This window comes from Carcharodon carcharias, chromosome 9 (genome assembly GCF_017639515.1).
Source record: "Carcharodon carcharias isolate sCarCar2 chromosome 9, sCarCar2.pri, whole genome shotgun sequence".
Classification (NCBI taxonomy): domain Eukaryota; kingdom Metazoa; phylum Chordata; class Chondrichthyes; order Lamniformes; family Lamnidae; genus Carcharodon; species Carcharodon carcharias.
Window position 1 is genome coordinate 132,087,884 of NC_054475.1, and position 233,614 is coordinate 132,321,497.

At 41.3% G+C, this 233,614-nt stretch overlaps 3 protein-coding genes across 5 annotated transcripts; all 3 read right to left on the reverse strand.

Annotated features, from left to right (window-relative positions):
• Positions 1-20,329: 20,329 nt before the first annotated feature.
• LOC121282144 (heat shock factor protein 1-like) lies at positions 20,330-90,217 on the reverse strand. Of its 2 annotated transcripts, XM_041195653.1 has the most exons (13): positions 89,952-90,217; positions 73,882-73,990; positions 71,336-71,460; positions 58,870-58,994; positions 51,550-51,625; positions 49,758-49,819; positions 33,344-33,449; positions 31,840-31,943; positions 30,762-30,926; positions 28,421-28,526; positions 26,851-26,916; positions 24,933-25,002; positions 20,330-24,651 (listed from the first exon to the last, which is right to left on the reverse strand). In XM_041195653.1, the coding sequence occupies exons 1-13, from the start codon at positions 90,042-90,044 to the stop codon at positions 24,461-24,463; spliced, it is 1,398 nt and encodes a 465-aa protein (XP_041051587.1). In that variant the 5' UTR covers positions 90,045-90,217; the 3' UTR covers positions 20,330-24,460. The 2 variants fall into 2 exon arrangements, with proteins under 2 accessions (XP_041051587.1, XP_041051588.1); XM_041195654.1 differs by lacking the exon at positions 24,933-25,002.
• A 9,670-nt stretch (positions 90,218-99,887) lies between these two features.
• lamp2 (lysosomal-associated membrane protein 2) lies at positions 99,888-119,235 on the reverse strand. Of its 2 annotated transcripts, none has more exons than XM_041195387.1 (9): positions 119,071-119,235; positions 115,607-115,722; positions 113,517-113,730; positions 111,664-111,825; positions 110,511-110,707; positions 110,325-110,438; positions 109,610-109,673; positions 108,670-108,840; positions 99,888-102,748 (listed from the first exon to the last, which is right to left on the reverse strand). In XM_041195387.1, the coding sequence occupies exons 1-9, from the start codon at positions 119,114-119,116 to the stop codon at positions 102,609-102,611; spliced, it is 1,224 nt and encodes a 407-aa protein (XP_041051321.1). In that variant the 5' UTR covers positions 119,117-119,235; the 3' UTR covers positions 99,888-102,608. The 2 variants fall into 2 exon arrangements, with proteins under 2 accessions (XP_041051321.1, XP_041051322.1); XM_041195388.1 differs by lacking the exon at positions 99,888-102,748 and adding an exon at positions 107,162-108,033.
• A 22,673-nt stretch (positions 119,236-141,908) lies between these two features.
• Positions 141,909-222,353, reverse strand: cul4b (cullin 4B). The gene is made up of 20 exons (XM_041195278.1): positions 221,779-222,353; positions 208,889-209,004; positions 205,912-206,015; positions 202,692-202,761; positions 200,530-200,603; positions 193,321-193,483; positions 193,151-193,240; positions 186,628-186,710; positions 181,069-181,136; positions 180,711-180,829; positions 176,094-176,286; positions 169,219-169,323; positions 168,278-168,388; positions 162,442-162,527; positions 158,305-158,412; positions 155,679-155,792; positions 153,264-153,369; positions 150,260-150,432; positions 144,232-144,384; positions 141,909-143,242 (listed from the first exon to the last, which is right to left on the reverse strand). Exons 1-20 carry the CDS (start codon positions 222,161-222,163, stop codon positions 143,147-143,149), a joined length of 2,517 nt encoding a protein of 838 aa, XP_041051212.1. The 5' UTR covers positions 222,164-222,353; the 3' UTR covers positions 141,909-143,146.
• Positions 222,354-233,614: the final 11,261 nt, after the last annotated feature.

Sequence of the window (233,614 nt, forward strand, 5' to 3'; positions counted from 1 at the left end):
TTCGCTTCTTGTCTATATCTGTTTGCATAAGTTTGGCTTATATTCTCTTGAATTTAGAAAGTTTAGAGGGTGATGTGATTGAAATGATAGAAAGGTTTGATAGAGATGCAGAGTGCCTATTCCCTCTTGATGAGTGCCTGCGATGGGGCACAATCTTAAAATTAGAGCTAAGCAATGCAGGAGATAGGAGATGAATTACTTCATCCAAGGATGAAAATCTGGAATTGTCTCCCACAGAAGCCTGAGGATACTGGATCAATTTAAATTTCCAAGACAGGTTATTGTGGCAGGTTATTATTAAATGAGCACATCAAGGAATATAGATCAATGGCAGAAACTTGTGGTGGACGTGGAGACCAACCATTATCTTACTGAATAGCAGAATAGTCTTGAAGGGCTGAATGGTCTATTCCTGATCCTATGTTCCTATGTTACCCAATAACAGGAACCATCTTGCCCAATATTTCCAGCCCTCCTCCTCTTCTCATGGGCACTCAAGGTGTGCCCATAGTGACACAAATATATGCTACTGGCTTGAAAATGATATAACCCCACCCTGGTCCTGGAATATCTAGTGGAGTCAGGTGCAAAGGTCACATGATCCCATTCTGCTGCACTTATGCTGGTGATAGCAGGGCTGAGAGTTTTCTACCCCAATGTTCTGAGTTGGAATACCTGGATGTGTTCCTTGGAGAGGCTTCCAAAAAAACTCCACTGGATGTTCAGGTTAGACAAGTTGTCCTGGGTAGTCGTGTATGTACATTGCAAAGTGACATCCCCTCCTTCTGTTGCTTTCAAATGGCTATCCTTCACCGTCACCTCAACGGCAAGCACATATCCTGAGGAACAAACAGATCCAGTGATGATCAGGAGATCCCCGCTGTTAAATCTAACTAACACATTATGACATGTAGATTGTAACATAATATATATAAAACAGAAGTGAAATCTGTAAAACAATGTACTGTTTACATACAGAACCATAAAATATTATAAATATTCCTGTAGGCTTCAATATGCATGCTTTAGATTAAATTTCTGTCTTTATCTTAGGTGATATCCATACTTCATGAATTATGTTGAAATAAGTAAAAGTGATAGGCAGAACTAGTGAATATTCTACTACAATGAGGTTGAAAACAAATCAAGAATCTGGTTTATTTTGCAGAATATACTTGACTGAACATAAATAGTTATTCCAGACATTGGACTGGATTTTCCCCCTTGAGGCGGGTAGCGGGAGTTGAGAAAATTCCTGCCTCGGCCTGGCCAGTTTTGGAGAAAGTGTCCATACGGACAGGATTTTCATTGTTGGGCTATTGGGATTCAGGCTGCAGTTGGGCCAGCTGACCTGGAAAAAAGCTCAGGGGCAGCCACATAGGATGCTGGGGGCAGAGGCAGTCTGTTTAAAAGGCCTGCCTTGGTAATGTGGGATTTCATTCCAGTTATTATAAAAACAGAAAGGCCCTCCAGTCCTCTCCCCTCACACCCCCTCACTCCCCACTCCCCATCCACCCCTATGGCCTGTCATTTTCCTATGCCAAGGTATAGCACTTCCATTCACCTACTATACACTGTGTAGAAGCAATGAACCCAATCTTGTTTAGTTTGACTAACCCTATCATTTTAGTACGCCTGGGCTCTCAGGCAAGAATACATAATGAGACTTGGCTGAGAGCCCAGAAAACCATTAGTCTGTTGAAACACCTGAGCCCCAGGGAAAACATTGCTTGATTAACAGCTCTGGCTCTCTGATCCATGCTGTCAATTTCACAATGGTTATTTATATAGGATAAAGAGGTTTCAAGTGCTTGCAGTTTCTGCTATCAGTACTTTAAAGGGTCTTGATGATTGACATTTTTATTGGCTTGTAGTAAAAAGGTTCATTTTTAAAGAAAGTGGCAAGTTATCAACAAATGACTTTTTTGTTCATTGCTTCTAAACGGTGTATAGTGGGTGAATGGGCATAGAAATGCCATAGCTTTGCATGGGGGGGGGCGCATGGGGATGGGTGGAGGGAATAGCTTGACATGGGGGGCATGAAGTGGACCTTTTTAACTTAGCTTTCAAAAGGTCCCTTCATGCAGACTACGGTTCATGACACCTCTGATGTGCCATGAACCACGAGTCTTTAAAATGCTGTTCCAACTCCAAGAAAATTATGGAGGACCAGGGCAGGCCTATACAACAATGGAGCCAGCCAGATCGGGAGTACAGGGTGTGAGATCATGACCCAAACCAGCCCGCATCCTTAAAAGGCACTTCCAGGAATGGGCTCGGGAATCCCAGAATCAGGACACACGCTCTATTTTTAAAGGGCTTCGAAGTTATCCCAAATCGGCAAAAATCCAGCCCATTAACCTTTTTCCTACAACACTTTGCATAAAAATACAAGACAAGAAGAGAATCTACTCTATCCCAAATAGCAATGGTACATTCATGTTTAATTTTCTCACCTTATGGGTCAGTTTCTGGCTGGGAAAACCAATCTGCTATTTCTTAATTGGCAATGCCCCGAGAATGTTTTTTCTCTATTTTTTGTAAATTCTAAACCTGGGATGTGGAGTTTCATCAGTCCATAATGGAACTACTCTTGTCTAGCTCAAATGAATTAAGTAATTTCAATCAGAATTAGCATGAACAATCATTGAAGCATATGAACAAACTTTCGACAGTAATGTGCTGATTCAGATACTTATCTGAATATTAGTTTACATCTCCATATTCTTCTGCCCTGTGAATTTAACTCCCAAAAAGTAAAGGTTAACTTATTAGAAACCTTATATGTTACACTAATGACCTCCTGTTGCAGCACGGCCAGAAATTCCACAATGTGGCAACATTTAGTGGCATTGACTAGAAAATATAGGTAACATAGTTCATAGGACAGAGGTGGAGAGGTCAATTCCAGTACCTTTACTACTCCTGCTGCCTGGCACAGACCAAAGGTGGATTCCGGGACTTTTGTGACTCAGTAATGTGCTGGCAGTGAATTTAGCCAGTCAGTCATCAAGTTCTTAGGTGGAGAAAATGAAACTTAAATGGAGAGAAAGAAGAGAGAAGAGGTCCAATCAGTACCCACCCAATCTCCTACCACTTCCTAAAAGACAGAGCTCAAGGCAGCTGGGGTGAAGCAGAGTTACTGAATCAAATCGGCTCTGATTTATGTTTTCAGTCTTGCAAAGTTGCTGAATGCAGCAGTTCAGAGCTCTAGAAGAGTGAAATAGATTTACAATGATATTGACCAACTGTTCGGGGACCAGGGAATTGAGGAACAACTTATACAGCATACAAATCTAATTCCAGGGAACTGAGAGCTGGAGTATAATTTATACCGTGAACCATAGAAAAGTTACAGAACAGAAAGAAGCCATTCAACCCATCATGTTTGTGCCGGCCGTTAAAGAGAAAAGGAAAAAAAACTAGCTGCCCTTTCAATTCCACCTTCCAGCAACTGGTCCATAGCCTTGCAGGTTACAGCACTTTAGGTGCAGATCCAGGTGCCTTTTAAATGAGTTGAGGGTTTCTGCCTCCACCACCAAACCAGGCTGTGAATTCCAAACACCCACCACCCTCTGGGTGAAGGAGTTTTCCTCATGTCCCTTCTAATCCTTTTACCAATCACCTTAAATCTGTGCCCCCTGGTAATTGACCTCTCTGCTAAGGGAAACAGGGCATTCCTGTCTACTCTATCTAGGCCCTTCATAATCTTGTTCACCTCAATCAGGTCACCCCTCAGCCTCCTCAGTTCCAAGGAAAACAACACAGCCTATCCAATCTTTTCTCAAAGCTGCAATTTTCAAGCCCTGGCAATATTCTTGTATGTCTCCTCTGTACTCTCCCCAGAGCAATTATGTCCTTCATGTAATGTGGTGACTAGAACTGTACATAAAATTCCAGCTGTGGCCTAACCAGCATTTTATACAGTGTCATCACTATACCCTGCTTTTGTACTCTATACCTTGTCCAATAAAAGAAAGCATTCCATACGCTTTCTTTACCACCCTATCCACCTGTCCTACCACCTTGAGGGGCCTGTGGACATGTGCACCAAGGTCTCGTACTTCCTCTACCCCTCCCAATATCCTCCTATTTATTGTGTATTCCCTTGCTTTGTTTGCCCTCCCCAAATGCATTACGTCCCACTTCTCTGGACTGAATTCCATCTGCCACTTTTCCGCCCACTCAACCAAGCCATTGATACCATTCTGGAGAAAACAGCTATCCTTTTCACTATCAACTACACAGTCAATTTTTGTGTCATCTGCAAATTTCCCACATTGGCCACCCACATTTCAGTCCAAATCATTAATATATGCAACAAACAACAAGGGACCCAATACTGAGCCCTGTGATACGCCACCGGAAACCGTTTTCCATTCGCAAAAATTTCCACCAATTAGTACCCTTTATTTCCTGTCTCTTAGCCAATTTAGAATCCAACTCACCACATTCCCCTATAACCCATGGACTTTTCTTTTCTGACTAGTCTGCCATGTGGGACCTTGTCAAATGCCTTACTAAAATCCATGTAGACAACATCCACTGCACCACTCTCATCAATCTCCCTTATTACTTCCTCAAAAATTTTGATTAAAGTAATGAGACACGACCTTCCCCTAACAAAACCATACTGACTATCCCTGATTAATCCGTTCTTTTCCAAGGGACAGTTAATCCTGTCTCTCAGACTTGATTCTAATAATTTGCCCACCACTGAAGTCAGACTGACCAGCTTATAATTATTTGGTCTATTCCTCGCACCCTTTTTAAATAATGGTACCACATTTGCAGACCTCCAATTCTCTGGTACCTCGCTTGTATCTAGTGAGGGTTGGAAAATGATACTCAGAGCATCTGCTATTTCTTCCCTGGCTTCCTTTAACAGACTGGGATACAATCCATCTGAGCCTGGTGATTTATCCACCTTCAAGGATGTCATTCCCTCCAGTACTTCCTCTCTCAGTCTACTTATTGTATCTAATATTTCACACTCCTCCTCTTTAACTAGAATACCTGCTTGATCCCTCTTCTTAGTGAAGACAGAGACAAAGTACTCATTGAGAACACCCTGCCCACATCTTTAGCATCAGAGCACAAGTTACCACGTATAGCTCTGATAGGCCCTACCCTTTCCTTAATTATTCTCTTGCTCTTAATGTACTGGTAAAACATCTTGCGGTTTTCTTTGATTTTATCTGCCAATATTTTTCTATATCCTCTCTTTGCTTCCATAATTACCTTTTTTACTTTGCCCCTGTACTTTCTATACTCCTCTAGGCTTTCTACGCTTTTAAGTTTTTTGTGACTGTCATAAACTTTCTTTTTCTGCTTTATCTTACCTTGTATACATGCAGATAACCAGGGGGCTCTAGATTTTGCAGTGCCACCTTTTTCTTTGTGGGGACATGTATACACTGTGCATTGATTAGCTAGTCTGAGGAGCGTTGAAGTAGCTTATAAGGCTAACTGATCACTTGGTCAACAGAAAAGCATCTTATACAGTGAATTGATCAAATGTTCAGGGACCCACTAGTGAAGAAGAAATTTATATAGCAAACTGATCAGCTGCTGAGACACCTGAGGAGTGAAAGTGCTTGAGTGGTTCATTCTGTGTGGATACTGGTTGGGGTGGAAGAGTAGTGACGGAGTGTTGTGTTGCTGCATATGGCTAATTTTCAATGAAGAAGGAATTAAAGAACCCAATACTAAACTAAATCTTACTCAAAAACACTTCATTTTTGTCAAACTGTAATTCAGTATAGTGTATGTCCATGCTTGAAGAGGAGAATAGTGACAGCGTACTTACACATTTTATTCTGAGATTTGCCACTTAACATATGAATATACAAGCATACAAATTAGGGGCAGGAGTAGGCCATTCGGCTCTTCATGCCTGTTCCACCATTCAATAAGATCATAGCTGATCTGATTGTGGCCTCAACACTGCCAATATCCTGCCTACCCCCAATACCCTTTGAATCTCTCAAGAATCTATCTACCTCTGTCTTTAAAATATTAACTCTCTGGGGAAGAGAGCTCCACAGACTCATAATCCTATGAGAGAAAAAGTATCTCATCTCTGCCTTAAATTGAAGACCTCTCATGTTTACACTGTGTCCCCTATTTCTGGTTTCTCCTACAAGGGGAAACATCTTTACAGCTTCCACTCTGTCAAGCCCCCACAGAATCTTATACGTTTCAATAAGATCACCTCTCATTCTTCTAAGCTCCAGTGGATACAGGCTCAACTCGTTCAGCCTTTCCTCATAGGGTAAGCCCCTCATCTCAGGGATCAGTCATGTGAACGTTCTCTGAACTGATTCTAATGCAATTATGTCCTTTCTTAAATAAGGAGACCAAAACTGTACACAATACTCCAGTTGTGGTCTCACCAATGCCCTATACAACAGTAGCAAGATTTCCTTACCTTTATATTCCATTTCCCTCACCATGACTGACAATATTCCATTTTCCTTTCTAATCACTTGCTGTACCTGCAAACATTTGTGATTCATGTACCAGGACACCCAGATCCCTCTGTACCTCAGAGTTCTGCAATCTCTTGCCATTTAAATAATGCATTGCTTTTCTATTCTTCCTGCCAAAGTAGACAAGTTCACATTTTCCCACATTATACCCCATTTGTCAAATTTTTTCCTACTCATTTAACCTATCTATTTCTCTTTGCAAACCCCTTATATCCTCTTCACAACTAGCTTTTCTACCTATCTTTGTGTCATCAGCAATTTTAGCAATTTTACATTTGCTCCCTTTATCCAAATCATTGATATAGCTTGTAAATAGTTGAAGCTCCAGCACAGATCCCTGCAGCACTCCATTTGTTACATCTTGCCAACTCAATTTTTTTTTAATATTCTTTCATGTGATGTGGGCATATCTCCAAAGGCCAGCATTTGGTGCCCATCCTTAATTGCCTTTGAATAGAGTGACTTGCTGGGCCATTTCAGAGGGCAGTTAAGAGTTAACCACATTACTGTGAGCCTGGAGTCACATGTAGGCTGGACCAGGTAGGGAGGGTAGTTTTCCTTTCCTAAGGGACATTAGTGAAGCAGATCGGTTTTTACAGCAATCAATGATAGTTTCATGGTCAACATTACTGAGACTAACTTTCAATTTAAATTCCATCAGTTGCCATGATCTGATGTGAACCCATATCCCCAGAGCACTCACCTGGGCCTCTGGATTGCCATTCCAGTCATAAAATGACCCATCTATGCCTAGTTTCTGTTTCCCGTTAGCTAACTAATCCTCTATCCATGCTAATATGTTACCCCCTACACCACGAGCTCTCACTTTGTGTAGTAACCTTTGATGTGGTCCCTTGTCACATGCCTCCTGGAAATATAAGTACACCACATCACAGGTTCCCCTTTATCCACATTGCTAGTTACTTCCTTAAAGAACTCTAATAAGTTAACCAAATACCATTTTTCTTTCATAAAACCTTTCAGAAACAAGTTACTGAAGGGAAGCTCTTGGAATCTGCTGTCCATTTCGTCAGAATTCAAACTCACACCTGTCGGGTTTTTTTTTACAATTAACTTGTCACTAATCTCCTTGGGGTTGAAGTGGTTCTGAGATACCAGGCCAGTCAAAGGAAGTTGGGAACCAAGTTATCCCTCTGTGGTAGACATGATAATCTGATAGCTGAATTAGAAATGTCAGCAGCTCCCCAGGACAATATTGATTGTTGGCTGGACAAGTGGGCTCACTAATCGATCTTGCAGGGGTAGACCTAGCATACAGGGTTTGAATTGTTTTTACTTGGTCTCAAATGCTTAAGCCTGAAGGGAAATAGGTTCTAGTTGGACAAGAAATGGAAAGCTTACCAGTACTTAATTGTAAGCTGCACATATTTAGGAGTCCTTTAGCCTTGGCTCTATCAATCTTACAATCAAGGTCTCTGCATCGAGGTAAGTGGAATTTACCCCTGTGAGTTATTGTGTACTCTTATGTTGTGCAACAAAATTTCTACAGTTCTAGGTTTCTCAGTTGGGAGACTTAAACATAGTATTCTACAGTCCTCAGACATCCAGCTTAAACATAGTATTCTACGTCCCTCAGACAACCAGCTTAAACATAGTATTCTACATTCCTCAGACACCCAGTTAAACATAGTATTCTACATTCCTCAGACACCCAGCTTAAACATAGTATTCTACATTCCTCAAACACCCAGCTTAAACATAGTATTCTACATTCCTCAAACACCCAGCTGAAAGCTGAAGAAAAATTGATTCCCTTCAGATTAACAGCGCAGCCATTCAGTGCTTTGACTTCTACCAACTGGAGGAGAGAAGAGAGTTTTTACACAAATTCCCCCATTTTATCAGTCTGGTACTGGAAAAGGAAAGTACCTTTGAAAGCACTAGAAGGCAGAGTAACAAAATGCTGCCTTTATCTTTATCTTAGACATTTGTGTAATTTACTTGAAATTTCTTGCTTTATATCTGATTGATCTGCTGTAAAGTAGCATGATGTATGAGTCTGCAGCTCACGAGTATTAAACTACAAATTAAAAAAAAATCCCCTGCTCTCCTCCCTGAAATTTCACACAATAGGGGAAAATTCAAAATCTGATACTGTTATCACTGCACACAAACCAAGTGGATCTAGCAATTGCCCCCAGAAAGCAACGAGATCTAAAAGTGAAGGAGTGCAGTTCGTAATAAAATCAGTTTTTCTTTCCATGTCCAACCTCATATTGTGCCAGCAGGTCTAAAAGCCAAGGAGGTGTGACAACTGTTTGTTCATAATTAATCCATGGGTTGAAAATACCTTTTACAAAATGTCAACTGTTTTAACATTCAGCAGTATTTGTACCTTTGTTTATGTGTTTGGGAGTGAATTTCTTATTTGCACTTGTGGGCCTGGCCTCAGAGTAATCCAGCAGAGTAATCTGCTGCTTTTGCAATGCAAGCCCCAATCACTAGTATTTTGTATCTGGTTGCACCACAGACATAACTTCAACAAACTGACGTTGAGACCAGAAAAGCCAACTCCCTGCAAACCTTGTCACACAGTATAATGTGTGTCACAATCTGAGAAGGGCAAGACACTGTGGCCTTTTCCTCCACCAGAAAGGTAGGTATGTACAAGAAGAGGCTTTAGGTTCTTTGGATAGAAGAGTGAGATATAGCGAGAGTCAAATGTTGTTGCAGTTGCTGACTTAAAATCATTGCTCCAGTTGTCATTAAATACATTCAGTTCTATATATAAGTACATTTGGAGTTTTGTTCAGCAGAACTTGAAGCCTCAGTTATTTATGTTTAATTGGGTCTTCAGCTGCACATGTCCTGAAAACATAACATTTACTTCCTTAAACACTTTACTGCAACACTTTTTCTGTCATGCTATTTCCATCATACTGTTTCTGTAATGTATTTTTTCATTATACTATTTCAAGCCACTACTTATACATACTTCTGCTTGGCTTATTCTTTCCTCATGAATCATTCCAGAATTAGTACCCTCAGCTACCAGTTTGTGTCCCTGATCTGCTGTTTTAAACTGTGTCCTCTACCTGAGTCTTGTAAGGATTGGGCCATTTACCCAACCTAAACCTTGCTGTCTCTCTCCATACCAGGTGTCAGCTGCCCTCTCCACTCTCAACCTTCTGCCCACTTGCAACCTGCCTCCTCCCCAGGAGCTGGTGTCTTCACGCTACTCCAGACCTGTTGCTGCCACTTCCTCCCACATTTCCTTCTCCTGCTCCCTTCCTGCTCCTGCATGCCCAAAGACCCAATAATTTCTTCACCCTTGTCACTCGCTGCAGCAAACCAACCACTTACTGTGCTATAGAGAACTTAAAGCCAGTTCTCAGATCACAGACAGATATTGCAGTCTGTTTTCTCTTAGTGCAGGAGTAGTGTCATGAGCAATTTTCAATATTTAGACAATGGCTGTCTTTAATTGTGCAAATGAGTCATGCATCTAAACGTATGGCAACATACAAATCTTCCAAATTAGGTTTCCCAGTAAAAAGCTTTGTACAACGACAATCTGCATTTATATAGTGCCTTTAGCATAATAAAATGTATCAAGGTGTTTCATAGGAGCAATACCAAACAAAATTTGATAACCATATGAGATGACACAAAACTTGGTCAAAGAGGTAGGTTTTGAGGAGAATCTTAAAGGAAGAAAGAGGTGGAAAGATTTAGGGAGTGTATTCCGGAGGTTAAGGTCTTGACTGCTGAAGGTTTGGCCACAATGGAGCAAGTAAAATGGCGTGCTCAACAAACCAAAGGGCTGGGGGAGATTTCAGAGATAGGGAGGTGTGAGGCCATGGAATGAGTTGAAAACCAAGATGAGAATTTTAAAATTGAGGCATTGCCTACAGGGATCTAGTGTAGGTCAGTGAGCTCAGGGGTGATAGGGGATTGGGACTTGGTGCAGGTTAAGAATTCTAGAGCAGAGGTCATGTGACCCATAAAATTGTCCATTCACATCCCAGCACACCACTCCTACTCCATTCAGACTTCATGTACTATCCCCTCTCAGATTCCACATATATCTCCCGACATTACTAAACCACACAACCACTTCCCTGTGTACTTCTACATACTGCCGATCTTGTTTACTATCTGCCTTTATTTCCTGAACTTCACAAAAAAATATAAAATTGAAACAAAATATAAAATTGAAACAAAATATAATAATAATCAAAGCAACTGAGATATGGACATAATTAAATAATCCAAACCCAAATGTAATTTTTACACTCGCAAAATACTAAGAAAAATATCCTTTAGCATATTAATCACTGCAAATCAGTGGCCTTGATAATATCTGTTTGTTACAAGGTGTAAAACAGAATATCCTTTCACACATCATGCACATTTCATTGGAGATCGTCTAATAAAGATATAGTTGTTTAGACTGATACATCAAAATCCCTTCTGCATGTTTGTTGTTCCAACATCACCCTTGTTTTGACAGTCACTAACATTTTGATGTATACTGACTCAAAATTTCCAAAATTCTTCAAATTTGACATTGTCATTTTTATTGACAAAAAAAAATTGGATCAATAGCTGCCCTGGCACACAATCTATGCAGATTCTACCTTGTGCATTATATTCTACACATTGTCCCTTTACTGCTTTGAAATGAAGACACAATACTGTCTCTTACTCTCTCCTAATCTTTCTTTCCCAGAACCTCAAAATTATGGCACTCCATGGGAAGAACATTTAACTTCACAGAGAGTCAGATAAGCTGCCCATATCGCATCTCACTCTATTCACTGGAACCCATTTTACACCCATGCCAAAGCTGAAAGTTCTGGCACTTATTGCCTTTGGGCATTCCCAAAGTTTTCATGGTTTAAAACAAGCTTAATATAGGCTGATATACCTTGTTTTCTTTCTATCTTCAAGCATAGCAACATCTTAGATTTATGGACAATGGTATTTCACTTTGACTTCCCTTTAAAAAATAAGGCTTAAAATATCAGATAGGAACAAGTTTGCTGATTAAAGAAATTTTTTTGTTATTTCTTAGCATTCATTGATCAGACTACCATATTATACAACTATCTGATCTGAGGGTCAGCTGCTGAAAAGTTCTGAAAGGCTAGAAGATTTTTAAAACAACTGCTTCCTGCAATTTTCCCACATGGCAAGTTGCTGCGTTTGACCATGCCATATAGGGAGGGAGATGGCAAGTGGACTGTTCCACAAATGAAAGGATAGAAGTTCAGAAACAATGAGTTACTGCTCTTGATTTGACCCAGCAACTGGCTAAGAACAGCATTAGCATAGCATATATGGTCTTCCTCCACATCCTCCCAGCCAGGGCATGAAAGTAGGGGGAAACCATAAAAAGAGAAAAGAAACTAAATTTAAAATTTAGAGGAAGAGGATGTCTCTTCTCCAACATTAATCAGGTCAATAACTGCCACTTGTTTGTCTTAGATTTTCACAAGAAAGTAAGTTTTATCATCATGACAGCAACCTATAAATAAAAGTCTTTTGAACCAACAAAACTAAAACAATGGAACATATTATTGTAAAGGTTATAGATACTTCCTTATCAAACCGATGAAGGACAAATGTTTGGGAACCCGCAGCCTTGCCTCCAAACATCTGCCCCTCCAAAGGTATTCTAAATATGTTTAACTGCTGAGCTACATTTAGCTTCAGTTTTCTACCTGATAAATCCCACTCAATGTTTTTTCTTTTTATTACGAGTCTTAAGTGAAGGGCCATGGCTCATGGTACAGGAAAACACCAAGGTTGAATGACAACAATAGCAGTAATATTTGCCTTAGTGTTTGGTGGACTTAACGATCATTTCTGTTTAATGTCCAGCATTGACTCAGAACACATCTTGACTTCAAGTAGCTTGACTTCAAAAAGTGTTCCAATCAAAATAGAAAAATTGTATCCAAGGAGTCCTGAGTACTGTGAGGGAGCACCATGTCCATTACATGGAAAAAACAAAAAGACACTCTTCAAAAACAGCAGAGCAAGCTCCTTACTGTTAAAATGAACTCCTTTGTCTCCTTAAGACCATAGTAATGTAGCTTGAGATTTAACAAGAGAAATTAGATACAGCACACTTCTATTTTAAAGAACAATTGATAAAAATGTAGGATCTATAATTTTTAATTATAGATTGTTACTTCAATTATTTATTTTTACTAATCATATTAAGACCTAATAGTAATCGTACAGGATCAGAAACCGCAAAGGATCAGAAATCATGAAAATTGCACAACTCAGTAGGGTGATTCCATTGCGCTCATTGAAACATGTTACATGATGAACCTGGATGAGGACCTTACCTGACCAAAAGCAGCACCTTTGTAACTTCTGAGAAAAATAACCAAACAAAGCACAGCCCATTGATGTGCAGATTTGATACTGTCCATTATTCAAATCAAGACATAGAATAAGTCTATTTTCTCCACATACCTGAAAACCCAATTAAAGTCATTAACAATCGTAATCTGAGTGTCAACATCTTTGTATTAATTGGAATCATAAAATAGCATGGAATGGAATGATCTGGTTCCTTGTCCTTCTCAATCAGCATTGCAGTCGTTTGCGCTACAAAGACTGGTTTCACTCGTTTATCATTTCTGGATCTCCATGACAAACATACGTTTCAGTTTCCAGGGTGTGTATGTGTTTTATTTTACCAATTGCAAATTGTAGACATCCAGTCATGTTTGTGTCAGTAAAACACTTGGTATGTTTCCAGTTTTTATTTGCTTCCATTAATATTAAAGTTCACAGTTATTCTGACTGAAATTATTGACTTTTTGGCTGGCCGTTGTCTGACAAATCTGCATGGATCTCTCCAACAACAGACTTAAATCTAGTTAATTCATATAGAGCTGAGTTAATGATAATGTGATTTTGGGTGAGGGTAGCCTTGTTTTACTCTTATCTCTCCTTCACATTCTGTGGTCTAGTTTCATGGGAACCTGTCATCTTCTGATACAATGCTTCAGCAAAGAATGGCTATATGGCCTCTTTCTTTGCTGATCTATGCAGCCATGTGTGAGCTTAGATAGTGTGTGGTTAACAGACTACTTTACCCAGAAAGTGTTACTATCATGCCCAATCCTGTTCTTACCCAACATCTACCCTTTCTGGGAGCAGGGACCAGATAACAATGAGGACTGGAAACCCTGGCCTCGAAGTGCTTAGTCCAATAGTGACTGCAAATCCTTCCCCAACTAAAATTAATTAATTCAGCACAGACTGGGAACCAAAACTAGGACTTTCCTAATCATATGGTTCATTATCATACCTTTTAATATACCTACCCACTATGGAACAGAGAAGCAACTTTTTTAGACTGAAGCATTACTGCAGATCAGGGGTGGTGCAAGGCGTGTAGAAGAACTCAAAGCATGAAATAAGAAAAGACCATTCAGCCCCTGAAGTCTATTCATCCCAAAGATTATGTACAATGGTCACTCCCCAGTTGAGGAAGGATGTGAGTCAATGATCTGAACATTCCTTAGAGTTGCTCCCACTCCGACAACATTATCTCACCAGAAATGCAGCAGGACCCATGTTTTATTGTGCATAAATGGGAATTCCACTGTACTTCTGACAAAGTAAGGCCAGTGGAGTGGGAATAGTTCTGAAGCATTTCCCAGCCTTTGAATTACCCTAACTAAAGAGAGTAAAGCTAACTACAGACAAACTTCAAAGTGAAAACATTAACGCTCCCCCAATGCTTTGGTGAGTATGACTACATCAGGCTATTGCTTGGCTAGTCTTTGGGGCAACTCTCTGAATTTTGGCACAAGACCCCAGTTATTAAGGGGAGGACTTTACAGAGTCCACTGGGCTGGATCTGCCTTTGTTATGTTAAATGCTTAGGTCAATATTAGGTGGTCCAGCTGTTTGTATTCTTATTAGACTTTTTCATAGTGGTTAGGTACAACTAAAGCAGAGGGCTTTATTTGAGAGGGCAGTTAAGAATCAGCCACATTGCTGTCAGTCTGAAGCCACATGTAGGCTAGATGATTTCCTTCCCTAAAGGACGGTAGTGAAGATGATGTGTTTTTACAACAAAGCAACAACTTCACAGTGGCCATTACTGATGCAAGTCTTTTATTCTAAATTAATTTAACTATTTAAATTATCCAATGGTGGGATTTGAACTCATGCCTCCAAGTCATTAGTTTAGTAACATAACCACCATGCTGCCATGCCTTATCATGCAATTCACAGCTAAGAATTTCCTCTTGTACTTGCTGTCCACTGAGTCTTGCTTCGCACTGCATTTGTGTGGACATCTGGTAAAGGCAAGATCAGGCTTGGTTATGCTTCATGGTTGAACATCTTGTGAACACTCTAGGGTTTGAGCTTGTTCATGAATAAAGTTTACCAGTGAGTTTCCTGATGGACCCATGGAACCATAGACAACAGGAGATATCAGTTTGAAGGGTTGTAAAAGAAGAAAATTGTACAGAAAATCAAAGATCAGAAATAGCATTTTATTAAAGGGCTATCACGGTCCTTATTAAAAGCTTTTGACATAGTCCTTTTATTTCTAATGACACATCAATGAATCATTAATGAGGTATCGTGGTATCTGCTCATCACAGCAAGGGGAAGTGACGATTACCAAAATCTGTTTGTAAGAGACAAGGAATAGTTTTTCAACCTGTTGCCCAGGTGTTGGGGACAGGCCACTTATAGAAATGATTCACATTCCCATTGAAATCAATCAATCCAAAGCATCAGATATCTTTGGGGTTCTATCAGAATTGGCTGATAGTATTCCGCAGTTCCCATAGCATATAAAAACGACATTAAATGGAGCTGCCAAATTTCACAACACCACCACTGACAATAGGTGGACAGTCTTTCAAACAAGCTGTTAAATTCACACAGATGCTTACAATACAAATGTAAATGTAGTGAAGTGTATGTAGGTGGATGTCAGTTGAGAACAGGCCACTTACAGTTAAATAGATAGGGGATGTGGTACAGGAGTGAGCGCCTTTAGGAAAGGAGAAAATTGATAGAGTGTAAGGTAGGTGTGAAGTAACAACTGCTAAAGTTTCAAATCTATCAATAAGGAACATGCGTCCTTCAACACCAAGGTAAACTTGTTCAATCTGTTGGGAGAATTTAAAAAATTCTGAAGGATTTAGTTCTTTGTAGAGATCTAACAATAGATCCTGTTCAGCCAGTATCTGAGTGACTCACACCTTGATTACTACAAAAAAGACCCTTAACCCAGGTGTAATTGAAACTGTGGCAGGTGGCACCTGGTACCTTTTTTATCAGGAAACCAAATATGACTCACTTAAAATGAACATGGAAGAAAATAATTAGAACAGGACCACTCCCTTTTTCACCTCTCACTCAGCTGTACGCTCTGGAGTTTTTCCCAGTTATATGCGGGCTGGTCCCACTAGCAGTCCCCATGGAAATCATAACAGGCACTTTAGGGTGTAGTGTAGGTATAATAATTGCTATAAGTCAGATATTCTCCATATCCTTTTACATACAAAAGCCTCCATGAGCAAGTATACACTTATGAATAAAAACTGGATGCAGGTGGATGGAGTTAAGACACAGTTAAGTTAATCTAAGGGCTTGATAGGCTGCATGTTGCTCCTTTACTAGCATGGAACTACTTAATACTAATACTGGGGGCCACTTTTCATCCCATTGGTTAGATGTAATCGTAGTGAAAATCATGGTGCAGCATTCACACTGCCTCTTCAGTCAGGTTGGTTGGGGCCTTGTGACCAGCCAAAGCAGGTGGAAGTCTCATTGGGCTACAAGTCAGGGGCCTGTCCAATAAGCAGGCACCTCCTCCCATTTTTGGGTGGATTAGTAAGAGGAACACCCAGTGCTGGATCTACCCAGTAGTACTAGTGGTGCAGGTTACAATCTGGCCATTTTCAGCACTTTTTAAAAGGGAGTCTGCACTTACCTCCAAATATTCAGGTCATTGGAAACTGGAAAAAGACTTGCTTAGTTTATATAGACATTTTTGACTTGAAAATCTCTTAATTTCTGCTTGAATTTGCTTCAAATCCAACTCAGATATGGGCTATTGCATAATATGGGAAGTAACTTGGCTACTGTATTGTGGTCGGAGGAAGGCAACTATAGCTGGGGCTGCTGGCAGTCCAAGAAGGGCTGATTGTAGACATTATCATGTTGTTCATTAATCCAGACTGCTCAGCATTAAAAAAATAGTGGGAGTGTGTTAGTGTGTGCCAAAGGATTGTGCAGGTTTCTAATTTAGTTTCATACTGAGAAAGGGAAGTGGCTGTGTGAAAGAAACTGCACCCATTATGAAATGTGACTGTAGTTTGCTGAATAATGAAATGCATTCCAATTGTAACTGGCTAGCAGCAGAATGTGGTTTGTGCCAGTTCTGAAGGCAGTAGCAGGTGTTGCATCTGTAGCCATAAGCAGAAGGAGTGTAGTATGTGTCATGTTGCTATTGGGGGAGAGGCATGTGTAGCAGGGGAGAAAGGATTAGCAGTTCTGGGACAACGTGTTGTATTGCAAGGCTTCAATCAGACAAAGGTTCTCAGCTGAGTCAAAGTGAGGAACCTCTTCCTGGACTGCAGTCAGGTCCTAGGTGTAATGATGCATTGATATGCTGTGTAATCTCTATGCCTGCTATCTGGTTTACTTAGTCATCCATCTACCATCAGAAGGAAAGAGGACCTCCATGTTGATGCATAGTCACACATTCACAGCAGTATTAACAAAAATATGGAGCCCTGGAAGTTCACCTTCTCAGCAGTGTTTAAAAAATTGTACTTACTACAAAACACAACTGAAAAACCACCTCTTTAATAGGTGCAATCTCATTTTAAGTGTATCAGGCCCGGCAGATTTACTGCCTGAACAAGCAGTTCATCAGCACTGCAAACACATGGGCAGCTTGCCAATAGAATTTAAATGAAGCCCAGCCATCAAAACGGTTTGGGCCTCTAGCTAATGACACTGGACTGCAATCCTGATTATTAGTGTCCGTGCCAGTCTTTGCTCAAGCAATCCAAAATTAATCCCATTGCCTCCCTCTTCTAATAGATGGAGTCATTAACAATTACTCTGTATTGAAATACCAAGGGCCGGATTTTCCTGACTCCACAGACCTGATGGGAGCGACCCAGATGTGGAAGTCCAACCCCCATTTAAAAAAGGTCCAACTTTTGTCAGCAGGGGGAAAAGGGGCAGGCTTTGATTCATACAACTGGGAAGCCTGAACTCAGTAGGGCCAACTTAACTTTGTACTGAGCTCAAACAGACCCCGTTTTAGCTGTTGCAAGGGCCTGAACCAGCTGTGTGGGAGTCACGAATTTATGGAGTTGTAAATGCTCAACTGATAAGGTCTATTTAACTGTAATGATCTGATTTTTTTTTAAATCTTCCGCTCTTTGAACATAAAAAAAATCTTAAGCAGTCAGCAAAAGTTAAAAACCCTCTGCTGAATTGATTTGAATGATAGAATTTTTTTTCAAAGCTACATCAGATGGCCTATCTAGTCCTGCAGTTTCAATAGAGTTCTTTGTTGATATTTCCCAAGGAATATTATGTCATTGAGTGCTTGGCTGAGCTTCAAGAGCTATAAATATCTCAGTCAGGAGGGCGGCTGAGTTCACAATTTGATTGCCAATTTAAAGAGGCTATTAAAGGATTAGCTGTGCAATATATGGGGCCTGAATATAAGTTTGTTTTTGTTAGACATAACTACTTGAGATTTAAAAGCTTTGAATGGGCTTCAAGTGTGCAAGAGATGTATTAGACTGTTAGAAGTTTACTTTTCTCATCTCGAAATAACTCCCGAGGTTAGCCCATGGTGGATACTGGGTGAGTGGTTATGGAGGTGGCATAGGGGCTATAAGGGTCATTGGGAGTGGTTGGGGGGGGCTATAAGATGGTATTAAGGAGACTTTTGATAGACCTATCCAATTAGTCACAATCACGGTGCCTTGCTCACGGCACCTTGCTCTTTCCCAAAAGCCCTGTAAATGTCTTAGGTCCATGCATGAAGAATTATTCCTTTTGAGGGCTGCCAAAGGTGATGAAACAATCTCAAGGGAAGGCAGAAAAATTGGGAAAAAAGTTTTCAAATATAATTTGTCATTTACTTGCAATACAAATTTAAAAATTGTTGGGACTGATATTTGTCTAGTGAATGAACATAGTATCCATTCATATAATTTATCTGGTCCTGCTCAATACATAAATACCATAGCACAGGGCTCCCAAACTGTAAATCACGATCCCCAGTGGGGTCATGGAACAAGCATTTGGGGTCATGAGGTCCAAGGCAGCAATAGCAGCTGTGCAGTGGAGACTCAGATTTGACAGTTCTGGGATAGTCTACAAGGCCCCTTTAAATGCAGACATTTTTGTCAGTGGGCGTGGCCTAACAAAGGAGCTCTGGAGATAGATTGCTGCCAACAAAGCCTGCAAAGTGGTAAGTGTCTGACTCTTTTGTGCCTGTACCTCTGTAAATTGAACTCTTCCCCAATCCTCTGGTCAGTATAACCTCCCCCCAACAACTCCCCTCTCCAGTGTCTCTCCTCTACCACCCCCCCCCCCACCCCCTGCCACAGTCAGCAACTATTTCCCATGACCCCTCCCCCTGATTTTCACTCTTGGGTCACAGCAAGTGCAAAGCATTAAAATTTTGTGAAGAACTGCCATAGCTACAAGTGCCCTACACTGATGCTTCATCTGGCTGGACTCAACTTCAGTGGTCACTGGTGCTGAAATATTATTGAGGTCCAGGGATAGCAGTGGGTAGAGGATAACAAGAGCTAAATTATTTATAAATATTAACTCTGTTGCAAAGCTATGGAGAAAACATGGTTTAAGAAATTTAAAATGAGACTCGTTTTGCGTTTCAGGTCAGTGGGTGAATTGTCAGTCTGATTAAAAAGTATATTCCACCAAGAATACAATAAATCAATGAGGAACTAAATAAGAAACAGTTAACAAGAACAGCAGTTCATTCAAATGTTCTGCCCATCTCCATAAAGAAACTCACTAGGAGTGATTCAGGAGGATAGGTTCATGTGGTACTATTGTCTGGTACACCATCTTTTTATTTCAGAATCTAGAATTCAATGGAATAAAATGGAAGAGCTTCATGTGAAATCAAACAGAAAATCCTGGAAATATGTAGATCTGTCAGCATCTGTACAAGAGAAAACACTTCATGCTTTGCCATCTGTTACAGATGCTGATGAGTTTACTGTGTATTTCCGACATTTTCTGCTTTAATTTCAGGTTCCACCAATTTCAGTTTTTTCTTATTTTTCTCATGTGTTATGAGATTAATGCCCCGAGAATGGTTTATTTTATCTTCACATCAATGGAGATTGATAAATTTTACAAGTTTGATTAATTGAACACTTTATCGTACTTTTCTTCATTGTCCCTTGTAATAAATTATCCTCAGTACTCATTATGCAAGAGCAGGATCACCCAAGAAAACTCATTTATATATTAAAATTTCAAATCAGCTATCGAAGTGATATTGGCATCAAGTTCCTGAACAGACTTTCAGCACTTTCCCCATAGGAGCAGCAATTCTCCATTTGAATCTTGTGGAGGAAAGGATGGATTCCATTTTAATTCTATTTCAAAACTCACATGAAATAATGATAACCTTCACGAGGTGTTATGCTTGACCTGAGAAAATGGGAAGCTTTAGTCTGCATCTCTAACTGACTCAAGAGTGCTCAAAGCCTACAACAGCTCAAATACAATATTATTCTGCTTCCTGATACCATCATTTTTGATTGGTTTAAAAAACAATTTCATACACAGAAAACCACAAAGTCCACTAGCGTTTTACATTACATTTATTAATATACAGCCACTGTAAGAAATATACTTGATATCAAACATTTGATAACATGGATTTAAATCTGTTCAGTACACACATTAGTTTATTAGTGTAGTGCACATAAACAGCATTTATGTGCAAAATTGATACATTAAACATTTCTTCAGACTTGTCTGTACAAAACCACATACTCTTTAAAAAAAAGTTTCAGAAAAAAGTCCTATTTACATCTAGAACGATAAGCAGAAGATAAACTAGTTCCTATGCACGAGTGAAAAGACCACAAAAGACCTTTCAAGATATTGTATAATACTGTTTGAGCAAAAAGGGACACCTTTTGATACTGACTGAAGATTCAGTTAAGTGCTTGGTTACTAAACTAACACAGAAAGGATGATTCTGTCCTACTTCCCTTGCTGGATACTACTTGATGCATTATCCATTACAGACTAGTCTTCTGCTGCCTAATTCCCACGATTTCTAGATTACAGAGATATCCAGGGAATGACATTTCATTTGCAAGAAAATATTTATTCAGTAACATAACCATTAGCCAAGGTTTGGTTGATAAAGCACAAGCGGTTCATGTCAAGCGGATCCTGCTGCTGTTAATATTTTGATATCAATGGCAGTTATTTATTTTTAAAAAATGGATAATTTTTCTTGTACACAAGAGGCAATTGTAACACAACTCACTGCATTCTCTGAGCTAGCAAATCAGCACTCATAGGCCTTTGGCTCAATCTCAAGCTAAGTTCAGGTCATCGTAGTAAATGGCAACCTTAACAGAGTCTCCAAAGACTTGTCTGTAAGCTACAATTTTTATTTTTCCTAATGTATTACATTCAACAGACTGTCTTAGGGACCATACCCAAGATTTTCCAACATGTACTTTAGAGGAGAGGCTGGGTGAAGGGGGAAGGGGGGTGGGTGGTGGTGGAAGCAACAACGGTCAATGCTCAGGTGTCAGAACTCTACATTAAAAAGAAACCCCTCCTAAGCTGGCTTTGAAATCAAAACAATCTATAAACACAGCAAAAGTAACAAGATAACCTCATCACTTGCACTTTTCAGAGTGTAACTAGACATTGATAGCAATGCGCTTGTAAAAGGCATTACTTTTGAAGCCATGTGACATGCAGCACTTGATGCTCAAAATAACTGCAATGGAATGCTCTCTAATGTTGGAAATTAATTCGAACCAACCCAATGGAATCAATGGGACATGCATTCAAAACAGAAATCTTTAAGCCTCTGAGCAGAAAGTAGGGGTCTATGACAAGAGAGTGGTTTCTGGTGGATCTTTTCTCCTGCCATAGGTACTCAGCTACTACTCCTCAGCATGGTGGGTTTAACCATATGGGGTTGTGTAAGGGGAGGCATACTGCTGGTGGGTTGAGGAGGTCATTGAATAAAGACAAGCTTGGGTTGGAGTAGACTTTCTCCAGCAGCTTTTTCAATTATGCTCCTGATGTGTGGCAGTGGGGTGAGCAATGTTGCTGAGGACTGGGAGCCAGGGGGTGTGCAATTTGGGCAGTATTCCTGTGATGATGCATATTGTTGAGTTGCACATCGATAAGTTTGGCATGTTGGTGTGGGCATGTTGGTACCTTACTGGTGCGCATTATTCTGCAGTTGACTACATGATGGCAAGAGCAGATGCCCTTAAGAGTCTTGGCCTGTGATCCCCATGAGGTACCGGCCAATTTACTGCAGAGGCTGTGGCAGATTTTAATTTTTTCTAGAGTCTTGATGAGGTTTATATGTGAGGATTCTGTCAAGAGTGATGCCTAGACAAATAGGGTGAGTGAGGATTGTGCTTCAGTCTCTGGCCATCCAGGGTGATATTCTATTCCCTCTTAGTGCTGGCATTATGAAGGTGAAACGTGCTAGAGACCATTTTACTGGTATAATAGCAAAATACTGCAGATGCTGGAAATTTTTTTAATAATACTTGTTGTAGGAACCATGTCTTGCAGTAGTCAACCAGCTTTGCAATATCATTATTTAATGCATTTTCTGGCTCAGGGAAAGTCCGAGGCTATATGCCATGGTAGATGTCATCCACAAAGATAAACTTCCGGGACTGGGTTGGGGATAGGTCATTCATCTGTTTCCTCCAGGCACGGGTCATCACCCAAATGTATCCTGAAGTGTCTGCCCCTAAGTAGCAGTTCAATGGCATCAGTAACCCAGGGAGAACTCTTGATATTTCGACCAATAGGCCAAGGTTCCAGACTGTATCATACTGTTGCAGTGAGGTCAAGGATAACTGCCAGTTTTGAGATTCCTTCGAAAGCCATTTTCAATTAAAGTGGTTAATGAGAGGAACTGATAACATTAGCTTCTTCCTTGTTGAAAGCCTCCTTGGCCTGCATTCAGTATTCTCCACTTCTGGCTTGATCCACTGTAGGATTAGGTACTCAACTATCTTGAAACATAACAAGGATATTGGCCAGTGGTTTGATGGTAATTTTGGTTCTCTGTCTGGTTTTGGGAATTTAGAATGTGCCAGGATTTTAATGCCAGCTCAGTGTAAATGCTTGCTGAGTTGCTCAGAGTGGCATAGGACTCTCCAAACTTCCTGACTTGAACAAGTGAAGTCCAAGTTCTTCTCTGTCTCTTCCCATTTGGCCTGACGAGCACAGTCCAGGGATTCAGTCAGATGGTCCGCCATGTCTGGGTCACTGGAAGACCTGTTTTTGGAGCAGGGAGGAAGACCCCTCTTCTAGGCAAGGTATATACACAGGGCAGTATCCCCTTCGAATGGTTCTGGTGGCTGCTTCGTATATGGCTTGTTTTCCTTAGATCAGAGAAGGCTGGGGGTGGGGGGGGAGCTGATAGAGGTATGCAAAATTATGAGGGGCATAGATAAGGAAGATAGGAAGAAACTTTTCCCCTTAGCGGAGGTGTCAATAACCAGGAGGCAGAGATTTAAGATAAGAGGCACGAGGTTTAGAAGGGATTTGAGCAAATATGTTTTCATCCAGAGGGTGGTTGGAATCTGGAACACAAAGCATGTGGGCATGGTACAGGCATGAACCCTTACAACATTTAAGAAGTATTTAGATGAGCATTTGAAATGCCTTAGTATACAGGACTATGGGCCAAGTGCTGGAAAATGGGATTGGAATAGATAGATGCTTGCTGGCTGAAGGGCCTGTTTCTGTGCTGTATAACTCTTATGACTGCAGAAGCTACAGTGTGGGTATTTCAGGATGCTTCATTATAACACCTTGTTCCAATATCTTGCTGTATTCTTCCCGATTAGCTTTTCTCAGGTTCCATCGCTTCTACTTTGAGATGGTGATGATCCATAGTTCAAGTCCAATGTGGATCAGAGATGGTCTGTGCTGGCTGTGTGGAAAACTGGACAGGATTTGGCATGATGCAGGAAGAGGATTACTGTGTACTGAGCTGACCATACACAAATCAGGAGAATGGTCACAGTTCCATCTGGCAGAGAGGAAAGTTCCAGGCTGTTTGGGATCATGGATGAGAGCAAGGTCACATTGTGAGGTCCAGTTTGTAAGTTTCCTATGCTGATGGACCATTTAAGTGCAAATTTTATAAAGTCTATTTCACACCCACTACCTAATACATCACACAACAATGCACAATAACAAAAGCAAATCTGGCATCCACTCATAAACAACAGCTTCAATTGAAAGGACACCAAACTTAATAGCAAGTAACTTTCTATCTAACATAGCGCCTGCCTTCTTCCCATTCCCTGACCACTGAATTCCACTGAATCATCATTGTACTTCACTGCATTACCAGGCTGTGAGTGATATGTGCAGTCAACCAGACCTGCAGGTTACCAGGTGACTAAGTATTTTGGGGAAGGAGAAGTAAGTTTACAGAAATTGGTTGGTTGTTAGGCCAATGCAGTTCTGCCCATTTAGTCACATACTGGTATATTTTCTATTTATGTTACATCACATCAAAAAGGAAAGAAAATGCAAGGTCACTTTTAGGCTATTGGTTTGTAAATAATTCTGCTTACTTAAGGGCTGGAAAGCGTTACAATGCTAAACTCATTAAGCCCAAGCTAAATAACACTGCCTAGATAGCTGCTGCCCATTTCAATGGATTGCACCTATCTTAGTGAATAGTTAGCTGTCATTTAGCTGCAGATCAGTTTGGATCTTTGGTTTGAACTGTCACTGTCAAAAATGGAGATGTCACTGGGAAAAAAAGTATCACTGGCCTCTTCTGCCAGTTCCAACAAGGTTGGTAACATATCTGTATCATCTGTCCCCTTCACATCCTCCTTTGAGAGGGGCAGACTGTTGCAATCTCTCCTTTCAACTTCACCTAAAAAGAGAAAGCAAAAGGGAAAAAAATTATTCACAGACAGAAAGTTGGGTAATCTCTTATTAACCGTTTATACGTAACATATTTATACAGTCAACTCCTGAGAAACAAACTGATGCCAGTGGGCCCAAGCACTTCCCAATGTTCCAGCCCAAACCAAGCTGGACTCTTCTCATTTACTCTGACTGTTTATTAGAATTGCAGAATTCTAAAGTCTTTTCTTTAAGTTTATTCAAATGGTTAGTCAGAGATTTACTCCAAAATAAACAAGAGCAGCTGACCTTGTTCAGTCTGTAATCCTGTGAGATCTTGTTCCTCTTGTGGAATTCTGCATTTTTGTCCATTTGCCTTCTGCAAAAATAGATTCAGTAACTGAGTTACAAACCCATAATCTTTTGTACTGATGATACAAGGCATGGAGCAAATAATCAATTCTGATCAACAGCAAGCTCAATGCTGTGAGAAAAAAGTTCTTCCCACAGATCCTGGAGGCACTGACTTGCTTAATGTCAGCCCTCCTGTAAGTGGCTTACAGTCAAATGTGATACTAGGTAGTGAATGCTGAGAGGCAGACGGTTAATTCTGTTTCCACCTGACATACCCTTAACTCCCCCAGTAGGATAACAATCAGGTATTAAGGCCAATATTTCCACCCCTAACCCAGGACTACCTAGGCCAATTGCAGCAGTTTTCCAGCTCAGGAAAAAAAAATGTACTTACCAGAAGTTTCCGAGTCCAGAGGTACCTACTGGCACTTCCAATCTGGAATTACCAATTTCAAACAGCATACTTTTACGAAGTTCAGCACCCGATATTAGATTTCACTCAAATGGTCCTCAATGGTAATTCCATGAGTAGGCAGATTGCAATAGGAAGGAGGATGGAGAATAAAATTTCTCAGTAAAGGGCAAGGGGTGTCAAGTTGAGTAATCCCAAAAATGGACACAGGGATTGCAAGGTTCAATTAGCCCCCCGCCCCATATCGTACCCTTAGAATGCACGGCAGACAGAATGCCAATTTAATGCTGCCTATGCATTTCCATGATGGTTGAGTACAGCCAGCACTCCCTGCGCATCAGTAGAGAGCCCTGTATTGTGTTTGCCCAACATTACTTAAAGCCTGCCTGCACCACTTAAAGGGGAGGTGCATTGTGGCTGCTGGTGGTACCAAGATAATTCTGAGCATTGTGCTATGGAAGATTTAACCATGACTGACCATGACAAAGAGTAGCTCCAAAGTTTTGAGCACTGCATTGGAGATGTTGGTGAAAAGGAGAGATGTCCTGTATCCACAGGGGAGCTGGAGGCCCTCCAGACCACGTGCTCAGAAGGCAGTGGGAAGAGGAAATGGTGAAGGTCAATGCCAGCAGTGCAGCTTCAAGGACCTGAATGCAGTGCAGGAAGAAGTTTGGTCTTCTGTCTGAGCGTATCCCTGTTTGGACGGAATTCCACATTGGCCTTAAGCCCCGAACCCTCCCTCGGGAGCCGGTGCCCCGCAACCTGAGTCGCCTCATGGAAATGCCCCCATGTCCTTTGGTACGGCGCGGATGGGTTTCCTGTACGGGCTGCCGCTGCACACCCTTCACTTCCTTGCCTGTCGCCCAGAGACGCCCTGGCGTGCTTTGTTGTCGTCCGGCGGCGGAGGTCCCCATTGGGGGGCCCTCTACGGAAGTGTCCTCCCACTTTCCATCGGGACCTGGGGTGGAGGGTGTCCCCTACAACCGCAGAATGTGTCGGTTCACGGACTCCCAAGATACCTGCCCTTTTTGTGGTCTTGTGGAGTCCATGGACCACGTTTACGTAGGGTGTTGTAGGCTGCACTCCCTTTTCAGTTATTTGAAAAACCTTTTATTTCTGTTTTGTTTGCACTTCAGCCCCACGCTCCTGATCTACGGGCACCTGATTCAGAGGGGGGCCGGGAGGGAGGAGGACCTCCTCATGAACCTGCGCCTGGGCCTGGCCAAGTTGGCTATTAACAGGTCCAAGCAGCGGACGATCAAGGGGGTCATCCGACCCGACTGTCTGCCCCTCTTCCACAGCTACGTTCGCTGCCGGGTGTCCCTGGAGAGGGAGCATTTTCCCAATGTCCCTGCTCATTAACCATCAACATAGGGTAACAATCTGCTTCCTCTCATCACTCTGCAACCAGTTGGCAGAAATGCTAGCTGCTTAAAATATCATTTGCCATTAGTTAAGTACCTTGCTGGTGTCCAGTCCTACTTCAGGATATGATGTTACTAATCCTCCAGTTGATGGGTTGAAGAGCTAGGAAAAAAGAAGTAATTTTGTAAAAGATGTATCTGATTTATTAAAGACATAGTCAGCTCTCACTAATGCCTCCTGAACTCGTCTCAAACATGAATGATCTCATTACTCACATGCTATGTACAAGTGAATTTGTGACAATCTTGTGCATGTGGCAGGCTATCCAGAATGCTTCTACTTGTTTAGTCCAGATCAGGTTATTTGAGATGCTGTTACATATGGGCACTAAATGGCAAAATATTTTTGCCAAGACCTCTGAAAGTTATGATTTTGTCACGAGGTGAAAAAAAGTGCAATAACAGTTTTTTTCCTAGATTCTGCAAATTCTCAGTTATGAAAGTTGCTTTACACAACAAATTGGAAGGTTTGCTAAAGTTTGCATGTGGCCTGAATGGAAAAAACATGAGTCAAAAAGAAGTACTCATTTTTCAAAATACTCAGCAATTAACATTCATCCCAGCCCCACCAAGATTTTCCTTTCAACTTGTTGAATGATCACAGAATTGTTAAATTATCAAAAACTGATGACATTTTGACTCTGAGGTGGTACCATTATAAAGAGAATGAATTAGAACCAAATTAGATGTAGAACCAATAAAGATCTTTTGGCTTAGCATGTCTATGTCTGTGCTCTCATGAAAGGTTATCAACCTGAACCACTAACGCAGTTTCTCTTTCCACAAATGGATCCAGACCTTGCGTGCTTCAAACATTTTCTGTTTTAATTCCTGTGATTTACTAATTCTTTGCAAATTACCTCACGTTCCTCCACAGAAAATATTGCCCCTCGATTATCATTCCAATAGCATATCTATTGAAAGAGAATCATTCCTGAAATATTTGGTGCAACAAGCGATTGATCACTGGCTTTTCTGTCTGCTAATTTCTCTTTCTTTTCTTATCACTCTCCTGAAGGTGCTGAGTCTTGGTGTGGCACTGGTCCACAGGCACCATCAAGTAATTAGCGCAAGAGGCCATCTTCAGGAATACGCCCTATTTGTGCCAGCAGCATGATCTACCATGGAGATCATCACAGCAGAGCCTGACCTGGTCGTAAACAAGTTTCCAATATCCACTTTCCAGCAAAGGTTGAATGGATAGCAATCAGCAACATAAATCCTGGCTGAATGTTTTCCTTCTCTAACATAGTTACAGATGTCAACCACACTGCCCAACAGCTGACTCCACTTAGATCAACTAACTGATCAGACAGTAATCATACTTGGAATGTTCTGGATAATACAGCATCTAAACCAATTGAGCTATCAGAGGAGCCTTATTCAGAACACTTAGTCTTCCTCTGTAAAATTTATCAATAACATAATTCTATCCCAAACACCCCTCTTCAACGGGAGGATTCATGAAGCATCCTCACAGGATGCTTAATACTCATGCCAGTTTTTTGGCAAATAGAGGAGAATGCATCCTCCACATAATTAGCAGGATTGATACAAATTTAGATATTATTTCATCTTTAGAAACAAAAATTAACATTTTGACTCACATCTTTGAGTAAATCCAAATTAGTGTTTAATCGGGTGTTGCTAAATGAGGAATGTATTTGAGCCAAGCTGTTGTCAATCATATCCAAATGGTCAATTATTTCACTCCTATGGAGAAAAGGAGAATAAAACAGATCTATATTATCTATTCAATGTGACTTGTGCTATTAATCAACTTTTTCTGGACTTTAGAAAATGAGATCAGCAAGTTACTGCATTAAGGCAAAAAAAATTTTCAAACATAAAATGTACATCATCCCTGGCCCCAGAATCACAGTAATGCCATCAACCAGTGCAACGCCAATTTTGTGGATCATTCGGTAGTGCACTGCTAATTTTGTGGATTGATCAATACTACACTGCCAATGTGAGACATTATTTTGCTGTGCATACTATGAACTGTATATGCACTGCAAAAAATCTGCCCAAGCTGGCAACTTCACTCAGTAGAACCACAAATATGGCTGGGATGGAAACAGAAAATATTACATTGGGAGTGGAAAGTGCCTTATGAAATGTTACAACAAAGTACAAGGTGTTTTACCTTTTACCTGGGGTGGAATGGATATAATGGCTTCTCTTCCCAATCTTGCTCTACCTCTGCATGTTCGCCAAGAATCTATTCTCGACTCCCTTCTATTTCTCATCTACATGCTACCCCTCAGAGATTTCAGAAATCCCATCAGGTTCCACATATACGCCACTGACACTCATCTCTAACTCACCATCACCTCCTTGGCCCATTCAACAATCTCTAATCTGTCACACTACTTGTCAGGCATCTATTATTGGATGAGCAGAAATTTCCTCCAACTAAATAACGGGAGGGCTAAACCATTCTATTTGGACCCCTTCACAAACCCCGTTCCCAGTCAACCGTTTCCATGCTCAATAACCATCTTAAGTTGCAAATGATCTTTCTCAGGTTAAGTGTTGAGAATGTCCCAACGTTGAGTTTTCAACCACAGATCTGCACCAAGACTACCTACTTCCACTTCCATAATATCACTGGGCTCCAACCTTCACTTAACTCATCTGCTGCTGAAACTCTCATCCATCCCTTTGTTACCTCTAAACTTAACCGCGCCAAAGTACTTCTGGCCGGCCTCCCATCTTCCATTGTACATAAAGTTGTGCTCATTCAAAACTCTGCTGTCAGTAACATAATTCACTTCCAATTTCTTTCAACAAATCACTCCTTTGCTTGCTGACCTTCACTGTCTCCCTATCTGACAACAACTCAATTTTAAAACTTTCATACTTGTTTTCAAATCCCTCCCTGACCTCCTCCCATCCCCTGTGTAGCCACCTCTATCCCTACGGGCCTTGCAATCTCTACATTCCTCCAATTCTCTCCTCCCACACATCCCTGATTTTAATTACCCTACCATTGGTGGCCAAGCTTTTAGCTGTCTTGGCCCTAACTTCCGGAATTCCTTCCCTAAACCTCTCTGCATCTCCACCTCACTTTCCTCCTTTGAGATACTCCTAAAAACCTCCCTCTTTGATCAGCAAGTTTCTGGGTCTTCTTTCCTCCTTCTATGGCTCAGTGTCAAAAATGTCAAAGATGCTTTTACTGATGTTGTCTTTGGGACGTTTTACTACATTAAATGCACTATACAAATAATAGCTGTTGTTGTTGTAGGCCTTCATGCTGACAATGGGTGGAAAAATTAGAAATAAAAACAAATAATTTATCTTGGGTAAACAGCATGTACCACTACTATAAAAAATATTTGATGGAACAGATAGCTTCAATTGATGACTTGTCTTGAAGCCCTTAGAAGCTGTGATGTAAGAAAATTCATCTATCTTCATGCCCGCTATTCAACCTTCTGTCAACTTCCACAAAAATTCCACCCCTCGAATCTTGTAGTACCTGATCTTTGTTCGGGTATAGTTTTCTTTTTAATGCTTTCATGGGATCTGGACATTACCCATCCCTGATAGGTCATTTCAGAGGGCAGTTAAGAGTCAACCACATTGCTGTGGGTCTAGAGTGCCATGCAGGCCAGACCAGGTAAGGAGAGCAGATTTCCTTCCCTAAAGGACATTTTGATGTGACAATTGATGATAGTTTCATAGTCACTATCACTATCTTTATATTCCAGATTTACTGATGGAATTCAAATTCCACCAGCTACCATGGCGGGATTTGAACCCATGTCCCAGAGCATTAGCCGGGGTCTCTAAATTACTAGTCCAGCGACTATGCCACCGTCTCCCCAAAGGGAAAAGGTCAGATCAGCCCAGAAGCCCACTCCTTCCAAGGCTATGTACAATCACAAAAAGGGGAAAAAATAATCCTTAATTTTGTGGATTAACTTTTGAGTAGAATCTCACTGGTCAGAAGTTTCTTCTGCAGCCATTTGACAGTTTTCATCCAGGAGATCGTCATACAGATTGTGTGATGCGAACGGTGAAGATGCTGTGCTCGAAGTGGCAACTAGGTTATCTGTATCTGTACTAAACAGTGTTTCTGCAGTACTCAGTTTTCCAGTCACAAAGCTGTAGAGGGTGAAATAGACAAGTTTGAATCAAAACATACAATCCTTGCAGTCAATGCTATGAATGGAATTAATTTATGATACCATAGATGAGAAATGTCACTTATAAAGCAATATTTAAAGACTGCAATGGAATAGAGATTAAGAGATCCGATATAATTGTTCCAAAATTGAGAGGTTTTGACAAGTTTAATGAAAAAAATATAATGGAATTATTTACATTGATCAAAGGAAGACAGTAACTAGAGGGCATAGATTTAAAGTCACCATATGAACTGCCATGCTTCAAGGTTTATGTCCATTTTGCTACAAAAGATATCTAGATATGATTTATATCAAAATGTTATTATTAAGTTAAATTTAGCTCAAGGGCATAAAATGCCCACAGCAGCAAGAGGCTTTGGGGCAAAAGGGATGGAAGAGTTCCACTGAGATGGGCAGATTTGTGGAGCTGTGTCAGAGACATCAAGAGTCATTAACTCATTCGAGACAAGAAATTGAGTATTGATACTGACTGATGTGATATCTTTCCTGTAAAACCACCCAGGCTCATTACATTAGGATAGCAGGATAGTCTAATTGTTGCAGACACAGGAGATGGTTTTTGGGGAGCCCCGTCCAGATGGTGGTTGCCAGTTTAACTGGCAGCTTTGCTGGCCAACCCTCAAAAAGGGTGAGCTGACAGAAGGCAAGAGGTCAAGCTGCTAACCTGCTATCATGAGGTAACAAGAGAACAATTGAACAAATGGCCAGAGAGCAGTTCTAGAAGGTCTATCTGCCTGAGAGAGCTGTCCAAAAAGGTTGGTGACTGCTACAGGAATGAGGTCATCTGCCCAACAACAAAAACTCTAAAGAGCTAATCTTTAAACATTAAACATTTGGCAGGTAATGTTCAATCAGGCAGAGACTATTACCTGTGCTCGTCGCCAGACTGATCTGGACTCCCAATCAGGTGGGTGATTTCAGAGATGATAATGCCGCCTGGATAAACACTGCTTTTCTCACAGGTTTCACATTTCTTGGTGCAATGAGATAAAATAACGGGCATTAATTCTCTGCATTTCCCAGGATCTCTCACTGTTAACTCATTGTTATTCAGCCAGCACATGCTCAACCTAGATCCCATAAATCTATAACACTAAAATTCAAGCTGGCTCAACCACTAGAAAATTGCAGAAATTGTAAAATTGCCCCAAATTTGCTAAGAAACTGCAACCTATTTTAAAAGTATGTATCAATACTCTTCAGTGCTAAATTTGATTATTAATCCACCTTACCCTCCTAGTTCTTGAAGCCATGTTGCTGCTCTATCTCCTATCCCCCTAATTATATTGGCACTTTTCTGCCTCCCAAGTTCACCTCTCCTCCTACTCCCCAGTCCACAGAACTAGTCCTCCCCATCTCTGGTTTTAGGGAAAGCAGAGAAAGAAAACTAAAATCAAAAGTTGCTGCACACCATGGGCAGAAATTTTTGATCCTGTGAAACTACTGAGATTAGAAATTTTCAATTTACTCCTAGAGTCGCAGCACTAGGTAGGAGCAGAGAGCAATGTGCGATGAGAGTTTAAGATGAGCAGGATGTAATTTCTGCAGGGAAGCTGTTTCTGCAGATTCAAAGGTTTAATACTGCAGAGACGGCCAATGGTACTAGCCATAAGGGTGGCTAGCAGGGGAACAAAATGTCACATAGGATGACTTCAGTGTAAAGATAGCCTCGTGGGGAAATAGAGCCGGAGCTTTACTTTGTATATAAAATAAGTTATATCTCACCTGAGTGTGCCTGATGCAGCCACTGGGTGGAGGAGCTTGAAAAACATTTCAGTATCTATTACAGGCATCCTTCACATTGAATATACACAAAAAAACAGCCTCCCTCAAAAAAGTTATACAATGGTAAAGCTTCCAAGTCAGACTTGACTCTCATTTATTCCTTCCAAGAATGCTATTGGTTGTAGTACCAATTAATTCTCAGTTCCATTGGGAAAACTAACTTCAACTGAAACTGGGATAAATAACTTTACACTAATGAACTAAGGAGGCTGTAGGCCAAGTAACTGTTACAATGTCAGTTGATCAAGAGAGATTGCTAAAGTCTCATTTTATTAACATTGTTAATTCTCTTTTACCTCCAAATATCATATCTTGCATGCTCTTCCTCCTCTTTGCATCATGGTTTTTAAATCACATTGTCTCCTATACCTAGCCCATTCTTTACCAGGAGCTCAAAATTGCTGGAATTCTTCAACTCCATCAGCTTATCCCACATTTTCAGGATTTTAAAACCAAACTTATCACCTAATTACTACTTATTGATTTACCCAAAATTCATGCCTACATCTTTGAGATTGCTTCTGTCTTGCACTAGGGCTCCTGGCCCTTCACCTGGTTTCTCAGTAAACAGACAACTTTCTGACTTACCGGAATACCATGTACAGCTGTGCCATCCTGACTGCTGTCCATTGTGATGGGCCGACTATACTTGGAGTAGGAATGAGGCATACCAGAAGTACCAATCATCAGAGGCCTAGAAGAATGATTTGCAGCATTTTACTAAAAGCAAAATAAAGCACTTTATAAAATGTGCATGATCGAATGGTTTTGGTTGTGTTGGATAATCAATGGCAAGACCTGATATTCAGCTACTTGAATATTCAGGCACAAATCTCAAGGCAGTCTGAAAATGGGCACGAAGACAACAATACCCGATTAACCCACAACTGTTGTTTCCAGTGCAGGCTGCATGCAAACTTCATGCTGCTTGTTCATTTAAATGACGTGCGCGAACAGCCAGGGCTAAGCTTCACACACGAGCAAGAATCTCAAAAATTTTGAGTTGAGCATCACCTAAAGTCAACTTGCAGATCGTAAAAAGTGTAAAAAGTATTATAGCTGGAGTCGGTGCTGAAGCTGGTTGCAGAAGACAGCGCGAGCTCGAAAAATTATAGCACAATATGACAGTGTGGTCCAAGGTTTTGCTACACTGCAAAGAGGCCTTGGTTGAAGAGGTGCACAGGAAGAGAGATGTCATCTATCCATAGAAGGCCAAGTGATCCTTCAGACAAGTTCTCAGAAGACAGAGGAAAAAGGTAGCTCTGGCGGTGAATCCTAGGAGTGCAGCCCAAAGGGCCTGGAAGCAGTGCTGCAAAAGGTTCAATGACCTCACACTGGTAGTCAAGATCATTAATACATCTTCAAATGTCATATCCCACCGACTGCCACTAGCCTCACATAATGCTCAATGCACCATGCCCTCCATCACACATCTACCAATAATTTCCATCACAACTTACATCTAACCTTCATTTACCTCACATCCCGCTCACACACTTTGTACTGCATATGTCTAACACCCACATCTCACAGCTTGCACACACTGCCAGCCATTAATCCATGACAGCCACATCACTCAAACATATTGCACCACAATCATTAACACGCTCCCTTCTCTCTTGTAGGACAAGGTAGCACATAACTGCAGGCCGCAGCAACCAACCAGCATGGGCTGGCAAGGCTGCATATCCTCACCCCAATGGAGGAGATAATGTTTGCTGTCATTGGAGCAGAATCACAGAATTGTTACAATGTAGGAGGCCATTCAGCCCATTGTGTCTGCACCAGCTCTCTGAGCATTTTAGCTTAGTGCCAATCTCCTGCCTTTTCCCCGTAACCCTGCACATTATTTAAATAGAAACAATCATTCAATGCCCTCTTAAATGCTTCAACTGAACTGGCCTCCACCACACTTCAGGCAGTGCATTCCAAAACCTAACTACTCGCTGTGAGAAAAGAGTTTTTCTCACCTCGCATTTGCTTCTTTTACAAAACATTTTAAAACCGTGGCCTCTGGTTCTTCATTGTTTACGAGGGGGAACAGTTTCTCCCTATCTACTCTGTCCATGGCCCTCATGATTTTGAAAACGTCGATCAAATTTCCTGTCAGCCTTTTTCTCTCCAAGGAAAACAGTCCCAACTTCTCAAATCTTTCCTCATAACAGAGTCTCAACCCTGGAACCATTCTCTTAAACCACTTCCCACTCTCTCCAATGCTTTCACATCCTTCCTACAGTATGGGACCCAGAACTGTACATGATACTCCAGCTGAGGGCTAACCAGTGTCTTTTGTAATTTCATCATAACCACCTGCTCTTGTGCACTATGCCCCTATTAATGAAGCCTAGAATACTGTATGCTTTAGGAACAGCTCTCTCTACTTGTCCTGCCACCTTTAATGACTTATGTACATATACACCCAGGTCTCTCTGCTCCTGCACACCCTTTAGAATGGTACCCTTTATTTTATATTGTCTCTCCATGTTCTTTGTATTAGTGTATCACCTCACACTTCTCCGCATTGAACTTCAACTGCCACCTATCTGTTCACTCCACCAATGTGTCAATGTCCTTTTGAAGTTCTATACTGTCATCCTCATAGTTTACAATTCTCCCAAGTTTTGTGTTGTCTGCAAACTTTGCAATTGTCCCCTGCACACCAAGATCTAGATCACTTACATACATCAGGAAAAACAAGGGTCCAATACACCCCGGGGAATTCCACTACAAACTTTCCTCTAGCCCGAAAAATATCCATTGACCATTACGCTCTGTTTCCTATCCCTCAGCCAATTTTGTATCCACGTTGCTACTGTCCCTTTTATTCCATGACTTACAACTTTCCTCAAGTCTGTTTTGTGGCACTGTGTCAAACACCTTTTGGAAGTCCATATACACCACATCAACAGCCTTGCCCTCTTCAAAAGACTCCAGCAAGTTAGTTAGACATGATTTTCCTTTACAAATCCATGCTGACTCTTCTGAATCAATCCCCATTTTTCCATGTGATGATCAATTCTATCCCGAATAATTGTTTCTAGAAGTTTCCCCACCACCAAAGCTAAACTGACTGGTCTGTAATTGCAGGGCAAATCTTTACAACCTTTTTTGAACAAGGGCGTCATGTTTGCAATTCTCCAGTCCTCTGGCACCTCCCCCAAATCCAGGGAACATTGAAAGATTATTGCAGTGCCTCTGCAATTTCCACTCACTCCAATATACTTGGATGCATCTCACCCAGCCCCGGTGCCTTATCAATTTTAAGTGCTAACCAATACCTCCTCATTATCAATATTAAACCCTTCTCGTGACTGAGTTTCCTCCTCTGTCACCATGGCCTGGGCAGCATCTGCCTCATAGGTAAAGACAGATGCAAAGTATTCATTTAACACCTCTGCCATGCCTCTTGCCTCTATGTGTAAATCCCCTTTTTTGTCCCTAATCAGCCCTACTCCTCCTTCTACCAACCTTTTATATTTATGTGCTTATAGAATACTTTGGGATTTCCTTTTATGTTAGCTGCCAGTCTTTTTTCATAATCACTCTTTGCTTCTCATATTTGCTTTATCACATCCCTTCTGAACCTTTTGTATTCAGCTTCGTTCTCAATTATACTTGCTACCTGACACCTGTCATAAACACACATTTTCTTCTTTAACTTAACTTCTATCTCCTTTGTCATTCAGGAAGCTCTGATTTGTTTGTCATACCCTTCCCTTTTGAGGGAACATACCCTGACTGTGCCCAAACCTTCTCCTCTTTGAAGGTAGCCCATTGTTCAGCTACTGTTTTTCCCACCAACCTTTGGTTCCAGTCTATCCAGCCCAGTTCTTTTCTTGCCCCATTGAAGTCCGCTCTCCACCAGTTGATTATTCTCATTCTGGATTGACTAATGTCATTTTTCACTGTCATTCTATAACTTATGATACAATGATCACTGTCCCCTAAATGTTCCCTCACTGTCACTTGATATACTTGGCCCACCTCATTCCCCAGAACCAGGTCTAGCAGTATCTCCTTTCTTGCTGGACTGGACACATCCTGCTGTAGAAAATTTTCCTGAACACAATCTAGGAACGCTTGCCCTTCACTGACCCTCACAGTACCACCATCCCAGTCTATACACAGGTAATTAAAACCCCCCACTATAATTACTCCATGATGCTTACACCTAATTTTCTTGAAGATTTGTTCCTCCATATCCTTCCCGCTAACTGATGGTCTATATATTACATCGAGCAATGTAACTGCACCCTTCTTTTTCCTTAGCGCTGGCCAAATCAATTCTGTCCTTGAATCCGCTGACACATCCTTTTCCAGTACTGCAAAACTCTCCTTAACCAAAAAAGTCACCCCCTTCTTTTTTCCCTTTCCTTTCTATTCTGTACACCTTGTAACCAGGACCATTTAACAACCAGATCTGCCCTTCCTTAAGCCAAGTCTCCTTTCTCATCACAACATTATAATCCCACAAGGCAATGTGTGCCTGTAACTCCCCAATTTTATTAACTATACTCCATGCATCCACATACATACAGTGTACCCTGATTTAGCCTTCATTACTTGCTCCCTTACTCGGATTCCATCTATTAACTTACTATTCTCTATTTTAGTGCTTTCTGCCTCCGGGTATTTCATGCACCCTGGTAGTACTTTCTAATATTCTCTCCTGGTTCCCACACCCCTACTGAGTTACTTTAAACCCTCCACAACAGCGCTAGCAAAACGCAACACAAGGAACTCCATCCCAGCTCGGTTCAGATGCAACCCACCTGACATGTACAGGTGCCACCTCCCCCAGAGCCAGTCCCAGTATCCCAGGAATCAAAAGCCCTCCCTCCTTCAGCATCTTTCTAGCCAGACATTCGTCTATCTTATCTTCCTATTTTTGTACTCACTGGCACATGGCACTGGGAGTAATCCAGAGATTACTACTTTAGAGGTCCTGCTTGCCAATTCTCTACCTAGCTCCCTAAATTCTGATTGCAGGACCACATTCCCCCTTCCTACATATGTCGTTAGTGCCAACGTGGATCACGGCCTCTGGCTATTTGCTCTCCCCCACAAGGATGTCCTGCAGCCGTTCTGTGACATCCTTGACCCTAGCACCAGGGAGGCAACAAACCATCCTGGAGTCATGTTGACGGCCGCAGAAATGCCTGTCTGTTCCCCGAAAGACCATAAGACATAGGAGCAGAAATTAGGCCAATCGGCCCATCGAGTCTGCTCCGCCAATCAATCATGGCTGATAAGTTTCTCAACCCCATTCTCCCCTTAAATTTTGATCCCCTTACCAATCAAGAACCTATCTATCTTGGTCTTAAATACACTCAATGACCTGGCCTCCACAGCCTTCTGTGGCAATAAATTCCACATATTCACCACTCTCTGGCTAAAGAAGTTTCTTCTCATCTCTGTTCTAAAAGGTCTTCCCTTTACTCTGAGGCTGTGCCCTCGGATCCTAGTCTCTCCTACTGATGGAAACATCTTCCCCACATCCACTCTATCCAGACCTTTCAGTATTCTGTAAGTTTCAATCAGATCCCACTTCATCCTTCTAAACTCCATCCAGTATAGACCCAGAGTCCTCAAACGTTCCTCATATGTTAAGCCTTTCATTCCTGGGATCATTCTCGTGAACCTCCTCTGGACCCTCTCCACGGCCAGCACATCTTTCCTGAGATACGGGGCCCAAAATCACTCACAATATTCTAAATGTGGACTGACCAGAGCCTTATAAAACCTCAGCAAGACATCCCTGCTTTTATATTCTAGTCCTCTCGAAATAAATGCCAACATTGCATTTGCTTTCCTAACTACCGACTCAACCTGCAAGTTAATCTTAAGAGAATCCTGGACTAGGACTCCCAAGTCCCTTTGCGCTCCAGATTTCTGAATTCTCTCCCCATTTAGAAAATAGTCTATGCCTCTATTCTTCCTACCAAAGTGCATGACATCACACTTCCCCACGTTGTATTCCATCTGCCACTTCTTTGCCCATTCTCCTAACCTGTCCAAATCCTTCTGCAGCCTCCCCACCTCCTCAATACTACCTGTCCCTCCACTTATCTTTGTGTCACCTGCAAACTTAGCCAGGATGCCCTCAGTTCCTTCATCTAGATCATTAATGTATAAAGTGAAAAGTTGTGGTCCCAACACTGACCCCTGCGGAACTCCACTAGTCACCGGCCGCCATCCTGAGAAGGACCCCCTTATCCCCACTCGCTGCCTCCTGCCAGACAGCCAACCTTCTATCCATGCTAGTACCTTGCCTCTAACACCATGGGCTCTTATCTTAATGAGCAGCCTCCCGTGCGGCACCTTATCAAAGGCCTTCTGGAAGTCCAAGTAGATAACATCCATTGGCTCCCATGTGTCTAACCTACTCGTTACCTCCTCAAAGAATTCTAACAGATTTGTCAGGCATGACCTCCCCTTGATGAAACCATGCTGACTTTGCCCTATTTTACCATGTGCTTCCAAGTATTCTGAAATCTCATCCTTAATAATGGACTCTACAATCTTACCAACGACCGAGGTCAGGCTAATTGGCCTGTAATTTCCCGTCTTTTGCCTCACTTCCTTCTTAAACAGGGGGGTTACATTAGCGATTTTCCAGTCCTCTGACTCCAGTGATTCCTGAAAGATCACCACTAATGCCTCCACTATCTCTTCAGCTATCTCCTTCAGTACTCTGGGGTGTAATCCATCTGGTCCAGGTGATTTATCCACATTCAGACCTCAGTTTTCCTAGCACCTTCTCCTTGGTAATGGCCACCATACTCACCTCTGCCCCCCCGACTCTCTTGAACTTTGGGGATGTCACTCGTGTCTTCCACTGTGAAGACTGACGCAAAGTACCGATTCGGTTCCTCCGCCATTTCTTTGTTCCCCATTACTACTTCTCCAGTGTCATTTTCCAGCGGCCCAATGTCCACTTTTGCCTCTCTCTTACCCTTTATATATCTAAAGAAACTCTTGCAGGTTAAATCCTGTCAGTACTGCCCTTCCACTCTTCTTCCTCCCCTCCTGTACAGCTGGGCCACCTGTGGCTTGGCCCTTGCTTTACTCCTCCAAGGATCCATCGCCCTCACCAATATCCAGAATGGAAAACCGGTTAGTTAGCGGGATCTCTGGGGACTCCTGCACTACCTGCCTGTTTCAATTAGACTGCCTGGTGGTCACCCATTCCCTATCTGCCTGCTTGCCCCTAACTTGTGGTGTGACCACCTCTCTGAACGCGCTACCCACGTAGTTCTCTGCCTCATGGATGCACCTCAGTGACTCCAGCCGCTGCTCAAAGCTCTGAAACACGGAGCTCAAGCTTGTGCAGCTGGTGACACTTCCAGCACATGTCTCATGACCCAGACGAGCCAGTATCCACGATTCCGCACATGTCACAGGACGGGTATTCCACTTGGCTGAGCTGTCCTGCCGTGCCTTAACCTTAAACTTTTAAATCACTTTATTTACTTTAACTTTAGTTACTTTTACTTATGTTAATCTTACTCTTGTACTATTAACTATAAACTGGAGATTAGTAGCAAGTAGAACTTCTTCGCCCTTACTCACAAATCAGTACCCTCTCCTGTGCCTATAAATTCAAACTTTCCCTGTGCTAGTTTAGAATTTTATGTTTTTCAAAATTACTGGGGTTGAAACACAGTCCCTAATGGCAGCTGCTCAAGAACCAATGAACTCATGACTTTCCTGTGGTGTCACTCTATCCTTTTTTTTTCCCCAACTCTACCGAGCAGCTTAGGAAGGCTGCTCCCACGCAGGTCCAACCCCTCTCGCCCCCGGAAGATAAGTGAATGGCCCCCAGCCTCGGCCTCTCTTTATTCACAGCCCCAGAACGTGCTCCCACGCAAGCCCTCTAACCCCCAGAGGCTACAAGCAACCACATGCAAGGCCATGCAGCAGCAGGAAGATGACAGTATGTTCGTGCCTAATCCTCCTGCTCATGCCTAACCTTCCTTCTCACAACGCACTTGCCCCTCATCATCCGGTCTCTTCTGATATACAAGCTGTAGATGGTTTAAGGATGCAGCTCTTGCTTCTCTCATCTCCTCACAGCAACCTTACCTTGTATCTTTCTCCTTTCATAAACCCCAGTACAGCAACCTGACCAGGCAGTGGTGCAGGAACAAGAAGTGACAGAGGAAGAGACAGATAAAGAAACAGCAGCACTTGCTCTCAAACTCACAGGTAATGGTTCAGATATTGACACGATGTGCACTTTACAGAGGTAGGATCTGCACGTGTTGAGATTCTAGGCATGAGTGGCTGGCAGCCAGAGCAGTGGGAAAAGGCAGCACAGATGCCAGTTTGCCAGAGGGCGAGGTCACCTATAAGGTCTGCAGAGATCTCAAATGAGGAGCTTGGTGGGGCATCATACAGAAAAAAGCTGATAGGTGTGCACAATGAAATGTTTGATGCACTGGCTGGCCTGACAGGGAGCACTGCAGTCACTGTCTAGGAGCTTAGAACAGTCCAACATCAAACTTGCACAGGGCTTTGTGCAGAGCTTGGAGCCTATCCTTTCCAACATGCAAGTGGTAGCCAGCTCCATGTGAACACTTACAGACCTAACCGCGATGCAGCCTCTTGTTGTCTCAGCCTCCAGAGCAGCACAAACAGAAACCACTCAACATCAGAATGCTGCAGTGGAAGCTCAGACTGCAATCATATCACCATGTGAGGGCAGCTTGCTGCCACACACATTCAGGCAGCTGCTACAATGGCTGCAGATGCCAGTGCTCAAAAGGGCTTTCAGGATCTCTCAGCAATCCATCTAATTACTCGGGAAGGGCAATGGCTCAGTAGAGCACAAACCTGATGTCCTCTCTCAGGATAACAACATTCATCCTCTCACCACTGCCACTCTGCCAGTGCCTGGCTGTTGTCAGTCTGGCAACCAACCCAGACAAAATATTAATAGTAAGGTTTATTAGTAGTAGCATATTGGCAGTAGTAATAAACAAAGGAATAGCCAGGCTGCTCTGATCTCTAGCGTGCACATTATGTGCTATGTGGGATGACCATTTGTGCTGCAAGTGTCATCAATTGCAGCAGCTTGAGCTCCGGGCTTTGGAACTTGAGCAACAGCTGGCAACACTGAGGTTGAGAGTTTCATGGATAGCACATTTACAGGTGTGGTCACCCACAGTTTAAGAGTATGCAGGGAGAAAAGGAATGAGTGACCATCAGACAGTTAAGAACAGGCAGTTAGTGCAGGAGTCACTGGAGTGCATCCCACTCTTCAAGCAGTATTCAGTTCTGAGAGTGAGGATTCATCTAGGGAATGCAGCCAGAGCCAAGTCCATGGCACCACGGGTGACTCTGCTATACAGGAGCTAAAGAGAGACTGGAAGAGCAATTGTGATAGATGATTCAATGGTTACGGGAATATACAGGCGTTTCTGTGGTCCAGGATGCTTCCCAGGTGCCAAGGTCAAGAATGTCACTGAACAGCTGCACAGCACCCTGAGAGGATTGGGGTGGGGTGGGGTGGGTTGGTGGCTGCAAGGTGAACAGTCAGCAGTCATGTTCTACATTCGTACAAACAACATAGGCAGAAAGAAGTATGTGTTCCTGCAGTCAGAATTTAGGGAGCTAGGTGGGAAAGCCGGACCTCAAAAGTAGTGATCTCCAAATTATTCCCAGTATCCAGTATTGCACGCAAGTGAGTAAAGAAAAAGGAGATTAAGCAAATCAACACATAGCCAGAGATGGTGCAGGTGGACGGCTTTAAACTCTTGGGACATTGAGGCTAGCTCTGGGGTAGATGGGATCTCTACTGGCTGGATGGGTCGCACATAAACAGAGCCAAGACAGAGTTCCTTGTGGGGTGATTTACTAGTGCTATTTGGGAGGGTTTAAACTAACTTGGCAGAGGTGTGGGAAAAAGTTGGTAATAGCAGAGAGGAATACCAAGGTGCACAGAATACGGAGGAGATCAATAGCAATAGAATATGGAATAGTAAATTATTACTTTCTCCCTTACTCTGACCCTACCTCAAAGTCTAAATCAGGGTTATTATGCATGTAAGTGAATGCAAAATGTGGCAAATAAGATTGGTGAGCTCCCTGGATGACACAAGAAACAGAGATTAAGATGAAGAAGAAAAAGTGAGATTATGACAGATGTCAGGTGGATAATGGAGAACCAGGCTGAATATAGAAGGTTCAGAGGAGCAAGAAAGAAACAAACAAAAGTGGCAAAGAGAAAGTATGAAGAGAGACTGACAGCTAACAAAAAAGGGAATTGCAGAATCTTCTATAGGCATATAAATAGTAAAAGGGTGGTAAAAGGAGTAGGGACCAAAAAAAGGGGATTTATGCATGGAGTTAGGGGACATAGGTGAGGTATTAAATGAATATTCTGCATCTGTCTTCACCAAGACACTTCTAGAAGCTATAACTTGGGACAAAATTAACAGTCACATGGGCAAATGCGAGTTAATTAGAGAAAGGCAGCACAGATTACTTAAGGGAAATAACATGTTTGACTAGCTTGCTGGAGTTTTTTGAAGAAGTAACAGAGGGTTGATGAGGGTAATGCTGTTGATTGGTGTACATGGACTTCCAAAAGGCACTTGATACAATGCCACACAACAGCTTGTGAGCAAAATTATACCTCATGGAATAAAAGGGAAAGAAGCAAAATAGATATTTTTGGAATTGGCAATGTGACAGGAAACAAAGTAGTGGTTAATGGATGTTTTTCAGACTTTAGGAAGGTTTGTAGTGGAGTTCTCCAGGGGGTCAGTGTTATTAATTACTTTGACCTTGGTGGACAGGGCACAATTTCAAAATCTGCAGATATGAAACTTGGAAGCATTGTGAAGAGGATAGTGTAGAACTTTATAAGGACATAGACAAGTTGGGGGAATGGGCAGAGAAATGTGAAATGATTAATTTTTGTATGAAGAACATGGAAAGACAGTATTAAATAGGGGATACAACTCTGAAAGGGGCAAAGGGACCTGGGTGTATATGTGCATAAGTCATTGAAGGTGGCCAGGTTGAGAGAGCAGTTAATAAAGTACAGAGCATATGAGCAAAGAAGTTATGTTGAACTTGTTTAAGATACTAGTTCGGCTCAGCTATTGCATCCAGTTCTGGACACCACACTTTAGGAAAGATGTGAAGGCTTTGGGGAGAGTGCAGAAAACATTCACGAGAATGGTTCTAGGGATCAAGAACTTTAGTTATGAAGATAGATAGGGGAAGTTAGGACTGTTTGATAGAGGTATTCAAAATCATTAGCGGTCTGTACCAAGTAAATAGGGAAAAACTGTTCCCCAGTCGTGAAAGGATTGAGAATGAGAGGGCACAGATTTAAGGTAATTGGCAAAAGAAGCAAAGGCGACATGAAGAAAAACTTTTTTACACCACAAGTGGTTAAAGTCTGGAATGCACTGCCTGAGAATGTGGTTGAGACAGGTTCAATAGGGGCATTCAAAAGGGAATTAGACTGTTATTAGAAGGAAGAACGTGTAGGGTTATAGGGAGAAAGGAGAAGAATGGCATTAAGTGAATTGCTCATCTGGAGAGCCAGAATAGCGCTCTAACAATTCTGAGATTCTGAGAGATGTTCTCCCCACCCCCCGCACCACCACCCCTCCGAGGTGGTGTGGCGCAAAGCCTCAAGGCCCAGAGCTACTAGTGGTCATCCTGCAAGGCCATCTGCAACGTCAACTGGCAGCAGCCTTCCAACAGCCGAGCTGAAGCCATACGGGTAGCAGTGCATAGGAGAACTAGGCCAGGCAAAGGCACCTGCATGACAGGCACAAAGGGAATATATTAAAGGTGATTAATTGACTTTTGTGTGGAATATTGTATCGTTTGCTTGGTGGTGGCTTTCATTTCAGCACTGTAGCCAAGAGGACAGAGTGATGGTCTGTACTGGAGGGATGGCAAGGTGTGCGACAGCTGTTTAATGGGTTTGCGCTTATTAGTACCACAGTCAGATGAGCTGATCGTGGACAGCCTCGCCAGAAAGGTGGTGTGTTGGCTATCTCCCCTCTTCCTCTTCCTCAGCTGCTCACCATATACCTGGTGATTAGAGCTGTTCCCTCATGGTGGCGAAGTTGTTGAGGATGCAGCAGACCACAACAAATCATGGCATATGTCACAGAGTACTGAAAGGCTTGTCTAGAGCAGTCCAGACTGCATACATGTTGCTTAAGCACCCCAATAGTCTGCAGGATGACATTTTGTATGGCAACATGGCTATCATTATATTGCATGCTACCCACACATGGTTGGATTGCACACCAGAATCATAAGTCAGTGGATAGCCCTTTCAGCCAACAGCCACCCTTTGGTTTCTCATGGTGGCTCTAAAGCAGATGATACAGTTGTTGCCACAGAATGAAGGTACCAGGACTGCCAAGGTACTGAGCATTAGCCTGCATGGTGCAGAGTATGGTCACATACCAGTTGGGCACTGAGTGGTACACCTCTGAATTAACATGCAGCATCCACAAATCAACATCTGTGCAGTCAATGGCAGCCTACACTGTTGGGAAGTCTGGAATCGTGGCAAACTCATATACTTGCTCTACCCACTTCTCTCTGGAAAGAAAGAATGTAATGAACTCAGCTCTCTTTAAACAATGAGATTAGTCACCTCCCTTATACAGTATAAGGATGGCAAACTGCAGAATGTTCCAGATGTCACCAACTCCAGCCTGGGAGGAGCCAGACAAAAAGAAGTTAAAGGCCATATCTGCAGCCACTGGCAATGCCATCCTCATCCTGCTCTGAGTTACAAGTCTTCCTGCACGAAGTGGCAGATTTCAGCAAACATCTCCATAGTGAAATAGAGATTGCAAGTACAGTTCCTGGCTTGATAGCTGAAGAAAAATGCTCCCTGAAGAGTGGGTATGGCCTCCAGCTGAGAGTTCTTTTGCCCTCTCCAGCTCCTCCCTCTTCAAACAGCCTGTCCTCTTCTGTGCCGCCTCTGCTCATTCTCCCAGTCACGCTGCAAGTCAGGGGGAACAGAAAGATCAGGACTGGGAGCTAAATATCCAAGGATATACATCCTATCGAAAAGATAGGCAGGTTGGCAGAGGGGGTGGGGTTGCTTTGTTAGTAAGAAATGAAAATAAATCGATAGCAAGAAATGATGTAGGGTCAGATGACGTAGAATCTGTGTGGATAGAGTTGAGGAACCACAAAGGTAAAAAAACCATAATGGCAGTTATGTACAGGCCTCTGAACAGTAGTCAGGATATGGGGCACAAGATACACCAGGAGATAGAAAAGGTGTGTAAGAAAGCCAAGGTTACAGTGATCATGGGGGATTTCAATATGCAGGTAGACTGGGAAAATCAGGTTAGTAGTGGATCCCAAGAAAAGGAATTTGTGGAATGTCTACGAGATGGCTTTTTGGAGCAGCTTATGATGGAGCCCACTAGGGAACAGGCAATTCTAGATTTAGTGTTGTGTAATGAGGCAGATTTGATAAGGGAGCTTAAGGTGAAGGAATGCTTAGGAGGAAGTGACCATAATATGATAGAATTTTCCCTGCCATTTGAGAGGAAAAAGCTGGAATCAGATGTAACGGTATTACAGTTGAATAAAGGCAACTACAGAGGCATGAGGGAGGAGCTGGCCAGAATTGACTAGGAGATGAGCCTAGCAGGAAAGACAGTGGAACAGCAATGGCAGGAGTTTCTGGGAGTAATTTGGGAGACACAGCAAAAATTCATCCCTAGGAAGAAGAAGCATACTAAAGGGAGGACGAGGCAACCATGGCTGACAGGGAAGTCAGGTACAGCATAAAAGCTAAAGAGAAAGCATACAATGCGGCGAAGAGCAGTGGAAAACCAGGGGATTAGGAAGCCTACAAAGACCAACAGAGGACAACTAAAAGAGAAGTAAGGAGGGAGAAAATTAAATACGAGGGTAAACTAGCCAGTAATATAAAAGAAGATTACAAGAGTTTTTTTTAGATATATAAAGGGTAAGAGAGAGGAAAAAGTGGACAATGGGCTGCTGGAAAATGACGCTGGAGAAGTAGTAGTGGGGAACAAAGAAATGGCAGAGGAACTGAATAGGTACTTGGCGTCAGTCCTCACAGTGGAAGACACAAGTGACATCCCCAAAGTTCAAGAGAGTCGGGGGGCAGAGGTGAGTATGGTGGCCATTACCAAGGAGAAGGTGCTAGGAAAACTGAAAGGTCTGAAGGTGGATAAATCACCTGGACCAGATGGATTACACCCCAGAGTTCTGAAGGAGATAGCTGAAGAGATAGTGGAGGCATTAGTGGTGATCTTTCAGGAATCACTGGAGTCAGGGAGGGGCCTAGAGGACTGGAAAATCGCTAATGTAACCCCCCTGTTTAAGAAGGGAGTGAGGCAAAAGATGGGAAATTACAGGCCGATTAGCCTGACCTTGGTCGTTGGTAAGATTTTAGAGTCCGTTATTAAGGATGAGATTTCAGAATACTTGGAAGTGCATGGTAAAATCGGGCAAAGTCAGCATGGTTTCATCAAGGGGAGGTCATGCCTGACAAATCTGTTAGAATTCTTTGAGGAGGTAACGAGGAGGTTAGACAAAGGAGAGCCAATGGATGTTATATACTTGGACTTCCAGAAGGCCTTTGATAAGGTGCCGCACAGGAGGCTGCTCATTAAGATAAGAGCCATGGTGTTAGAGGCAAGGTATTAGCATGGATAGAAGATTGGCTGTCTGGCAGAAGGCAAAGGGTGGGGATAAGGGGGTCCTTCTCAGGATGGCGGCCGGTGACTAGTGGAGTTCCGCAGGGGTCAGTGTTGGGACCACAACTTTTCACTTTATACATTAATGATCTAGATGAAGGAACTGAGGGCATCCTGGCTAAGTTTGCAGATGATACAAAGACAGGTGGAGGGACAGGTAGTATTGGCTAGGCGGAGAGGGTGCAGAAGGATTTGGACAGGTTAGGAGAATGGGCAAAGAAGTGGCAGATGGAATACAACGTGGGGAAGTGTGATGTCATGCACTTTGGTAGGAAGAATAGAGGCATAGACTATTTTCTAAATGGGGAGAGAATTCAGAAATCTGGAGTGCAAAGAGAAATGGGAGTCCTAGTCCAGGATTCTCTTAAGATTAACTTGCAGGTTGAGTCGGTAGTTAGGAAGGCAATTGCAATGTTGGCATTTATTTCAAGAGGACTAGAATATAAAAGCAGGGATGTCTTGCTGAGGTTTTATAAGGCTCTGGTCAGACCACATTTAGAATATTGTGAGTGATTTTGGGCCTGTATCTCAGGAAAGATGTGCTGGCCGTGGAGAGGGTCCAGATGAGGTTCACGAGAACGATCCCAGGAATGAAAGGCTTAACATATGAGGAACGTTTGAGGACTCTGGATCTATACTCGATGGAGTTTAGAAGGATGAGGGGAATCTGATTGAAACAGAATACTAAAAGTCTGGATAGAGTGGACATGGGGAAGATGTTTCCATTAGTAGGAGAGACTAGGACCCGAGGGCACAGCCTCAGAGTAAAGGGAAGACTTTTTAGAACAGAGATGAGGTGAAACTTCTTTACCCAGAGAGTGGTGAATCTTTGGAATTCATTGCCACAGAAGGCTGTGGAGGCCAGGTCTTTGAGTGTATTTAAGACCAAGATGGATAGGTTCTTGACTGGTAAGGGGATCAAAGGTTACAGGGAGAATGGGGTTGAGAAACTTATCAGCCATGATTGAATGGCGGAGCAGACTCGATGGGCCGAATGGCCCAATTTCTGCTATGTCATATGGTCTTAAACTACAGCATCCTTGACTGCATGCAGAACCCTTGAGAAACAAATCCTTGTTCACATGCCACACCTTTACCTGTAGGCTTCACAAACTTTAAAATTGCAGTACAAACCTCTCAGCACTTCAACTAACTCAAACAGCCAGTAGAAAATCAACAATAAACCTGGAAACAGTTAATGATCCCTTTAAATATTGCTGGGGGGAAAGGAGGTCCTTCCTCCTGAACTCAAGGTCAGCTATGCAAAGTCATGAGTGGGCATTAGCTGGAGCACAGGTGAAAAATGGCACTGCTAGAGAATCAGATAAGGGTGACGTCATGATCTGTCTACTTAGCGTTTTTCCAGTGAATACTCCCAGTGCCCACGCTAACAATCTACCCAAAATCGTGCTCTGTGCAACCTGCACCAGAAGCATGCAAGTGCAGCAGGGATGCCAATTTGGACCAAAAATGGCACCTGTTGTGTCAAAAATATGGGTGTTACGCAACCAAATTCTGTGGCCACTATATTCAACGTTTTAGTGGCTGCCTATTTGAGATTGCAGAAAATGAAGATTTAACATGAAGTCTTCAATCTGCCACTCACGGTAACCTTGCAAACAAGTTTTTTTGATAAAACCAGCACACAAAGATTCTGCATGACTCAATATATACCTTATCTGGAATTGATCAACAAAAAAGTCCTGGGTTCAATACATGGTACATTTAAATTAGCTGATCCCAGTCAGGGTAGAAGCAGTATCATGACAATTGGTCACCATGTCCCTGGGTGAGGAAGGTAGCAAGGATCCAACAGCTGATACATCCATAAGTGAAGGGGGTCACTGGAAGCTAAGTGCGGGGTTGGATCAGGCATGACTATGATATTAATCCACGGTTGAATAATCTGCCATCACACAACATGTGGGCTCATGCAAGAGCAGCTACTAAGGGGAAGTAAGAAGAGCAGCCGAGAGTGTGAATCCACACTTGAACAATAGATTATCTGCCTCTTGAGAAGCAAAGAAAACAAATAGGTGTCAGGAAAAGAAGAGGACAAAAACAGGAACTTCTTCCCTCCATCGCTTGGCCATAGGGCTCTTGTGGCAAAGCAATTTGCTCACAGGCAACACATCACAGAGTAGCCAAGGATTACTTTCCCTCATTCACTCCTGTTCTTCCCCTTTCCCTCAAGAGATCATTTTTTTTAAAAGAAAATTCACAGCTCCCACCCCTAAATCAAAAATCCAGCACAAAAGGAAAAAACTCACATTTTTCTCTTGATTCCAGCCACACTGTTTGACTGAACCATTGTGGCAATGAAGTGGAGGATCTGCAGATAAGGTTACATAAAGAAGAAAGTGAATATATTTCAAATCATAGAATCATACAGCACCATTTGACCCATGGTGTCCATGCCAGCTCTATAAAAGAGCAGTCCTATTAGTTCCGCTCCTGTTTGTTCCCTTAGCCCTACAAATTTGAAAGTTACTACTGAATCTGTTTCCACCACCGTTTCAGGCAGTGCATTTCAGATCATAACAACTTGTTCCGTAAAAGGAATCCTTCTTGTTTCTCCCTAGATAGACTTAAGTTAATTCTCAAAAATCAGTGTCCTCCGGTCACCAACCTTCTTGCCAGTGGAAACAGTTTCTCCCAATCTATTCTATCAAAACCCTTTGCAGTTTTGAACACCTCCATTAAATCTCCCCTTAACCTTCACTGCTCCAAGAAGAACAATCCCAGAGTCTCTAATCTCTCCACATAAGTCCCTCATTTGGTACCATTATGGTAAATCTTCTCTGTATGGGCCCTGACAGCCTTCCTAAGGTGTGGTATCCATAACTGGACACAAAACTCTGTCTGAGACCTAATCAGTGATTCACATTCTCGCTCTTGTACTTCTTCATTTGCAAGGAGCCCATCTGCTTTTATTGCACAGCCTTTGTTGTGAGATTTACTATACTTTGTTTTCTCTCTCTCTCTCCTTTCCTGAAAACAGTGACACACTGGGCTGGCAATGATTTCACAGGCGCTAGGCCCTCTCCTGGTTCCTCATTGAAGTGGTCATTCTTCACGTGTGAGACTCGACAGCAAGCATGGAAAAGCCTTTGGACCATGGTGGGTACCACAGTCAAGCTCAATCCTGTGCTAAACCAACTTCCATACAGGTGCACTTTCCAGCCAGGTGAAAAGACAGAGACAGACACCAGACAGCAGGTTCAGCAGGCAACTCCCCTTATCCAGTCCAAAGACACAGGGGCCTATTGTAGCACCCAAGACAAACTCAGCACAAACTAATTATTAAAAGTAGTTGCTGCCAAAGCCAGCACTTTCCCAGACCTCGCTGCACCTGAGGCAGTGATGGTGGTGGGACTTCTTGAGCCAAAGCAGTTTGCAAGGTGAAGATGATCCCACAATGCCATTAGTTAAGGATTTCCAGGAACAATGAAGAAACAGCACTAAATGTCCATGTTCAAAAGGTGTGACTTGGAGGGGGTGGATTTCTCATGCACTCGCTGCCCTTTTCTTTTAGGTTTTCAAGGTTACATGTTTGGGAGGTGCTGTTGAAGAGGCTCGGAGTTACAAGTGCACCCTGTGGATAGTAAATACTGCAGCCATATTTCACTACTGGTGGTGGGAATAACAAAATGTTTAAGTCAGTGGGTGGGGTGCCAAGCTACCAGAATGCCTTGTCCTGGATGATATTGAGCTCGTGTTGGAGCTTCACCTATCCAGGCAACTGAAGATTGTTCCATCACACTCCTAACATGTACTTTGTAGGTGCTTTGGGTGTCAAATGAGCCATTTGCTACAGAATGCCCAGCCTCTAGCCTGCTCTAGTAGCATTCACATACTCATCCTTTTCAGTTTCTAGTTAATGATGATCCACAGGGTGAAGAATGAAAAACACAAAGTTTGTTACATATGAATCAAACCACCATTCGTGTACATGTAGACTCATTTCATACACTTGAACTTTCTTTCTTAACTTTCTCCTGGGAGTTTAGGACTCAAGAGAAACAGGTCAGCTCCATTTGGTTAAAACATTCGATGACTTACCTTCCGAATAACTTTGTGTTGCTGTAGCTGCTTCTGTTTCAGGGATGATATCTCCTTCCACAGTGCCTCATTTTCTCTGTGGAAAACAGACAAAAATCTGCATTGAGAACTTCATTTAACAATCAGCCAGCAATTGACAAAAGTAATCCTCATCGCCTACAAAAGGTAGGCCAAATTTGAGTATTGTATTCAAGGTTCCTAATTTCTTCAAGATTTTGCCACCTTGATATCTGAAATATCAAATATCTGGCAATGCCCAGATTGCCAATTATTTCAGTGTGAAGCACGCATGCAAAAAGAGTCAACAATCATTCAGCTTTGGGCTAGACGATGTTACTTCATGTTTGCATTTCCATCAACTTAGATTTTCTTTTTCTTCAGATGCCTTTTCTCTCATCTGGGAGAAGAATAATTTTGTTATCACCGCCTCCTGCCAATGCAAGATGGCTACCAATACCCGTCCGTGCATGTGCAGAAGCCAATGATGTCATTTGCATGAGACAGTACCAGTTGGATCTTATTTGGACCCTGAAGCCCTTCACCAAGTTTGAGCCCTGCAGCAAGTGAGCAATCAGGGTGCAGCCTCCCTGCAGTTTCCAGAGATTGGAACGAGGAGGGAAGGTTTCTGATCCACCCAATGATGGCCGCTATTTCGTTTGCAGCTCTGCGGCTTGTTCCCGGTGACAGACTCGGTTTAAGGGGAAGAGGCTCTAAAATGGAAGATTCAGAAACTATGGGGAAACTACAATTGCAAACATTATAAAGAGACTGCTTCCCTTTAGTAAAAGATGTTAACTTGATGCTGCTGGCGCTGTAATATTTGCAATTCCAGATTGCGATAACCGCACAAGCATTCTGCTGCACACTAGCCCCTATAAAGATGCCGATACACTTACAACTGCGCATGCAAAGGCAACAAGTGCAGCCTCCCTTTATTCTTTTTTATTCCCCAGCCTCTGTTGACTTGCTGCTCTCACCCTCTCTGCCTCAGTATCACAGATGCCAGTCTTCAGCCAATTTGATTCACTTCACATGATATCAAGAAATGGCTGAAGGCATTGGATACTGCAATATTCCAGCAATAGTGCTGAAGTGTCAGGCAATGACCTTCTCCAACAAGAGAGAATCTAAGCATTTCCCCTTGACATTCAATGACATAACCTTCGCTGAATCCCCCACTGACCAGAAACTGTACTGGACTAGCCATTTTAATATTGTTGACACAAGGGCAGGTCAGAGGCTAGGAATCCTGCGGTGAGTAATTCACCTCCTGACTCCCCAAAGCCTGTCCACCATCTACAAGGCACAAGTCAGGAGTGTGATGGAATACTCTCCATTTGCCTGGATGAGTGCAGCTCCAATAATACTCAATGACCTTGACATCATCCAGGACAAAGCAGTCCGCTTGATTGGCACCACATCCACAAACATTCACTCCCTCTGCCACTGTTACACAGTTACATCAGTGTGTACCATTAACAAGATGCACTGCTCCTTCGACAGCACCTTCCAAACCCACAACAGCTACCATCTAGAAGGACAAAAACAGCACACACATGGGAACACCACCACCTGGAAGTTTCCCTCCAAGCCACTCACCATCCTGACTTCCTGGAAATATATTACAGTTCCTTCATTGTCGCTGGGTCAAAATCCTGGAACTCCCTCATTAACAGCATTGTGGGTGTACCTACACCACAGGGACTGCAGAGATTCAAAAAGGGAGCTCACCACCACCTTCCCAAGGAAAATTGGGGATGTGCAATAAATGTTGGTCTAGTCAATGACACCCACATCCCGTAAATGAATTTTAAAGTATTTTGAGGCTGAATGGATTAATGGCTCAGAGCCATCATTCACTGATACTGTACTCAAAAGGTCCAAGTCTAGATCAAACAACATCTTACAATGTAAAGTTAGAAAGTTTGAATATAAAAACATGTAGGGAGGAAACAGGATTTAAGTAACACCTGATCACAGCCTCATGACATTTCAAAGTGCTTCACAATAAATGAATTACAGTGCATTGAAGTGCAGACCAATTCCACCTCTAGGTGTAATGAATGACAAGTTAATCTATTTCTGCTAGCTTGAGGAACTTGTCTGAGTATGAGATTAACAATGTCAATATGAACAATTTACATAAACCTTATAGGTAGCCAAAGGTTCCAAACTGCTTCAAAAGTGCAGAGGCTGGATGCTGAGAAGGGTTGGGAGTAGAGTAAGGAAGGCACAGATAGATTTTGAGGTGGCAAGAGATGCAGGAAGACAGGGTGGTTTAGGAAGAAAATTCCAAACACAGAAGCACAGGAAAAGTGATACAAGTCTTCAATGTCAACTTCTCTTATGGGATAGACAAAAAATTAACTTTTATTTTATAACTACAAAGAGAACTAAGAGTTCCATTTTCAGGCCTGGCTACTATTTTGGATCTATTGATAGCAGAGATGAATTGGCTAGGTTTGACGCTAAAATAACTAAATGTGGCAGGCTCAGTGCTCAAATTGATTCTGCCAGTTTTAGTACTCTACTTGAGTTGTATGTCTGGAAAAATGTGCTAAGTATAGATATTGTTACATTAAAAAAAAATTCTCCCTTCCCTCTTTTACCCCGTTTTCAAAGGTGCTGATGTGCTGAGGTCAGATACCACAAATATTAACAGCTTACTGCCAGTTCACTCAAGTGACATTCTGAACTTAAACCTAGGCAACTGTAATACCAGGAGACTGACGGATAGCTAACGGTATAAGTGTATTTAAAAAGGGAAGTGGGACATTATCTTCCATATCTTGAAATCCTCCTCAAGTACAAGGGTGGTTCCTGAGGACTGGAGAATTGCAAACGTTACACCTTTTTTGATTAAGGGTATAAAGATAAACCCAGCAATTAAAGCCTGTCAGTTTAACCTCAGTTGTAAGGAATTTTTTTCCTAGATTATCATCTTTAAAAATTAACAGTCACTTAGCTAAGTGTGGATTTCTTTAATTAATCCAAGAGAGATTTGTTAAGGGCAAATCGTGTCTAACTAACTCAATTGAGTTTTTCATGAGTTAACAGCGGGTAATTGATGTGGTGTATATGGACATACATAAAAGCATTTGATAGAAGCCCACAGAATAAAAGGAATAGTGACAACATGGGTATGAAGTCAGCTGAGCATTAGGAAATACAAAGCAGTGGTACGTTTTTTGGACCAAAGGAAGGTGTAGAGCGATGTTCCAAATGGTTACTGGGACCGCTGCTTTTCTTGATATATATTAATGACCGAGATTTGAGCGGACAGGGCAAGTTTTTAAAATTTGCAGATGACAAATCTTGGAAGTTTAGTGAACTTCTGGACCCCTTCCAACCTCCTGGCACATCTTCCTCCCCAACACGCTTAGTCCTCTCACCTTCCCCCCGGACTCCCCGTCTTCGTTTAGTCCCTCCTCCATTCTGATTCCTTCCTCCAGCCTCAGTCCTTCCTCCAGCTTTACTCCCTCCCCTCTCTGCACTCCTTCCCTTACACCCACCTCCCCAGTTGCCATCTTCTCCCCCGTTACCCTCTCCTCCCCTTCCTCCCACCCTCACCTCGCCCCGACACCTTCGCTCCCCACCCTGACACCTTCATTTCTCCCTTCCCAACCTCAACCCCTGACACCTTCATTCCCCCCATCAACCTCAGCCCCCTCGACACCTTCATTCCCCCCTGCCCCAACGTCTCTTTCTCTCCCAACTCCTAGACCTTCCACTCCCATCCCCTCGACCATCATTTGTTGTGAGCATCAATGGTGACTCTCCAACTTCTGTGAGCTGCTTCGCAGCAGAGCCATATCCATGAGGATCCACCCAGCATGCTATGGACATTCCTCCAGTGTGCCATTGGTGTTGGGCTCCAGCATCTTCTGTTCTTCAATGTCCGTGATGTGAGCAAGGCCTTAGTGGGTAAGTCCCAACTCCTGCATGTCACACTTGTCAAGATGTGTTCTACATCCGCATGTTTTCCCACCAATGTGGGCGGACAATCCAGCGGGGGGTAGGTGGAGGGGGATTGTGGGAAGACAGTCGGCTGGGGGGGGGGGGCGCGGAATGAGGGGAATCAGTCCAGCGGGCTGGCCTTATAAATGATATGCTGATGTATTGCAATGAGGTTCTCGACATCCGATGGCAGGGAATGCAGCCCCCATCAACGGGCGAAGTGGATGGTCACAACGTCATGAATTCAATTTTTGGCCTTTTCACCATATTGTCAACTCATGCCATTGGACACGCCCAATGCCAGCGGGCATGGGCAATTCGCCCCTAGCCATGTTGGTGGAATGGGTGAACATGTGGCAGATAAAATTTAACAAAGAAGTGTAAGGTAACATATTTTGGCAGGAAGAACAAGGAGGCGCAATATAAACCAAAGGGTACAATACTAAAGCGGGTGCAGGAATAGAGGGACCTAGGGCATATATGCACAAAATCATTGAAGGCAGCACGGCAGGTTGAGTAAAAGGCATATAGAATCCTAGGCTTTATAAATATAAGCAGAATTTACAAAAGCAAGGAAGTTATGATGAACATTTATAAATCATGAGTTTGGCCTCAACTGGAGTCGTGTTCAACTCTGGGCACCAAACTTTAGGAAGGATGTGAAGGCACAAAAGATGTAAGAGAATGGTTCCACAGATGAGGGGCTTCAGTTATTTGAATACACTGGAGAAGCTGGGATCATTCTTCTTAGAAAAGAGAAGGTTGAGAAGAGATTTGACAGTGGTGTTCAAAATCATGAAGGTTCTAGACAGAGTAGATAGGCAAACTGTTCTCATCAGCAGAAAGGTCGAGAACCAGAAGGATATAGGTTTAAAGTGATTGGCAAAAGAATCAACAGGAACATGAGGAAATAATTTTTTTGTACTTGTGTGCTCGTACAAGGAATGCTGAAAGTTAGTACACAAGTACAGCAAGCAATGAGGAAAGCAAATGGCATACTGGCCTTCATTACAAGGGGACTGGAGTACAGGAATAAAAGAGACCTGCTACAATTGTACAAGGTTTTGGTGAGACTATGTCTGGAATACTGTGTGCAGTTTTGGTCTCCGCATTTTAGGAAAGATAAACTTGCATTGGAGGTGATACAGTGAATGTTCACTGGATTGGGCCCTGGGAATGAAGGGGTTGTCCTGTGATGAGAGGCTAAGTTAATTGGGCCTAAGGAATTTAGAAGAATTAGAGGCGATCTTATTGAAGCAAACAACATTCTGCAGGGTAAACACGAAGATCATTTCTGCTGGTCGGGGAATCTAAAACCTGGGAGCACAGTCTCAGGATAAGGGGCTGATCATTTAGGACTGAGGTCATGAGAAATTACTTGACTCAGTGTTGTCAATCTTCAGAATTCTCTACCCCAGGCGGTTGTGGATGCTACATCGTTGAAAACATTCAAGACTGAGGTAGACAGATTTTTGATCTCTCAGGGATCCAAGGGATATGGGGAGTGGGTAGTAAAGTGGAGTTTAAACCCAAGATCAGCCATGATCATACTGAATGGTGCAGCAGGCTTGACAGGCCACGTGGTATACTCCTGCTATTTCTAGTGTTCTTGTACGTACAAAGCGAGTGGTTACAATCTAGGTGCACTGCCTGAAAGGGGATAGGGTCAGATTTAATCGTGGCTTTTAAAAGGCAATTGGTTAAGCACCTGAAGGGAAAAACATTTCAGGGCTAGTGGGCAAGGGCCAGGGAGTGGGGCTAGCTAAATTGCTCTTGCAGAGAGCTGGCATGAGCAGGACAAGCCAAATACCTCCTTCTGTGCTGTAAGTGTCACAAGACCAGTCAGCTTAACAATAGTGGTACGTAAATTACAGGCGAATAAAGGGCAAAATTAATTTTAAAAAAACAATGAATAATGAGCATGGGTTTCAAAAGAGGTCTTGCTTGACCAACCTCAATGAATCCTTTAAAAAGCTAACAGAAATGCTAGATAAGGTTAACTCAGTATGTGTAATTTATCTAGATTTCTAAAAAGGCCTTTGATAAAGATGTTACAAAATAGGTTAACGAATAAAGTCAGATCATGCTGATCCAGGAACAAGTAGCAGGATGGATTGCTAGCTGGCTGCAAGACAGAGAGCAGAGATGGGGTAAAGGGTTATTCAGAGTGGCAGAAAGTGAGGTCAACAAGGATCAGAACTGGGACCACTGTTGTTCACAACTTACATTACCAATTTGAACTTTGGAATTAAAAACATAATTCCTAACTTTGCAGATGACATCAAACCTGGGCTGCAACAAATTACAAGGCATTAATGCACTTGTATAATTAGTACATAATCAGCGAATGAACTTCAACACAGATAAATGTGAGGTATCATAGTTTGGTAAGAAAAATGAGGTCACATATTACTTGGAAAATAAGAAGCTAAATGGGGTAGAGCAAAGAGATTTGAGTGTACAAATACACAAAACGACTAAAAATGGGGACACAAGTTAATAAGGCCACAAAAGAAAAAGCATTTCAAGCACTAAGGTTTATTTCTAGAGACAGAACTGAATTGAAAAGTAGAGAAATTATGCTAAACTTGTACTGAATTTCAATTGGACCACACTTGGGAATACTTGTACAACTCTGCTCGCCATATCTTACTAAGAATAGAGGAAGTGGAGAGGCTACAAATATGATTTACAAGGATTATGCCAGAGGGTCATATCTATAAAAAAGGACGAACAGGTTGGGTCTCTTCTCTTAAAAGAGAAGGCTAAGGCGGTGAGTTAAGGAGGTCTTTAAAAGCATGAACAGTTTTAATGGAGGAGGCATAGAGAGTGTTTCTACATGTGGGAAAAAGGAAAATTGGAGGTTAGCAATATAAGATAGTCAACAAAAAAAAAATCAGATGAATTCAGAAGAAACTCCTTTACCCAGAATGGCGGACATATCAAACACGCTATTAAAGGGACTTGTTAAGGTGAATGGTATGGATGCATTTAAGTGCAGGCTAGATAAGCACACAAGATGATATGTTAGCTGAGGAAGGATGGGAGGAGGTTTGAGGGGAGCATAAACGCCACTGTCATGGACTGGTTGGGCCTGTTCCTGTGCTGCATATTTTTATGCAACCCAAGTGTCCTTGGACCATACCACACAGAGGATTACAGTGGGGTACTATTCCCCATCCCATTCGATTTTCCGACATGGCATACCTAGCAGTATGGCTCTGAAAGCAGAATTAGGTGCATTCTGGGCAAGCTAAAAGACTAATCCACTCATGCTGGGAAAGAGTCCTTCACTTCAATTTCTTAAAAACAAGCATTTCTACTTTATGTTCGACAGTATCCAAATTTTAAAAACATCACAACCTTTTAATAGTCAGGATCGTGTTGTCAGCTAAGTCATGTTTTCCCTTCATCTGACGAATATCCGACAAGAGTTTCAACACTTCTTGCTGTCTCAGTTTAAGGTCATCCACTCGGCTCACAGAAACCTTCAATTTAAAGAAATGGAATCGTATTTTAGGAAATTATTTATAAGGCTCTAGCTGTACACTCATCCTAGATTCCAAACAATGTACTTGTGGATCGAGATTATCACATTATGATTTTGCAGGTTATATTTTTATTCTGCTCATCCAAATTTTTACTCTTTTTCAGAGCAGTTGCATTTTGCTGCCCCTTCTATTTAAGGATTACACACACTTCAGATCCCCATTTTCACCCCTGTCCCTCTAATAAAAAGACATGATTAAGGCTGAAATATGATTCCACAAGCACCAGCCGCTAGCCAGAACCCTGTTCAAATGGGCATCCATAACGTACAAACCTGTTCATCGAGAGCCAGTAGATTATTTGTCTATTTTGGAGGTACCACAGCAAAGTCCAATCTTATCCTTACCCCAAAACTACACAAGTTCACTTTTTAATCAGAGACACGGTGCAAGAATCCTGGAGAATTTTTCTCTCTCTCTGCTAAAGGCAGTGAATACAACAAATATCACACCCAGCCTTCTCTGCCCTCCCCACCTTGGGACCCCTGACACTTACCTGGGGCTTAATCTCAAGCAGCTTCATGCAATTCCTCTTTCAGCCACAACAGCACTGTTGCACTTTTGCTGCAGGGACTGGAGAGCCACCGGCCATTCTGGTTGGCCAGCAGCTCTCTGGCAGAACTTCCTCCTGAGTGAGGGGCAGAAGTTCCTCCCTCTGCCAATCAATGCTCATTTATGATAACAGACCAGCCAAAGATGGCAGGTGTTCCCGGCCAACTCTTCGGATGGTGGGGGCCAAGCCATCCGAAAAATTCAGGCACAGACTTGAGGTTACAATTAAATCAGCCATGATCGCATTGAATGGTGCAGTAGGCTCAAAAGGGCTGAACAGCCTATTCCTGCTCCTAATTCGTATGTTCATATTTTTATTGCTACTTATGTGGATTTCGTTTATTTTCCAATTCTCTTGTGGTTTTGCACATTAAAGAACAGCAATATAGTTCATAAATTTTCCTACTTTCCATTACCAAAAAGAACACACAGTACCAATCGTTATCTCATATGACTTGTTTTCAAATCATAAAACACTGTCTGCATGCACTTTGTCTACAAAATCTTACACAGCTGTCAACTTTTCCCATGATAAATCCTTATATCCAGGTAGAATGGAATTGTCCACATAAACCTGTGTTACACTGTATGTAATCAGACGCTCCTGCCAATGGTGATATGGCAGCACCTCAGTTTTGAATCTCCTTGCTCCTCAGCTGGAAAATTCTATCCTTCCACATACTATAATTCCCTTCTTTCCAAAATCATGTTTTGCTATTACATTATAAACAATGGAACAAAACTGAAATATCATTATAAAGGTGGAATGCATGACTTTAAAATGGGGACTGAATTACACCCACATGCCCTGGTCCAATTAAGCCCTTTCCCTCCAACCCATGCAACTTGACAACTACATTTGGTCCTGAAGATGAATTAGTCTGTGTTTGCTGAGAGTTGCAAAGGTTGCAAACTTTTTACTGTTTTGAAATCTAGAAAAAGTTTACATTTGCTAACTTGCTTAAATAAATATACATGATTTTTAGTGAACAGCTCAAGATACAAATCTATTAGTGTATCCGTCAATCTTAGCAATCAGAAGTTTACAATACTAATTTTGTAATACTCCTGAACTGTGCTTAATCAATAAAAGGATTCATTATCTAGCCCACCATCCCAAATTACTTCACACACGGCTGAATTTTACGAGTTCCCTGCCTTCAAACCCACCAGTGGAAAGGCGTAAAATCCAGGAGAAGTGAACTTATCTATAAAGAGACAGTATCTTGTGCTTGAAATTAGAAAAAAAAAATCTGGAGTTAGCCTTAATTTAACAGCTTTCAATTTTCCTTATCCATGCTATAATTGACACTTCATCATTTAACTTTTTTTCTATTAATTTAAGGGTTCCCTGGAGCTCTTTCCTCCCCTCATATCAATAACTTATTTTTCATCAACCCTATTCACTCCGTTTATGGTAAACACACTCTACATTCAAGGCTCTTCCAAACTGTACTTCCTCAATGCTCATGACATCCAGTCTCTCAATAAAACAGCTGACTTGCTAAATTTTGATCACTTCCATGCCTGACAATGAAAACCCAGCTTATAATTAATTCAAAGAAACTATTTTGTCATAGTTCGCACAAATCCAGCCAGCAGTTACCAACTATTTTGGATCATTCCACCCCAGGTCCTTCAATTTCTTGGTCTCTCTGTTTCCTTAGATTTGAAACCTCATCCCTGTTGAAGCTACCATCAAAAAGCTCCACCTAGAATTTTACCAGGCCATCTGCAATGGGCTTGCAGGCAGGAAGGCTCTCAAAAATATCATGGAAAGATGTTCGTGGTGGTTTTGGGTGGGGGGTGGGGGGGTGATGTGTCCAATATCTTCCTGTTGCCTTTCCAATTTTGTCAGCAGTGGCAAAGTTACCAGACATGCTACCCACCAGAAGCCCAATCGAGCCACTTAAGTGGTCAATTAAGGGCCTATTCCCAGCTCCACAGGCAATTTGCCTGCGTACGTGCTCACTGTCATATAAGAAGATCACACAATGAAACCTGGTAGCTTCGCAGTGGACTCCAGGGGTGCCTTTTTGGGCACTCCATGCCACAAAGGGCTCCCCTGGCAGCAAGAGCTGCACCCCTCCATCCCCTCCAAGCAATGCCACCACCTGTGCATAATAATCCCCACTCCCCCAATCGTAAGTGATCGCATCACTAAACTTCCAATCTTCTGATTGGACCAGCAGCTCTTGGGGGCAGGTCACAGGCTTTAATTAGGATGGTAGCCCCAATAGCAGCCACTTAATTGGTCATCACTTGGATGGACTTGAAGAATGTGTTTCCCAGGTCCGTTGCTGGCCAAACTGGGTCACCTCCAGACCCAGCAGCAAGACTTCAGTCACAATGGAAAATGTCAGCCCTCTGTTTCCTCTTATGTCCATCAATTTCCCCTCAAAAGGCAACAACAGCCCAACTCTGCACAAAGTCCAAGCTTCTCCAAAACTTGAATACCGCTTAAAATCTCAGAGGCTCTTCTCAACACTTTCTCTTTCAATCCTGGGACAGGATTTAAGAAAGTGACTTAGATTACCCGATTGGCAAATCCCTTTCTCAGCTACAATCTCCTGCTTTCTCACTAACAACCATCTTTGCATACTTTGATAAAACACAAAGACAACCATGGTCACCGTGACACTGAACTTCTCACTTTCATTTGAAGCTTCAAATCAGTATTGTACATGTTCCTCGCCCTCCTCCCACCACCCAAACTTTAGCATAATTAAGACGTCACACTATATTCTAATACTTTGCTAGAAAAAAAACTATTAATATGAGGTGAATCCAATACCTCTGAGAGATATTTGAATTTGAAGCACTGGATTAATTGGGCGGGGGCCGGGGGAGGAGGTGATGGCATAGTGGTATTGTCGCTGGACTAGTAATCCGGAGACCCAGGGGAATGGTCTGGACTCGAGTGCGAATCCCACCACAGCAGATGGTGGAATTTGAATTCAATAAAAATCTGGAATTAAAAGTCGAATCATGATTATGGATGTCCTTGAGGGAAGGAAATCTGCCATCCTTACCCGGTCTGGCCTACATGTGATAACAGACCCACAGCAATGTGGCTGACTCTTAAATGACCTCTGAATGGCCTAACAAGCCACTCAGTTGTATCAAACTGCTATAAAGTATCAAAAAAGGAACGAAACCAGACAGACCACCCGGCCTCATCCTAGGCAGCAGAAACGACAACGGCAAAATCAGCCTTGTCGACCCTGCAAAGCCCTTCTTCCTAACATCTAGGGGCTAGTGCCTAAACTGGGAGACCTGTCTCACAGACTAGTCAAGCAACAGCCTGACACAGTCATCCTCATGGAATCATACCTTACGGAATGAATTAATTATGCTAAAGTTTGGGTGGTGGGAGGAGGGCAAGGAGCATGTACAATACTGATTTGAAGCTTCAAATGTAAGTGAAAAGTTCAGTGTCATGGTGACCTCGGTTGTCTTTGTGTTTTATCAATATATGCAAAGATGGTTGTAGCCATCACCATCCCTCAGCATGTCCTGTTCCACCTGTAGGACAGTACCTGTACCGGTGGAGACACAGTGGTATATAGTCGGGAGGTAGTTGCCCTGGGAGTCCTCAACATAGACTCTGGAACCCATGAAATCTCATGGCACAGGTCAAACATGAGCAAGGAAACCTCCTACTGATTACCACGTTCCCTCAGCTGATGAATCAGTGCTCCTCCATGTTCAACACAACTTGAAGGAATCACCCAGGGTGGCAAGGGCGTAGAACGTATTCTGGGTGGGGGACTTCAATGTCCATTACCAAGAGTTGCTCGGTAGCACCACTACTGACAGAGCTGGCTGAGTGCTAAATGACATAGCTGCCAGACTGGGTCTGCGACAGGTGGTGAGGGAACCAACAAGAGGGAAAAATTTACTTCACCTCATCCTCGCTAATCTACCTGCTGCAGATGCATCTGTCCATGACAGTATCGGTAGGAGTGACCGCCGCACAGTCATTGTGGAGATGAAGTCCCACCTTCACATTGAGAAAAACCCCTTATCGTGTTGTGTGGCACTACCACCGTGATAAATGGTATAGATTTCAAACAGATCTAGCAACTCAAGACTGGGCATGCATGAGGTGCTGTGGGCCATCAGCAGCAGCAGAATTGTACTCGAAAACAATCTGTAACCTCATGGCCTGGCATATCCCCCACTCTACCATTACCATCAAGCCCAGGAGATCAACCATGGTGCAGGAGGGCATGCCAGGAGCAGCACCAGGCAGACGTAAAAATGAGGTGTCAACCTGGTGAAGCTATAACAGGACTACTCGTGTGCCAAACAGCATAAGCAGCAAGTGATAGACAGAGTGATCCCACAACTAATGGATCAGATCTAAGCTCTGCAGTCCTGCCATATCCAGTCATGAATGGTAGTGGACAATAAACAACTCACTGGAGGAGGAGGCTCCAGAAATATCCCCATCCTCAATGATGGGGGAGCCCAGAACATCATACAAAAGATAAGGCTGAAGCGTTTGCTACAATCTTCAGCCAGAAGTGCTAAGTGGATGATCCATCTCGGCTTCCTCCCCAACATCACAGATGCCAGTCTTCGGCCAATTCAGTTCACTCCACGTGATATCAAGAAACGGCTGAAGGAATTGGATACTGCAAAGGCTATGGGCCCTGACAGTATTCCAGCAATAGTATTGAAGACCTGTGTTCCAGAACATGCAGCACCCCTAACCAAGCTGTTCCAGTACAGCTACAACACTGGCATCTACCCAGCTATGTGGAAAATTGCTCAGGTGTGTCCTGTACACAAAAAGCAAGACAAATCCAACCTGGCCAATTACTGCCCCACCAGTCTACTCTCCATCATCAGTAAAGTAATGGAAGGGGTCATCAACAATGCTATCAAGCGGCACTTGCTTAGCAATAACCTGCTCAATGACACCCAGTTTGGGTTCCGCCAGGGCCACTCAGCTCCTGACCTCATTACAGCCTTGGTCCAAACATGGACAAAAGAGCTGAACTTGCGAGGTGAGGTGAGAGTGACTGCCCTTGACATCAAGGCAGCATTTTGACCGAGTATGGCATCAAGGAGCTCTAGCAAAACTGGAGTCGATGGGAATCAGGGGGAAAATTCTCTACTGGTTGGAGTCATACCTAGCACAAAGGAAGATGGTTGTGGTTGTTGGAGGTGAGTCATCTCAGCTCCAAGACATCACTGCAGGAGTTTCTCAGGATAGTGTCCTAGGCCCAACCATCTTCAGATGCTTCATCAATGACCGTCCTTCCATCATAAGGTCAGAAGTGGGGATGTTCGCTGATGATTGCACAATGTTCAGCAGCACTCACATGTCCTCAAGACAGAAGCAGTCCATGTCCAAATGCAACAAGACCTGGACAATATCCAGGCTAGGGCTGATAAGTAACATTCCAACCACACAAGTGCCAGGCAATGACCATCTCCAACAAGAGAGAATCTAAGCATCGCCCCTTGATGTTCAATGGCATTTCCATCACTGAATCCCCCACTATCAACATCCTGGGTGTTACCATTGACCAGAAACCGAACTGGAGGACTAGCCATGTAAATACTGTGGCTACAAGAGCAGGTCAGAGGGTAGGAATGCTACAAGAGTAACTCACCTCCTGACTCCCCAAAGCCTGTCCGCCATCTACAAGGAACAAGTCAGGAGTGTGATGGATGAGTGTCTGAATGAGTGCAGCTCCCACAACACTGAACAAGCTTGACACCATCCAGGACAAAACAGCCCGCTCGATCGGCACCACATCCACAAACATTCCCTCTCTCCACAACCGACGTACAGTAGCAGCAGTGTGTACCATCTACAAGATGCGTTGCAGTAATTCACCAAGGCTCCTTTGATAGCACCTTCCAAACCCACTGCCACTACCATCTAGAAGGACAAGGGCAGCAGATAGATGGGAACACCACCACCTGGAAGTTCCCCTCCAAGTCATTCACCATCCTGACTTGGAAATATATTATTGTTCCTTCACTGTTGCTGGGTCAAAATCCTAGAACTCCCTTCCTAACTGGGTGGGTGAATTTAGCCCAATAGGTGTTGAGTGGCGGTGATTTGTTATTTTTCATATTCCAAAAAGTGATAAGAAATAAATTAAAATTCACTGAAAATATGTCGATGGCTGATAGACTACACGTATAATAAACCAACTGTTGATTTACAACTGGCTTCATCTCAAAGAAGTGATCATCATTCCATCTTCCAGAAGATAGGAGAAATGCACAAGATACATGCAAGATCATAGAACTTAGTACAGATAGCTTGGGTTCTTACTGCTAGGGTCACAATTTAATGTAACTAGATGCTGGGCAAGGATCTTCTACTGATCACACAGGACGGGAAGACCGCTTATGCATTTGACTGGAGATGCAGCACCCAAGCGAACGTCTAATGACCTGAATTATGTAGCAAGCACTCTCCGGCTGTTTATAGCATGCATTAGATAAAGAATAAACTTTCTATTATACTGTCCATTTATGTTACAATTCACTCAAGGAATCTGAGTTGCTGTGGCAACATGCACTTTCACATGCATGCTGTACGACTGGAGCTATGCATAATGATGGCAGAAGCTCCAAATTTTGTTCCATCACATGGCTGACCAGGAATGTCTCTTCCTGCCGCCTGCCATTGGCATAAGATCATAAGACATAGGAGCAGAAATTAGGCCAATCGAGTCTGCTCCACCATTCAATCATGGTTGATAAGTTTCTCAACCCCATTCTCCCGCCTTCTCCCCGTAACATTTGATCCCCTTACCAATCAAGAACCTATCTATCTAGGTCTTAAATACACTCAATGACCTGGCCTCCACAGCCTTCTGTGGCAATGAATTCCATAGATTCACCACTCTGGCTAAGAAAGTTTCACCTCATCTCTGTTCTAAAAGTTCTTCCCTTTGCTCTGAGGCTGTACCCTCGGGTCCTAGTCTCTCCTACTAAGGGAAACATCTTCCCCATGTTCACTCTATCCAGACTTTTAGTATTCTGTAAGTTTCAATCAGATTCCCCTCATCCTTCTAAACTCCATCGAGTATAGATCCAGAGTCCTCAAACGTTCCTCATATGTTAAGCCTTTCATTCCTGGGATCGTTCTCGTGAACCTCATCTGGACCCTCTCCACGGCCAGCACATCTTTCCTGAGATACATGGCCCAAAATTGCTCACAATATTCTAAATGTGGTCTGACCAGAGCCTTATAAAACCTCAGCAAGACATCCCTGCTTTTATATTCTAGTCCTCTTGAAATAAATGCCAACATTGCAATTGCCTTCCTAACTACCGACTCAACCTGCAAGTTAATCTTAAGAGAATCCTGGACTAGGACTCCCATTTCTCTTTGCACTCCAGATTTCTGAATTCTCTCCCCATTTAGAAAATAGTCTATGCCTCTATTCTTCCTACCAAAGTGCATGACATCACACTTCCCCACGTTGTATTCCATCTGCCACTTCTTTGCCCATTCTCCTAACCTGTCCAAATCCTTCTGCAGCCTCTCCGCCTAGCCAATACTACCTGTCCCTCCACCTGTCTTTGTATCATCTGCAAACTTAGCCAGGATGCCCTCAGTTCCTTCATCTAGATCATTAATGTATAAAGTGAAAAGTTGTGGTCCCAACACTGACCCCTGCGGAACTCCACTAGTCACCGGCCGCCATCCTGAGAAGGACCCCCTTATCCCCACTCGCTGCCTCCTGCCAGACAGCCAACCTTCTATCCATGCTAGTACCTTGCCTCTTATCTTAATGAGCAGCCTCCTGTGCGGCACCTTGTCAAAGGCCTTCTGGAAGTCCATTACCGCCTCAAAGAATTCTAACAGATTTGTCAGGCATGACCTCCCCTTGATGAAACCATGCTGACTTTGCCCGATTTTACCATGCACTTCCAAGTATTCTGAAATCTCATCCTTAATAATGCACTCTAAAATCTTACCAATGACCGAGGTCAGGCTAATCGGCCTGTAATTTCCTGTCTTTTGCCTCACTCCCTTCTTAAACAGGGGGGTTACATTAGCGATTTTCCAGTCCTCTAGGCCCCTCCCTGACTCCAGTGATTCCTGAAAGATCACCACTAATGCCTCCACTATCTCTTCAGCTATCTCCTTCAGAACTCTGGGGTGTAATCCATCTGGTCCAGGTGATTTATCCACCTTCAGACCTTTCAGTTCTCCTAGCACCTTCTCCTTGGTAATGGCCACCATACTCACCTCTGCCCCCCGACTCTCTTGAACTATGGGGATGTTACTCGTGTCTTCCACTATGAAGACTGACGAAAAGTATCTAGTCAGTTCCTCCGCCATTTCTTTGTTCCCCACTACTACTTCTCCAGCGTCATTTTCCAGCAGCCCAATTCCACTTTTGCCTCTCTCTTACCCTTTATATATCAAAAAAAAACTCTTGTAATCTTCTTTTATATTACTGGCTAGTTTACCCTCATATTTAAACTTCTCCCTGCTTATTTCTTTTTTCATTGTCCTCTGTTGGTCTTTGTAGGCTTCCTAATCCCCTGGTTTCCCACTGCTCTTCGCCGCATTGTATGCTTTCTCTTTAGCTTTTATGCTGTCCCTGACTTCCCTTGTCAGCCAAGGTTGCCTCGTCCTCCCGTTAGTATGCTTCTTCTTCCTAGGGATGAATTTTTGCTGTGTCTCCCAAATTACTCCCAGAAACTCCTGCCATTGCTGTTCCACTGTCTTTCCTGCTAGGCTCAACTCCTAGTCAATTCTGGCCAGCTCCTCCATCATGCCTCTGGAGTTGCCTTTATTCAACTGTAATACCATTACATCTGATTCCAGCTTTTTCCTCTCAAATTGCAGGGTAAATTTTATCATATTATGGTCACTTCCTCCTAAGGGTTCCTTCACCTTAAGCTCCCTTATCAAATCTGCCTCATTACACAACACTAAATCTAAAATTGCCTGTTCCCTAGTGGGATCCACCATAAGCTGCTCCAAAAAGCCATCTCGTAGACATTCCACAAATTCCTTTTCTTCGGATCCACTACCAATCTGATTTCCCCATGATCACTGTAACCTTGGTTTTCTTACACACCTTTTCTATCTTCTGGTGTATCTTGTGCCCTACATCCTGACTACTGTTCGGAGTCCTGTACATAACTCCCATTATGGTTTTTTTACCTTTGCGATTCCATAACTCTTCCCACACAGATTCTACATCATCTGACCCTACATCATTTCTTGCTATCGATTTAATTTCATTTCTTACTAACAAAGCAACACCACTCCTTCTGCCAACGGGCCTATCTTTTTAACAGGATGTATATCCTTGGATATTTAGCTCCCAGTCCTGATCCCCTTGCAGCCATGTCTCCGTAATGCCCACCACATCAAACCTGCCAATTTCAATCTGCGCCACAAGCTTATTTACCTTATCTCGTATACTGCATGCATTCAGATACAATACCTTCAGTCCTGTATTTCCCGTCCCCTTTCTCATTGTCGTCCCTTTATCTGATGTGTTTGAAGTTAGATTCCTAGCCCTTTCCAAACACTCTGTCCTATTTTGTGTTCTGGAGACTTTAATAACCTCTCCTGGGCTCTCCTTTCTTTTCAGTTTTTTCATAATTTTCCATGAAGTTGAATCCACCCTCCTCACACGCTAACTTGCTGCTTTGTTTCTCATTAGTCATACTTGGAATTTTACCCTCCCCCCCCCCCCCACTTTCTAGTTTAAAGTCCTGTTGACCACCCTATTTACCCTTTTCGCTAGAACACTGGTCCCAGATCGGTTCAGGTGAAGACCATCCCAATGGTACAGATCCCTCCTGTTCCAATACTGATGCCAGTGCCCCATGAAATGGAACCCCTCTTTCCCGCACCACTCCTTTAGCCACGTGTTTACTTCCCTTATTCTCGGGTCCCTATGCCAATTTGCACATGGCTCGGGTAGTAATCCGGAGATTATAACCCTTGAGGACCTGTTCTTTAATTTAGTTCCTAGTTCCTGATAATACCCAAACAGATCCTCTTTCCTAGTCTTCCCTATGTTATTTGTCCCGACGTGGACACAACAACTGGATCCTCCCCCTCCCTCTCCGATATCCTTTCAAGCCGGTCAGAGATGTCCCTCACCCTGGCACCGGGCAGGCAACATACCATGCGGGACTCTCGATCCTGCTTATAAAAAATGCTATCAATCCCCCTAATTATAGAATCCCCTACAACTACCACTTATCTTTTTGCTCCCCCCTTGAATGGCCTCCTGTGCCACGGTGTCGTGGTCAGCTGCCTCATCCTTCTTACAGGCCTCTTCCTCATCCACACAGGGAGCAAGTACCTCATACCTGTTGGACAAGTCAAGAGCTGAGGCTCCTCTGTTCCTGAACACAGGATCCCTCTACCTGCCTCACTTGCAGTCACACCCTGCTGACCCTGACCACTGACCAGACTTGAGATAATTAATCTACCGGGTGTGACTACCTCCTGATACAAAGTGTTCAGGTAACTCTCCCCCTCCTGGTTGTGCCGCAGCATCCGGAGCTCGGACTCCAGCTCATCAATTCTGAACCGGAGTTCCTCCAGCAACCAACGCTTGCTGCAGATGTGGTCACTGTGGCTCGCAATGGGATCTGCCAACTCCCACATCATACAGCTATAGCACATCACCTGCCCAGCCATCTCTACTTAGATAATTAATTTATTAATTAGCTTTGCAGTGTTTTTTTTTTCAAAAATGGTGCAGATTTCACACCAATCAGGTCACAGCTTTCCTGTGACATCACTTTTTCAGTTTTGGCTTCAGTTACTCTGTGCCCCGAGGTCACCACTCCGGTGCTCCTCCCTCCAAGTCTACTCCCAGGATCACTCACCAATCAGCTGCTTTTTCTTTAAAATCCACTTTCAGAAGAGTGTCCCTCGCAAGTCTGGTGCACTCCTGAAGGCACTGCCTCTTCCTCTCTTTTTCTTTAGGTTTGAGGAGGAGGGAGGGATGGAAAAACTACAACAATGTAATGTTTGGGGCTATTCCATTCTTTGACAGTGGGTCCTCCTCGATTCCCTCCTGAATCGCAGTGGCTGTGATGACTTCTCCCAGAATGCTTCAGTCACTTCTCACCAGCACCCTCTGTTGGATGCCCTTACTCCTGTTGAGTGCAAGAGTCCTTCTTCTCGGTTCCCTCCTGAGTCGCGGTGGCTGCGATGACTTCTCCCAGAATGTTTCAGTCACTTCTCACCAGCGCCCTGTGTTGGATGCTCTTCCTCCTGTTGAGTGCAAGAGTCCTTCTCCTCGGTTCCCTCCTGAGTCGCGGTGGCTGCGATGATTCTCCCAGATTGCTTCAGTCACTTCTCACCAGCGCCCTCTGTTGCATGTGGTGGAAGGATTTACAGATTGATACTCAGCCTGTTCAGCAGCATTATGAACGCACCTTCCTTGGCTGTCAGGTCCTGGGGTGCGAGCCGAACATGGATCTTCAGAGTGAGAGGCAGGGAAATTATCCTCTGTGCCACAAGACTTCCTTGGTCAGGTACAGCCAGTGTTAAATTGATTAAACCTCTTGACTGTGCTCCAACCCCAACCTCAAAAGACAATTAAAATCTGCCTCAAGTACTACAACAATGTTGGATTTCTATTGAATCACTCGGCCACCAATCTACCAGTTTTGGCCACCAGGTACTGTGATTTGTTTGTACACTGATTCATGAAAAAGGTTTTAAAATCAACAACAACCCACCAGTGAGTAACACTTGCCTTCCTTTTGATGTGGTCCAGTAACTGAGGCTCTCCTTGTCTGAAGCGTGGGTGTTGAAATTCAATTATATCATCCAAATCTCGGGGCAGGCCTACACCTATGTGAACCACCTTATGAAAGCCATCTGTTATAGGACATAAAGAGAAGAGTTAAAGAGGTAAGGGGTGTAAGCAATAAAAGTAAAATAAAACTTTATTTTAGAAACTATTAACACTCTTAACTCTTCAATGCGGTTGGGGGAAGGAAAGAGGGTGAGAACAAAAAGAGGCAGAAAAGGAGTGAGAAATTACACCCAACCACTAATTGCAATTTTTAAAAAGGTGAATTGAAAGCAAGTGAAACACTGGATAGAAGCAGACATCTCATGCATCATTCTTAGTGAGCTGCAGTAGTGATAAGCTTGTCTATCAGCTGTTAATATTCTTAAATACGAAGAAGCAGCTCATAAACAAGTTTGGCTTATCTTACTCCAAGTCCAGGTTTTCCTAAAGTGCAATTTACATTACATTAAAAACAAGTCAGCATCCTCTGTTCCTTTAGTTTCAGGCCTAGATGAACCCATGGCAAGGTATTTTGTTCAACTTTCAAAGAAGCAAACAAGTATGGCAAGGTTATTCAGATAAATTTCCTTGGTCTTTCTGTGCATATCTTGCTCTGATGAAGAGTCATACGGACTTGTAACGTTAACTCTGTCTTCATCTCCACAGATGCTGTCAGACCTGCTGAGTTTTTCCAGCTATTTTTGTTTTTGTTTCAGATTTCCAGCATCCGCAGTATTTTGCTTTTATCTTGCTCGTGTTGGCTGTTTGTCCTCAATGTACATTCTCAATGCACCCTTCTCTTCTGGACTTGTCAGGGATGCCTTTCTTCTCAGCTGCCCTCACACAGCCCTGGGTTTCTCTGCGACCTGAACACTTCAACCCTCATGATCCATGCCACACACTTTCTGGCCATGCCCCAATTTGTATGAAACTGACAAAAAGGTGAGACACCAAACAAGGAGCACTAATCCTCCCTCTTTTGGCTCTGTGTCGCTCATAACTCCGAATTGGTTCCTCAAGCCAGCCAAGGCCTACTACTTAAGCAAAGTCCCATTTCCCTCCCTGGTTGTTACTCTCCTGTCCTACATTCTCCCCACCACACTTGGCTTTCACAGAATATCACAGAATTGTTACAGCGCAGAAGACAGCCATTCGGCCCATCATGTCTGCACCAGCTCTGTCCCTGGTTGCTCTGCTGCTCCCTCATGGATTTCTTTTTCTACCTCAACTTTTCCCACACTTCGGGCTGGATTTTCATCTTCGAGAGGCATAGCGGGAGTTGGGAAATTTCCTGATTCAGCTCACCCACCTTGAGAAAGTGCCCAGGGTGGGAGGGGGCAGGTGTTAACTGGAGTTGGGCCTACCACCCCCAGAAAGAGTACGGAGGCAGCAACAGGAGTTACCGAGTGCTGTGTCTGGCTGTTTAAAAGGCCTGCCTCGGTGCTCTGGGACTTTGTCCCACTTGTAAGAAGGACAGTCCTCTAACCCTCATACCCCCTCACCACCAATCCCTCCACGCTCCCCAGGCATCATCCATGCCAACTTATGCCAATTCATGCCCCTCCCCACCCATGCTCATAACCCCTCATTCCCCCCATGCTAAGCTATTGCACTTCTATGTCCATTCACCCACTGTACATTCTGTAGAACCAATGAACTCTACGGTAATGTATGTGCACTAAAGCTTTAAAAAAGAGCAGTCATTCATAACTTTCCAATTTCTTAAAAGAAAACTCCTTTCACTACAGCCATAAAAGTGTCAATCATCTAAATCCTTTAAAGTATCAATAACTAAAACTGCAAGCACTTGAAATCTTGTGTAAATAAACATTGTGCAATTGACAGAATAGATCAGAAAGCAAAGCCTGTCACTCAAGCAATGTTTTTCTTGAGGTGCAGCCATTTTAACAAGACTAATGGATGTCTAGGCTCTCAATCCACTTGCTTCCTCACTTTTTCCAGTATCGTTGCCTCTTTTATTCCAGTTAGTTCCACTTCCCTACCCGTTTATTGAAATATCTCCATATGATGCCATCCCCAACCGATAGCTCCCTTTAACTAAAATTTATTTTTCTCTGCATTAAATACAAAACTTGTCTATAGCTAAACATTCTTCTAGATTTCTTTTTGCTAAATGCAGTTTATAAATCTGGCTGCTCCAACGTCGGTTCATTTCCTCAATCCTTAGATTAACCCACTCCAGCTTTCTAAATGACCATTATGTGTTGATTACCCTACTGACAAGGACAACACAAATAACAAATTGGTGGTTAACACGCATGGATCCAGCCAGAATCACCATCACCATCAGGGGCACTGTTTTACAGTAACAGGTCAAATCAAATTCATTTTTTTATTACATAAGATTTCTGGAGTTTCCAGGATTTGGGAGATTGTATCTCCAATTACATTTTTAAAAAAAAATGAATACTGCAAATCCTTAGCCTTCATTGTTTTACATCCCTTCCGAAACTAATACACTTCAGCGCTCCAAATGTACTTACACATGTTGAGTTGCCTGACAAAGCTTGCCATATTGTTGTGTTTGAAGTACATGGGGAGAATTTCCTTAGCAAAACGCCTCTCATTGGACACCCGAAAACAGGTGCCATTCTGCAAGGAATAAAAACAACAATCATCAGTCATGCTCACCCAGCTCAAACGAATAACCTTGTCATTTACAATCACAAAATCAGGTAACAGAGGGAAAGCACACCAATTCAGCAAACTGAGTGATGGGATGCAGGTTCAACTTTCCCATGCTGCTGTGTGTCACAGTCCTGAAAATGGGTACTCTACAGAAATATGGGAATGCAACCCATAATTGAGTTATGGTTTTCAATATCCAATTTTTCTTTTTGTTAGCCTGTGATGCACATACAGCTTGGTCTATATGTAAATATATTATACACTGGTTTGTCCTGTTTAACTTTAGCAGGCCTGGAGTGATTGAAGGTGTGGTTCCTGATGCTACTGCTGCATTGATGGATAAATCCCACTTAAAAAGATCAAGATCCATTAACATTTGTTGGTTGAGACACGTGCAAATTAAATGGACAGGATTTTCTATGGTCCATGGAGTGCCCATGAAGGCAAATTGTTTAGACACAAGTGTACATGATACATTGCTATAGTGAGTGGCTTCTATGGAGTGCCTGATGTTATGAACAACATTGGAATTTTTTTCAGGGCTAGACAGTGGGATTAGTGCACAGTGCCATGCTTGCCTCTGTGTCAGTACCTGGCAAGCCTGGCTAAGGCCCACACTATTTGAGAGTTGTGAGCATACCTCCTTTTAACTAAATATAGCTTGAGACTACATCCTTGATTTCATAAGTGGACTCCCAACCATCAAGTATGAATTTCCAATGGGTAGTACAATATCACTATGATAACCTGTGGCATTACAAATGCTTCCTTTATTTCTCCACCCAAAACCATAGATAGCTGCCAGGCAGAGACAAAGTACAAAAAAAATCCACAATTCCTGTTTCAAATCTGCTAGCGCAAAGTAACAGTGGCAGAGACGCTAGCCAAGTTGCTCAACTGCCTTCAACACTGCAGTTCACACACAGCCCATTGCCCTAAGAAATAGGGATTTTCTCAAGGTGGGAGGCACACAAATATTAAATGTTGTAAAAATATTTTTAAGAGTTACAAAGTTATGAAGTACTTACAACACAGAAACAGGTCATTTGGCCCAATAGGTCGATGCCAGTGTTTGTGCTCCACACGAGCCTCATCCCAACCCTGTTCATTTAACGGAATTCAACATATCCTTCTTTACCTTTCTCCTTCATGTGCTTATCTAGTTTCCCCTCAAATGCATCTATGCTATTCACCTGCAACCAGTCATTATGATGGCGAGTTCCACACTCTAACCTCTCTCCGGGTAAAGAAGTTTCTCTTGATTTCCCTACTGGATTTATTAGTGACTACCTTATATTTAAGACTCCTGGTTCTGGTCTTACGCACAAATGGAAAAATATTTTCTAAATCTATCTTATCAAATTCTTTCATAATCTACTAAGTCTTTTGAAATAGGTGTAACCTCTCAATTTTGTTATTGTAATTTGATTTTTGAACTTTCTTATAATATAGAGAGCAGAAATGGACAGATGGACACATGCACACTTGGGTACACAGTTTAAAAGTGCCATAAAAATCTCTCATTTCAAGCTTTGTGAAAGGAAAAAGCAGTCTTTAAGTGATAAGATGCATCTGCAGTAACAGATACATGTATAGATGGCGCTATGATTGGTAATTTAGATGTTAAAAATCCTGTTGTCACATGTTGCTGCACTGGAACAGCATTTCTCACAACTCAGCATCTCAGTTTGCATGCAACTCCATTACAATACCACTGGGTGGCAATGTAAAAATGTGTGTGCAGGCTTTCAAATCCAAAACTAATCCCGAGGTGGAGGAGTTAGTTGTTGGATTGTAAACTAACCTATCATCCAGCTGCTGTGATGCCATACCTGAAGGTGACTGTTTCTTCTCAACTCCCCCCAGCCCACTTCCTAATGATTTCTTAATTGGTTGTTAGGACCCTGTACGAGCTATTCTCCAATTCACCCTCACCTCCAGCCGGGGTGACCATAATTTCAAAAGTCAAAACTCGAACACATTGAAAAGCTTTAGGAAGACAGGACTCCATGAAGACACACATGTTCTGAGGCTGAAAGCAGGAATCTAGGGGTGTGACAGTGGAAGGTAAATCATGTGATAACATCTCCTGGAATATGTCCAGCCAGAGTTGGCAACCTTATTAAAGCACCTAATTATTGGCTCCCTCTACAACCCACAGAAGGCTTGGCCTAAATAGCCAAGTGGTTATGGTACTGGGTTTGTAACCCTAAGATCAAGAGTTCAAATCTCACAATGGTAAACTATGAAACAATGTAACTTCATCTGAAACAGATGGAAATGGGTTTGTACTCAAAAGAGTTACATCTTAGGTTCCTTTAAACTTTGCTTGGCCTAAATAGCCAAGTGGTTATGGTACTGGGTTTGTAACCCCAAGATCAAGAGTTCAAATCTCACAATGGCAAACTATGAAACAATGTAACTTCATCTGAAACAGATGGAAACGTGTTTGTGCTCGAAAGAGTTACAACCCACAGAAGGCTTGGCCTAAATAGCCAAGTGGTTATGGTACTGGGTTTGTAACCCTAAGATCAAGAGTTCAAATCTCACAATGGCAAAGTATGAAACAATGTAACTTCATCTGAAACAGATGAAAAACGTGTTATACTTGAAGCTTGGCCTAAATAGCCAAGTGGTTATGGTACTGGGCTTGCAACCCCAAGCTCAAGAGTTCAAATCTCACAATGGCAAACTATGAAATAATGTAACTTCATCTGAATAAGAACAGATGGAAACATGTTTACTTGAAAGAGTTACAACCCACAGAAGGCTTGGCCGAAATAGCCAAGTGGTATTGGTACTGGGTTTGTAACCCCAAGATCAAGGGTTCAAATCTCACAATGGCAAACTATGAAACAGTGTAACTTCATCTGAAACAGATGGAAACGGGTTTGTACTTGAAAGAGTTACAACCCACAGAAAGCTTGGCCTAAATAGCCAAGTGGTTATGGTACTGGGCTTGTAACCCTGAGATCAAGAGTTCAAATCTCACAATGGCAAACTATGAAACAATGTAACTTCATCTGAAACAGATGGAAATGGGTTTGTACTCGAAAGAGTTACAACCCACAGAAAGCTTGGCCTAAATAGCCAAGTGGTTATGGTACTGGGTTTGTAACCCCAAGATTAAGGGGTCAAATCTCACATTAGGAAACAACGTAACTTCATAGGAACAGATGGAAATGTGTTTGTACTCAAAAGAGTTACTCCAATGATCATCCATCCCTTCACCCTCTCTCCCCAAACGGTGGACGGGGTTGGATGGTTACTGGGCCCAGTACAGCGAGAGGAGGAGAGATATTGAATAGGCTTGGCCTAAATAGCCAAGTGGTTATGGTACTGGGTTTGTAACCCCAAGATCAAGAGTTCAAATCTCACAATGGCAAACTATGAAACAATGTAACTTCATCTGAATAGGAACAGATGGAAACGTGTTTGTACTCGAGAGAGTTACAGCCATAATGCCTAACTGTAGCAACCTCTAAAGTACAGCTACAAAAACCATGTCGGACAACCCTCCTCAAAAAATGGTGTCCATTTTCCCGATGTTATTGGGCTTGGCCTAAATAGCCAAGTGGTTATGGTACTGGGTTTGTAACCCCAAGATCAAGAGTTCAAATCTCACAATGACAAACTATGTAACTCCATCTGAAACGGATGGAAATGGGTTTGTACTCGAAAGAGTTACAAATAAGTAATGTTTGAACTTTTAAGGCTTGGCCTAAATAGCCAAGTGGTTATGGTACTGGGTTTGTAACCCCAAGATCAAGAGTTCAAATCTCACAATGGCAAACTATGAAACAATGTAACATCATCAAGAGTTCAAATCTCACAATGGCAAACCATGAAACAATGTAACTTCATCTGAAACAGATGGAAACGGGTTTGTACTCGAAAGAGTTACAACCCACAGAAAGCTTGGCCTAAATAGCCAAGTGGGTACTGGGTTTGTAACCCCAAAATCAAGAGTTCAAATCTCTCAATGGCAAACTATGAAACAATGTAACTTCATCTGAAACAGATGGAAACGGGTTTGTACTCGAAAGAGTTACAACCCACAGAAAGCTTGGCCTAAATAGCCAAGTGGGTACTGGGTTTGTAACCCCAAGATCAAGAGTTCAAATCTCTCAATGGCAAACTATGAAACAATGTAACTTCATCTGAAATAGATGGAAATGGGTTTGTACTCGAAAGAGTTACAACTCCAATCACATTTCCTGATACATCTGTTGCAACATAATTTTTTGCTTGGCCTAAATAGCCAAGTGGTTATGGTACTGGGTTTGTAACCCCAAGATCAAGAGTTCATATCTCACAATGGCAAACTATGAAACAATGTAACTTCATCTGAAACAGATGGAAACAGCTTTACTCAAAAGAGTATCAAGAGTTCAAATCTCACAATGGCATACTATGAAACAATGTAACTTCACCTGAATAGAAACAGATGGAAACGTGTTTGTACTCGAAAGAGTTACAACCCACAGAAAGCTTGGCCTAAATAGCCAAGTGGTTATGGTACTGGGTTTGTAACCCCAAGATCAAGGGTTCAAATCTCCCAATGGCAAACTATGAAACAATGTAACTGCATCTGAATAGGCACAGATGGAAACGGGTTTGTACTCGAAAGAGTTACAACCACAGAAGTGTGGGCTTCCAAAGATGGCTTGACATTCATAATAATTCATCCCTCTCCATATGGGCATGGTGTCATGGAAAGATGTAACAATTTGACTTTATGAGAGGTTCCAGTGTGCAATAGGGTAACAAAATCATAAGAATGGTCTGAATGCGCAGAGGAAATCTTTACTGATTTCTTACACGGAGCTTTCTGGAAATATCTGTTGCACAGTAAATGTAGAAACGCCATGCATGAAGTTAATAAGTGACCTTCTCTTTCTAAACTCATTTAATTGTCCCTATTTTTTCCCCTCACCTTCTTTTGTTCCCCTCAGCTCAAATGCTATTTACTGGCCAGGAAAATAACAAGTTGAACTTCTCTGAGGTTTCTGCTGATACCACTGATCAGCTGGGCATTAGAAATGTGTTAGAGAGAGCCATGGGCTGACTTGATCTTTGATCTTTCCTCCTTCATTAACAGGAAAGCTCTTGCTGCATGAAATCCGACCCAACGAATGGGAGCTTCAACCAAGAAAATGGTTTTGGGGGTAGAGCAGATGGTGGGTACAGTAATCCCCCAATCCACCCTACACCAACAGCAACGCCCCCCCCGCCCCCCCCCACCCCAACCAGGGAGATCCAGCCCGACCTATCTGGCATTATATCAGTGCACTTCAGGACATACTGAGCTGCCCATGCCTTGACAATGTAAGTCAAAGGTGTATGAGGAAGTGATCCCTGTTCATGGGCCACATCATCAGCCCCTAAATAGTATGTGTGCACGTGCACGTCCACTCCAGAGCTTGATGGCTAAGGAAGGTGTGTTGATAATGTGGCCAAACAGATTGAATATCAACTTGTAAACCCTTCTGACATATGCCAGTGGCAGTCAGCAAGGGCGGGAGAGATTCCTGGCCAGTCATGTAATGGAAAGAAATTGGAGCCTCTACCATCACTATCCATAGTTCCAGGCATACAACTTGCTTGTAAAGTGTACAACTTGCATGTAAAAGTGTTTGTTGTTGCTGCAACACTAGACTCCTTGGGGGCCAATATAGTATGTACATAGATGAACTGCAGTCTACATATTACCTAACATTCAGCAATGCAGATTATCCTTTATGTAGTAAATAGCAGACTGTGCAATTCTGTTTACAAAAGACTATTATTTACTGTGCTACTATACACTACATAACTTTCTTCACTCTCCATGTTGAAACCTACATGCAAAACACACCTCGGTCTGTAGGTGGCGCTGTATGAACTGAGCTATCCTGTAATGTATGTAAACACATTGCAGAGAGGATATGTGGGAGAAAAATGCTTTATTAACCCACGGATAAACAAAGAACAATGGCAAAACTATGGATTTACAATAAATCCAAGCTTTCCCCTGTCAGTCTTTAATACTTTTAGAATAGTTCTTTAATTACATGCCATTTAAAACAGAAGTTCAATGGAAGGAATATGGATGGTGTCCTAAAGCTGCAAGACATTACTAGGAATCTCCTCCAAATAAAATTATCGGTGTTAAAATATCAGAATTGATGGCCGGTACATGGTTCTGGAACAAACATTCAAACAATATGGAAGTAGCTTCCTTGAATCATTTGACTTCCAGCCTTACGGAAGGAGCTCATTCGCTGTCCACCCCCACCCCGATCCCCATCCAGTAAAAGCACTGCTGGGACACTGTTTGCTTGGCGGGGGGGGGGGGGGGGGGGGGGGGGGGGGGGGGGGGAGCAGGGTTAAATCATTTCTTGATTTCTTCAATCCAGTTGTCTATCTTGTAAAACAGCCCCATTGCTTTGATACAAAAAATACATTTATGGGACGTGGGCTTTGCTGTCTAGGCCAGCATTTATTGCCCATCCGTAATTGCCCTCGAAGGTGGTGAGCTACCTTCTTGAACCACTGAAGTGCTGTAGTCCATTTGCTGTATGTACACCCACAGTGCTGTTAGGGAGAGAGTTCCAGGATTTTGACCCAGCGACAGTGAAGGAACAGCGATATATTTCCAAGTCAGGATGGTGAGTGGCTTGGAGGGAAACTTCAAGGTGGTGGTGTCCCCATGTGTCTGTGCCTTTGTCCTTCTAGATGGTAGTGGTTGTGGGTTTGGAAGGTGCTGCCTAAGGAGCCTTAGTGAGTTTCTGCAGTGCATCCTGTAGATGGTACACACTGATGCTACTGTGCATCAGTGTTGGAGTGATTGAATGATTGTGGATGGGGCGCCAATCAAGTGGGCTGCTTTGTCCTGGGTGGTGTCCAACTTCTTGTGTTGTCGGAGCTAAACTCATGCAGGCACTCATCCATCACACTCCTGACTTGTGCCTTGTAGATGCTGGACAGGCTTTTGGGAGTCAGGAGGGGAGTTACTCGCCACAGGATTCCTAGCCTCTGGCCTGCTCTTGCAGCCACTGTATTTATATGGCTAGTCCAGTTCAGTTTCTGGTCAGTGGTAACCCCCAGGATTAGATTCAGTTCTGTTGAAGAGTCATGAGGACTTGAAACGTCAACTGTACTCTTCTCCGCTGATGCTGCCAGACCTGCTGAGTTTTTCCAGGTATTTTTTTTCCTGTTTTTGTTTTGGATTTCCAGCATCCGCAGTTTTTTGTTTTTAGATTCTCTCTTGTTGGAGATAGTCATTGCCTGGCATTTGTGTGATGCTATGTTACTTTCCACTTGTCAGCCCAAGCTTGGATACTGTCCAGGTCTTGCTGCATTTGGACATGGACTGCTTCAGTATCTGAGGACTCACGAATGGTGCTGACTATTGCACAGTGAACATCCCCACTTCTGACCTTATGATGGAAGGAAGGTCATTAATGAAACAGCTGAAGATGGTTGGGCCGAGGACACTACTCTGAAGCACTTCTGCAGTAATGTCCTGTGGCTGAGATGATTGACCTCCAACAACCATACCATCTTTCTCTATGCTAGGTATGACTCCAACCAGTGGAGAGTTTTCCCCCTGATTCCCATCGACTCTAGCTTTGCTAGGTGTGATGCCACACACGGTCAAATGCTGCCTTGATGTCAAAGGCAGTCACTCTCACCTCACCTCACCTCTGGAGTTCAGCTTTTTTATCAATATTTAAACTAAGGCTGTAATGAGGTCAGAAGCTGAATGACCCTGGCAGAATCCAAACTGAGCATCTATCCCTTCTATCACTTTTCAGATGGAGTGGATTGATGGGACAGTAATTGGGCAGGTTGGATTTGTCCTGCTTTTTGAGTACAAGACACACTTGGGCAATTTTTCTCATTGCCAGGTAGATGCCAGTGTAGTAGCTGTACTGGAACAGCTTGGCTGGGGGCGCAGCAAGTTCTGGAGCACAAGTTTTCAATATTATTGCCAGAATATCGTCAGGGCCCATAGCCTTTGCAGTATCCAGTGCCTTCAGCAATTTCTTGATGTCACATGGAGTGAATCAGATTAGCTGAAGACTGGCATCTGTGATGCTGGGGACCTCTGGAGGAGGCCGAGATGAATCATCCACTCGGCAATTCTGGCTGAAGATAGTTGCGAATGCTTCAGCCTTATCTTTTGCACTAATGTGCTGGGCTCCCCCATTATTGAGGATGGGGATATTTGTCCTCCTTCAGTGAGATGTTTAGTTGTCCACCACCATTCATAACTGGATGTGGCAGAGCTTGGATCTGATCCATTGGTTCAAGAATTGCTTGGCTCTGTCTATTGCTTGCTGCTTATGCTCTTTGATACGCAAGTAGTCCGGAGCTGTAGCTTCGCCAGGTTGACACTTCATTTTTAGGTATAGCTGGTGCTGCTCCTGGCATGCTCTCCTGCACTCCTCATTGAACCAGGGTTGATCCCTGGCTTGGTGGTAATGGTAGTGTGGGGGATATGCTGGGCCAGGAGGTTACAGATTGTGGTTGAGTACAATTCTAATGCTGATGTCCCACAGCGCCTCATGGATGCCCAGTCTGGAGTTGCTAAATCTGTGGGAAATCTATCCCATTTAGCTCGGTGGTAGTGCCACACATGATGGAGGGTATCCTCAATGTGAAGACAGGATTTCATCTCCACAACAACTGTGTGGAGGCCACTCCCACCAATACTGTCATGGACAGATGCATCTGTGGCAGGCAGGTTGGTGAGGTCAAGTACGTTTTACCCTCGTGTTGGTTCCTTCACCAGCTGCTGCGCACCCAGTCTAGCAGCTATGCCCTTTAGGGCTCGGCTAGCTCAACTGTGCTGGTGTTACCGAACCACTCATGGTGTTACCGAACCACTCATGGTGCTGGACACTGAAGTCCTCCACCCAGAGTACATTTTGTGCCCTTACCACCCTTAAAGCTTCCTCCAAGTGGTGTTCAATATGGAGGAGCACTCATCAGCTGAGTGGTGGTGGTGGTGGTGGTGGTGGTGGTGGTGGTGGGTGGTGGGTGGGGGGTGGGGGGTGGGGGGGGGGGGGGTTGTGTGTGTGTGCAGGGTACATGATAATCAGCAGAAGGTTTCCTTGCTCCTGTTTGATCTGATGCCATAAGACTTCATGGCAGCCGGAGTCGACATTGAGGACTCCCCCCTGACTGTATACCATTGTGCTGCCACCTCTGCTGGGTCTGTCCTGGCAGAAGGACAGCATGTATCCAGGAATGGTGATGGTAGTGTCTAGGTCATGATCTGTGAGGTGTGATTCCGTGTGTATGACTACGTCAGGCTGTTGCTTGACTAGTCTGTGAGACAGCTCTCCCAATTTTGGCACAAGCCCACAGATGTTAGAAAGGATGACTTTTCAGGATCGACAGGGCTGGGTTTACCATTGCAATTTCTGGTGCATGGTTGAAGCTGGGTGGTCTGTTTGGTTTCGATATTGCGAGCTTAAAGAAGTTGGCACCCAAGGAAGAGAGAGGTGAAAAAAATGTCTGCTTGAATGATAAATGTTAAGCCTTGATATTGACCTTTGAAATATAGCAGTACATACAGTACAGGAGACTCGTTTTATTGGCAGGGTAGAGGGGACTCAGGGGAGGGAAAGCATAGAGAAACACTGATGCTGTATGAAAGCCAGGAAAGTCGAAAACCTGGACAATTTGAGCATTTGAGAAACTGTCGGGACAACCGGGACTGTCCCCACTAAGCCAGGACTTGCAGTCATCGTACCTCCACCCCACCCCAACTCACCATAGCATCACCCTATATTCCTCCAATTTTCTACTTCTCAGGCTCTGAGGCCCACGTGCACTTTTGACCACTGCCTCCTCATGTAGAGTTTCATGCAGAAAGCTCTTCTTTTCAATCCTGGCCCCATCTCACCACCAGATGAAAAACAGATCAGCACCACATTTTCCTTACTCACTAATTTCTCAAATGGCCCTCCCCAATATACCTCTTCTCTAGTGAAGGAACCCTTACAGTCCACTCCCCTACCCACTTCACTAACCATTCATGTCTAGGCTCACCATCCCACTGATAGGAACTTCAACCCCTGTAAATTTCCCCTTCCTGCTCCCCATACTTAAATATTTTGTCATTGTCTCCCCCTCTCTTTACTCTCACACAAAAGATCGCCCTTCACTACCCCTTCCCCCCAACCCCTGATACACCTTGAAAGGTTAGTGGGCCTTTCAAGCCTGCATAGACTCACTTTGGGCCTATCCCCCATTGTGAAAAGTCTGTCAAACATGTCATTGTCTCTTACCTGTCCCCAATCCTCCTGGCCCCCCTTTAGACACAATACCCCACTTTGTTCTAACACTCCCAATTCATCTCTTTCTTTTCCCCTTCACCTTCCTGCCCCCTCAATTATCTCCTTTCTGCTTCTACAGGCTGAGCCCCAATTATCCCCCAACACTCTAATTTCACTTGAATTGGCCACTGCTTTTAGTCTGGACTTCTCATTTACAATGCAACCTCCTCCTCTTTCAGGTACCATGCCCTAAGCGCGTGTTGGTGACCATGGCTTTCCATTGGATTCGTCCATGATTATGCTTGCCAATGTACTGCAGTGGCTTCCCACTCTTACTGCCTCCCATCAGGCATATTAGAAGGATTTACAGGCTGATAATTAACCCTGTTCAGCCATGTTTTGAACACAACTTCCATGGCCATCAAGTCCTGAGATAGTACTTGAGGTAGGGACATTACTACTGTACCAGCAGACCTTCCTTACAGTGCCACAGGAGATCAATAATAATATTAGATTTTTAAAACTAATCAAGCTAATCATTTGGGGTTTGTTTAGACACTGACCACTTCTGTCATGATCACTGCAACTCTATATCACTGTTCTTCATAATATAAATTGTGACTTATGAAATGTATTCACAAAAATTTGAAGTTAAAGATCAGAATTTAATGCTATTCTCTACACCCTTGTTAGTCATTGCATGATTAGATCAATGAAAAGCCATGCAATTTACATCAATCACATCATTCTTTATGTAGTAGAGGTTCTACATGACTGTGCAATATTGGGTCAATGAAAACGTAAACTAGCTATTATAGCCACTGTAAAACAATTCTGATTCAAGTTATGGAAAGAATCAGGTCAGTCAGCATCTTTTTTTCGTTCATGGGACGTGGGCGTCACTTGATAGTCCAGCATTTATTGCCCATCCCTAATTGCCTTTGTTCAGAGAGCATTCAAGAGTCAACCACATCACTGTGGGTCTGAACAGTAAGATTTCCTAAAAAAAAAATCAGTGAACTGGATGGGCTTTATGACAATCGTTTCATGGTCATCATCAGACTTTTAATTCCAGATTTTTATTAAATTCAAACACCACCACCTGCCATGGTGGGATTTAAACCCAGATCCCCAGAGAATTACCCTGGGGTCTACGGATTACCAAGCAAGTGACAAAACCCCTATGCTACCACCTCTCTGTGGAGAAAAGATGGTCAAGTTAAGGCCTGAAACATTAACTTCTTCTCTCCACAAATGCCTGACCTGCAGAATGTTTCCAACACTTTGTTTTTAATTAACATTTCCAGCAATATGTGGCATTTGCTTTTAATTGAAATATCAATTATTTCTTGTAATACAAAAATAATAAAGTTGACTACTATGTATATAGTCGTTTCAGGCATTCCCAAGCTCAAAAGCACAAGTTGCATTTTTTTTAAAATCACAGTATGAAGACTTGCAATCATTACAATACTGCAGTATTCCTGTTGAGTCATGTTTACTATTCCTCTCCTCAGTTTGCCATAATTTCAGAAGGCAGTGCTACAAATCTGAGAGCTGGTATATGCATCAGGAAATGCTTAGCAAGGATGTCAAACTTTTGGAAATTTTCACTGAAAAAGCTGAAGGGTACAGTGTATATGGGCCCTAGTCAGTAATCACTTTCAACAGCAACTTACCCTTTCATGTAACAAAACATCCCAAGGAGCGGCAAACACAATTTGACACTGAGCTACAAAGAGAGGAATTAGGGCAGATGACCAAAAGCTTGGTCAAAGTAGGCTTTAAAGACGAGTTTAAAAAGGAGGATCGGTAGATAGGCGGAGAGGGATTCCAGAGGAGGAGGGAATTCCAGAATTTATGGCCAGCAATGAAGGAGCAATTAAAAATCAGGGATGAAGAGGCCACAATTAGTAAAGCACAGAGGGTTGTGTGGATAAAGGAGATGACAGAAATAAGAAATGGCAAGGCCATGCTGGAATCTGAAAGCAAGAACCTGAATTTTTAAGACTGAGGCATTGCTTAACTGGGAACCAATGTAATTCTAAGAGCACATGGATAATAGGGGAGATGATAGCATAGTGATAACATCACTGGACTAGTAATCCAGAGGCCCTGGATAATGCTCTGGGGGACACAGGTTCAAACCGACCAAGGCAGCTGGTGGAATTCAAATTCAATAATAAAATCTGGAATTGAAAGCTTGTCTAGGTATTAATGACAATGTTGTAAAAACCCTTTAGGGCAAGAAGGAAAACCTGCCTCCCCTCCTCATCTGGTTGATATGTGATTCCAGACCCACAACAGTGTGGTTGGCTGACAGCTGCGTTCTAAAATGGCCTAGCAAGCCACTCAGTTCAAGGGCAATTAAGGATGGGCAACATCCACATCCCATGAAAGAATAAAAAAAAAGCAAACAGGAAGTGAAGATATGGACAGCAGAATTTTGGATTCCCTCAAGTTTACAGAACATGGGAGACGGGCCAGGGCACAAATGTTGAGCTGGATTTGCAATCCTGGTTCAGGAACCTGACACCCAAATCATTTCTGGGTCCCAATTAGTGGCACTGGGAATGGTATGGTGGCAGCACCTAGTAATGGAGGATGATTTTAAAAAGAAAACAGCAGCCACAACTCAGCTTGCCATTGAAGGTATGATGCCTGAAGATATGGAGCCGCAGGTAGATCAGAGGGTCTCAAAGTGTTGGCCTGGGCAGGCATCCCCGGGTGGCCCCATTTTTTTCAAGTGTTTCCCTTGAGGCATTGGCAGAGTCTCAGAGGAAAAATGTGTTGTTTCCTCTGTCATGAATAAATCCCCAAGAGAGACCAAGAGGGCATGGATGGAAGTGGCTGTGGAGGTCAGCAATCGGGGAGTCACAAAGAGGACATGAGTGCAGTGCAAAATGCACTTTAATGATCTGCTAAGGTCTAGAAAGGTGAGTGGCAAATGATACCTGTCTGACAGGCGTTTAAGTCTACATAAATCAGCATATACACAAGCTGAGCAGGCTGAGTACCCATAGTTCTCCTTAACATTGTCTGATCAAGTAGCTAGTTGCATCACTGAGCAATCCTTGCCATTCTCTACAGGTGTGAACACCTTGCACCTTCTTCCTAGTAAACAACCTAGGCCCTCCTGTAACATTTAACAACCAAGCTTGTCATCAGGTAGAATTCAGAACAGGTCACATGACCCCTCATTTCTCCATTTTACCCTAAATTAAAGAGACAATCCCAAAACATAATCTTACAAACTTCATATTTGTAGCATCAGTGCCACGGTGACCTTGACAGCTGCAGGTATGGAGACTGCCATGGAGCCACAAGGCATCAGATCATTGTGGACCAGAGTGCAAATCTCCTATGACACTAGCGCTCTATCATTTGCAGGCAGCTAATTCTTGGGCAGTAACTCACTGTCTTGGGTAGTGCCTTCCTTCTCTTGTAACCTCCCGCTGTGCTCCTCTGATCTCCTCCTGACCAGGGGGATGTATCTGCTGAAGCTTCTCCTTGCCACTTTGTCCAATGTCAGAACAGCTTGCTTCCATCCCAACTCTCTTCTGCTGTTCACTGGTCACCAGGGCTTCCTCTACCAAACTTTGATGTCCAAGTGATGCCAGCTGCTTCATATCCCTCTCAAGAGTCCAATTGCTCACTGTTCACAAATACAAGTCTCAGCACCATCAATGACAATTCTGTGCCAGCGGGTGAACAGCTGAGTTTATCTCCCATCTCTCATAACTGTCCAGCCCTGGTTCCCTGCTGTCTTCACAACAGTTGTGCCCTAGCGTGTCCCTGACCGTCCATTTTCACTGTGCCTCTGGATTGAAAATCTCAAACTATTTCTCTAATGGCATTAACGAGTTCCATAACAAGCTAAACAGTCTGTAAATTGGAGGCATGCAGGTTGCAAGCTCTCTCCTTCCATCCCACCCACCCATCCACTCCCCCAATATCACTCCACGTTCCAGAGAAATCAGGATCCAGTGATGCCATCCAAGATCAGAGTGCCCGGCTTCACCCTTACGGGCTTTTGAAAATCCAGCATGTTAACTCTGTTTTTCTCTCCACAGATTGCTGCCAGACCCTGAGTATTTCCAGAATTTGTTTTTATTTCCGTTTTTCATGCTTTCATTTTTTAAGCAATCCCCTTGGGCTAGTCAAAGAATCTCCAGGGCTTGCATATTTTAATTTGTCTCATTATAACTCCTTTTTGTTCCTACTAACATCATTTCTGCCATTTAACTGTCTCTTGTTTTCATTCCTGCATTGCACAGGTCATTCTATTTATTTTCCTGGGTGTATATTTTCCCCCTCCCCTTCTTATTCTGTCCCTTTTTGAATGTTATTTATTTGTAATATTGTCCAGTCCTGAGGAAAGGTCTACACCCTGAAATGTTCACTTATGTTTCTCCACAGCTACTGCCTGACCTGCAGAGTATTTGCAGCTTTACGTTTTCAGCATCTGCAGTAATTTGTAATATATTTAAAAACTTTAACCCCTTTCACATTAATACATAACCTCTGTGAATGGACAACTTGGCCCTCCTCCGCTCTGCTTCCTTTGATACCTCGTCACGCACGTGCATTATAGATAACTGTAACAAAATACTGCGAACCACCCAATCAGCAGCGACGCCCAGAGCGCGCGTATGGTTCTAAAAATACCAGCCGCCGAATCAGCGTGGAGCAGCAGCGACTCAGTGGCCAACCAGACAAGGGGGGCGGGGCCCTGGACATGGCCCCACGTGGAGGCGGCGACCTTCACCCTATCCCGTCCGCCTGCTCTCTCGCTCTCAGAAGGTAGCGCGACCCTCAATGCAGAGAAACAATTAATGAATAAATAACAAGGCAATATTTAGCTAGGATTATCTAAGTGTTCCAAAATTCTGCCGTGCCTGTTGCATTTTCTATTGCCTCTGCACGACACGGTAGAAATTACATTGCAATGAGGTTTTTTTTTAAAAGTGCGACACAGGTTTGGGAGCTACTAAAGGCCTGGACTGTGGAATATTGCTTCAACAATATTAAAATAAAACGGATCTTCATGAATACTGAACTCCAAAGCTCATTCTGTTTGCAATGTTTATTCCCAAACAAGGGTTGGCGGATATAGTAAAAAGCTGCTGCAATTACACGTAAAAAGTCTTTGAAAACAGACATTCCAAAAACGAAAAATGTGTTTTTCAAACCCGAAAAATTATTCACATTTATTATCGCAAACTGCTGCCATCGAGAAGAAACGTTCTATTCTCCAGTTTCCAATTACAACGCACTTTCTACTTTTTTCCCCCAGACGTATAAATGATGGTAATTAAGAACGTAATTTAAATATTGATCTGCACAAAGGCAAATGTTATAAATGCCGACATTAAGTACGCAGAGTCAACATACGCACTCAGTCTGGAGCCTGACCCTCAATGTCTAATTCAGCTGACATTTGATTGCATTCCGGCACAGTAACTTTTTTCAAAAAATTAAATAAACATTTTGATTTCCTCCTCCACCACCAGCACCCCCAAATGTTCTCCATACGCAATTTCGAAAGCAAAAATAAATGTCCTAATCAGGGAGCTAATAAAACATTGTAACATGATCTGTACATGAGGCATATATATTATCAGGCGGTATTAACATGTTTCAGAATGACTTACTCGACTCCAGGAGATTAACTCATCTGTTCCTGGATCTTCCACCAAGGTCCATAACTTGTTCAAAAACGCAGGCACGTTGCAATTTTGCTTCATTTCTCAAAAAATTTATTTTGCAAAAGTTCACGATGTACTTCTCTCACCACCCTCTTAATAATACCTTGCGCTGCTTTTCCCACGGCGAGAAATCTGCTCTGATGACTACAGTTGTTTACTTCCCACTAGGTGAACTCCCGTTTGTTTAATAACGTTTGTTGCTGAAGTCCATGCTCGACTCAATCTGTGGGTGGGACCACTTGCTGCAGCTGTCAATCATGCAGAGGCCCAGTCAAAAAGCAGCTCAGTAACCAATAGGGAAGAGGCTCTCAGTTTGAGAGACAGCTCGATTAGCCAATAGAAGAGAGGAGGGACGGGGCTAGATCCGATCGTGAACTGTCTTTAGGTTGGGCGGAATTGTGCGTGCGCAAATTGCCTGATATTGTGTGTGGGCACGTGGGGTATGTATGGTTTGGAATTGGATACATGGAAGATCTTTCCGTTCTAACCATTAGTAAATTGATAGGAAATTAAGCTGCACCATTAAGCTGCTTTTCCCTAGTTTCTGGAAACCCGAAATACAAATTAATACATTGAATGAGAGGACAGGGAAAATTCAGGAGTGAGAGAAAACTCAAGAATTCAAAGTAATGCAGGCTGGACCTGAGATCTGTACGATGGTGGCATTGTGCAAGAGCAATGCTTCACCAGAACAGGTCTGATCTTACCAGGATGCAGAGATAAAAGAAAGGCTTGCATTTATATGGCACTTTTCAAGGCCACCGGACATTTTAAAGTGCTTTACAGCCAATGAAGTACTTTTGAAGCATAGTCGTTTCACTAATACAAGAAGCGCACAGCCAATTTTGCACACAGCAAACTCCCACAAAATATTGTGATAATGGTGTATTATATTATCCCAAAATTATTTAGGATCTATATGGCCATGTATATCTATACATGTTTATCCAAGATGCTGCATCCTCCACTATTGCACTACAATATATGTTCCAAACTAACATTGTATCATTCCAATACACACACATCTGAAAAATATACTTGCTTCAAACTCCAGTATCTGTGACAAAAAGTGTGATTATTTCAGGCTTCTGAGAACCAAAGGCTTAACAACAAGATTATTTGTTTCTGTAATGTCAATTGAGGGATAAATATTGGCCAGGACACCGGAGATAACTCCTCTGCTTTTGAAATAGTGCCATGGGATCTTTTATACTCACCCGAGCAGGCAGATGGGGTCTCGGTTTAACATCTCATCCAAAAGGCAGCACCTCTTGCAGTGCCACACCCCATCATAACTGCATTGGAGTGTTAGCCTTGGCTTTTGTGCTCAGGTTCTGGAGTGGAACTTGAACCCAGAGCCTTGTGACTGTGATGTGAGAGTGCTACCAACTGGACCACTGCTGAGAAAATGGGTTAACATCTTGCAGGAGGGTATGCATTATGAAAATAGGGAAGTGCAAGGAACTGGTGGGATTTTAACATCAGGATAATAATTTAAAATTTGAAGTACTGGTGTGTCTGCAGCCAAAATGGGTCAATGAGAACACAAATGATAGGCAAACAGAACAACATGTGATAGGCTCGTCTTGATGTCTTGATATTAAAATTCTCATTCTTGTTTTCAAATTCCTCCATGTCATTGCCCCTCCTCATATATGCAACTCCTCCAGTCCTACAATCTTCAGAGATATCCACAGTTCTCTAATTTTGTCTTCTGGAATATCCCTGATTTTAAACATTCCACAATTGGTGGCCATATCTTCTAAGGTCTGGAGTTCCCTCCCTAAACCTCTACTTTCCTATCTATTTTTCCTACTTTAAAACACACCTTAAAACCTACATCTTTGACCAAGCTTTTGGTCATTTACTCTGTTACTTCCTTATGTGGTTTGGTGTAAGATTTTGCTTTCTAAGGCTCCTGTGAAGTGCCCTGAGATGTTTTATTATGTTAAAGGCACCATATAAATGCAAATTGTATGTAGAGTAGAATATGATTATCAATAGCATTAGAATAAACTGACATTAATGAAGGGTGGAGGATGGGATTTCAGCCAGAAAGACTTGAGTCTATTGTTGACAAAGGCATGGATAAGAGTTTCAGCAGCAGATAGAATTAAGTGGGGTATAGGCAGACTTTGTGATGGAAAGGAAACAGCATTTGAAACTTCATAGAATAGGATGCTAAGGTTACAGATTGGTTTTTCCCAAGAAGTGGCAGGGAATGGGCTGGAGTCATTGGGAAGGGCATGGCGTTTGTTGTGGTGGTCTAGGACATTGGCAATGGTCTTTCCAATGTTTAGCTGGAGGAAGTTGTGGATCATGGATGGCTGGATATATCAAGCTGTCTGCCGATACGGAGGCAGTCAAAGATAGTCGAGAGCTGTGTGTTTTCACTACATGTCAAAGCTGATTCCATGTCTGCAGATTATGTCATCTGAGAGGAAACAAGTAGATGAGAGAGAGAAGGTGATGACAGTGGTAATGGTGCAAGGACTGGAAGAATAAGTATTTCTAGAGAATTTCCAAACTGGATAAGTAAGAATCAAATCCAGCATGGGCACTTCTGCCAGGCTTGACAATAGAGGAGAGAGTGGAGGACGTTGGTTTGCTTCACTTTATCAAAATATGTAGAAAAGGACAAGGAGAGAGAATGCACCACAGTCCTTTGTGACTTTGATTAAGGGTGTTTCAGTGCCACGAGAGGAGTGAAAACATGGCTGGAGGGATTGAAACAGATACGATGGAAAGACACATTGTCTTTATTTTACATTATCTAAGGTGCTTTGTATAAATTAGAATTTACAAAATGACTTCAAGCAGATATATTTCTAAAATATCTAGTAAGGAATCCCATTGTTTTGTGGAAAAGTTAATATACAGCTAGCCAATATGTGGCTGGCTACATGCAATCAGACCTCATCATATTAAATGGGAAATAGCTGACCTAAATGGGGATCCGTTGCCATTTCAATCTATGTATGCTTCCAAGAACATACCTCTGTGATTGGTGGTCCATTAGGTACTGTTTGTTAAAGGTAGTCTTCAAACAGATTGCTTTTACATCAAAGGAAAATACTCAGAATCCAGCGACCCTCTTACCATTATCAGTCTTCTCTGTTTTCAGTCTCTGGGGTGTTGCTGGAAAGGTTGGCATTCATTGCACTTCCCTAGTTGCCTTTGAAAACTGTGGTCAACTACCTTGTTGAATCATTGTCATCCATGTGGACAAGACGCTCCCATTTTGCTGTTAGGTAGGGTGTTCCAGAATTTTGACCCAGTGACCATGAAGGAACAGCAATATCCAAATCAGGATGATGTATGACCCAGAGAGAATTTATAGGTGGTAATGCATAGAGATGCAGTCGCAATCAAATTCAGTTGGCCAAGGCTTGCAAGTGCTGCCTGATCAATCAAAGCCGGGCAGGATTTGACCAAGGAGGCCTGATGTCTGAGGCTATCAGCACAATGTGTATTCTATGGAGGCAAGAAGTCAAAAGACTTGGTAATCTGTACAACGAGTTTGCTCACAGGATGAAACTGCTGATAAGCAAAGATGTTATGTCTGGCTTGTAGTACATGTGTAAGACTTGCAGGCACGTATAATGATTAGAAGAGACACAAAACGATTGAGAATTGTGGGTGGTGGAAACCGCAAGAACACCATCAGAAGAGGAACTGGGTGGCATTTTAAAGCAGATGGATGATGTTTATTTCACTAATGAGCACATATCTCACTCAAAATGAACATTCCAATATGCCCCACTGAAATGTAAAACCTGAAGCATGGGAACAATCGGTCCTAGCCTTACGATCAACAGAGAACAGAGAAGACAGAAGCAGCAGCTTGATCAACCAACTAACTACATCAGCTATGACTGATCACCTGTAGTGTCATTGTAAGTAAAGGGAACTTTGAGTTACAATATTGTAAGCTACTCTATGTCTCAATACTAAAACTTGAATAATAAATTGAATTTAGAAACAATTTAGAATCATAGTCAATTTGTAATCCTAAAAGAACTTGTAAAAGAACGGTGCATAGATTTAGCTTACAAGTGCTCTCTTGCACCCGATATTCATGTCCTTCTAGGTTGTGGATGTCATGGGCTTGAGAGGTGCTACGAAAAAAGCCTTGCTGATTTACTACAGTTCATTCTGTAGATCAGTAGGTCGCGACTCAGTTGGAGTCGCACAAACAGCAAATTAAGTTCAGGAAACCAGGATGTAGAAATGGCTTGGGTAGAGATGAGTGCAGCTCCTACAACCCTGAAGAAGCTGGACACAGTCCAGGACAAAGCAGTCTGCTTGATTGGCACCACATCCACAAACATTCACTCCCTCCCCCACCAACGCACAGTGGCAGCAGTGTGCACCATCTACAAGATGCACTGCAGGAATTCACCAAGGCTCCTTAGACAGCACCTTCCAAACCCACAACCACTGCCACCAAGAAGGACAAGGGCAGCAGATAGATGGGAACACTACCACCTGGAAGTTCCCCTCCAAGTCACTTACCGTCCTATCACCATTCCTTCACTGTCACTGGGTCAAAATCCTGGAACACTCTTCCTTACAGCACTGTGGGTGTACCTACACCATGTGGACTGCTGCAGTTCAAGAAGGCAGCTCACCACCACCTTCTCAGGGGCAACTAGGGATGGGCAATAAATGCTGGCCTAGCCAGCAAAGCCCACAATCTGTAAATGAATTAAAAAAAAGAATGACAAAAAGATTAACAAGGAGGGAAAAATTAGAGTACGAGAGAAAGCTAGAAATATAAAGACAGATAGTAAGAGTTTCTATAGATATTTAAAGAAGAGGAGACAAGTGAGCATTGGTCCTATAGAAAGTGAGTCTGGGGAATTAATAATGGAAAGTAAGGAGATGGTAGATGAACTGAACAAGTATTTTGCATCAGCAGGGTACTTAGAAAAATTCAAGACAATCAGGCAGAGTCAACATGGTTTTGTGAAAAGGAAATCATGTGTAAACAATTTATTGGAGTGCTTTGAAGGAGTCATGTGCTGTGGATAAAGGGGAACTGGTGGATGTACTGTACTTAGATTTCCAGAAGGCATTTGAAAAGGTGCCATATCAAAGCTTATTGCAGAAAATAAAAGCTCATGATGTAGGGGATAACAAATTGGCATGGATAGAAGATTGGCAAGCTAACAGGAAGCAAGAGAGTTGGTATAAATAGGTCTTTTTCTGGTTGGCAGAATGTAACAAGTTGTGTGCCATAGTGATCAGTGCTGGGGCCTCAACTTTTTACAATTTATATAGATGACTTGGATGAAGGACCGAAGGTATGGTCACTAAATTTGCTGATAAGACAAAGATAGGTAGGAAAGTAAGTTGTGAAGAGGACTTAAGGGGGCTACAAGGGGGTATAAATAGTTGGCAATGATCTGACACATGGGAGTATTAATGTGGGCAAATGTGAAATTGTCCAGTTTGGTGAGAAAAATAAAAAAAGTATATATAAATGGTGATAGATTGCAGAGCTCTGAGATTCAGAGGGATCTGGATGTCCTAGTGCATGAATCACAAAAGGCAAGTGTGCAGTTATAGCAGTAATTAGGAAAGCAAATAGAATGTTATTGTTTACTGTGAAGGGAATTGAATACAAAAGTAGAAAGGTTATGCTTCAGTTATACAGGGCATTGGTGAGACCACATTTGGAGTACCGTGAACAGTATTGGTCTCCTTATTTAAGGAAGGATGTAAATGCATTAGCAGCAGTTCAAAACATGTTTACTAGATTAATAACAGGTTGTTTTATAAGGAAAGGTTGGACAGGCTTGTATCCACTGGAGTTTAATAGAGTAAGCAGTGACCTGATTGAAACCTTTAAGATCCCGAGGGATCTTGACAAGGTGGATGTGGAGAGTATGTTTCCTCTTGTGGGAGAATCTTGAACTAGGGGTCACTGTTTAAAAATAAGGGGTCATTCATTTAAGACAGTGATGAGGAGAAATCTTTTTCTCAGAGGGTCATGAGTCTTTGGAACTCTCTTCCTCAAAAGGCAGTGGAAGCAGAGTCTTTGAATATTTTAAGGCAAAGCTAGATAGATTCTTGATAAGCAAGAGGGTGAAATTATTGGGGGTAGGCGGGAATGTGGAGTTGAGGTTACAGTCAGATCAGCCATGATTTTATTCAATAGCAGAGCAAGCTCGAGGGGCCAAGTGGCCTACTCCTGCTCCTAATTCATACGTTCGTAAATGGGGTTGTGAGAAGTAATTATTAGACAAAGGTTATTATAATGTAGAAACGAGAAGGAGCAAATTGTTAATAGGCCAAGAAGCTTGGTGGGTAGAGAAAAACAATCACATTTTTGGTTTCCCCAGGCCACCTATTGCTACATGGTTGCAGAGATCTTTCTCTCTCCATTAGACTCTTAAATAGACATGAAGTCTTAAGTACTGCAGGCAGATCTGAAGGAAGTGCAGAATCTACTCTAATTCATGGCACTGAGCTTCCAAACTTGCCTTTGTTATCCAGGAGTAGCACTGAGTGGGAACACTCCCCAGAACTGGGGAGCAAAACAGGCATTAGTGAAGATCTGAGAGTCCCAAGCTAAGTGTCTGTTGGAAAAGCTGAGAGGGCAAAGGGGTTTAAATTTAAAGGTACATTTCACAACTGAACATTTTGGGAAATTTAAACTGTGCTGTGTTAGTATCACTGGGTGTGGGCTATAGGCTCTCGCCCTACCCCTCAAACTGAACCAGGCACACCATTAGCTCCATAAATAATACAAGTTCCCAACCCAAAAATACTTGAGTGACCCTAACCCTGTGCAACTTGTAACTGGACACAAGTCCTAAATGCAGCTGGTGGGGACCAGAGGAAATTCATCATCACTATGTTTTTTACCCTATTTAAAAGGAATCAAGGCATGATTTGATAGAAGCAAATAGCAAACACCCTAATATAAATTGACAAAATGCCCAGAAGGGGCAGGGGGAGGCAGAGGCAGAGGGAAGGAGGAAAGAATATGCTGCTTTATTACGGTCTTGATTTTGTTGGTGTCTGGGGGTACATTAATTTAAGTGTTAAAATGGGGTCATGATAAAAAATACTTGGGAAGCACTGCTGGATATTTCACACAGCACCACTGTATAGGTGGTGGGTGTTTATGCCCTGTTTTTTAGATTAGTATCTTTCCATTATTTTTGATCATGCATTCTTTTATCCATAAATACACATTTACAATAAATTTACCCAGAATATTAAGTTCTGCTGACCTGTTTTTTTCCACCTACTGTAAGCAAGAGAAAGTTTGGTGTGTATCCTGCAGATTCCACAGTAAGCAATTTACTGCCATTTCAGGTTAATTGTTAAGCCTTGGTTTTACAAAGGTACAGCAAAGAAAATAGAGTTTGATTTAAAAGAGACTCAGGATGCTTATAGAAATTGCTGTCTAATCATGGGAAAAGTGATGGGAAAAGCTGGACCTGTAACACAATCACACCCATTTGTTAAAACCTCTCAAATGAAAAACTAGATGTTCAGTGCAACATGTGCAAGACTAGAATGCAACAATTAGATTTGGACTTCTAGATCATCAATGCAGCTGGAATGTTGCAGACTGTGTTCATGGGATCTAAACCTATGTAGAAGGCAGATTCTGACTTAGCTGATTATGAGCCTGTTAAGGTTTGGGACAAAAGGTATTTAGCACAAGGGGGTGGCAAAGAAGCAAATAGTTACTGCTTAGGCTCCGCATATCTAATTGCTGGAATTAATTTAATTTGTATTCATGCAGTGCTCAGGAGAATGATGGTAAGGGCTAAAGAGAACAGAAAAAAACCTATTAAATTCTCATGAAAATAAGGAGTTATTGGTACAGTTGATCAATACACTGTCCTTTTACCTCAAGAACTTTGTTTAGATTTCATAAATAGGACAAAATGTTCCTTCACCAACTGTAAAGGTCTTTTGTGACATGAATCTGTGTCAGTCCCAACTTAAGCCCACATCAGCCTGTTCCATGACAAAACTATTGACAACTTTGTGCAAGTTGGCACTAAATTTCAAGCGAACTCAGCAAGGTCACAGGATGATGTGCAGGAAATAGAAATGATGAGCTTGTTTAGCTTAAAAATCATATTCAGCAATGCATACAACTGGAATTATTACTTTGCTATTCTGACATCTTAAAATGCTCTTGTACAGACTGTGGTGAGAAGACTTCATTCAGATTTCTAAACCTCAGATTAAATATGTTTTTCAGCTGTTATTCCTGCAAGTCTCATTATGCAGCATCAGATTAGCCATATCCAGCACTGTCATGATTCGTGAATTTGGATTTTCATCCAAATACCCAGTTGATATAATAAAATCAGACTTTGATCTGGAACAGGCAAGAACTAAAAATTACTGTCAATCTCAGGATTTAGTGAAAAGGACACAATGAAAATCGGCTAAGCCATCAGGTGTAGAAGTTGGATTGTAACAAACTAGGAAACTCACCCCTGTAATTTTCACCCATTTGGCTAAAGGAAGCAACCTATGCTTAGATACATTTGCATTGAATATTTATTGCCATCTGGAATTTCATGCTTCATAGGTTTTTCCAGCATAAATGAGTTATTCAGCTCTGGAGTTACTGCAGCTGAACTTGATCCTCTTCTCATCTGATATAAGACCATAAAACATAGGAGCAGAAATTAGGCCATTCGGCCCATCGAGTCTACTCTGCCATTCAATCATGGCTGATAAGTTTCTCAATCCCATTCTCCCGCCTTCTCCCTCCTAATTTGGTGCACATTCTAAGGGTTAATTGACAAGGATAATGAGTCTAGACCTTGAATAATTGTCTGCCTCTTTAACTCTGTACTGCAGCACCTGTATTGCCACCCCAGCTTAAAATCAGGTAACTGCCAAACAGGGCACATTCTTGGTCTTAAATGTCAATTCCAAACAACTGATGAGCAGATCTTACCATTCTGTGGTCAAAGGGACAGAAAGGTAATCCATGCCACTCCCAGTGTTCTTCATTCAGCTAATCACTGGAATCACTCACCTGCTGTAACCTGGCTTCTATGCTCATGCTGATTGGCTGATGGTTAAGCAATAGATCAATTTAAAATTCTCAACTTATTCAAATCCCATCACCTTGCTTCTTCCCATCTCTAACTTCTGCCAGCCATCCTGTCAGATATCTGCGCTCTAATTCTGGCAGCTCCAGCTTCTATGATCTTATTTCCAATACCATTGCCAGCTGCACCTTCAGCTGCCAAAACCCTAAACTCTGGAATTCTATCCTAAACCCCTCTTTTTTCCTGCTTTAAGACACTTTAAACTTACCTCTTTGACCAAGCTTTTGGGCACCTGCCTTAATACAGCATATGGCTCAGTCAAATTTGAGAGATAAGGTGCTTTGCAGTGACATAAGGATGTTTTACTACAAGCAATTGAAAGAACAGTCCTAATAAACGTGGAAAGGCAAGTAAGGACCTGATGCATAAACAGCCAGGGTGAATAGGGAGAAAACAAGTCAGGAAGGAGCCTGGAGAAATATTACCATTTGAGGTCATGAAGTTATTCAGAGAGGAGGATTTTAAAATAAAAGCTTTAGGAAACAAAACTGTAGATGAGTGAGGAGAGATTTTGAAAAGCTAGAGTTTACAGGCCAGCAAGGAGGAGAAATCAAGTCTAGAGATAACAAATGCACACAATCGTTGTAGAGGAAGTAAAGTCTTGGTGATTGATAGAAGTCAGGGTCAACTGTTGATTATTGATGCTTGGTTCTGGATTAAATGGACAGCAGCAAGAAGTGGTATCAGTAAATCCATCAACTACTGAAACATGAAGGGAAGGATTGGAGAAAGCGGGAAGTAGCAGCTATGTAGAAGTTAGACAAAACAGATTCAATTCAAATTGGTTTTCAAAATTGATAGATTTATTTCAAGAATCAAGTTTAGTCCCTGCTATTCTATTTGCTCAAACTTAAACTCTGACGAGATGAAAAACGGTACATGATACTTGAAACATTGAACAGGATTTTGCACAATGTACAGCTAGACAAATTGCCCAAAAATCTAATTTAAGCCAACAGTTTCCCCTTTAGACAAGTATTATAAATATTTACCCCTCCTAGTTTTGCCCAGCCCTAAAAAGGAGTAAGTTTTCAAGTTTGCCAGGTCAAACATTAATCTAGCTTTTAAAATGCTGAGGGTCTGCTGTATTTATACAAGGTCCCATTGATGCAAGCATTAATTGCCTAATGTCCTTAGTTCCAGAATTTTTTCCCAAGCCTATGTATAAACACCACTATGTTCCTGCTGGAAAAATGTTAACTTGAAAAAATATCACTCAAGCAACGATGTAAACAGAAGTCTGGTGACAATCCAAAAATTGAAGCAACAAGCTCAAGTTAAAATTGATTTACAAAAAAGATTTGTTTTATTGTCATAGTTACATCTTTTGTTTCTCCTTTTTACAGTTCTCTCCCTCTGCTGCAGACAATGCCGAAGTAAGGTTTGGCTATACCAGACACACCCCTCCGATATGCCCAAGTATTAATTAGCTCATCTTGTCCCGATCAAATATCCACTTGCCAGGTGCTGTCAACTGGACAGAAATCATGGCTCTCCCTCCATAGTGGGTACCATATCCAATGATGGATAAAGAACCCACAACAATATGGGGGGGGTGGGGGAGGGCAACAGAAGTTCTTCGTTTCTGGTCAATATTAACCATAAAAGTGAATTGGTTGCTTTTGCACTTGTGGTTCATTACATGTAATTATACGACCTTGTCATTACAATTCTACAGTGAAGGTGGATGCTGAAAGATGTAAAAAGCATTTGAAATTGAAGGTGAGCTGCTATTTTAATATGAACACAAATGTTCCAGATAGAAATAATTCAAACATCAGGCTTGGGACAATTGACTTTGCACTTATTGCCCATTATTAACTATCAATTTAGTGCATGTAAAAACTGTTTCTGCATCAGAGTTTGTAGTTTAAGTGAAACCAAAAATTTGTTACATCTAGGTGTTAACTAAAAAAAATGTACAACTGAGATTACTCTATTAAATCAGCAGCAGGTACATTTGGCCCATTCCTGAACATGGATTCAAAAAGGTGAGAAATTCTATGCTACTTGCAAAAACAATTGCGAAATCAACTCACCATCATTAATGGAGAAGACATTAGGCTAAGTGAAGGATCATGCAATTACAAATTTAGTGCAAGGTTAGTCAGGATTTAATTCCATCCAAAAAACTGGACAGATGGCACAGAAAGTAAACTAAGACAGCAGAAGTGACAGATACCAACATTCAGAAAGAACTGGTTACACAGATTGGTAGCCAGTCCGACTCTTTCTTCGTCCAATTATGTAAGATATAATAACAAGAATTATTAATAGGCCCAGTGCAGCTCCAACAACGATTGGCACCAGAAAACCCAGGTCAGAATCAGCAAGACATTCTTCAGCTGTGACAAAGAAGTTAAAAGATTATTAGTTGAAGGACAGGCGCAAGAACATGCAAAAGCCCACAAAAATCCAAATTTTAAGTATTGCCTAATATAAGTAATACTAAAGGCATGATAGGTTCATATTAAAAGAACTTCAGAATTGGGGAGCACTGTTAAGTTCTATGGGTATGATTTACAGGTAAGGCTACATTCCCATCTCATTGACTAGTCATTCTTGCACTCAGTTGTCAAGCCCATCCATAGAAACTGACTGCAGAAGGGCTTGAATACACAATTAGCAGCTTATGTAAAACCAGCTAAATTAGAAACAAATGCAAAAATTTTGCATACGGGGAGATAAAGTCCCATAAGAGCAGCAATGCACCAAGCAAATTTACATGCAGAATTACACTGACTTTACCCCAAAAATTGCAAACTTCCCAAATTGTTTCACCACTTGGTGTTTACTGAAACCTGCCCTTTACGTAGGCCTACTCCATGAAAGATCCGCTCAAGTTCATTGATTTACACAAGTTTGCCCAAAACCAGGAAAAGGGCTAGGTGGCACAAAGTCACTTGATATCAACCCAACCGAGATGGATAGCAAGTTTATTCACTGGCAATTGTACAAGTAGGCAAAGTGCCTGTGATAAAGGGACGTCTGTATAAATTCCAAACCTCAATGGATGAAAGTGCATTGTGATGTTAGTTCTCAAACAGGTGCCGTTTTATGAATACAGGCATAGTTAAGACATTCTGTATTCTTACTTTACCCAAAAGGGTTCAAATTCCAAGAACTGGAATTTGAAATTCAAACTAAATTCATAATTGACAGTAGTTTAATTAAAAATTTAGAAAAGTATTTTAAAAATCAGCAGGCTTCTCAATTTAATCCAGTTACCACAAACATGAATAGTTCAACATTAAGGATTGTGAAATAGGCTTCATGAGGGTTTACTAATAGGTAGCCATGTTACTAGTGTACATTTTAGGAGGCCATCCATTATGTCCTTTAAAATTGGTCCTACAAGCTTAAAAACTAAGAGCATTTATAAATTTCACTATGGTAAGGCTTTACAATAAACTATTCAGCATCCATTCTTCCTCAAATTGTTTACAGCTGATTTTACATTTACAAACATTTTGTTTAATTGTACATTCCCAGAACTGAAAATTTAAAACTGCTCATATCCATCACTGTGATTCTGCCTGCGACCAATTATGTAGATCACCAGCACAATCAAAATTATTGCTCCCAACGCTGCTCCGACTGCAATGGGCACGATGTAGTTCTCATTTGCTTTACAGTCTTCAGCTGGATTTGAAGAAATTAAATAAAAGTTGGTGATGTCAGTAACTGAAGTACAGAGGGAAAACCCCAAATTACAAGGCACAGCTCCAAAAAGCCCATTTTAAAATGTTCAGGAACACACAGTAAAGTTGAACTACACCCAAGATTCTACTTGAAAAGAAATTCCCATTTTTCTGAAGCAATACTTTTAGAAAGGCAACTGATCACAACATTGTTTTATAAATTGCCCATTAAGTGCAGTAAGAAAAAGTGGTTCGAAATATCTCTTGCACAATGATGGTTAATCAAACCAAATTAAGCCAAAATCTAGTTCATACTAGGTGAAAAAGACAACTCATTACTAAATCTGACTGCACTTAAAATGCAAAAAAGCCATAGTTTATCCCCATTTGTGCAGTTCATCAGCAAGTACTTTGGAATCACTTATCAAGAACCTACCAAAACGAAACTTGAAGCAAGAATGCAAGTTAGAAGATTTGAATGCAACTGATCACAACTCATTCAGTACATGCAAAAGCCTGCAGTTGCAGAATAATCAGTATCAGGATTTGTTCAAATTTATACACCTTTTCAGATACGCATTTCAAATTTGGAAATAGCTACACAATCTGTCATGATTGTACAATATCCAGACTGCAATTACATTCTACTTAAAACTTACAATAGCAACCAACTATGATCAATTTCTTGGCAAATATGAACACATACTTAAAACTAGTTTTTTCATGTCAACACCACTTCTCACTATTTAGAATTAAAAGCACCCAATAACCAATAAGCAAATGTCATCCATCACTGTCATGAGGCGATTAGTGTCTATGTTACTAGAAATTATTTTTAAAAATGGAGTTGCAGTGTCTGTGTCTTCATTGGATTAAAGCCAGCTAGTCTCAAAACTTTGATGTATAGAAATAAGGTGGTTTGAAATGGTAATTAGATAAACATGGGAAGTTTAGAAACAGGTGTCAAGGGGGCAATTTGCATTTTTAAATAAACCATTCAAAAGAATGGATGAAATCTCACACCTAGAAGGCACCAAGCAGTGTTTATTTTTTCAGCTCAGACCATAAGACGTAGGAGCAGAAGTAGACCATTTGGCCCATTGAGTCTGCTCCGCCATTCAATGAGATCATGGCTGATCTGATAATCCTCACCTCCGCTTTCCTGCCTTTTCCCCCCATAAACCTCGATTCCTTTATTGACTAAAAATCTGTTTATCTCAGCCTTGAATATACTTAACCTGCACTCTGCAGTAAAGAATTCCATATTGACTACCCTCAGAAGAAATTCCTCATCTGTTCTAACTGGGCACCCCCCTTACTCAGATTATGACCTCTGGTCTTAAGGGGAAAACAACCTCTCAGCATCTACCCTGTCAAGCCCCCTAAGAATCTTATGCTTCAATAAGGTCACCTCTCATTCTTCTGAACTCCAATGTACAGGCCCAACCTATTCACCCCTCAGAAGAAAATCTCTCCATACCCGGTATCAACCCAGTGAACTTTCTCTGGACTGCCTCCAATGCCAGTATATCTCTCCTTAGATAAGCGGACCAAAACTGTTCACAGTATTCTAGGTGTGGTCTAACAAGCGCCTTATGTAGTCTTATCAAGACTTTGCTATTTTTATACTCCATTCCGTTTGAAATAAAGGCCAACATTCCATTTGCCTACCCTATTAGCTGAACTTGTATGCTAGCTTTTTTGGGTTCATGCACGAGGGCCCACAAATCCCTCAGTTCTCTTCACACTTTATATTTCATCTACCACATTTTTGCCCACTCAACCTATCTATATCCCTCTGTAGACTCTGCCATCCTCACCACTTACCTTCCCACCTATTTTTGGGTCATCTGCAAACTTGGCAATAGAACACTTATTGCCCCCAGCCAAGTTATTATTTTATATTGTAAGCAATTGTGACCCAGCACTGATCCCTGTGGCACTTCACTAGTTGCCATCCTGAAAATGCCCCCATATCCCAACTTTATGCTAATATACTACCCCCAACACCATGGGCTCTTATCTTATGAAGTAGATATATGTGGTCTTATTGAATGCTTTTGGAAATCCAAATATATTACATCTATCAGTTCCCCTTTATCTTGCTTGTTATTTGTCAGGCATGATTTCCCCTTCATGAAGCTATACTGACTGCTTGATTAGATTACACATTTCCAAATGCTTCGCTATTACATCCTTTATAATAGGCACCATTTTCCCAATAACAGATGTTAAGCTAACTAGCTTATAGTTACCTGTTTTTAAGTCCCCTTCCCTTTTTGAATAAGGTTACATTCCTCTGGGACTTTTCCAGAACCAAAGGACTCTTAGTGGATGCACTGGTAGTAATCTTCCATCTCTGTAGCTACTTCCTTTAATATCCCAGGATGCAAACCATCAGGTCCAGGTGACTTAGCAGCCTTTAGTTTCTCTAGTACTTTGATAGTTACTGTATTTATTTCCTCCCCCTGTTTTTGCCCCATGATTAATAAAATTGGGGAAGCAAAGGATGTTTTGTTAGAAGAGGTAAAATTAAAAACCTAGTGAGACAATAGAAAAGTTACGTTCAAAAAGAGAAAAGATATGCATATAGGAGGGAAAAAAAAGTGTAAAGCAAAGGCATTTTAAGATCCAACAATTGAGAGAAGTTTCAAGCTACTGTCTGCAAGGACCCAGAGCTGAAACTCATTTTGGTTGTTCTTTGCCAGGTATCTGTTTAAATCTGAGATTTACTGTTGCCTTACCAGGGATCTAACAAGAGTCAGATTAATGAGGGGATTTTTGTAGGCTTGTGTTTACAATATTACATAGCCGAGTTGTTCAAATCCCAGAGGGAAGCTTGAAACAACCGTCATAGCCCATTGTTATACTTTGTACATTTCAAGACGCAGGCTTTGAGTTTAGTAACAAGAGAGTATTGAGGGTTTTTATAAAACTAAACATTTAAAATAAGATTGTGAACACACACATCTACAAAATTACCTCTAATTAATCTGACTCTCCGTTAGACTTCCAGTAAAGCAACAGTAAATCTCAGGTTTAAACAGATACCTGGTAAAGCACAAACTGGACATGCATTCAGAATGAGTTTTTCTGGGTCCTTGCAGGCAGCAGCTCAAGGCTTCTCACTTGGATCTTAAAATGCCTCTGCTTTACATACAATTTCCTTTCTCCTTTATACATATGAATGTAAATTTTCCATTGCAACACTAGGCTTTTACCTCTAACAATAACATCTTTTCATTCCAAAGTTTATTAGGCTGAAAAAAATAAACATTGCTTGGCATCTTCTAGCTGGGTACAAGATTTCACCCATTCCTTTGAATGGAATATTTTAAAATGCAAATTACCCCCTTGATACCCATGTTTCTAACCATCTCCATGTTTATCTAATTACGATTTTGAACCTGCTTCTTTCTATACAAAGCCTCTAAGCTTGGCCTAAATAGCCAAGTGGTTATGGTACTGGGCTTGTAACCCCAAGATCAAGAGTTCAAATCTCACAATGGCAACTATTAAATAATGTAACTTCATCTGAAGCAGATGAAAACGTGTTTGTACTCGAAAGAGTTACAAAGCCTCTAGACCAGCTGGCTTTAATCCAATTAAGGCAGACAAAAGTGATTTTAAAAAATAATTTCCAATTATAGACAATGATAATCAATTTAAACTGAATTTTTAGCTAGTTTTAATTCTGGCAAACTAATACCTGAGCAAGGTTCTAGGTTTTACATTGCAAAATCTAGTTTCTCAGACTTACACAAAATGGTCTGCAAGTTTGCATAAGCAACTTGATCAGAAGCTCAAGCATCTAAAGTAAATCCCCACAGTATTAAGTTGCCTATAGGCTTCAATGAATACCTGCCTTGCTGATTTTAGCAGTCTCAATCAGCCTCATAACACGAGGTTACTAATTTAATCAATTGTCACAACCTCACTGAATGAATGAAAATTGAAAGAATTCAAATGAGGGTAGTTCAGAATTAGACACAATGAGCACAGGGCACAAGAGCTCTAGCCATTGAACCAGAAGTTTCTAAAATCAATTGGAAGAATTCAATTTGTAGGAACAAGACATTTGTGAAGTCATAAGTAGAGTTCCACCATTATTAAATAAGACCAGGATTGGTAATTGAGACTGCCAGTCTGAAATCAATTTTAACTAGAAATAAAAGCTAGTATGGAGGCTCAAAGTGTGGTTGACTCATATGTACACAAGTGTAGTAAGACACTCCACTGTACTGGGAATGGGCAATAAGTGCATTACCCATATCCAAGAAAAATGTTCAACCACATGGAGATAAATGGGTAACAATGGGGAAGTGAAATTTTAGTTATCCCTAATTGCTGTGGTTAGCAAGTGTAAGATATGCAAAACTTACATTCCTCAGCCCCAAATAAACGCTACATGAGCTTACATGAAGTTTTTATTATAAAGCCGAGTTAAACTTTTACATACAAATGAGGCACAGGAATAAAGAAACTTGGAGAAAATTCCCCAATCTGTAATTTCCAAGATAAAAGCCAACGTTTTCAAAATTTCAGTGTCTAGAGTGCAGTGAGAAACTCCAGATCCCCAAATTAGAAAAGTAGTCATCAACATTAGATAACATTTGCACATGCCAATTAGAACATTACACAAAATTCTTTCCATAATCCAAGGCACCCAACTGAAGTTCTCTATGCAGCACAATTTTTGCTAAAGACCAAACTTTTATATACACAAACTATTAACATTTATACAGTTTCCACAGTACAGCCAAACAAACTACATGAGATCTGTAAATACATGTTCAATTTTAGATTTCATATTCATTAAGTTATTGGTAGAAATGTTGGTAGTAGTGCTGGCAAATTAGTTAGTGTTAGTTTCAAGGAGTAGTTAAAGGCAAACTTGCCAATTTAAGTCATCTCTGAAGGAACACTCATTTCCTTGGCAGCAATGCCATGTCGTCTAGACAAAATTCTCAATGCCAGCAATACATATCAACATTTCATCTGTGTCAAGTGTGGGTGCAAGTTCACTGGCCCCAAGAAACTTGGCAAGAGTCTAGTGCAATTGAAGAGGAAGTTTACAAGGCAAGTACTTGCACCCACTACAGCAATCTAATCATGTCACTATGCATTTGGAGAATCAAAGAACAATTTAGAGTGTTTGGTATCCAGCGTAGCTTTTTCTTCTACCAATCACATAAGCAATCACAACAATCACAATTAAGCCAGCCAGAGCTGCACCAACTATAACAGGGATAAGAATGCTGTCATCATCCAGAGAACACTCTTCAGCTGTGGACAAAAAATAATATCAGATGAATTACCAGTTACTGCTTAGACAACCATGCACATTACAAATAAAGTTGTGTTCATTTTTCTGAAGATGTCAATCACTGATGCCTCTAGATAAATATGCTCCTTGTTATTCATGTCACTGTCTTCCTATCGACAGGCAGTATAACATGACTATTCTGCAATCAACATTAAGCAGGGAGTAGTGAATAGCCTAGTTGGCCTTGCCAGATTTTCTTCTTCCCAAGATCAAAAACATTAACTCAGCTGTAGTCTTAGTGATTCTCCTGTTGAGTTTAAACTCATCCATGAATCAAACTTGAAACTTCTACTCTTTTCTATAGAGAATCCAATGATTTAGGTTGTTACATGGATGTGACAAACAAATATCAGGGCCATCAAAATGGGGTGGAGAGCAGTTGTTGATGGAAAAAGATGCAAAGACTCTTACTGTTTCAGGATCATAAAATTAAGCATCAGTTCCAGCTATATATAAAAAAAAAAATCAGGAAAAGTAAAATCTTTTTCAGCCTATGACCAGTTTAACAGCAGCCACTGAACAAAAGCAAAAAAAGGATGGTATCATCTATAACTAGATGGCATCCACAGTCAGCATTATTCAGCAAAATTATTTACCTCTGGAGAAGGTTCCATTCTTGACCTCAAATGGTTGGACCCATACATTAAAGGTATTAATAACCAATTGGTCAGTCACCACTAGGCTCTGCTCCTTGTGACACATGTATGAGCTTCCAACAAATGCTTGCCAATACCTCAGATTGCTATTGTTGCTGTTAAGTGCAGTTGCTGAGGGAAAAAAGTCATTGTCAGTCAATTCATAGAAAACTTAAGCCAGACAAGTTCCTCACCCTTAAATTTGTATTCATCTATCAAGAGATGAACTGGGACATTCAATTTTAGTGTTAATAAACTGCACTTATCGGCACAATTTGTTAACTACTGTCTTGTGTAATTGCCCCAATTACAGAGAATGATAATGTAACAAATAGTTTACGCCAACTAGAAACCAGAAAATGACTAATTGGTTCTGATTCGGACGGACCAAACACCCCATGATTCGGACGGCCATGCCAGGTTCCTCAGGATCACAGTTAGTGTTTTGGAATAGTTGGGGAAGAATGATCCATTACTCCCCTTTTTCAAATTACATGGTTGCAAGGGATGGAACATTGTTAGCTACAGTTTCTGTATTCATACCTAAAAAAAAGGAACAAATGGCAACAAACAATTCAGTTAGAAAAAAAACACTAATAAAACTATTCAGCTAGAACAGTAGACTTTATCCAAGTGCAGTTTACAACTTGGAAAAGCGGACTACTGGAATGAGTGCAGATTAAAAACAAGGTAGTTCAGTTCCACAGAAGTGGGATATAGTTGAGCAGTTTGTCTTTGGTTTATAAAGGAAGGTCAGAAATGGCTAAATGCATTTTTATGTCCCTGCACTACAAGTCAAATTCAACTCAGTCCTCCTTCACAGAAAATACATTTTAGATGGCAAGATCAATAGTTTGCCAAAAGCAAAAATCTTATGGCTACTGTAGTAGCCAATACTTACTTGAACCATTTATAACCAAGCTTATGTTAGCTTTCACCTCCTTCAAGAAGAATTTTGATTGTTCCTGAAACAAACATCAAGATAAGGAATCTCAACATTATTCTGGCACAGGAATCAAACTAGAGATTTTATATTTATAATCAAAGAACTGCCACATTCCTACAATGGCCTAGAAAGTTCATACAATGAGATGAGACAGAACAAGGTGGTCAATTTGAATCTGAAGTCTGTCCCCAGTAGTCAATTTCAACAGTTGTGGAAATTGAGGTCATGCCCCTGGGCTAGGTAGGAGGTTGGTTAAAGTTCCTGCTCCTAATGAATTTACTGGAGTATATACACATGAATAGGAATAAAAACTATGTGTTGTCCTAGCTAAATAGCCAACTCACTAAAATGTGTATGAAGTACTGATAGCATCTATTGTTGACACTCTTCTTCCTAGATCCACAGTATTTAAATCCAGACCCAAAACCCTTACTCAAATGAAAACTGGAGTTTGAACATTGTTAATGTTAACATCCCTCCAAACAAATCCCCAGTCTATTAGCAATCATTTCATTCTTTACCTTATCCTACTTTTAAATCTTGCCTATATCCTGAAAATGTAACTCAAATATTTGCTCTAGGGAAATTTCTACATTTAAAGTTGTAAGTTAGGAGCCCAACTTTGCTTTTAAAATTAAATACTGTAATGGAAGTACAATTCAACACTTACCACCATGAAACTAAACTGAATAGTTGTGTCCTTGTCTTCCAGAAGAAGGGTTGCATCCTTATCACCACAGTGTCCACTTGCAGTAGAATTGGAATTCATATTAATTACCTGCGTCTGAGGGAGGAAAAGCTGTTAGGGGCAGATTTGGGGCAAATAGAAATAGATACTGTCAGAAAGCAGTAATACCTTGTTATCTGTATAGGTAATATTCAGCTGCAATCCCATATTGGCAAGGAGACAAGAATCACTTCCATTCTTAACAGTGTAGTTGCCCACTGCTGGCAACTCTGGTGGAGGTTTAGTTGGGATTGGGGTCACAGTTGAGGTTGTCTGTGTTGTAATAGGTGCTACCGTGGTGGACATATCTGCCTTACAGAATGATTCTTGGAAGAAAAAAGATTACAGGTTAATTTGCTCATTGCTCAAAGTTCAAACCAAAAACTTCCAGGTTAGTTCATTAGTCATAAAAACAAAAAACCGCGGATGCTGGAAATCCAAAACAAAAACAGAATTACCCGGAAAAGCTCAGGAGGTCTGGCAGCATCGGCAGAGAAGAAAAGAGTTGACGTTTGGAGTCCTCATGACCCTTAAGTGAGGACTCAAAACGTCAACTCTTTACTTCTCCGTCGATGCTGCCAGACCTCCTGAGCTTTTCCAAGTAATTCTGTTTTTGTTTTAGTTCATTAATCAGTTAGAAATGGCCCTAGCAGCTGCAAACTCTTCCTGCTAAGGGCAGCTTTCATATGAGAATGCTCCTGTTCAAGCACTTAAGGTTTAGTAGCGTTGATGCACAATGGAGGTTTTAAAAATTTTCTTAAATCTTTTTAGGTATGCCATTGTTTCAAACAGCCACAAGCAATAGGGGAGGTGCCTAATACAATGAAATGAGAAACTACTGCTTAGAGTATAGCCATACTTCAGACAAATGGATGGATTTGGAACTAATGGAGCAGAAGGAGAACAAGTAGTTTTGGACACTTTTTTTTAAAAAACAGTCTAGTTTTGTGGCTGGCTAGCACCTGTCCTCTGGCTAACAGCAGGGGCTGGATAAAATAGGAATCTAATCCCTAACCAGCTAATTCTATAGTCAACTCAAAAATGTATTTAATGCATGGCTCAACTTTGCAGCACAAATTGTTTTATGTACAAGACAAATTATATCCAATATTCCATTTAACCATAGCCAGGTTTTTCCCCTGTGAAGCCTAGGGAGGTCAAGTGCCATTATAAACATTTGGGATCTGAACTCAAATCTAGCATATCAGCATTGACCTAGTTTTGGTGTCCAGCTGAATAACAAAGATAATTAAAAACAAAGACAAATGGAGCATTTTCTTACTATTTTTGCTAACTGTTCCATTTTCCACAAAGGCTTGAATGCCAACATTCCAAAAAACCATGACAACTGCTTCACTTGCAATAGCTTTAACACTTCGACATGTGTAGATTGTGTTAAGGGGTACAGACTCCATTAGAGAATTCACAGCCACATACTTTACACCTACAAAAGGTAAAACAAAACAAAAACTCAATAAAAAAAGTACATTGAAATGTCAAGTTCTCTTGCCTCAAGGAAAAAAAAAATAGTATCTAAAAATAGCATTTAACAAGTACAAGCTTAGGTACAACCTACCTTCACTATCAAAGCTGCTCCTAGTTCTCCCAACTTTCCTAGTGGAATGTACCAGGAAGCCAACCCAGAGAGGAATGGGCCACAAGCACACAACAGTGCCACCAGAGTGAACTCATGGAGGAATAAAAACTAGAATCATCCATTGTAGCATTTAGCCAGTTTTACTACAGACCCAATTTGAGTGGCAATTGAAAGGATGTTGTGCCTGGCTATTTCATAACATTAGCCTTATGAAGTATAGCTTCAAGTATAAAATGGTACAGCAAATCAGGAAGCATATACCCCATGAGAATATGGGTTAGCCAAGGAAATGGGTGCACATAATTTGTAGTACCTTGATTGAAAATATAGTGCAAGTCACACCTAAACTGAAATTTATGTATCCAAAGCACTTTGTAACATGTGCAGTTCTGGTCACTGCAACATGAGATTTGAGCATGTTGCCTGGACTGGAGAAATTTAGTTCAGCGAAGATCGGCTAGGGTGGTTTCCTTTGAAAAGGAGGAGACTTCATTGGGGTGCATACAATGGGAATCTAGATAGAGCAGATAAGGTGTGCCTTTTTCACTTAAGAGGTCCACACCAGGGGGCATAGATTTCAGACAAGGGGTTTAGGGAGGGGATTAAAGGGGAAAATGTTTTCACCCAGAGGAGGAGATCTGGAACATTGAAAAGGATGATGGAAGCAGAAACCCTTAAAGCATTTGAAAAATTCTTAACATACAATTGAAGTGCCATAACCTACCCCATTATGGACCAAGAGCCAAAAAAATGGGAAGTGGACCAGATGATTTTGTTGAGTGGTCACAGTGGGCCAAATGGCCTCCATCCATGCTGCAAGTTATGATTTTGATTCACTTCATAGTTTGCCTACATGTTATTTGGCTAAGTCACATCAGTGTGCAAAACTGATTACAAGAAAAATTAGCAAGATTCTGTTTTGATGGCACTGGATAGTCAGGCAACTGTTATTCCAATAGTGCCATGAGATCTTGGAGGGGACAAATGGGGCACATGACCTTGTAGAGTCCTCTGAAGGATGACAATTCCCACAATGTTACACTTAAGTTCTGAAAAGTTCTGCATTGTACTGTCCGCTTAGAACATAGGCTCAAATCCCAGGGTCAGGCTTGAACCTATAACCCAACTCAGGTGAGATGAGCTACCAACTAAATCAGGCTGATACCACAACTTTATGCGAAATAATGATCAGCTTACTACTTGCATTAAGATATGGCTGCATCTTATATAAAGTTTTTTGCATATGTTGATAATAGATTGTGCATCAAATTATATCTTGCTGTCCCACAACCTGCCTCAGTGTAAAGGCAAGTAGACGGAACAGGAAAGGCACCCCAATGGATTCACCGTGAAAACAAGGGCATTAGCAACATATGAATACAGTCAGTTCAAGCCATCTAGCTCAGACGGAGGACTATTTTGGACTACATAGCACAGCAGTTTGTGGCTACTAGGCTCCCTTGAGCATCTTAAGATAGCCACGTGTCACTGCCATGATCACCTTATTCAATTTATACCATAACAAGATAAATCCATACTTTTGTTTGTTGCTCCAGGAAAAAGTTTTGTATCACTGGTGTTATAAGTGAAAGTAAGTACATCGCCACTAAATTTTCCAGCAGAATGGGAGAAGTTTAAGCTCAAGGAGTGACCAGTTCCGAAGCCCATTTTCAACAAGGGAGCCGAATTGTTGCCACCACATGTGCTTCCATTAGATGATAATGAATTCGGCAACTGAAAAGTTGCATTTTCCTGAATAAAGAAATGCGTAGACAATTAAATTGGTTAAATTTAACTAGCTTAGTTAGGACCACAGGGACAAGTGCAAAAATCTCTGCACATTGCACCCCTCCCAATGATGTATTAACATCGTGGGTTAAGTAAAAAAAGCTGAATGTTCTCAAACTGGAATACACCAAAAGAGGGTTGAATAATTGATCTTGACCAAGAAATTTTTTTTTTTTTAAACTTTCAGTTCAGTCAGAACTAAAAGCATAGCCACTGTTCATTCTAAACACAAATTGTTCAGGTGGTAAGTGTAGATAATATGGTACTGAACAAGATAGCAGTGCATGCTTGGTTTGAAGACAGAACACAAGGGCTGAAATGGCCTGCACCTGTTCTTATGTCAGATGCCAGTCTGTGTGGCCAAGTCAGCCTCAGAGATTGAGTGGAAGCTCTAGTCTATTATAGCTTCTATTAAAGTTGCTAGTTTGGGCTACAGTCAGCCACAATGGATCATTCATGATATGTACAACCAGGCACTTGTTTTCCCCATAGTACCTGCCTGCCACCTGGATGCATTCATGTTACACAGTGTTACTCAAAGGACAAGGCAGTCAAAGATGCAGGAAAGAAATAAACATGGGCATTGTTAAAAAGTTCTTTCATGACTAGCTAATGTACTACCTAACACAAACAGAACCATAGCATGGACAGGCAAACCATCAGGGAATCATAACAGTCCAGGGATAGTTTGAATATTAAACATTCAAACATCAAGAATTATAGCCCCTCCAGCCTATCATTGAAACGCTAGTCTACACTTCAGCCATCTACACTTCTGCCACCCATGTTCCAAAAGGGGCGAAAGGGGCACCTTTAAGAAAACTTGTTATGGGTGAACAATGAGCCACCATTTATAAAAGATGGTATTTTATGGATATGTTGAAAACAGATGCTGCTGAGTCAGAAGAGATATATTGGTGATATATTGGAGAAAATCTACTTTGTTGATATTTATGGCTGGAATGACAAAGCTTCAAGTGATAGTGCTGACTCAGCAAGCAAAGATATGCCGGATTCGAATGTTTCTAACTTGAAGTCTCGATTTTATTTTAATAAAACCATCTTGGGCATCCAAATAGAGGATTATTAAGTCATGCACTACTGAAATATCCTTAGTTTCTATAACCCCAGTTCAATCATTCCTCTTTGTTGTGCTATCCTTGGGTCAAAGTACATCTGCAATAGGACTATTTACTAAGGAAAATCAGGTTTCAACTCAGAAGCATTTCCAACTACAAGAGAGTTCAAGATAAAATTTCAAATAAGGTTAAACAGCTTATATCAACAATCCAGGAGTCTCATCTTTCCTGGCAGGTAGAACAGGTAGCCTGCACATTTGGATAGTTCCTCAGGCTAATGTAGAGTTTAATTTACTTTCATTTGGTCACCACCTGCACCTTTGCTTGCCTTGAAATGAGCATATTGTTCATTCCTTCCACACAGGAAACATGCAGCTGTTTTATTAGTGAACACATTGTACACATGGGGTACCCAGTTACAAGCGAAGGTCCACTCCACCCCCACCCAAAAAACCATTTTCATCTTCTCCAAAGAAAGAGGATATGGTTTCAGGGCACAATACCACTGAGTGCCAATCTCAAGTGGTCGAACACAAACCATTACAGCTGAAAAAACCCAAAACCTTCAAATGGATCCCTGGATAGTGATCAGGAGCCAAAACGTAGTTAAAATTTCCCTCTGAGCCAGGTTTCAAGACCACACTACAGCAGCTGAATGCACCAACTAAATTTACACACGTCGGATTGAAGCTGTGAACTTCCTCATCTGCATGACTACTTATCTGCTTTAATGGAGTCAGCAAATTAATTGTACTACTTACCATTGTCCCATTTCCTTCATAACGGACAGTGAAGTTGACAGACAGTACAGCTTGTATGCAGGTGTTGTTATCCTTGCCAAGGATTTTAATCTCTACTGCTTTAGCAAGTGAAAGCCCTGAAAAATATTAAATGTTCAGGCTTCACTTAGTTACTCTGGAACAGCCATTACACTTCAATCTGCATAAATTCAGCTTGTACATCATGATTGGTTACAAGAGATTGCTTTTACAATACTGCACAGCAGCTGTAATTGCTGTACTGCACAACTCTTGGGCCAAAGCTCATCTGCAAAAGGATCACTTACGAGGGTAGTCAGGTTTAGACCATTAGAATTACAATATTAAAAAGATGCTTACAGCTACCACAGGGGTGAACTGAATCAAGGTTACTCACAATTTATGAATAAAGATACCGTTCAAAATGGATCAACTTGCCAAAGCAGGGCCCAGTAGTGAATATACCAAAGCTAAAGGATGAACAATCCTTGATCAGAATTTGTATGATGTATGGGGCTAAGTACAATAGGCCCACTATAGACATTCCCTTTACCAAGGGAAACAAAATCAAATGAAAGCTATAGTGGTATCAAACTTGAGGCCATACCCATCTCTACAAAAAGAGAGATTCTTTCCACAGATGCTACCAGACCCAGAGGTACTTAATTCCAGATTTCCGACATGTGCAGTATTTTGCTTTTGTTCTACAAAATGCTTAATATTTAATCTAGCCTTATTCTCATAATTAGCATTCACTTGCTCTTGTGAAGAGGTGTGAAGTGTGACCTACCATAGCAGCACAAATCAAGATCACAACTTCTTCAGAAAGTCATGGGTACAACTGCAGATACTGCACCACTTTATGGATTGGCAAAGTGAAATGAAATACCAAGGGACAATTCTCCACAATCTATTAGCACTGCCACCAGCTTAAATTATTGCATCAGCTGATGTTTTGCCAAATACAAGAATGTAAGCTTTGAATATTTCAATTTTTCAATTAAATTGTGAAGCTAGAAGCATGTACATTCATTAAAATATTTAATACCTAGTAAGGAAATTCCAAACAATTAGTATCAAATGTCACTTTGGCAATGTAAGAGATACTTAACTGTACAGTAGATGACAAAAGAATCCAGCGGCTGAAAAGATTTCAGAGTCCATTTCATAGAAAATTTTTAATGAGTTTTCCCCCAGAAAATCAGGAGCTCAAGCAATGAAGCCATTTTTATTCTACCAAAAAGTGGTAATTTTTCCCATATGCAAGCCTACAAAGCAACATGTAAAGTCATAATCCTGCCCTGCCTCATTGGGAAGAAAAATATTCGAGATAGAAGCCAACATATACTCTATTATAGAATGATGACTTACTTGTCCACAAATTCACCAGCATTACTGGTTGAACATTTCTAAAATGTGAAATGCACATACATTAAACAATAAACCCCATTTCAATAATCCTGTTGGTGCAAGACCAGCATGCAATGATTCCTGGGGTTAAAGTACACCTTCTGCACTAAATAATTTAGTTACGATGGCAGGCTAAACACGAACTGGCACATGAAGTACTTTCACAATCATTGGCTTTTAAGAGTAAGGCTTAGCCAATAATTACAGATGCAAACAAGTGGATAAAAGCTATTGAGAAGTTAGAAAATCGAAAAGCATAAGAATATTATTTCTACAATTCATTGACAAATAGCTGGTTATCCCCAAAGCAAATAACCACCTAAGCTTCAATATTGTAATCCACTATGCATAAACAGATCAAATGTCCTAAACCAGCATTTCAGGCAAAGAATTTAAAACTACTTACAAATTTGAAACTGCACCTTCAGCGGTTACCAGTGACACATTCACACATTCAGAAGCTGTTAACCAAAGGTCTGTTAAACAATGAGACTTTGAAATTTGTACTTCAAACTCAAAAAACCAAGTACAGTTCCTTCCCCTCAAAAACAAGCTGTAGCTAGAGAACTGAACCGCAGAACTCTAGAGCAAAGTATTGGCCACATATGGTCACTTTTCATCTAAAGTATAGCAAAAAGGTAGAAAAGCAGCTTTGTAAAGAAACAATAACTAATGAGCACTACAGCTGACATGGGATGCTTCAATATTTTCAACTATATACTAAATAAACTCACTGAAGAGTACCGACAGTCAACTCATTGCGAAGGCTAACATAGATATTGGGCAGGTAGAAAGGGATTCAAGCAAAGTCACCTCACTTTGTTCACTGCACTTATTTCTAAAGGTGGTTACCTAGATGAGTTGAATTTGGCAACATCGAGAGCAGCTCATATTGCTCAATGGGAATACACAAAACATTGGATGCATCACACCTAGCTTTGTAAAGGCAGACAGGATCTATTGTAGAAATTAGAATAAAAATAACTGAAAAAATCCTCCCAATTCTGCAACATTACTTTAAATAATTTAAAGTAATAATAATCATTCCTAATTATTTCCTCTCGACTTAACCTAGAAAATGTTAGCAAACACCAGCAATTATGTGCTGCCTCATACAAACAGTATCAACAGGCTATATTCAATCACATGGGGACAAATAGCCAAGTGCCCTGTCCTAAACCAATCATCAGCACAAGCCATTAAGCAAGTGGTTAAGGAGCAGAAATATGCCTTTGCGCCCTGCAGCAGTTAAGACACAGCCTTCAGCTAAACTTGTAATCTAATTTGAGGGAGTCGGTGGCAAAAGCCTAAAGCACAGGAATTTACAGTTGCAAAACTTCAAATACTCATAAGTTTGGATTTGGAAAGTTTATCAACTTGCTTTTGTTGAAAATTAAACACAAAAATGCCTATTACCAAATTTAGCTATAAGTTATCAGAAATTTGTAAATAAAAGACAAAGAAAAATAAAAACTCTAAAATAGAATTAAAGCTGGGCAATAATAAAGTGGGGGAAAAGTACCCATAGTCAGAACTACTCCAGAATATCTGCACCTTTGTCCTCAGGAAAGATAAGATTTGTTGTTTATTTCAGTAACTCCACATTTCTATCAATGACACTAAAGAGCAAGCTAAGAATTAGTGAGCTGGAACGCTACAATCGGTACACAATGATTGTAGATGCTGCAAACATTTAATTGTAAAAGGGCAGGATTAACACGTTAGAGTGCAGACCCTCAGCCATTCGCAGTTGCTACTGTTACATTTACAGCAACTCTAACCCTTTAGCAAATTGGAAACACCCGGAAAAATAAATAGCGCGTTTTACAGTTCACCACCAGACAACACATTTAAAAGGCGGAGATTAATGGAATGACTTTTTATTAACCTGTTTGTTAAACCGGCTCATGGAGAATAAAGTTGACAGGGGGTCGGTTAGGCCTGTCCTGCCCCAGCTCCACAATCAGCAAGCGGGACGGTCAATACCTTCCCGCAGGCTTTCCCCTTCACTAGGCCAGCGGGTATTCACACAGCTTCCCATTAACAACCATACACACCTGCAATGAGCAGAATGGCGAGCCAGAAACCACCAGAACGCTGCATGGCCAAAGATTGACAAGATGACGACGAATCCCACACAGCAAACACCCGCTGCACAGACCCTCGATTAAAGCGCGACAAAGCCGCACGTGACCCGCGCCCTCAGCGACGGCCTCGACCAATCGGCTGCGGCCTCACCGCACCCAACCACCCAATCGGCTGGCAGTGCTGCGAAATAGCCAATCACCTCTGGATACGCCCAGTTAGCGTGTGCCCGAATGACCAATGACGAACAGAGGATGAGCCCCCGGACCGATCAGCATACAGGTCCGGCCAATCACCCAATGGCCAATCAACCAATCACACACGAAAATCTCCCCCATTAGCCAATCACGTCCTACGTTCTTAAATAAGTCAAAGACAGGTATTTCCAACAAGCTAATTAGGAACAGAAATTCCTTCCCAGACTTAGCCGTGCTGAGGAGTTTCTGAACAGGTTGCCCACTATGCAGACAAGTCACAAGTACTTGGATCCTATATCAGCTTTAGGACAACAATGACAGTTGTTTTTAACCTTCAACAAATAAAAAGAAATGTAATGGATTTGTTTCCCTTATGACATTGACATTTTGGACTCAGACTGTCACCTGCTACGTTGGTGATGCCAGCATAATCACGAGTTAGGATAATGAATCAGTTGGTGGATGACATGTGACGTTGCTGTTAGAATAGTTAGTTAAAGTTTCCTGCACTTAGGGATAGTAATGTAATAGTTGTAAAGGAAAATTTAACGTTTGATCAATTTTATTATTTGAATTTTAAATGTTTCAATTTTGAAAAAAAGTACAGATCTGTTAACATCGGTCCTATCAAAATGTTAAATATTCAATCATAAGCTTACATCTAAGGTATTGATTCATCTTTATGAAAAAATAATTGCAGGAATCCTCCAAACTGTTGAATACCAGTTAGGGTGATGGCCGCTTGGATAAGTACATAGATTCTGTCATTTTGCTTCTGAGCACCTGCACCCCACCCCACGCCCACCACCTCCCATGTTGTAAAAAATCCATAGTCACCCTATAACACATAACAAGTATTTTGTTCTGCATAATAAATAGTTATTCAATCAAACGTATAAACGTTGGAGCTGTATATAACGCTAGTTAGGCCACAGCTGGAGTACTGTGTGCAGTTCTGGTCACCACATTATAGGAAGGATGTAATTTCACTGTCAAAGGTGCAGAGAAGATTCATCAGGATGTTGCCTGGGCTGGAGCGTTTCAGCTATGAAGAGAGACTGGATAGGCTAGGGTTGTTTTCCTTAGAGCAGAGAACACTGAGGGGGGACCTGATAGGGGTGTACAAAATTATGAGGGGCATAGATAGGGTAGATAGGAAGAAATGTTTTCCCTTAGCAGAGGGGTCAATAACCAGGGGGCATAGATTTAATGTAAGGTGCAGGAGGTTTAGAGGGAATTTGAGGAAATTTTTTTTCACCCAGAGGGTGGTTGGAATTTAGAACACACTGCTGGAGGGTGTGGTAGAGACAGGAACCCCCACATTTAAGAAGTATTTAGATGAGCACTTGAAATGCTGTAGCATACAGGGCTACGGGCCAATTGCTGGAAAATGGGATTAGAATAGATAGGTGCTTGATGGGTGGCACAGACACGATGGGCCAAATGTGCTGTATGACTCTTTGACTTATTGTTTTTCTTAATGTGGAAATTGTTGCTAGTGCTGGGCACCAAACAGACTCAGGCGTGGGCATCAGATTGAGGCTGTGATGAGGGGTGTGTGCAGCTGCGAATCATTTTACACCTGAATAAGAGGTGAAGCTCAGATACTGGCCATTGGCAAAATTCTCTAGCACAGGTTTAAAAATTCATGAGAGATAGAGGCTTAGGTGTATGCACAAGGTTTGCATTTTACATATTTTGATTATTTGTGGTGGACCCCTTGAAATCATCTCACTGACCAACTGTGGCACTGTGAATCAAATGACTGCAAGATTGGGGTGTGAAGCATAGAAGACAGAAGAATGTAGGAATTCAGAGGTCTTAGGTATTTGATAGTAAGAGGAATAGATGGTGTGTCTGTAACTGTCGATTTAAGTCCTGCATGGTGTGTGCCTCTCTAGTGCCAAGGTAATGGACATCACCATCATTTTGAGTGGGGAAGGAGAATAGCCAGATGTTGTGGTCCATGTGGCAATTAATGATGTAGGAAGGAAAAGGATTGAGGTCCTGTAGTCGGAGTTTCAGGAGGTAAATAAGGAAGTTAGGAAGCATGACCTCAAAGGTAGTAACCTCTGGATTAGTCCCAGAGCTACTGAAAACAGTTAATGTGTGGTTGGAGAAATGATACAAGAGAACTTCAGATTCTTGGGACATTGGGGTCAGTTCTGGAGCGGATGAAATCTGTTCAAGGTGGATGTGTTTCATCTCAACAGAACCATGACCATTGCCTGCAAAAGAAGGTTAGTTAGTACTGTGGGAGGATTTCAATTAATTGAGCAAGAGGGTAGGCATTGGGATGAAACAGAGAGCAGAAACAAAGGGCACAATTTTCCCTGTGGACTCCTGACCTCTGCCGTCAAGCTCAAATGTTGTTCAGAAACTGCATTGTGTTGAAAACAGTCAATCAATATGACTTTCTTTAGAGCAGCCAATTAATAGCGAGAGGACAGGCTCACAATCCAATTAAGGAGAGTAGGTGGCCTTTCAATGCTGGAGGGCCAATCAGAGACCTTACAGCTTGAAAATAGCAGCAGGATGCCACAGCAGGTGAGTGAGCGAGAGGGTGCTTCAAAATAGGTCCAATTTTCTCCAACTTTTTAAAACTTAAATTAAATAATGGCCTTCAGAGCTGAGCCATTACTTGGGGAGAAGAGACCCCCCTCATGGCAACCTTCAGCTGCTGCCAACCCCCAATCCCACCTCCGGTAAAATGGACTAGGGACAGGATGGAGCTGGGAAACTGGCATGCTGGGCAGACCAATCGTGCTATTTTTTGAATGCACCTACCCATCTCAATTCCCAGCCCCACCCTGGACTCAAAATCCACCCCAAGGTGTTTAGAATTGGGGAGGAAAATAGAACTATTGTAGTAATTCAGAAATAGAAGGGATCAGGCATGGGCAATGTGAAGCAGTCTCAGATGGGTTTGAACTGCATGTATGTAAATACACAGAGCATGATAAATAAGCTTAGTGAATTGTAGGCACAAGTTGCCACATGGGATAATGATACCGTTTGAAAAAAATAGAGACTTGGCTCAAAGGGAAGGATTGGGGATTAATATTCCTGGCAATAAGGTATTTAAGAAAAATAGTGAATAAAAAAAGGACTGGGTAGCTGTATTTATCAAGGAAACTAGTACAGCACTGGAAAGAGGTGATATACTTAAGGGATCAAAAACAAAGCCTATTTGGTTAGAATTAAGTAACAATATATGAGCTGTAACACTACTGGTTGTATACTACAGGCCACCATGCAGTGGGAAGGAGATAGAGGAGAAAATTTCTTGACAAATTACAGAAATTTGCAAGAATTACTACATTGTGATAATGGGAGATTTCAAAACTCCAATATAGACTAAGACAGTAACAGTATAAAGGGAAAAGAAGGGGGATAATTTTCTGAAACATGCACAAGAGAACCTTGACTGAAAACTCATAATGAACAATGAGAGGCCTTCAAAGAGGATACAGATTAGACACACTCATAGGAATGTAAGAAATAGGAGTAGGCCATTTAACCCCTTGAACCTTCTCTGTAGTTCAATAAGATCATGGCTGATCCTCCACCTCAGCTACACCTTCCTGCAATATCATCACATCCCTTGATTCCCTTAATTCCTTTAATATCCAAAAACCTGTTCATCTCTGACCTTGAATATACCCAATGACTGAGCATCCACATCTCACTGCTGTAGAAAATTCTAAAGATGCACAATCCTTTGAGTGAAGAAATTTCTTCTCATTTCAGTCCTAAATGGCTGACCCCTTTTTTCACAATTTCGTAACCCCTAGTTCTAGACACTCCTGCCAGGGGAAACATCCTCCCAGCTTCTACCCTGTTAAACATCTTAAGAATTTTATGTATCAGTGAGATCACCTCTCATTTTTATAAACTCTTGGGAACATAGGCCAAGTTCAAGCAATCTTTTGCCATGGTATAATCCCCTCATCCAACATATCAGTTTCATGAATTTTTGGTGAACTTCTTCTAAGGCAAATAAATCCTTCCTTTGGTTGGGAGACTCAAACTTTACACAGTACTCCAGGTGTGTTCTCACCAAGGACCGAGACAGTTGTAGTAAGACCCTTATACTCCAGTCTCTTTGTAATAACAGCTTTTCTAATTGCTGTTGTACCTACAAGTTAACTTCTTGTGATTTGAACGTGCCGTCACCCAGATCACCCTGAATATCAATATTTCCATCTCTTACCATTTCAAAAATATTCTGCTTTTCAATTTTTCAAAAATATTCTGCTTTTCAATTTTTCTTTTCAAAATAGATAGCTTCACATTTTGCTACATTATATTCCATCCACCACATTTTTGACCGATTAACCCGTTTAAACCTTTTGCAGCCCCTTTGCATCCCTCTCGCAATTTTCCGTCTAGATTTGTATTGTCAACAAACTTAGATGCATTACAATCAATTCTCTCATCTAATTATTGGTACAGTTTGTAAATAGCTGAAGTCCAAGCACTGATCCTTGTGGTACCCCATTAATTATAGCCTGCAGCTCAAAAATGTCAATGTTGTTCCTACCCTGGGTTTTCAGACCAGTAACTGATCTTCAATCCAAGCCTGTATATTAGCCCAATCTGATGAGCCCTAATTTTACATAATAAATGTTTTACACACCTTACTGAGTTCTTCTTGAAAATCCAAATACACCACATCCTCTGATTCCCCATTTTTTACCCTACTATTTACATCTTCAAAAACTCTAATAGATTTGTCAAACATGATTTCTTATTCATAAATTGATGTTGACACTGACCAATCATATTGTGATTTTCTAAGATCCCTGTTATCACATTCCTGATAATAGGTTCTGGCAATCATCCTACTGCAGATGTCAGGCTAAATGGTTGACAGTTTCCTGTTTTTTCCCTCCCTCCTTTCTTGAAGAGTGGGGCTCTGTTTGCTATCTTCCAATTCATGGGAACTGTTTTAGAATCTTGGGAATTCTGGAAGATCAAAAACAATGCATCCACTATCTCTGCAGCCATCTCTTTAAAAACCTTAGGGGTGTAGGCCTGAGGTCCAGGGATTTGTCAGCTTTCAGTACCATTAATTTATCCAGTAATATTTCTTTTTTGGTACTAATACGCTTAAGACATTCAGTTTCACTAAATCAATTGGAAGACCCTTGGTTCTCCATTACTTCCAAAATATTTTTGTGTCTTCTACCATAAAGACAGATACACAATATTCAGTCAATGTCTATCATTTGCTTATTCCTCAATATAATTTTTCCTGCTTTTACCTCTAAGGGACCAATGTTTACCTTTGCTAAACTCTTCCTTTTTGTATTACAGAAGGAATGAACTGGCTTCCCTCTGTTCAACAAGAAATATTTAAGTTTCTTTTTCACAAGGATATGCCTTTTCCAAATCAGAGTGTATGTAACTATTTAAGCTGTGTGCAATAAGAAGCCAATCAAACAAGGCTTTCTTGAGTCAGAAAAAGAGAAAATTTATTCACCACTAAACACAAGAAAAACCAGAAAAAAAAAAAGCAACATTGAGCATTCAGCCCTCATGCAATAATCGGGGGTCTCTCTCTCACACACACATGTATCAGAAATATATAAGGGGAGTTAGAGTCCAATTTAAAAAAAGGTAAAAGAATATACGGCTATGTATCCTTTATTTTTGAGGTACAGATTTTAACCGCTGTGGCCAATTTAGGTTAGCTGGTTTCTTGGATGCGGTGAGATGTAGATGATGTTGCTAATATGATGAGATTACAATTTCCTGGTAGGTTTCTGGTAGAGTAGGCTTCTTGAACCGGGCGAGACATTTATTCCAAAAGAGATAGAGAGAAAGCCGCCATCACCCTCTTTCCTCTGCTTGTGACACCGCCTGTTCATTTGCAATCTCTCTCAAGTGACTGGGTAGCTTTGCCTTGAAACACTTCACCCATTGTGTATTTCCAAGAGGTTTTGGGTGTGTCTGTCTGTGGCCACCTGTAGTAATTATGGTTTTATTTAGTTCTAATGTACCTTTAAGAATAATAATAGTTAGGCAAGATCACATAATCTGTAGTAACCAATAGGAGAGTAGCATGGGCTACCTCAGCAGTCAGTGCAGAGATAGAGTTGGAATTGAAAGCACACATGTAGTTCCTGCTGAGTATATTGTAAATAAACTTAATGTTTCCACCCAAGAAGTGTCTGCAGATAAACTCTATCACTAATTGCACAACTCGTCCACCCTACAACAAACTGGTGACAAGGATAAAACAGGATTGAACAAAAGAAATCAAGTTTAAAAAGAAATCGGCACTGAACCTTGCCCAGTGATTGTAAGTAGCAAGCTCTGTTAGAATTGAAGAAGTTATTCCCTTTCAAAATGCCACAATTTGGGAGAATTGATGCTTTTGAACCAGCCACAGATGATTGGTTTCAATACATAGAACATCTCACGTTTGTTTTTCAAGTGAATGAGATTATGGTGGAAGAGAAGAGGCCAACGATCCTCTTGAGGACTTGTAGGAGCAAACCTTCAGCCTGATTCGAAGTTTGATGGTACCCAGTACCCTAGATTCAAAGGATTTTGATGAATTGGTGGATCTCGTGAAGGGTCACTTTCAACCCAAGCCCTCAGTCATGACGTAGAGATTCAGGTTTAATTCATGAAATAGAGCCCCAGGTTAGACAATTGCATGCTGCATGGCAAATTTGGAGTAGTTAATGGAATATTGTGAGTTCGGTACAACTCCGAACGACATGCTCATGGATTGTTTAGTATATGGTGTGAAAGAGGAGACTATTCAGAAAAGATTATGGTCTGCAATGAATCTGGATTTCAAGAAGGTGCTAGAGATAGCGCTGGCCATGGAAAGCACAGTTAGAGATACAAAAGCAATACAGGGTGTGCAAAATGGCGCCATCCTCCACATTGGGTGGGAAACTTCTGCTGAAAGTAGCGTGAAAAAGTGAGACTCTGCCGAGAAACAGGCAACAATCCCCACTAGCCGAGGAATAAGGAAAAATAACTTAGCAGTGAAATCAAAGAATAATTTTAAGCAATCTTTTACAGACTGGCAGTTTTAAAAATCAAATGCTACTATTATCATAGAAATGGCCATATGACGAGGCAATGCAAGGAAAGATTCAAGCAGGCTGGTAAACAAAAGAAGAAGCCCATGAAATCTACAAGTTAGAAAAGCCTGAAACAACAAATTCAGACATTTACTCGTTGTTTAATTTGAAAGTTGGAAACACAGAACCAATATTTGTCACAGTGAAAGTAAATGGCAAGCTTGTTAGAATGGAAGTGGACATGGGAGCCACTACAATAAATGGCGAACATGCCTTCAGATATTAGAATAATGGTGAACATCAATTAAGTTTAGAAGAAACAGCCATCAAGCTAAAAACATGTACGGGTGAAGACATTCAAGTAAGAGGCACAAGCAGAATAACTTTCCATTATGGAGCTAATCGGCAAAGCTACCCTTGATGGTGGTATCAGGTGAACGGCCAAGCCTCCTGGGACAAAAAATTGGTTAAAGGAGGTTAAGTTAGAATGGACTGAAATTTTCCATTTGAGAGGAAGTGGGCTGCCAGAGCTACTTGGAAAGTATGCACCATCTTCAAGGCCAAACTGGGGAAAACCCAGGGCCTGCAGGCCAAGATTCATGTGGATCTGGAAGCAACCCCTCACTTCATGAAGATGAGACTGGTGACATACGCACTGTGATAAAAAGTCAACATTGAATTGAACATACTAGAGAAACTGGACATTATACAACCTGTTCAGTTTTCAGAATGGGCAGCACCCATAGTCCTGGTCCTTGAACCCGACCAAAGCATCTGAATTCGTGAAGGCTACAAACTGACAGTTAATAAAGTAGCTAAGCTAGTCAGGCACCCCATTCGAAAAATCAAAGACCTGCATGCCAAGCTGGCAGGAGGGACATCGTACACAAAGCTTGACATGAGTCATGCTTATCAACAACTAGAGTTGGATAATGCCTCCCGGGAATTTGTCACAATTAATACCCTCAAAGGGTTGTATCAATATATATGATTGCCTTTCGGTGTCTCCTCTGCTTGTTCCATCTTTCAGAGAACAATGGAAAGCTTATGGCAGGGAGTGCACCAGGTTGTAGTCTATTTAGACGATGCACGGTGACAGGATTCACTGAAAAAGGGCATTTGGCAAACTTAGAAGTCGTCTTAAAATGTTTCTTGCAAGCTGGAATGCATTTAAAAAAATAAAAGGGCATGTTCAGTGAGAGAGGTAATCTATATGGGTCACTGGGTAGATTCACAGGGCCTCCACCTGGTTGAGAGCCATAAGAGAGGCATCTGCACCAAAGAATGCCTCAGAGCTCAAACCATTCTGAGGAATGATCAAATGTTATGGGCGGTTCTTACCCAATTTGTTTACAGTGCTGGTCCCCCTCCATTTTCTACTCAAAAAGAACCAACGTTGGTCTTGGGAGGTGCTCCAGAAAGAAGCTTTCATAAAGGTGAAATAATTGTTGTACTCGTCCAATCTATTAGTGCATTGTGACCAGATGAAAGAATCATTGCTGACATGTGACACATGTTCCTATGGATTGGGAGCAGTGCTCTCTCATCGAATGGCACGGAACAGCCAACAGGTTACGTATCAAGAACGCTCATCACAGCAGAAAAGGGAAACTCGCAGATTGAAAAAGGCCTGTCCATTATCTATGAAGAAATTTCACCAGTACGTACACAACTGCTATTTTACAATTGTTTCAGACTTCAAACCATTGCTAGGATTGTTTAGTGAGGACAAAGCTATACCACCCAGAGCCTCAGCAAAAATATGATGGGCTTTTAATTCTGGCAGCATACAAATATTTTCGTACATAGGCCTGCCAATCAAATCACAAACACTGATGCCCTTAGTTGTTTGTCTTTACAAGAAAATGATGAGTATATCCCAGTTCCACAGGAACTTTGTTTTACTGTTAAATTTCTTAAATTCCTCGCCGGTATGTGCTCAACAGGTCAGAGACTGGACAAGTCGGGACGTGGTCCTAGTTCAAGTACAAGAACAAGTGGTTGGTCACAGGAGCCCATGTCTGATGAAATGAAACAGTACTTCAACAGAAGCCATGAAATAACCAGCCAGGATGGAATCTTATTGTGAGGAACACGAGTGGTGGTTCCTCCAAAGGAAAGGGAGCCAATGTTAATTTAACTACACAGTGCCCATCCGTGAATTTCCCAAATAGGTCTGTGATGTATGTTGAAATAGAGTTCCGTAAAGCACTGTGGGCAATGTCAGCAACTGCAAAAATTGCCAGTGACAGCTCCTTTACACTCATGGGAGTGGCCGGGTAGACCCTGTTCCCAGGAAAGTTCCAACATAGTCAATGTTTCTGCTCATTGTCGATGCCCATTTAAAATGGTTGGACGCATAAGAAGTGAAGTCACCCAACATTAGATGCTACAATTGAAAAACTATGACAGAGTTTTACCATTCACAGACCAGCAGTAGTCATTTCCAATAACAGCATGGCATTTAGGAGTGCTGAGTTTCAACGGTTTATCAGTTTCAATGGTATCGCTCATGTGAAAACTGCACCGTACCATCCTTCTTCAAACAAACTGGCTGAAAGGGCGGTTCAAATGTTCAAGACAGGCATGAAAAAGCTAACAGACGATTCCACGGCAACCAAGCTAGCACACTTTCTTTTTCATTACAGGACTACCCCTCACACAAGAACAGGTGTCATACCTGTAGAGTTATTATTGAAACGCCGTCTCAGGATGAGATTGAGATGAATAATGTCAAATTTAGAGGGGAAAGTGGAAAGGAGTCAGGGAAGCCAGAAAACTAGACACGACTGGCATAGTCGTGACAGGAAATTTACCATGGGAGAGCCGGTATACATGAAAAACTTCGGGGAAGGATCAAAGTGGTTACTGGGTGAAATAAGTGCGGTGACTGGACCTCTATCTTACACTTGGAGGTGGAAGGCTGGATCATCCGTAAACATGAGGAAACATTTAAGGAAGAGAGACAAATCATCAAGATTTGGTTCCACCAATGATCATGATCGGGTCTGTGTTTCCTGTTGAGGATACTCAACCCAGGACTGACATGTCTGATGTTCCTGTAAGAGTTGAGGGTACAGAATTGCAAGTACCCACTGAAGCATCTGATGTTCAGGCAGCTCTGGAAACTCTGACAAAGAATCTGAAGTTGTGGTGCTGCGACATTCCACACGTACCAGGAAACCAACTGAAAGTCTGAACTTATAAATTCCTTACTGATTATGTTGTCTTGAAATATATGTACTTGTAAATATATGTATAGCTGAGTTAAAGAGGGAGGAATGTAGTAATTATGGTTTTATTTAGTTGTAAGATCAACTCTATCCCTAATAGCACAAATCAGCCACATTACAACATAGCCATTGTTTTAATAAGCAGTACTTTGCATTTTTAATGTCTCTTCCTTAGATAGTTATGGGTTTTAATGCATATCTGGATTATGGAAATGTCTCTCTCTTTACACTCCCCAGAGGGTGATTTGTTTCTTTCTCATCTGCATCTTGGATGTCTCCTTGCATTTTAAGCAGTTTGCTCCATCTCAGTTCAAATTGCAAAATTTCCAGTAAGTTGAAAAATCAAATTTTCAAATAATAATAGGGCATTGCCTCATAACATCTCCCAATCACAAAAAAAAGAGACGAGATTCACTCTCATTTCATTACAAGGCATAAAAGCACAAAAGGAAAAAAACACACGTTCATTTCCATTCACTCTCAGCCTTAGTCTGGATTATCCCATCAGTTCCATCTGGAATTTTTTAAAGATCTGGACAGGATGTCCGCAATCACATTCAATTTACCTACAATGTGGATGACTTTTAGGTAGTGTGGTTGGAGAAGCAAACTCCAATGGAATAACCTTGTATTATGAGTTTTGAATTTCTCCACAAATGTCAAAGGATTGTGGTTGGTATAGACTATGGTCTCCCTGTATCCATTTTGGACATTTATCTCGAAGTGTTTGAGAGCTAGTAATAACCCGAGGGTTTCTTTTGCTACTGTGGAATACCATTTCTGATGTTTGTTCAGTTTTTTGGAGAAGTGCCTGATTGGTCTAGCCGGTCCTGATTCGTAGTCCTGGATCAGGACAGCCCTACCCTGAGGTCACTAGCACCTTTTCTTTTATTCATTCATGGGGTGTGGGCTTCACTGCCTAGGCCAGCATTTATTGCCCATCTCTAGTTGCCCTTGAGAAGATGATGATGAGCTACCTTCTTAAACCGCTGCAGTCCATGTGATGTAGGTACACTCACAGAGCTGTTAGGGAGGGAGTTCCAGGATTTTGACCCAGTGACAATGAAGGAACGGCGATATATTTCCAAGTCAGGATGGTGAGTAGCTTGGAAGGGAATTTCCAGGTGGTGGTGTTCCGAGGCATTTGCTATTCTTGTCCTTCTAGATAGTAGCAGTCATGGGTTTGGAAGGTGCTGCCTAAGGAACCTTGGTGAGTTTCTGCAGTACATCTTGTAGATGGCACACGCTGCTGCCACTATTTGTCAGTGGTGGAGGGAGTGAATGTTTGTGACAGGGATGCCAATTAAGCGGACTGTTTTGTCCTGGATGGTGTCAAGCTTCTTGAGTGTTGTTGGAGCTACACTCACCCAGGCAAGCGGAAAGTATTCTATTACACTTCTGACTTGTGCCTTGTAGATGGTGGACAGCCTTTGGCGAGTCAGGAGGTGAGTTACTCGTCATAGGATTCCTAGCCTCTGACCTGCTCTTGTAGCCACAGTATTTATATAGCTAGTCCAGTTCAGTTTCTGGTCAATGGTCGCCCACAGAATGTTGATAGCGGGGGATTCAGCGATTTTAATGCCACTGAATGTAAAAGGGCAATGGTTAGATTCTCTCTTGTTGGAGATGATCATTGTCTGGCACTTGTTTGGTGTGAATGTTATTTGCCACTTGTCAGCCCAAGCCTGGATTTTGTCCAGGTCTTGCTGCATTTGGACATGGACCATCAGTATTTGAGTAGTGAATGGTGCTGAGCATTGTGCAATTATCAGCGAAAATCCCACTTCTGACCTGATGATGGGAGTAACGTCATTGAAGAAGCAGCTGAAGATGGTTGGGCCTAGGACACTACCCTGAGGAACTCCTGCAGTGATGTCCTGGAACTGAGATGATTGATCTCCAACAACCACAATCACCTTCCTTTGTGCTTGGTCTGAATCTAACCAGCGGAGAGTTTTCTCCCTGATTCCCATTGACTTGTTTTGCTAGGGCAACTTTAAATGCTTGGTTAAAGTCTGGAGCTGCTAACACTGGTTGGCTTAAGAAAATGGCTTTCATCTTCGCAAATGTCTGGCATTTCTCAGTCCAGTACTTTTGCTTTTTTCTGGAATAGGTCTGTCAACGGGGAAGCTAGTACTGAAGTTTGGGATGAACTTGCAGTTGAACCCATACATCCCTAAAAATATCGTTATTTCCCATTTTGTTGTGGGAATGAAACTCCACGACTACTTGTAACTTTGCAATTCTAGGCAGTACTTGTCCTTGACCCACCATGTGTTCTAGGGAAGTAACCTGAGCATTTGCAGACTCGCTCTTTGCAAGATAGACCACGAGGTCAGCTGACTGTAATTTCTGGAAGAGGGCTTCCAGTTGCTCCAAATGAGTTTCCCAGGTGTCACTGTACACAAGGAGGCCATCGAGGTACACTACACAGTTGGATAAGCTGCCACTACCTGGTTCATCAGCCTTTGGAAGGTGGCTGGGGCACCTCTGAGTCCAAATGGCATGACTCAACACTGGTATAACCCATCCAGAGTCACAAGGGCAAAGATTTCCTTCATACAGGTCGTCAAGGGAACCTGCCAGTATCCCTTGAGTAAATCTATCTTTGTACTGTAGGCTGAATTACCTACTCTATGCAGTCACTGGATTAATGTTGTGGAACTGTCCGATTTGGGCATAAGCACAACTGGGGAGCTCCAGTTACTGCTGCTAGGCTCCAATAGTTGGTGCTCCAGCATGTAATTTCCTCCCAGCCCTGGGCCAGGTAGATGGTAGCCATGTAGCCTATGTGAGGGCCCTGTCCCACATCCACAACGTGTAGGGCTAAAGTGATAAAGGCTGGCTTGTCTCTAAAGATATTTTTAAATGTAGTGAGCAGCCTCATCAGGTCTCCTTGCTATTTTGCATTTAGATAGTTGAATATTGTGTCCAATCTCACTAGAATTGTGTTTGCTAGCCAGACGGTAAAGGGTTCAATTTGAGCCTCACCCTTATCTCCGTCCAATTCATCCTCACTGTTCCTCACATCCTCCAGGTCTGTTGTTAATGGACAGACCATTTGTTCTGCTTGGCTGTGACATTGTTTCATCACGTCAACATGACAGCCTTTATTTATGTCAGTTAGGTTGTTTACCACCTTCAGCTTCTTTGCTACTCTGTACAGGCGACAGAACAGGGCTTTTTGGGCTTCACTCTGTATTAGTAGGAGTGCTAGCAAGTAATCTCCTGGCATGTTTGCCTGCCTCTTTTTTTTTTTGGAGCTGTTTGGGAGATTTTTTTTAAGTGTTCTCAAGCTACATCACAGGCTCATGAGTTGCTCATGGAACACCGTTACGTAGTCTAACATGGAAACTTCTTCCTTCTTTTACAAAATCAAAATATTGCAAATGTTAGAGATGTGAAATAGAAACACACAATGCTGGAAATATTCAGCAGGTCTAGTAGCATCAAGTTGTAATGAAAGTTCATTGACCTGAAATGATAACACTTTCTCTTTTCACAGAAACTGCCAGACCTGGCAACATTAAAAGCCTCTCACTTTAATCTAATAAAGTCTTTATCTTCTCATTAGCCATGGCTGAACTTATTTTCCTGTGGGGTTTTATTCCTTAAGGGGAATGTATTACCGTCACAAATTATAAATTAATTCTTTAAATGTTTTCCTTTGCTGAACTACTATGTCTTTTTATCTAGTTTCCCAATCTACCCGAGCCAATTCTATCCTCATCGTTACATTGTTTGCTTTGTTTAGGTTTAACAGCCTAGTTAAATCACACTCAAACTCAATATAAAATTTATCATATGCTTATCTCATTCCCAGAGGTTCCTTTACTACAAGATTATTAATTAACCCTTTCTTTGTACAAAACTAAATCTAAAATATCATGTGCCCTAGTTGGCTCCTTTACATATTGATTTAAAAAAACAAGCTGAATGTAAAAGTTTCTATAGGTATGTGAAGAGAAAAAGATTGGTGAAGACAAATGTAGTCAGAAACCAGGAAATTTATAATGGGAAACAAAGAAATGGCTGACCAACTAAATACATACTTTAGTTCTGTCTTCACAAAGGAGGACACTAATAACATACCAGAAATATTGGGGAACACAGGGTTTAATGAGAGGGAGAAACTGAAAGAAATCAGTATTAGTAGGGAAATGGTGTTAGGGAAATTTATGGGATTGAAGGCCGATAAATCCCTGCGGCTGATAATCTACATCCCAAAGTACTTAAGGAAGTGGCCCTAGAAATAGTGGATGCATTGGTGGTCATCTTCCGAGATTCTATAGACTCTGGAACAGTTCCTACAGATTGGAGGTTAGCTAATGTAACCCAACTATTTAAAAAGGGAGGCAGAGAGAAAACAGGGAATTATAGACCAGTCAGCCTGACGTCGGTAGTAGGGAAAATTCTAGAGTCCATTATAAAAGATTTAATAGCTGAGCACGTGGAAAACAGTGGCAGAATTGGACAGTCAGCATGGATTTATGAAAGGGAAATCATGCTTGACAAATCTAATGGAATTTTTCGAGGATGTAACTTGTAGAGTTGATGAGCGGGAGCCAGTGGATGTGGTTTATTTGGACTTTCAGAAGGCTTTCGACAAAGTCCCACATAAGAGGTTGGCGCGTAAAATTAAAGCACATGGGACTGGGTGTAATGTATTGAGATGGATAGAAAGCTGGTTGACAGACGGGAAACAGAGTAGGAATAAACGGGTCTTTTTTCAAATGGAATGCAGTGACTAGTGGGGTACTGCAGGGATCAGTGCTGGGACCCGTTATTCACAATATTTATTAATGATTTAGATGAGGGAATTAAATGTAATATCCCCAAATTTGCAGATGACACAAAGCTGGTGGGGAGGGTGAGCTGTGAGGAGGATGCAGAGATGCTTCAGTGTGATTTGGACAAGCTGAGTGAGTGGGCAAATGCATTGCAGATGCAGTATAATGTGGATAAATGTGAGGTTATCCATTTTGGTAGCAAGAACAGGAAGACAGATTAACTGAATGGCTATAAATTGAGAGAGGGGAATGTGCAACGAGACCTGGGTGTCCTCGTACACCAGTCGCTGAAGGGAAGCATGCAGGTGCAGCAGGCAATAAAGGCAAATGGTACGTGGGTCTTCATAGCCAGAGGATTTGAGTACAGGAATAGGGATATCTTCCTGCAGTTGTACAGGGCCTTGGTGAGAGCACACCTGGAATATTGTGCACAGTTTTGGTCCCCTTATCTGAGGAAGGATGTACTTGCTATAGAGGGAGTGCAGCGAAGGTTTACCCGACTGATTCCTGGGATGGCGGGACTGACATATGAGGAGAGATTGGGTCAGTTAGGATTATATTCGCTGGAGTTCAAAAGAATGAGGGGGGATCTCATAGAAATCTATATAATTCTACCAGGACTAGATAGGGTAGATGCAGGAAGGATGTTCCCGATGGTGGGGGAGTCCAGAACCAGGGGTCACGGTCTGAGGATATGGGGTAGACCATTTAGGACAGATGAGGAGAAATTTCTTCACCCAGAGAGTGGTGAGCCTCTGGAATTCATTACCTCAGAAAGTAGTTGAGACCAAAACATTGTATGTTTTCAAGGAGTTAGATATAGCTCTTGGGGCAAAAGGGATCAAAGGATATGGGGAGAAAGCAGGAGCAGGCTACTGAGTTGGATGATCAGCCATGATCATAATGAATGGCGGAGCAGGCTCAAAGGGCCGAATGGCCTACTCCTGCTCCTAGTTTCTATGTAATACATAAACTCATCCCACTCTCCCACTCTATCTGGTGATTAAGGACCCCAACAAATAATGTTCCTTGTTACATGCATCTCTGATTTATACTCTGCTCAATTCTGCAACTACTCTTAGGTGGGAGTAATATATCCCATTGTTTTCTGCCTTTGTTTCTTAATTCTGCCTAAACTGATTCAATGTCTTGATTTTCTGACCTGCGATCCTTTCTTTCTATTGTCTTTTTATCCCATTCTTAGTTATTGGGGCAACTCCTCATTTGTTTCTATTTTCTTTATCTCTTCCAAAGGTCAAGGGTCCTGGAATGTATAAATCCCAACCTTGATCACTTTTCAACCATGTCCTCATAATAGCTATTAGCTCAAACACATTAATTTCCATCTATGCCATCGGTTCATATATTTTGTCGTGAATGCTTTGCACATTCAAAGGAAGTGCCTTTAGTTCTAGTTTTTTTTCTTTTTCACAGGTGTCACCAGAGACACTATTGCCCTTTGTTGAACTCATTTTCCTTCCGGGCCCACTCTGCTCATTTTTATTCAAATTGCTGCACTCTGTAGTGCCACGAAGTTTCTTTTATTGCGTTTGAATGTGCCTTTTCCTGAATCCTTTCCCACCTAGCCAGTCTCCCCATTTCTCTGCTGCCCTTATCATTCAATTTGCCAGGCCATTGGTCCCAGCCTGGTTTAAATGGAACACATCCCAATGGAACAGCTCCTTCTTTTCCCAGGACTGGTGCCAGTGCCCCATGAATCGAAAGCCCTGTCTCCCATTCAACTCTTCCAACCACACATTTAACCTTCAAATCTGTTTGTCCCTATGCTAACTTGCACATTGCCCAGGTAACAATCCGGGATTAGCAGAGATTCAGCATTTTAATTTCAATCCCAGCTTCTCAAACACAGTCAACAGGATTTCATTCCTAGTTTTACATTATCATCGATTCCTACTTGGCCCACGACAACTTGATCCTCCCCCTCCCACTCCAAGCTCTTCTGAGATGTCCATAACCCTGGCACTTATGAAGGAGAAAGGAATGGCATCCAAAGCTAGAGATCACTGGAAACCTAAAGATAAAAACGATAAAAAAAATGAAAAAGATTTCCATTAATATAACCTTTTCAGGACTTCTGCTTATCGCAAAGCGCTTTCCAAACAGGGCAGAGAAAAGAGGCTTATAACAATTATAAAGGTCGCACTTTGTTAGCAGGATGACACCATTTACATTGGGGAAAATTGGGTGGGAAAAGCCAATCGTTCTGCTCCAGACGTCAGAGCCAACCCTAGCATCAACATTCCCCAGGAAGATGATTTTTTTTCTTTCTTTGGGATGGCTGAGGACTACTTCAAGGTCAGAATAGACCTTTTCTTTAACAACTGCATAAGAGTCAAGGATCAGGGCATTCGCACTGATGTCAGTGGCATATTGGTTATGGCTGAACCTCAGGTCACACCATGTGCCTTTCATTTATACAACAGGGATTGCTGGCAGAGGCAGCCTCTCTTTTCCAGTAAGTGAATCCCCCCAGCTTGGCCCTTCACTTTCCCATCCTCAGGAAGACAGGTCTGACCGAGAGCAGCAATGTCAGTCTGGAATCTTATTTCTGGACAGTTGTTCCCAAGATATCTACGAGTGTTCTAATATTACAAGTTACAAAATTTAGAGTATTCTTTCTTTGACCACAAAGATGGTGATCTCACTCAGTGCAATCCCCTGTCAGGAGAAAGTGAGGCAGCCTGTTTTTGGGCACTTTTTCTAGCCCCCACTCTCCATTTAGGGTGAGCAAAGGGTATCCTGTAGAGGAATGCTTAGTCACAGATGCTGCTACCCAATGACACTTCTGTCTCAACACAGGTATCTAACAACCTTCATGTATCTGTTTCCTGTGTGCAGATTCTTGACTAGGGACTCCAAGGTTCGCAACCCTCTCTGCACAGTCAATCCTCCATTGCCACAGGGCTTCACAGTTGGACCCTTGCCTGTGACTTGATTTAACGTGGGACCTTGTGGGGGACCATCATTATCCACACATCTTGACGGGTTTATGGTCAGATTTCGCTAATGCGACAAACCTTTGCTGCTACAGTCTTCTTCCACCTTCGCAGCTGGTAAGATACAGTCTTCCTTAACCTGGTCTGCATGTAGACTTTTCGGTCACACTTTGTCCAACACCTCCCCCTAACCTTGCTATGGGTGGGGGGTTGGGGTGTGGGGGGTGGGCCCTACCAGGAGCAATATTACAAGTTACAAAATTTAGAGTATTCTTTCTTTGACCACAAAGATGGTGATCTCACTCAGTGCAATCCCCTGTCAGGAGAAAGTGAGGCAGCCTGTTTTTGGGCACTTTTTCTAGCCCCCACTCCCTCCTGGTGGCATCACTCAAGGGATTATCGGAACACACAAACCTCCCCCCCACATCAAGTTGGCAATCCACAGAGTGGTCTGGGCTGCAACCAATCCATTATTCTGTGAATCTGTGTTGCAGTCACACTATTTGCTCTTGGGCTATTGCTGCACTCTTCGTACATTTGAAATTGTCATAAGGTTAAACTTTGAGCAGTTCACCATCAAAACTGAAGCCAGTTCCTGCCAGAATACACCTGTTCAGTTTAAATCCCTTAACATTGTAAAGGAAAAGCTAAGAGAATGACATCTAGTTTAACGGACTATCACAATAGGTTTGAGAGAGTTAGGTCTTTTTACTCTAGAAAATAAGAGATTTTGATCCGGCTGTTTAAAATAATGAAGGCATTAGATTGTGTCTAAATGGAGAGACTATTTGAATTAGACAGGTCATAGGCAGCCAGAGCACGAGTGTTAAAATACATCAGCACAGAGCTAGAGGTGAAGGGTCTGATGAAAGGTCATTCACCTGAAATGCTGTTTTTCTTTCCACAGATCATGCCTAACCTCAGTATTTATAGCATTCTCTGCTTTTATTTCTGATTTTCAGGATCCACAGCATTTTGTGTTTGTCTGTTGTGATATTTCTTTCTGCAGGGAATTATCACTCGTGCAGAGAGCTACAAAGCTCAAAAAGGTGGAGCTTTCTCTACCCATGTCCACTTCTCTTCCTGGTGAAATAAGCCATTAGTCTCTGTAAGATGTATGCGATGAATACACCTTATTGTTGCTATGAGAGTACTTTGATTACATTCAGTTCAGTCTGAAATTACATAGATTAGAAAGAGTAAGAAAGGGTTCATCATTCCATGTTAGAGATGAGGCCAGGCTTTCTGTTTTCTCCAACAGAGGCTGGAAGATGACATTAAATAGTTCTTAATTTAATTCAAATGCATATGGCAGCAAAAGAGCAGTTGTATGTCAACAATTTGTATCAAAAGTTACAGCACCAAGACCTCAAACTAATTTTCCTACCTGTGAAGACAACTGGAATTTGAAGCTCCAAGATTGAGGTATGACTGACACTCCAGTACTTGTTACTGAATATTGCAATCGAGTGTCAATCGTGACTCCTCAGGTGCTGAAGGAGTCTGTCTCTACATGTAGCAAGACCTAGACATCATTCAGGCTTGACACAAGTGCCAGGCAATGACCACTTCCCGATGGCATTCAAAGGCATTACTATTGTTGAATTCCCCCATCATCAAGATCCTGCAAGGGTGGGGGGGGGGGTCAGCGGTTACCATTGACTAGAAACCTAACTGGACTAGTCATACACTGTGGCTACAAGGGCAGGTCAGAGGCTGGGGATTCTGTGACGAATAAATCACTTGCTGACTCCTCAAACCACTTCCACAAGTTGCAAGGCAGAAGTTAGAAGTGTGATGGAATAATAATCACTTGCCTGGAAGAGTGCAGCTCCCACAACTCCAAGAGACTCTACACCATTCAGGACAAAAGCAGCTACTTGATAGGCACCCCATCCACCACCTTCAATAGCGCTGCAACAATTCTGTGATTCACTCCCTCCATTACCAGCGCATAGTAACATCATTGTGCATCACCTACACTGCAGCAACTGACCAAGGCTCCTTCAACTGCACTTTCAAACCTGTGACTTCTACTATCTAGGACAAGGGCAACAGACAGAACTGCCTGCAAGTTCCCCTCGAAGTTACACACCATCCTGACTTGGAACTACATTGCCATTCTTTCACTGGCACTAGTATAATTGCTCAAAGTTGTTCCTATTATTTAGCTCACATAATCGTTGATATATATTGGTGTAAGAACACAAAAAAAATCAGCTTGAGTTCAATTAAGATTGATCAGCAAAATTACAATATTCAAAGTAAAACAGAAATAGCCCTGATTAATCTCTTACAGATATTTCATAATACATATCACACTTTGCAATATTAAATATACTTCAGACAGCCAGGACACATTCAGCTTTAAGAGCCAAAGTTTCAAAATGAAGGTGCAATTTCATTACAAGAATCTCAAATATATCAATATTGAAGACTCTTTTGTAGCAAGTTGCTATACAAACCACCTTAAAAAGGTGTTAGCCATTTTTCTTTTTAATTAGTAATCTTGCACATTGGGACATGGGCCATCATCTGCCGAGTGGACCATAAAAGTTTTCCTAAAATCATGGACAGCTGTTACACTCTGCCAGATCCATAATGAAAATTAAATAAGGTAAAGCCAACTTTGTGCAACATTCACAGCATTTACTGTAAACTCAAACTGAAGTCTCGATCTCCTCACTCAGTGCAACCTCCATTTACTAAAGCAAAATATTTTGGATGCTGAAAATCTGAAATAACAGAAAAAGCTGGAAATACTCAGGTCAGGTAGCAGCTATGGCAAAGAGAATCAAAGCAAACATTTCAGGTTTGATGAAAGGTCACAGACCTGAAGAGTTAACTCAGTTTCTCTCTACACAGATGCTGCCACACCTGAGCATTTCCATCATTTTTTTTTTCAACCTCTATTTACTGCTCCCTGTCACAAACCTCTGGTGACTGCAGAAATTTTGCAATGCATGTTCCAATTCACATTCATTTCATGGTCAATGCCCTTACTGTTGAGCCATCCCATGCACATTTTATCTGAATGTTGAAATACTTAGTTAATTAATATAGAATATTTTAAAGTGGTTGAAATGTTCAGGGTATTTCAGCATGCATTTTGTTTAGCATTTTAGCCAGAGAGCAAATGTGGAGGAAAAAGGAAATGCATGATCAAAGACAGTTTGGAAACTCAAAAGGCAAAATGATAAAAACGCAGGTATGGCCCATAATGGGATAAGGGGGCTGTTGCTAAAACACCTCATATACAGCTGGAATTGAGATACTGCTAAGGCAGTCAAAATTATTGAAGTCTGCAAGGCCATTTACCAAACGCGTTTAAAATAATAAAGGCTTTTGAACATCAAGCTGCCTGTTAGTAAAAAAGGGCAGCTGATCATTTATGACATACTACTTGGAGAACTGATGAAGGGTGAAAGATTGGGAGTGGGGTAAACACCTCAATGTGGCCATAGCAAATGTACACCTACACACACGTGAGTAGATGCAGCCCAACTGTGTAGTATAAGGTGAGACCTTTTTCACCAAAAGTTTAAGGTGTGTTCTCAGGGTACTCTATTCACCTCAGGTGATCATGAAAGTTACAAGTCTGATCAACTTAAACAAGACTTTGTGAAGGAACCATTATATTAATTGCTATTTAATATAATACTACAGAACAGTTAAATACAAACCAATAATGTTATTAGTCAATCTATATTAAAGCTCATCATTTAAAAAAAACACTTGGGCTTGAATCAAGCAGAGGTTATGGTGGCCAGGCTAACGGCCCTTTGCTGCGATCGTAAACATGGGACATTTGTTTATATGTAACTTCTAGCAAATATGAATAAATTCAGGGCTTATGATAGACCAAGAATCTGCTGAGGATCTAAAGAATCTCTTGAATCCCCAACTTGGCTAACCCTTGTGTCTCCATCTCAATTTCTCAGGTTTGCCACTGTGATTCAACAGTAAAGACTAGGTGTATTTTTTGCTAAAATGAGTGAAAAAAATTCTGGGGGCTAGCAAATTGTGAGAAACTAAGAATGAGGTTATATATTATTCACTAAAAAGTTTGATAAATCAATAATGTAGCACAACTCTTTTTGCTCTCCAAAGTTTTGGCCGAAGTGGGTAATCTAGTGCAAAGGAATGCACAGGATTGAACGAATTGCCAATATCAGTTTTAAAACTGCAATAGCGAAGAGGCAGCTTCATGCAGCTTTGAACATTAATTAAGCTACTATTTTTTTCTTCAGTTTTCTCCCCAACACTCCTGACTTCATAAACTCCAGCTGAGGTATACAGTCTACAAGCATCAGTAATCCTACAGGACTAGTATTGACAGATTATTCAAACAAAAGAAGCATTACAGCCAAACCCAAAGGCTGTTTCCAACCAACAGCAACACACACATGCATCCCACAAGAAGTCACGATTCAGCAATCTAAATCCTAGCTAATTTTTTCTATCGCCAAGTTTGAAGCTTTAGCTTAAGTTAGTGTTTGCAGGTGGACAGCAATTAAACTCTCCCAATTCTACTAAGACAGGGGGAAGAAAAAGGGAGATTAATTATAAGGCTTGTTACACAGGAACTATTTATTCAATATTTATTGAACACGTAAACCTTGAATACGGACCTCTTCCACTTTATGTAAGGGACAAATATGTACATATATAACAAATTCATTTGGAAAAGACACAGTAGTCTTTGTGCACCTCTGTTGCCAGCTTGTAATTACAAAGGCTTCCTATTGTGCGTTAGATGTTTAATTTTCACATTCTTAAAAGAACTGAGCATGTTGGATGACATTTTATCAAATTCTCCTCCCTTTTCCTCCTGCGCCCCTGAAGTGAAAAGGTTTAATAGTACAGGAAATAAGCAATGTTTTGTACAACCCAAGCTGATCATAAAGATTGAAAAAAAAACGGCTTGTATTTTCTCGTGATCTACATTCTGATGAAAGTTATGTCCTGCCCAAAGTTCCAAATGTTGCTGCAATATCAGTGGTTAAATCTATTACTGTTGTGATAAATGAAAAAAATAACATGGCAAATGCTTTCGAATTTTCCAGCAGGGTCTAAATACAAAACAGACATCACTGCATTACACACAATATTTTATTACCCACATTCCACTTTTGGCACCTCCTTTAGTTGTTGAAAAACGCTGGCAAAAAACGGAACAAAATCCACATTTGTAAAATAAAACATGTATAGATAATGTTCACAACTAAGGATTGATACCATTTACTCCTTGCAATTCTAAAATCAATGTTAAAATAAAACTTCCAGAAGTGGTGAGCAATTAGTCTTCTCTCAATGCAGAGTTTCAAGTGTGAACAACAGAGGTGGGATGTCTAATGATGTCAAGAAGTTTGAAGACTCATGCGCTTTTACAAGAAAGAGAAAATAAAACAAGCTCTCCCTCCCCCAAAAAAAAACATGGACGCAACTCAAAATGATTCAACAATGATGTGGCTAATCAAGAAGATAAAACTGATGAGGTGCAGTTTTGCATTGCATCTGTTCTTCACAATTACCAAAAGTTAGTTTGAAAGATGGGGAGGGGTTGCATTTGCTTTTGGTGTCCACTGCTACCTCAAATATGTGGAAGTCCAACAGCATTAGCAGAGATTCACAAAGTACTCTCTGGATGGGCACATTTTCCTTCAGAGAAGTTCTCTCCCAGTTATTTCAGTAATGCCATCCTCCATATATTTCTAGGCAATACGAACTAAAAAAACTCATTTACTGGGATCAATACTGTAGCGTTAAGCCATTGACCATCCGAGATTTGAAGTGCTTGATGAAGCTTTTCTTCATCTGAATTTCTATGCCACATAGTTGTATTGGTTGGTATTTTCTTTGTCTCTTTCCATGTAGTCCCTGTCAATTAATGACTCTATTCTTTTCTTTAGATCAGCAGGCTGAAAGGAAAAAAATGTAAAACATTATTTACATGGTAGAAAGCAATTTGGAGATGGCCTAGATGCACTGCAGCAACTCACCAAAGCTTCTTCAACAGTACTTTCCAAACCTGCAATGTCTAGCACCAAGAATGACAGGGTCAGCAGACACATGAGAACACCACCACCTGCAAGTTTCCCTCTAAACCTGCCTGTGGTTGCACCTGCACCAGATGGACTGCAGCAGTTCAACAAGGCAGCTCACCACCACCTTCTCAAGGGCAATTAGGGATGGGTAACACGTCTGATTTGCCAACGATGCCCATATCCCATGAACGAATAAAAAAAAATGTGGTTTAAACATAGTAAATAATTAACTATTGCTGAAAAGAGAGACATATTGCTGAAGGTTTAGTCTTGCACTCATCTTGCACAAATGTAAGAAGCCAATATTACAAACGATCACAACAATTTATACCACAGGAGAAAAGGGCACTGATTGGTTGGCAAGTTGACTCTGATCAGCCAAGGTGTTGCCATGGAGAAAGCAATGGGGAGCTTGAGGCTCGCCACTGTTGATTGTTTGAAATTTGGTATTCTTGCGTTTATCCAGATGAATGCAAGACAAAAACCTTCAGCAACACATTTCTCTTTTCAGCAATATTCAAGTTCTGTACCTATAAGTGATTGAATAATTAATTGCAAATTCCGATTTGCTTTGAATTGCTGGCTATTCAATTGGGAAATCCTGTTTGCTTATAAGTGAGCACACTCAACTCTCACTTAAATTGATCTCCCTCCCAAACAAAGCAACAGTCTCTTTGTACGCTTTGATATTTCTCCAAGATGACTACCCTTTACTGTTTCTGTGGGGGAGGGTGCATGGTGGGGGAACAGAAGAATACCCAATCACTGAATATAAAGCCAACAACAGGGTTTCCTTTAGATTGCAAATTGCTGTATCTCGCACAATGATCTTTCCTGATGTAGAAAATACAGGAAACCCATACCTTGACTGGAAATTTCAGCTGATTATACACTTCAGATACAAGGAGGTTGTGGCTCAAAGTCTTTCTCATTTTCATGATTCGGACAATAGCAGCATCTATCTGATACTGTCTGTCCTGGAACACTCTCTCAGTAGTGCTGGCCTGTTCTTCGACCTACCAGAAAGGGCATAAGTGTTACAGTAGTCTTATTTGAACCTGAATGAAAAATGCTAACATAGTAATGCTAACTTCAAAATTAATTACTCTGGAATTCAACTCAACCAATGTTTGAAATAGAAAGACAAGTCAGGCAGTTCAAATAATTTCAATGAATCTCTAGCAATAGCAACTTGCATTTACATGGCGCCATTAACGTAGTAAATCATACAAAGGTGGAAGTAGACAATCTTGGAGATGGAAAAACATGGGGTTGGATGCTAAGGTTGAATATGGTCTGGTTCAGCATCAGACACTGGCCAGGGAGAATGATGGAATTGGTAGCTAGGAAATGGAACTGTGGCAGAGACTGAAAACAATAGCTTTGGTCTTCCCAATATTTAATATAATGGTTCCATCCAGTTAAATGCTAAGTGAATATTTTGCTCAATTCCCAAGGAGGGTTGGATCGCAAATTAGGTTAAATGCTAATCTTTCAAACTATCCCAATGCTTCAACTGGTTAAGACAGTTAATGTCATTCCAACTAGTAAATTCAATCCATAGTCTGTGCTGAGTTAATGGATTTCAACTGGAGCAGCAGCAAGATGTTACAATTTGCACTAGCAGTGAAGGGTCAGAGAGTTGAAAAATATAAATGAACCATCATAACACTTCTTGATTGTCACTGAGTGACCTTGGTTTTATTCACATATATGTTGAGAGGGGGAGATGACGACTATGAATTCAGTAAATGCACAAATTGGATGAAAGAGCTGCAAATCGCTTGCTGACACTCATTGTTCAAGTTCAGTCATGGATAACGGTAGGCACCTGTGCTACTGTACATTGGTCTTCAGGAGAGGAGAGGAAGGGAAAAAAGCAATGGCAAAAGATAGGAGGATAAAAATTGTTCTAAAAACAAAATCAATGGTCTTTTACTTTTGGGTTAAAAACAAACAAACAAAAAAAAACTGCGGATGCTGGAAATCCAAAACAAAAACAGAATTACCTGGAAAAACTCAGCAGGTCTGGCAGCATTGGCGGAGAAGAAAAGAGTTGACGTTTCGAGTCCTCATGACCCTTCGACAGAACTTTTGGGTATTAGGTTTACATTCAGATGGGTATTAAAAACTGTCAAGTTCAGAAATGGAGTTTAAACAGTAGTAAGTAGCATGCAGGCCAGCTCGATGGACACCCAAGTAGTGAACTCAGGAATTTGGTGGGTGAGGGAAAAGATGCTGTTCTGGTCTTGTACAGAACAAGGAATGGTCCCAGAGCTGGAGTGAGACACACCAAAACCTGAGAGTTAAGCTTAGAGGTGTTAATTGGGTAAGCAGGTAGGTGATTTTTAAGGTTCTTTTTTCTAAACTCGGCAATAGCTTAAAGTATTGGGAGATATTAGTGCACATTAAATTTATAGCTCAATTAGCTAAACTACTTAATATAACTAGAAATTATTGCCGGGTGGTATTTCTAAACTTGAAATTCTAACTAACTAAAATGCAATAAAAATGGCAGAGCAGGTGAAGTGTTGCAGCTGTAGCAAGGAGCTGTTGAACATCAGTGTAACGCACAGCAGCCACAGTATCTGCAGCTCAAAGCTCAGAGTTATGAGCCGGAGTTTGAACACTGCAATGACCAGGAGGCTTAAGCTAGGCTTGGCATCCCTTAGGCTAGGTTTTTAAAAATGTATTCTTTTATGGGGTGTGGGCACTGCTGACAAGGCCAGCATTTGCTGCCTAACCCTATATGTCCTTGAAAAGAGTGGCTTGTTAGGCTATTTTAGAGGACAGTTAAGAGCCAACTACATCTGGAGTCATACGTAGGCCAGACCAGGTAAGGATGGCAGATTTCCTTCCCCAAAGGACATTCATGAATGAGATGGGTTTTTGCGACAATCAATGATAATTTCATGATCAACATTAGTTTTGTATTCCAGGTTTATTAACTGAATTCAAATCTACCAGCTGTCATGAACCCAGGGCCTCTGGATTACCACTATGCCACTGTCTCCCCATAAATTTAACTCAGGTTTAGTCAGTGGTCAGGAACAGGAAGGTATGACTATGCATAAGGTAGCTAGAAGGATCCAAAGGTAACATTAGTAAAGCTTCAGCCCTTGCACTTGTCCAACAGGTTCAAGGCTCTTGCAGCCTATGTGGACAGGGACTGCAAGGAGAATGAGCACACTGACCACAGCATTGTGGTACTGGGAGTCATTCAAGTGGTGGTCGTGTGGGTGGGTGGAGGGGGCAAGGCATGGGCTTGAAAGAGAGGAAGTAAAAAGGAATGCAGTAGGCTAGACACTATTCTCTGGCAAGAGCTTGAGCTCCAAAGGCTATGCTGCCTGCACGGTGCCAGGGTTAAGGACATCTCCTCAGAGCTGGAGAGGAACTTTGGAGTGACAGAGGAAGGATCCTGTTGTTGCAGTCCACCTGGGTGCCAACGACATAGGCAGAACTAAGAAAAGGGTTCTGCTAAGGGAATATGAGCAGCTACGGGCTAAATTAGAAAGCAGAAGCATAAAGGTAGCTATCTCTGGATTACTACCTGAGCCTTGAAGAAATTGGTATAGGGTAAATAAGACCAGAGAGTTAATTGCAGGGCAGAAAAATTGACGTGGAAGAAATGGGTTTCGATTCATGGGCACTGCACCAGGACTGGGGAAAAGGGGAGCTGCACCATTGGGACAGCCTTCACTTGAGCCACCCTGGGGCCAGGACTAAACTAGGACTAAAGTGGGGGTTTTAAACTAAATAGTGATGGGTAAAGGGTTCACGTGAGGGGAGATTTAGAAAGCTAACAAGGTAAGACAAGACAATTATGCAGGGTATCAATATGGGTAGTGACAACAAACGTGTGTGGCAGGAAGAGACAGAGCATACAAATATAATGCACCAGCAAACAGGGTCAGAATAGGGAAAAATAGTAAAAAAAAAAACAGAATTAAAGGCTCTTTATCCGGATGCATGCAGCATTTGTAACAAGATGGCTGAACTGAGAGCAGAAATAGAAATAAATGAATATCATAGGATAGCCATTACAGAAGCGTGGTTGCAAAGTAAACTAGGATGGGAACTGAATGTTCAAGGGTATTTGACACTTTGGAAAGAGAGGAAGAAGGGACAAGGAGGTCCAGTAGCTTTGTTAAGAAAGGAAGTGACCAGTGGTGAGAAATGATCTTGGCTCAGAAAATCAAGATGTAGGCTGAGTTTGGGTGGAGATAAGAAATATCAAGGAAAAGAAGTCACTGCTGGGAATAGCTTATAGGCCCCCTGACAGTGACTACACTGTAGGACTATGTATAAATCAAGGTAGTACTGCAATAAACATGTTAATCTTCATATAGATTTCACAAATCAAATTGGCAAAGGGAGCCTTGAGGAGGAGTTCACAGTGTGTAGTTGGGACAGTTTCTTAGAGCAATATGTTCTGGAAACAACCCAGGGAACAAAGTATTTTAGGCCTGGTAATGTGTAACGAGACAGCACTATTTAAGGATTTCTTGTAAAGGGTCCTCTAGGCATAAGTGATTATAACATGTTAAGAATTTCACATTCAATTTGAAGGTGAGAAACCTGTGTGTGGAACTAGTGTCTTAAAAATAAATAAAGGCAATTATAAGGTTACAATGATAGAGTTGGCCACAGTGGACTAGAAAACTAGGTTAAAAGATAAAATGGTAGGTAAGCCATGGCAGGCATTTAAGGAGATATTTCAAAACTTTATGAGAAGGTTGAATAATCTGGCAAACTAAGGAAGTTAAGGATGGTGTCAAATTGAAAGAAAAGGCCAGATGATTTGGGAAATTTTAGAAAGTAGCAAAGAATGATCAAATACAAAACAATAAAGAGGGAGAAATTAGAATAGAAGGTAAACTAGCAAGAAATATGAAAATAGACAGTAAGAGGTTCTACAAATATGTAAAAGGAAGAGAGTAGCTAAGTAAACTTTGGTCCCTTAGAAGATGAGACTGAGGAATTAATATTGGGAAACAAAGAAAGAGTGGCGAGTGAATAAATATTTTCTAAGTGCCTTCATGGTAGAAGACACAAAAAGCTTCCAAAGAATAGTAAAACAAAAATCAGGAGGTAGAAGGAGGAACTTAAAACAATCACTAGAGAAAGAAACTAATGGGACTAAGGACTGACTAGTTCCCTGGACTGGATGACCTGCATCCTTGGATTTTAAAAGTGGCTCCAGAGATAGTGAATGCTTTGTTGTAATCTTCAAAAAGAATTCCCTAGGTTCTGGAAAGGCCCCAGCAGATTGGAAAACTGCAAATGTCATACTTCTATTAAAGAAAGGAGAGAGAAAGAAAGCAGCAAACAATGGCCCAGTTAGCCTAACATGTCATTGGCAAAATAATGGAATCCACTACGAAGAAAGTAGCAGCAGGATACTTAGAAAATCATAATACAATCAAGAAGGGTCAACAGTGTTTTATGAAAGGGAAATTGTTTTTGACCAATTATTTAAGTTCTTTGAGGATGCAACAAGCAGGGTGGATAAATGGAAACCAGTCGATGTAGTATATTTGGATTTCCAAAAGACATATGATAAGGTACGAATTAGAGAAAGGAGCAAGCCACATAAGGTGCCCATAAAAGGCTTTTACACAAGAGCTCATAGTACTGGGGTAATATAAGCATTGTTCGAGGACTTGCTAACTCAGGATACATGGTCTGTAACTGTAACTAGTGGAACAGCACAGGAATCAATGTTGGGGCCTCACTACTTAGAATTTATATCAATGCCTTGGAGGAAGGGACTGAGTGCATCTGTAGCCAAGTACAAGGATAGATAGGAAAGCAAGTTGTGAAGAGGATGCATAGAGTCTGCAATGAGATATAGATAGGTTGAGTGTGCAAAAGTTAGGCAGATGGAATATAATTAAAGAAAATGTGAAAATGTGAGGTTGCCCACTTTGGCGGAAAGAATAGAAAGGCAGAATACTACTTAAATGGAGAGAGACTACAGAACAGTGCAGAGGGATTTGGGTATCCTTGTACATGAAACTCAAAGTTAGCATGCAGAACAGCAAATAATTAGGATGACAAATGGGATGTTGGCCTTTATTGCATGGGGGATAGAGTATAAAAGTACAGGGCATTGGTGAGACCACACTGGGATACAGTTTTGGTCTTCATATGAACAAAAGGATATACTTGCATTGGAGGCGCTTGAGAGGAGGTTCGCTAGATTGATTCCTGGGATGAAGGGATTGTTTCATAGGAAGATTTGAGTAGGTTTGGCCTATACTCATTGGAGTTTGGAAGAATGAGAGGTGATCCTATTGGCACATAAGATTCTGAGAGGGCTTGACAGTGCTGCTAAGATGCTTTCCCTTGGTTGGGTGGGGTTGGGGGGCAGGGGCAGTGGAGGGAAGAATCTGGATCTAGGCAGCAGAGTTTCAAAATAAGGAGTCTCCCATTTAAGATGGGGATGAGGAGGAATTTCTTCTCTCATAAGGTCACTAAATCTTTGGAACTCACTAGCTCTGAATGGAGTTGAGTTGAATATATTCAAGACAGTTACAGATTTTGATCTACAAGAGAGTCAAAGATTAGGGGGGGGGCAAGTAGGAAAGTGGAATTGAAATCAGAATCAGATCAGTCATGATGTCATTGAATGGCGGAACAAACTCAAAGACTAAATGGCTTACTCCTGCTCCTATTTCTCATGCATTATTAATAAACGCCTAACTATCAGGGGCCCACCGCATGATACTGGTACTAGGTTCCTAAAAAATATTCCATGCTCCAGCATCAACATCCCTCACCTTGAGCACTGCAAAAAATTCACTAGAAGATTAAAAAGTTAAATACAGTACTCTATGCATTTTAACCGACAACATAATGAGTCATCAAGATGCGAGGGGTCTTAAATACCGTTTCTTTCATCTGGATCTGATTAATCTTGATCCTGAACAACTTATGTTTGAAATCATCATTACAGGTGAACTTGTCATAGTCTTCCACATCTTTGCTTTTCGGAGTCTTGGTCAGTACACGTGCTTTGCCACATGCCAAAGATTGCAATGTTCGTCGCAATTCTCCATCCTCTATTTGAAGAAATTTTTGGAATTATTAACATTATACAAACACTTGAGAGATATCTTTACCCCTCTTACCTTGAGAGTGCTAACTCTGACTTCAATATGATGCCACAGATACTCTTCAGTATTTTGCCTAAGTGGTCATTTTCATACAAAGGCTCAGACAGCAAATGTAAGTAGGTTTGTCAAAAGTGAGTGACATCACAGCTAATCCTGATCTCATCTGATGTCAATATATGCACGCACATCCAATTCTGCAAAATTCACTGGATACTTTGAGGAAAAAAGAACCTGGTTGATTTTTAAAAAAATATTCATTGACAGGATGTGGTGTCGCTGGCTAGGCCAGCATTTATTGCCCATCCCTAATTGCCCTCGAGGTGGTGGTGGTGAGCTGCCTTCTTGAATCACTGCAGTCCATGTGCTGTAGGTACAACCACAGTGCTGTTAGGGAGGGAATGCCAGGATTTTGACCCAGCAAGTGAAGGAATGCTGACATATTTCCGAGTCAGGATGGTGAGTGGCTTAGAGGGGAACTTGCAGGTGGTGGTGTTCCCATGTATTTGTGCCCTCATCCTTCTACATGGTAGAGGTCGTAGGATTGGAAGCTGCTGCCTAAGGAGCCTTCATGAGTTTCTGCAGTGCTTCTTGTAGACGGTACACACTGCTGCCACTGTTCACTGTGGAGAGAGTGAATGTTTGTGGAAGGGTTGCCAATCAAGCAAGGTGCTTTGTCCTGGATGGTGTCAAGCTTCTTGAATGTTGTTGGAGCTGCATTCATCCAGGCAAGTGGAGTATTGCATCACACTCCTGACTTGTGCCTTGTAGATGGTGAACAGGTTTTGGGGAGTCAGGTGAGTTACCTGCTGCAGGATTCCTAGCCTCTGACCTGCTCTTGTAGCCACAGTAATTATGTGGCTCGTCCAGTTCAGTTTCTGGTCAATGGTAAGCCACTGAATGCTGTTAGTGGGGGATTCAGCGATGGTAATGATACTAAATGTCAAGGGGTGATGGTTAGATTCTCTCTTTGTAGAGATGGTCATTGCCTGGCACTTGTGTGGTGTGAATGTTACTTGCTGCTTGTTAGCCCAAGCCTGGATATTATCCAGGCCTTGCTGCATTTGGACATGGACTGCTTCAGTATCTGCAGAGTCACGAATGCTGAACGTTGTGCAATCAGTGAACATCTCCACTTCTGACCTTATGATGGAAGGGAGATCGTTGATGAAGCAACTGAAGATAGTTGGGCCTAGGACACTATCCTGAGGAACTACTCCAGTAATGTCCTGGAACTGAGATCATTGACCAAACATCTTCCTTTATGCTAGGTATGACTCCAACCAGCAGAATGTTTTCCCCCTCCAATTACCATTGACTCCAGTTTTGCTGGGCTCCTCAATTCCACACGTGGTCAAATGCTGCCTTGATGTCAAGGCCAATCACTCTCGTCTTCTGGACTTGAGCTCTTTTGTCCATGTGTGAACCAAGGCTGTAATCAGGTCAGGAGCTGAGTGACCCCGGTGGAACCCAAACTTCACGTCAGTGAACAGGTTATTGCTCAGCAAGTGCCACTTAATAGCACTGTTGAAGACCCCTTCCATCACTTTATTGATGACTGAGAGTAGACAGATGGGGCGGTAATGGGCTGCTTTTTATGTTAAGGACATAGCTGGGCAAATTTCCACATTGCCGGGTAGATGCCAGTGTTGCAGCTGTACTGGAACAGCTTGGCTAGGGGCATGACAAGTTCTGGAGCACAAGTCTTCAGTACTATTGCCGAATATTGCCCAGAGACATTGCAGTATCCAGCGGCATCAGCCATTTCTTGATATCACATGGAATGAACTGAATTGGTTGAAGACTGGCAAAGGTGATGCTGGGGACCTCCAGAAGATGCAGAGATGGATTATCCACTCAACACTTATTGCTGAACATTGTTGCGAATGCTTCAGCCTTATCTTTTGCACATGTGCTGGACTCCTCCATCACTGAAGATGGGGATATTTGTGGAGCCACCCCCTCCAGTTTAACTGTCCATCACCAGTCACGACTGGATGCAGCTGGACAGCAGAGCTTACACCTGATCCACTCGTTGTGGATTCGCTTAGCTCTGTCTATCATGTGCTGTTTATGCTGTTTGGCATGTAAGCAGTCCTGTGTTGTAGCTTCACCTCATTTTTAGGTCTGCCTGGTGCTGCTCCCGGCATGCCTTCCTACACTCTTCATTGAACCTGGATTGATCCCCTGGCTTGGTGGTAATGGTAGAGTGGGAGATATGCCGGGCCATGAGGTTACAGATCATGGTTGAGTATAATTCTGCTGCTGATGGTCCACAGCACCTCGTGGATGCTCAGTCTTGGTTTGCCAGGTCTGTTCGAAATCTATCACATTTAGCACAGTGGTAGTGCCACACAACATGTGCAGGGTATCCTTAATGTGAAGACGGGTCTTTGTCTCCCTCTCCCTAACTCAGGGTTGCTCAGATTAATTGCTGTGACTCAATTAGCTGTCTCAGCTGAGATCATCTAACCAGCAGAAATAAAGCCAATTCATTAATACTTAAACTTCAGAGATAATTATATGAAATATAGGTACATTACTCAATCATTTGATTTTTGTTTCAGTTTAGAGTCAAATTGATTATTTTGGCTATAACCGAATACAAATTTCTGAAACTTGCTCCACGAGTATTGCATTTCTCTTCCCATATTTCAAACAAGCGCATTCAAACATTTTGCACAGCTCTATGATATTGTTGCTTTGTAATTCGAGGCCCAATTCATCAGTAAAATTTTACATTCAACTAAGTTCCTGTTCACAAAAGAAAGAACACAAACCTATTCCAGTAGCAGTTTTAATTTCTTCCAAACTGAACTCTTCCCCTTCATTAAACATGAGTAGTACCAGAGTTTGGAAAAGCGACACTTGAAGCTCTTTCTTACCCTGTCATAAAAGCAGATTTCACTTTTTAAAATCATATTTCTTTAGTAAAAAAGCTGCAACAACTAACCTGAATTAAAATTGAATAGTTTAAGTTGGCAGCACCCATTTTGATACAGAAAACTGGGGACTTCAAGGGTACTTATTACATTTTAAAATGAAGGTATATGATCTGATTACTTAATAAACAATTATATGTGTTCAAATGTAATAATTCACAGTATTTGTTACCAAAATAATATTCTTCTCAACCAGTGTTTGCAGCTGGATTGATCTACCTCTCAGACAAATTATAATGCAGTCTTATGTTTAAAATAAGTCACTTTTTCCCCATTCTAAATTTTAGAATGCTCACCATGTCATAATTCCTCTAGACATTGTATTATGGAAGCATTGCAAAAAGTTGCTATCTTTGGTGTGTGAACTAGAAATGAGGAAAATTTGACAGCATTTAAATTTTTAAAAAACTTCCCCCAACAATTTTTCTCCTGAAGATACTGATTCTTGTTGGCATAAGATTACATTATTTTATCCAGTGGCACTGTGAAAACCTGGACAGCAAATAAGAAAATAAATAGTAGGCCATTCAGCCCCTCAAGCCTGCCCCGCCATGGCTGATCTGCCCCAGGTCTCAACTCCTTTTTTGTGCTAGCTTCTTACAGCCCTCAACTCCCCGATATTTCAAAAATCTATCTACCTCCTCTTTAAATGCTTTCAGTGATCTAGCCTCCACAACTCTGAGATAGAGAATTCCAGACATTCACTACCCTCAGAAGAAATTCCTTCGCATCTCAGTTATGAGTGTCGCCTTATACTGTAACTACGTCCCTTAATTTGAGATTTTCCAATATTAGAAAAAATTGTCACAAAGCAACACAGCAGAATCAATTTTGTCCTCACCGAACATCTACACCTATACATTTCCATAAGAGGTTACTAGATAGTGATCAGGGGTGAGGGCTGATATTTTATTACCCAAATTCAGAAATGGTGAGGCCAATCTTATCACAGGAAATCAGGTCCTCATTGAGGTTAGTTAACTCAGTACAAATTGGAGAATCATTGGCTAACCTTCCACACACACACACACACACCACACACCCCCCCCCCCCCCCCCACCCCCCCCCCCCCCCCCCCCCCCCCCCCCCCCCCCCCCCCCCCCCCCCCCCCCCCCACACACACACACACACACACACACACACACACACACACACACACACACACACAAAGAACATTTTGCTGAGATTGCTGGAAATTAGTTTTTGTTAGCTCTCAACACATTTGATAATGTTGTATAGGGACCGGAGATAAAGCAGGCATAAAGAAACTTGTTCAAACAGCTGTAAAAGCATCTCAAGTAATTCAGATTGCCCTGGCCAATAACTAACAGAAATTGCACAGTAAGTACTAACAGCTCAAGTTGAAAACAGAATATTCTATCCAACAATACCTTGGAGATTTTTTTGCTCAAAACGAGGACGAAACACTTCATTTTTTAAGTTAGTCAGCTACTAAGTAAACCTACTTCTACTCTTTCCTGACAGTATGCTTAACTGCAGGTTTCCCTCTACTGCATCTGTAGGACAAGAAACAACTTTCCACACCAGCCTTCCTGAAACACAGTTTTATATTGGAAGCATTTGTTCGTGAGGAACTGGATTAAGATTGCCCAAACATATTTCATGGAGGACCCTTGGTGATAACTGTAACAATACCTACATGGCATCATTGTGAACTGGATTCCAATCCAGGATGCAGGGAAAATCCAGTGTCCAAATCTATGCAGAAGTAAACAAACTTGCTTTGTGTAACACCTTTCACATCTTCAGGACATCAAGTGAATTGCTTTTGGAGTTTGCTGCTTATATAAGTAACAAAAGTAGCTAATTTGCACACAGCAGAGACCTATAAACAGCAATGAGCTAAATGACCAGTTAATCTGTTTTGGCACTGCTGATAGAGGGATACACATGTTGGCCAGATGCTGGGAGAACACCTCTTCCTCTTCAAACAGCATCTTGTGATCTTTTACAGTGAACTCAACAGTCAAGGCCTTAAGTGTCAGCATATAGTTTGTACTTAAATCCTGGAGTAGGGCTTGAATCCATGACATCCTGATGTACGAGAACTGCCACTGAGCCTAACTGACACTGAATTAGCACGTTTAGAATATAGGTTCAATACATTAAATGTTTTTGCAGCTTTAAAAAATTGTTTAACAAGCCCAATAACAACCTAATTAAAACTATAGGATTTTATTTTACAGCTCTAAATATAATTGGAAATAATCAAGTCCAATTTTTGAAACATACCTCTTTAAATTCTGCTTTCAATACACAATGACCCAAAGTTGATTGCCACTGCAGCTTTCTACCGCTGTGCTTACCCAGATAAAATGTCTTGAAAATCTCCTGAAGTTTCACCATCTACAGAAAAAGAAAACAAGCAGTAGTGTTTTTGATAATGGTTTAAAATCCTCCTTTTCATACCATTTCGGTTCTCCTAGCTAGGTGTCAAGTGGCTCAATGCAACTGAGTCAGCTTTTGGCAGGAATACGAATGTAGCCCAAGGACACTAGCCTACACCATGAGCACAAGAGCTCCCAGCCAGAAGTTTCAAAAGTAAATTGTCGGACATTGAAAACAAGTCCACATTTTCACATCAACACATTGCAGTTATGTATCATTCAAAACAAGTAGCTCTTCAGTTGTTAGTAATTCTTGAACAGCCATAAAATGCATTAAAAAGAATGAAGCAGACAATTCAAACCAGGGGTTTGATTTCTGGTCTGTGTTGGTCTAGCTTCTCTCAATTATGGGAGCTACATTTATCTGGGAAGGAAAATCTAGCTCATGTTCTAGGTTGCTATACTTTGAGGCCTATTGGAAAGAGCAGTCTGCAGACATTAGGTGAGAACAGATGAAGATTTATCTCTTACATCTGCCAACACTTACTGTCTCAGTCACAAACACAAATGGTCACTTGGACAATATATAAATTTGCTCTATCAATTGAATGGTAATCTCTCCTTATGGAGCCCTGATGACATTCTGGTGAATCTGCACTGCACTCCTTCCAAGACCAGTTGCAATGCCCAAAATGTACAAAGTACTCCAAATATGATCCAAGTAGGGCAGCAAAGTAGGGTAGCTGCAGCAAAGCTACCCCCCCCTCTTTTATATGGAACCCTCTAGTTATAAAGGCTCATATTCCAAGTAGCTGTTATGAATTTTTTTGTATTTGACTACTATGTTTTCATGATCTGTATACATGAACCACAATCTCTTTGAATCTCCACTATTCCAGCTTTTCACCATTTAAATAAACTCTAACCTATGCTCTTATGGTCCAAAATACCAATGACCACACACCTACTTGCAGTGAAATATATGTATCCCAGATTTACCCCACTCACTTAACTTATCAATTCTATTTGTAAGTTTATGCTCCCGTCTAAACTACTCACTATGTCACCGTGTGTCATTGGCAAATTGGATATATGGCTCTCAATTCTGGTATCCAAATCATCAATAAATATTAATACTTGATGATCTAGTGGATCAAACAGCCAACATAATACTGAGTCATGCAAGCCAGGATGTGCCAGAGTCAATGCTCAGTCTGCACTGATGCAGCTGATATCAGTTAGGAAAACAACTGGAGTGTTCCAATGGCCTCAGCCATGGTGCTCCTGGTCATGATTTTAGTATCCCAAATAGAACATATATGACAGAACTGTACTCTCCCTACACGAAATTGTACTCCAGCTCTTCACCCCAATATCCTGTCACCTTGTGCAGTTAAGGAGGCAACTCCACCAAGATCCTGACATATGCTACTGTAGCCAAATGAACTCGGCTTCATTTCTCTTCGGCTATCTGTGTGGCGAAGCATTTGATTTCTGTTCAACAATTCCATTTTGCAGCTGAAACAAAACTGCACTGACATCTCATCAACTGTGACATCTTGCCGTATATTCAAAAACAGTTCCTTAATTTAAAATATATTGTCTTTAATTACTAGGATATCAACTTTTATGGGTGCAATGAATTTCCAAAGCAAAAGTTATATGCAATTTTTTTGTGGTGAATTTAGTACAAAGCCATTAAAGTAATTTGAGCGTTATCAAAGTAATGTAAAGGCAATAGAACCGTAAAGGCAGTTACACTGAACCATAAGTTTGCAAAATTCGAGTGCAGAGATGGAAGTCTCCACCTCCTCTCTTTTACCTGCCTGCCCCCTCACTGATAACAAATCTTTGATTAAACAAAAGAATTTTCTTCAGTTGCACCCAAGCCACACACTACCAACAGCACCTTTGAAACCCACGACCTCTATCGCCTAGAAGGACAAGGTGCATGGGAACACCACCACCTGCAAGTCCCCTCCAAGTCACTCACACCATCCTGATTTGGAACTATATCACTGCTCCTTCACTGTTATTGGGCCAAAATCCTGGAGCTCCCTTCCTAACAGCACTGTTAGCAGCACCACATGGACTGTAGCAATTCAAGAAGGTGGCTCACCACTAACTTCTCAAGAGCAATTAAGGATGGGTGACAAATGCTGGCTTATCCAGCAATGCCCACCTTCGGTGAACAAATAAATTTTAAAAAACGACCCAAAATGAGCAATGACCCTGTCCTAGAGATCTGTAAATACTGCTCTCAAACCAACTGCAAAAGGAGATGAGTTGCCTGCAACAGGTGGGGGAGCATATTGCAACAGCAATCAATTTTCCAAGCAACTTAAAACATTGCAACTTTCCACAGCAGACAGGATAGAAAAAGTGCTTGAATTGCAAATCTAATCAGGCATGCAACCAGTAAACGATAGCAACAGAAGGCATCACCCATGCAAAGGATCATTCCAAAGTCTATGATCCCATCTGGATTTTATGGCCGATATTTGTTTGCAATATTAATATAACACACTAACCTCCAAGGGTAAATGAACTTCCATAGGTACATAAGTTGGCCAGTAGCCCATTGTGAGGATATTTACAGTTAGTTCAAGGTTGCCAGGTATATTTTGATTCTGCATGTACTGTGGAAAACAGGAAAAAGAAACTTTAAAAGATTGATCAAAATTTAAATTTCCTGCAAGGTCTTTTGAGATATCTAAAGCATATAATTGAAGTATAGCATCCCATCTTTGTTATATCCTTCAACCCTGCAACGCCTTAAGAAATCTGCATTCCACCAATTCTGGGATTGGGAAGCCTACAAAGACCAACAAAGGACAATTAAAAAAGTAATAAGGATGGAGAAGATTAAATATGAGGGTAAACTAGCCAGTAATATAAAAGAAGATTGCAAGAGTTTTTTTAGATATATAAAAGGTAAGATAGAGGCAAAGGTAAACATTGGGCCCCTGGAAAATGCCGCTGGAGAAGTAGTAGTGGGGAACAAAGAAATGGCGGAGGAACTGAATAGGTACTTTGCGTCAGTCTTCATGGTGGAAGACACAAGTGACATCCCCAAAGTTCAAGAGAGTCGGGGAGGGGCAGAGGGGAGTATGGTGGCCATTACCAAGGAGAAGGTGCTAGGAAAACTGAAAGGTCTGAAGGTGGATAAATCACCTGGACCAGATGGATTACACCCCAGAGTTCTGAAGGAGATAGCTGAAGAGATAGTGGAGGCTTTAGTGGTGATCTTTCAGGAATCACTGGAGTCAGGGAGGGTCCCAGAGGACTAGAAAATCGCTAATGCAAACCCCCTGTTTAAGAAGGGAGTGAGGCAAAAGACGGGAAATTACAGGCCGATTAGCCTGACGTTGGTCGTTGGTAAGATTCTAGAGTCCATTATTAAGGATGAGATTTTAGAATACTTGGAAGTGCATGGTAAAATCAGGCAAAGTCAGCATGGTTTCATCAAGGGGAGGTCATGCTTGACAAATCTGTTAGAATTCTTTGAGGTAATGAGTAGGTTAGACAAAGGAGAGCCAATGGATGTTATCTACTTGGATTTCCAGAAGGCCTTTGACAAGGTGCTGCACAGGAGGCTGCTCAGTAAGATAAGAGCCCATGGTGTTAGAGGCAAGGTACTAGCATGGATAGAAGATTGGCTGTCTGGCAGGAGGTAGAGAGTGGGGATAAGGGGGTCCTTCTCAGGATGGCGGCCGGTGACTAGTGGAGTTCCGCAGGGGTCAATGTTGGGACCACAACTTTTCACTTTATACATTAATGATACTAGATGAAGGAACTGAGGGCATCCTGGCTAAGTTTGCAGATGATACAAAGATAGCTGGGGGGACAGGTATTATTGACGAGGCGGGGAGGCTGCAGAAGGATTTGGACAGGTTAGGAGAATGGGCAAAGAAGTGGCAGATGGAACACAACGTGGGGAAGTGTGAGGTCATGCAATTTGGTCGGAAGAATAGAGGCATAGACTATTTTCTAAATGGGGAGAGAATTCAGAAATCTGGAGTGCAAAGAGACTTGGGAGTCTCTTAAGGTTAACTTGCAGGTTGAGTCGGTAGTTAGGAAGGCAAATGCAATGTTGGCATTTATTTCAAGAGGACTAGAACATAAAAGCAGGGATGTGCTGCTGAGACTTTATATGGCTCTGGTCAGACCACATTTAGAATATTGTGAGCAATTTTGGGCCCCGTATCTCAGGAAGGATGTGCTGGCCCTGGAGAGGGTCCGGGGAGGTTCACGAGAACGATCCCAGGAATGAAAGGCTTAACATATGAGGAACATTTGAGGACTCTGGGTCTATACTGGATGGAGTTTAGAAGGATGAGGGGGGGATCTGATTGAAACTTACAGAATACTAAAAGTCTGGGTAGAGTGGATGTGGGAAGATGTTTCCATTAGTAGGAGAGACTAGGACCCAAGGGCACAGCCTCAGAGTAAAGGGAAGACCTTTTAGAACAGAGATGGGGAATTCATTGCCACAGAAGGCTGTGGAGGCCAGGTCATTGAGTGTATTTAAGACTGAGATAGATAGGTTCTTGATTGATAAGGGGATCAAAGGTTACGGGGAGAAGGCGGGAGATTGAATGGCGGAGCAGATTTGATGGGCCGAATGGCCTAATTTCGGCTCCTATGTTTTATGGTCTTATTTCTTGTGGCCGTGCCTTCAAATGTCAAGGCCCCCAAGCACTAGAATTCCTTTCTTAAACCTTTCTGCCTCTTTCTCTCCTCTCTTGAGATGCTCATGTTCTATTGTTTCCTTATGTTTGTTGATGTCAAGTATTCTTGGACTACTCCCCTGTTAAGCACTTTGAGACATTTTGCTATGCTAAAGACACTATATAAATGCAAGTTGCTCTAATAGGACTGAAACATTCTCAACTTATACAACATTGTCACAAGGATTCAAGGTACAAAGGCCTCATAGCTATTTGCCATACCATTTCAATTTTGGTTGCATCCAAGGCAATGCCTGAACATGGTGGGGAGGGCAGGAACACCTGCTTTGCTTATGTACAAACATAATGCCAGAAACTCTTGCAATTTATTGAATTACATGAGAAATATGTGAAGGTAATTTCAAATGTATGTGGATCAATCTCTTTTTTTAAATTGTACACTCAGTTTGTTAATGTACTCCTTTCTGCTGAATGGAGGGGACAAGAGTGGATTTTTTTTTTAAAAACTTACATCTTCTGGTGCATTTTACTCTAACTCATTGCACGGATGTTGCAAGCTTCAGATCACAGGAGCCTGAATTGTAACATCAGTGAATTGAAAGCATCACACAAGAAGTCTGTTGCACAATTTTTAAAACTTGGTGGTTCGAGGGTGACCTCTCCTTTAAAGTACTGGTACCAATGTGCTAATTAATCTGTGGTCATTAACAGTAGTTATGTTTGTACTATCAACAGGAATATTCAATCTCCACCCAACATTAAAAAAATTCTGGGGAAAACAAAGTGTATGGGGTCTTAATTTTTAAGGATTTATTTTAAATAGGTCAGGGAGAAATAGATAATAAAATCATGTATGCTTGACGAGTGGGACTTTTGAGCAGGAGATTTCTTCGACAATACAATATATTAAATAAGCACACAGATTAGTCATGCTAAAAATAATTTGGGCTAATATGGACACAGTCTAAATTAGCATTTATAAATAAATCATTAAAAAAAAACTATTTCTGTAAGTAACGTAACTCCCAATTTCACAGTCCCTACTGCCAGCGAATGGAAACTTAGTTTGATCAATTCTGGGTGAGTGATGAGAATAAGGAGGGAAAAATTAAAAAGGGGGAAACCTAAATACAAGAAGAAAAAAAGCAAGAAAACAACATTAAAAATGGCATTTTGAATTTGGCCTAGAATCTCAAAATCTTTTAGTCATTCTGCTCATTATGCCTGTGCCAGCTCTACAAAAGAGCTGACCAATTGAGTCCCACACCCAGCTTCCCCTCCATAACCCTGCAACTTAGTTCTCTTTAAATACATGCCCAATTGCCTTTTGAAATTTCCTATTGTTGCATCATTCTTTCAGGTAGTGTTTTCCAGATTGTAACCTTCTGTGTGAAACCATTTTTCATTTCCCCTCTATTTCTTTTGCCAATTATTATAAATCTATGACCTCTGGTTATCGTCCACTTGCTAAAGGAAATAGCTTTTCCCCTACTTGCTCTATAAAAGCCCCTATAATTTTAAATGTCTCTGTTTGTTTTCCATATAGCATTAAGGGGAGACCTATCAGGTTCCTCCAATCTCTCCACCTAACTCAAGTTTCTGGATTTTGTCAACCTCACAAATTCTTGCTACAATTCAGTCAACAACATGGAGAGAAGAGAGAAAGATGAGAATGTAGGAAAAATGGGGGAATAGAAGGACAGAGTGTGGTGGAGTGAAAGAGAGAATTCTTAATACTGTAAGAAACTATACTGAGGGAGCACAATATTTGGACCTTGAATAGATTGCAGGAAGCAAGCAGACTAAGGAATAATCTAATCATAGAATCCCCTGAACCAGGCCATTGGGGCAGCAAAATACAAGAAAAGCTTAAAAAGAAATTCCCAATATATTGTCAGCTACCACAAGAAGCAATGCTACAATGTTAAAAGTACATATATATGGGCCACTTGCTCCATTTAAAATAAAATGTGATACCTGTTTAAACTGGATCATGATATCTTTTGAGAGTTCCATGTCTCTAAACATTCCTTCCAGCTTGCTGGTGAATGCAGCTCCACATTCTTAAAAACAAAACCATGGATATAACTGTTACCCAAAAGCTGAGCATTTCCAGCATTTTCTGTTTTTATTTCAGATTTCCTGTATCCACAGTACTTTGCTCTCATAGCAATGAGCATCTATTCTTTTAAATGCAGTTTTCATTTGACAATTCCTTGATAGGGATAATTTACAGTGTCATAACTTTCACATTAGATAACGGCCTTGAGTTTTTGGCTCATTTACAATGACATAAGGAGCATAAAGCAGCCAAAATTGACATAAACAGTGCAAATTCTGTTCAATGCAACTCAAGCAAACATTGCTCTAAAAGCAGGCCCCACCCACAGAATTGGGACCATTAACTGGCAAAATGAATTGGGGTTAATTGCGCTCATTTTCAAGCCTTTGAGATGACTAAAAATTAAAAGCTGCTTCTTTTGAGTGCAAGGGGGCCAATAGGAATGTTTTAAAAAATTACATTAAAAAACTTAAGTTATTCTGAAACTGATTGCTGTACTCCAGTATAATTAGGTAATGGTTCTGCATATTTTTGACAAGTAATTTTTAGTAATTTAAAATAGTATTACTCACAGGTACTGGATTGACACTTTTTTGATAAACCAAATTTGAGATGTATTAATTAAACTGTACCTTTGCCACTTAAACTTATTAACTTTTTTTATATGCGTTCTGCAGACGAATTTGAACAAAAACCCAAGGGAAAAAAAAAGCTTCAAAACTGGCTCAATCTGCACCCATTTCGCCAATTGCATCCAGCAGGCTGAATGTGTACAACATCCTTTCTGCAGAGACCAGGAGATTCCAGTGAGCAATGGGAAGCCACAGCAATTCTGCTTCCAAAATCGAGATACCAACTGCAGCATCTCTATTGCTCCCTAACTGAGATCATCAAACTCAGTGCAGTTCAGGGATCAAATGCAAGACTGTTACTGTTTGCATTGCTAAGTCTCTAAATGGATAAACCCCAGAGTATTCTACTCATTCTAATCAAATGTTCGATGTTTCATTTCAACATTTTTTCCAATTCCCTCTTCTATTTTCTTGCTCCCATCATTCATTTTGGAGGTGGGAAAAACTTAACAAAAAACACTTGCTAGCTTGAGGAATAGCAACTCATCTTTCAATTAGGCACTTCTGCAGCCTTTTGGAGTTAACACAGAGTTCAACAATTTCTGACCATTATCTCTGCCCCTCCTCCACTCTTTTGTTTTCTTTTGGTTTTTCTCATTTTTTGCTTTCAGTCAACAGCACATCTCTTGACACATCTTTTGTTTCTTTTCTTGCCCAATCACCAGTCCCTTTGGCCTTGGAAGACTAACTCGTGTCATTCAATCTCCCTTGTCTTTCACCCAATCACAGACCCCACCTCACCTTTGTCCTTGTCCCACCCACCCCTTGTCAAAATCTATGACATCTTTAACTTTTCCCCAATTCTGATGAAAGGTCACAGGCTTGAAACATTAACTCTTTCTCCCTCTGATGCGGCCCAACCTGTTGAGTTTTTCCAGCATTTTCTGTTTTTAATTCAGATTTCCAGCATCTGCAGTATTCTGCTTATTGACTGCCAAAACCTGGCTACGAATGCAAATTTTTTGGCCAAATATTAAAGGATCTGATGCCTGACAAGTTCATATGACTGATACCACTTTATATGTCTTTCATTAACTAAACCAGGAAGGGCTGTTGATAAAAACTACTTGTGGGCAAAACCCCAAAGTTAGGCGGCACTAAATGAGTCCATAGCATTCAACGGTTTAAAAATATGTAAAATTGCAGTAAGTATTTTAGTTATAAGATAAAAGCAGCTGTAAGACAACAGCATTTTTACATGGAAGGCTTTTTAAAAAAAAGGACAGAATTACATGCCAATTGAAGAAAATGTCAGCGCTTCAAATAGCACTAGTGCTTTGAAATGTACAGCAGTTACCATCAAGGACAGTTTCTGGAAAACCAGGAGTGTATGAAATTAATCCAGTTGACATGGTAAACCCTGATTTCCAGAGAACATTTGATAAGGTGGCACACAGATAGTTGTTAAATAAAAATGATACTGAATGATAGGATATTAGAATGGATAAAGAATTTGTTGAAATTACATGAGCAAGAGCTTTATCATTAAAGATGATCTAACTGGAGCATAGTTACGAGTGGAGTACTCTCATTAATGGTCTACAAGAGGAACCATTCTTAACTGCATGGGTGATATAAAACAGTGGTGAGCAACGTGTGGCCTGCAGGTTGCATGTGGCCCATGAAGGTTCTGAGTGCAGCCCACACCAACAAGGGTGGTGCTGTTGTCATCTGGCATACAGAATCTACCTTACAGAGGCTGAGCGCCAACTCTCGGACACTTCTTCCTCCCCCTGGACTATAACCCCACCACCAAACATCAAGCCATTGTTTCCAGGACTGTCAATGGCCTCATCTACTCGAGGTCTTCCCTCCACAGCTTCCAACCTCAATCTCCCAAGCCTGGACAGCCCACTTCTACGTCGTTCCCAAAATCCACTAGGACTGTCCCAGTAGACCTGTCATGTCAACCTGTTCCGGCCCAACGGAATTAATTTCCTCCATTCTGTCTCCCCTTGCCCAGTTTCTTCCCTTCTACATTCGCAAATCCTCTGATGCCCTATGTCCTATCAACAATTTCCAGTTCCCTGGTCCGAACTGCCTCCTCTTCACCATGGACATCCAATCTCTTTACACCCCGATCACCCACCTTAAGCTTCTATCTTGAACCGATGCCCGAACAAGTCTCACCCGCCACTACTCTCCTCCGTCTGGCTGAACTTGTTCTCTCACTGAATAATTCCTCCTTGGACCTGTCTTACATTCTCCAAATAAACGGTGTGGCTATCAGCACTCACATGAGCCCCAGTTATGCCTGTCTTTTGGTGGGATATGTGGAACATTCCCTCTTCCAGACGATGGCTATTGGTGCTGCCTCATGCTCTCGTCTGGACCTGGAAAAAGTTTACTGATTTGCTTCCAATTTTCACCCCTCTATCATCCTCTCATGGTCCTTCTCTGACACTTCCCTAACCTCTGTGTCTCCATTTCTGGTGATAGACTGTCTACCGATATTCATTACAAGCCCACAGACTCCCACAGCTACCTCAATACAGCTCCTCACACCCTGCTTCGGGTAAGGATCCACACCATTCTCAGTCACATCTGTTCTGATGATAGCACTTTCCAAAACAGTGCTTTTGTCACGTCTTCTTGCTTCCTTAGCCAAGATGCCCCCCACTGTGGCTGACCGGGCCCTCAACCTTATCCAACCCATCACCCACAACTCTGCCCTCAACCCTTCCTCTCCCTCCTAGAGCCATGACTTTTCACCACATCAGCCTCTACATTCAAAGGATTATACTCTGCCATTTCCAGCAACTCCAGCATGATATCACCACCAAACACATCTTCCCCTCTCCCTGCTCTGTCAACATTCCATAGGGACCGTTTCCTCCGTGACAGCTTGGTCCACTCCTCCATCACCCCCAACTCCTCATCCCCTTCCCATAGCACCTTCCTATGATATCACTGGTGCAACACTTGCCACTTTACCTCCTTCCTCCTAAACACTCAAGGGCCCAAACACTCCTTTCAGGTGAAGCAGCACTTCACTTACACCTCCTTCAATTTGGTCTACTGCATTGACTGCTCCCAATGCGGTCTCCTCTACATTGTGGAGGCCAAATACAGACCACTTTTCAGAGCCTATTTACTTAGTCTGCAAGCATGACCCAGACCTTCCTGTCACTTGCCATTTCAACACACCATCCTACTCTCATTTCCAAATGTCCATCCTTGGTCTGCTGCAATGTTCCAGTGAAGCCCAACGCAAACTGGAGGAACAGCACCCCATATTCCGATTAGGCATTTTACAGCCTTCTGGATTTAACAATGAGTTCAACAACTTCAGATCATGAATTCTCTCCTCTATCTTTACCTCTTTTTAAATACTTTTTTAAAATGTATTTTTATTCATTCATTCATTTGTTTATTTTTATCCTTCTTCTCCAACCACCAACCCCACGCCCCCTGAATCGACAGGGCCAACTGTCACTTGTTTCTATGTTGTTTTTTCACAGGGTGCTGACCCTTGTTCTGCCATTAACACATTCTGCTTTCTTACCTTTGTGCCACTATCGGCAACTTTAGTCTTCACCACTAGCATTAACACTTCCTTTAAATTGTGTCCATGACATCTTTGTCAATCTCTCCTTAGCTCCCACCTATTGCTGACATTCTATCTTGCTTCAACTGCTCCAGCCCCCTTAAACAGTATAAATTCCATCACGTTTCTACTTCTCTTTAGCTCTGAAGGAGAGTCACACTGACTCGAAACTTTTCTCATTCCACAGATGCTGCCAGACCTGAGTATTCCCAGCATTTTCTGTTTTTGTTTCAGATTTCCAGCATCCGCAGTATTTTGCTTTCACCACAGGATATTTTGTTGACCGTTGCCCATAAACAAGACTCCAGATTCCACTGGTTTCAGTTTGCGTAGTTTTTTTTCCTGCCAGTATTACTAAAGTGATACACACGCAAAGCAAGAGCACATGAAGTGAGGTGCATGCTGATTGCACACAAAATTGACTGTGGGAGCCATGCGCTCCCTCTGCGCCCAAAGCATTGCTATGGTTCAATTGGCACACCAAGCAAATTCTTATTCATAGGGTGGTGGTTAGTGCACATGCCCAATTTCAGTCTTGCAACCCACTGAGATGAAGCAGGGCCACTCATGCAGCTCAGTCACTAGCCCTGGTTGCCCATCACTGATATAAAGTATGTGTGTATGGGTGACTATTTCTGAACAAATAACTAAGCTGTAGGTCAATTTAGATTGTATACGGTGTTGTGAAAATGAGTTTAGAAAACTTCAGGCACATTGCAGAGTTGATGGAACAGAAGTTTACACAAGGCTGAGTGCAAGTAAGAAAGAGAAATATTCATATGTTTAAACTCATCAATCTTGGGATACGGATATTGCTACTAAGATCAGCATCTGTTGCCCATCCCTAGGTGCCCTTGAGGTGGTGATAAGTGCCCTCCTTCATTCATTCACTTTAATGTTCTAATTAAAAAACCTGCACTGCTGCACAAGACTTGGTTTTGAACTGCTTCCTCAGTTTTCTGGTAAATAAGACAGAGATTGAGTTTGAGAGAGAAGAAATATATAGAAAAAATGTCCATGACAAACTTAAAGGGTATTTCACGTGGACAACCTAGATTGGAAAAAAAGAATCCCATATAAATGGAATTTATTTGTTCATCTGTCATATGCAAGTGAATTAGGCCAGATGTAACACATTAACAGATGTAGGTGACTAAATTAAAATGTGAGGGCAGCATGGAGCGTGAAACATTGGACATTTAGTGTAAGCACAATGATTTATCCATGTACTTAGAGAAAGCCTCTTCATGTTGGTCCATGAGGTGACCACAGCACAAGAATAATGTTTGAAATGTATGGCTGTAACTGAAGTAGAAGGCAGTGAAACACATTTAGCTATTCATTTGGCATACCTATGCTTCAATAACAAGCCTCTTCATTTAGGATTGTGAGCTTTAAGGTTAGAGGTTTCTCTGGTTGCAAAAATATTTTTTGAAACAAACTCGCTGTTAACAGAACTAAAACCAGTAACATGTATACATATATTAAATAAAACTTATATCATATTTATCAATGGATGAGGAACTGCAGTACATACACTACAGCTCAAATTTTTAATGAAAGCAAACTCACCATGTTTTAATTTGGACAGCATTGATTTTTCTGCATCTACTGATGCACTCTTTCCTACCAATAGTCTCTTTGCTAAATCCTTCTTGTAAAAAGCCTCAAAAACGTCTTTTCCTGTGAATTTTTAAAGAAAGCAAAAACTTATTCAAAAACATATAAATAGAAAGGATTCAAAGGCCTCTATCTCCTTCCACACTAGAATTTGGAATCCTAGTTGTAATATTACTCTATAGTTTTGGGTTAACAAAATACCCTCAATAACATTATGCGAACATACTTTTATCAAATTACTATAATCAATACTTTGTAAATTGTTGAATAACACATTTTACAAGAATAAATTAAAATAAACATTTTGATGCTAAATTAGAAGATTAGAACTAACTGGGAATTAAGGCTTAAGATTTCACATTTTGAATTAAATTGCAACACAGTGCCAATTAAGGAGAATATTTTAGACAAAAATGCTTGAATCTGTTCCCCCTCCTGTATCTTCACCATCAATTTTCTTTCCTCCTGAAGATTTTCCTTGCTGGTTATCAACTTCTCAACAATCACCCTCTGTTACCTCATCTAAGTGACCAATCATCATGTAAAGTATTTGGTACTGTACATGCTGGCAGACAACTCAACCTTTCTGGGGAGGAGGAAGAGAGGATTGAAGGAAAGACAACACAACCTCAATCAGTTGCATTCTCAACACAGTTTTTCCAATTAGGGCACTGAGTAGTGAACAGATGCATGATCTCTTTCACACCCAACCGCTGCCATGGTTGAGATTAGCTATGTGCACGCAACTTGATAGCTTCTGGTCGAAAGGGCTCTTTGATGCATCAGGCTGCATTTTTAGACAGGCGGTCAACAGTGGGCAGGGGTTGGTGTGGTCTGCAATAATTGTTACAAATGTAGGTTATTTTTTTAATTAAAATTAATTTCACACGTACCATAAATGAATCTAAATATTATCATAATTTTGTCCAGCATCTTCTCAAGTTCCTCGTCTGTAGCCTCTTTGTTCCCAGCTCGAAGTTTTGAATCTACATATTTGGCTGAAATAGAAAAACACATCTCTTTAAGCTATTTTCAAGGTGGGATTTTTTTTTCAGTCTTCTGCACAAAAACAGGCCATTAAATCCAACTGGTCTAAGCCAATGTTTATACTCCACACTAGCCTCCTTTGTTAACCCAATCCACATAATATTCTCTTCCTTTGTCTGTCATGTGCATTGTTGGCTTATACTTAAATGCATTTGTTATTCGCCTCAACTACTCTGTAGTAGCATGATCCGCATTCTGACCAATCTTTAGGCAACATAGTTTTTTACTGAATTCCTTACTGAATTTATTAGTGACTGGCTTATACTTAAGACCACTAGTTTTGGACTCTTGCACAACTGGAAACATCTTTTTTATCTTGACCCAATCAAACCCTTTCAGAATTTTAAAAGCCTCTATCAAATCACTCCTCTCTTTCCTCTTTCACAGGCCCCAGTTTGAAAACCACTGCTCCAGTGCTTGGTTTGCTATTTTTAATGGCCTTAGTAATCTGTGTTGTCACTTTTAGTGATTTGTCTATCTGCACTCATAGGTCCCTTTGTGCTTCCATCCATTTGGATTATCCAAGCAATATGTGGTCTTCCTAACAAAATGCACCATCTCAGGCTTATCCTTAATGAAATTAACCTAATTACACACCCATTCTGTAAGCTTCTGTCATATCTGATCTTGTCACATTCTTCCTGTGTATTAACTACACCCTTCAATCTGATGTCCTCAAATTTTGAAATACTTACAATTCGAAAGACTAAATCATTAATGTAAATTGTGAGCCACAGCAGCTGGTTCTGGCACCAATCCCTGTGGAACATCACTTCCTACCTTTTGCCAGACTGTGTCACTACACTTAGCCCCCACTTTGTTTTCTATCCATTTGTTTATGCATTCTCTGCCTCCAGTTGCTCTGACCTAAGCTCATACAATGCAGCACCCGACTGAAAGGGTTTTGAAAATCCATATATATCTTTCTATTGCATTACCCTGTCTAATTTGTTAACGACAACTTAACATTTTCGTTTTTTTTTAAATCTTTACTCCGAAGGCATTAGTATGTAGTACCGTCCCATAAGCACCACAGCCCACTGGCAATTTGCCAAAGCAATCATTCTTTGTTCATGAGCTGAGATATTGTGTTTTTGGCAGACAAGCCAAACAGGCCAATTTGAGGTCTACTCAATTCAAAAACAGATTTGGGGACAAGTTTCAAAATCAAATGGCATGTTTTTTGAAAGTTGTTACCACTCATTAATTCCTGCAAATCTGTGCTCCAAAATAATATCTATTGAATAGAGAACATAATATATAATTTCAGCTTGTAATCAGCAAGCATCCATCATTTTATACCCTCTGAAGAAATTAAACCTCTAAAGTATCAACTTCAGCGCATTATTTGTCCCAATTGTTGCATAGTCATAATGCAAAAAAGGCACAAGCTTAAATAACCAAATATCTGAATGCAAATGAAGTAAATTTTTCACTGTATTCTTCTGGCCAGAATCAGCTGTTTATTCAGAGCTGCAACTGCCTCAATTACAGGCAGCTATGAGATTTAACACCCATAGTTTTATTTATTATGCATAGCACTCTTCACTCAATCATGCAGCCATATGGATACAATGGTCTACATATAGAATCTTCCAAGCCTCAGTATCTCTTACAGTCTTATACATGACGGGTTCTCTGACACTGGCCCTCCTAAACTGGTCACCCAGTATTTCACCCAACTAAATTACAAGTAACAGACAGGCACTACATAAACATACTTCAAATCTACGAAAAGCGCATCCACACCAGATGTATCCAAAGTATGAAAGGGAAATTTCCCACTTTCAAGATAAACAAGATAATTAAACCCAGGCAAGGCACAAACAGAAACTAGATAAAGGAAGATCCAGCAAGTAAAATCTCAAAAGACCAGACCATCAAGTATCAACAAAAAAAAAAGTGCAGCCTTCAGTAAGTGACAAAAAGTTAAATGCCCTCTGTCACCCACTTCTTCAGACAAGACAACCTTTCAAATTCACAATTGGACAGTGCAAGAAGTATTACCAAACAATGCCATTCAAATAATACAGATGTTAAAGAAATACAATTCAGAAGATAACCAGCTCTAAAAGCAAAACAGACCTGTTCTCACGGCAGCCATGAGTCATTAAAAAACAATTGTTATTTACATAGGACGGGATATGTGGCATAGGAACAGGCCATCCCACACAACCAGTCCACGCTTGTTGTACTCCGCTCGAGCCTTCTCCCATCATTTCTCATCTAAGCCTACCATCACAACCATCAATTTCCTTCTCCCTCAAACACTTGTATTGTTTCCCCTTAAATACATCTAAAGTATAGTTTCAACCAGTCCCTCTGGACACAAGCTCCACATTCTCACCACTCTCTGAATAAAATTTTTTCTGAATTTCCTTTTGGGTTTCTTGGTGAGTATCTTATATTGACAGCCTCAAGTTAGGCCCTTCCCACGAGAGGAAAGATTTTCTCTGTATCCACAATCAAAATCTTTCATAATTTTAAAGTCTTCTATTCGTTTACCCAAGCCTTCCTTTTTTGAATGAGAAAAGAGACTCAGCCTATCAATCTTTCCTGTTATGTGTACCCCCACATTTACTTGGTGCCTTTAACATAGAAAAGCATTCCAAATTCTTCATAGGTGTACTCTGTCATGAACACTGAACATTACCAGACAATTAAGTTTTAAAATGCCCCTTTAAATCAAAGTAAAACAAGTAAAACTGCAAAGGGGGTGCTGAATGCCCAGTTTGTAGAAGTGCCCATGTGACTTCAGATTGCCATGGGGATGAGTTGAGAAGGGATAGAAAGCCAAATAGAACGCCAGTGAAGTGAGCTATAGTTTTTGGCACCTCTCACAGAAGTTCACAGGGCAGAGGAAAAAAGCTGCTGCTGAGAAGCAGACAGGAGACAACTGGAACTCTCCCAGGAACAGGCCTTCTCTGTTCTGTAGTAAATAATGGAGAGAAGTAAAACTCTGTGGGGAAAAACAGTCCACCAAATGTTCAAAGAGGGCAGATACAGGAATCTCCTGAATTCTGGGCTGTCAAGACTGTTGTGACCTCAGGGAAAGGGGAGTTCATTGAGCTGCGCCTGCTAATGATAATGGCATCTGGTAAAGCTCGGACAGAGTGGTACAATTATCAAAGGATGCTGGAAGTTTTCACGTGACATGAAGTAGCAGGGAGTGGTGAACATCTGAAGAGCTAGGAGTGACTTTGAGACCGTCCCTTGAATGTTATATATTTGCCAGAAGCGTGGTGTAAAGTTAAATAAATTTACCTGATTTTAATTGATGTACCATTTGCCTGTTAGCTATATTTTAATTCTTTTGATTTTAGTTAATTAAAATTCTTAAAAAGTGAAATATTGCCCTTCAGTTATTTTCATTGGGTTGTTTGGGGAAAGTCATCTATTTCAAAAAAAGGTTATCGGTCTCTCTGGGAATCGTAACATTAGGCAAAAAAGGGGATATATGGAAGACTGACCAAAGGTCCGGTCAAAGAGGTGAGTTTTAAAGGGGAAGAGGATTGTGACAAGGCAGGGAAGTTTAGGAAGGGAATTCCAGAGACATAGATTAGTAAAATGGGTGAACAAGTGGCAGATGAAATGTAATGCAGAATTGTGTGAAGTAAATCATTTTGGTAGGAAGAATGCAGAGACACAATACAAAATAAAGGGTACAACTCTAAAGAGGCTGCAGGAGCAGAGGGACCGAGGTATGTATGTACATAAATCATTGAAGATGGCAGGACAGCTGAAGGGTTAATAAAGTATATGACATCCTGGGTTTTATCAATAAGGGCATAGAATACAAAGGCAAGGAAGTCATGTTAATCTTGTATAAATCACAGGTTTGGCCTCAACTGGAGTATTGCGTTCAATTCTGGGTACCAGGCTTTAGAAAGGATGTGAAGGCATTAGAGAGGGTATGGAAACAATTCATGAGAACCGTTCCAAGGGTGAGGAATTTCAGTTACCTGGACAGACTGGAGAAGTTGCAATTGTTTTCCTTGGAGGAGAGAAGGCTGATGGAAGATTTGATAGAGGTATTCAAAATAATGAGGGGTCTAGACAGAGAAGATAGGGAGAAACTGTTCCCATTGGTGGAAAAGGGCACAGATTTAAGGTAATTGGCAAAAGAAGCAATGGTAACATAACAGAAAACTTTTTCATGTAGCGAGTGGTTAGGGTCTGGAATGCACCGCCTGAGTGTGTGGTGGAGGCAGGTGAAATCAAGGCATTCAAGAGGGAATTGGATTATCTGAAAAGGAAGAATGTGCAGCGCTACATGGAGATGCAGGAGTGAACTGCTCCTTCAGAGAGCCAGCACACACACAACAAGCCAAATGGCCTCCTATTGTGCAGTAACCACTCTAGATTCTGTGTGGGGCCCAGGCTGCTGAAGGTACACAGCCAATGGTGGGGCGAAGATGCACAAAAGATCAGGGGCAGAAACGACGAGACAGAATCCAAGAATTTTACAGCAAAGGAGGCCATTGTTTGGCCCAAGGCACCTGTTAGGTCTCTGAAAGAACTTGGTCCTATTCGACTGACCTTTACTATATTATTATTCTTGTCAAATATTCATCCATTTCCCTTTGAGAAACTACTCTGGGTTATGCTTTCAGCAGAAATAAGTGCTCACCTGAAATATCACAGCACAGAATAAATAAAGCACCTAACATAAATCAGGATAACAAGACCAACAGAAAAGTCTATTATTGCAACACTAACATTTTGTATTATTAAGAGACCACACCAGCACAACGCATCAAAGATGCTCAAAAATTGTAACAAGTAAAGGTTCAAAACACCAACATATAAACATCAAATCTTGAAAGACAAAATAGATTCTCAAACAAGGATAACAACACAATCATCCATAAATGTTTTAAAGTCATAATCAACAAAATGAATACACGAATGTCTAACTCAACTTTTAACTCACTTTTACTAAACTAATCACCCTAATTAGTGCATTTCTCTTTCCCACCCCATATCCGAAAAGCTCAGAGGTCAAACTACTTCTGTTACACACAGAACACATCAACTTAGTTTAAAATTATAGCTGATATTTATCTCCAGGGGCAGCACCATAGAATGTCAAGTTAATATGACAAGTACCACACAAGTGCACACTTTTACCAAAGAACACATTTCCAGTAACACTTTGATGTCACAGTTTTCTGCCATTGTGAAATTAACTCTTAAGTTCACTTGTCTCTGATTAAGTCCTCTAAAATTGGCTCCAAAGCAGGAGAGGTTTGCTTTTAGCAGGGCAGGACAAGGGCCAGTTGCAAAAGAGTGAGTGGCTTCAATCAAGTGGTTTTGTTAGCAGGGTAATCTACTATTTTAGAAGGACAGGAACTTTATACCACATGCTGCTCAATCTACTACGCTGTTTCTTTTTTAAAATTCATTCATGAGGTGTGGGGTTCGCTGGCTGGGCCAGCATTTATTGCCCATCCCCAATTACCCTTGAAGTAGTGATGGTGAGCTGCCTTCCTGAACTGCTGCGGTTCCTGTAATGTAGGTACACCCACAGTGCTGTTAGGGAGGGAGTTCTGGTCACTCAATTACTCTGGTTTATTCTGGGTCCTCTTCCATTAGTTTCCTAATAAGAACTAGCATTTTAGTCCTCCAAATGCTTATACTTTTGAAATGCTACAAGCATTTTAAGTACTTTTAATATTTTAGAAAGCAAGTTTTAAAACTTTCTAAATCTTTGGATAGTACCAATACTGAGAAGCTGGAAGGAGAAATGGGGAGAAAAAAGAGTGGATGGAGAGAGGGGAGATGAAAAACAACATGGGCAGATAGTCATAAAGATACTGTAACTCTAGCATTTTGATTTATTAAGAGACCACACTGGCACAGTGCAACAAAAATGCTCCAAAGTTGTAACAAACAAAAGTGCAAAAGGTACTAAATATAAAAACACCAAATCTTGAAGACAATTAAACAGATTCTCAAAAAAGCAGAGCAACACAATTTTCCAGTGAGAGTTAGGATAAAGAGTGGCACAGTAGGGCAAAAGAGTGTGCAACTGGGTAGGGGAGAGAAGGAAAGTAGGTGGGCAGAGTGTATGATCGATCAGGGGAAGAATTTGGATCCTCTCAATCACTGTAATCTACAGAAGGCAAAGTCCAATGGCACAATAAAAATTAATTTGAATTATTCAATTACTTTAAATTAGTCATCTAAAATATAATATATTGAAGGTGACAAAATAACATCTTCCAACTTAAGTGAGTCACGTGATATTACACCAGAATTATTCAGCTATTCAGCTAATGCAGGCTGCGCCTTTCAGACTACTGTCTGATGACTCACTGGGTGAGATCAGTTTAGTTGTTCTTGAATCAGAGGTTACATATTATGTGGCTTCTGTGTTAAATGAATGCCTTTGTTTCTTTAAGCTTTTTCAGGCTTGACACAAATGTCATAAAGTGTAAAGCAGGAAATTCACACTGGATGTACCAGTTTTATATTGCCTGTGATCTCTAGGATATTGTGTGAGATTTGTCCAGTAATATACTGTTTTAGAAGGACAGGAATTTTATACCGCATCTTCCAATCTACTATTCTCTGATAGTGCAACTGCACCTCTTCAATGTAAAGACTGTGAAGATTGTGAAATATACAAGTCAGGGCAGCAGTTTAAAAATTAAAACTTTTCAAATTATCAGGTGGTATAACCCTCTACTTAATTTCTACCAAAAACTATTATCCATACCTATTAGTTCAGCTGGTTTATTAGGTCGTTTGTTTATGAAGGTTTCAAAGGCTTCTTTCATTGCATTGACAAATTTTTCATTCTTCAGGAAGCAGACATCTACTACGTGATCCACTTTGTCCTTGAAATCTAACAGTTCTTGAACCATCGTTTTATCTTTTTCAGGATTAATTACTATTGTACTGCCAAAGGTCTGAGGAATAAAAAAATTAACCAACTTTAATCAAAATTCTGAGGAAGACTAACTGTAATTGGAAATAGTTACATGACTACACCATTTAGCAGTGACAAATATCTGGCAGCAGCAATCAGGATTTAAACAGTGTCCTCCCAATTTCCCTTGCTTCAACATGTAAATTCTTGCCAGGGTACCAGGTTCCTTGCAGCCCTTCAACACTTTGCTGAAGTGACCATTCTACAGACAACAGCAAATGTTAAGTCTGTTGAAATGTGGACATTAAATCCCATTCTCTCTTAATGCTCACACATGGGCTCTTTTCAGCCGGAATCAGTGAATAGCAATAAATAGCAGGGACCCAGGATAACTCAAGTAAAGCACTCCAACTGCTCAGGTCTTTTAACAAGGCCATCAGGGTAGTTTCTCCCGATGACTAAACCACACCATAATGTATCCTATGCTGATGTCCTTAGGTCAGAACCAACTGGTTCACACCTCTCCAGAACTGCTATCAATACGAATCCACACAGACTCAGAAGACAGGATAAGCTGGATTGGGTGAGCATGCCTTTATCTTTTAAAAATATATATTTTCCAAATATTTACCCACATCCCTTCCGAAAGCTACTAGATTCTGATGTCATCATTGTTTTAGTAAAATAACCACATCCTAACAATCTGTAAAAAAAGACCCCTAACGTCTGCCTTTATTCTTTTAACATTTGTGTCCTCAAGTTACTGAATTACCAACCAGATTTTGTCTACAGGCTGTATCGAAACCTTTTATAAAAGTTTGAACACCAACAGATTTCACCTTAATCTTTTCTGATCCAGCAGAGAAAAAAATTCTCTAGTTTCTCCTCATAGCTAAAGCTGGAATCAATTATTTGAGTACACTCAACTATTACACAGATGGATGAAATGAGACAACATCTCAGGTATAGTTGCAAAGCTAAGCAAAGAAGTTGAAACAAACAAGAAGGTTTAACATGGAAATAATTGACTAGCCAAATGGCACAGAATAACCAAACCTGACATAGGGCAACATGCTCCATTTTTAAATGACTGGCAGTAGCAGACCCATAATAAACATTGAAACGACCTCAAGGTTTAAACTAGATGGGGCAGGGTTGAATCTGGAGAACGACCAGAAGAACCAGGATACAGCACATTATAATATTAACCAGATAATGGGTAGGGATCTACATTAGATGCACCGTATAGGCAATTGGCATTCAAAAATCAAGTGGGTTAACTGGGTCCATTAATTGTAACCAGTAATTACAATGTCATTAAAAATTATGGAAGTTGCTAAGCTCAGCTGGTGAAAGTGAATGTAACTATAAGAATACAGAACATTAGGGGGGGTGGGAGGAGGAGTTGGGAAGGGAAGAATGATTAAGAAATGCAACAATTCCATTCCCCCTCCCAGCCATGTTCTCAGGTTGAATGAGACTGCTCTCAACTTAAACATCCTACTGAATCCATAGGTGGACACCGAATCCCATATCCTCCTCATTACAAAAACCACCAACTTCTACCTCCATAACATCACCGACCTTAACCCATCTGCTGCTGAAAACCTCATTCACATCTTCTCCACCTCCAGATCCAACTACTCCAAGATCCCCTGGCCAACCTCCCCAACTCTCCCCTCCAAAAATGTTAGCTTGCTGGTATTTCATCCGGCACCAAGTCTCCCCCGCCACCATCACCCACTGTCCTTTAACACTCTAGAGGGGCTCAGACCAACCATCTCTAACTTCAAGCCCTACAATTCCCTACCCGAACACGCTGTTTATCTGATTCTAGCCTCTTGTGAATTACCCTATGCTGTCACTACATTATTGACAGTCATGATTTCAGCTGCCACTATGCAAGGCTCTGCAAATCTTCTCTAAAAACCTCCAACTCAATCTCTGTCACCTCCCTTTAAAACCCATCGGTAACAAAACATTTAGACACACACTTTTTTTGGCTGATGGTCCACTTTTTGATTATGTCTCTCTAAACTGCCCTGAAATGTTTTTTTACATTAAAATGCCAAATAAATCATGTATGTTATTTTGGCTAACACGCCACATAACTACTTCTCAAATTTTTGCCAAAAAGGCCATGAACAAACTTTCCATTCTAAAGTCAACATTTATCATGCAGACTCTAAAATATTGTTTGAGAATTAGATATTTTTAGGAAGGTTGACATGAATGAATACCTTAATGAATGAATGAACTGGAAGCATCCCATGGTATTGTATCTATTTTTCACAAGCTTATATGCCATTGAATGCTAACAAACAGAGGATATTCCAATAGGCTGGAAACATTGAAATGAGCTACCATTATTAAAGAAAAGTCAACCTGGCAACTACTGAATCTACTGAATCTGTGGTCTGACCTCAGAAGGTCTAGAGAATCAAAAATCAGAGGCAAAATATAATACATGCACCAAGTGTAAAATAACAGTTTTAGAAAGGTTACATTGGACTAGCCTCAGACAGTTTTGAAAAGATTAAATCCCAAATTACTAGTAACAGGTGAGGGGCACAATATGACAGCATATCACTGTTGTCAAAAGACCTTTGATATTGCTCAAGAAACGCCTTGACAAGCTAAAGTCAGTGGGTATCAACAATAAAATGTGGATTAGTAACTGTCATAAGAAAAACACATCATGATGCTGGATCAATGATTGACCTGTCATTTCAAATCATAGAAAACTGTATTTTTAGTATTTCCTCATGGAATTTTATCAGCTGATGCTATTAGCTGGAAAGCTTGATGAAAGCCATCTGCATGAGCATGAAATAAATATTATTTGTCATTTACAATGCTACTTCAAAGATGAGCTACATTTATTAAGGTGGACTTAATGAGTGTCAGATGTAAAATTCACTCCTGTTACAGATAATTACTGTTGCTCACCAACAATTAGTACATTAATCGGCTTTTCAATTGCCCAGTAAAAGTGATGCTGACCAGCTCACCATGGTGGGGTGGGAGCAAGGAACAAGGTAAAGGAATTATTTCTCTGACGTTGTCTCTGTTTCACATGTGTAAGCATGGTTAAAGAACACCTGTCAAACCACATATCTACCTTCAAAATTTATGATTCAACAGCCTTGCTAAATTGTGAGATAGTCTTTTGGTCTTCCATGACCTTTGTTTAAGCTTTAAAGTAAAGAGCAAGTATAACTGCCTGCCAGTATTAAAATTTTTTAATATTGTGATTTTTCTGTTTGCCAAGCCAGCTCTCAAGCTGGGTTTTAGGAGCACACCATGAATATCCAACTTTGAATCACAGAGGTTTACTGCAAAAAGGCTATTCGGCCCATCGTATGTGCCCATTTTTTGCTATGGCAAACCAAAGCTCATGCTCTCCCTCCATGTATAGGCTTAACATCACTCCTTTTACTTTAGCCCAAAGCAAAGTGCAAGTCTAGAGAGCTGACAGCACTTTGATAAGTTTTATTATGTAACAGATTCCAAGTTAATTAAGAAACATTGACTTATCTATTTAACTTTTTAAACTTTTGCTTTGCCCAATCTAGTTTTTTAATGAACCTGATTTGTAGTTTAAAATATACCGATCAGAGTGTTACTTGTCTCATCAAAAAAGTAGTATTACTGTTCATCCAATGAACATTGCTCCTCATATGATGCACACAAGATCATATTTCAGCTCATAGATGAAGTGCATGTTTGTCCATGGAAGTTAGCACTAGCATGCAAAAAGATTTTTGACAGCACAGCTGGATTACACCAGCCATAAAGGAAGCTAGGTGGACAAGAGTAACTGAGTAACCTAGGATTTACTCTGTTGTGGTATGCACATATGCCCTGTAAACACAGTCTCAGTACAAAGCCTACTGAAGATAAAAAGCCAAGGGGCATTGTGGACTCAGAGCAATCTAAAGTTTCAGAGCGAGATGGACAGAATTTTCAACTAAGGTGTAGTTAATTACAGAAAAATGCAAGGTAATGCATGGTGTAGGCAAAAATTGGAGGCTGTTGTATTCCATAGGTGGGCACGAACTGTCCCCTAGGGAAGTGGGTGCAAGATAGGGAAGAAGTGGGCAATTGAACGAGACTTATGGGGTGTTAGTTGACTTATCAGTCATTGTATATGCATAGTGTGGTGAAAAGTCACAAACCGAAACATTAACCCCATTTCTCTCTGCACAGATGCTGCCAGACCTGAGTATTTCCAGCATTTCCTGTTTTTATTTCAGATTTACAGCATCCACGGTATTTTGTTCTTGGAAAAAACAAGTTTAGTATTGTAAGCTTGACCAACAAATTAGTTGGCGATTAGAAACTTTCAAAACACCTTCTAACTGTTGCAAGTTATTAAAGAAAATGGTGTAGGCAACTTGCATTTTTTAAATTCACAAAGTTACTGGGGGTTAACTACTGTGCCAAGAAACAAACTTAATATACCTTTATATATTCAATCCAATGTTGCAGAAGAACCTGTACTCCACCTCGAACTCTACTAAAAAGTTGATAAAGAAGAGAGAGATCTTGTATCCTGTTTTCATCCAGAAGACTGTTTAAACCTGCAGGGTTTTAAGAATAATTGTTTGTTTTGGGATGGGACAAAAATGCAGAAACATTGCAAAATCAAAATTTCCATCATGGAATAAACTAACTGATACAAATCTAAGCTTCAACTCACTATTGATATTTTATTGTCAAGCTCCAAGGAAAGAATGAACAAATAATTTTGATTAAAGCTTATTGGTGTAAAACTATGCTGTTAAACACACACAACACTTAATTTTTGCATCCAGGTTACCTTTCTGAAGAATGGCTGGTAAATGTTCACCTAAAAGTTGTTTTTCCACTGTAGCTATTAGAGGCTTCCTGAAAATAAAACACAGATCAAAGAAAGCAAAAATAGTTTAGTACCTGCAATTTCCATTTTGTAGTCAAAGATCTATTTTTTTAAGCCCAAGGAGAGAGTTGGGAGAGAGAGTCGCACCAAAAGTGCCCTAGGTATTTAGACGGAAGCATGGCAGAGCAGGGGTTCATGTGGGAGGTACAGCATGAAAAGAAAATCACTGACATCACAGCACAAGAAGGGGTAGGATCCCAGTTTACATGAAGCATTCAGGTTAATCTACCTACAACTTTGATCTAACTCATAACTAATCTAACTATAACTTTAAACCAGATTAAGTAATTTGTTTAGAAATAAAAATGAAGTCAAATTGATTAAATACACAAATCTTAATTAAATAGATAAAGCAAACTGAGATAGGGATGAGTGTGCAGTAGTGTGCTGCAACTGCAGCATGTGAGACTTGGTGAAGGGCACTGCAATCTGGACAACCATACCTGCAGTAATTGTCTGCATCTTCATCTCTGCAGCTCAGAATTGTTGAGCTGGAGTCCAAGGTGCAAGTATTGCAGGGGATCAGGGAGAGATTATTACCTGGGCACTTTTATCCAGGAGAAAGTCACACCCCTTAGGTTAGGTAGTAGTGCAGGTCTGGTTCATGATCATAAACAGGAGGGGGTGACTGAAATCAGGCAGATAAGGGGGTCCCAGGTACAGTGCTGGAAGAATCTCAACTTCTTCCCTTACCCAACAAGTATGAGGTTCTTGCTGCCTGCGCAGATGAGGGCAGTTTGCAGGTAGATGAGCAAATAACAAAGGTATAGAAAGCTAGTCAAGAAGGAAATGAAAAAGGAAAAAAATAGCAAAATGGGAGAGTCAGATAAGGGAAATGGGTGCCATTCTCTGCAGCTGCAACCAGGAGTTCTAATGGTTGTGTTGCTTGCCTAATGCCGGGGTTTTAAGGACAATCTCTTGTGGCTCGAGAAGAACTTGTATTGGGAGGGGTAGGATCCAGATGTCATTGTACATGCAGGAAGCATCAGTATAGGTTGAACAAGGAATGATTTTTTATTCCCTCACGGGATGTGGGCTTCGCTGGCTGGGCCAGCATTTATTGCCCATTCCTAGTTGGCCTTGAGAAGGTGGTGGGTGAGCTGCCATCTTGAACCACTGCACTCCATTTGGTGTAGGTACACTCACAGCACTGTTAGGAAGGGAGTTCCATGATTTTAACCCAGCGACAGTGAAGGAACGGCGATACATTTCCAAGTCAGGATGGTGAGTGACTTGAAAGGGAACTTCCAGGTGTTGCTGTCTCCATCTATCTGCTGCACTTTTCCTTCTAGATGGTAGTGGTCATGGGTTTGGAATGTGCTGTCTAAGGAGCCTTGGTGAATTTCTGCAGTGCATCTTGTAGATGGTACATGCTGCTGCTACTGTGCATCAGTGATGGAGAAAGTGAATGCTTGTGGATATGGTGCCAATCAAGTGAACCTCTTTGTCCTGGACGGTTTCAAGCTTCTTGAGCATGCGGGAGCTGCACTCATCCAGGCATGCGGGGAGTATTCCATTACACTGCTGGCTTGTCAGCCCAAGCCTGAATATTGTCCGGGTCTTGCTGCATTTGGACATGGACTGCTTTAGCATTTGAGGAGTCATGAATGGTGAACATTGTGTAATCATCAGCAAGCATTCCCACTTCTGACCTAATGATGGAAGGAAGCTCATTGATGAAGCAACTGAAGATAGTTGGGCAGAGGACACTACGCTGAGGAGCTCCTGCAGTGATGTCCTCGCACATTTCCATGTGGAGCTGAGATGACTGACCTCTAACAACCACAATCATCTTCTTTTGTGCTAGGTATGACTCCAACCAGTGGTGAGTTTTCCCCCCTGATTCCCAGTGAATCCAGTTTTGCAAGGGCTCCTTGATGGCATACTTGGTCAAATGCGCTTTGATGTCAAGGGCAGTCACCTCACCTCAGCTTCTGCTGAGAGAGCATGAGGAGCTAGAGTTGATATTAAAATGCAAAATTTCACTGAATAAATTCTGGATTGTTATTTGAACCACATGCAAAAAGGCACAGGGACAAAGAAATTAGAAAGTTAACTGCATGGCAGAAAGAGTGGCAAGGAAGGAGTTTCAGTAAGGGACAAAGAGCATAAATAGTTTAATAGGGCATTAGTGACTAAGGAGAAGGAAAAATAATCAAGCCAAAGGCATTATTGTCTGAATGCACATAGCATTCACAACAAAATAAATGAATTGATGGCACAACTAGGAATAAATTTGTTTGATCTAATAGCCATTATGAAGACAGTTGCAGATTGGTCAATGTTGGGAATTAAATATTCCAGGATCCTTGATCTTTAGAAGAGATAGTCAAAATGGAAGAGGAGGAGGATTGCTACCATAATTAATAATGGGATAAAAAGGGGAGTAGAGCGAATGGATCAGAACTCAGAAAATCAAGATGCAGAATCAGCTGAGTGAAACAAGGATACAAGGGCAGAAAGAAATGTGGGGGTCATTTATTATGCAATGAAATGGAGTTAATTAGTAACCTTGTAGTAAAGGAGTCTCTGGGAAAGTGTGGTCATAATATGATGAATTTTGTATCAAGTTTGAGTTACAAAACTAGAGTCTTAAATCGGAACAAAACAGGTTACATAGGTATGAGGGCCAAGTTAATCAAGGTAGATTGGCAAACTAGATTAAATATATGAAAATAAAAAGATATGGCAGATAAGCAATGGCACAATTAAATAATTAATTCATAATTTGCCATGATCATACATTCCCCGAAGGAATAATGAGAGATGATCTCATTGAAACATATTAAATTCTTAAGAGGATTAACAGGGCAGATGCTGGGAAGATGTTTCCCTGGCTGGAAAATCTAGAACTAGGGGTCAGTTTCAGAAGAAGTTGTTTATTTAGAAATGAGGAGGAGGAGAAATTTCTTCACTCAAAAATTGTGAACTTTTGGCATTCTCTGCCCCAGAGAGCTATGGATGCTCAGTTGTTAAGTCTATTCAAGTCAGACACTAACAGATTTCTGGATACTAAGGGAATCAAGAGATATAGTGAGAGTACTGGAAGGTGTAACTGAGGTAATTAGCCATGGTCTTTTTGAATGGGCAAGCAGGCTTGAGGGGCTAAATGCTACTCCCATTCCTATTTTTATTAAGTAGACTGGAAAAATTCTATAGGCTCCTTCAAAATATTAGCATTGCCCAAACTCAACCCGATAACCAAAAATTGTAAATTGGTTAAGAAACAATCTGACTAAAAGATCTCAAGCATAATATCTAAATTATTACTTTTTCAGTAGATAGTGCCTAACTATCTATTGTTCTCCAATCCCATCACAGGCCTTTCCCCATTTTGTTCTTCCCACCCTCCCCACTTTCACTTGCTTAAAACCTATTACATTTCCAACTTTTCCAATTCTGTGAAAAGTCATGGACCTGAAACATTAAGTTTTTTTCTCTCTTCGCAGATGCTGCCAGACTTGCTGGCTATTTCAAGCATTTTCTGTTTTTATTTCATGTTCCCCAATCCTTTCTGTGTCAGATGGATATATGCCCAAAAAATAATCCTGATAGTCAACTGGTCACTGTCACAGCAAGTATCAAACATTAGTAGTTACATTTGTGTCATCTTTCAGCCAAATTTCAGAATGAAGCACATTGAAATTATGTAGAATGATTACAATTTGCACCAGCCCCAGTCAAAAGCCTTTATACCAACTGCTCAGCGTCCAAGTCACATCTTGCATATAAATTAAAATAATAGTTAATATACTTTTATTTCAATCAAATGTAATACCACAGATGTGTGTTTGGTGCTCCAAATGTCAAGTTTAGGACAGTTGTCAAGAGAATTTCTGCACAGAGGGTGAAGAACAGTTGGAGCAAGTTACAGCAAAGGTATCTGAAGCCAAAACACTGGATTCATGCATGAAACAATGGCTACTGTAATGTGAAGACAATGAGTTGGCATTCTGGAAGGTCAAGATAAAATGAACCAAATGGTTGCCTGCATCAAACCTTCTCGCAATGCTTATGTTATAGAGTCATAGAGGTCTACAGCACAGAAAAAGACCCTTCGGCCCATCGAGTCTGCGCTGGTCAAACAAGTACCTAACTATTCTAATCCTACTTTCCAGCACTAGGCCCATAGCCTTGTATGCCATGGCATCGCAAGTGCACATCCATATACTTCTTAAATGTTATGAGGGTTTCTGCCTCTACCACCCTTTCAGGCAGTGAGTTCCAAATTCCCATCAACCTCTGGGTGAAAAAATTCTTCCTCACATCCCCTCTAAACCTCCTGCCCCTTCCCTTAAATCTATGCCTCCTGGTCATTGATCTCTTCACCAAGGGGAAAAGTTCCTTCCTGTCTACCCTATCTATGACCCTCATAATTTTATACACCTCAATCATGTTCCCCCTCAATCTCCTCTATTCTAGGGAAAATAACCCCAGTCTATCCAATCTCTCCTCATAACTAAAACTGTCCAGCCCAGGCAACATCCTGGTAAATCTCCTCTGCACTCTCTCTAGTGCAATCACATCCTTCCTATGATGCGGATTTCAGAACTGTACGCAATACTCTAGCTGTGGCCGAACCAGCGTTTTATACGGTTCCAGCATAACCTCCCTGCTCTTATATTCTATGCCTTGGTTAATAAAGGCAAATGTCCCATATGCCAAATCACCTTATCTATCTGTCCCGCTACCTTAAGGGACCGTGGGCATGCACACCAAGGTCCCTCCGATCCTCGATGCTTCCCAGGGTCCTACCATTCATCGTGTATTCCTGTGCCTTGTTTATCCTGCCCAAGTGCATCACCTCACACTTAACTGGATTAAATTCCACTTGCCATGATCAGCCCATCTGACCAGCTCGTCTATATCCTCCTGTGATCTAAGGCTATCCTCCTCACTATTTACCACCCCAATAATTTTTGTGTCATCCACGAACTTACTGATGAACCCTCCTACATTCAAGTCTAAATCGTTTATATACATACCACAAACAGCAAGGGGCCCAATGCCGATCCACGTGGAACCTCACTGGACACAGGCATCCAATCACAAAAAACACCTCTCGACCATCACCCTCTGCTTCCTGCCACTCAGTCAATTCTGGATCCAATTTGCCTTGGATCCCATGGGCTCTTATCTTCGTTATTGGTCTCCTATACGGGACCTTATCAAAAGCCTTGAAGTCCAAGTAGACTACGTCAAATGCATTGCCCTCATCTACACAACTGGTCACCTCTTCAAAAAATTCAATCAAATTGGTCAGACATGACCTCCCCTTAACAAAACCATGCTAACTGTCCTTGTTTAATCCCTGCCTCTCCGAGTGTAGGTTAATTCTGTCCCTCAGAATTGCTTCCAATAGTTTTCCCATCACTGAGGTTAGACTGACTGGCAGTACATCATTATACAGTACATCAGAGATGCAATGACTACATAAAATTCTTCAAAAGTTGTACTTACTGTGTGCTCTGATCCAAGTAAGTGATAACCCGATCTGCTTCTTCCTCCAAGCGTTTATTAACATGGTGCAAATACTCTGGAACCTAAATGGAATTAAGATATTGCAAGTTAATAAAATAGCCAGGCGAATATTTCTTAAACTAAATTACAATCACTGGTAGCATAAAATTTAATATTGAAATTGCACTTCTGAACATCAAGGCCCAGAAAGTAAAGAAACTGTTCATTGAAACACTAAGTTACACAGACAAGAATATCCCAGGCTTGATCTCCAGCTAAGTGAAGTTGTGTTAAGTGTAATCCAATTCATCTCAGCATACACAATGGGGAAAGAGGGTGGGGCAGACTGGTAGGTCAAGAGTTCTTACTTGCTATCCCATAAACATGTGCGTAGAAACACTGGGGGAGAATGGAACCTAATTTGGCTGCAATTCCTCATGCGGTAATGTAGCCTGTCTACACTCATTACTAATGCTCACAAATGAATGGTAGCTTGGGTGAGCTATCAAAGAGCAATATACATTCTTGCACCATTCACAAAAAGAAGTCATACCTTTAGGACAGGAGGAAATGGAAGATCAGAAAACAGGTTAGAGATAAACAGAGGATTTCTCCACAAGGAGATACTTCAACGGGAATAAGAATGGGAGAAGAGGAGGGAAGATGGAAGGAACAAAAGCAGAAGAGCAGGAAGCAAGAAGCAGCAGAGAAAAAAGAGGAGGAAATCTGCACTGCTTTCTTAGATTTTCCTTTTAATCTCCCCTGGCTCCCCGGTCTCTTCTCAGGCTGTACTCCAACTAGTTGCTCTTCTGCAGTTGCTCAGTAACACCTGAGGCCATTACACACCACAACCTCATTGTGGACTATCACACTGATATCCTGGCTTTGACCGATGCTTGATTCACTGGTGGCAACAACCTTTGCCCTCACCAAAGCTTCTCCACTTGGCTTTACTCGGTGATCTTCCCTGCCCAAATCCCGTGATATCAGAAAACAGAAAATGCTGGAAAAGCTCAGACGATCTGCTATCATTTGTGGAGAGAGAAACAGAGTTCACATTTCTAGTCCATATGACTCTTTTTCAGAGCGAAAGAGAAGCAGAAATGTGATGGATTTTATACTGTTTAAGAGGGGGTGGAGCAGATGGAGCAAAATAGAAACTCGAGAATACATGGGAGCTTAAGAGAAATTTGACAAAGATGCCATGCACACAGGACAAAGGGAGTGTTAATGGTAGTGTTCAGGACTAAAGAAGGTGCTTCTAGTGGCAGACAGGTAAGATAGCAGAACGTGTTAATAGCAGAACAAGTGTGAAAGCAAAACTCTATGCAAGCAAAATTTAAAAACAAGTGAGACAGGGAAAAAGGATGAAAATAAATAAATAAATGAAATAGTAAATAAATAATTGGATTGAAAAGGGGTAAAGATGGAGAGGAGAGTTCATGGTCTGAAGTTGTTGGACTTTATGTCAAGTCCGGAAGGCTGTAAAGTGCCTAATCGGAAGACGAGGTGCTGTTCCTCCAGTTTTCGTTGGGGTTCACTGGAACATGGAAGTAGGACAAGAACGGACATCATGCCCACATGCCCATTCTTGGCCTGCTGCAATATTCCAGTGAAGCCCAACGAAAACTGGAGGAACAGCACCTCATTTTCCGATTAAACACTTCATAGCCTTCCAGACTTGACATAGAGTTCAACAACTTCAGACCATGAACTCTCTCCTCCATCTTTATCCCTTTTTAAGCCATTTTTAAATTTATTTATTTTTATTTATTTTTTTTAATACTTTCCCCAACACCCCCACCCCCAGACACAAGACCATCGGTCACTTGTTTTTGTTTTGCGTTCAGAGCGCTGACCTTTGTTCTGCTTCCTTACTTTTCTCAACACCTAGTTTAGTCTTTAGCACTATCATTAACACTCCCTTTGTCCTGTGTCAATGACATCTTTGTCAAATTTCTTGAGCTCTCACCTATCCTTACCTTCTATTTTGCTCCAACCCCTCTTAAAGAGTATAAAATACATCACATTTCCACTTCTTAGCTCTGAAGTCATACGGACTCGAAACGTTAACTGTTTCTCTCTCCACAGATGCGGCCAGACCTGAGTTTTTCCAGCATTTTCTGTTTTTATTTCAGATTTGCAGCATTTTGCTTTTATCCTAGTGATGTCAGTGTGCACAGCACCATGTGCCATGATCACAGCTGATGTTACTGCTGGTCAAGTCAGATTCCAGGGTGGAACCCAGATTGATAGATCCTTTTATTTTTTTGTTTAGATACGTGGAGAGTGGTAACTGAACAGAGTCATGGGAGTCAGCTAATGAACTTTTCACAAAAAAACATTTATTAAGCAACCAAAAATGAATTATATGACAATACCCCTTCACCCACAACTATACCTTTACAGATTTGAAAGGATAATACAAGTTACAAAAGCTACCTTTATACTCTCATATTCACAGTAAGGACACAGTCCATGTAAACAAATAGATGACCTGTGGTCAGGCACACCACACTCTGAAACCAAGCAACAGATGCCACCCAAACAGATGCTATGGATCTCTCATCAGCTCCCCCAGATGCTTGTCTCACCGTGAGCCAACCGGTCTCACTGAACTCGGTCTTTCATATGCAGGTTTCTAATCTCCATTCTCCAAGAACTCGCTTTGGAATCTTCTCCCAAACAATGCTTTCTCTCTGACACCTTCCACAAGGATCCACCCTCCAGGGTTTTGAACTCTCCTTCTGATGCTCTGCCCCCATGGACCGCCATGTGCATTCAAGCTTTCTTCCACGCACTCTCTCTCATATGCTCAGCTGTGCCAACAGAACACCACTGCTTTATATGCCCATAATGAAGAGTTACAGACCTTTCGTTGTCTCCTTGGATCTTCTGGCTTCTCGCAAGCCTATATTGCTCGAAGTCTGCAAGCTGCAACTTTCTCCCTTTAAGCTTAGAGCTTGAAGCCTTCCTCTCTGCTTCTTACTTTCACTTCCACAGAATAGGACGTTTTCCAGGCTCCCATTCTTCCTTTAACTAGGAGGTCTCATTGGGACCCCTCCTTTCTGTCTCATTCCTTGGCTTTGTGACCTTTCGGTTCTTTTGGGAAATCTGCTCTCTCTGCAGTTCCCTCTCCCAGTAGACTGCTCACAACTTGATACCTCCCCTGAGATCGAGAATTCACTTGACATTCACTATTAGTTTAACTTTAGATCAACTCATCCAAGATTCTAAGACTTATTTTCCTCAGCATTCTGTATGCTAGTATGTCAGCTAAACAGAGGCTTAAACTGCTCCCTTCAACTGAGAACAGAATGACCAACCGTACTCAAACTGTTTTCAGTTCCTGTGTGGGCCTCCTGTTGCTAGGCAACAGCAGTTTCTTTTTGACCTTGTTTTGACTCCCCTTCAAGAGTCATAAAATCTCATTAAAATGCAGGCATCTTTTAAAGTGAAACAAAAACTCAGGTTTCATCCTTTTAACCCGCAAATATAGAAATACAAATTAAACTTACTTAAAAATATACCTTATTCCTAACACAACCAAGTACACATATACCTTATTTAAACTATCTCTGGTTCCCCACACATGTTGTATCTTGGTTTCTTCCTATGTTCCTCTGGTACTTACGACAAGCAGCTCACTTTGTTCCATTCTTCTTGCCTCTCCTTTCCCATTTCCTAGCATTCTCCTTTATATATGTTTCTCTCTTTTTAAAACGTAAATTCTATTGTTCCCTAAGTCTTTGAAACTGTATCTCCATCAGAGTATGAAATTTTCATGTTGCCAATATTGTTAGTAACCTTTGGGGAAAAATAAACACACTCTTTAGCCTTGCTTATCTGACTAGTTGTAAACAGGCTGAAGTCCCTTTGAAAACCAACAATCTCTTCATTTATCAAAAAATGCAAATTCCCTTCACACCTTACATGCTAAACCAGCACCCATGTTTATTCATTAGCATGCCCAACACATTCCTACACATAGCTTCTTTTGATGATTTCAAACTTGCAGTCAACTTGACTCCAATTGTAATTAAATCACACAGACAGACCATCCTGCCAGACGTCACCCCGAGTTTCTTACCAAAATAGCCTTCCAAAGCATCTTCACTATGCTATTCCTCATCCTTCATGGATTTCAATCTTCACTTCAGCCCACTTTTTTCTTCTCTTCTTTAACCACACTCCAATTTTTCCTACACATTAGATAGCCACGTTCTTGATCTTATCACCTCAAGTGGCCTTTATACTGCCATGATCATAACAGATAAGACTACCTATCACCGCTTTGTATCCCTCACCATTCTCATTTCACTGTCAAGCCGCACTTTCTTATGAAACTGTCCCGGGGAAAGAGAGGTCTCCCAATATGTTTATAATTGTACTTTGCAGCTGCCAAATACCTATTTTTAAAAAAAGTTGAGGTATAAATGGTGGGGCAGAAGTACAAAACAGATCAGGAATTTGTGATGAAGTATAATAATTTTCATTATATTTTTGGTTTATAGTGAAGTAGGTTTATGGGGGTAAATATAGTTGGGTCTGTCTATGTGATTTAATTACAATTGGAGTCAAGTTGACTGCAAGTTTGAAATCATCAAAAGAAGCTAGGTGTAGGAATGTGCTGGGCATGCTAATGAGTAAACATGGGTGCTGGTTTAGCATGTAAGGTGTGAAAAGAATTTGCATTTTTTGATAAATCAAGAGATTGTTGAATTTCAAAGGGACCTCAGCCTGTTTACAACTAGTCAGATAAGCAAGGCCAAACAGTGTGTTTATTTTCTCCCAAAGCTTACTAACAATATTGGCAACATGAAAGTTTTATACTCTAAGGGAGATACAGTTTCAAAGACATATGGAACAATAGAATTTACATAATAAAAAGAGAGAAACATATATAAAGGAGAATGAAAGGCTATGTGGAGAAGGCCATGTAAGGTCTAACAGGAATGAGTGAAACATCCTTTAAGAAGCCTCCAGCCATTTGTGCATAAGTCTGCTTTGCAAAGTAACTGGAGTTGGAGAAAAACCATTTGGAACTCCACTGTCAAATGGGTACTGTGCTAACTTGCTGAGTTTGTTTTAAATCTAAAAGCTACTTTTGACTGTTGATTGAAGGGAGCATGTAACTGGGAGTCAGGTCAATTAGGAAATTTAGGATTTGTTATAGTAGTAAGTAATTGCAGTTGTACATATGTGCTTGAAACCTTTTGTTAATAAATATTTTAACTTATTTTTAAAAAATCTCTAAAGGCCTTGGTGGACTCATTACTTCTGAATTTAGTACACATATTTTCTTGTAATAAATACAAATTGCAAAACCGTTGTCATAGCACGACCAAGTTTCCTTCGTGGATTTGGTCTGCCAGGCACACATCATCTGCCACCTCAAACTAGATGTAACATTTAATCATGATTCTGCCTGACTAGAAGTGATTTAATCAGATATGGCCCACTCATTAGATGAGTTACAAGGGATATAAGAACAGGAGTAGGCCAGGCCCTTGAACTTGTTCAACCATTCGATGAGGTCATGGCTGATTTGCAACCTAACTTTCATTTACCTGCTTTGGCTTCAAGGTCCCTTGGTACCCTGGGCTGGCAAACATCTATTGAGCTGAGATTTTAAATTATTGAGTCAGCGCCTACTGCTTCTTCTGGGAGATTGTTTCTTAATTCTACCACCGTGTGTGAGAAGACATGTTTCCTAGCTTTTCTTTTGAAGGACCTGGCTCTAAATTTAAGGTTCCATACCCTTGTCTTAGTATCCCCTCACAGCAAAGCAATTTTTCTCTATCTGCCCAAATAACTCCTTTCAAAATCAAAAGCTCAATAAAATCATCTCTTAACTTTATAAATTTACAGAATACAAGCCTTGTTCATGCAACCTCTCCTCATAATTTGAGGATTTAGCACACTGCTCATAAGATTTACACATCTCTTCCTTTTGCCACACTTGTCATTTCATAAGATCTCTTAGTGTAATTGCCAATTTTGCCAAATTACAAGCAGTTTTGTGCTATAAGCCAACCAGGATTTTGATTGATACAATCTAAACTGATTTCATTTAGGAACTTGACACCTAGCAGAGGGAACTTTCTTCACCAGGACATTTTTGGAAAATCTCTATTCAGTTAAGTGTCTTGCAAACAACAATCAACAGTTTCACTTTTTCTCAGTTAATGGAAGAATCCCATCAATAGCTTTATTTTGAATTTTCCATTCAGTTAATTGGATATACGAACAATTCCAGGCCCATGCCCCTAAAAACATGCCCATGTTCTTTTTAAATTCATTCATGGGATCTGGGTGTTGCTGGCTAGGCCAGCATTTATTACCCCTCCCTAAATGCCCTTGAGAAAGTGGTGGTGAGCTGCCTTCTTGAACCACTAGTGTGTTGGCAATAACCCAATTAATGCCATGTTCTACAGCTCTTTGGCATAGTGTATTTGTTCATTGATATGCTACTTCAACAAAGTGCCTCTAACTGGGCTGGCAAAGGCAACAGGCTGCATACCTCTCGTTCTTGCATCAGTCTTTGACCTTCTGCTGCATACAAGCGGTTAGTCTCTTCCAAAAATCTCTGTTCAAATGAATCTTGATATATCTAGAAGAAAAAAGTATACATTTAACTGTTATAAATGAAAATAACTGGATTAGCTACATCTGAAAAGTTTGAAACCTTACCTGCAAATCTGATAGCATACTTAAGAGGCTTCGAAGCAAACTACGATCAATAGCTTCACCATTTCTTTCTCTCTCAATTAACAGAAGAATCCCATCAATAGTTTTATTTTGAACCTTTCGATCGCTTATTACATGGGATCTGAATAATTCAAGACCCATATCCCTACAAATAAAAAGAGCTCAAATGAGTAAGGATTGTTAAAGATCACAATGAGACTATTAACAGGTGCACTCAAATACCATTTTGTTTTAAGGTCAAAGTTCATCACAACCCTGTTCTTTCCAGATACTTATTTAATCATCTTGCTCTGCAGAAACTGATCATGAAATAATAATTTCAAAATTTTAGAAAATCTAAATATTCTATATCCTTTTGTTTATTCTGAACAAGTTTCTCACTCCCTCTCCTGAAGATGTGACTCTTGTGTCAATTCATTTCCACAGGTATTGGCAGCCCTCCAGTACCTCTCCCAAATAAAATTTTTCATGTGTGAACTTACACAGTTAGCACTGGTATATTATGATCAGGAGAAGAAATCATAGATGAACTCAATCCTATCCTCATCCAATAACTATACACATACCCTTCTTGCAGTGGATAGTGATCAGGAGCAAAAACTGTGGCTGATATTCTTCCCAGTTCAAGGGCGCAGAGGCCAATGTGGGCGTTCCTTCTGTTGTATCTCGTGGTGTCAGTTGCCTAGATTACAAAATTAACTCGGGGCCTTCTCATCTGTACAGTTCAATTAAATACCGAGTACCAACTGAGCAAACAGGGAGCCAATTTTATGGGCCATGATAGCATATGGAATTAGAGCAAACTTGAAAAAAATGACAATATCTTAACTTTAAAATTTGCCACATGTTTCAAAGTCATATAATGACACTTCAATTAAGTACACTGTGAATTCTGATTAACGGTTCAAAATCAGGTGCCTCCTTTAACTCATTCATACCAATACTATGACATAAAACCTATCAATTGGTTCATCTTGAATTTAACATATAAGTCCACCAAAAAGAGTACGCGTGTAGAAGCAAACATGTATGCACGCAGTGTGAAGACAAAAACCTAATGATTACCCTACTCCATATACAGGCCTTCAAAAATATGTAGAAGCAGCAATGGAAATGGCTGTTTTCATCACAAGGCTGCATTTGAAAAACTCCAGGCAGATTTTCACAAATAAACTTACAAGTTTGCATCTCATCACACAAATTGCAATATAAAAACAAATTACTGGTGCATTACATTTGGCCTGAACACCTGAAAAGGGTTAGGGAGGGGGTAAAAAAGCAACATGACTTTTTGCTCCTGACCATTATCCAGTGACCGCCTGCCAGAAAACTCCTTTGTATGTGTGTGTGGGTGGGCATCAGGCAATGACACAATCAAATGTGTGTGATGCCCTCCACAAACAACCTGCCAAAACTCACTGTGCAGGCTCACACATGAGAATGAGCACTTTGTGCAAGGTATCGGAGCCTACGACAATTGGTATCTGTAGATCTGTACCCCTGTAGGGAGTCAGCACCTTGAGAGAAAGGAGAGAAAACAAGAAACATTTCAGGCAGATTTTCTACATAAACCTGAAATTTTGCATCCTCAAAGATTACAACTTTAAAAATTATTAAACAACAGCTACTATTAGGAGGCACTGAATACACATTGTCAATAAATGTGGAAATTTCTTTTGGGCAACCAGGAATTTCAGTTTGAAATGACAACTGTTCTTAAATTTACCAAAGCATGTATTTGTGTCACTTCAAGAAAAAATATCAGAAATAGACATTTGCCAGATAGTGATGCACAAAAACCAAAAAAGGAATCAGCAGCAAATGCTGGGAAACTTGATTTGAGTAGTCACATTTTTAGGGACAAACTACCTGTTTTTTTTATTGGCTCATTTTTGCCACAGCTGTGGGGTCTGGATCTTTATTAGTACACACTAGGTTCATTCATGATCAAGTTTGAATAAGTTATCAATGATGGCTAAAAAAATCAATTGAAGAAGTACGTTAGATGCTCCCAAACTTTACTTTTGATTTATAATTCTAAATAATACTGCAGCTATTTAAATAGCTTACAAACAAGAAAATTAACAAGCAGAAAAGACTGTAACAATAAGGGGTGAATTGTTGACAGAAAGACGTAGCATTCAGATAGTGAACTCTGCATATCATACAGATGGAATACGGCACAAATTCCTGAGAATTTCAAAGTCAGTCTGGTGTTTCACTGTATCAGTGTCTCTATCTGTATCCCCCAGCTTATTCCACTTGCCATTCTTACCCCTGTTCCCATTACTTCTACCTGAGCTCAATTCCATTGTGCTTCCCTTGTCATATGTCAGATTGGAAATAGATGTGACCAAAAAGACATTAGACCTAACCACAAAATTCAGGCAATAAGCTATACTACATGGACTAAGTCAAGGGTATTACTGTGACCAATCTCTTTCCCTCATCATGTGTACAATGAATGATTCTAAGGGGGAAATCAGCGCAACCCCCAAGTAGCCTTCTCTTGGTCTACATTATAAGGGCACCCCCACTTAAATCCCCTTCTATGTTTTGAGTAAATACGACAAACCTTCAAAGTAACCTTATGAGCCTAGGCAGCAAGGGTATGCAAGGTATATGACTGTGGAGGGTATTACAGCTAACTCCAATCCTGCTCTCACCTGACATCCAGTCAGTCACTCACTTTCTAGCAGAGGTCCCTGGAGAGCAAACAGGAGCAAAAAGTGGCCAATTTATGCAGTAATTCAGGAGCCCAGAGATCAACTGTGATGCCTAGACATGACAATCTAAGTCAATGTAGATTCTGAATCAAACTTACGTCATTCTGGTCTGTATATTTGAGTAATACACCTTAATACTTTTACATTCTGGGACATGAATCATATAAAACACAGAAAATATTAAAACTTTGGAAGCCCGAATTAGGACCATAAATTAGTCCCAGTTAGGTATTAAAGGCAAAATATATAGTACATGGAGCATACCCTTATTGGTGTAATGAGGACTACTTCCCTTAAAGGGGAGCAATATACCTGACTTCATTTACAGGATTCCCTTTGTGCACCTGGGATCCAGGGATGTTGATGCTTCAAATGGAAGTGACTTTTGCACTGAAGGCATCGAACGATACCTGCCCTGGGATTAGGATCCTGGTGGACGCCCCATGATCTGATGTCATAACCTCTTCACTAGTGTCAGCCGAAGAAAGGCACACCAAAACAGGGGCTCGTTGGCTCTAGAGACCACCTCACTGCAGGATCATACGGGCGGTGAAGAAGAAAGATGGTTCACAGGTCACAGATTCTTTAGACGAGAATGAACTAGCACCTGCCAACATCAAGGAGAGTGCCTTAGAAATCTGACCTGTATCAAATGGCCCAAGTCAGGGTTGCAAATAGGTCAGCATAGCTAATCCTTGGAATTATTGATGTCTTCTTGGCTGTCCCTTGAGCGATGTGCCGACAGATGCTAGTTCCAAATAAGAAGTTGATAAAATGCTGCCAAATAAAATGAGTCAAGCACTCATTTAGCTTGACTTAGCACCCAAAGGCCCTCTTCTCCCAGTTGAAGGAAGATTTAAAAAATGCTCACAGAGCAATGAAAGATGTTTCTTTCCTCAAGATGTTTTTCTTACCTGCAAATGGGGATCTCCAATGAATTTGGTGGTGTTGTACACTTTACAAATGATCTTGTGATTGAAACTAAAGTAAATGTCTCCCAGTATCTCATATGCCCAACAGAAATAAATGGCAGTGAGGAAACTCCAACTGGTCCCAGTCCCATGACTAGTTGCTGTTTCTACTTCAGCAACTTAAGGTGTACCACTTACTCCATCTTAGATGAATGTTAGAACTCCTTTTATTTAAATCCTTTCACCAACCTCTAGAAGTGCTGGCAGAATTTGCAGTGGACCAATGCCGTGGTCAAACATGAGAAGCTGAAGACATGAAGTGCAAACGTTGGTAACCAAAATACCCATCTGCACTTCAAGTATAATTTGCCATAAGCAGATTCCGAGGAAAACCAAAAGTTTTACATGTACAATTCAAGATGAACAGAGTGGAAGAAATGAAACTCAGAAAATAATTATTACATTAATCTCTAGAGATTGTTACTTAAGTTATTGTTCTATTTGCTATCTTTACCCATGCTATGCAAAGTATGAGAAGTAAAAGAAAATTTGCTTTTGAGCTACAGATCTTGATCTTCAGAAAATACCACACCTGCTTTAACCCAATTCTAATGCTGTTTTGATGCAATTACAAACGTGCAATCACAAACAGGCCAATTAACACACAATTTAAAAAAACAGAAGTGTTAAATACCTTCATTCACACATCCAGAGACATTTGGAAAGTTTCAACTTGCATTGTATTATAGACATCACTATATTATAGACAGATCTATTTTCCCAATGGCTCAGCAGGAAACGAAGCCACAGCAAAACAGGAAAATCTCAAGTTCGACATGAGCCTGTGCCATGTTAACTTAACCTTAAGCTTACTCAGCAAGAGGTAAGCTACAAGGAGCTCCAACTGCCTCAGTGTGAGACAAAGGCTGATGGTCAGTCAGTGGTTAGAGGAGGAGACAAAATTCAACCAGGGTCCCTGCTCCACAGTTTTGCTCAGTGATCCCTGAAGGCATGAAAGTATTGGTTGAGGATAGCATCTAGCTTGACTGTACTGCTCTGCAGTTAACAACCTGCTTTACACAAATCATTGTCAAGGTTCACATCAAAAATAGGTTTTTTGGATAAATTCTTAGTGTGCTTCTGGTGTCTGTGAGACAATATCTCTAGCAAGGAGTTAATGCCCTTGTTGAATGGGGAGGAAAAGGAGATACTGCAGAAGAGACTCATGACCTACATATTGAAAGTCACTCCTGCAATTTTAAGAACAACCTAAGAGAGGAGCAGGAGTCTGCCATGACTCCTGGAGCCTGCTTCGCCATTCAATAAGATCATGACTGATTGAACCCTGGCCTCATCACCACTTTCCTGCCTGTTCCCCATAACACTTCACTGCCATATAGTTCAAGAATCTGTCTATAACAGCTTTGAGTATATTCAATGACACAGCCTCCACAGGTTTCTGGGGTGGAAAATTCCAAAGGTCCATGACCCTCAGAGAGGTAAATCCTCCTCATTTCATTCTTGAATGGGAGGCCATTTATTCTGAAACTATGCCTCCTAGTTTGAGATTCCCCAACAAGGGTCAACATCCTCTCAACATCTACCTTTCAGAATCTTGTATGTTTCAATAAGATTCTCTCTCATTCTTCTAAACTCCAATGAGTAAAGGCCCAACCTACTCAAGCTTTCCTCATAAAACAACACCTTCAGCTCAGCAATTAACCTAGTGAACCTTCTTTGAACTGTCTCCAATGCAAGTATATCACTCCTTAAATTAGGGGACCAGACTGAACACAGTATTCTGTGTGGTCTCACTAATGTCCTGTACAGCTGTAGCAAGACTTCCCTCCTCCTTGTAATAAAGGCTAACATTTCATTTGCCTTCCCAATTACTTGCTGTATCTACAAGTTGCTTTTGTTTCATGTACAAGAATATCCAGATCCCTGTGCACTGCAGCATTCTTTCTCCATTTAAATAATATTTTGCTTTTCTTTTCTTCCTACCAACGTGGATAACCTCACTTTCACACATTATTCTCCATCTGCCAAACTTTATCCAAACTCACCTTGACTTTTTGTCCCAGCTGCACCAGATAGTGCTAAGTTGCACAGTGACCTCATTCTGTTAGAACCCAAAACTAATTTAAGAGTTCATCTATTACCATTTATTTTTCATACGCTGCTTTCCATAGATGATGGAATGCTGAACAGAAGTTTCTTCCAATGATTTTTCCCCCTCCATAGCCTTACCCACACTCCTGTCCTGTCTCAACTGAAAGGACAGCCTAAAGCTGCACTGTAACTGACCACAGGGAATTGACTAGATTGAAGCACTTTCCATTACCTACAGTATTTTCTTCCTTCCTTTAATGGATTATCCATGAATGTGAACTTGCCATCCTGGAAACTTGTGAATTGCAAACTCATGTTTAACAATTCTATAAAACACAACTACATTTATAGTAGTTTTCATTTTGAAGAGTCATATCTATGAATCTAGTTAAGTCTACATCAAAGTAGATCATAACAATGGGTCATAACCTAACAGGGCATCAGTTCAAGGCCGCAAAGGACAAAATTGGAATTGAAACAAAAGCTGAGCTAAAATCAAGGCAAGATGAAGTGAAATTTTAGCTGAGTTGGTACAGCCAAAAATCTTGGAATCATTTAAAACAGAGATGGGCTGCATAGCATGGAGTTTTGTATTTAAATACTATTTTTGGTCTCATGTCCTTATTAATTTGCATATATTCCATACTAATTAGTGTTATCACTCACCAAAAATAGCCTTTTCCAAACCCACATTCACAAAATCCAAACAGGACAAACCAACTTACAAGAAAAGTAAGTGCAAACAGATTCACGTTGCCCAAGTTTTCTTATAATTCTGTGCTGTGAATGGGCAATTATCGGTTTTTCAGACAGAGGAGTTAAAACGGATGAAGTGGCCTTCCTCAGACTTACTGGTGATGTTGGGGAGATGTATTTTTTTTACAGTTAAAACAGAATGACTCATTATTACCCATCACCAATTCTTGATGCACTACTTTTTAAAAATTCAACATGAACCCTCTTCTTTGAAAGCTAATCTTTCATGGAAATGGATTCCTTTTTGATAACAGATGATGTTAGATAAATACTTTGCCCCACATTATACAATGGAGGCATTGGGAGGAGCTCTGTTCACTATGCAAACCTGGTCAACATATAATTTTGATACAAAATGATTCTAAGCCAAACCTGGACCAATGACTCCCGAACTAGACAGTTCCATTTGGTGTAGTCTGCATTCTAGTACCGTACCATTACTTGGTCAAATCTAGAGAGCACCCTCAAATGCACAGAGTATATGCAAGAGATCAGTCAAGTCCAAACCTGCCCTCAACCATTTCTAAATAAATGCAATTTCAACTGCATATTGATCAGGAGCAGGAAGCCTAGTTCATTGTCCCTTCTCTAATTTAGGGGCGATAAGATCAGTTGTAGTGTCCTTCCTGCTGTTCTAGTTAATTTCATTAGTTTTCTTGTGAAGGCCATCAAATCTTTCAACTTACCAAATAGATGGAAGCATTGAATTTTGTAGAACATAAGTTCTATCCAGAAACAAAAAGATACTCCTAATCATGATCTGGGGGATAAATAGAAATAAACAAGTAAATACTTCAAAACTTTTGTAAAGCAAATGATTAAAATCACAATGTCTATATGCAGTAAATATCAAACTAAAACAGAGGGAACTGCTTGCTACGCCACAAATGAGGACTAGTTTCTTTAAAATTAAACATCTGGAGTTTCTCCAATGACCTAGCAGCAAAAGGTGCTGCACAAAAGTATACAGAATGCAGGTTCCCAGATTGAATCCATCAAGGGAAAGCAGTCAGTCAGGATTCAGACATTTGGTGTCTGTCCTGTTCTGAAAAGCAAATTTATGGAGGAATTGAGTGAGGGCAGTTGAAATTCAGTCTTGATGCTCTCCACATGCAAACAAACTGCCATATATGAAGATTAGCCACTTAACTGAAGTAATAAAAAAGCATTTCAGGAATAAAGTAAATAATAAAGAAATAATCCAGTTCCATAAAACAAGTTTTTATGGCATTTGTGTATCCCAAGACAATGGATAGTTTGTGGACATTAAGCTGGAAGGACAAAGGGTGAAAGGCTGAAGTGCACAAAAGTGGTATCAAAAAGGTCATTAAGAAGGTTTCTGAAGTCAGGGGTAGCAAGACAGAGTTGCTGAGGGAAAGTGAAAGTGAGGGAAGGCTGGCTGAAGGAGCAACTGCCAATGGAGAAGCAAACGTGGCTGGTAGTGATGAATTGGAGCATGCATACTGTAACACAAGATTAGTCAAAATCACGAATGGTCAAAGCTGTAGAAAAACTTGAAGATGCTCTGGGCCATGGGAAGCAGGGGAGCTTAGGAAAGCCTGGGATGGTGGAAATGTTGGATTTTGAGTTTATGAGGTTGAGGCTATGGCATACTGGATGACTCTGGAGCTTATAAATGCTATTGATGTACAAGTCAGCCATGGGACTGCTGGAGAAGTCAGCCACAAGGTTTTAAAATATACACATTCGAATTTCAGCTGCAGAAATAAAAGGATAGGACAGAGGGATGTTATTTCAGAGATTGGCAAAAGTATGACAGATTGAATGTAGTGTTAGAACTGGAGTTCGAGGTCAATCAAAACTCCAAGGTTCTGCCCCACTAGATTAAGCCTGGTGGAAACAGGCTGGATGGGCATAGGCATTTGCAGCAGCCAATAGAAACAGCTTAGATTTGAGAATATCCAGCTGGTGTAAACTTTGGTTTCAACGTTTGAAAGGTTAAAATAGGTTTCTGATGAAAGCAGTGGTGACAACACTTTAAAAAAAAAATGTAGGCACCAAGTTGGAGGAAATAAATAATGATAATATTGTGGATCATGTGACTGGCATCAAGGTGGTTAAGTGCTGAGGATCAAAAGTACATGGTGGGTTTTGTAAAAGAGATATTTATCAATACTAGTGAGAGGGAGGGAAGGGATTGGGCACTACCCAGCAGAACAAGAGAAATTGATGGAGGTTCATTCTCTAAATGTTGTACCCAAGGTGCAGTCCCCATACCTAACCTGCCATTTGGTTCAGCAGCTCTGTGGCCTCAAATCTGCTAGCCATAAACTGGAAATTGCCTGTCGAGTAACTGTATGTTAAACTCGGCGTTGGGGAATGGAACATGGTCCTACCTTTCCAGATCAGCCACATAAGGTATAACATTGGGTAGCAGTGGGGTAAAGATTCCTCTACAAATGCTCTGACATGCCTTTGATTCCTCCCTAGAACTGCAATAAGAAATGTTCATTGTCCCTACTGATTTTCAAATTAAGCTGCCTTTCTATTCAGTGAAGTGCAAACGCATAGCATCAATCAGAAGTTGACTGAAAAACACCCACAACTATTCATTTCCCGATGGCTCAGTTTAAGCTTTAGAACCATGAGTGCTGTCTAAAAAGACCAGGGAGATGCTAGGTTTCATCCCAGGGATTCAAGAACCAATACCTTCATGGCAGGGGTGAAATGGAGACAAAAATCTAAGTACCATCAGAATCATTACCCCCTTCCAGGTGAATTTCTAAACAAGTTTAGTGTTTGGAAATAAACAGTACTTCCATATAAATTCTTCCAATCTAATTTTTACTTAAACACATACCCCAAATTAACTGTGACCCCTACTTACCATTTGTCTGCAATGATCCTGCCAGCATTTATCTATTTTCTTTAGAAACAGAACACTATCTAAGGAATCCGTAAAGAAATGGTTAAAGAAAATTGAAAATGCAAAGCCAGTTCTGTAATGAACCAAGGAATGCAAATTCCTTTAACATATATTGTACACCAAGCAAATATGTTAAAAACTCATGGAAATACTTCCTCTCCATTTGATAGCTCCATTAATAACTTTTCTTTCTTCCATTTTAAGTCCTCACATAAGTCAACTAATTAAGAGGGAAGCTAGATGACCTCCTGATGGTGTTCTTAAGGTGCATCTAGGGTGAGCCACTCTCCTTGCTGGTGTTAAATCCCTACCCATGTTGCTAAAACAACCATATATTTAGATGCAGAAATTTGTGTGCGTGCGCGCGCCTGTGTGTGTAGGGAAGGGGGACAGCGAGAGGGGGGATTTAAAAAAAAACCTTAGATGTACTTGATTGAAAGCTGTGCAAAATACACAGCAAAGGTGAACATTTCAGGCACTGTCAGTATCAACTTTGAAAGTCTGTGGAAACACTGAAGATCTACTGCTGTTGCACTGGTAATCTAGTAATAGGGTTCAACAGTGTGCAAAAACATCCATATGCACACAAGGAATCTAATTATAAATGGAAGCGCTATTAAAGAACAAACTCAATGTTATCAAATGCTGCACAGCCAGTAAATTCGTTCCGAAATGTAGTTAATGTAGGCAAACTAAATGCTGAATTTCAAATAGCAAGAACATACAAACAGAAAATTAGATGAGTAGCCAGATAATCTACTTGTGGTGATGGCTGAAGTGTGAATTTTGGCCTGGACCAGGAGAATTCCATGCCCTTTGGTGCAACACATTGAGACAGTGACACTCTATGTTAATGTTTTGATGGCAAGGAGAATTAGAACGTTGGTTGAGCTCCAATTGAAGTGCGAGGTTTCCCCTAAATGACCCAAGGCTGAGGAGGGAGAAATACAATTACAGTATTTATGGCTTCAACAGTACGGCATTTTTCAACAATCTGATTTGCTGTACAAGCCATAGTTTACAGAATCTTCCATGACTTTTTTCCCTAAGTGGTTTTTCGGAAGCAATTGTCATGTCACCCTCCAAGATACATGAAGGAAACTAATAGAAAACGTTAGCGCTATGTTAACGTATTGAGAATCAGCAAGACAAAATTAAGAAATGTTGGAAGGAGGGAAGAAGCAGGTTAGAATGGGACATATGGAGCACTAGTGGGCTTGAGTGGATAGATGGATGAATTTGGAGCTATTCTACGCTAATCCAAGATAGGCGCTATTGACAAGCCAGGGAAGCCACTCGACGATCCACACTGCTACTGTCCCATTGCCCTGCTGAATAACATACAAGGTCCTGGAACACACCGAGTTGCACCCTGGATGCAGCAATGCCGCCCCCCCGCAACCAAACAGGCAGGTTTTCGCAAGTGTGGTGCACAGAAATTCTCCAAAATCATCTGCTGTGTGAAAACCCTACATCTAATCAACTCAATGATCAGCAACCAACAGTTCCCCATGCACACTGGAGATCAAGTAAGCCGCCCACTCATAATCAACAAGCTCTCACAGGAATCAGTCCTCGCACAAGCTCTCTCCCAAATACAGACTAGCGACTTCCCTCCCACAAAGTCACGGTTCTTCACATAGGCTAACAACTTGGCCCTGGATTTCCAGGTTAAAGAATTTTAGGACATTGAAAAAACACTCAATGAAGATCTATGCACTCTGGAAAACTCCTTCAGAAAACGGAGACTTCAACCAAACACTGCGAAGACTATAGTTTTAGCCTTTCAACCGACAATGCAAAGGCCAGGAAGAACTTCAAGCTCAGTTCTGTGTCCAACCACTCACCCACAATCAAATGCCAAAATATCTTGGCATCACTCCTAAACACACATTGACCAACTGGCAACATCTCCAGAACACCAGAGCAAAAGTCAAGATGAGATTCAATCTCATATGGAAACTGGAGGATACCACTTGGAGCAGCAGGGCCAAGATATTATGCACTGCTTCAATCATCCTGGTCTACCCAACAGCACAGTACTGCAGCTCACCCTGGCTCTGGAGCCATCACACTTTTGGCATCCACCTCCAGGAAGCCATGGGAATTATTTTTGAGATACTGAGACCACATAGCTCAAGTGGCTTCCTGTGCTAGCATATACTGAATCTCCTGATGTCTGCAGGGAAAACACCTTCCTCAAATAATACCACTGGCTGACAGCTACTGAAGCCCTCCCATTGACCCAAGACTTCAAAAAACTCCTAAGTACTCATGTGAAATCCATAGCCCCTACTGGAACACACTGCACACCCTACAAACTGTTGACAGCCTCACCTCTCAAGAATTAGGAGTAGGTCACCTGCTCCACCATTTAATAAAATCATGGCTAATCTGATTGAGGCCTCAACTCGACTTTCCTGATTGACCCCATAACATTTGATTGCCTTGTCGATCAAAAAACTGTGCCTTGATCCAGCCTCCACTGCTCTTTGGGGAACAGAATTCCACGGACTAACGACCCTCAGTAAAAAAAATTCTCATCTGTCTTAAAAGGGAGGCCCCTAATTTTTAAACTGTCTCCTCTAGTTCTAGACTCCCCATCAAGGCACACCTCCTGGCTGACTGCAATCACCACCAAATGCAACTTGCTAACTGATCTGAGTGGTGAAGTCCCAGGTTTCAACTTTCCATGGAAAATCTAGATAACCCACAACCAACTTGGCGATGGATCCTGGAAGATGTGGCCAGTTGTTCCACATGTGGAACATGAGGGATAGCTAAAACTGCAACTGTGGCCATTCAAGTCAGATCATCACCCATATACTGAACTCTGCCCAGAGAGATCCATTCCTGGTGGCATCATATCCATTCACACTCCATCAGCTGAAGCCGTTGAATGGATTGCTAACCTCAAAATCAAACCATAACAGCTACCTATTCCATAGGAATAAAAAACTGGTAGTTGCCACTTAAACATTAGGATACCATACCTAGAAACTGTACTTTCACACTATAGCCAATATTCCCCTGACACCAAAGATGAATGATACGTTTATATCACACATTTATTATTCATATGTAGATTTCGAAATGTTATAACTAAACTCAGTGAATTGGAACTTTAGAGCACACAAAATTTAACCCAGAAACTTCACTGATTAGATAAATGAAAGGATATTCTCTGAACTGGTGAATTTGAGCTTTGATGTGATCCTCACAGACTTGTCTCAGCTGTTTGTATAAATTTGCTGATACTTTGTAAGAACAGAGGTTCTCCACAGCCTAAAACAGAAAAAAATAAAGGTCACACAAGGAAAAACTTGAACAATTAATACTTCATTGCGCTAGTCAACAGAACACACTCCTTGCAACTACATAAATTTTGGTGGGGTGGGGGGAAAGGTGAATTTTCATCCCTTGTCCTCTCCCAAAAGTGCTGCCCAGAAGCAAACCCCGAAATATGTTCCCCAACTAACCACTCTGCAGGCATCACAAGCTACTTAACCATCAGGATGAGAATATAACATCCATACAGAGTAGTCCAAACAGCCCTTCAGGTCTGCTCTACCATTCAATAAGATCATGTCTGATCAGACCTTAGTCTCAACTCCATTTTTCTACCTGTGCCCATAAAACCTTGACTCTCGAAGTTCAAAGATCTGTCTACCTCAGCCTTGAATATATTGAAGTGTTGAAGGTAATATAATAGCATGGAGAGAAAATTGGCTAACTAATAGGAAATAGAGTCAGGACAAATGGGTAATTTCCAGTAACATAAAATTGTAACTAATGGGTGCCACATGACTAGTGCTGGAGCCTATGACTTGGATGAATGAATGTATTGTAGCCAAATTTGCTGACAAAACAAAGGTATGGGACAGCAAGTTGTGAGGACACAGAGTCTGCAATGGGATACAGATTGCTTAAGTGAGTGGGCAACAATTTGACAGATGGAGAATAACATGTGAAAATCAGATTATCCACTTTGGTAGGAAGAACAGAAACACACAATTTTATTTGAATGGAGAGAAACTGCAGAATATTGCAGTATATAGGGATCTGGGTGCCCTTGTGCATGAATCACAAAAAGGTAGCATGCAAGGACAGCAAGCAATTAGGAAAGTAAATGGGATGATGGCTTTAATTACAAGGGGGATGGAATATAAAAGTAAGGAAGTCTTCCTGAAACTGTGCGTGACATTGATAAGGCCACATCTGAAGTACTACAGATAATTTTGGTCTCCTTATTTAGTGAGATATATATACTGGAAACAATTCAGAGAATTTTCACTAGGTTGAATCCTGGAATGAAGTAGTTGTCTTGACGAAAAATTAAGCAGGTTAGACCTATAATGACTGGAGTTTAGAAGAACAATAGGGGATCTTATTGAAACATACGAGATTTGGGAGGGCTTGACGGGATAGATGCTGAGAGGGTGTTTCCCCTTGTGGGGCATCTAAAAAGGGCAGGCAGAGTTTTAGAATAAGTAGTCTCCATTTAAGATGAGGACGATGAGGAATTTCCCCTTTCAAAGGGTCATGAATTTTTGGAATTCTCTACCCCTGACAGCAATGGAGGATGAGTCATTGAATATATTAAAGGATAAGCTAAGACAGATTCTTGAACTATGTGGGTGTCCAAGTTTGTGGGGAACAGGAAGAAAAAGTGGAGATAAGGCCAAAGTCAGATTAACCATGATCTTATTGAATAGCAGAGCAAGTTCATAAGGCCATATTGGCCTACCCCTGCTCCTATTTCCCATGCTCTTATCTTATGTTATGATGTGTTCTTTTCCTTTACACCAATCCTTCCAAAATGTCAAGCACCCCCAAATATTCAGTTCGCAGCCTTAGCCATCTGGCTATTAGAAATAAATGGGTATGATCTATGTGTGCTATCAATTCATTTACCTAGTTATGAACGTTGCGTGCTTCAGATAAAGAGCCTTTACTTTTATTTTTATATCGTTTTTCCGATTCTGACCCTGTTGCTGGTGCGCTGTTTGCGTACTGTCTCTTCCTGTCACACACTGGTTATTGTTACCCATATCACTATCCTGCACTATTGCCTTGTCCTTTCCCTTCAACTTTCTAGATTTTCCCCACTTGAACTCTCCCCCAGCCTACCTTAAAGCCTTTTCTACAGCCTCAGTTGTTTAATTTGTCAGAGCACCGGTCCCAGCATGGTCCCCAATGGAACAACTACCTCTTTGCCCAGTTCTAGTGCCAGTGCCCCACAAATTGAACTAAAAGCAGAAAATGCTGGAAATACTCAGGGGTCAGGCAGCATCTATGGAGTGAAATAGAGTTAATGTTTCAGGTTGATGATCAGACTTCATTTCAGATTTCCAGCATCTTTCCCATGAATTGAAAACCATTTTTCCCAAACCAAACTTTGAGCTACGCATTCAAAACTCTGACCTTATTGACCCTACGCTAATTTGGTCATGGCTCAGCTAGTAATCCAGAGATTATCACCAGTGATCATCACAGCCAACAGGGAACATATTTAAACATATTCTTTCCAATTTCATGTTGCCCAGTAGTTACTGACTGTCTTACCTGCCAACAAATTCACTGCACATTATTTAAAATTAACACTATTCTGCAGGCCAAATAAAATCAGGCATTAGAGTTATTTTTCCATACGAGAATTTAGAATTTACAGATGTTAAATATATCATGGTAACTTTGAAAGTACTATTCTCAGCAGACTAGAATGTATTTTTCCAACATAGACCAAGACAGCACAGATTAGCAGGCAACTCTAACTGTTGAGGGCACCATTTCTGAGTTCTGTTCTACTTTCACACATACTTTTCACTAGTGATCAGGAGAAGGGACCTCAGCTGATTTTCAACCAAATTCACTAAATTATAGGGTTCCATTTCAGCCTGGAGGGCTATTGACACCGATGGAATTGTACTTTACCAACAGTCAGCACCTTTAGAGGACAGGGGAAAATTTGAGGGGACAAAAATCTTTTGTTTCCTTTTAGGAGATGGTGGTGATGTACATGTAATAGATACAAAATTGACATTTAAACATGCAACACTACAACATGTGGCTAAATAAGAAACATACAAATCATTGTCTGTCACTGTTTAAAAACAATGCAACCCCACTACATATAAAAGAAAAACATACACCATTACCTGATAAAGTTCTTCCAAATTGTATTTAATTGAGGTGCTCTTCTGAATTGCTTCTACTGCTTCCTTCAGTTTTTGCCAAGTTTCATTGGTGTAATTATCAGGTAATTTAGGTTTATCTGCAATAGAAAATTCTGTACTGTATCACAGTTAACTGGGATAATGAGTCAGAAGAACTTCATGGTGAGTCCTGCAATTTCTCTCAGAAATGCATTCAAGTTTGAAAAGAGATTAAGCTAAAACAAAGTGCAAATTTCACATATATAACAGAACTTGGCCCTGTAGAAAATATCAATTAAGGAGCTAAATTGAGAGTTCCTTTATGCTGAGTGGTCATTCCTTTCCACTCACTGAACAGAGTGCTCAAAATTCACTCACCGTGATGATGCAATTTCCCTTCTCCCTCCCCATCCAATCTGCTGCCATTGCATTTCCAACCACCTGAAAGAAATTGACTTCTGCTGAGAAACAGCACCTCAGCACGAGCAAACCTCCAATGTCATGGCCATCTAGCCATTCTTACGTAAGTAGGGGTAGACCATATGGCCCATCAAGCCTCCTCTATCATTCAATACAATCACGTCTGATCTTGTGCTTCAACACCACTTTCCCGTCCACTGCCCATATCCCTCGATTCCCAGAGAAACCAAAACTCTGTCTATCTGGGTCTTAAATGTATTCAACGATAGAGTATCCACAATCCTCTGGGGTAGAGAATTCCAAAGATTCGCAAACCATTGAGTGAAGTAATTTCTCATGATCTCAGTCCTAAATGATCAGCCCCTTATCCTGAGACTGTGCCCCCATGTTTTAGATTCCCCGACCAGCAGAAACAATCTCTTATTGCAATATAGCAACAAGGTTCAAAGGAGAAAATGGCAAAAAAAAAGCAAGAAAAAGTAATTACGTGATCCCAAATTTTGGGTTTTACAAGTCTGAAGATTGTTAGAGGAAAGAAAGAGTAAAGGTGGTAAAGAGAACTACTTTGGAAATTTGAGGAGAATGACAATAACAGACCACATGGGAAGTCTTGATTTCCACTCAAGGAGGATGAAAAGGGTAAGAGTATACTGGGATATCATTTCTGGAGCTTACAAGGTATGACAGAGGTGATTCAGAGGAGCAGTGACCAAAATATCAATAAATGGATTGACTGGTTAGAGACAAAGCTGATTTTTTTTCTATACAAGATTTTCTTTTCAAGTGAATGCGATACTAGAAGAGCTGCCTTTGATATGTCAGAACTACTCAGTCTTTGCCTCAGGTATACTCTAAATGAACTTCTCTCTTCCTGGGCTAGGTGTAGGCGAGTATAAATGATGCCACAGCTTGAGTTTCAAACTGTGCACATGCGTGGGCGCTTGGTGAGACCAAGGTCAGTATGGCTATGACAGTGGCCATGATAAATCAAAGGGCATATGACCTTGCATCCTCCCCTACATGGTGTCTAATTTGAGGGGGGTGTCCTGAGCGCTACTGAAAAGAACAGTGAGACAGTTAGAAAAAAACATGTTCTTTGTCATGAGCACAACAAACCATACTCTGTAAGTAGATCAAATGAAAGGAAATTATGTTACTTTATTGTTGCACAAGAGAAAGCTGCTACATTAAGTCATCTCTGGTATGCTATTTTTCTTAGTTTGCTTTTTATTAGCATAGGGAGGCAAGAGAAGCTCATAGGTTCAATCCTCAGTTAATGCTATTCTATGAGCCCTCCTGCAAAATATTCCATTGTGAACAGAGATGACAGGATCAAGCTTAGCTGTGATGGCTTGCAACAAACATGCTGACATTTATATAGGTCCAAATGAAGTACTGCCGCTTAGTATCAAATACGAGGAGTCTGCCAGGTTACCCTAATGCCCCAGAAATCGGCTGCAACTCGAAGAAAATAATATGCACTTATATTTTCCATCAAGTGTCAGGAGGTGGTTTAAAACAAAACTGGAAAGTTCCTGGGATTACTGATTTATATTTTCACTCAAGCAAAATAACTCTTTGGCAAGGCATTCACACCTAGAAGGTGAAAGACAACAGATGCTCAGTATAAGCTTTAAATAACTACACAACTGCATGCAAGATCCCACAAAGTCAAAAAACAGCCATGGTTCATTCTTGTGCTGGTTTATGAGAAATTCACTGCATACATAAAAAAGTTGATACATTTTGGCACACAAAAATTTTACAGCATAGGAGGGCTTTCGGCCCATCATGTCTAACAACTGATGTCTGGTTTCTCAAGCAATTATCCATATGATAGGATAATTCAGTGTTTACTCAAAAATGCATCTGTACCCTAGCTCTAAAATCGAGAGTGATTCAGCACAGAAGGAGACCATTCAGCCCACCAAGCCTGTGCCAATTCCAGTAGAGCTATCCAATTTATCCTTATTCATTCCCTATAAGTCCTTATTTCCCCCCCCCCCCCCCAAGTATTTATCCAATTTCCTTTTGCAAAGTTATAGAATCGGCATTGCCCAAACTTTCAGGCAGTACATTCCAGATCACAACTTGCTGTGTAAAACATTTTCATGTCACTTCTGGTTCTTTTGTCAATCATCTTAAATTAGTGCCCTCTGGTTGCCAGAAGCCATTTCTTTTTATTTACTTGAGCAAATCCCTTTATGATTTTTAAGTCCTCTATTAAATCTCCCCTTAACTTTCTCTGTTCTCAGCAGAATCTCAGCTTCTCTAGTCTCTCCATGTCATTGGAGTCTCTAGAATGGTACCATTCTTGTAAATCTCTTCTACATCCTCTTGAAGACCTTGACAGCCTTCTTTATGTGTGGTGCCCAGAATTGAATACACCACTCCATCTGAGGCCTAGCCAACGTTTTATAAGATATTTAGCACAACTTGCTTGCTTTTGTATTTTATGCCTCTGTTCTTAAAGCCAAAGATTACACATGCCTTTTTAACAGTCTTCTCATCTTGCCATGCCACATGCAAAGATTTGTGTATATACACCCCCAGATGTGCCTTTCTGCAATCCCTCTAAAATTGTGACACTTGGTGTATATTGCCTCTCCTTATTCTACCAAAATAGATCACTTCACACTTCTGTGTTAAATTTCATCTGCCATGTGCCAGGACATTTACCAATCTCTATTTTCTCTAATGTCTACTACTATCTTCTTCATGGCTTACAACATTTCATAAATGTCAATGGTTTTGTGAAAATCCTACAGCTGCAGCTTTAGACAAACCTACAGTCTCAAAAGAAAACATTTCTTCAACACCATTTTCAAGCTATTGGTACTCTTGCTCCCTTTTACAAACTACAAAATAATTTAAAAATGATTTTTTTCACGGCTGCATTCAAAATAATTTCATGCCGTTAAAGTAATTTAAAAAACATAATTACCTCATTAGAAAAATATTTAATGGGTTAAACTTTAGTGTGGTAGTATGCCCTAATTGAGTTTACAGGATTTTAAAAGATGCACTTTAACTAGTATGTTTTAATGTTGTGTATAAAGGATTTTTCATAACATTTAACTTATCACTTCAAACCATTCCTAAAGTCATCACCAACAACCGAACTGTAATAATGAGCAACACACGTTACACAGGTTGAAATGCTCTCTGCAGACATAACTGGTAACTTTTAAATTAATGTTAATGCAAGAAAATAATAGCTATCCTATTTTGACCGATGAAAGCAATTGTCTGCTTGTTATTATGGATGTTTCAAGTGGTGTGAACTGTACATAAATTGAAGTTTGTTCTTTGCTTTCATTCAGTCTTACTTCATCCACAGATCCACCTTTAATATATGTTAAAGACGACCTTACAGAGGTGCAAAGCCATTAACGCACTTACATCCAGTTCTGTATGCATCGTTGCTACCCACATTTCAGGTGTCATGTCAGTCTACATCCTTCCATTAAAAATCAATGGGCCCTTCAATTTTCCCCTTACATTATCTGATGCTGCTACTCCAGGAATCGAAAACGTGCTACAAATCTAATCTAAAAAAATTGCTGCCATGGAATCCTTTCCTTTATTAGGGCAGGGAGGTTATGTTGGAACTATATAAAACATTAGTTAGGCCACAACTTGAGTAGTGTGTGAAGTTATGGATTCCTCATTGTGCAAGAAGGGGTACAAAAGAGGTTTACGAGGATGTTGTCAGGATTGGAAAATTACAGCTATAAGGAAAGATTGGATATGCTGGGGTTGTTCTCCTTGGAACAGAGGAGGCTGAGGGGAGATATGATTGGATATACAAAATTGTGAGGCCTGTGTAGAGTGGATGGGAAGGGCCTATTTACCTTACTGGAGAGGTCAGTGACTATTGGGCATAGGTTTAAAGTGACTGGCAGAAAGAAGGGTTAGAGGGGAGATGAAGAAAACCTTTTTCACCCAGAGGGTAGTAGAGGTCTAGAGCTCACTGCCTGAAAGGGTGGTGGAGACAGAAAACCTCATCTAAATTAAAAGATGCCTGGATGTGCACCTGAAGTAATCAGCAGGTCGATGGACCAAATGCTGGAATGTGGGATTAGGCTGGGTGGTTCGATTTTTCAGCAGGCACATTGGACCAAGTGGCCTCCCCCTGTGCCATAAACTTTCTATAATCCTGTGAGAGCATGCAGGAAGGTTTCAAATTCTTTCAAGCAACAGGTTGGGGTAAAGGGAGAATTGAGGAAGAACAGTGCTACCATGAACTTGGGGGAGGGGGTGGAATTAGAGGAGCGCAGTCAATGTGATGCAGAAAGCTAAATTAATGGCGTGATTAGCTATGGGGTTTCCTATATTTAAACAGCTTTGAGGCAAGGGTCAGACATTGCAAAGTTTCTCTTATGGTACTCTGGGGGTTGAGTGGGGAGGGGGCAGGTGTCAGCATCACAGCTTCGAGATGCTGTCTGGGAAGGACAACTACTTTGGTTAAAAAAACTTCTAATGCTAAAAGATCACGTATTCATCAAATCTCATTTTCACGTATCCGACAGTGAGGTCTGTAGAACCTTTCACCAGCTCATGACGTCCTAAGGTGTCCAATTAAATACTGGATTTATATCCGGAGACAATTTTTTAAAAAATATTCATTCATGGGATTAGGGCGTTGCTGGCCAGGATTTATTGCCCATCCCAAAATTGCCCTTGAGAAGGTGGTGGTGCACTGCCTTCTTGAACCACTGCACTTGAACCACTCTGTCTCCCCATATGGGGAGGCGATGCCATAGTGGTATTGTCGCTGTTTTTTTTTTAATTCGTTCTTGATATGTGGGTGTTGCTGGCCTGGCCAGCATTTATTGCCCATCCCTAACTGCTCTTTATGAGTCAACCACATTGCTGTGGGTCCGGAGTCACATGTAGGCCAGCAGCTTTCTTTCCCTAAAGGACATTAGTGAACCAGATGGGTTTTTACAACAATCGACAATGGTTTTACGGTCATCTTTTAATTTATTTTAATTCCAGATTTTTATTGAATTCAAATTCCACCATCTATCATGGTGGGATTTGAACCCAGGTTCCCAGAACATTACCTGGGTATCTGGATTATCAACCGAATGATAATACCATTACACCACTGCCTCCCCTGCTCTGGGGGCCTGGGTTTGAATCCCGCCATGGCAGATGATGGAATTTGAATTCAATAAAAATCTGGAACTAAAAGTCTAATCGATCATTGTCAAAAAAACCCATCTGGTTCACTAATGTCCTTTAGGGACATCTGGGAAGGACATTTGCCCTACATGTGACTCCATGCAAGCCACTACAAAGTCACAAAAAAGGAAGTGACCTAGGCACAGAAAACTACAATGGCAATCTCAGCCATCATTAAGTCCTCCTTACTCACATCTGGGGTCTAGTGCCAAAATTGGAAGAGCTGTCTCACAGATTAGACAAGCAACAGCCTGACACAGTCATCCTCACGGAATCATATCTTACAGATACTATCCCATATATCACCAGCAGGATAGACCTAGCAGAGGTGGCGGCACAGTCGGCCGGGGGGGGGGGGGGGGGGGGGGGGGGGAGTTGCCCTGGGAGTCCTCAATGACCCCATGAAGTCTCATGACATTAGGTTAAACATGAGCAAGGAAACCTCCTGATGACCATGTACCACCCTCCCTCAGCTGATGAATCAGTGCTCCTCCATGTCGAACACCACCTGGAGGAAGCACTGAGGTAGCAAGGGCGGAGAATGTACTCTGGGTGGGGAACTTCAATGTCCATCATCAAGAGTGGCTTGGTAGTACAACTGATCAAGCTGGCCGAATCCTAAATGACATCGCTGCAAGACTGGGTCTTCGGCAGGTGGTGAAGGAACCAAGGGGGAAAAACGTACTTGAACTCATCTTCACCAACTTGCCTGCCGCAGATTCAGCTGTCCATGACAATATCGGTACGAGTGACCACTGCACAATCGTCATGGAGATTAAGTCTCACCTTCACTTGAGGGTAACCTCCAGCGTGTTGTGTGGCACTACAACTATGCTAAATGGGATAGATCTCGAACAGATGTAGCAACTCAAGACTGGGCATCCATGAGGCGCTGTAGGGCATCAGCAGCAGCAGAATTGTACTCGAAGACGATCTGTAACCATATCTCCACTCTACCATTACCATCAAGCCAGGGAATCAGCCCTCATTCAATGAAGAGTGCAGGAGGGCATGCCCAGAGGAGCAAAAATGAGGTGTCAACCTGAAGCTATAATTTTTTTTTTAACAACACAGGACTACTTGCGTGCCAAACAACATAAGCAGGTGATAGACAGAGCTATGAGATTTCACAACCAATGAAACAGATCTAAGCTCTGCAAGTCCTGCCACATCCAGTCGTGAATGGTGGTTGACAAGTAAACAATTCACTGGAGGAGAAGGCTCCACAAATATCCCCATCCTCAATGATGCGGGAGCCCAGCACAGCAGTGCAAAACATAAGGCTGAAGTATTTCCATCAATCTTCAGCCAGAAGTGCCGAGTGAATGATCCATCTTGGCCTCCTCCAGAGGTCCGCAGCATCACAAATGCCAGTCTTCAGCAAATTCGATTCACTTCACGTGGTATCAAGAAACAGCTGGGGGCACTGGATAATGCAAAGGCTATGGGCCCTGACAATATTCCGGCAATAGTACTGAAGACCTGTGCCCCAGAACTTGCCACGCCCCAAACCAAGCTGTTCCAGCACAGCTACAACATTGGCATCTACCCGGCTATGTATAAAATTGCCCAGGTATGTCCTACACAAAAAGCTGGACAAATCCAACCAGGCCAATCACTTTCGATCATCAGTGAAATAAAGGAAGGGGTCATCAACAGTGCCATCAAGTAGCACTTGCTTAGCAATAGCCTGCTCATTGATGCCCAGATTGGGTTCCGCTAGAGCCACTCAGCTTTTGACTTCATTTCAGCCTTGGCTCAAACATGAACAAAAGAGTTGCACTTCCGAGGTGAAGTGAGAGTGACTGCCCTTGACATCAAGGCTGCGTTTGACCGAATGTGGCACCAAGGAGCCCTAGCAAAACTGGAGTCAATGGAAAGCAGGAGGAAAGCTCTCCACTGGATGGCGTCATACCTAGCACAAAGGAAGATGATTGTGGTTGTTGGAGGTCAGTTATCTCAGCTCCAGAACCTCGTAGGGCTCCTCAGGGTAATGTCTTAGGCCCTACCATCTTCAGCTGCTTCATCAATGACCTTCCATCATATCAGAAGTGGGGATGTTCGCTGATGATTGCACAATGTTCAGCACCATTCGTGACTCCTCAGATACTGAAGTAGTCCATGTCCAAATGCAACAAGTCCTGGACAATATCCAGGCTTGGGCTGACAAGTAACATTCGTGCCACATAGGTGTCAGGCAATGACCATCTCCAGCAAGTGAGAATCCAACCATCGCCCCATGATCTTCAATGGCATTACCATCACTGAATCCCCCACTATCAACATCCTCAGAGTTAGCATTGACCAGAAACTGAACTGGACTAGCCATATAAATAGTGGTTACAAAAGCAGAACGGAGGCTAGGAATCATGCAACAAGTAACTCACTGCCTGGCTCCCCAAAGCTTGTCCACCATCTACAAGGCACAAGTCAGGGGTGATGGAATACTCCCCACTTGCCTGGTTGAATGCAACGCCCACAACACTCAAGTAGCTTGACACCGTCCAGGGCAAAGCAGCCTGCTTGACTGGCACCACATCCACAAACATGCACTCCCTCCATTGACGCACAGTAGTAGCAGCGTGTACTGTCTACAAGATGCACTGCAGGAATTCACCAAAGCTCCTTCAACAGCACCTTCCAAACCCATGACCGCCACCACCTAGAAGGGAAGCAGATAGATGGGAACACCACAACCTGGAAGTTCCTCTCCAAGTCACTCACCATCCTGACTTGGAAATATATAGTCTTTCCTTCGCTGTCGCTGGGTCAAAATCCTGGAACTCCCTTCCTAACAGCACTGTGGGTGTATCTACACCACATGGGCTGCAATGCTTCAAGAAGGCAACTCTCCACCACCTTCTCAAGGGCAACTGAGGATGGGCAATAAATGCTGGCCCAACCCACGACGCCCATATCCCTTGAATGAATCTTTAAGAAATGGTCCTGTTAGGGAGGGAGTTTGAGGATTTTGACCTCGCGACAGTGAAGGAATGGCAACTTATTTCCAGGTCAGGATGGTGTGCAGCTTGGAGGGGAACTTCCAGGTGGTGGTGTTACCATCTGTCAGCTGCCCTTCTCCTTCTAGATGGCAGTGGTTGTGGGTTTGGAAGGTGCTGTCTAAGGAGGCTTGGTGTGTTCCTGCAGTGCATTTTGTAAATGATACACACTGCTGCCACTGTGCAGCAGTGGTGGAGTGAGTGAATGTTGGTGGATGGGGCGCCAATCAAGTGGGTTGCTTTGTCCTGGATGGTATCAAGCTTCGAGTGTTGTGGGAGCTGCACTCATGCAGCCAAGTGAAGAGTATTCCATCACACCCCTGACTTGTGCCTTGTAGATGGTGGACAGGCTTTGTCTGGGGAGTCAGGAGGTGAGTTACTCGCTGCACAATTCCCAGCCTCTGTCCTTGTGGGCACAGTATTTCTATGGCTAATCCAGTTCAGTTTCTGGTCAACAGTAACCATCAGGAGGTTGACAGTGGGGGATTCAGTAATGGTAATGCCATTGAATATGAAGAGAGGATGGTCAGATTCTCTCTTGCTGGGGATGGTCATTGCCTGAAACTTGTGTGGTGCGAATGTTACTTGCTACTTGTCAGCTCAAGCGTGGATGTTGTCCAGGTCTTGCTGCATTTGGACATGGACTGCTTCAATATCTGAGGAGTCGCGAATGGTGTTGAACACTGCACAATCAATCATCAGCGAACATCCTCATTTCTGACCTTATGATGGAAAGAAGGTAATTGATCAAGCAGCAGATGATGGTTGGTCTTAAGACACTACTGAGGAGCTCCTAAAGTAATCCTGCCTTCATCTTCTACTTTCCTTGCGTGAAATGGAGGTATTGTAAGCAGATGGTGTTGAAAAACATGTTGAATTGGTTAGATAGTTGAAGCAGTGAGTGCTTGAGTTAGCTCTTGGAAGCAGCCAGGTCAAATGCAGAAACTTCTCTAATCCTGTACTTTCTAAAGTGCCCTGTGGAGAAAAATCTCACTACCTAAGGGGATAAAAGATAAAGCTCAAGTTTGTCTCAAGTTGCAAGCTGTGATGATCTGCCTTAATTGCTGAATGAAATTGGAATGGCAATTACCTATGAAGCGCAACAACAAGCAAAGGAATTACCACTAACAATTTTAAACTTGTAGGTCTGGATCTTAGCTGAAGAGTTCAACATCCACAATGATGAAAATCGTCTTATTCTGCACACACTCAACAGATCAGCAGCACATACCTCTTCTAAATCAGCCAAGGTGGAGAATGAGAAACGGATGCAACACTAACGTGAACTCTCAACCATTGAATACTTTTTAACATTGGGGCAGTGGGGGAGGAAGAATATGAAAGATCTATACGAATGCATTTCCACGGGACCGATTATGATTTTTCTTCTAAGAGTGGATCACACTGAAATATCTTGAAAAGAATCCTACAATAGCAGTTACCACATAGAGCAACCAAGCTGTTACTCGCTTGTGTACTGTTACATATAAAATATAAAGTCATAATTAAACCAATATAGTCTGATATTCTTACGACTCAATCTCAAACCATTCCACCAGTAATATTTCATTCAAGTATTATATATGTGCTCAAAGCATTTTCTCTAGTTTCTCCACAAAAAAATTCCTAATTTTTAGTGAGCATGCAGTCTGTTGGAGATCAAAGGTAGGTACCTAAACAAGAGCAATGTTTCAGTTAATTGCTTTCATGGGTCTTTTTCCTTACCCAAAGCTTCTGAATCTTGCTGGAATACAATTCTACATATGCCAGTAACTTTGCCTAAGTAGCCATAATTTGCCATCAGGCCACTTATCTGTGGACAGGGAGGAATCTGCAGTCATGTCAAACCCAGAAGCTCATAACTGCTTTTAGAAAGCGCACAATCAAATCTCAAACCCATGTTGATTTCCACCCACACCAAAAGAGCTGCCAATCCCAATTTTGTTGCCCTTACTCCCAATCAGCAAAATCAGCACAGGCCAAAGATCAAACTGAGAGATACCTGATCCTGTGGTTCAGTTCCACACTAGAGAGCACACTTAAGTCATTCCAAGACGACCATCATTAGAAAACTGATAATGCAGACAAGTCCTCATTTTGAGCAGGAATCAACATCCTTGCCTTTCCAGGGAGGGCAATCCTGGCATAGCTGAAAAGTTTACCATTAGGTCTCAAGTTGTACCTGCTACAGGATAATATCAAGTTGGATTTGTGCCGAATTTGCCACCCCGGATCAAGAAGGAATGTGAACTTAATCTCAGCATCTCAAAAAGGCATCCACTACTCATACTATTTTGTGTGGCTGAGAAACTTAACATGAGATCTTTAGTGCCCTAATTCCAAATACTAAAAGGGTCAATTCTCCTCTCAGGTGCAATGTTTTTTATCTTATTTGTGCGTAATTATTGGGACTAGGGCTGCGGTGTCCAATAGAAATTGCTGACTAGCCACAGGCGTGGCTATGGTGACACTTCCTTTTAGCAACATCCAAAAATTTCAGTAGAAAATGTTTTCCATATGTTGGCACAACAGAGGTAAATTTACTTGACGTATAATTACTTAACATCTACACCATTCAATAACAGAGTTCGTATGGGATTGAAAAAAAGCTTGTACACTCTGCTTTTTGAACTACCATTTTACCAAATGCACAAAAATGTGTCATTATTGAGATCAGATACTCAGGAATGGTATCCATTACTCATTTTTTATTTAATTAGAAATACAATTAGCCATATCTAGATTTCCAATTCGCTACATGTAGCTAATGCATTGGACAATATTAGACATGGGACCATATAATGCATTTTCTTCCTTCATTAGATATTCTCAAAATGTTAAATACTCTGCTGTCCTGCATTGTACCGCAGCACCTAGCAACATTACTTTGACTAAGGTCCAAGAGTTACAATGAGATGAACTATTCAGAGAAACTTCTGTCCCTTGCCTGTAAATATATCATCTATATTTTAACTATTACGTGCCAATTCTTCTCCTCTTCCAACTCTTGCAAGGGGCACAGGTCTAAGAACATAGGAACATAGGTCTAGTAGTCCCACACTCATGAGGTCATTTCTCATGCATGCACACAGATTGAGCATTTGCAGGTTACTGCATTTGGAAGAAATCAAACCTGGGAATATCTTTAATGTTTCTGTAACTTGCTGTCTTTACCATCTAATTTAAACATGGCTAAATTATTATTGCCCTCATTATTTGCCAACCTGACAGCTCAATGTACACTTCATAAAAATACAAAACCGCAAGCCAGGATGATCACAAGTGCAATATTCACCTTGTCTTAAAATAAACTAATTTCAACCAGCCCTTCAGTGTGAGTGCTACAATTGGCTCCAAAGATGCCATTCCATTTCAGCCATAAGGACCAAAATATCCCAGATTTGACCCTCAGTGGGTGCTGAATTGGCTGATCTTGTTCAGGATGTAAAAATGGCAGATAAATTTCTTAATAATAATGGAAAGACAAGCAAAAAAATCCAGTCTAATTTCCACCATGTCCTGCATTCAGAATAAGAAAGAGGTTTAAGTGTAATTATTGTTTGGCATTACCACATTTTTAAACACAACAATCTATAATCACACTACTTCCTTTACAACATATGCTATTTTCATCTATAACAGGTGAGCAAATAATCAGCAAACATTATAAATAAGGATACTCAGCCTAAACATTTTAAAAATAATTCTAGCAGTGACACAATAAATTTTTAAGTGGATTATAAACAGCAAGGTCACATTTTTAAGTTGAACAGTTCAGATGTTGAATGCATATTTTTTTTATAAGGATAATAAAGGAGTTTAAAAATATGAAGGAAAACAACCTTATTTCCAAGTGGAGTTGCTTCCCATTCAAAGTGTCAAGCAGGATGTTTAAAATCAGACTTATCACATATATAAGTAAAATTTTAACCTAAGGAAACTTAAAAAAGCAGAGATTGCAATAAAACTGTTTTGTAGTTGCTTGCAAACTGATCAAAATGTGTGTAGAGTTTCACCTTGTCTTTTAGGGAACTTGTATGCCAAGGAAAAAATCTTATTGGTGTAATTAAAGGAGTGGAAAACAAAATCATAATAACTATGTTGTTTTGAAGGCTTCGATATCTCCTTTTATATGTGCAGGAGCTGAAGAAAATGAATGTGTTTTTTTGATTTTCAAATAGCAGTTGGGGTAGACTAAGGAAAATGCTTTAAAAACAGAATTCCAACATTACAGAATTTCCTAATTGCTAAATTTTAAAACATTGAGATCCCCTACTATTGTACCTTTGAAATTTTTAATAACTAATTTTTTAGCCGTCCCCGGCTTGCTGTTGGCGAAGGTGGTCGATTTGGTCAGGCCGTTGGCATGCCCCGTGAGTACGGAGCAGCCGCTGCTTTTCCTCTGCTCCTCCGCCATCATCACATCGAGTCCAACAAAGTCCAGTGAGTCCTCGAACTTGACTCTCTTCTGAAGCTGGTGGTTGCAGCAGGTGGAGGAGGAGGAGGAAGACTTGGGGGCGGCAGAGGGGAAGAGCTGGGCTTGCTGAGATGTTTGGTGCTGGTGCTCGAACTCGCCGGCCTCGGCTAACTTTCGCTTCCTCGGACTAACATCAGCCTGTTGTCGCACCTCCTGCGGTGAATTTTGTGAAGAGAGGCCCGTTCGAAACATGAAAACTTAAAGCCGACGCCGTCCTATTGTTGTTTTTTTTAAAAAAACAAACCCGCGCGCTCACACACACCCTGGTCCCGAAAGATAATAATCGGGGAGGGGGGAAGGGGAAAGGGGGGAAAAAAACAAAATTAGAACCGACTCCAAAACCCTCCGCAAAATTTCGGTCACTTGTTTTGTCAATAGAGTAAAATGGCGGCACTTCCGGCGTCCCGTTGCATGCCGGGAGGTGTCCCCTCATCTGACGTCACCAGGGGCGGGGCCACTCATTTACCCTCCAAATTCCCAATCCCCAAATTCCCACAGTCGAGGCCTTAAGCCAGTCAGAGATGTTGCCTCAGGTATCATTCATATTTTTGGAAGCACAGACCTTTTCACATAAATGATACTGTTTCTGATTCATAAAGCTTACTTCTAACACATAACAGCATCGAAGGTGTCAGCATATTGCAATTTACATCCTTGTAAAACTGGGCTGGGCTAGGTAATGGTAAAATGGTTCCTTTGGGAGCAGCAAAAGCTCCAAGGCCCTAGGTGAGTCTGGTTAAAAAAATGTCAAAAATATCACATCCTCGGTTACATAGAATCTACATCACAAAAACAGGCCACTCGACCCATCTGATCTATGCCTCTGTTTACACTCTACAACATCCATCTTCAGCTAAACATCTGGGGCATGTGGAGGATGTAAACCATAGAGACTCAGTTTGGCATTCTGGACGAATGTGTTCTAGGTTTGCCAACCCTCAAGGGTTGGCCTGGAGTCTCCAGAAATTGAAGATCAATCTCCAGGATGCTGCTGTGTGCAACGCTGGAGAAATATCAAAAGGACATTCAAAAAGATTGTTTTCTTTAATTTTCTTTGAACATTTCTCTTTACTAGATATAAAAATACTGAAAATGCGTTTTAAAAAAGGCTGTTTGACTAACAGTTAAGCATCATCCAATTGGTTAATCTTTTTGCTTTCCAATTGGCATAGGAAGGTGTCACAAGGATGAATGTGGTTGGTTAACTAACAGCAAGAGCAAGTCATGGTGATGGAACCTCCAGAAAGCATTTAATCACAGTTAGCAACCCTAATGTGATCAAATAGACCAAAGGATCGATACCTCTTCACTTTTTAAATAGATCTACTCAAATATAAGTGCATTGACAATATTGTACAATATAGTGTGATTGCATGTCAAGCTACAGGATCAGATGATGTTGTACATATATTATTTCAGCTGATTGGTATTTTTCTCTGACAAGTCACTGTTTTAGGGTGATAATTGTTCAGTGAATCAAGAATAATGAAAATTGGAAGCCAACTGCTGAATTAATTCCCCCACATGAGACCTGAGATATTTCTTCCAATACAGAGCTCAACTGTGCACTCTTTGACAGTTGAATGTATCAAAATCTCATTAAATACTATTCAAAGCTTGTATATGATTTTACAAGTACAAAAATACCCTGATTCATACTTGGCCTCGTCTAAATAGCAAAGTATTTTAAAAAATGAAACACAGCTCCTGAGTGTCAGGAGGATGCTGCAGCAGGTTGTACCACTATTGCAGGTACACAGGCTTCATCTGTATCTTGACACCTACATGAGCAGGGGTCTGAGGAACCTAGCTAGAATGGTCTGATGAGCTGTCACCAGGAGAAAGGACAGTACCATGAAGGTAAATTCAAGTATTGTTTCTTGGATCTGAGTGCTTAATGATCAGCATCAGGGAAGACCTGAGAGTATCAGGGTCCTGAAGACCCTGAAAGATGAACATCTGGAAGTCATGGGGGCTGCTTTTCATCAATCTCTTCAAATGGTCCTCAAGGTGTAAGTATCCATTGTTGATACACTGACTTGCCTAAAGGACTCTATACCAGGAATAACATACATAAAAATTCGACATGCCATGACCCTCACCAGGAGACCTATGATGTTGAACCCATCCTGAATATTAGCACTGAGGATGACTTTGGACACTGTGTGGCAATGGCCATTTTTTTCTGGTCCTCCAAGATAGTTATCAGTGACTCCATGTGAGAGTGATATTTATCCAACATCTTTTATTTAACATTTTTGTAGTAAGGCCTCAGAGAACTGAGGGTGCTGAGTACTCAGGAGTCTGTGACTAAGCTTTGCCAAGACTCTGCCCTTGCCACACTATGAAATCCTGCTTCCAACACTGACTTCCCTGACATTGTGAGGATAATGTATGAATGAGTATGGCACATATGAAGATACTGTGTGGAAAAGTCAGGGGAGCAAACAATTTACGTTGTCCATTCTGATGAGTTCCTTCAACTACTTTATGTACTTGCAAAATAGCCCTAATAATTCAAAGAAGGGGCACTCACAGTTACAGACTTCACAAAATCTGCACTACATTATTTGCAGATCTCTAGTAACTGATCCAAAGAAAAATGTCCCTCCTGCTTCATATCTTTGTGAGAAGAATTTGCTGGTCTAATTCCCTGAGGTTTGATGCTCATTCCTTTGATTTGCCTGCCATGTTTGTTACCCAGGTTGCCTGACTTCTCAAGTGGTGCCATAATCCTTTTAAACAACGGCATGTTTTATAGCTGGCTGGTGCACCAAGTCTCTGCCTCTCTTCCAGGTATTTTCTTATCCCTCCATCCTTATTACTCACTATCTCCCTGATCCACACCTCCCTCCCATCCCCATTCTCCCTCACAATCCCTCTAGATAGATCTCAATCTGTCTTCTTCTATCCATTCATTGTGAATTCTGGGCATAATTCTGTCTCTTTCCTATTTTTCCAACCCTTGGATTAGTTGAAATGTTGTAGTTTGTATTTAGAAAGCCTGCATGCCATGCACATTTAAATTGTCTGATGCCACAATTTACAGTACAGATGACACCACGGCCTCAAGGTAGGTGAAAGTCCTGCTGTGTCTCAGTTCTAATGGCCCAATAACACTGTTAGAATTTCTGGATCCTTGTGTATGTGTGTCAATTCATTTTTTGAAGGACAGTGGCTGTTGTTGTGTAGGCAATCACAGCATTGTCTAATGAGATGAAGGACCTTTTTTGCTGATATTGGTTAATCAAGGTGTTTTAGCTAGGTCACAGGGTGGACATCTTAGTCTGCTTTCAATATCAGCATGGGATCTTAACATCTGCCTGAACAAAATCTCAATTAAACATCTGTTTTGAAGTATGTTACCTCCACTTATATTAGCCCAGATTATGTATGCAAATCCTGGGGTAGGGGTCAAACCCAGAACCTTCTAACCCAAGAGGTAATAGTATTATCAACTTTGCAAAGCTGACTTAAATACAAATATACAAAACTGATAGAAAAGAAGAGATCTGTTGGTCAATTGAGCCAATCTCTTATAGTAATGTTGCAACTATGCATCATGAGTCCTCATGATCCCCAACATGAGCAAAGACATAATATCCTAAGAGAAACAAAAAAGGTGTTTTTAAAAAAAAAAACCTAGGTTAATTCAGGGAAAAGGAAATTCTGGGAACCTCGTCTCCAAAACCATGAAGGGTTTTGATAGAATAAATAAGAAGAAACTGTTCCCACTACCTGTAGGGTAGGTTGCCAGAGCACATGGATTTATGGTAATTAGCAAAAGAGTGAGAGGTGAAATGAGGAAAAATATTTTTATGCATTGAATAATTATGATTGGGAAAACAGTGCCTGAAAGGTTGGTGGAAGCAGTTTTACAAGTAACTTTCAGTTGGGAATTGGATAAATAATTGAAGGGAAGAAAATTGCAGGGCTTTGTGGAAAGGCAGCAGTGGGACTGATTGGATAGCTCTTTCAATGTGTAAGCACTGGCAAGATGTGTTATAAAATTCTATGATTGAATTCTATGATACTCCCTGTAAGCAATTAAGTGGAGTTTCAGGAGACCATTCTGGCCATGAGGCGCTTCAACCAAATGCACAAAACCTATTGCAAGAAGAATCCTGAACATAAATATTAATCTTAAAAAGATGCATGGGGATGCATGGAAGCTCAATGTTTACCTAGATTAAGTGCATTGAGACAGTTTGCTGCTTGTTAAATTGACATTTGAAGAAACTTGTAAAATTATAGAAGCAAGTTATTTTCCTTCCAATAGTAACTGTTTTGTGTCTCTGATTAAATGAGCTTAGTGTAGTACCTTTGGAAGTGCATGCAAACAATAATTTGACTTTATAGAGAATGGAAATAGCAAATTAAATTTTAAATAAGGAAACATCATCCTTGGTTGCATGGAAAATTATAGATAATGGGTAATGAAGAGGAAACTGCAAAATCCACTTGCAGTCATCTCAAAACCAAAACTGCTATAAGAATTATCCTATTTGTAGCTTGTGCAGTCCTTGGCTCATCTCTGAGCCAAAAGGCTGTGGGTTCATAACTCAGGATAACACTCAATTGTAGTAGTAAGACAGTACTACATTAAAGGTTGTATTGCACTATTTGAAGAAGGCCAATCTGTGTTCCTCCCTGGATCAACAGTCCCAAACACAAACTACCTCATTGCTGATTATGGGTCTTCTTATCTAAAAAATGACAACTATATTTGCCTGCATAACAGTCAATGACACTTTAAAGTAGCTGATATCTGTGAAATGTGTCTAACATTTGATTTCAAGTCTTTTTTTTGTTCTCACACCAGTATTCCTGAAAACAAGCTATGCTCTAATATTGGAAGGGATTCTGCTATTTGAATTGTTGACACTAAAAATATCAGGATTTAGATACAAGAGCACATGGGGGAGTATCCTTTAACCATCAGAGTTTTGATCGTGTTGTTCACTTGTCAGCATTTGCTGTCATAAATCAATGCAACTGGACTTTCTCCCACCACAAAGTACTGCTGGCTCCTTCCACTCGTACTCCTGCTATGATTGATGTTTTGATAAACAGTGGATGGGATTCTCACAAGGTTGGCAAATCTCACTATTAGTGCAATATAAATCTTAAAATGATGCATGTGGTGCAAACTTGAAGCATGTACCTTCTGCTGTCTTCTCCCACAGTACCAATTTCATTGTAATGAGCCCAAGGCCCAATATTCGAGGCTTCTCAAATCCCATAAAATGATACCATATAGAAAGGAGGCCTTTTGGCTCATCATGCCTGTACGGGTATTTTGAAAGAGCTGTCCTTTAGTCCCACTTCACTGTTCTTGACTCACGGCCCCGGAAATTTTTTTCCTTTCAATACTCTTTTGAAAATTATTATTGAATCTGCTTCTACCAACCTTTCAGCCTGCCGGTAAGCAGTTGTTTTTTAGTGAAGTATGCAGTGGTGTTCCGCTGGGGTCAGTGTAGGTCCAGTGCTCTTTTTGATATGTACTAATGACCTGTACTTAGGTATACAGGGAGTAATTTCAAAGTTTGCAGATGACGCAAGACTTGAAATTGTAGTAAACAATGAGGAGGATAGTAACAGATTTCAGGAGAATATAAAGTAGTCAGAAATGGTGAAATGGTCTGAAACATGGCACATGAAATTTAACATACAGAAGTGTGAAGTGATTCATTCTGGTAGAAAGAATGGGGAAAGGCAGTAGAAACAAAGTGGTACAATTTTAGAGGGAGTGGAGAAACCGAGAGACCTGAGTCAGGTCAGTTACCAAGTTGTGCTTGGTGATGTGTGCAGTCAACCAGGAGGAGTGCCATCGAGGGGCAGTGTTGTATATCTTTAAAGATGGCAGGACAAATTTATAAACACATAGATCAGAATCCTATGTCGATATTTGAGATTGTCCTCCACTGTTGAATGTATCAGGGTAAGAATGGAACAATCTGAAACTATGAAGGTTGCATTTATACACTAAATAATCTGTTACTATTTTGTACCTATCTTAAAATTCCCTTGCTGCTCCAAACTCCTGTTTCCCTTCTCTCTTCTGAGTGCTGTCCATTCATCTCCCCTGCAGTGTAAAGCTCTGCAATATTGTTTTGTAGCAGTTCTGCCAAAAAATATGTTGTAATTGTTTTTGTTCCAAACATGACAATGAAACAGGGCAATTGATTGGTTTCACTGCAACTTCAGAAGTGATGAGACAGCACAGGAAGCCAGGAATCTTGCCAGATAAATTAGGTAAGGAATATCATAGCAAAACAGCCTGCCCAGCTTTTGAGTGGTATTTAAAAATTCTAAATGTAAATTATATACCAGAAGTGTATTGTCTGCCGCTTAATGGATTGTGGTATTTTGCCTGTGGCCTGGCACCAACTGGACATTATATTGTCACAATGGAAATAATTATGGCTGGGGACTATAGTTCTCTCTTCACATACAGTATAAGTTGTTGTTTTCCCTTATACTGGTATTCTTGCGAAGTGTCCTGATGAGTGCAAGACAAAAAGCTTTGACATGTCTCTTTTTTCAGCAATACTCAGTTATAGTTCGATATTGAGGTTAACAATCCATTCAACAGCTTCAGCTGGAACAGCATGAATGATTGTAATGCATCTGGGAATGGATTTCTCAGGGCAGAAGTTCATTATATGGATGATGGTGTGACTTAGACAGCCACAGTCACAATTTGAGCTATTCTTCATGTTCGACTTGTGGAGCAAGTGGCCACATTTTTTCTTGGCCCAATCTCAAACGGTTGAGGGTTGTCCAGATTTTCCATTGGAGGTTGAAAACTAGGACTTCATGAGTCAGGTCAGTTAACAAGTTGTGCTTGGTGATGTTTGCAGTCAACCAGGAGGAGTGCAATCGAGGGCCAGTGTTGTCTCAGTTTGTAGCATGTAGACTGTGTTCCAGCAGTGGGTATGAGATTTCAGATGGATGCATGGAGATTATTTGAGGTCCTGTGTCAATGGGAGTCCTTTGTTAGCCATCAGATGATGGTGTTATTTGAGGAGGATGTTTTCTAGTGAACATCAGGAGGTTTAATGTGTGCGAGCACAAGAAACAACTTGAGCTGTTTTGTTTTCAATGTTCTGAAAATATTCTTCATGACTTCCTGGAGGTGGACATCTGCTGCATTTGTGTGGCAGCTTCTTAGCCAGCTTGAGGTGCAGTACTCTACTGTTGGACAGTATAGGGCGAGTGAAACAGTGCGTAGTAAGTTGGGTCTGCTGCCCAGATGATTTATGCTAGTTTCTATGTGAGATTCACTCTCATCTTGCTCCAGCATTCTGCAGCTGACAGTTCCACGTGCAGTTTAGAAACCAAATCAGTCGCCCACGCGTAACCAACAATAAGCTCCCACAGGGATCAGTCCTCGCAACTTATATACCTGTCACCTCCCTCCCATAAAGTCAAGGCTCTTTGCATGTGCTGACAATTTGGCCCTGGATTTCCAGGCTAAAGAACTCCAGGATATTGAGAAAACACTCACTGAAAATCCATGTCCTCTGGAAGCCTATTTGAGAAAGTGGAGAGTTCGACCAAATGTTGCCAAGACTGTTGTTTCAGCCTTCAACCTGAACAACCTGAAGGCCAGGAAAGAACTTCATGTCCAGCTCCATGGCAGACCACTCATCCAGAACTCAGTGCCAAAATAACTCAGCATCACCCTTGACCATACACTGACCTACTGGCAACGTCTCCAGAACAGAGTAGATGACAAGGCCTGGATACTGAACCTCCCAGGGTGTGACTGGAAATTGCCTGCTACAAATTTTATGTGAGGTTTGGCTTTCTTTTTTTGCCACTACAGACAAGAGGCTAGAGCTCAGGATTTCCAAAGTTCACACTTGGTCTTGACAAAAGATGACTATTTCGTCTGAAGATTTCATGTGTAAATATATCAACTAAAACTGAGTTTAACTTCCTTGAACACTACCAATAAAGGCAGTGAGTAATTGAGCTGAGATGAAGAACACACTTTATATTGTCACACGTGAAGAATGGTGACTAGATGAGGAACATACTCTATAATGTCAGACATGAAGATTAGTGTTTAGGTGAGGAACATACTCTATACTGTCACACATTAAGATTGGCATATAGATGACAAACACATTCTCTTCATTGTAACACATGAAGATTGGTGTTTGGATGAGCACCACACATTATATGGGATTACACATAGAGAATTATGCATAGATGAGGAACATACAATGTTAAAAAGGGGTGCAAGGATAATGCAGGCAACTTCAGACTGGTCAGTTTGACTTCAGTGGTAGGGAAACTTCTGGAAACTATAGTTCGGAACTTAGACAGGTGCGGGATAATTAAGGAAAGCCAGCATGGATTCATTAAGGGAAAATCATGTTTAACCAACTTGCTGGAGTTTTTTGAGGAGATAACAGAGAAGGCTGATAAGGGCAATGCTGTTGAAGTGGTGCATATGGATTTTCAAAAGGCATTTGATACAGTGCCACACAATAGATTTGTGAGCAAAATTCTAGCTCATGGAATAAAAGGGAAAGTAGGCAATTGGATAAGAAATTAGCTGAGTGACAGGAAACAGTGTGAACTTTGGAAATCCTGAGCTCTAGCCTCTTGTCTGTAGTGGCAAAAAAAGAAAGCCAAACCTCACATAAAATTTGTAGCAGGCAATTTCCAGTCACACCCTGGGAGGTTCAGTATCCATGCCTTGTCATCTACTCTGTTCTGGAGACGTTGCCAGTAGGTCAGTGTATGGTCAAGGGTGATGCTGAGGTATTTTGGCACTGAGTTCTGGATGAGTGGTCTGTTTTTCAGATTGGAGGAAGGTCTGTAATATAGTTCCCCAGGGGTCACCGTTGGGACCCTTGCTCTCCTTGATATATATTAATGACTTGGACTGTGCAGGGCATGATTTCAAACTTTGTGGGTGATACAAGATTGGAAGCATTGTCAACTGTGATGAGGGTAGTCTTGAACTTCAAAAGGACATAGACATATTGGGGATTGAGCAGACAAATGGCAGATGAAGTTCAATGCAGAAATGTGTAAGGTGATTCATTTTGGCAGGAAGAATGTGGAGAGACAGTATAAAATAAAGGGAGAAACTTTAAAGGAGGTGCAGGAACAGAGGGACCTCAGTATATATGTACGTAATTCATTGAAGGTGGCAGGGCATGTTGAAAGAGCAGTTAATAAAGCATATGGTATCTTAGGATAAAAGCAAAAAACTGCGGATGCTGGAAATCCAAAACAAAAATAAAAATACCTGGAAAAACTCAGCAGGTCTGGCAGCATCTGCGGAGAGGAACACAGTTAACATTTCGAGTCCGTATGACTCTTCAACAGAATTAAGTAAAAACATGCGCATGAGCCAGATCTCCCCCGTTGCTTGCCATTTCAACACTCCACTCTGCTCTCATGCCCACATGTCCATCCTAGGCTTGCTCCATTGTTCCAGTGAAGCTCAACGCAAACTGGAGGAACAGCACCTCATCTTCTGACTAGGCACTTTACAACCTTTCAGCCTGATTATCGAGTTCAACAATTTTAGATCATGAACTCTCTCCTCCAAACCCCACCTCCTTTCCGATCCCCCCTTTTCTTTTCAAATAATTTATATAGATTTTTCTTTTCCCACCTATTTCCATTATTTTAAAATATATTTCCATCCATTGTTTTATCTCTGCCTTTTAACCTATTTCGATCCCTTCCTTTTACCCGACCCCACCCCCACTGGGCTATCTGTACCTTGCTTGTCATGCTTTCTACCCTTAATTAGCACATTCCTTAGATAATATCACCACATTCAACACCTCTTTGTCCTTTTGTCTATGACATCTTTTGGCTATCTCCACCTATCACTGGCCCTCTATCCAGCTCTACTTGTCCCACCTCCCCCCCCACCTTAAACCAGCTTATATTTCACCTCTTTTCTATTTTTACTTAGTTCTGTTGAAGAGTCATACGGACTCAAAACATTAACTATGTTCCTCTCCGCAGATGCTGCCACACCTGCTGAGTTTTTCCAGGTATTTTTATTTTTGATATGGTATCCTAGGTTTTAGTAATAGGGGCATTGAGTACAAGAGTAAGGAGGTCATGTTAAACTTTTGTAAGATATTAGTTAGGCCTCATCTGGGGTATTACGTCCAGTTCTGGGTGCCACACTTGAGGAAGGATGCGAAAGCATTGGAGAGTACAGAGGAGATTCATAACAATGTTTCCAGGGATAAACAACTGTAACTATGAGGATAGATTGGAGAGGTTGGGTCTGTTTCCCTTGGAGAAAAGAAGGCTGAGAGGAGATTTAATGGAGGTCATAGAGTCATAGAGGTCTACAGCATAGAAAAAGGCCCTTTGGCCCATCGAGTCTGCGCCAGTCAAACAAGTACCTAACTATTCTAATCCTACTTTCCAGCACTAGGCCCATAGCCTTGTATGCCATGGCATCGCAAGTGCACATCCATATACTTCTTAAATGTTATGAGGGTTTCTGCCTCTACCACCCTTTCAGGCAGTGCGTTCCAGATTCCCACTATCCTCTGGGTGAAAATATTCTTCCTCACATTCCCTTTAAACCTTCTGCCCCTTACCTTAAATCTATGCCCCCTGGTTATTGATCCCACCACCAAGAGGAAAAGTTCCTTCCTGTCTACCCTATCTATGCCTCTCAATTTTATACACCTCAATCATGTTCCCCCTCAATCTCCTCTGTTCTAGGGAAAATAACCCCAGTCTTTCCAATCTCTCCTCATAACTAAAACTGTCCAGCCCAGGCAACATCCTGGCAAATCTCCTCTGCTCTGTCTCTCATGCAATCACATCCTTCCTATGATGCGTATTTCAGAACTGCATGCAATACTCTAGCTGTGGCCTAACCAGCATTTTATACAGTTCTAGCATAACCTCCCTGCTCTTATATTCTATGCCTCGGCTAATAAAGGCAAGTATCCCATATGCCTCCTTAACCACCTTATCTACCTGTCCTGCTACCTTAAGGGACCGGTGGGCATGCACACCAAGGTCCCTCTGATCCTTGGTATTTCCCAGGGTCCTACCATTCATTGTGTATTCCCGTACCTTGTTTGTCCTGCCCAAGTGCATCACCTCACTTATCCAGATTAAAGTCCATTTGCCACTGATCAGCCCATCTGACCAGCCCGTCTATATCCTCTTGTAATCTAAGGCTATCCTCCTCACTATTTACCAACCTACCAATTTTCGTGTCACCCGTGAATTTACTGATCAACCCTCCTACATTCAAGTCTACATTGTTTATATATACCACAAACAGCAAGGGACCCAATGCCGATCCACGTGGAACCTCATTGGACACAGGCATCCAGTCACAAAAACACCCCTCGGCCATCACCCTCTGCTTCCTGCCACTCAGCCAATTCTGGATCCAATTTGCCAAATTGCCTTGGATCCCATGGGCTCTTACCTTCGTTATCAGTTTCCCATGCGGGATCTTATCAAAAGCCTTGCTGAAGTCCAAGTAGACTACGTCAAATGCATTGCCCTCATCTACACACCTGGTCATCTCTTTGAAAAATTCAATCAAATTGGTCAGACATGACCTCCCCTTAATAAAACCATGCTTACTGCCTTTGATTAATCCCTGCCTCTCCAAGTGTA

Excerpts from the sequence above, each read along its gene's own strand:
- lamp2 (XM_041195387.1), bottom strand. The coding sequence starts at position 119,116 with ATGCAGCGTTCTGGTGGTTTCTGGCTCGCCATTCTGCTCATTGCAG. Across the intron at positions 111,826-113,516 it reads TCCTGGAGCAACAAACAAAA|GTGTAAAGTATGTGGCTGTG; the intron begins GTATGGATTTAT and ends TACCTTTTGTAG. Across the intron at positions 108,841-109,609 it reads CTTGGTTATAAATGGTTCAA|CAACTGCACTTAACAGCAAC; the intron begins GTAAGTATTGGC and ends TTTTTCCCTCAG.
- LOC121282144 (XM_041195653.1), bottom strand. The coding sequence starts at position 90,044 with ATGAAGCAAAATTGCAACGTGCCTGCGTTTTTGAACAAGTTATGGACC. Across the intron at positions 51,626-58,869 it reads ACGATCCTGACTATTAAAAG|AGAAAATGAGGCACTGTGGA; the intron begins GTTGTGATGTTT and ends TGTTTTCCACAG. Across the intron at positions 26,917-28,420 it reads ATTTGGATTTACTCAAAGAT|CTCTTCAACCCATCAACTGG; the intron begins GTGAGTCAAAAT and ends CTTTTTTCCTAG.
- cul4b (XM_041195278.1), bottom strand. The coding sequence starts at position 222,163 with ATGTTTCGAACGGGCCTCTCTTCACAAAATTCACCGCAGGAGGTGCGA. Across the intron at positions 193,484-200,529 it reads TCAATGCTTCCATCTATTTG|GGATATGGGTCTTGAATTAT; the intron begins GTAAGTTGAAAG and ends TTTTATTTGTAG. Across the intron at positions 180,830-181,068 it reads ACCAGCCATTCTTCAGAAAG|GTTTAAACAGTCTTCTGGAT; the intron begins GTAACCTGGATG and ends AAAACCCTGCAG.